The 271483-nt window shown below is 45.0% G+C and overlaps 3 protein-coding genes across 4 annotated transcripts in view; 1 reads left to right on the top strand and 2 right to left on the bottom strand.

Annotated features, from left to right (window-relative positions):
- Positions 1–43386: 43386 nt before the first annotated feature.
- TAF6L (TATA-box binding protein associated factor 6 like) lies at positions 43387–135443 on the bottom strand. Of its 2 annotated transcripts, none has more exons than XM_068260177.1 (11): positions 135365–135443; positions 115344–115497; positions 113243–113329; positions 109468–109618; positions 109340–109390; positions 109164–109258; positions 92304–92378; positions 77578–77795; positions 72652–72784; positions 63784–63912; positions 43387–44371 (listed from the first exon to the last, which is right to left on the bottom strand). In XM_068260177.1, the coding sequence occupies exons 2-11, from the start codon at positions 115488–115490 to the stop codon at positions 43736–43738; spliced, it is 1722 nt and encodes a 573-aa protein (XP_068116278.1). In that variant the 5' UTR covers positions 115491–115497; positions 135365–135443; the 3' UTR covers positions 43387–43735. The 2 variants fall into 2 exon arrangements, with proteins under 2 accessions (XP_068116278.1, XP_068116279.1); XM_068260178.1 differs by having other exon boundaries at positions 135348–135438.
- Positions 135444–171515: 36072 nt separating this feature from the next.
- Positions 171516–189249, top strand: LOC137537904 (uncharacterized). Its single transcript, XM_068259837.1, has 2 exons — positions 171516–171587; positions 188539–189249. The coding sequence occupies exon 2, from the start codon at positions 188539–188541 to the stop codon at positions 189247–189249; it is 711 nt and encodes a 236-aa protein (XP_068115938.1). The 5' UTR covers positions 171516–171587.
- A 43368-nt stretch (positions 189250–232617) lies between these two features.
- POLR2G (RNA polymerase II subunit G) overlaps positions 232618–271483 on the bottom strand; it is an 81489-nt gene continuing 42623 nt past the window's right edge. The window contains exons 6-8 of the mRNA XM_068259721.1: positions 271058–271129; positions 250074–250107; positions 232618–232790 (exon numbers count right to left, since the gene is read on the bottom strand). Coding sequence (XP_068115822.1) covers positions 232777–232790; positions 250074–250107; positions 271058–271129 — 120 coding nt within the window. The 3' untranslated portion in view covers positions 232618–232776. The remainder of the gene's footprint in view (positions 232791–250073; positions 250108–271057; positions 271130–271483) is intronic.

The raw sequence follows: 271483 nt of genomic DNA, 5'->3' as shown, positions 1-271483 counted from the left end.
AGATGTGGAATGCATTGCCACAGGAAGTCATTATGGCAAACTTTATACCTGCATTTAAAGGGGGCTTAGATGCGATCCTTGCGTTGAAAGACATCCGTGGCTACAATTACTAGGTAATGCCCAATGATGTTGATCCAGGGATTTTATCTGATTGCCATCTGGAGTCGGGAAGGAATTTTTTCCCTTTTGGGGCTAATTGGACCATGCCTTGTAAGGGTTTTTTCACCTTCCTCTGGATCAACAGGGATATGTGAGGGAGTAGGCTGGTGTTGTACTTTGTTCTCTGGTTGAACTCGATGGACGTATGTCTTTTTTCAACCAAAATAACTATGTAACTATAGGTGCCACTGCCCCCCCAGCATATACTTTAGCCAGATATAGGGTTCCACTCCCCCAGCATATACTTTAGCCAGACATGGGTGCTACTGCCCCCCCCCCAGCATATAGGTTAGCCATATGGGGGCCACTGCCCCTCCCATATAGGTTAGCCATATGGGTGCAACTGCGTGCCCCCCCATATAGGTTAGCCATACTGGTGCCACTGCGCCCCCACCCCATATAGGTGCCACTGCAGCTCCCATATAGGTTAGCCAGCCATATAGGTGTCACTGCAGCCCCCCATATAGGTTAGCCAGCCATATAGGTGCCACTGCAGCCCCCCGCCCCCCATATAGGTTAGCCATACAGGACAGGTACACACATACAGCCTTACACTGGCGTCGGGTTGGATGTGGGTCGGCTGATGCACAATCCAGGCAGGCCTTCGGCTCCAGTCGCGGTCCGCTGCGCTCCCTCTCCATGAGGCCGTCGACGTCACTCTTCCTCCTTCCTCACTGGCTGGCCGGAACTATAGAGTAATTGCCGGGCCGGCCGCCAGGGAGTATCAATGCGCACCGGCCTGAAGTAGTCCCCTGTCCCCCTCCTCACAGCACACCAGCGCTTGTAAGAGACGAGGTGGGGGGGCCGCGGGCCAGCATTATTATAATAGTAAAAAAGAAAAACAAACAAGTACTTTGACTCCGGGCCCCCTGTGACGTAGGGCTGCCACGGGCCCTATAGCAACCGCTATGGTTGCTATATTGATTGCTACGCCCCTGCCCTTAGATCCCCTCTAAGGCATCTTTTCTCTAGGCTAAATAAACCCAGTTTATCTAACCTTTCTTGGTAAGTGAGACCTTCCATCCCACGTATCAATTTTGTTGCTCGTCTCTGCACCTGCTCTTAAACTGCAATATCTTTCCTGTAATGTGTGCCCAAAACTGAATTCCATATTCCAGATGTGGCCTTGCTAGAGAGTTAAACAGGGGAAATATTATGCTAGCATCTCAAGTTTTTATTTCCCTTTTAATGCATCCCAAAATTTTATTAGCTTTAGCTGCAGCGGCTCGGCATTGAATACGATTATTTAACTTGTTGTCGATGAGTACTCCTAAGTCCTTCTCCAAGTTTGATGTCCCCAACTGCAGAGCTGGGACAAGGTCCTTCAGCACCCAAGGCAGAGACACCAAAGTGCGTCCCTCCGCCCCAGCCGTCACACACTGATTGCTACTAGACTAAGAGGTGCCACAGGGCCCACAACCTCCCCAACACCTTAATATCTAGTTATCTGACTTGCAGTCACTGCCATGTATCCCCTTTGCCTATTTGTTTCTGCTTCAAACACAATTAGGAATGACAACTGAATGAATTGTGCGCCCCCTCCTACACTGCGCCCTGAGGCTGGAGCCTCTCCAGCCTCGGCCCGGCCCTGCCCAACTGTATCCCATTTATTTTGTATGGTGCTAGACCATTGGTACGACCATAATGCATGACTTTACATTTTTCAACGTTGAATTTTATCTGGCATTTTACACTTACACTTACTGCATCTACTAGGTCATTAATAAATAAATTGAAGGGCTCATGGATAAACTATGTTTGGAGGAGGAAGAACAAAGCCTATAAAGAAAAGAACACCTTGCCTACTGTGAAGCATGGTGGGGGGGGGTCAATCATGCTTTGGGGCTGTTTTGCTTCTGCAGGTACAAGGAAGCTTCAGCATGTGCAAGGTACCATTAATTCTCTTCAGTACCAGGAGATATTGGATGAAAATATGATGCAGTCCATCACAAACCTGAGGCTTGGGAGACGTTGGACCTTTCAACAGGACAATGATCCCAAGCTGGAACATTTTGGAGTGGCCATCGCAGTCACCAGACTTATTCATTTATTGTATTTATACAGCGCCAACATATTACGCAGCGCTAAACATTAATTTAGGTTACAGACAATATTTACGGGTGACATACAGCAATATGACAATACAGGAATACAAGAAAACCAGATCACACAGCACAGTATGAGTATAAGGTAATGCTTAGTCAGTCACTGGATGGAGCATGGAGATTAGGCAAGTTAGGTTCACTCAAGTGCATAGCATGGGTTCACAGTAATGGAGGTGCATGATCAGGTAGGACACCAAAGGAGGAGAACCCTGCCCACAGGCTTACAATTTAGAAGGAGAGGTAGAGACACGAAAGATAGGGGACCAGAGTTCAGTTGTGTGTTTAGAGCAATTGTGAGGGGTGGTAGGCCAGAGTGAAAAGGTGAGTTTTGAGGGCCTTCTTGAAGATGTTGAAGGAGGGAGCTGCCCTAATGGGTGGAGGTAGAGAGTTCCATAGTGTTGGAGCAGCTCGAGAAGACCTGGAGGCATGTATGAGACTGTGTGATGCAGGGGGCAGTCAGGTGAAGTTCATTTGAGGAGCGGAGTGAGCGGCTAGGAGTGTACCTCTGAGTAAGATCCGATATGTAGGTTGGACAGGTTTTGTGGACAGATTTGTAGGTCAGACACAATATCTTGAATCTGATTCTGGACTGGATAGGAAGCCAGTGGAGGGATTCACGGAGGGGAGCCGCCCTGGTGGAGCGATGGGAGGAGTGGATAATTCTGGCTGCCACATTCATGATGGACTGCAGTGGGGCTATTTGGGTCATAGGGAGACCAGACAGAAGGGCATTGCAGTAGTCGACGCGGGAAATTATGAGGGCATGGATGAGGAGTTTGGTGGTGGCAGAGGTCAGGAAAGGGCGAATCTTCCAGATGTTACGAAGGTGGAAGTTGTAGGACTTTGTGAAGTTTAGGATGTGGGGAGTGAAGGAGAGTGCGGAGTCCAGGGTGACACCCAGACAGCGGGCTTGAGAGGTAGGGCGAATGGTAGTGTGGTTAACAGTGACATGCACATCTGGGAGGTCCAGGGATTGCCGGGGTGGGAAGATCATAAATTCCATTTTGTCTAGATTTAGTTTCAGGAACCTAGCGAACATCCAGGAGGAGATGGCTGATGGGCAGGAGGAGACCTTGTCCATGGTAGTGGTCGATATGTCAGGGGTGTGGAGGTAGATTTGGGTGTTATCAGCATACAGGTGATAGTTAAAACTCATGGAGAAGATAACCTTGCCAATAGAGGATGTGTATAGGGAGAACAGTAGGGGGCCAAGGACCAAGCCTTGGGGGACTCCCACCGAGAGGTGGTTGGGGGTGGACGAGGACTCATTGAAGGAGGTCGTGAAGGAGCAGTTGGAGAGGTAGGGTGAAAGCCAGGTCAGGGCGAGATCGTGAATGCCCATGGACTGGAGGGACTGGAGGAGTAGGGGATGATCTACTGTGTCAAAAGCTGCTGAAAGTTCAAGGAGGAGGAGTATGGAGTATTTACCTTCAGCTTTAGCTAAGGCAAGGTCATTGACCACTTTGGTGAGAGCTGTTTCGGTTGAGTGTGCAGGCCGAAATCCAGATTGCAGTGGGTCTAGCAGTGAGTTGGCATTGAGGTACTGGGTCAGGCGTTTGTGAACCAGACGCTCAAGGAGTTTTGAGGCAAAGGGGAGGAGGGAGATAGGGCGGTAGTTGGAGGGTAGCGAGGGGTCGAGAGAGGGTTTCTTGACCAGGGGCAGTACTGTGGCCTGCTTGAAGTCTAAGGGGAAGGTGCCTGTGGATAGGGAGAGGTTGAACAGGGTAGTGAGGACTGGAGCCAAATCCGTGAAGTGAGGCTGAAGTAAATCAGAGGGATTGGGGTCAAGGGTGGAAGTATGGGAAGTCTGCAGTAGGTGGTTGACTTCCTCAGTGGTAGTAGGAGTGAAAGAGGGGAGGATAGGGTGGAGGAGGAGTTGGTTGGGAGGGGGTGGGAGGTGAAGATTGGATATTTCCTGACGGATGGAGACTATTTTGTTGGTTAAGTGGGTGGCTAAATCTGTGGCAGAGAGGGAGGAAATGGAGGGTGGGGGTGGGTTTAAGCAGGGAGTTGAAAGTGGCAAAAACACTCCGGGGATTGGAAGATTGTGCTCTGATGAGCTTGGTAAAGTATTCCTGCTTCGCATTAGCAAGGGCAGTGTGGAACTGCAGCAGGTTAGTCTTGCACTGTAGAAAAATCCTGGTTAAGTAGAGTTTTCCTCCATTTCGTTCAGTGGCACGCGTTTCCCTGTGGAGGTTGCGAGTGTGGATAGCGCGCCAGGGCTGGGGGTTAGGGGGGCGGTTGCGGCGGAATATTGGTGGAGCAGCTTTCTCTAGGGCTGATGAGAGAGTTTGGCGATACTGAGCTGCAGCAAGATTAGGACAGGTTAGGATGGGGAGAGTGGAGGAGAGGGCATGGAGGGGGTGAGCAAGGACGCTAGGGTTGAGCTTGCGTAGAGTCACGCTGCCATCGACCAGGTAGGTGGGCGCAGGTTTCTACTGGGACACTTAAGGGCCCACCGAGGAAGTTTCAGTCCCCCCCCCCCTTCCCCATTTTGGGCTCACATACACATGTACTCTAGAAATTTAGCATGATTTTATGGTAGGGAATAGATTGTAAGCACTTCTGAGGACAGTCTCCAATAGGGATATGTCCACATGCGGCGCGCGCAGCAAAAATAAATGAGTGTCACCACGCACTGGAACATGGGCGTGGTCATGATGGGTCATGGTCAGGCTTTAAAAAAAAAAAATAGGTAGCGGTGTTATTCACAGAGATTAGGTCTGACCAGATACATTTTAGATAAAATAATCAAGTAGTTACATGCCTCATGATAATTCACGAAGTAGTCAAATGGCAGCAAATTTTCCGACAAAATGCAATCAGATCGGCGGCAGATTCCCAACAAAATGCTATCAAATTGGCAGCAGATATCCCCACAAAATGCAATCAAATTGGCGGCATATTTCCCAACAAAATACAATCAGATTGGTGGCAGATATCCCCACAAAATGCAATTAGATTGGCGGGAGATAACCACACAAAATGCAATTAGCTTGGCGGCAGATATCCCCACAAAATGCAAACAGATTGGCGGCAGATATCCCCACAAAATGCAATCAAATTGGCGGCAGATTTCCCAACAAAATACAATCAGGTTGGTGGCAGATATCCCCACTAAATGCAATTAGATCGGCGGCAGATATCCCCACAAAATGCAATCAAATTGGCAGCAGATATCCCCACAAAATGCAATCAAATTGGCGGCAGATTTCCCAAGAAAATACAATCAGTTTGGCAGCAGATATCCCCACAAAATAGAATTAGATTGGCAGCAGATATCCCCACAAAGGCAGGTCCCCAGTTAGTGGGGGCCCCCATGCTGGAGGGGGGTGCAGTGGGCACAGAGCGGCAGGGAGCCTCCCCCCCTCCCTCACCTGTAACCCCCAAGTTTAGGTAGGCAGGTCACAGGTGTCCCCAGTTAGGTAGGCAGGTCTAAGTCCCCCCCCCCAGCTTGGAAGGGGGGACAGTGGGCACAGAGCGGCGGGGGGGGGGGAGCTTCCCCCTTCCGCGCTCCCCTTCCTCCAAAATTAAATTGCAGCCAGTGGCAGCGAGCAAGGAATCACTTACCGGCATGACATGAGATCCATAGCTCTGAGTGCCGCTGGCTGGTCTCTGTCTCCTGCAATGCACTGTCTAATCACGCTCTCACAGGAAGTACTGCGAGAGCGTGATCTCATGTCATGCCGGTAAGCTATTCCCCGCTCGCTGCCGCTGGCTGCAATTTTGGAGGGAGGGGGAGCGTGGAAGGGGGGGGGGGCCCTAGGTGAGGGAGGAGGGGGAAGCTTCCCCCCCTCCCTGCCGCTCTGTGCCCAATTTCCCCCTTCCTGCGATGTGCCCGCTCTGGGGCCCCCAGGAGCCAGGACCCACCGATGGAAACATTGGCAGTTCGGTGGGTCAGTCCGAGCCTGGGTGGGCGGGTAGTTCCGTGAGGAGGTTGAAGGTGAGAAGGTGATGATATGAGGGTGGAAATGGTGCAATGTCGAGGTCTGCAATGGTGGTGGATTTAGTGAATATAAGGTCGAGAGTGTGACCTGCAGTGTGAGTGGGGGCATTGGTGTGTTGTACTAGGGCAGTCGTTCTTAATCTTTTCACTCTTGAGGAACCCTTCAAATAGTTTTTGAATCTCAGGGAACCCCTGTATCAGCACCCCATTCCATGTTCCTCTATAGTACATCCTATTACAGTAAGCTGTGGCGGTGTTTCTTATTATAGTTCCCATGATTATAGTGTGCCCCTATAATAGGGCTCTTTATTATTATGCCTATCATACTGGTTTTTATTACTGCCCTCATTATACTGATCTTCAATTTATCCTTTCATTTTATAGAGGAGCCAAGGTGGTACTTTTTCACCCAGCCAACTGAGGCCAATCTTACAGGAGGAAGGAATGCCAGGGAACCCCTACAATGTCCTCAAGGAACCCTGGGGTTCCTGGTTGAGAAACCATGTACTAGGCCATGTGAGTTGGCTATGGTGAGTAGCCAGGTCACAGAGTTCTGGGGTTCATCGATGGGAATATTGAAATCCCCGAGGATGATGGTGGGGAGATCAGAGGAGAGGATGTGTGGGAGCCAGGAGGCAAGGTTGTCGAGGAATTGTGGTGTGGAGCCCGGAGGGCGGTATAAGACCGCAACAATAGAGGCGGATAGTGTGGGCCTCAAATGATGTGAATTGTAGGGAGGGAGGTGGAGTGAGGACACGGAATGTGCAGGATGGGAAGAGGAGCAGACCCACCCCTCCCCGGTCCTGTTGTCTGGGGGTGTGACTGAGGTGAAGCCCACCGTTGAGTCAGAGGGGGTGAGCCATGTCTCAGTGAGTGCGAGGATGGTAAAGGATTTGGAGAGGAAGAGGTCGTGGACCGCTGTAAGTTTATTGCGGACGGATCTGGCATTCCAGAGACCGCAGGGTAGGGGGAGCATGTGTTTGTGGGTGGGATGGATGGAAATAAGGTTGGGGTGAGGATGGATGTTGATGTTATTTGTGGATAGAGGGCTGTAAAGTGTGTGAAGCAGGGGATGCTTGCCTGGCAACAGGCTGTGGCCCGAGGTTAGGCAATATATCACCAGCTCCAAGTAAGAGCAGGAGGGGGAGAGTAAGGAAATGTGAATGGGATTTAAATGTTTGTGAGATTTTTAAGCTGCTGGGGGGGAGCAAGAGATTTCACGAGAGCTAACAGTTCATGAGAAGCTGAATAAGGTGAAGAAAGCAGAGCAGGTGAAATCCGATTGAGAACCTCTGGTGGGACCTAAAGAAAGCAGTTGTAGCGCACAAGCCTAAGAATGTGACTGAACTGGGGGCTTTTTCCCATAAAGAATGGGCTAAGATACCCATAGATCGCTGCAGGACACTTGTGTCAAGCTATGCTCCACGTTTAAAAGCTGTTATAACTGGAAAAGGATGTTGTACTAAGTACTAAGAATAAATGTCACTTGGGGGTTGAATAAAACTGATAATGATGTGAGCACAGAAAAGACATTTGCGGTTATTTCATTATAAATGTTATGTTATGTTTGTCTGACTTACAAGTGCATCTTTTATTTAATTGTAAACAAGATGACTGAAATGATCAAAATCAATGTCAAACTGGCCAAAACACTCAATTTCAGTGGGGGTTGAAAAATTTTGAACACAACTTTAGGTATCAGGGATTGGGGACACTACGCTGACATCATCCTCCCTCCCTCCACATGGGCATCCCTCCTTTGGCCCCCGTGCATGGCTGGCGCAGTGGTCGGGTTGTAATTACTGACTCGATCACTCGCTCCATGCGGCGTGTCCCCCAATGGCTATATGCACCTCTGCTCTACCGATCATGTGTGACTCATATGCAGTCACGTGTCATGCTGGAATCAATAAGTAGAGAGGATGTGCTGCCGGCAGGAGACATGCGGCATGGAGCAAGTGATCAGGTGAGTAATTACAACCCAACCGCTGCTCAGGCCCCACAGGAAAGCTGAGGAGTAGGGTCCACGTGGAGGGAGAGAAGAATGATGTCTGCACCCCTCCCCACTGCTTTCTGGGGGAGAAAACTGCAAATAATGTACAGCGTACGTTAATGGCAGTTAAAGCCTTTCCTAGCCTACGCGTACAGGGTACGTGCTTGGCAGGAAAAGGGTTAATAGAGTTCTCAAATCTACCCCCAGAACAGATAGAAATGTTGTAAAAAGATATCACTGAAGATGAGGTCTCTAAAGCAATTGCGGATCTCCAGTGCAAGACCCTGGGAGCAGAAGGCCTTCTAGCTCCATTTTTCGAAGCCTATGCCAATATTCTTACCCCCCCCCCCCCCCCCCCAGACAGTGCAAACTGTGTCAAGAAACACTCGAAAAAAAACTCTTCTCTTCCCCCAGTATGATATAAGCCATAATAATATTGATCCCTAAACTAGACAAAACAGAGTAACCAAGTAGCTCGGGGTGACCCAAACAAACTAGGAAATTATATAGGGGACTAAAAGAGACTGAAAAGCCCTCCTACTTAAAAGCAATGCTTGGTGTGATTGCCTTCTTAAATAATTCAATAATTCAGCTTTAACCTTTTAGCGGTAATCCTGAGTCAGGCTCGGGATGGAAATCCACAGCTCAGAGAGGTAATCCTGAGCCTGAGTAAGTATTGTGCAGGAGCTGCTGCAGATCTCTCTGTGGTATTTTTTTTTTTTTTTTTTTTTTAGCTTTTGTTTTTAAGGTCGAAAAGCTTGTGAAAAGCATGGATTTTAGACCTAAATCTGGAAATAATCATAATGCTGGGAAGGTTAAGTGAACATCAATAAATTTTCCCCACACAAAAGTCATGTTGGACTATGCTGTACAGTGTACATCCTGCAACATGTATGCATGCCTTGATCAGCAGATTGAGGGTGTTTACTGTTGCCCTGGGTGTGTGCGTGTTGCTTAGTTAGAGGCGGAAGTCTCAGAGCTAAATAAGCATCTCGCAACACTGAGACGCATACACAACATGGAGAAGAGCTTGGATCTCACGATCCAGACACTGGATGGAACCGTTGAAGATGAGGAGGGTGGAGTACTGCCGGACCAAGAAGCAGAGGCAGCCGCTAGTTGGGTCACAGTTAGAAGGGGTAGGGGAAAAAGTGACATGGAGGCTAGTCCCGAGTTGTCCCTCACTAATAAGTATGCTTGTTTGCGTAATATTGGGGAGGATGATTCAGGAGTAGCAATGTTGCAGCAGGATGTGCTCCTTAGCAACCAAGGGGCAGACTCCTGTAACGAGAAAGGGAATAGGAGTGCAGCTAAGGCTAGACAGGTACTGGTGGTAGGGGATTCAATTATTAGGCGCACAGATAGGGTAATCTGTCGAAGAAACCGTGAATGCCGTACAGTCTGTTGCCTCCCGGGGTGCTCGGGTTCGGCATGTAGCGGAAAGAATTGACAGATTACTGGGTGGGACTGGGGAAGACCCGGCTGTCATGGTACACATTGGCACCAATGACAAAGTTAGTGGGAGATGGAAGGTCCTCAAAAATGATTTTCAGGTACTTGGAGATAAACTTAAAGCAAGGACCTCCAAGGTGGTGTTTTCTGAAATACTGCCAGTGCCACGTGCTACATCTGAGAGACAGAGGGAGCTTAGGGAGTTAAATAAGTGGCTGAGAAATTGGTGCAGGAAGGAAGGGTTTGGGTTCCTGGAGAACTGGGCAGACTTTGCAGTCGGCTACAGGTTCTACAGCAGGGATGGGCTGCACCTTAATGGGGAGGGTGCAGCTGCATTGGGGGAGAAGATGGCTAAACAGTTGGAGGAGATTTTAAACTAGGATCTGGGGGGAGGCGGGAGGATAAAGTCTCAATACGTAGACAAGATGAGGTAAAAAGACAGTGGGAACCTATCATTATGGAGGGTGGAGAGGGGGGGTGGGGACAGTGTAAAGATTAAGGAGGTTGGTAAAAATTCAAGTAGCCCATTTCATGTAAACAAAATTGGTAAATGTGGTGGTAAAAATATAAAGTGCATGGTAACCAATGCTCGGAGCCTTGCAAATAAAATAGACGAACTAGAGTTCATTCTGAATGACAAAGGCTATGACATTGTGGTAATAACCGAGACATGGATGGATGAAAGCCATGACTGGATAGCTAATTTAAAAGGATACAATGTGTTTAGGAGGGATAGAACAGGGAAAAAAGGTGGAGGGGTTTGTCTCTTTGTTAAGAATTCTCTTACAGCTGTCCTCAACGATGAGATGGAGGAAGATTGCGAAGATATGGAGTCCATTTGGGTTAATATTCATGGTGGAAATAAAAGTTGCCAATTGCTTATTGGGGTATGCTTCAGGCCACCTCTTATTAATGAAGCTGCAGAACTGCGATTACTACAGCAGATTGAAAAAGCTGCAAGTAAAAATGAGGTCATAATTATGGGCGACTTCAACTTTCCAGACATTGACTGGAGTATTGAGGCTACCCATTCTGGTAAAAGCAGCAGATTTCTGGCAGCACTACAGGACAATTACTTGACTCAAATGGTAACTGAACCAACTAGGGGGAATGCGTTACTGGATCTGATCATTTCTAATAGACCAGATAATGTATCAAATGTGCAGGTTCAAGAACATTTGGGAAACAGTGATCACAACATGATAACGTTTGATCTGGTGACTGATGAGCCACGGGGCAGCGGGACCACTAAAACTATGAATTTTAGAAAAGCAAAGTTCAATCAAATAAGGCAGGCACTAAGTTTGGTGAACTGGGATAATGTACTACAAGGGGAAGACACTGAAGGGAAATGGCAAGCTTTTAAACTTATACTCAATCAATATTGTAGTATGTATATCCCATATGGAAACAAACTATCTAGGAATAAAAAAGGCCTCTATGGATGAATAGAAAGGTTAAAGATAAAATGAAGAGGAAAAAGAATGCCTATAAGCTCTTAAAAAAGGAGGGGACCGAGGCTGCACTAAGCAATTATAAGGAGTGCAATAAAAATTGTAAAAAAGAAATTAGGCAGGCAAAGATTGAAGCTGAAAAACAAATCGCTAAGGATATCAAATCTAACCCCAAAAAGTTTTACAAGTACATTAACTCTAAAAAAAGAAAGGTTGACTGTATAGGACTCCTAAAGGATGAGGGTGGGAACTCAATGGTGGACGACCAAGGTAAGGCAGAGTTATTAAATGCTTTCTTTGCTTCTGTCTTCACAAAAGAAACAGCACTGTTGCAAACTACAGAGGCAGAAGAGTCTCAATCTTCTAACTGTAATATTAAATACTTCACGCAGGAAGAAGTGAAGGCAAGACTAAATAAATTAAAAATAGACAAGGCACCTGGCCCGGATGGCATGCATCCTCGGGTCCTAAGGGAATTAAGTTCAGTTATAGATAAACCCCTTTATCTTATCTTTTGTTACTCTCTTGCAACTGGCAGAGTCCCAGTGGATTGGCGTACAGCTCACGTTTTCCCATTATTTAAGAAGGGCAAAAAATCAGATCCAGGAAATTATAGACCTGTAAGCTTAACATCAGTTGTATGCAAACTATTTGAGGGGTTACTAAGAGATACTATACATGACTTCATAGTAGAAAATAATCTTATTTCTCAGCATCAACATGGGTTTACTAAAGACAGGTCCTGTTTGACTAACATGCTCAGCTTTTATGAGGTAGTGAATGCTAATATGGATATTGGGAATGCTGTAGATGTGATATACTTGGACTTTGCCAAGGCCTTCGACACTGTTCCCCACAAAAGTCTGGTGCAAAAGTTGAGGATGCAAGGACTGGGGAAGAGTCTGTGTTCATGGATAGGGAACTGGCTAATGGACAGAAAACAAAGAGTTGTGGTCAATGGATCGTACTCAAAATGGGAGACTGTTAGCAGTGGGGTCCCACAGGGGTCTGTTCTGGGTCCAGTGCTCTTCAATTTATTTATTAATGACCTAGTAGATGCAGTAGTGAGCAATGTTGCTATTTTTGCAGATAATACAAAATTGTGCAGAATCATCAACTCTCAGGAAGATAGTGTCATATTGCAACAGGATCTGGATAGGATGGCTATATGGGCACATACATGGCAGATGAAATTCAATGTTGACAAATGTAAAGTCATGCATTTTGGACGTACTAATGGTCTGGCACCATACAAAATAAATGGGATACAGTTGGGGACATCAAACTTGGAGAAGGACTTAGGAGTACTCATTGACAACAAGTTAAATAATCGTACTCAATGCCAAGCCGCTGTAGCTAAAGCGAACAAAATTTTGGGATGCATATAAAGGGAAATAAAAACTCGAGATGCTAGCATAATATTGCCCCTGTTTAACTCTCTAGTAAGGCCACATCTGGAATATGGAATTCAGTTCTGGGGACCACATTACAAAAAAGATATTGCAGTTTTAGAGCAGGTGCAGAGACGAGCAACAAAATTGATACGTGGGATGGAAGGTCTCACTTATCAAGAAAGGTTAGATAAACTGGGTTTATTTAGTCTAGAGAAAAGATGCCTTAGAGGGGATCTAATTAACATGTATAAATACATCAGAGGGCAATATAATAGCTTGGCGGATGAGCTTTTTGTCCCTAGGCCTTCTCTAAGGACTAAAGGACATGATCTGCGCATGGAGGAAAAACGTTTTAGCCATTTATTTAGGAAAGGGTTCTTTACAGTAAGAGTGATTAAGATGTGGAATGCATTGCCACAGGAAGTCGTTGTGGCAAACTCTATACCTGCATTTAAAGGGGGCTTAGATGCTTTCCTTGCGTTGAAAGACATCCATGGCTACAATTACTAGGTAATGCCTAATGATGTTGATCCAGGGATTTTATCTGATTGCCATCTGGAGTCGGGAAGGAATTTTTCCCTTTAGGGGCTAATTGGACCATGCCTTGTAAGGGTTTTTTCGCCTTTCTCTGGATCAACAGGGATATGTGAGGGAGCAGGCTGGAGTTGTACTTTATACTGGTTGAACTCGATGGACGTATGTCTTTTTTCAACCAAAATAACTATGTAACTATCTGTGGTTACCCACAATGTACTGCTACTGAATATGCAAATTATCGCTTTATGCCCTTGCAACCAGACTTGCATCCAGAACAGCCGGTGTATAGCACGCCTATAGCTTTAGATTTTACAGAGCCACATCAACCCCACATGTAGACAGCCTGTTTCAGACTTTTGGTCTGATATCCCTTATTTCACAAAAATTGACTGTCCAATCATTTGGGTCAGGAAAGATATTAATAATTGAAGTCACATTACAATGAACAATAAACTTAAAACTTTTAATGATCTTAGAACAGAATTCAAATTACATCAGTTTACCTTACAAAATGCTATTTAGATACCTACAACTTAAGCATGCATTTTCTTCCCAATTCCCAGCTGACATTTTTGTGTTGCCAGTAATAGACTGGAGGATACTCTGTTACAAAATTCTCTGGATAAACCTGTCAGCAATCTATTTTGAATTAATTATGGCTAACACCCACAAAATTGACAAATGTAAAATTAAATATCAGACAGATCGCTTACAGACGATTGGGAAGAGGTAGAGGCCTGCATCGGGCCGGGTACCCGCGGGGTACACATTTTGATTTTAATCGGGTGGCAGGTAGCGGGTGGGGACTGTGGGTCAGTGCGGGTCTGAAAAATTAGACCCGGGCAGGCTTCTACTAGAAGAGTACGTAGGAACGGTCATATCTGCTAAAGATCGCTTTATCCAGATCCTAACCAAACATCCACTATGCCCCAAATGTAGAAACGAACCAGGATCTTTTCTGCATATGTTTTGTAATTGTAACTCAGCAAGAAGACTTTGGGCAGAGTTGGAGCAAGTTCGAGTTTGCGTAGAGTCACGCTGCCATCGACCAGGTATGTGGGCGCAGGTTTGGACTGGGACACTTAAGAGCCCACCAAGGAAGTTTCACCCCCCCCCCCCCCCATGGGCTCACATACACATGTACTCTAGAAATGTTGCATGATTTTATGGTAGGGAATAGATTGTAAGCACTTCTGAGGACTGGAACATGGGCGTGGTCATGATGGGTCATGGGTAGGCTTTAAAAAAAAAAAAAACCACAAAATAGGTAGCGGTGTTATTCACAGAGATTAGATCTGACCAGATACATTTTAGATAAAATAATCAAGTAGTTAAATGCCTCATGATAATTCATGCAGTAGTCAAATGGCAGCAGATTTTCGGACAAAATGCAATCAGATCGGCGGCAGATTCCCCACAAAATGCAATCAAATTGGCAGAAGATATCCCCACAAAATGCAATCAAATTGGCGGCAGATTTCCCAACAAAATACATAGTCACAATCAGATTGGTGGCAGATATCCCCACAAAATGCAATTAGATCGGCGGCAGATATCCCCACAAAATGCCATCAAATTGGCAGCAGATATCCCCACAAAATGCAATTAGATTGGCGGCAGATATTCCCACAAAATGCAATCAAATTGGCAGCAGATATCCCCACAAAATGCAATTAAATTGGCGGCAGATTTCCCAAGAAAATACAATCAGTTTGGCAGTAGATATCCCCACAAAATAGAATTAGATTGGCAGCAGATATCCCCACAAAGGCAGGTCCCCAGTTAGTGGGGGCCCCCATGCGGAAGGGGGTGCAGTGGGCACAGAGCGGCAGGGAGTCTCCCCCCCTCCCTCACCTGTAACCCCCCAGTTTAGGTAAGCAGGTCACAGGTGTCCCCAGTTAGGTAGGCAGGTCTAAGTCCCCCCCAGCTTGGAAGGGGGGACAGTGGGCACAGAGCGGCGGGGAGGGGGGAAGCTTCCCCCCTCCCTCACCTAGGGGCCTCCCTTCCGCGCTCCCCTCCCTCCAAAATTAAATTGCAGCCAGTGGCAGCGAGCAAGGAATCACTTACCGGCATGACATGAGATCCATAGCTCTGAGTGCCGCTGGCTGGTCTCCGTCTCCTGCAATGCACTGTCTAATCATGCTCTCACAGGAAGTACTGCGAGAGCGTGATCTCATGTCATGCCGGTAAGCTATTCCCCACTGGCTGCAATTTTGGAGGGAGGGGGAGCGTGGAAGGGGGGCCCCTAGGTGAGGGAGGGGGGGGGAGCTTCCCCCCCTCCATGCCGCTCTGTGCCCAATTTCCCCCTTCCTGCGATGTGCCTGCTCTGGGGCCCCCAGGAGCCAGGACCCACCGATGGAAACATTGGCAGTTCGGTGGGTCAGTCCGAGCCTGGGTGGGCGGGTAGTTCCGTGAGGAGGTTGAAGGTGAGAAGGTGATGATCTGAGGGTGGAAATGGTGCAATGTCGAGGTCTGCAATGGTGGTGGATTTAGTGAATATAAGGTCGAGAGTGTGACCTGCAGTGTGAGTGGGGGCATTGGTGTGTTGTACTAGGGCAGTCGTTCTTAATCTTTTCACTCTTGAGGAACCCTTCAAATAGTTTTTGAATCTCAGGGAACCCCTGTATCAGCACCCCATTCCATGTTCCTCTATAGTACATCCTATTACAGTAAGCTGTGGCGGTGTTTCTTATTATAGTTCCCATGATTATAGTGTGCCCCTATAATAGGGCTCTTTATTATTATGCCTATCATACTGGTTATTATTACTGCCCTCATTATACTGATCTTCAATTTATCCTTTCATTTTATAGAGGAGCCAAGGTGGTACTTTTTCACCCAGCCAACTGAGGCCAATCCTACAGGAGGAAGAAATGCCAGGGAACCCCTACAATGTCCTCAAGGAACCCTGGGGTTCCTGGTTGAGAAACCATGTACTAGGCCATGTGAGTTGGCTATGGTGAGTAGCCAGGTCACAGACTTCTGGGGTTCATCGATGGGAATATGGAAATCCCCGAGGATGATGGTGGGGAGATCAGAGGAGAGGATGTGTGGGAGCCAGGAGGCAAGGTTGTCGAGGAATTGTGGTGTGGAGCCCGGAGGGCGGTATAAGACCGCAACAATAGAGGCGGATAGTGTGGGCCTCAAATGATGTGAATTGTAGGGAGGGAGGTGGAGTGAGGACACGGAATGTGCAGGATGGGGAGAGGAGCAGACCCACCCCTCCCCGGTCCTGTTGTCTGGGGGTGTGACTGAGGTGAAGCCCACCGTTGAGTCAGAGGGGGTGAGCCATGTCTCAGTGAGTGCGAGGATGGTAAAGGATTTGGAGAGGAAGAGGTCGTGGACTGCTGTAAGTTTATTGCGGACGGATCTGGCATTCCAGAGACCGCAGGGTAGGGGGAGCATGTGTTTGTGGGTGGGATGGATGGAAATAAGGTTGGGGTGAGGATGGATGTTGATGTTATTTGTGGATAGAGGGCTGTAAAGTGTGTGAAGCAGGGGATGCTTGCCTGGCAACAGGCTGTGGCCCGAGGTTAGGCAATATATCACCAGCTCCAAGTAAGAGCAGGAGGGGGAGAGTAAGGAAATGTGAATGGGATTTAAATGTTTGTGAGATTTTTAAGCTGCAGGGGGGAGCAAGAGATTTCACGAGAGCTAACAGTTCATGAGAAGCTGAATAAGGTGAAGAAAGCAGAGCAGGTGAAATCCGATTGAGAACCTCTGGTGGGACCTAAAGAAAGCAGTTGTAGCGCACAAGCCTAAGAATGTGACTGAACTGGGGGCTTTTTCCCATAAAGAATGGGCTAAGATACCCATAGATCGCTGCAGGACACTTGTGTCAAGCTATGCTCCACGTTTAAAAGCTGTTATAACTGGAAAAGAATGTTGTACTAAGTACTAAGAATAAATGTCACTTGGGGGTTGAATAAAACTGATAATGATGTGAGCACAGAAAAGACATTTGCGGTTATTTCATTATAAATGTTATGTTATATTTGTCTGACTTACAAGTGCATCTTTTATTTAATTGTAAACAAGATGACTGAAATGATCAAAATCAATGTCAAACTGGCCAAAACACTCAATTTCAGTGGGGGTTGAATAATTTTGAACACAACTTTAGGTATCAGGGATTGGGGACACTACGCTGACATCATCCTCCCTCCCTCCACATGGGCATCCCTCCTTTGGCCCCCGTGCATGGCTGGCGCAGTGGTCGGGTTGTAATTACTGACTCGATCACTCGCTCCATGCGGCGTGTCCCCCAATGGCTATATGCACCTCTGCTCTACCGATCATGTGTGACTCATATGCAGTCACGTGTCATGCTGGAATCAATAAGTAGAGAGGATGTGCTGCCGGCAGGAGACATGCGGCATGGAGCAAGTGATCAGGTGAGTAATTACAACCCAACCGCTGCTCAGGCCCCACAGGAAAGCTGAGGAGTAGGGTCCACGTGGAGGGAGAGAAGAATGATGTCTGCACCCCTCCCCACTGCTTTCTGGGAGAGAAAACTGCAAATAATGTACAGCATACGTTAATGGCAGTTAAAGCCTTTCCTAGCCTACGCGTACAGGGTACGTGCTTGGCAGGAAAAGGGTTAATAGAGTTCTCAAAACTACCCCCAGAACAGATAGAAATGTTGTAAAAAGATATCACTGAAGATGAGGTCTCTAAAGCAATTGCGGATCTCCAGTGCAAAACCCTGGGAGCAGAAGGCCTTCTAGCTATGCAATGCTTGGTGTGATTTGCCTTCTTAAATAATTCAATAATTCAGCTTTAACCTCCTTAGCGGTAATCCTGAGTCAGGCTCGGGATGGAAATCCACAGCTCAGAGAGGTAATCCTGAGCCTGAGTAAGTTATGTGCAGGAGCTGCTGCAGATCTCTCTGTGTTTTTTTTTTTTTTTTTTTTAGCTTTTGTTTTTAAAGGTCGAAAAGCTTGTGAAAAGCATGGATTTTAGACCTAAATCTGGAAATAATCATAATGCTGGGAAGGTTAAGTGAACATCTCTGGTTACCCACAATGTACTGCTACTGAATATGCAAATTATCGCTTTATGCCCTTGCAACCAGACTTGCATCCAGAACAGCCGGTGTATAGCACGCCTATAGCTTTAGATTTTACAGAGCCACATCAACCCCACATGTAGACAGCCTGTTTCAGACTTTTGGTCTGATATCCCTTATTTCACAAAAATTGACTGTCCAATCATTTGGGTCAGGAAAGATATTAATAATTGAAGTCACATTACAATGAACAATAAACTTAAAACTTTCAATGATCTTAGAACAGAATTCAAATTACATCAGTTTACCTTACAAAATGCTATTTAGATACCTACAACTTAAGCATGCATTTTCTTCCCAATTCCCAGCTGACATTTTTGTGTTGCCAGTAATAGACTGGAGGATACTCTGTTACAAAATTCTCTGGATAAACCTGTCAGCCATCTATTTTGAATTAATTATGGCTAACACCCACAAAATTGACAAATGTAAAATTAAATATCAGACAGATCGCTTACAGACGATTGGGAAGAGGTAGAGGCCTGCATCGGGCCGGGTACCCGCGGGGTACACATTTTGATTTTAATCGGGTTGCAGGTAGGTGGCAGGTAGCGGGTGGGGACTGTGGGTCAGTGCGGGTCTGAAAAATTAGACCCGGGCAGGCTTCTACTAGAAGAGTACGTAGGAACGGTCATATCTGCTAAAGATCGCTTTATCCAGATCCTAACCAAACATCCACTATGCCCCAAATGTAGAAACGAACCAGGATCTTTTCTGCATATGTTTTGTAATTGTAACTCAGCAAGAAGACTTTGGGCAGAGTTGGAGTAAGTTCTTACCACTCTGCTTAAAAAGCCAATAACGCTGAACCTTAAAATGTGTCTTAGAAGAGACAGTCAAAAATAAATTACTCTTCCGATTACTGTGCTTCTACGCAAGCTCTATCACTGTACAAACTTACCGTACATATACTAGCAGAGGATGTGCTACCAAATTTGACAAAATCTGGTCTGGTTGGATGGGACGTAGGGAGTTAGCTGGTGGTGGTAAATGATAGGTTGTGATAGGAGTGACAGAGGTTCTGGGGTTCTACATCTTCATCCTTTACTCTTCCTTTCCACTCTTTATCCTAACTTCCTTTCTCTCTTCCTTTCAGCATGGCCAACATTTCTAAGAAAATTCTAATAACTTTAGTCCGAGGGGCAGGTCAGAGTCAAACATAACTACTCCTACTGACTACTGTTATATACTATCCCCTCCACAAGGGGATAAAACCTCTGTTTTTGGTGGGGGGGGGGGGGGAAGACACCTGACAGAATGCTGGCATCCCCTAAAGAGGGTCACAAACTTAATAAACACAATATTGTCTCAGAGTTTTGTCTTTCATTCATGCCATGCTGCTCTCCCCTCTAGTAGCTCATGCAGGCTGCAATAAGGTACTTACCTATTATCAAGCTCCAGCATGAAGGCTGAGGCATCAGCAAAATTCTGTTGATCGCATCACCCGATCGAATATCATACAACTTTTTCTACCATGCTGTAGGAAAATTCATGGGGTGGTTTGTTATGTTGTTGTAATTTGTTGAACTGCTTTCTTTCTGTTGTATGTTTTATCACAGGGAGCACAGAAGTCTGTGCCCATCTCTCACTGTAATTTTATAGGCTAAAAAAAACAAAACAAAATGATTTGTCAAAATATTATCCAAAATGGTCAGAGGGTGAGAGCTATCCTTGGTGTAGGATGGAAGACTAATAACAAGAGGTTGAAGATGAATCAAATCACCTTTTTGATGAGATCCCTTTCCCAAAACTTTAGGTCTTTTGAGAATTGGTGTCCTTTGTTTTTGCACTTTAGATAGTACGTAAAAAGTTGGGGTTCTAGGATATCTTTGCAAGTTCGCTAGTGATAATGCCATCTCTCTTGGCATTATCAATCAATGTAAAGAATTTATAAATCTGGATGCAGAGGTTTTCAAATAAGACCTCTGATCATCCAAAATGTCCTGGCACATCCTGCGGGAGTCGGTCATGTCCATCAATTACCACCTTATCCTACGGTTTTATAATTAGGTTATGATTAGACAAGTTCCCTAATGGTTGTTTTGTTTTCTGCACTGATGTTCTGAGTCAGGGTTTTGTCAATCCACATATTTATAATAGCTTGTTCAACAAGATTGAAAAAAGTGGCCAGATGGGAATTAAACGAGAAAAGAAGGTACTTCACGGATTTGGTCTTCAACTGGAGTTAAATGTTAGAACTTAGTAATACAAGGGGGCAATTATCCGGATCAGGTTCCTTTACTAAGCTTGGGTTGCTCTTCAACCACAGAGTTCTTTAATCATTAGGCACTTGTACAGTACTTAATATAGATTGATGATCTTTCTTCAGGATCAGTACTAGGACTGGTGGGGCTACATTGGTCTTTTCCAAAATGTAAAATGCTGAAAAGTAATTTGCCATCAAAAAGACTAGGGTCTTTAAAAAGCAGCAGGGACAGCTATCGCAGGAAAAAAAAATGTATAAGTAGATAACTACTTGCATAACAGATGTATTGCACTGTCCACGTTTTGATTTCAGCTAATTTTATATAGTAAATAAATAGAGAATTCTGTTCCTGGCATTTGCTATTTTGCTTCCCTCTGACTAAAGCCAATCCTGATGTAATTTCCTCCCTTACTTTTTTTTCTACTATATTTCAGCTGCTCACTGAACTGCCCTCAGTCAATCAGTGAGAAGCAGGAATGTGGGAGGGGTGACAAGCTTCCTTGTCATTGGCAATGGCAAAACTAGCCAGGCTGACAGAAATATGATTTATTACAGCAGAATAATTTCTGAATAGATTAGAGTGCTTGCAATGCAGGGTAAGGTTGCAGGCTAGATATTACACAGAACAGTGCAGAGCAATGGGTAAATTGAATTTGATTTTGTGGCTGACAATCCTTAAATTCAAAATTTGTTCAGGGTAGAAGTCTGGCAAAAACCTAAAACCTTGGACAAAACCTTAGTTTTGAGATGTAAAGTGCTAGACATTAATAACTTTCAACTTGTCAGAATTGTGCACCTGCTTCTCAGTATTCCGTCAGAGAGAGAGGGGTCAAACGATGTCAGACACAAGGTTGCTTGTGCGTCCGAGGGTCCTGGCCTAAAAAAAGTTTCTGGTATTGTTTGGGTCAGGGTAGTGTCTGAATTATAAAAATACAAATCGCACGGTATAACGTGTATAGAAAATTAATATCAGAATCAAGTTTATTCGCCAAGTATGGCAGTTGACGTACCCGAAATTGGCTGTGGTACACATGGCATCTTTACATGACAGACAGAACAACAGGAATTACAATGAGACAGGTATAGCAGCATGCCTTGCAGATACTAGTGAACATTCATGGGAGCTTTAGCAGATACTAGGGAACATTCATGGGAGCCCTAGCAGCTAGTGTGGGCCAGTACTGCCCAGAATGGAGAGAGTTCCGAGATTGGGGTGCTAACTAGGAGATAGAGTTCAGGTGGAGAACAGCTTGAGGGAAGAATGTGTTCTGGTGCCTGGTGGTTCTGGAGTAGATAGTCCTGTAACGTCGGCCTGTTGGCATGCGCTCGAAGTGGCGATTCCCTGGGTGGGAGGTATCACCAGAGATCTTGGAAGCCCTCGACCCCAGTCTCGCCGTGTGGAGGAGGGCTAGTGGTGGCAAGGGTGATCCTATGATTTTCTCCACAGTGTCAATTACCCTTTGAAGCTTGTGCTTGTCCTTGTCGGATGCTCCTGTGTACCATACTATGACAGAGGAACAGCGTATGAATTCCGTGGTAAGGGTATAGAAGCTGGTCAACAGTTCGTGCGGCATGCCGAATCTCTTTAGTTGACGCAAGAAGAATAGCCTCTGCTGGGCCTTCTTCTGTATTCTGGAAGCGTTTTGCTCCCACCTAAGGTCCTTGGTTATGGTTGTGCCAAGGAATCGTACATCGGACACGCTGAAGACCGCAGTACCTTCCATGAGGACAGGGGAGAGCACAGGGGGGTGCTTCCTGAAGTCTACAATGAGCTCAACAGTTTTTGTCGCATTGAGAACGAGCTTGTTCTCCTTGCACCAACTGCTAATCCTCTCGATCCTGCTTCCCTTTGTTGTCAATAAGGCCGATGGTAGTTGTGTCGTCTGCAAATTTAATGACCTTCATAGAGTCCGCAAATGAGGTGCAGTTGTTCGTATACAGAGAAAAGAGTAGAGGGGACAGCACACACCCTTGCGGGGCGCCTAATTTGGTGGTTCTTTCGTTGCCAAGCTGAACTTGCTGTGTTCTGTTGGAGAGGAATTCCTTGACCCATGCACGCAGAATGGGATAGACTCCTAGCTGCCTGAGATTGTCGAGCAGGATAACCGGGCAGATGGTATTGAAAGTGTAGCTAAAATCCAGGAACAGGTTCCTGGCGTAAGAGTCTGGTTTGTCGAGGTGCTCTGTGATGTAAGCCAAACTGACATTTATGGCATCCTCCACAGATTTGTTTGCCCTATACACAAATTGGTGTATTATTACAAATTCAGGATAAAAATATAGTGAATGTTGAAAAAACAGAACAGCTTGCAGAGCCTGTTAGTGTACATATCTGGCCGGCCAGTACTACATTCATGCAATCCAGTCAGCTCACTCACTGCTCCTACCCAAGTTATACTTCACTATAGGTGCAACTGGCGATGAAAGATTTTATATTTGAAAACAGCGTCAGTCTTAATCCGCTTATTAACCCCCCTGGAGTTTTGATTACATGCGGCGCACGGCCGCGGGAGGTTTTTTTGACCTAATTTTTTTTTCATGTAGCTAGTCTAACGCTAGCTACATGATTCCACCCTCCCTGCTCTCCCCCTCCCACCCTTCCGATCGCCGCCGGCGTTAATACCCATTAGGAAATCCCGTTCTGAACGGGATTTCCTGTAGGGCTTCCCCCGTCGCCATGGCGACAATTGGACTGACGTCATGGGGAGTCCCGATCCACCCCATAGCGCAGCCTGGCGGTGATTGGCCAGGTTGCGCAAGGGGTCTGCGGGGGGTGGGCCTCTTTCGCGGCGGGTAGTGGCAGCGATCGGGAAAACACGCAGCTAGCAAAGTGCTAGCTGCGTGTTTAAAAAAAAATTATGCAAATCAGTCCACCAGGGCCTGAGCAATCCACCGCGGCGTTACTGGGCGAGCTGATTCCGGCATCACTGCGCCTGCACTGGCCCAGCCGCGCGTGTCCTACGGCGAATGACCACAGCAAGGGTCACAATGACAAACTGTGCAAAGTCCTCCTGGTCACGTGCTGTAGGACACGCACCGCAGGGGCCAGCGCGGGGAAAGTGATGCCCAAATCCTGCGACCCGGAAGAGGGTGCCAGAGGGCATTTAGAAGCAGCAGAGGGCCAGGAAGAACAGTTTCTTGCCTTCCCCTGGATCAACTGGGATATGTGCAGGTTCCGGCTGTTTTTTTTCTGGTTGAACTTGATAGACAGATGTCTTTTTTTCAACCAAACTATGTAATACCAAGGGACCATAAACCAAGTCAACCCAGGCAGCAAAACTTTTGGAGGCTCCTCTCTAATAAGTTTTGTGATGTAAAGGCATGCAGTCCAGGGAAAGTTTTCTAGAAAATGAAGAGGAACACCCTCATCTTTTGTTAAGATAAATAAGTCCAAGTCAAGTACACAACAGAATTAGAAGTCTTCCTGAGTGTAAGCCCTCCCAAATGTTCCCTCTTATTGCAAGTTAAAACACTTTAGCAATTAACATTTTCTTCTGAGTTATCTCCTATGAGATAATTTTCATATTCTCTTCAAAACCTCTTTTAAGCATTCTGCAATTGAAAAAGTACCAAAAAGTAGTTGAAAAAGTACTATCAAAATTATTGTATTTTCTTGCTTGCTGGTGGCATAAAAAACGGAAAATTGAATACTTACCTAACAGTAATTTTCCTTTCCTGTCGAATGCCATGGCAGCATACTATGGGTTAACCCGCCCCCCCTACTAATCAGGACTGGTAACTATAAATGTTTTACCTCCAGCCTAGCTCACTGCTTTTGTAACTAGGTTCCCCCGTCAATCAAGACTAGGGTGGGTGTCCCGTATGCTGCCATGGCATTCGACAGGAAAGGAAAATTATTGTTAGGTATGTATTCAATTTTCCGTTTTCCTGTCAAATCCATGGCAGCATACTATGGAATTTAACTATACAAGAAAGAAAGGGAGGGACCAGGTATAATGCTTCAACAATATCTAGTATTTAATTTGACTTATCAATTTATAAGAAGTAGACAACAAAAAAAAAAAAAACAACAACAGAAAACAGTACTCTGTATTATCCGTCTCCATTTTTTCGAGACAACAGCGCTGAGGCCAGCACCTTTCTCCCAAAATCTATAGTAGATGAAGATGCTGGATCTACTCGATAATGTTTGATAAAAGTATTGGCGGATGCCCAGTTTGCTGCCCTGCATATTATTTCTGGAGACACCCCCGCTTGAGTTGCCCAGGAAGTCAAAATTCCTCTAGTTGAATGTGCTGTAACATTAATCGGAGGTTCTAACCCCATAATGGTATAAGCTGATTTGATTGCCTTAACTAGCCAACTTGCTATAGTCCGTGTAGTGGCCTCCTGGCCCTTTCGATATCCTGCCGGTACTATAAAAAAAGTTTCTCTGTGGTCCTAACTGACTTAGTCAGCTCGACGTATCTTCTTAATATTTCTGGAATATTCAATGCTGTTGGCGCCTGAGACCGTGTATCTATAAATGACGGTAGATTCCACTCTTGAGCAAAATGAAAAGTTGTTGTGACGTTAGGGATGAATTTTTGCACTGGTTTCAAAGTTACTCTATCAGAAAAAAACTGCAGATATGATGGCAGACAACTCAATGCCTGTAATTCTGACACTCGTCTGGCCGAGGCTATGGCTACTAAAAAGACAACTTTAATAGTCAAATCTGGCAATGAACAGTTCTCGAGTGGTTCAAATGGAGCCTTAGACAGTCCTGCTAAAACTGTAGGTAGGTCCCATTGAGGGTATAGATTCCGTCTTGCCGGTCGAATCTTATTCACTGCTTTAGTGAACTGCAAGACTAAGGGATGTAGAGCCAGTTTCTGATCGACTAGCGCAGAAATGGCCGAGATATGTACTTTAATTGTACATAAACCCAGTCCCATATCTAATCCTCTTTAAAGAAATTCTAATACCCGAGGTATATCTGGTGTCATAGGGTCTAGTTCTTTGTTAGTCATAAATTCTGTATATTTTCCCCATATTCTGCGGTAAGTTCGATTAGTGGAACATTTTCTTGCCTTCAGTAGTGTGGTTGTTACTGCCTCAGAGCAACCTAAGCTAGCCAGTTTCTGCCTCTCAGCTTCCAGGCCGTTAACCACTTGCCGACCAGTGGCTTTCTGGCTGATCTGTGCTGCGTAGGCTCTCCAGCCCGCAGCACAGATCAGGTTTTAGCCAGGGCGATCAGACTTACCCCCTTTTTTCCCCACTAGGGGGATGTCCTGCTGGGTGGGTCTGATCGCCGACGGCTCTCTGCGCTTTGCGGGGGGGGCTCTTCAAAGCCCCCCTCCGCAGCGTTTTCGGCGCTCCCTGGCTTCCCGTCCCTCCCTCTCCCTCCATGGCCTGCGCAGGACGGTTATCCGTGCTGCGCATTGAAGGATAGGCTTCAGCCTATCATATGCCGGCGATCCCCGGCCAATCAGAGGCCGGGGATCGCCGATCTGGCTTACGGCGCTGCTGCGCAGCAGAGTCGTATGATGTAGTACAAGACACGAAGGAGGCTGGCACTGCGATGAAAAAGCTCTTTTATTCTGAAAAGGATAAAATCATGGGGCCATACGGCGACAGCCCGCTGTTTCTGGTCTCAACCCTTTATCAAGCCGAGAATGCCCATAACAACCTTCACAAAAAGCACACCTCTTTTATAGTGTCAATACATCAGTAACACCAATAAAATCAAACTACCTAACAGCCAATCAGCTTACCAGTTTGTATAGGCGGACCCAGTGGGAGACTGCAAGCACAACATGCAAATGACAGCAAGGCGCCATGTATCCATAGCATAACACGCCGCTGTCTTAAATCAAAACGAGGCTCCCCGCATAACTCCACCACAAACCGTGCCATTGGCCAGGCAGCACAAGAGCCAATCAGAGCGCGCAGCGTCAAATGACGCTGCAAAGGCGTGACAAAAACGTCACAGCAGTAAAGGAGCTGACACCTCGCTCCGTAAACAAACAGTGCGCCCCTACGCCTTCTTAAGCAGCCTCACCATGGCAACATATACACAAAAAGCGTGTAACCATACGTTGGCAAATAAACATTGCCTGGAGTACCTCTACGGAAGCCTCGTGATAACACATCATGTCCGCAGTCCCCCTCTGTAAGATCCACCTTCTGATAAACCGAGAGCTCTGAAAAATAAAGAGCAAATATTAACATTTTAAAATACATACAAAACATGCATAGATACTGGTCTAAATACAGAAACCCAATTCATATTCACGGTTCAGTCCTCCCTCCCCCAATACCCCCAATCTCCTGATCCACCCCGCCTCCCTCCTCAAAAGTTCCTTGCCCCTGCTGAGTTTACCCCTCCAATTAAGGGGAACCCCATCAATAATTTGTACTTTGAGTTGGGCAACAGTATGTCCACAATCTGAGAAATGTGAAGACACTGCTTGCTTCTTATCCTTGTTTCTAATAGCACTTTTATGCGAACAAATTCTATCCCTCACCTTTTGGGTTGTCATACCGACATAACCCAACCCACAGGGACATTTCAGATAATAAACAACGTAACTGGATTCACAGGTGTAAAAATCTCTGATTTGATACTTTGTACCCCTAGATGGATGTCTAAACTCGGATCCCTTAATGACATGGCCACACATGTGGCATCCCAAACAAGGGAAGGTACCAACCCTCCCCTCTCTGGTCTGTTGTACAGCACTGGGATAAAATGTTTTATCCCTAATGGTGGGGGCTCTCTTGAAGGAAAGGATGGGGGGATACCTGAATTCAGGAATACATGGGAAGGCCTCACTTAACAAATGCCAATGCTTTCTGAGGATATTACCCACCTCCTGACTACTAGTGCTATAGGTAGACACAAAAGGGAGTCGAAATTGTCTATTGTTCCTACGGGGTCTGCATCTGGACTCTTCCCGTTGGAGAACCCTTGTGGGATACCCAGAAACATAAAAGGATGGAATTTAACCTCACTAAAGATGAACGATGTGCCTTGGATGGTTTAAAGAAACGGACTGAACTTACCATACGTCCAGCGGATAAAGGAGGGGCTGTAGTGGTGCTAGACACTGTCTACTATGAGACGGAAATTAGAGGACAGTTGACACAAGCAGATATCTACTGTAGAATTCAGGAGGATCCTATATTGTCTATACAGAATAGAATTAAAAGCATTGTTGAAAGAGCTAGAGTAAGGGAGATTATTGATGATGGTTTGGCCAAGTTTCTCATTCAGGAAAACCCTTTGACACCTAGGTTTTATACCTTACCAAAGATACACAAGAGCCTGTGTCGTCCACCGGGGAGACCCATTGTGGCCGGCACGGGCTCTGTTTTTGTTCCCGTAGCTCAGTTCCTGGATAGGATTTTGCAACCCTTGGTAGTAGCATTGGAGTCCTACATTAAGGATACTAATATGTTTCTCCAGAAAATTCAGCAGGTGGATATGGGGGAAGAGGGGCTCCTTTTGGTGACCTTTGATGTTGAGAGCCTCTACACCTCCATCCCACACGATGGAGGTGTAGAGGCGATAGACTGGTTTCTCATGACCAGAACTGATTTGTCCTCTGATCAGCGGACATTTGCATTGGATCTGTTGAATGTGGTGCTACGTTGCAATTATTTTTCTTTTCAGGGTGAGTATTTCCTGCAGCTGCGAGGCACGGCGATGGGGTCGAATGTGGCCCCGTCCTATGCTAACCTATATATGGGTCTTTTTGAGGAGGCATTTGTCTACAATAGTCGTCTTTTTCAACAGCACGCTAGATGTTGGTTTAGGTATATAGACGACATTTTTTGCGTGTGGGCGGGGCCACATTCGACCCTGGAAGCCTTTAAAACTTATTTGTCTCAATGCTGTAGTGAAATTAGACTGACTAGTCATGTCAGTTCTGATCAAGTGTCTTTTTTAGACACATGTATTAAGATAATCGATGGAGGTTTGGAGTCAGATCTTTTTATTAAGAGCACCGATTGTAATTCTATTCTACATTACAATAGTTTCCATCCCCCGCACATTAAGAATGCCATCCCGAAGGGACAGTTCATGAGGTTGGACAGAATAGTGTCAGATGAGGTTAATCTTCAGACACGTAGATTAGATATGGAGACTAAATTTAGACAGAGAGGGTATCCCACAAGGGTTCTCCAACGGGAAGAGTCCAGATGCAGACCCCGTAGGAACAATAGACAATTTCGACTCCCTTTTGTGTCTACCTATAGCACTAGTAGTCAGGAGGTGGGTAATATCCTCAGAAAGCATTGGCATTTGTTAAGTGAGGCCTTCCCATGTATTCCTGAATTCAGGTATCCCCCCATCCTTTCCTTCAAGAGAGCCCCCACCATTAGGGATAAAACATTTTATCCCAGTGCTGTACAACAGACCAGAGAGGGGAGGGTTGGTACCTTCCCTTGTTTGGGATGCCACATGTGTGGCCATGTCATTAAGGGATCCGAGTTTAGACATCCATCTAGGGGTACAAAGTATCAAATCAGAGATTTTTACACCTGTGAATCCAGTTACGTTGTTTATTATCTGAAATGTCCCTGTGGGTTGGGTTATGTCGGTATGACAACCCAAAAGGTGAGGGATAGAATTTGTTCGCATAAAAGTGCTATTAGAAACAAGGATAAGAAGCAAGCAGTGTCTTCACATTTCTCAGATTGTGGACATACTGTTGCCCAACTCAAAGTACAAATTATTGATGGGGTTCCCCTTAATTGGAGGGGTAAACTCAGCAGGGGCAAGGAACTTTTGAGGAGGGAGGCGGGGTGGATCAGGAGATTGGGGGTATTGGGGGAGGGAGGACTGAACCGTGAATATGAATTGGGTTTCTGTATTTAGACCAGTATCTATGCATGTTTTGTATGTATTTTAAAATGTTAATATTTGCTCTTTATTTTTCAGAGCTCTCGGTTTATCAGAAGGTGGATCTTACAGAGGGGGACTGCGGACATGATGTGTTATCACGAGGCTTCCGTAGAGGTACTCCAGGCAATGTTTATTTGCCAACGTATGGTTACACGCTTTTTGTGTATATGTTGCCATGGTGAGGCTGCTTAAGAAGGCGTAGGGGCGCACTGTTTGTTTACGGAGCGAGGTGTCAGCTCCTTTACTGCTGTGACGTTTTTGTCACGCCTTTGCAGCGTCATTTGACGCTGCGCGCTCTGATTGGCTCTTGTGCTGCCTGGCCAATGGCACGGTTTGTGGTGGAGTTATGCGGGGAGCCTCGTTTTGATTTAAGACAGCGGCGTGTTATGCTATGGATACATGGCGCCTTGCTGTCATTTGCATGTTGTGCTTGCAGTCTCCCACTGGGTCCGCCTATACAAACTGGTAAGCTGATTGGCTGTTAGGTAGTTTGATTTTATTGGTGTTACTGATGTATTGACACTATAAAAGAGGTGTGCTTTTTGTGAAGGTTGTTATGGGCATTCTCGGCTTGATAAAGGGTTGAGACCAGAAACAGCGGGCTGTCGCCGTATGGCCCCATGATTTTATCCTTTTCAGAATAAAAGAGCTTTTTCATCGCAGTGCCAGCCTCCTTCGTGTCTTGTACTACATTGGGGACCAGGAGGTGCGGAGGTCCATTGAGGCTTGGGCACGCCATCCACCTGAGGGAGTGCCACTCTTTTTATCATTTGGAAGTTTGGAGTCGTATGATGTAAACAGCGGGGATTTCTTTCCCGCGTGTTTACATTTTGCCGGAGAGCCGCGATCGGCGGCTCTCCGGCTGTTCACGGAGACAGCCTCCGTGAATGGACATGGAAAGGCCGCTCGAACGAGCGGCCGTTTCCATGGAAACTTGCAGACGACCAGTTTACGCCAATCGGCGTTAGCTGGTCGTCAAGCGGTTAAAGCTAATATCCTGGGATCTGGATGAAGTGTTCTCCCCTGACTTATTAAATCTTTGGAGTACAGTAGCTCCCAAGGTTCCTCCATCGCTAGTTCCGAGCATTGGAAACCATGGTCTCCTGGGCCAAAATGGGAGTACTGCTAATACTGTTACTTTCCTTCATTACTCTTCTCAGTAAGCGATATATCAACGGGATTGGTGGAAAAACATATGCCATCTCGCAGTTCCAAGGCGCTGTCAGGGCATCCCAGGCTTGTGCTTGAGGAAATTTGTATCTAGACAGGAACTGTAAACATTTCGAATTCTGTGGTGTCGCCATTAAATCCAACTGGGGGTAGCCCCATCTCTGGCATATCTGTAGGAACACTTCCTGTTTCAACTCCCATTCGTTGTTGTCTAACCAACGTCTGCTCAGGGAATCTGCTAGGAGATTCTGGATACCCGGGATGTGGATCGCGTGCAGTGATGTCAAGAATTTTTGAGCCAATTCCATAATTGGGGTCACCTCTCTTAAAAGCGGTCGACTGCGGGTTTCACCTTGGTTGTTGATGTAAGCTACCGCAGCTGTATTGTCCATCTTTAACACTACAGCTCTGCCCTGAATCTGAGATCTGAAGTGTGTCAATGCTCTGTGTGCAGCCCTGATTTCTAGTTGATTGGCAGGAACCTCTCCTAACATAGTGTGCCATTGACCCTGCACAGTATTGGTCTCCATATGGGCTCCCCAGCCTCAAGCACTTGCATCTGTCGTGATATAAATCGGCTTCTCCATCTGTATTTGATGACAAGTCAACAAGTTCTGGTGGTCTAACCACCATCTGAGTTCTGCTTTCATACATGGAAGAATATGTATGGTCTGATGCATATGCTCTCCCCTCCACTGTTCCAAAGAGTTCTTCTGAAATATTCTCATATTCCATCTTGCCCATTTTACCATCAAAATTGTTGAGGAAAAAGTTCCTATTAGCCTCAGGCAATGTCTGGCAGGTAGTGTGCGACTTTGCAGGACCTCCTGCACGCTCTCTGTTAATGATACTACCTTGTCTGGAGGAAGACTGACTGTGTTTTCCATCGTATTTATTAGAGCTCCGAGGAACACCAGACTGACGGTTCCAACCTGCTCTTCACATTCACTAGCCAGCCGAACATCCTTACAACAACAACAAATAACATTTGTAAAGCGCTTTTCTCCCGTGGGACTCAAAGCGCATAAGCATGGCTCAGACCATCGTGGTACAGAGGAAGACATTTTATAAATCTGGAAATGCCAGGCTAAACAGGTGGCTTTTCAGTCTGGATTTGAATAGCTCCAGGGATGGTGCTGTCTTTACTGGGTGTGGTAGGGAGTTCCAGAGAGTAGGGGCAGCATGGCAGAAGGCTCTATCTTCAGATTTTTTGAGGTGCACTCTGGGAGTGACCAAGTTTACAGAACTTGCTGATCTGAGGTTGTGAGAGGTGTGGTGCAGCTTCAGCAAGTCCTTCATGTATCTAGGGCCTAGACTGTGCAGGGATTTGAATGCCAGCAGTCCAATCTTGAAGAGTATTCTCCATTCTACTGGTAGCCAGTGCAGTGAGCGAAGGATCGGTGTAATATGACAGTGGCGAGGCTGGTTTGTTAGCAATCTGGCAGCAGAATTCTGCACTAATTGGAGGCGACGCAGGTCCTTTTTGGGGAGGCCAACATAAAGGGCATTGCAGTAGTCCAGACGTGATGTGATGAAGGCGTGGACTAGGGTTGGAAGATCCTCTGGGGGAATCAGATGTTTAATCTTTGCAATGTTCTTCAGATGAAAGAAGGAGGATTTAACTACAGATGAAATTTGGTTTCTGAAACTCAATTCCCCATCGATTAGTACGCCAAGGCTGCGCACAAAGTTGGAGCTGTTTATGTCTGAATTCCCAATCCTGATTGGTGTTGCTTTAGGATAGAGCTGTTTTGATGGCGGGCACTGGCTTTGGACAAACAGGACCTCAGTTTTGTCAGCATTCAGTTTCAACCAGTTATCATTCATCCATGCCTGTAGCTCAGCTAAGCAAGAGTTTATTTTTGGGGTAGGGTCTGTTCCACCAGGTTTGAAGGACAGGTATAGCTGTGTGTCATCGGCGTAGCAGTGGTACGTCAGGCCATGTCGTTGGATAAGTGTGCCGAGTGGCAACATGTAGATTGCAAACAGCAGAGGGGATAGGATTGATCCTTGTGGCACTCCGAATTGTAGAGGTGCAGGTTTGGACATTATGGGTCCTAGGGATACTCTCTGTGTTCTGTCAGTCAGGAATGATCTGAACCACTGGAGGACTGATCCACTGATGCCACAGTACTCCAGCAGTCTGTTAAGCAGGATTTCATGGTCAACTGTATCAAAAGCCGCTGAGAGATCCAACAGGATTAGGATGGAGCATTCCCCTCTGTCCCTTGCCATGAGCAGATCGTTGCAGACTTGGATGAGGGCTGTTTTACAGCTGTGGTGTTTCTTAAAGCCAGATTGTAGAGGGTCCAGGATGTTGTTTACTGACAGCCAGGTTTCAAGTTGCAGATAGACAGCCTTTTCAATAACTTTACCTAAGAAGGGGAGGTTGGAGACAGGTCTGTAGCTGCTCATAGCATCTGGATCCATGGAAGGTTTTTTAAGAAGGGGCTTGATGATTCCTTCTTTTAGAGAGGTAGGAAACCTCCCTGCTTGTAGAGAGCAATTTACTATTTTGTGAAATGCTGGACCAAGCCTTTCACCAATCCTTAGCGTGTCGAGAAGTATTTTCCGGTGTTCCAAGAGTCTTTGTTCTGACGCCGCTATTAGTAAGACATCGTCGAGATAGTGGTGTATCCGTAGATGTGTTTCCCTGAGAAAAGCCACAACTGTGACGAGCGTCTTTGTGAATATCCTTGGCACAGTGCATATGCCAAATGGAAGCACGCGAAATTGGTAATGTTCTCCATCTACCATAAATCTTAGATATTTCTGAAAATCGTTGCGTATAGGAATGTGAAGATAAGCATCTTCTAAATCGACTGAAATTAGCCAGTCTTGTACCTGAATGGATGGAACAATTGTTTGTAGTGCCTCCATTTTGAATCTGCTCTGTTGAATTTGAGCATTCAAAAGTCTGGAGGTCCAGTACCGGCCGTAGTTCCCCTGACTTTTTGGCTACAAAAAAAATAGAGTTGAATAAAAACCTGAATATCTCTGTTTTTCTGGGACTTCTATAATTGCTTCCTTGGATCTGAGATCTTGAAGGTATTTGTTCAGACTTTGGATCTTCTCCCTTGATGTTGGCATCCTTGTCATGACAAAGTGGTCTTTGGGAGCGTGATCTTTGAACTCCCATTTGTGACCCCTGTTTATTGTATCCAATACCCATGGGTCCTGGATAAATTCCGCCCATAATGGAAAATAGTTTCGGAGCCGTCCTCCAACTATTTCCCGATGGGTGGGCTTCATCTCAGAAAGATTTGGAGGGCTGAGAGTTGGTGGCTGGTCTTTGTTTGTTATATTTGCTAATTGTGGACTGTGTTCCCTGCCACTGTCTACGAAAAGTCTTGTTTCCTCTTGAGTTTCTGTAATCTTCTCTCGATTGAAATGGTTTCCTATAGGGCCGTTTCCCTGTTGGGCGCCTATCCTGAGGGAGCAATCCCGACTTTCCCCCTGTAACCCGGGAAATCGCAGAGTCCATCTTACTGCCTAACAAATTTTTCCCGTCAAACGGAATTTTACACCATGAATTTTTTGAGCCCGGATCCGCCGACCATGGCTTAAGCCACATCGCACGCTTAGTTGTCACGGAGTATAGCATACCTCTGGTGGCACAACGAATCACATCAAACGCCGCTTCGCCGATAAAGTCGGACGCCAATCTAAATTCGTCAAGAGCGGCGCATAATACCGGTTTATCTTCTCCCGCCTGGATTGCCCCCTCAAGATTGTCCGCCCAAACCTTTATAGTTTTAGCCACTGATGTTAAGGCGATAGCTGGTCTGCAGGCTGCGCCTGTACTAATATATGATTTTTTGAGATCTAGATCCATTCTTCTATCTAGGGAGTCTCTAACGGTTCCCGAATCTTCCATAGGAAGTGTAACATAGTGAGCGAGACGCATCACAGATGCATCTACTAATGGAGCTGTGTCAAATTGTGACATTATTTCTCCTTCCACTGGATACAGCTTTGCTAGTCTATTTGTCAGTGCCGGCTCTTTCTCCATTCTAGACCATTCCTCCTTTACCAGGTCCTCCACCTCTTCCATAACTGGAAATGAAACTACCTTCTTTTGTAAATGAGGATAGTATTTTCTAGACTTGGCAGGGGGTTCATCCTTCTCCTCCCATTGGATTGCCTCTCTCACAGCTTTTACGAAAGAAGGCACTAGGGAAAAATCAAAAACGATTGCTATATCTTCATCATCATAGTCTACATCTTCAACAGAATTCTGCATTTCAGAGAGTCTGCCAGCACTAGTGGATGCTGTTGCCTGCTCCTCTAGGGATTGTTGCACCATCTCCTTAATTAAGGAGGGTAGATCGTGCTGCTGGGTTTCCTCTTCTATAGGAAACGTATAGAAGCAGTTTATGCATACAAGCTTGCCAGGCATAGGTGTTTCTCCGCAAGCCCACCAATATTTCTTATTAGGTCTTTCATTCTGTTTAGATGATGATTGATTAGAGGATTCTCCTCCATTAGCTTTGGAAGATGTATCTTGACTTGAAGAGGTTGATGAATTTGCAGAACTTTGTTGGCTGAAAAAAAAATACACAAAGTGATTGTGTATTAGTCTTCAAGCAAATACATCAACCCCACCTCTATTCCTCAAACAAACTAACTAGTCTTACCCTTTATCTCGAGGCTGGTCAATTGCTTGGGCAGTAGCCTCCATCACTTCTTCAGCAAAAAAAGCTGAAAAAAACGAATGGTGCACCATTAATAAAAGTGTATGTACAAATTCTTTACTGCAGCAGCGCTCTATAAGAAAGATAAATGAATACCTGCTGCTGGCACACTGCAACCTTGCACGGGTGTAAGATACCAATAAGAATCTGCAAAGAATATATATATATATATATATATATATATATATATATATATATATATATATATATATATATATATATATATTCACAATAACAAGCTCATATATATGTATAATAGTAACAATCAATCCAGTAGTCACTTGATACCTTAACCACTTTCCCCACTGCTACAGTATATCTACGTCAACCTCCAAGCCACAGCGACGTAGATATACTGACCTCCTTGCAGCCCTGCTGTGCACGGTCGGGTGCGCTGCAGAGTGCACCCTCCGGCACGGTCAGCTGCATTACTAATTGGTGGAAGGGAACATGTTCCCTTTTGGCCAATTAGTCCACCCCCCCTCCCATGAACGATCGCTGCAGTAGTGAACTGCAGCGATCCTTCATCTGTCCCTCTCGGCGCACAAATAGTTAATAAAAATGCACAAGCAAGCAGCCACACTCACCTACCTCGGTCCTGCGATGATCCTGAAGCCTGATCCTCCGATCACCGCTCTGAAGTCAGCCGCATATTGCCGGAAACCCGGGTCCCGGCTTGATGACGTCATCAAGCCGGGACCCGGGTTACCGGCAATATGCGGCTGGCTGCAGAGCGGTGATCGGAGGATCAGGCTTCAGGATCGTCGCAGGACCGAGGTAGGTGAGTGTGGCTGCTTGCTTGTGCATTTTTTTTTAACTATTTCTGCATGGAGGGGGCTGCGTGGTGGTGGTGGGGGGGGGGGATCTGGCTATGGATTCTTGGGGGGAGGGGGGGGGAGATGCAAAGGGGGGTATACAAAGTTACTGGGGGACATCTTATTAACAAAGGGGAGGGGGGTTACAAATTTTGCACATCTGGGCACCTGGGGGGGCCCATAACGTAATACTGGGGGCACATTTGGCTATAATGGCGGGCAGCACTAATCCTGGGGGTACATCTGGCTATAATGGGGTAATCCTGATCCCGGGGACACATCTGGCTATAAAGAGGGGCACTATTCCTGGGGGTGCATCTGTCAATCTATTCTAGGGGTGGCAAACACAGGGGACTCATCTGGCTATGCTGGGGGGGCTGATATTAGGGACACATCTGGCTGTAAGGGGGGGGGGGTGATACTGGGAACACATCTGGATATCTATACTGGGGCGACTTTAACTGGTGGCACCGTTTTTATGTCAATCGCAATTTTTATTTTTAAACAGAAATTGATCAAAATTGAGAAATAATGAATTTTTTTATTTTTCCCCCCTTTTTCCCATTAAAATGCATAGAGGGGAACATTTTATTTGGGACCAAATACTCCCCAATGAAAGCTTAGTTTGTCTTGAAAAAAACAATATATATATATATATATAGATATATATATATATATAGATATATATATATATATATATATATCATTTAAGTGGCACGAGTACAGGTGAAGTTATTGGTGAATAAACAGCAGGGACACCGCTAAAGCTTAAGAACTGCTCTGGTCAATAAGGGGAAAACAAGGTCTGGATGCGAAGTGGTTAAAGATCTGCTCCTCCAGATCAAACAGAAAAAAACGCCCTGCAAGCAAATACAAACATAAGGGCTAATGCTGGGAATACACGATGCGTTTTTGCGTTCGTTTTTGCCGTCGTTTTCGCTTTCGATCGATTCTACTCTCGATTCACTGCTCGATTCCTTATCTTTTCTTATCAATTACATTCACTTGAATGAGGAGAATCGAAACGAAAGTAGAATCGACCAGATCCAACAGGTTGGAATTTATCTATCGAACCCATCTATCTAAAGTAAAAACTTAACGTGTATTCCCAGCATAAGCACCACTCTGAGTCAGACTAAACAACATAATCTCTTGTGTAAACATGGTCTCAGGTGTCTCTCTCACCTAATGCTGGATCAGTCAGGCTTGTTCCCCATGCTGCAGCCGCGAGGATGCACGCCAGCTCTTTTAGATTAAATATACTTCCTCCCTCTATGTGAAGGGAGACCACGCCCGCTCTGCAGCATGACTGGCTGATCGCTCCTGAGGCTCTGACATCACATCTTGTCTGTGGAACCAGGAAGTAATCTTCAGTGCTGCTACTGCCCTCAGAGTTGCATTGCCGCTCGTAATTAAATCCAATACCCCAAGAATGACCAGTAAGAAAGAGGGGTCTCCGCTCACACACTCATTTAGAGGATCTTAGAGGGTGCATCACGCGAGGGGAGGCACCCTGCGTGGTGACTGCATAATACAGCCGGGTAAGACTAAAAGAAAATACTTGTACTTTTAAAATGTACGCACAACCAGTCCTGACCATCAGGGACGAAGTGAAAAAAGCAGTGAGCTAGGCTGGAGGTAAAACATTTATAGTTACCAGTCCTGATTAGTAGGGGGGGGCGGGGTTAACCCATAGTATGCTGCCATGGATTTGACAGAAAAGTATTTTGTAATAAGGTGTAAAAATATCACTTAAAGGAATATTATCGATACCCAAGTGTTCTAAAATGACAGTGTGCAAATAATGTCTAAGTAGCTGTGTAAACATTTTCCTACTTTTCATGTTAAATATCAGAGGCAAAAACTGTAATTTGAGGGTAGGATTTAGCTACATTGGGACAAATCAATTGCAGAAGGGGTGTCTGATATGCAACTCTGGCTGTGCATTGAAGCAGACTACAGAAAGCAAATACAGCAAAAACAGTATGAAAAAGCTGTGAGAATTAGTCACATTTCCTCTGCTCTCTTCAGACACTTCAGTGAGAAACACAGGACATAGGATCTGCAGCTGTTGGGAGCTCTCTCTCTCTCTCTGTCACACACTGAGCTACACATAGGGCCATATGCAATTCACTTTTTCACCTGAGTTTTCTCCTAGGTGATACGTTTTCATCTTCAAATTAAAATAACTTTCCAGCACTTTTCAACTAAAAAAATACAAAAAAGTAAATGAAAAAGTACTATCAAAATTATTTTGAGCATTTTCTTGCTTTCTGATGGCTTAAATGCATTTTATAGACAAATTTAAAAATATCATCTAGGTGAAAACTCAGGTGAAAAAAATGAATTGCATATGGGCCATAGAGTTAACTGATCAAGTGTGAGAGGAATTTCCCCTCTCCTCCTGGCTCAGTCAGCCGTCAGTTTTGGCATCAGTAAACTTTGAATGTATTTTAATACCAGTAAACACTGAAGTTGCTACTAAAATGTATACACCAGTACTTAGCAGCACTTCCCAAACAATTCCTGTGTCAATTGAAAAAAATACGTGAATCGATAGTATTCCTTTAAGTGAAAACTCAGGAGAAAAAGTTAATTGCATATGGGCCGTTGGCTGATTTCCCACTGAGGTACTGCATATTCTGTAAAGACAGGATTGCAAAACAACAGAGGGAAAAAGTTGCATCGTGCATTACATGCATATTGTGATGCATACAGTACAAGGAAATTATGCATTACTGCAACTTCACATGTGCCCATTGTTCAGTACAGCACAGGATGCCTTTCATTATTCCAATGGATTTCGTTGTACTGCTAATGCGTAGATATGAATGTATCATTACAATATAATGGCATCACATTTGCCATGCAATTTTATTGTCTAACACAATGGGCTCTATTCACAAAACTTCTCATACAGGACTGATTACCTAATTAATTAATACAAATAATATTTCAGCACATTTAAAAGCAAAATCACTCAAATTAAGTTGTTCCTGATTAACTTCATTTCAATATTACTTTTCTTACCTTATTTATATTATATTTTTGTTCTTTGGGGACAGTTAAAGAAGTTATATAAGGCAAAAATGGCCCAAATGGGCTTTACTCACCTGGGGCATTCTCCAGCCCCTTGCAGCAGACTGTCCCACGCCGACCGCTCCGTTCCCTGCCGCTGACCCAGTCTCAGTATTCAGGCCGACCGCGTGGGCTGCGGCGAACTGCACAGGCGCAGAACTACTGCGCAGTTCACCGTGGCAGTGATTGACAGCGGCACTTCGTGCAGCCTCAGTAAGGCCAACCCCGCGGTTAGCCTAAATACGGACACCGGGGCAGCGGCGGGGAGCGGAGCAGTCGGCATGGTACAGCCAGCTGCAGGGGGCTGGAGAAAGCCCCAGGTGAGTAAAGCCCACTTGGGCTATTTTTGCCTGATAAATCCTTTAAAGCGGAATATAACCCTGCATTTCAACTTTGATCTAAAACATTATTTACAGTACATTATATGCAACCAGCATTTTTTATTTTACTAGACCAGCATTGGAAGGGTTACACAGGGCTTTAAAGTTCCTGGAGATTTCTGCAGAGCATCCGAAGCTGAAATAGATACATTTATGTGAACAAAATGTATCTAAGTGTTGAATGTGACTCATCTCTCTGACTGAGAAGGAGCTTGGAGGACAACCAAAGAGTGTGTAACATGTATCAATAGATACATGTAACTAAATAGAATGTATCTATCTGAACTTCTGCATATCTCTCCACGGAACTTTAAACCTGTGTTTAACCCTTAACCCTTCCAATGCTGGTCTAGTAAAAAATATAATATGCTGTAAATAAAGTTTTAGAGCAAAGTTGAAATGCAGGGTTATATTCCGCTTTAAGGTGAAAACAGGTGAAAAAGCTTTGTGAATCATGCCCAACAAGTCTGCGTGAAACTAGCCTTTCTGAATGTTTAGGTGAAAAATATAGAATCTCTGGTAAAAAGGACATGGCATAGGAACACAAGTTTTATTTTTTCCTGGTTGAACTTAATGGATAAATGTCTTTATTTCAACCAAATTATGTAAGATGGATTTTTTTTTAAGTCCTTCTAGGTTGAGATATTGATAAGCAAAGCTACCTCATAATAAAATAAAAACTCTGCCTCTAATAAAGCATATAGCAAATCTGAAGCAGAACATTAAAAAATATAGGGACTCAAGGGCTATTAATTATGCGGAATCGCCTCAAAACACAGAGAGACAGCTACCCCTGCCTTGGATGGGCTCAAAGACTGAGTGAATATCATGTTTACACGGTGCAATCTCCGATTGTCCCTTTCAGTGCAGTTCACTGGAAACCTCTTCAGAAAGTTGTTGTGCATGGCCAGTGAACTGCTGACTTTCTTAATTCAGAGCTGATGCAGTATTATGCAAATACATGCAACTTGAAAATGGTCTAACTAAATACTGCCAAGTCAGGATTTGATTGGTCCATTTTTTTCCAAGCTTGCATACATTTGCATTCAGGGTCTAGGTTACTTTGCACTATGGCTGTAAGTCCTAACAATGTGAGCGAGAGGAGTGGCATGCCTGCACATGCAATTCTAGGAAATGATACTGATGACCTCTAGTGTACCTTTCTTGTAGTCCACTGGCTTAGTTTCCACTGTAGCCAACTTGCAGTGTGTCTGCCCCATACAAATTCAGATGCAGACTCGTAGCCTGTTTAAAATGAATAGGCTGCGTCCGATTCACATGCAGGGGGGGGGGAAGTGCTTTTTTAGGATATCACTCCCAAACCTCCATAGCCGCACATTAGCACGGCAACTAAATTCGATTTTGCATCAGCACAGGTGCCGCATGGATTTTGGAAACGGACATAGCCCCTTACTGGAAGCAACCTCTTGGGGACTGCGCATAGTAAATATTATGCCGAACTTGTGGCTGCCTAAGCCTGATGCGGCATAGGATTAACGCCCCCTGCTTTTACTGCTGCCACCATGATCATGCGCACCTGAGGGGAGATTAAGCTGTCATATGACAGCAGACCTCTCCCCTCACTGATCATGAGCCGGAAATTAGCGGCAGTGCAAGCAGGGATGCTGGGCAGAGCACAGGCTGGCAGCCTAACCCCCATTAAGGAACAGAGCATTTTTACATGGCGGGGATGAGCAGCTCGCTGTCAGTCCCCAGGAGGTTAAACTGGATCATAATGGACATGGACATCAGGTGGATCCATAAACAACTATACATCCACTTGTGCATGTACCATATCTCTGAACTGTCAATCTTTTCCACTGATAAATGCATGGATTAGGAGGAGGAGAGGTTGTGAAGCACCTGACGTTTTCTGAATGGCCTTTTTAGCTGATTGGTTTGCTTTCTTAGAAGCATTGGGCAGTGGCCTGTTCAGCTCAGTGTTAAGGCTCGAATACATGTTCAACCAAACTACCTGATCGTCATCTAATTTTGGTCTGTTGGAGGACAATCAGGCATGTGTATGCATGGCAAACGATTGATAACAGGCAGGTTTTGCCCGATCCATCCAGCCGATCAACTCACACAACTGTTGGGCTAATATCGTGCAGTTGGCCATATATGTATGACGTTGTTTGAACTACATACTGTATAATCTCATTATAGTAGACTCCAAGGGACTAGGAAAAGTGGTTTACTATATCACAAGTTTGCTATATCAGAAATGATCCTAGATGGCCTAACATGCCCTGGTACATTCTCTGCTTCAAAAGGAGCAATGCTGTCCTCCCATTGGAGGTACAGAACAAGCACTTGCACATTTGGTGGACTACAAGCCTAAGTATACCTTATGGCTGCATAGCCAGATTGGACAAATTGCTAGTACAGTATCCAGGGCTCCTTAAAAATTGCAGCTGTCACTGAATAGGCAGCCACTTGCTTCATGTGAGTGGCTCCGATACCTCCATGGATGGAACGTGCAGCACGTGTCCTGCAAAACGTTCTGATCATGCTTGAGCCAATCATGAAGCCTCTTCAAAATGCAGCCAATCAAAATAAGCCACTTGCATCTGTAATGTGAATGGCTCCGATACCTCAGAGTGGTGGAACTTGGCACTCTACTCTCCACTCCTTAGTTTTGCAGCTAGTAGGCCTACTCTGATCTGCACTACAAGTGAAAGTCGCCTATACTGCCCTCAACACGCTACTGTTACAATTTAAGTAGGCCTCAGTTATTTGAACTGAGTTAGTCAAAAAGGCTTGGGGAGCAGACCTGCCCTTTAAGGGGATTTTCTCTTAGAGAGAAAATCTGCAGTTCTGTCAGCAGAACCAGAACATACCAAGAAGCTGTTCTATGGACAAGGCCACAGGTCTCCCTGACCTGTGCATGTACACCACTAGAACAATAAACATCAGCCATATTTACTAAATACCGAATTCCTTGTATGTATGTCAAAAGCCTCATTAAATATTAATTGAGTAGGTGGGTATTATGACCCCACGAGGGGGCTCCGCCAATAGTCTGATCTAGGGGATGGCGAAGATGTCATATTTAACTCTTTCCTAGTCGGTATTAAACCCCAAGTGAGCGATGGGAGCTCACTCTGCTTCTTACTTTCACACTAGCTCTCAATGCTGACTGGAACGTCTAAGTATTTTCATTCTATATGTAATCTGATATAACGTATGCTGTACATAGGTAGTCTAGTGTAACATAGTTTAGAAAGACGGTACCTGATTGACTTCAGCAGGAATTTTAATCAAGAAGCTTGTAACGCAACATGAAGATTGGCGTGGCTAGGATATGATGAACTGTATCTATCTGTATTTCTGTTTCCTGAATAAATAACGTGAATATTGAAGAAGCCTGAGAAAGTCTATCTCCTGCTTGCTGCGTTGAGAGTCCAGTTATCTCACAGTCCGTGAGACGCAACTATAAGGAGTTGCTGGTGCCGGAAAAAGGTGATTAGAACAGTTTATAACAGCTACCAGGAGCGTCATCGCTAATAAGGGAAGAGATACCCAAAAGTGTACAATCCCATGGGAGAAAAGTGACAATACTTTCATCGGTGATTGCAAAGTGGAAGTAGTAACACTACATCCACTTTGGTTCTCCAGGCTTCTTATTTGTACAGTGCTGTATATCCAGCGCTGGTGCCATTGTTTTTGTTTTACAAATTATCAACTCACTTGCAACTAGCCTGAAGCGAGCAGCTGACCATGGGTATCACACTGACCTATGACGCATAAAAAAAAAAATTAAAAAAAATTGTTTACCATAACAGAAGTTTTATTATATCAGAGTTTGCTACACCAGGCGTTGCTCCCATAGACTTATAATGGAGATTGTCTAGGACCTGGAAAGGTAGTTTACTATACCCATATTTGAATGCAGCATTGTTGTGCAGTCCGTTGTTTCGCTTGCACACGCAGAATGTAAATAAGTTGGTCATTCAGTTGGTTGATCATACACTTATAGATTAACACCTGATCTGGAAAAAGGATTGATTCCTCTTTGAATCAATTCTAATCTATCCCTACCACACACAGCATATGCCTTTCAATACATTCCAGCAGGAAGTAGACACACCACAGATTTATTTCAGGATTTGTATCAGCTGTAACAAATGTTTTTGTTTAAAGGTTATTATGCTGTTGCGTATCTTTTAGAGGAGAGAGGAAGTTCTAAGTTCAGGTCCACTTTAAGATGAGCTGCATAGCATCAAACAACCTTCTTGTTCTCAGCTGGAGTTGGCCTATTGTATATATGAAGCTTTAGGGACCTGCACAATACATTTTAATATATACAACTCCCAAGTGCACTAGTGTCGGTAAGCTTATATTCTACTTAATAAACAAAGTATGAAGACATACAATGTGTCTCAGTTACTTTATACTTTTCCTAAAAAACTATCAAGTCCAAATCCACATCACAGTGGCAAATAAAGTGACAAATCACTTTGAGTCCCCCTGTAGCTAGGTTTTGTCATTCGACCCATCATTGGCAACTTTTGAGCATAACGACTGGCAGTGGCTGCAGGTCCAGTATGTAGCTGGAAGACACTCTGAAACCTCCGTCCATCTCCTCTACGCCCTGCCTGTCTTCCTCCAATAAGGAATGTAAAATGGGGAGAGCCACGTGGTGTTAGTCTACTTCTTTGGAAAGCTTCCCTTATTCCCAAAACCCTTTGTCCTTGCCTTGCACCTCCACGAGAACGTGATGCAGATGCAAAAGAGATCTGAGGAGGCCGCTGAGTTTGTCTGTTTCCAGTTGTTGTTTCTTCTTCCCCATGAGCTGTCAGTTGTGGCATCTTCCTTGTCCCATCTGCACAACTATCTTTCTTTGTCTGCGGTGTGCCTCTAGGAATCATTTCTGATTGTAATGTTGTTCCTCCAGTTCCAAAACGCACGGCCAGGCTGTCACCAAAGAAGCAATACAATTCATTATACATCTCCAACAAGGACACACTGGGAGCAGATGATAAGAATCGACATGACTGTGCTGCAGTGTCACTATCTGGATCCCTACAGCGAGCCTTCATTTTGAGGAGTCGTTCCACAGCTACCTGCAAGAAAAGATTATCCAAGAATAAATTTTTATTAACTTTAATATACAAAACATATTTACTGCACAATACATTTGAGAAAATTCTTAGATATGGTTTTCTCCAGTGGACCTTTGCTACCAAAATAGAGTGATGGTGAGATCACAGCCCGTTGTCACTTGCTTCAAATGAGTGCTGCTGCACAAGTACTAATTTGCCTAAAATATTGTTATGTGTGATCATATCAACGTCTGAATTAAATGTGATGTGCTGGTGCAACTAACCACCCCCATCTTTGTTCTGGCTGCAATATGAAAAAAATACCAAATCACATTGCCATCATTTTCAAGATATTCTAAGGAATGCTATACAAGACTTTATTTTATAACACAGAATGATCTCATTTCTGCACATCAAAATAGGTTTATTAAAGAGACTCTGTAACAAAATTTTCAGCCTTATTTCTTCTATCCTATAACTTCCTATACCTGTTCTAATGTGGTCTGTGTTACTGCAGCCTTTTCTAGTTGCACAGTGGCTGTGTTATCTATGTTATATGATCTAATCTTCTCTCTTCTGTCGGCTCTGTCTGCTGAGGCTGGAACGTGTGCAATGTGCTGCACTGCTTGTCATTGGCAGAAGCTATACACACACCAAATCCCAAAAAGCTTTATTGGCAGGAACAAATACCTTTAGCATTGCCAAAGCAAAACAAAACATTAACATGAGGGGTGGGGGGGGGGTTGTGGGAATAAGGGAAGGATATAGGTATACAGTCCATAGGAGTGTGGAGGATGTAATGGATGGTATGGGGGGGTGAGATATATAGTCCATAGGGGGGGCGGGGGGGGGGGGGGGGGGGAGTATAGGTATACAGTGCATAGGGGAGGGGAGCATGGGGTTATACAGTCCATGTGGTATCATGTTCCTCTCAGTTGGTGGCAGGCAGTGATATATTGGGCTGCTATTTGCACAGTTTTTTCCTCTTGCCCCAGTAGGATATAGTTTCCTCTCTTCATCTGTGGAGGTGAAATCTGGGATGTGGGCTGAGTCTCTGGAAGTGGGCGGTCCACAACGGTGTAGATTTGCTGCAGTGTAGCAGGATGTGGGCCTCATCCTCCAGGACCCCCTGGTCACATTGCCTGCACAGTCTCTCCTCCCGGGGCTTCCATGTCCGTCTGTGTTGCCCTGTCTATCTCCAGGTTGTGGGCGCTCAGACGGTACAGGCTCAAGGCCTGTCTGTCTTTGTGGTGGTGTAGCCTCTCCAGATATGGAGCCATTGTGTACTCCCTCTGTAGTGATTGGTAGACAGCGAGTTTCTGGGAGTTCTTTATGTCAACTTCGCCGTTCCTCTCGGTATCGGTCCTTGCAGCTTTCGATCATTCCTTTTATTTGGGCTTTTGTCAGCCTGTGTTGGTGGTCTTGGCTGGCTGTTGACGCTTTGTTTCAAAGTGCGTGGTATGGCCTCGCCACCCTGGCTCAGTGAGGCTTTATGGTGGTAAGTGCTGGGGTTGCTGCTCTGTATATGCGCCCAGTATGAGAGCACCCTCTGCTGGATAGTCAGCCATAGTGGGAATCTGCCTAGCTCTGCCCGGCAAGCTGAGTTTGAAGTGCTGCGATGGACTTGGAGAAGATACTTGCAGAACTCTAGATGGAAGATTTCTGTTGGGCTGGAGTCCCATTTTGGTCAGGGTAGGTAATTGGGCCCCATACCTCACTGCTATAGAGCAGGATTGGGGTGATGATGCTGTTTAATATCTTTACCCAGATGCTCACCGGTGGTTTTAGGTGGTAAAGTTGCCTTCTGATGGCATAAAATGTTCTGCAGGCTTTTTCCTTCAGGGCCTCTACTGCTGGTTTAAAGCTCCCTGTTTGGGTAATTTCCAGCCCCAGGTAGGTGTAACTGTTTTTGGTCACCAGTGGGCAGCCATTTAATATAAATGAGGAAGTGGGCGTTTTTAGATTTTTCCTCTGTAACACCATCCATTTTGTCTTCTTTGGGTTGATGGGCAGTGCTCATGTGGTGCAGAAACTCTCCAGTACTGCCAGGCTGTCCTGTAGGCCCCTTTCTGTTGGGGAGAGCAGCAGGAGATCATCTGCATACAGCAGGAACTTCACCTCGTGGTCGTGCAGGAGGTGGCCTGGTGCTGGGGAGGATTCCAGGGCTACAGCCAGTTGGTTAATAAATATGTTAAAGAGCGTTGGGCTCAGACTGCAGCCCTGACTGACTCCTCGACCCTGCTTTAAAGAGAAACTCCAACCAAGAATTGAACTTTATCCCAATCAGTAGCTGATACCCCCTTTTACATGAGAAATATAATGCTTTTCACAAACAGACCATCAGGGGGCGCTGTGTGACTGATTTTGTGCTGAAACCCCTCCCACAAGAAGCTCTGAGTACCGCGGTACTCTGGGCAAACTGAATGTAACAAGGCTCACAGACAGGAATTAGCTGTTTACAGCTGTCTCTAACAGTCAAAACAGCTAGCAGCAGCTACATAACCTGCCCACAGTAAAAATGTCACCATGTAATAAATGTCAGAATGTAAATCAGGGAGAGGAAAGATTTTACAATGGGCAGACACTGACTAAATAATTTATACATAATTATTGTAAAAATGAAGCACTTTTTTTATTACATTATTTTCATTGGAGTTCCTCTTTAACCACTTGAGGACCGCGGGCTTTACCCCCCTTAAGGACCAGACCCTTTTTTTCCATTCAGACCACTGCAGCTTTCACGGTTTATTGCTCGCTCATGCAACCTACCACCTAAATGAATTTTGGCTCCTTTTCTTGTCACTAATAAAGCTTTCTTTTGGTGCTATTTGATTGCGGCTGCGATTTTTACTTTTTATTATATTCATCAAAAAAGACCTGAATTTTGGCAAAAAAATGATTTTTTTTTAACTTTCTGTGCTGACATTTTTCAAATCAAGTAAAATTTCTGTATACATGCAGCACGAAAAATGTGGACAAACATGTTTTTGATAAAAAAAAAAAAAAAACATTCAGCCTATATTTATTGGTATGTGTAAAAGTTGTACCGTTTACAAACTATGGTGCAAAATGTGAATTTTCCCATTTTGTAGCATCTATGACTTTTCTGACCACCTGTCATGTTTCATGAGGGGCTAGAATTCCAGGATAGTATAAATACCCTCCAAATGACCTCATTTTGGAAAGAAGACATCCCAAAATATTCACTGAGAGGCATAGTGAGTTCATAGAAGATATTTTTTGTCACAAGTTAGCGGAAAATGACAGTTTGTGACAAGAAAAAAAAAAAGTTTCCATTTCTGCTAACTTGTGACAAAAAAAAAATGAAATCTGCCATGGACTCACCAGAGAACATTTGAAATCGGCGCAGGTAGACTTGGGCGCAGGATACAGCGGTATATAGCTGATCCTGCTTCTGCACAAGTCCGGGCCGATTTAATTACTATTCCCCCTCCAGGCCGACATGGATAGTGGGGGAATGAAATAATTCGGCTTCCAGCGATTGCTGGAGGCCGAATTATTATGTTTTCAAGCAACCTCGGCTCCGTCTTCTGACGAAGCCGACGTTACTCACTGAGCGCTTCAATATTGAAGTCTATGGAGGCGCCGGCTGCGCCAAATCTAGCAGCGCTGAAAAGCACTGCTCCGACTCACCATGCCCCTCTCTGAATACCTTGAAGTGTCTAATTTCCAAAATTGGGTCATTTGTGGGGTGTGTTTACTGTCCTGGCATTTTGGGGGGTGCCTAACTGTAAGCACCCCTGTAAAGCCTAAAGGTGCTCATTGGACTTTGGGCCCCTTAGCGCAGTTAGGCTGCAAAAAAGTGCCACATGTGGTATCGCCGTGCTCAGGAGAAGTAGTATAATGTGTTTTGGGGTGTATTTTTACACATACCCATGCTGGGTGGGAGAAATATCTCTGTAAATGACAATTGTTTGTAAATGGACAATTGTGTGAAAAAAAAAAAAAATCAAACAATTGTCATTTACATATGTGTAAAAATACACCCCAAAACACATTATACTACTTCTCCTGAGTACGGCGATACCACGTGACACTTTTTTGCAGCCTAGGTGCGCTAAGGGGCCCAACGTCCTATTCACAGGCCGTTTTGAGGCATTTGTTTTCTAGACTACTCCTCACGGTTTAGGGCCCCTAAAATGCCAGGGCAGTATAGGAACCCCACAAGTGACCCAATTTTAGAAAGAAGACACCCCAAGGTATTCCGTTAGGTGTATGGTGAGTTCATAGAAGATTTTATTTTTTGTCACAAGTTAGTGAAAAATGACACTGAAAAAAAAAAAGCAATAAAAATCAATCTCCGCTAACTTTTGACAAAAAATAAAATCTTCTATGAACTCGTCATACACCTAACAGAATACCTTGGGGTGTCTTTTTTCTAAAATGGGGTCACTTGTGGGGTTCCTATACTACCCTGGCATTTTACGGGCCCAAAACCGTGAGTAGTCTGGAAACCAAATGTCTCAAAGTGACTGTTCAGGGGTATAAGCATCTGCAAATTTTGATGACAGGTGGTCTATGAGGGGGCGAATTTTGTGGAACCGGTCATAAGCAGGGTGGCCTTTTAGATGACAGGTTGTATTGGGCCTGATCTGATGGATAGGAGTGCTAGGGGGGGTGACAGGAGGTGATTGATGGGTGTCTCAGGGGGTGGTTAGAGGGGAAAATAGATGCAATCAATGCACTGGGGAGGTGATCGGAAGGGGGTCTGAGGGGGATCTGAGGGTTTGGCCGAGTGATCAGGAGCCCACACGGGGCAAATTAGGGCCTGATCTGATGTGTAGGTGTGCTAGGGGGTGACAGGTGGTTATTGATGGGTGTCTCAAGGTGTGATTAGAGGGGGGAATAGATGCAAGCAATGCACTGGCGAGGTGATCAGGGCTGGGGTCTGAGGGTGTTCTGAGGGTGTGGGCGGGTGATTGAGTGCCCGCAAGGGGCAGATAGGGGTCTAATCTGATGGGTAGCAGTGACAGGGGGTGATTGATGGGTAATTAGTGGGTGTTTAGGGTAGAGAACAGATGTAAACACTGTACTTGGGAGGTGATCTGACGTCGGATCTGCGGGCAATCTATTGGTGTGGGTGGGTGATCAGATTGCCCGCAAGGGGCAGGTTAGGGGCTGCTTGATGGGTGGCAGTGACAGGGGGTGATTGATAGGTGGCAGTGACAGGGGGTGATTGATAGGTGATTGACAGGTGATCAGGGGGATAGATGCATACAGTACACAGGGAGGGGGGGGGGGTCTGGGGAGAACCTGAGGGGTGGGGGGGTGATCAGAAGGGAGCAGGTGGCAGTTTAAGGAATAAAAAAAAAAATTAGCGTTTACAGATAGTGACAGGGAGTGATTGATGGGTGATTAGGGGGACGATTGGGTGCAAACAGTGGTCTGGGGGGTGGGCAGTGGGGGGTCTGAGGGGTGCTGTGGGCGATCAGGGGGCGGGGGGGGGGGGGGGTAAATCAGTGTGCTTGGGTGCAGACTAGGGTGGCTGCAGCCTGCCCTGGTGGTCCCTCGGACACTGGGACCACCAGGGCAGGAGGCAGCCTGTATAATACACTTTGTATACATTACAAAGTGTATTATACTTTGTATGCGGCGATCCAGGTGCTAGAACCCGCCGGCGCTTCCGAACGGCCGGCGAGTTACAGCGCGAGGGGGGCGGGAGCCAGTCCCCGGCGGAGAATCGCGTCACAAATGACGCGATCGCTCCGCCCATGCCCGTACAAGGACCGCCGCCAATTGTACATGCGGCGGTCCTTGCGGGATCCACTTCCCGGCCTCCATTTGTACATGCGGCGGTCGGGAAGTAGTTAAAGCGGACCCAAAGTAAACATTTTTTTAATTCAAAACATTTAGTTGCACCACTCTGACACATACAAAGATAAATAAACACTCCTTCACGCCTATGAGAATTTCAGTGCATGCTTTTCACCCTTCTCTTTGCATAACTAGGGTTATACAGGTGGCAGCCATTAGCAATTCCTCCATTGCTGCACACCATCTACTCCGCCAGTTTGCCGGATTATTTGCCGGCAATATGAAAGGAAGGGAGCGGTTTCTCCAATAAATGTAAAATATTTTAGATTTGTCATCGTGCAGCTGAAAAAAGGCTGCTATTTATTATAATTTAGAAAATAGATTTTATTTCTGAAATCTTATTTTTAGTTTGGGTCCACTTTAAGAACTCGCTTCTCTTCCCGTCCACTTTCACACTGCATTGTTTCCCAGTATATGAACTCTTGATGACATCATAGGTTCTACCTCCTATTCCGCTCTCTGGGAGTTTTAGGAAAAGGCCTGGGTGCCACACAGTCAAACGCCTTCTTAAAATCCACAAAGCAAGCGTGTATTTTGCCGCGAGAGCTGTGGACATGGGTCTTGATAAGGCTGTGCAGTGTGTAGATGTGGTCAGTTGTGCGGTGGTTTGGCATGAACCCAGCTTGGCTTTTGCTGAGTACGTCCTGCTGTGTGAGGAAGGAGAGGAACCTCTTATTGATGATGCTGTTAAACAGTTTTCCCAGTGTACTGCTGACACAGATTCCTCTGTAGTTTGCTGGATCGTATCTGTCCCCATTCTTGTAAATGGGTGTTGTGAGGCCTTCACTCTAGGCCTGAGGAAAGAAGCCCGCACTCAGGATAAGGTTAAATAGTCTTGCGAGTGCCTCATGTATGTCCGGGGGGCTGTATTTGATCATCTCTGGCAGGATGCCATCGGTACCGCTAGCCTTCTTACATAGTTACATAGTTATTTTGGTTGAAAAAAGACATCTGTCCATCGAGTTCAACCAGTACAAAGTACAACTCCAGCCCGTCCCCCACATACCCCTGTTGATCCAGAGGAAGGCGAAAAAAAACCCCACCAGGCATGGTCCAATTAGCCCCAAATGGGAAAAATTCCTTCCTGACTCCAGATGGCAATCAGATAAAATCCCTGGATCAACATCATTAGGCATAACCTAGTAATTGTAGCCATGGATGTCTTTCAACGCAAGGAAAGCATCTAAGCCCCCTTTAAATGCAGGTATAGAGTTTGCCATAACGACTTCCTGTGGCAATGCATTCCACATCTTAACCACTCTTACTGTAAAGAACCCTTTCCTAAATAAATGGCTAAAACGTTTTTCCTCCATGCGCAGCTCATGTCCTCTAGTCCTTTGAGAAGGCCTAGGGACAAAAAGCTCATCCGCCAAGCTATTATATTGCCCTCTAATGTATTTATACATATTAGATCTCCTCTAAGGCGTCTTTTCTCTAGACTAAATAAACCCAGTTTATCTAACCTTTCTTGGTAAGCGAGACCTTCCATCCCACGTATCAATTTTGTAGCTCGTCTCTGCACCTGCTCTAAAACTGCAATATCTTTTTTGTAATGTGGTGCCCAGAACTGAATTCCATATTCCAGATGTGGCCTTACTAGAGAGTTAAACAGGGGCAATATTATGCTAGCATCTCGAGTTTTTTTTCCCTTTTAATGCATCCCAAAATTTTGTTCGCTTTAGCTGCAGCGGCTTGGCATTGAGTACGATTATTTAACTTGTTGTCGATGAGTACTCCTAAGTCCTTCTCCAAGTTTGATGTTCCCAACTGTATCCCATTTATTTTGTATGGTGCTAGACCATTGGTACGACCAAAATGCATGACTTTACATTTGTCAACATTGAATTTCATCTGCCATGTATGTGCCCATATAGCCATCCTATCCAGATCCTGTTGCAATATGACACTATCTTCCTGAGAGTTGATGATTCTGCACAATTTTGTATCATCTGCAAAAATAGCAACATTGCTCACTACTGCATCTACTAGGTCATTAATAAATAAATTGAAGAGCACTGGACCCAGTACAGACCCCTGTGGGACCCCACTGCTTACATTTTATCAGCTTTGTTCTTTCTCTTATTTCCTGCACCGTGATTGGTGTATCCAGAGGGTTTTGAAAGTCCTTGATTGTCTCCTCCATGTCCATCAGTTTTGCGGCTATTTGTTTCTGTTCCGGGGTTTGGGCATTTTCTGGGATGTCTTTGTAGAAGTCCCTGAAGTAGTGGAGCCAGATGTGGCCATTTTGGATGTGAAGAGGGCTTTTCTTGGGCTTTGTCCCAATATGGTTCCAAGTCACCCAGAATGAGTGGTCTTGGAGGCAGTCCTCCAGCTGTTGGAGTTTGTGGGACATATGGTTTTGTTTTTCCCGCCTGAGGGTGTCTTTGTATTGCCTCTGTAGGTGGTCATGGGCTTCCCTTAGGTCCCGGTTGTTGGGGTCTCTGTGCTTTTGGTTAGAGACTGCCCTTAGAGAATTACGTAGAGCCTTGCACTCACTGTCAAACCATTTTTGGGACTGTTTATTTGTGGATCTCTTAAAGTTGGTCTGCTTGAGGCCAGCGAGTACTGCCATGTTATATAAGATGTTGCTGAAGTCCTTCACTGCATGGTTGACACCTTGTTGGTTTGGTTCACATAGGTTGGTATGAAAGTTTGTCAGCAGTTCTTGGATTTTGGTCATGTTAGTGAATTTGATGGCAGACTCTTTGGGCCATTTGAAGGATGGTGGCAGCTTGTAGAGACCGGTCTGGTGAGGCTGCTGTGTGGTTGGTTTATTGGTGGATTTCAGGTACAGCAATATTTGGTTGTGGTCTGACAGGTGTGTTTCAGGGGTGACTATGAGGGCATTGATGTTTATGGGGTCTGTGACAGCATAATCTACCACACTGCTGCCTACGTGGGAGGTCATATTAAATCTAAGAGTCACCCCTAGTTCGCCCAATCATTATGTGTAGGCCGAGGCTCCGGCAAAGGTTCAATAGGGCTTTCCCACTTTTGTTTACTGTCTTACCATAACTATTTCTCGCTGTCTGTATTGGTTCCTGGTAATAGCTCTCCCCTCCAAGTATGTATGCGTTTCCCTCAGAGGTCAGATAATCCTTCTCTGTGCCTGTTGTGGCGTTGAAGTCTCCATAGATGAGCACTCTGCCCTGAGACTGGAAGTGGTTGGCTTCTCTTTGTAGGACCTCATAGATGTCAAGTTTGTAGTAAGTTGACTCTGTTGGGGGGGGGGGGGGGGGGAATGTATGCTGCACACAGGTACAGGTCGGACTGAGAGTTTAGGATGGAGCTGTTTCTTTTGATCCAGATGTGGCTGTTTCCTCGTTTGATTGCTTTGATGTGCTCTGTAAGGTCCTCCTTGTACCAGATTAGTATGCCTCCTGAGCAGCGGCCCGGTTTAATGTTCCTGTTTTTCTGGGCAGATATGGAGAATTCCCGGTACCCCATGGGTACGAAAGATTCATCCTCTGCCCGGGTCCATGTCTCCAGGAGGATTTGTATATCAATGTTTTTAAGTCTCTTTTTAAAATCTGGATCATTGGTTTTGGATTCAAAAGCTGAGGCATTCAGCCCTTGGATGTTCCAGCTACTGATAAGGGATGTCATTTTGAGTCGGTTTACCTTGTAATGAGCAGGAATTTTCATAGGACTCAGTATTTTCGGGTGGAGGGTGGACACTATTGTGGGTGTCACCTCAATATGCTTTGTAGGTTGATAAGCAAAGTTCTGATTTCCGCCATGATGCTACCCTCAATTGCTTTGTGTTGCCATTGTGGGGCAGGCGGTTTCCTACATGTTTGCCATGCTTGTGGGCTCTCTCTCTCTGGTGTTGGGACATTGTGGTTTGCTGTCTGATTGTTGAGTTAGGGCTTTCTTGGAGTCTCTGGGGTCTATTTAGCAACATGTCCTTTAGTTCCTTTGCTAGGCGGCTGACTCCTTGTTTGTTAAGGTGCTTGTTTTTGTACAGATGGTCGGTTGTGATTGGGTGTGCTGTGCCAGTTGTATGTCTGGTGCGGATCTGAGATGGGAGGCCAGCTCTGCATTGATTTGTTTAATTGTCTGGTGAGGAATGTCTTTTCTTGGGAGCAGGGAAGAGAGGATAATCTTTGTGCTGGGGAATTTCTGCTGTGCCCTTTTAACCATTTGTGACAATTTGTATGTGATGGTTTCTTGGTCTGTGGCGTTTTCTTGTTTAATGTCAATGGTGTCCGTGTGCAGGATGAGATGTTTTGGGTCGGTGAAATAAGGCTCATTAATGACCTGTGTTACTTGTTCAATAGTTAAACTGATGATTTTGATGACATGCATCCCTGGAAAGAGTCTCCTTAGGTCCAGGTACTTTCCATTAGAGTCTATAACCAGCACAATGTCAAGGCCTGTGAGGTTTATAGGAGCCATTTGCTTGGTGTTTAGGCTTGGGCTGTGGGTGAATATTTGCATCCTGTGTGTTGTGCGGAGCACTGTCTTTGGTCGGCACAGGTTTTGTGGGGGCTTTTGTGCTTTTTGTTGTCTCCTCTAACTTTTGTGGCTGTTTTAATATCTTTAATTTCCTGATCTCCTCTTTAAGTTGTGAGTTTTCCTCCTGTAGTTTTTGTTGGGAAATGTTGCTATCATTCAAGGCTGCAGTGTGCTCAGCTTTCATCCTGGCTATTTCTTCTCTCAGTTGATCATTTGCATTTTTCACACGTTGGCCGCTTTTAGTTTCTTCCCTGAAAAGAGTGAACTCTTTTTCTAATTGGGACAGACAGTCTCCGAGAGTCTCCAGGGAGGGGTGTGAGGGGCCTGGTGCCTGGTCTTCTCTGGAGGGGGGCTGTTTCTGCTGTGTTGGAGTTTGGTCCTTGGCCTTATATCTGGGAACAGTCCTTGCAGATGATTTACGACCATTGTTTGTGTTGACAGAGTTTATCTGGTTTTCTTTGAAGTTAATTGCAGGTTTTTCAATAGAAGGATAAAACTTTTCAAATATATTTAAGTAATGTTCTGCGCCCTGGATCAAGACACTGCCATTGTGGTATACAGTTACTGTAAGTGTAGTAACCTCTGGGTCGTCCTTGTCTTTTATTCTGATTTGTCTCCCATTCGTGACACCATTTTTTTTAATTTTTCACAAATGGCAGTATGCCAGGCTTGGGTGTCATGTGTAAAAAATATCAGGTTTGTTCTTACTCTAGGGTTAGAGGAACAGTCAGCAAACAGAGTCTCTGGCATGCTTTTAGCTAGCTTCACTCTCCTGGCAATAAAAGCAATGATGCAAAGAAAGAAGAAACAATCTCCTGAGTGCCTGACCTCCTGCTAGATGTGCTGGGCTTATCTGCATTCTGGCCTGCCTGCTGGCTTCAATATTTCCATTGTGAATCCATTGATAAACTTTTTCTCATTTCTATAAGTAATACCCTTACCTTGTTTTCTGCAGGTTTGGTCAGTTCTGGGGTTACTCTCTGCTGGTGTTAGGATCTGTTGGTTGGCTGGAGCTGGCTGCTGCTGCTTGTTGCTTTTCCTCTGAGTGACACAGCTTATTTATCCTTTTATAAGTGGTTATCTTCTCCATTCAGAGCATTTGGTTTTTAATCTTTAGTCTTTATTCTTTAGACTTCCATAGGCTCCTCTGGTTTCCATGTTATGTCTTGGTTGTGTCCTTTGTGTTGCCCATTACAAGGTAAAATTGGTAAAGTTTCAGGAGCTCATGTTCAGTGCTGTCATTCTCTCTGCCTCTCTCCCTCCAAGCTCTGTATGAGTCAGAGACTGAGCTACTCTCAAGGCTCTCGCACTATAGTTAGAAGCCATGTCTTGTTTGTAAACACCAGGATTGCAGCAGGGAGTGGCAGAAACAGCACAGAGGGGCCCAGGAGAACATAATGAATAGAATGGTATGCTTTTTATTGTAAGAATTTTAGAGTACAGATTCTCTTTAAAGACAGGTCTTGTATCACTAATGTTTGCTTTTTTTGAAGTGGCAAGGGCAAATTTAGATCTTGGGAATACCATAGCTGTAGTGTATTTGGACTTAGCAAAAACTTTTGATACAGTTCCCTACAACAGCCTGATGCAGAAGCTGAGGATAAAGGGACTAGAAGAATATAGGTGTATATGAGAACTGGATAAAGGGCAGAAGGCAAAGAGAGGTCGTAAACTGGTCATATTCAAAATGGAAAACTGTTAGTAGTGAGGTCCCACAAGGGTCAGCACTAGGTCTAATCATTTTCATTTTATCAATGATCTGGTAGATTAAATACAGAATAAATGTTGTGATCTTTGCAGACTATACAAAATTATGCAGAATTATAAACACTACAGAATAATACAGAATAATGGTGTGATCTTTGCAGATACAAAATTATGCAGAATTATAAACACCAAGCAAAATAGTGACATTTTACAACAGGATCTCAACAACATGCACATATGAACAGATAGATGGCAAATTAAGTTTAATGTAGGTAAGTGTAAGGTCATGCACCTTGGCGGTGCCAATGGTAGAACATCGTATAAGATAGATGGTATATAGCTGGGAACATCAGAAGGACTTGGGAATACTGGTTGATAAGTTAAACAACATTATTCAATTCGAGCAGCAGCAGCTAAAGCAAGTACGTTTCTGGAATGCATAAAACTGGGAATAAAATCACAAGATGCTGGTATACTATTCATGCTGTATAAATAAATTGTGACGCCACAGCTAAAATATGGGATACAGTTTAGGGCACCACGCTATAAGAATGATATTGACACACTAGAACAGGTATAATGACTAGCAACTACTGTAAATTTATAAGAGGGCTGGAAGGTCTCACCCAGGAAGGTTAGACAACTTCGGCGCTAGGCTAGACTACGGTTCACTGGAGATTTCACTCTCTCTATATGCCTGAAGAGGAGGTAAGTTTACCTTTACCTCCCCAATTTACATTTTTTTTTAATAATTTTATTTCAATGTGGCACCTCTGAACCAGTACATAATTATACCACCTCATGTGGAGGGAAACCTGGATGAGAGGTGCCCAGGATGGCCAGTGTTTAGAAGTAAAACTCACAATAATAGAAATAAAAGAGGTACCTTACCTCAATAAGATGTTTAAACATAATGTAGAGACATAAAATAGTTTATCACACAATTTGGACTCCGAATTGTCTCTTTGGACATCATAGGGCTGGTTAACACTTGGGCGATTCTTCAGCGCTTTGCTGATCGCTGGCGATCAGCAAAGCACTGATACAATTTATCCCCATGGATACATTAACACTGCAGCAGTTGTGATCACGATCGCAAACGCGCTGCATGCAGCGTTTCGGGGCGATTGCTCTGTGATTCTTGTTCTATTGAATGGGAATTACAAGCGCAAAATCGTGAGATTTTACTTAAAATTGCGATTGCGGAGCCGAACGCAATCGCAGGCTAGTGGCGCTCCAAGCGACAAGTGTGAACTAGCCCTTACTCTGAGATAAGGTACCTCTTATTTCTATTATTGTAATTATTACAACTAAACACAGACCATTTTGGGTGCCTCTCATCCAGTTTTCTCACAAGTTACTACCCTCCCTTAGAGGGACGGGCCTTTGGCGCCAATCTATATTTTTTAGAGAGAGCGACCGTCACAAGGAATTTCCTTCAAAACCCGAGTGCAGAACAGGCATTCTCCACATGCACAGAAGGTGGTTGCATTCTTGCAACCCTGGTATGTCTGTACCTAGTTTTTATTTTTCCTGTTCATTTCCAATGTCAGACATATTACACCATATCTCCTCTGACTCATATCCTCATTTATGTCTTTTTCGAGGTCTCCCAACCAACCTCTCCTGTACCTCATGTGGAGGATATATCCCTTTGTTGTTTTGCCCATAATTGCAGATAGCAACTTTTTAACCCGAGTGGGGTCGGGTTTGCTCTCCCCACCTGCCTCCTGTCGTGCCACTGCTGTAGCACATAAATGTGAGACGAGTTACTCACGCCTTAATCCCTGTGTCTAAACTTAATACACTACAGGGTGGGCCATTTATATGGATACACCTTAATAAAATGGGAATGGTTGGGAATATTGACTTTTTTTGTGGCACATTAGTATAGGTGAGTGGGAAAACTTTTCAAGATGGGTGGTGACCATGGCAGCCATTTTGAATCCAACTTTAGTTTTTTCAACAGGAAGAGGGTCATGTGACAGATCAAACTTATTGGGAATTTCACAAGAAAACAATGGTGTGCTTGGTTTTAACGTAACTTTATTCTTTCATGAGTTATTTCCAAGTTTCTCTTGGTTTACAGTCATTGACATGTCGCCAAGATTAACACGTGAGGAGCGGATAGAAATTGTGTTGATGTCTGGTGAACGCAGTAACCGGGTCATTGCAGCAGATTTCAATGCAAGACACCCTATGAGACCACCCATCTCCCATGCTACAGTTAGCAAACTGCTTGCTAAGTTTCGTGAAACTGGTTCAGTGTTGGATTTGCCAAAATGTGGACGCATGAAATCGGTCACTAATGAAGAAACATCAATGGCTGTCCTACCTTCATTCAGCAAGAGCCCACAGCGTAGCACTCGCCGCATGTCACTGGAGTGGCATTAGTCGAACATCCCTTTGGCGGATATTAGCTACTCACAAATGGCACCCTTACAAACTCCAGCTACTGCAGCATGTCAACGAGGATGACCCAGATCGACGCACTGAATTTGCAGAATGGGCAAAACAAAAATTGGAACAGGACCCTCAGTTTACGCAAAAAATTTTGTTCAGTGATGGGGAAAATTTATGTGAATGGTGAAGTCAACAAACGAAACTAACGCTATTGGTCTGACACTAACCCACATCGGATAGATCCCTCCAAGACTGTTGGAACAAAAAATTGATGGTATGGTGTGGTATATGAAGTACAAAGATAGTGGGGCCATTCTTCATCAATGGAAACCTCAAGGCCACTGGATATGCGAAATTGCTACATGATGATGTGTTTCCCTATTTATGCACTGACGCTGGCATGTTCCCTGAGTTTTTCCAGCAAGATGGTGCACCACCACATTATGGGTGTCAGGTCCGAGCATTCCTAGATGAACAGTTTCCTGGAAAGTGGATTGGTCGTCCTGGGCCAGTTGAATGGCCCCCAAGGTCTCCCGATCTGACCCCCTTAGACTTTTATCTTTGGGGTCATCTGAAGGCAATGGTCTATGCTGTGAAGATATGAGATGTGCAGCACCTGAAACTATGGATACTGGAAGCCTGTGCTAGCATTTCTCCTGCAATGTTGCTATCAGTGTGTGAAGAGTGGGAGAAGAGGGTTGCATTGACAATCCAACACAATAGGCAGCACATTGAACACATTTTATAAGTGGTCAGAAACTTGTACATAACTCATGAAAGAATAAAGTCATGTTAAAACCAAGCACACCATTGTTTTTGTTGTGAAATTCCCAATAAGTTTGATGTGTCACATGACCCTCTTCCTATTGAAAAAACAAAAGTTGGATTCAAAATGGCCTCCATGGTCACCACCCATCTTGAAAAGTTTTCCCCCTCACATATACTAATGTGCCAAACAGGAAGTTAATATAACCAACCATTCCCATTTTATTAAGGTGTATCCATATAAATGGCCCACCCTGTATATTGGCTCTTGGTTTCCTCCCACATTCCCCTCCACCCCCTTTTCCACTGAAGATATACTTTGATATAATGCAAAATAGTCTGTACAGCTTGCATTATGGCATAAATTTCCCATCTCATCAAAATAACACAGCCATTGGGCCTTGTTCACACTCTATGCGTTGCTGAAATGTGCACAGCAACGCATATGGTGTGCAACATGCAAGAACATCAGAAGTGCATAGACTGCATGGTCTGACATTTACACTTCATGCTCTGCACAACAGTGTGATGCAATATCGCACTGCTGCAGGCATTTTCGGCACACCCCAATGCTGACCTATTTATGCGATCAGCAGTGCTATGCATGGGAACGCAGATGGTGTGCGGTTGTGTGCGTTACTTTCCAATAACACAGCCATCCGCATTTACTAGTGTGAACGAGCCCCTTAATATGTAAACTGCTGGCAACAAATCTAAGTGAAGAATGTGAATATTGTGTTCAGAGTGTCAATATTTTGTGCACCCACAATTATTTTCCAGCATTGCCTTAAAGGGGAACTTCAGCCTTAAACATACTGTCATTAAGTTACATTAGTTATGTTAGTTAGAATAGATAGGTAATATAATTTTTTACCCACCCTGTTTTAAAAGAACAGGCAAATGTTTGTGATTCATGGGGGCTGCCATCTTTGTCATGGGGCAGCCATCTTTTTGGTTGAAAGGAGGTGACAGAAAGCATAAGACACAGTTCCAACTGTCCTTTGTCCTGATAACCCCTCCCAGTAGCATGCGCTAGGCTTCAAATGTCAAATTCAAAATGTTAAAAAATAAAAATTGCACCAAAACAGCAGAACAAGAACAACATCAGAAATCCCATCATGCTTTGCACAGCATCAGGGGGGAAATGCCCGGGCAATTTTCTTCTGTGCAGCTAAAAATGAGGCTTGTATAAGAGAAACAAAGTTCTGATGCTGTGAAACTTAAAGAAACACCAAGCCTTTTCAGTTCTGCTGAGTAGATTTTTAGTCTGGAGGTTCACTTTAACTCTTGGGCATGGAGTTCCCTAGAGCTTTACAGGTTGACACTGGAATCCTTTTCCATTTCCCATGAAGACATCACACAGCTGGTGGATGCTTGAGACCTTGCGCTCCTCCACCTCAGTTTGAGGATACCCCACAGATGCTCAATAGGGTTTAGGTCTGGGGACATGCTTGGCCATTCCAGCATCTTTACCCTCAGTTTCACTAGCAAGGCAGTGGTTATCTTGGAGATGTGCTTTGAGGCATTATGTTGGAATACTGCCCTGCGGACCAGATTCCAAAGAGAGGGGATAATGCTCTGCTTCATTATGTTACAATACTTGTTTCCATTCATAGTTTCCTCAATGAACTGTAGCTCCCCAGGGCCGGCAGCACTCATGCAGCCCCAAACCATGACACTTCCACCACCTACCATTGTAGGCAAGACACCTTTGTCTTTGTATTCCTCACCTGGTTGCTGCCACATATGATTGACACTATGTGAACCAAGTAAGTTTATTTTGGTATCCTCAAACCACAGGACATGCTTCCAGCAATCCATGCCCTTAGTCTGGTTGTCTTCAGCAAACTTTTAGCAGGCTTTTTTGTGCATAAACTTTAGAAGAGGCTTCCTTCTGGGATGGTAGACCTGAAGACCAATTTGATGCAATGTGCGACGCATGGTCTGAGCACAAACAGGCTGACCCCCCCTTCTTAACCTCGCCAGTAAAGCTGCTAGGACTCGTACATGTATTTGTACAAGACAACCTCTGAATAGGACATGGAGCACATGCACGCAACTGCTTTGCTTGACCATAGTCAGGCCTGTTTTGAGGGGAACCTGTCCTGTTAAACCACTGTATGGATTTGGCAACCAAGTTGTGGCTCTATTTCAGGGTTTTGGCCATCTTAAAGCCTAGGCCATCTTTATGTAGAGCAACAATTCTTATTTAAATATCCTCAGAGCGTTCTCTGCCACGAGGTGCCATGTTCAACTTCCAGTGCCCAAAATGAGAAAATATGAGTGTGATAATACCAAATTATTCACACCCGAGACATTGTACCTCTAATAAGTAACATGACCTTGTAACCCTAACAAATAACATGCTCCGGGGAGGGAAACAATGAAATTGGGCAGAATTTGGACATTCTTTGCTTAGGGGTTTACTCACTTTTGTTGCCAGCAAATTACACATTAATGGCTGTGTGTTGTCATTTTGATGGGACAACAAATGTATACTGTTATACAAGCTGTACACAGACTACTCAACATTGTATCAAAGTGTCATATCTTCAGTGTTGTCCCATGAAAATATAAAAAATATTTACAAAAATGTAAGATGCCTTATTTACCAGTTCTTTGGTGTCCAGCGGTGCTACAAATATTCTCTAGGTCATAGTAAAGCAGCTGTCAAATTTTCAAGGATACCACTTGTAGTCGGTAAAGTACAGTATTTTTCGCCATATAGGACGCACTTTTTCTCCACAAAAAATGGGGGGGGGGGGGGGGGGTGATGTCCCTGCATCTTATACGGCAAAGGCAGGGAATTCCCAACTTTCGAACGCCCGCCGATACGAACCACCAACATTGGGCATTCCCCGCTGTGCGTTTATCCTGCCCCCCCCCTGCTTATTTCTCCCAGCCCCCCCATGCAGTCTATGCCGGGTGCTTACCTCCTCCATCTTGCCCGCGCCGATTGAAGACATCTGGCTTCCCTGTACGGCTTCATTAGAAGCCGGCACTAGAGGAAGCCGCACAGGGAATCCGGATGTCTTCAATCGCCGCGGGCAAGATGGAGGAAGTAAGCTGCTGCCACTGAAACTGCACGGAGGACCCAGAGACATAAGCTGGGGGCAGGCCGGGCCCAGCGCGGAAACATGAGGATGCGGGGAGGGGGGAACCAGAGGACACAGGAGGGTGACCACAGGGGGGACATGAGGACACGGGGGGGGGGGGGGGGAGACCACAGGGGAGCAACCGCAGGGCACAGGGGTGGACCAGAGGACACAGGGGGGGGCAACCACAGGGCACAGGGGGGAAACCCACAGGACACGGGGGGGGAGATCCACAGGACACGGGGGGGGGGGGAGATCCACAGGACACTTAGGGTAGACAGGGCGAGATAAGAGGACACATGAGGTACACAGGAAGACACCATTTGGGGGAGGGCATGTACAGGTTGCTCCTGAAATATGGACGCACCAGGTTTAGTTTATATTTTTTCCCATTTTTTTGCCCTCTAAACCTGGGTGTGTCTTATATTCCGGAGCGTCTTATACGGCGGAAAATACGGTACATCCATTTTTGTAATGTTTTATTCAACAGCAAATCAGTTTAGAAATCAGTGGGGTCCTGTTCACAGTGGTCAGTTGCAATGCAGATAAATTCTGCATGCCAACTCACTGCCAATACAATTCTATGGGCATGTTCACAGAAACAGATTGCGTTTTTCTAACTTGCTGCATGCAGGCTTTGTATTAAAGTCTATTGTTAGTCTCCATTGAAGTTCAGTCATAACGCGCGAGTTATACTACTAACCACTATGAACCTAGCCTAATGCTGGATACACACGGTGCGTTCCCGCACTCGATGTGCCGATTGATTATTTCCGAGCGCATTTCGAGGATAGTAAGTATGCCAAATCGACCTAACGATCCGTCGAAACGCAAATTGGACATGTCGGAAATAATCGAGTCGACGCGAATCGAGCGGCGCATCGAGTGCGGGAACGCACCATGTGTATCCAGCATAAGTGATTGTCCTGTATTACTAGCATAGTTTGTGTCGGTTTGTGGTTTTGGGTGGTGTAGGGAGGATGGGATTTGACACAAGCCGCTTTTCTTTGGGCAATAAATAGGTCTGAAATTTGCTGTGGACAAACAGCCCATAAAGCCAGTAGTTATGTCATTTTTAAATTAGATTTATCTGATATACTCAGATTATGCCTAACTTGTTGACCAAAACCATTCATTCATGTTCTTTTCCTTTATTTTAATTTTACTTACCAAGATGGCTCCATACACCTTGTGGCCATCAGCCTTGACTTGTGCATTAGACATGGAATGATCATCTAATACAGTTTGCAGACCAGCCCAATAAGTAGGAAGCAAAGGATACAACACTTGTTCTACAGCCTACAAATTATAAAAAAAACAGGTTTATTTAGGTTAATTTATCAGATAATACCTTTCTTAATATTTTTAGTTTTCCTTAGAATGCAAAATGCCCCATAGTGTCATTTCATGGAAGAATGGCTAACTACAGGCAGTTTTTTATAACTGTACTGTTTTTGTTGGCGATATAAGAATACATTACCTAAAACACAGATCCTTCAGCTAAAATTCTCCTAAAATCTGGTTGTGCCATTTCAAGCAATCTGACTAAAGGGATAAACAGCAGACTTTGATTACCATGTCACCCTCAAACTGAAAAAGTAAAGGGACACAGAGCTTTTTGAGAAGACTGCACCCTGCAGTTCTTAAAAGTGATGCTGGAAGTGGATGCTCAATGTGCATGTGACTAGGTACTGTACATTAAAACTAATTTGAATCCTTTATTTTATTCCTGGCTTAACCTCTTGAGGACTGCAGGGCTAAACCCCCCTAGTGACCAGGCCATTTTGAGTAAATTGGCCACTGCAGCTTTAAGGCCAAGCTGCAGGGCCGCACAACACAGCACACAAGTGATCACCCCCCCCTTTTCTCCCCACCAACAGAGCTCTATTTTTTTATTGTAAATATTATCGTTCCTGTTTTTTTTAAAAAAACAAACTGTTTCTTTAAACCCTTTCCCTCCCTCCCTCCCTCCCTCCCCACAGCCAGCCAATTACGGCGATCGGCTGTCATAGGCTTCTGCCTATGAGAGCCGATCGCTCTCTTGTCCCCCAGGGGGACAGCCGTGTCACACGGCTGTCCCCAGTGCAGGGCTGCTGCTGATCGCAGCGGTGCACAGTCTAAATAGACGTCGATCACGCCATCCAGATACATGGTCAAAAATGAAGACCAATGCTGCAAAAACCTCTGTGTTCTGTCAAAAGAATATCTACAAAGTATTACCATATTTTTCAGACTATAAGATGCACTTTTTCTCCCCCAAAATTGTGTGTCTGTGTGTGGGTCTTATAGTCCGAATGTACAGACCAGCGCCTAGGTTTGTCCTAACCCCCCCATGTAGTGTCCTAGTTCCTGTGTGCGGAGTCCTCGTCACACCCCTGTGTGGGGTGTCCCATGTCCCTGCGTCCGAAGTCCCCCTGTGTGTGGTGTCCCCGTGTCCCGGTCCCTGTGTACAGTGTCCCCCTGTCACATCCATGTGTGGGGTGTCCCATGCATGTGTGCTGCGTACCATGTCCCTATGTGCGGTGTCCCATGTCGCTGCGTCCGATGTCCCCGTGTCCCTGTGTGCATTATCCAGTGCTTACATCCTTTGTTTAGTGTCCCCTTTTGTCCTGCATACCATATCTTCTGCCACAAGTCTTCACACTGCAGCCAGCAGCTTGATGAGGAGGAAGTAGCCATTAACCAATCAGGCGGGGGCGCTGCCCCAGACCTCCAATTACAGTGCACACGGCTGGCTTCTTACAGGACAAGATAGTGTAGGGAGTGCAGTGATGGCCTCAATGATGAGCATGATCTCGCCCTCGTGACTTTCAGATGTTGTAAGAAGCCAGCAGTGAGCACTGTAATTGGAGGTCAGGGGCAGTGCCCCCTGTCTGATTGGTTAATGGCTACTCCCTTATCATCATGCTGCTGGCTGCAGCATGAAGACTCACAGCAGAAGATATGGTATGCAGGACAAAGGGGGACACTGAATGAAGGATGGGGACACGGGACACTGCACAAACGGACACCCCATTTAGGGACATGGGATACCGCACACATGGATGGGACACCCCACACAGGGACACCAGAGGACACAGGGACAGAGGATGTCACAGGAGAACACCAGAGGACACAGGGAGACAGAGGATGATACGGGGACACCAGAGGACACAGGGAGCAGAGGAGGGCACATAAGGCAAAAGCAACAAAAGATTTTTTGAAGGGAAAGAAGTGGAATGTTATGCAATGGTCATCTCAATCACCTGACCTGAATCCGATTGAGGATGCATTTGACTTGCTGAAGACAAAACTGAAAGGAAAATGCCCCAAGAACAAGCAGTGACTAAAGAGGCCTGGCAGAGCATCACCAGGGTTGAAACCCAGCATCTGGTGAGGTCTATGCGTTCCAGACTTCAGGGTGTAATTTACTGCAAAGGATTTTCAACCAAGTATTAAAAAGTGAAAGTTTGATTTATGATTATTATTCTGTCCCATTACATATGTAAACTGTTGTAATTCCTACACGGTTTGCCCGATTTGGATGTAAATACCCTCAAATTAAAGCGGACAATCTGCAGTTAAAGCACATCATGTTTGTTTCATTTCAAATAGATTTTGATTATGTACAGAGCCAAAAATGTTAGAATTGTGTTGATGTCCCAATATTTATGGATATGACTGTATGTTACTACAGGGTTATGATGGATAATAAGTGAAGTTGCAAAACCTAAAGCAGATATGCTCAAACTATTGTATCAAAGGCTACTGTTTACTTTTGTATGTGTTCTTTTTCCTTTTGAAAATAATAAAAAAAACCTGATTTGAGATCAAATAAGAAGCTTAAAAAGGAACTAACCAGGGATTGAACTTCATCTCAATCAGTAGCGAATACCCCTTTTCCCATGAGAAAATCTTTTCCTCATCTCAAACGGATCATCAGGGGGCTCTGTATTGCTTATATTGTGGTGAAACCCTTCCCACAGTGCGATATCAGCACCAGGGTGATAACATCACGCTGTGGGAGCCTTGTTGCATTGTGGGAAATAACAGCTGTTTCCAACTGCCAAAAATGCATCATCTCTTTCCACAGTAATCACCTGCCAGCAGTAAAATGTTGCCATGTGATAAGTTTCAGAATGTAAATCAGGGAGAGAAAAGATTTTACAATGGGCAAACATTGACTAAAACATTTATAAATAATTACTGTAAAAATTAAAGCACTTTTTTCATTATGTTATTTTTACTGCAGTTCTTCTTTAACCACTTAAAGAGACTCTGAAGCGAGAATAAATCTCACTTCAGAGCTTATATTCAGCAGGGGCATGTGTGCCCCTGTTAAAACGCCGCTATCCCGTGGCTAAACGGGGGTCCCTTACCTCCCAAATCCCCTCGTGGAGTCCCGGGGATCTCTTCCACATAGAGGCAGGGCTAACTGCCGCAGCCCTGCCTCACGCGCGTCTATCAGCGCGTATCTCCGCCTCTCCCCCGCCCCTCTCAGTCTTCCTTCGCTGAGAGGCGGTGATGCGCCGCTGATAGACGGCGCTGAAAGGCAGGGCTGCAGCCCTGCCTCAACAGCAGCAAAATCTACGACCAAGTTGGTCGTGGATTTTGCAGGGGGGATTTGGGAGGTAAGGGACCCCCGTTTAGCTGCGGGATAGCGGCGTTTTAGCAGGGGCACACATGCCCCTGCTGAATATAAGCTCTGAAGCGAGATTTATTCTCGCTTCAGTGTCTCTTTAAAGAGAAACTCCGACCAAAAACTTTATCCCAATCAGTAGCTGATACCCCTTTTACATGAGAAATCTATTCCTTTTCACAAACAGACCATCAGGGGGCGCTGTATGACTGATATTGTGGTGAAACCCTTCCCACAAGAAAAGTACGTACTTTTCTGTGAACCTTGTTGCATTGTGGAAAATAGCTGTTACAGCTGTTTCCAACTGTCAAAAACCATGCAGCAGCTACATCACCTGCCAACAGTAAAATGTGCACTGGAGTTCCTCTTTAAGGACTGCAGTCATAAAACTCCTTAAGGACCAGACACTTTTTTTCCATTCAGGCCACTGCAGCTTTAACGGTTTATTGCTCGGTCATACAACCTACTATCTAAATGAATGTTACCTCTTTTTCTTGTCACTAATACAGCTTTCTTTTGGTGCTATTTGATTGCTGCTGTGATTTTTAGTTTTTATTATATTCATCAAAAAAGACATGAATTTTGTCAAAAAAATTATTATTTTTTTAACTTTGTGCTGACATTTTTCAAATAAAGTAAAATGTCTATATACATTTTTGTCCAAATTTATTGTGCTACGTCTTTGATAAAAAAAAAATCCAATAAGTGTATATTTATTGGTTTGGGTCAAAGTTATAGCGTTTACAAACTATGGTGCAAAAAGTGAATTTTCCCATTTTGAAGCATCTCTGACTTTTCTGAGCACCTGCTTGGAAGAACAAAGAGAAATCGAGAGCCCAATATGGTGTAATATTGTTAAGTTGGTTGTGGTTTAAAGCAAAAAAATCATAGATATACTCACAAACAAGGGTTACCCATAGGCAACCACTTCAAGTGCAGGTGAGTATTAGAACCTGACCCCACTCAGGTTTTTAAGATGTCACTCTCTGTAGATAGGAAACGGGGTAGCTCCCTTCCACCGAGGGTGGAATCAAGGTAAGTCACTCTTGCTGAGGTGTTGCATTTTATTATATCACTTTAGACAGTTAGGAATTCTTCTTGCAAGTAAACTCTAGGGCCATAAAATAGTACTATATATGTTATACTTACTAAACGGACTATCCTTTAATCTAGACCAGGCATGGGCAAACTCGGCCCTCCAGCTGTTACGGAACTACAAGTCCCACAATGCATTTGCCTTTACGAGTCATGACTGTGGCTGTCAGACTCCTGCAATGCATTGTGGGACTTGTAGTTCCGTAACAGCTGGAGGGCCGAGTTTGCCCATGCCTGATATAGAAGCTGATGAACTTTAGTATATCAATCGACAACTATGGACATTTATTAAACTTTTATGTACACTTTGGATATTTTATGATCAATTAGATGCAATTTTTAGACACAGCGAGTTTTACTGCACTGCGACCAAAAATGTTACAATTTTATCATGTCTTCTCATGTTTTAAACTGCGCCTTTATTTTAAGCTATATTTCTATGGGTCATTAGGTTTGTATAGATTTCTGTTTTATAGTTTTACTCCTGTTTGCCTGATGAAGCAAGACCACACCCACAAAACACGTTGCACTAAGTGAAGTTAAATAAAAAAAATTTGTATTGATATATTGTGACTCAATTGAGTTTTATACTTTGAGGGAGGTAAGTCTACCTGAACATCCCCCTCTTTTAGACGTTTTTTAAACGTTTTTATTCTACTCTGGCTCCTCTGTACACCAAGCTTTGCTGAAATTTTCTGAGCACCTGTCAGGTTTCATGAGGTGCTAGAATTCCAGAATAGTATGAATACCCCCCAAATGACCCCATTTGGGAAAGAAGACATCCCAAAGTATTCACTAAGAGGCATAGTGAGTTCATAGAAGATTTTATTTTTTGTCCCAAGTTAGCGGAAAATGACACTTCGTGACGAAAAAAAAAAAAAAATTGTCACAAGTTAGCAGAAATGGAAACTTTTTAAACAAAAAAGAAATCTGTCACGGACTCGCCATGCCCCTCTCTGAATACTTTGGGATGTCTACTTTCCAAAATGGGGTCATTTGTGGGGTGTGTATACTGTCCTGGCATTTTGGGGGGTGCTAAATTGTAAGCACCCCTGTAAAGCCTAAAGGTGCTCATAGGACTTTGGGCCCCTTAGCGCACCTAGGCTGCAAAAAAAGTGTCACATGTGGTATCGCCATACCCAGGAGAAATCGTATATCGTGTTTTGGGGTGTATTTTTACACATACCAATGCTGGGTGGGAGAAATATATCTCTGTAAATGAGATTTTTTTTTTTTTTTTTTTTATTTTTTTTTTTACACACACAATTGTCCATTTACAGAGATATTTCTCCCACCCAGCATGGGTATGTGTAAAAATACACCCCAAAACACATACTACTTCTCCTGAGTACGAATTACCACGTGTGACACTTTTTTTGCAGCCTAGGTGAGCTAAGGGGCCCAACATCCTAAGAGTACCTTTAGGATTTCAAAGGTCATTATGAGACATTTGGTTTCCAGACTACTCACGGTTTTGGGCCCGTAAAATGCCAGGGCGGTATAGGAACCCCACAAGTAACCCCCTTTTAGAAAGAAGACACCCCAAGGTATTCCGTTAGTAGTATGGTGAGTTCATAGATTTTATTTGTCACAAGTTTGTGAAAAAAAAAATAAATCAATTTCCACTAAGTGTCATGTTCCACTAACTTGTGACAAAAAATAAAATCTTCTATGAACTCACCATACACCTAACGGAATACCTTGGGGTGTCTTCTTTCTAAAATGGGGTCACTTGTAGGGTTCCTATACTGCCCTGGCATTTTAGGGGCCCTAAACCGTGAGGAGTAGTCTAGAAACCAAATGCCTCAAAATGACCTGTGAAATCATAAAGGTACTCCTAGGACGTTGGGCCCCTTAGCTCACCTAAGCCGCAAAAAAGTGTCACATGTGGTATTGCCGTACTCCGTAGTATAATGTGTTTTGGGGTGTATTTTTACACATACCCATGCTGGGTGGGAGAAATCTCTGTAAATGAGATTTTTTTTTGTTTTGTTTATTTACACACAATTGTCCATTTACAGAGATATTTCTCCCACCCAGCATGGGTATGTGTAAAAATACACCCCAACACACATACTACTTATCCTGAGTATGGCGATACCACGTGTGACACTTTTTTGCAGCCTAGGTGCGCTAAGGGGCCCAACATCCTATTCACAGGTCATTTTGAGGCATTTGGTTTCTAGACTACTCCTCATGGTTTAGGGCCCCTAAAATGCCAGGGCAGTATAGGAACCCCACAAGTGACCCCATTTTAGAAAGAAGACACCCCAAGGTATTCCGTTAGTAGTATGGTGAGTTCATAGAAGATTTTATTTTTTGTCACAAGTTAGTGGAAAATGACACTTTGTGAAAAAAAACAAAAATCAATTTCCGATAACTTGTAACAAAAATAAAATCTATGAACTCACCATACTACTAACTGAGTACCTTGGGGTGGCTTCAATTCTAAAATGGGGATCTTCTTTCTAAAATGGGGTCACTTGTGGGGTTCCTATACTGAACTGGCATTTTAGGGGCCCTAAACCGTGAGGAGTAGTCTAGAAACCAAATGCCTCAAAATGACTGTTCAGGGGTATAAGCATCTGCAAATTTTGATGACAGGTGGTCTATGAGGGGCCGAATTTTGTGGAACCGGTCATAAGTAGGGTGGCCTCTTAGATGACAGGTTGTATTAGCACTGAAGTGCAGGAAGCGCAGGATGTTCTCAAATCGTGACCTGGACATGGCAGCAGAGAACATGGGCATGTGATGTATTGGGTGTGTAGACCAACAAGACCGCAATACATTCTTTTTGACTAGACCCATGTTAAGGAGAAGGCCCCCAAAAAATGTTACGGTCGGAAACTTGGAGTGTCTTCCACCGAAAAGGCTGGGCATAGTAGCTTCTTGGATTGGCGGTTGCGTATTGTGTGGCCTAACGGTTGGTCTCAGCCACAATTAAGTCATACCAGCAGTGATCAGAAAAAAAAATTCTGTCACTGCAGTGGGGCGGGTGAGGGTTTGGCCGGGTGATCAGAAGCCCCCAGGGGGCAGATTAGGGCCTGATCTGATGGGTAGGTGTGCTAGGGGGTGACAGGAGGTGATTGATGGCTGTCTCAGGGTGTGAATAGAAGGGGGAATAGATGCAAGCAATGCACTGGGGAGGTGACTGGAAGGGGGTCTGAGGGCGATCTGAGGGTGTGGGGGGCGGGTCATTGGGTGCCCGCAAGGGGCAGATGAGGGTCTGATCTGATGGGTATGATGGGTAGCAGTGACAGGTTGTGATTATGTGATTGATGGGCGATTAGAGGGGAGAACAGATGTAAATATTGCACTGGGGAGGTGATCAGAGGGGGTCTGGGGGGCTGAGGGTGTGGGCGGGTGATTGGGTGCCCGCAAGGGGCAGATTAGGGTCTGATCTGATGGGTAGCAGTGACAGGTGGTGACGGGGTGTTTGATGGGTGATTGATGGGTGATCAGTGGGCGATTAGAGGGGAGAGCAGATGTAAACAATGCACTTTCGGAGGTGATCTGAGGGTGGGTATACAGGCAATCTGAGGGTGTAGGCGGGTGATCAGGTACCCACAAAGGGCAGGTTAGGGTCTGATCTGATGGGTGGCAATGACAGGGGGTGATTGACAGGTGATCAGTGGGTGATTACAGGGGAGAATAGATGTATACAGTACACGGGGGGTCTGGGGAGGATCTGAGGGTGTGAGGGAGGTGATCAGGAGCCCCAAGGGGGCAGTTTAGGACCTAATCTAAAAAATAGCGTTGACAGATGGTGACGGAGTGATTGATGGGCGATTAGGGAGGTGATTGGGTGCAAACAGGGGTCTGGGGGGGGATTAGAGGGGGGTCTGATGGGTGCTGTGGGCGATCAGGGGGCAGAATCAGTGTGCTTGGGTGCGGACTAGGGTGGCTGCAACCTGCCCTGGTGGTCCCTCGATCACTGGGACCACCAGGGCAGGAGGCAGACTGTATAATGCGCTTTGTATACATTACAAAGCGTATTAAACGCTTTCCATGCGGCACATCAGGGGTTAACAACCCACCAGCGCTTTCGGGCGGCCGGCGGGTTGACGTCGCGGGTGGGCGAAGCCTATTGCTGATGGATGCGTGCGCATCTCCCAGGAGAGGAAATTCTACATCCTACTGGGGGAAAGAGGAAAAAACTGTGCAAATAGCAGCCCGATATATCACTGCCTGCCACCAACTCACACACACAAATATATTATCCAATAACAGCTTGCTTTCTGAATTTTGTTTTCCCTACATTTATTCTTCCCTTGGCAAACACAAAGGACTAGCAGCAGCAAAGTTTTTTTTCTATTGTAAGATACCTTCCATCCTAAAGCATGAAGACCAACAACTGCTCCATAATGAGAGCAGAGCGGGCGTACAGGATCTCCCAAAACTTTCTGCAAAGACTGCAAAACCTGAGGATACAGTGACCCAGCCAAATCTCGGTGTGTCCTGCTCAAAAGAAAGAAACAAGACACTAAATGCTGTTTAAACGTACCTTAATTAAATGTGCTGCAAAAACAAGAAGGAGAGAGTTCTTACAGGAACAATTGTGTATGTTTTGGCCTGCATATACAGTGGTTTACAAAAGTATTCGGCCTCCTTGAAGTTTTCCACATTTTGTCATATTACTGCCACCAACATGAATCAATTTTATTGGATTTCCACGTGAAAGACCAATACAAAGTGGTGTACACGTGAGGAGTGAAACAAAATAAATAACTGCAAAGTGGGGTGTGCGTAATTATTCAATCCCCTTTGGTCTGAGTGCAGTCAGTTGCCCATATACATTGCCTGATGAGTGCTAATGACTAAATAGAGTGCACCTGTGTGTAATCAATGTCAGTACAAACACAGCTGCTCTGTGACGGCCTCAGAGGTTGTCTAAGAGATTATTGGGAGCAACACCACCATTGAGTCCAAAGAACACACCAGACAGGTCAGGGATAAAGTTAGAGAAATTTAAAGCAGGCTTAGGCTACAAAAAGATTTCCAAAACCCTGAACATCCCACAGAGCACTGTTCAAGCGATGATTCAGAAATGGAAGGAGTATGGCACAACTGTAAACCTATTTTTTTGTTACTTTAGAAAAAGGACTTGTATAAAATTGTGCAATCTCGTAATGCAAGAAAATACTTTTATGAAAAAAAACTTTGACACATATAGAAAAAAGGTATACCAAAAATGGTACAAAAAGGAGGTTCTTCAATTTCATACAATCAGTCTTCATATGATCAATAACACATCACTTGACCAAATGGAGGACTTAAGGTGGCCACACACCATACAATTTGTTAATTATCTGTTCAATTTAAGTAGTGCAATCAATTTTTCTGACTGATTGTAACATTTCAAAAATATGACCAATGTACCACACACCTGTGTTCAATTTTTCCCCAATTATGATAAAAATGATTGGAAACTGACAAAATTGCTAGGGTGTGTATATTAATAAATTGACAATCTAACACACACCATACAATGTTTAGAACGATTGAAGAAAAATATCTGGCATTCCGGATCGATCAAAATCGAAGAAAATGGGAAATCCGATCGGATTTTTCAGTTGAATGAAAGAAAAAAAAAAAAGCTTTTGATTTTTTCGGGAGATCCGATAGTTATCGAATTGCCGTAAAATCGATCATTTTATTGTATCGTGTGTGGCCACCTTAAGACAGTCTGGCTTGGCTTAGTAAGTGGTTGTAGCTGTATGGGTATTTTGCCTCAAAGGCTTGGCTTACTAAGTGGTTGTAGTTTTATGGGTATTTTGCCTCAAAGGCTTGGCTTACTAAGTGGTTGTAGCTTTATGGGTATTTTGTCTCAAAGGCAACGACACGTTCGTTTCGGGCTTTTATGTAAATTTGTATGTGCCCTTCATCAGGCCGTGATACCCAGCTCTGTATGGCTCAACCAGGAATGAAAGCTAAATGGAATAAAGAATCATATAATGGTCTGAACCCACCAGACGCACAAAATGGCCTTCCCAATGGCGATGTAGAGAAAACGCTGCTAGGTGGGAATCCCATCTATATCCTGTGGCACTATACTGGGGCGCTATCCTGGGGCACTATTCTGGCTATCCTGGGGCACTATACTGGCTATCCTGGGGCACTATACTGGGGCGCTATCCTGGGGCACTATACTGGGGCACTATACTGGGGCGCTATCCTGGGGCACTATACTGGGGCACTATCCTGGGGCACTATACTGGCTATACTGGGGCACTATTCTGGCTATACTGGGGCACTATACTGGCTATACTGGGGCACTATACTAGCTATACTGGGGCACTATACTGGCTATACTGGGGCACTATACTGGGGCACTATTCTGGCCATACTGGGGCGCTATACTGGGGCACTATTCTGGCTAAACACCCCCCCCCCCCCGCCGTTCCCCGGAGAAAAATTTGGTCAGAAAGTGTTCCCCGGGCCGGAAAAGGTTGGGAACCACTGCCCTAAAAGACTGGCAGCTGTAATTGCAGCAAAAGGTGGTTCTACAAAGTATTGACTCAGGGGGCTGAATAATTACGCACACCCCACTTTGCAGTTTATTTTTAAACGTTTGGAATCATGTATGATTTTCGTTCCACTTCTCACGGGTACACCACTTTGTATTGGTCTTTCACGTGGGATGCCAATAAAATTGATTCATGTTTGTGGCAGTAATATGACAAAATGTGGAAAACTTCAAGGGGGCCGAATACTTTTGCAAACCATTGTATCAGAGCATGTTGCAATAACTGTACTATGCTCTAAAGCTAGCCAACAATATAGTTATACATTTCTTTTTCTGGTTGCTTTAATCACTTTAACCAAATCTACTGGAAATGTATTGCTTCCCAACATGTCCAATCTTTTGAATGCTTTGTTTGTTTTGATCAGGCAAATCTGCTTAAATCATACATAGAAAGAATCACCATTTGCGTATGATAGATTAAGAAAATCATTAATAGCCAATTTAAAGGACAACTGAAGTGAAATTTATATGGAGGCTGCCATACTTCTCTCCTTTAAAACTATACATGTTGCCTGGCAGCCTTTCTGGTCTATGTGGCTGCAGTAGTGTCTGAATCACAACAGAAACAAGCATGCAGCTAATCTTGTCAGATCTGACAATAATGTCAAACACCTGATCTGCTGCATGCTTAGTTCAGGGATCTGTGGCTAAAAGTATTAGAGGAAGAGAATCAGCAGGACTATCAGGCGAATGGTATTGCTTAAAAGGAAATCAATATGGCAGCATCCATATACCTCTTACTTCAGTTGTCCTTTAAGAATCTGCCAGGCAGATCTGAATAATCGTATCTGATTTCATCTAAAATAAATAAATTGTATTGTTGGATACAATCATTTCTAATCAATGATTTCCAATTTACTAGATTGATCAAGAAGAATTGGTCATAAAAATTATACCGTTAATGGAAACCTTAACTGATATCAAATGGATAATGCAGCAGATAAATCAGTCATCTGATTAATTTCTAATTGGGAAGGCACCAATCACTTGCCATATCTGGTTGTTATCAACTGTTTTAGGGCTAGCTGTAGCCTCCCTGGCGGTAAGCCCGACCTGAGCTCGGGCTGGAAGAGATGAGCTGCGAGCGGTAAGCCCGAGCTCAGGTCGGGCTAGGGAATGCCCTGCATGTTAGGAGTCCCGCACGCGATCGCTGCTGAGCAGCGGGACTCCAGCATCTCCACCGGCCCTCCTATATGCATTGCTGGCCGCCGGGATACCCACAGCCCCGCTCTTGTTCCGGGGACCCGGCGGCCAACCAGAGCGCGGCGTGACGTCACAGGGCGGGACAAAAATTTGAGGTGGCCCTGAAGAGTCACAGGGCAGAAGAAAAAAAAACAAAAAAAGTGTGTGTGTGTGTGCACATATATATAATATATATATATATATATATATATATATATATATATATATATATATATATATATATATATATATATATATATATATATATATATATATATATATATATATATATATATATATATATACACACATATATATACATACATACATACATACATACACATACATACATACATACATACACATATTATATACACACACGTTGTTTTGTAAACACAAAATTTGATCTCTCCCGTGTCACCTGACTGCCAAGGCAGAGATGGCAGATAAGCTAATTTGAAAAGCACAGGATGGCCTAGTGCACACCAGAGCGGTTCGGCTGCGTTTTGCAATCTTCTTGCGGCTGCGGATACGCTTGGGTAATGTATTTCAATGGGCTGGTGCACACCAGAGCGGGAGGCGTTTTGCAGAAACGCATACTCCCAGGCTGCAGCAGATTTTGGATTGCGGAGGAGTTTCTGCCTCAATGTTAAGTATAGGAAAAACTCAAACCGCTCTGAAAAACGGCACTTCAGAGCGGTTTGCCAGGCGTTTTTTGTTACAGTAGCTGTTCAGTAACAGCTTTACTGTTACAATACATGAAATCTACAACACCAAAAACGCTTCACAAAACCGCAAAATGCTAGCTGAAACGCTACAGAAAAAGAAGAAAAAGCGTTTCAAAATCTGCTAGCATTTTGCGGATCTGCTAGCGGTTTTTGGTGTGCACCAGGCCGATGACACTATATATAAAAACAGTTACCAATTTTTGTCTGGATTTTCACTACTCTCTGCCTGACTTATTTGTACAGTTTCACAATTTTTAAAGTTTATTCATAAATGTAATTAAATCAACAAATTTGTGTTCCATTCTTTTATTCATATGCAGAATGTCTACGAGGCTTTTATTCAGACATATTTTGGTGAGTTATGACTAAAAAATTGAAGGCCTAAAATTCTTGGAATAAATGTACCGCTTTTGACTCCTAATTCCAGACAGAAATGCACCGCCAGGGAGGTTAAAGTTGCTTTAGCAAAACAATGCATATAATGGCGCGTACACACGCCGTACTTTCTCAAACGACGGGTCCGTCAGACCCTCCTGCGGGGGGGGCGCGGTCGTTCTGCCGACAGCTGCACGTGAGTACAAGCGGTCGGCAGACTGATAAGACTGTTTTTGACAGATCCACCGAGCGGATCAGTCAAAAACAGTCTCATCAGTCTGCCAACAGCTTGTACTCACGTGCAACTGTCGGCAGAACGCCCGCCCGAGGGAGGGTCTGACGGACCCATCGTTTGAGAAAGTACAGCGTGTATACGCGCCTTAAGGCATGCAAATGGAAATACATTGAATGGCTGGCTAACTTTGTATTAGTACTCTTACCAAATACAACTCAGTAATCCTGCTCCATAATCTCGCAAAGTCCAGTGGTCATTAAGAGGATTTATAGAGGCTGCCAGTGGCTCAGTCACACAGTACAGTACACTCTGCATAAGACTGTAACCATAGCTACCCAAATACAGATAGGGGTTCCATAAGAGAGATCTCACCAACTGTAACAGACGACTCAGCTGCTCAAGATCATGACTTACCGACTTGACCTGAAAGTAGAATATACAATATTGGGGTTAAATCTATAAAGGATGGGTAAAAAAAAAAAAAAAAACACACTCAACAAACTCTCAGAAATAAAAAGCTAATACCTGTAGTTTCTTTGCAGTATAAAATAACTCAAGACTCACTGGCTGTGCAATTTCCCAGTGCCTACTTTCAAACATTACTTTCAACATGAGAACATATACAAGGGGGTATTTTAACCACTTTACCCCCGCGCGTACGTATTTCTCCGCCCCTTTTTCCATCCTTTAAAAACCAGGGACGGAGAAACACGTACTTTCCGCGTTCCCGACGCTGCCCGCGCTCCCGCTCGTAAACACGCCGCCCGCCGCTAGTAAAACCGCCGCCGCCCGCTCGCCCAGAGATCAATGAACGGGAAAATCCATTCCCGTTCGTTGATCTAAGCCCCGCAATGATCAGCTGCTCTCCTATGGGCAGCGCGATCATTGTGAGAAAAAACTCACGTGTCCATGCTCATTATACTTCCTCCAAGCTTCCGGAAGGAAGCTTGGAGGTCGCATTAAAACAAAAAGTTACTGTGGCCATCTTGTGGCCAAATAGTAAACTACACCCTACACATTTTTCACATACAAATAAATGACTTTTACACATAAAATTAACTCATTACCTCCCACACTCCCCATTTTTTTTTTTGTAATTAAAAAAAAAAAAAAAAATTTACAATTAAAAAAAATACATAAATAGTTACCTTAGGGACTGAACTTTTTAAATATTTATGTCAAGAGGGTATAACACTGTTACTTTATAAACTATGGGCTTGTAATTAGGGATGGACGCAAAACTGAAAAAAATGCACCTTTATTTCCAAATAAAATATTGGCGCCAAACATTGTGATAGGGACATAATTTAAATGGTTTTATAACCGAGACAAAAGGGCAAATACGTTTCATGGGTTTTAATTACAGTAGCATGCATTATTTAAAAACTATAATGGCCGAAAACTGAAAAATAATTATTTTTTTCCCCACATTTTTCCTATTTTCCCATTAAAACACATTTAGAAAAAAATAATTCTTGGCATAATGTCCCACCTAAAGAAAGCCTAATTGGTGGCGAAAAAAACAAGATATAGTTCATTTCATTGCGATAAGTAATAATAAAGTTATAGACGAATGAATGGAAGGAGCGCTGAAAGGTGAAAATTGCTCTGGTGCTCAGGGGGTAAAACCCCTCAGTGGTGAAGTGGTTAAAGTTAATTATGATCAGGAAATTATTATTGTATATTGATGACATTTTGTCCCCAAGTGCATTGTGTTGAGAAAACCAGCTCATTTTATCCTTTATTTCTTTTACAGATTGTGCCAGAAGTGACTAAAGTGTGAGATGGAAAAGACTGAGGCTCACAGCATGAAAAAGTTCTTGCATTTGGAGGGTAAGGGTTGGCAAATGGAGGGTTGGCTTGGCAAATGATGAGAGGATGGCAGTTTATGGAAACTATTGCCCATCTTATGAAACTATTGTGAGGAGGAAAATTTACAAAGTGGTCAAATATCCCTCACAAAGGAGTCAAAACCTAGAAGACCATCGTTGACGGACAATGCTGCCATAGTGGAGTGTTTAATCCTGGAAGAGAGGTGAACAACTATCCAAATCATGAATAAAACTAGCCTTACTTAGTATCGTGTGTGGAAAATGATTCATGAGGAACTGCACACATCCAAGGTGTCTACACATTTGCTAACCCCTTTCCAGAAACAAACGTGACCTTCCAAGATAGAGATTGATGCAGTTGGAACAGCATGAAGAAGGGTCGCCAATGCAATAAGTATTATTTAGCATCAACATCTTCTGCAACACTTTACACAGTATATAGTCTTGTTACTAACTATCCCTCACAGGGTCTCACAATCTAATCTCTGACATAGTCATATGCCCATCACAGTCTAGAGTGAAATGTTAGGAGGAAGCCAACTCATTTATCTGTATGTTTTTAGGGTGTAGAAGGGAAATCGGAGTGCCCAGATGAAACCCATGCAGACACGGGAAGAACATACAAACTCTGTGCAGATAGTGCCCTGGCTGGAATTTGTACCAGAAACCAAGGGCTACATGGCGAGTGCTATCCACTATGCCACTGTGCTGCCCAATGACATTCTTGAAGTGGAAGAGAGGTTTAAAGCGGAACTTATAAATAGGAGCGTAAAAAAATAAGACTTACTTACCTGGGGCTTATGCCAACCCCCTGAAGCAGTCTCTGAACAATTCTCCGGTCCCCCACCGCGGCTCAGTTTCTAGACTGCAAGTTGCCATCCACTGCACCTGCGCGCCCTAGTTTGTGTTCCTCTTGGCGGGAGCATTTGAAAATCAAATCGCTAGGCATATCAAATCTAACCCAAAAGAAGTTTTACAAGTACATTGACTCTGAAAAAAGAAAGGTTGGCTGTATTGGACTCCTAAAGCATGAGGGTGGGAACTCAATGGTGGATGACCAAGGTAAGGTGGAGTTATTAAATGCTTTCTTTGCTTCTGTCTTCACAAGGGAAACATCACTGTTGCAACTTACAGATCCAAAAGACAGTCAATCTTCCAGTTGTAATATTAAAATACTTAATGCAGGATGAAGTGAAGGCAGGACTAAATTAAAAATAGACAAGGCATCTTGCCCGGATGGCATTCATCCTCGGGTCCTAAGGGAATTATGCTGGGTATACACGGCTCAATTTTGCCGCTCGATTCTCCCGCTCGATCGATTCCGCAGGCGATTCTCTTATCTTCCGCTCGTTTTTTTCTTATCTTTTTGCATTGTCTTCAATACGGAATCGAGCGCCGAAACGATGGGGCCGGAGATCGGACATGTCGGAAATTATCTATCACGCCACCAAAATGGCTCAGAATCAAGCATTAAGTTCAGTTATCAATAAACTCCTAATTATAATAATAATAATAATAATAATAATAATAATATTTATCAGCATTAGCATGGATTTACTAAAGACAGGTCCTGTTTGACTAACAAGCTTTTATGAGGTAGTAAACGCTAACGTGGATATTGGGAATGCGGTAGATGTGATATACTTGGACTTTGCTAAGGTTTTTAACACTGTTCCCCACAAAAGTCTGGTGCTAAAGTTGAGGATGCAAGGACTGGGGAAGAGTCTGTGTTCATGGATAGGGAACTGGCTAATGGACAGAAAACAAAGAGTTGTGGTCAATGGATCGTACTCAAAATGGGAGACTGTTAGCAGTGGGGTCCCACAGGGGTCTGTTCTGGGTCCAGTGCTCTTCAATTTATTTATTAATGACCTAGTAGATGCAGTAGTGAGCAATGTTGCTATTTTTGCAGATAATACAAAATTGTGCAGAATCATCAACTCTCAGGAAGATAGTGTCATATTGCAACTGGATCTGGATAGGAAGGCTATATGGGCACATACATGGCAGATGAAAAAAATGTAAAGTCATGTATTTTGGTAGTGCCATCGAAAATTAACAGGATACAGATAGGGACATCAAACTTGAAGGACTTAGGAGTACTCACCGACAAGTTAAATAATCGTATTCAGTGCAAAACCTCTGCAGCTAAAAAAAAACTTTGGGATGCATTAACCCCCTTGGCGGTATGATTATTACCGGATTTTAGGGTCTAAAAGCGGTACTATTTTTTTGCACCCTTTCAGACTCTAAAACCTGGAAAAAATCATGCTACCAGGAAGATCTGCAGCAGCTCAGCACAGACTCACCTCCTTGGCTCCAGCACTGCAGTTATGCCTCCATCCTCCGGGTGGCGCTGCAACTCTAAAGTGAAATTGTCAGCTGTAGTCATGACGACAGCCGGCGATCTCACCAGCAGGAAGCAGAGCCCTGGAGGAGAGGAAGAAGAATGGCGGCCGACATCAGGATCCTCCGGGAGGTATGTAAAACCGCCCGCTGCGCGCTATACTCTGCACAGAACTCCCGGTGGCTTCCCCGAGCAGAGGTCGGGATTACCGCCAAGGAGGTTAAATGGGAAATAAAAACCATGAGATGCTAGCATAATATTGCCCCTGTTTAACTCTCTAGTAAGCCAACATCTGGAATATGGAAATCAGTTCTGGGCACCACATTACAGGAAAGATATTGCAGTTTTAGAGCAGGTGCAGAAACTAGGATTAACAGATGCACTGTAAGGGAATTCTCCCCCCCCCCCCCCCCCCTAGATTTGAGCAGACTTGCCATCAGTTAAGAGTGAAAGGAATTTGATACAGTAAACAAAAGAAATAAGCAAGTGAAATGTATACATCATTATTTACCAGCACTTCAGGAGCCCTCTCAATCCCAAGCCTTTAAAAGGCGTCATCAGGGAAATTACCTAAAATGAGCTTTACTCAACTGGGGCTTTCTCCAGCCCCTTGCAGCAGACTGTCCCACGCTGACCGATCTGCTCCCCGCCGCTGTCCCGGTCTCGCCACTCAGTATGAAGGCCAATCGCGTGGTCGGCCTTACTGCGGCTGCGCTGCTGTCAATCATCGACACGTGGGCCGCAGCGAACTGCGCAGGCGCAAAGCTACTGCGCTTGTGCAGTTCGCCGTGGCCCACGTGGCGATGATCGACAGCGCCGCTTCGTGCAGCCCCGCGGCCGGCCTTAATACTGAGCGCTGAGACGGGGATAGCGGCGGGGAGCAGAGCGGTCGGCGTGGGACAGTCTGCTGCAAGGGGCTGGAGAAAGCCCCAGGTGAATAAAGCTCATTTTAGTTAATTTCCCTGATAAATCCTTTAACTACTTTGGCCTCCTGGACGTACTAGCTGAGGCCATGTGCGCGTCCGCGCGTTCCCGGCCGCGGTTCGTTAGCCTGGCAATCAGTGAATCGGGCTATGGTGCCCGATCACCGATTCCTCTCCCCCGCTGAAAAAGCTTCTCTCGGAAGCTTCGCTTTTTCTGGCTGTACCGTACCACATGCATCGCTCTAAGCGTAAGTTACGCTAAGAGTGACGTCATGTAAACAAACTCATGGCCGCCATCTTGTGGCCAAAAAGTAAAACTACAACTAAAAGTGAAAAAAATAAAAACTCAAGACACATTTACATTATAAAACTATGGTTTACATCCCACCCTCCCAAAAATACCCAAATAAAATGTTTAATACAAAAAAAAACAAAAAAACAAAAAAAAAAACAACATTACAATTAAAAAAAAAAAAACCATGTAAATATTTACCTAAGGGTCGCAACTTTTTAAATATCAATGTAAAGATGAAATATTTCTATTTTTTTTTATTTTAAACTTGTAAATAGTGATAGATGCAAAACTGAAAAAAATGCACCTTTATTTCCAAATAAAATATTGTCGCCATACATTGTGATAGGGACATAATTTTAACGGTGTAATAACCGGGACATATGGGCAAATACAATACATGAGTTTTAATTATGGAGGCATGTATTATTTTAAAACTATAATGGCTGAAAACTGAGAAATAATGAATTTTTTCCATTTTTTTCTTATTCTTCCTGTTAAAATGCATTTACAGTAAAGTGGCTCTTAGCAAAATGTACCCCCCAAAGAAAGCCTAATTGGTGGCGGAAAAAAACAAGATATATATCAGTTCATTGTGAGAAGTAGTGATAAAGTTATAGGCTAATGAATGGGAGGTGAAAATTGCCCCACTTTTCCCTTTAGTCTTTCATTGTAAAAATTCTAATTATTACCCTCGTACAGCTTTGAAGCTAAACTCAGCAAATGTATCACATAGTCATGGGCTCAACCTGAAAAACCTGGTCACATTTGGGATTTTAAAAAAAGTGGGTGGAGCCAAAAACAGCCAATCAAAATTTACCAATTTACTTCAATCAGAAAATTTAAACTGCTATTATTCTGAGTGTGTTAGAGCCAGAGTCCCTAAACTTGCCAAGTTTGGTTACTGGGATTAAAATTCAGAAAAAGTGGGTGGAGCCACAAACAGCATTCACCCTTTAACTTCTACGTGAAAATAAAAAAATTCAATCAAAAGAGAAGGGAGAAGGGCACTGTTGCATAAATACCCTTTATTGTGACCGGGTCGACACACAGGTTACAGCAGTGGGGGGAGGAAAGTTGTCTGACAGCTGTTTCGCAAGGATTAACCTTGCTTCATCAGAGACAGTGCATAAAATGAAACAAGCAGTTTAAATATAGTAGCCATCACGCTTACCACCATGTTGTGTTCAGCTTGGAACGCACGCCGTTCAGGACTGTGGATCCGCCCACCTCCTACCCCGGACACGTGGATAGCTCTAACCCAATCAGCGAGCCGCAGGTCTCCCCGCTCTATCATCCAATCGTAGTCCTAGACGTCATTGGGAGGCGGCTTCCACCAGCCCATTGCGAACGTACGTGCGCGTGACAGGCGTACTTACGTCTGTGCGTCACGTTACCATGGTGACTTGCCGCTGTCTCCCAATGCATGCGCACATACTCCCCTCATATCCCCGCCGTGACACCGCGGGTCTCCCAGCTTTAGTGACGTCGCAGGGTGATTGTCATTGGGTTTCTGTAACATGAATCCAAGGGGGACAACGGCAATACAGCAAGTCATTTGGCCACCTGTGAACCATAATAGACATTATATTAGTTACACTTAATAAGAAAAAAAGCCAATATTAAAAATTAAAAACATCTCAGTGATTGGATAAGGTGGTCTAAACTCACTATGACAGCAAAATAGAGTCAGTAACCGTGGATTCTAATCATACTTATTAAGGAAGCAGTGGAGCTCATTTCTGTCATTTAGACCCAGTGGTCCACAAGCATTTGTAATCGAGATGATTCTAGCCTCTTGTTGGAGTAATTTTTGTTCCCGATTACCTCCTCTATGTGGGACCTCTACAGTCAAAATGCCAGTGAATCTTAAACAATTAGCGTTCCCGTTATGCTGTTCTCTAACATGCCTAATCAGTCTGCCTGCTCCTACTCCAGTCTTCACTGAGTTACAATGCTCTTGAAAACGGGTACACAGCATCCGGGTGGTCTGGCCAACATAAAAACTGCCACAAATACACATAATGATGTATACAATAAATTTGGTGCGGCAGTGGATGAATTCCCTGATTTGTAAATCCTGGCCACCCACCCGAACGCTGCGTCCCGGCAAGAACTGATGGCAATGTGTGCAATTGCCGCACTTAAAGGCTCCTACAGGCACTGACTTTTGCAGCCAGTTTGACTCTCTTTGTTGTCCCCTAAACTCACTGTTGGTAATAGCATCACCTATGGTTCGAGCCCTCCTAAAGGAAATGAGTGGTCTGGCAGTTACCAAGTCAGATAAATGAGGATCACTGCGTAGCACATGCCAGTGTTTATACACAATGCTCTTGATGCGTTCTGCCATGGGGGAATAATCAAAGACACAGGTAAATCTTTGTTCATCCCTTGATTTCCGTTGGAACCTCCCATCTGTCTCCTGTTCTTTTTAAGGATTAAATCACTTCTTTCCAGGGACTCAGCTTTCTTGTAAGCCACATTGACATTGTTCAGGTCATATCCCCTACTAGTCAGTCTCACCGCCAGTTCTTGACTCTGTTTTAAAAAGTCACATCGTTTAGAGTTGTTTCTCTTAAGGCGGACAAACTGACTGTAGGGGATGGATTTGAAGGTGTGGGCCGGATGATAGCTAGTGCTTAATAACACCGCATTTGTGGCAGTCGATTTCCTGTGGCCCCTGGTGAGCAGGCGTCCATCCTCCATGTACATCTCCAGATCCAAAAACTCCAAACGGCTACCACCCAATACGCCTGTAAATTGCATATTGAACCTATTGGAGTTCAAGGATTCCAGAAATGTGTTGAATTGATCGTTTGTGCCCTTCCATGTAAGGAAAACGTCATCCACATAACGATACCATTGGCCTATGTAGGCCTTAAAGGGATTGTTTTCACAGAGGATCACCTCACTCTCCCAGCGCCACAGAAAAAGATTTGAAAAGGTGGGGGCCACCGGGGTGCCCATAGCAACCCCTGACTGCTGTAGATACCATTGGTCACTGAAAAGAAAAGCATTATGTGAGATGACAAAATACAGACAATCACATATAAACTGAACCCATCTTTCATCCTTTCCCTGGGACATCAGAATCTCTCCTATTACCTGGGTCCCCAATTTTTGTGGAATGCGGGTATATAAATTGACTACATCAATGGAGGCCAACTGCACTCCCTCCCCAAGGTCCACCCCCTCGAGCTTAGCCAGGACGTCCAAGGTATCAGCCAGGTGGGTCGTGACTCCTTTAAGAAAGGGTCTCAAGATGTAGTCTAAGTACCTCGAGAGGGGTTCAGTGAGCGACCCCCTGGCTGACACAATCGGGCGCCCCGGGGGGCAAGTGGGGTCCTTGTGGACCTTGGGGAGAAAGTACCAGACCGGCTTGATGGGAAAATCCGGCAGTAGATCCCCACCCATCCGCCTGGAAATATAGCCCGCCTCCACCCCTCGTCTCAACAGTGTCTGGAGAGCTGACTTGAACTGGCCTGTGGGATTAGTGGTGAGCCTCACATAAAACTGATCTGCCCCCTGTAATTGTCTTAAAGCTTCCTTTACATAGTACTCAGTTGACATTATGACAAGGTTGCCACCCTTGTCGGCTTTTTTAAGAACCACATTCTTATTTTCCTTTAACCAATCCAAAGCCCGCCTTTCCACTGGAGTAATGTTAGGCGGATCCTTGGGAAAAATCAAAGCCTGCATATCTGCTAATACCCGTTGGTTAAACAAATCCACAACTGATCCCGATGCCGTGGAAAATTCCCTAACCGATCTACATGCTCTGAACTCGTCTCTAGCACTAATGTCCATGCTGTTAGCCTCAAGGATGGCACTTTCTGCCAGAAGTTCCTGTAGGTTGCTAAGGGCCTCAAGATCGGTCGGGCTGTCCAAGCTGGGAACAAAGTATCCCAGATTGCTGATGGTGGTGTGGCTGTTGAGTCTGAGTTCCGTGGTCTCCCCATCCGATTTTTTCTTCTGCCACAACAAAATGTTAAGTTTCCGTATACTCTTGTACCAATCAATTTCAAACCTGAATTTGTCAAACGTAGCTGTGAGGGAAAAAGTTAGACCTTTCTTGAGCACCGACAAACATCCATCTGGTAGGGGAACCCCTGATAAGTTCAGTACTTGAAGGTCATCTGCTCTTTCAGTTAACAAAAGGTGATCTACTTCCTCTTGCGAGAGCCCCTCCCATATGTTCCCCTGCCCCAGGTAACTTTCCGCAGGTATGCTTTCTTGTGGGCGGGTTCGACCGCCTCGTCCTCGTCGGACTCTTCTAAAGGGACCTCTACACATCTCGGGTTTTTGATGATAGGTTTTGGTGAGGGGCCCCCTCTCGGTTTAGGACCCCCTGTACCCTCTTCTTGACTAGAATTTGACCCCGAGTCTGTTGTCCAGTAATCCCTAGGCTCTTTGTTAATTTTCCTCCTCCTGCTTCTTTGTCGTTTAGCTGGTTGCCCCCAGTCAAAAATTTTTCCCTCCTTGAAGTCTTGTTGATCCCGTTTGAATTTGCGCAATTTTCTTTCCTTAATGTCGTCCTGTATCGGAACCAACCGATTTTCAATTTTGGATTCCAATTTCTGTAGACGTGCAGAATCAGATAGTTTCAAGAGCTCCTCTTTCTTTTTTGATATTTCAGCCACTGTAGTGTGATACTCAACCTCAGTGCGTTTCAGGACAATTGCTTGCAGCCTTAGGGAATGATCAAGATGTTCCTGATCCCATTCATCCACGAATTTGGTATCGCTCTTATATTCACTCACTTCTCTATAGTTTCTGAATCCACGGGATGCTATTCGCTTGTCATTATACCTCTGCAAGGAGGCAACCGTCCAAAAGAGTTTGACCTCCTTCTCTGACAATCGACTGAGATCTTGTTCCAAAACCCTCACCCCCACTGCTTTGCTGGCATCAGAGCAGCTTGTTGTGTCCGTAAAAAAAGTGGCCCAATCCGATCTGCCTGCCAACAAGCGGGTGTTGCAAACGTTGACCGTTTCTTCCTGAGTGCCCGAGGTTCCTGGGCTCTCTGCTTCAGCTTGTTGCATTTGTGCACAGTACGAAACACAAGCAATTCGATATGAAAAGACAGACTGATGACTGGCACCAAATGCGGCAGTAATGGATATCAGGTCACACTGGGCTTACCTGCAACGTGCTCCCATGCAATGCAGTTCCAATTCAATCAAAAGAGAAGGGAGAAGGGCACTGTTGCATAAATACCCTTTATTGTGACCGGGTCGACACACAGGTTACAGCAGTGGGGGGAGGAAAGTTGTCTGACAGCTGTTTCGCAAGGATTAACCTTGCTTCATGCTAATGTCAACTGAGTACTATGTAAAGGAAGCTTTAAGACAATTACAGGGGGCAGATCAGTTTTATGTGAGGCTCACCACTAATCCCACAGGCCAGTTCAAGTCAGCTCTCCAGACACTGTTGAGACGAGGGGTGGAGGCGGGCTATATTTCCAGGCGGATGGGTGGGGATCTACTGCCGGATTTTCCCATCAAGCCGGTCTGGTACTTTCTCCCCAAGGTCCACAAGGACCCCACTTGCCCCCCGGGGCGCCCGATTGTGTCAGCCAGGGGGTCGCTCACTGAACCCCTCTCGAGGTACTTAGACTACATCTTGAGACCCTTTCTTAAAGGAGTCACGACCCACCTGGCTGATACCTTGGACGTCCTGGCTAAGCTCGAGGGGGTGGACCTTGGGGAGGGAGTGCAGTTGGCCTCCATTGATGTAGTCAATTTATATACCCGCATTCCACAAAAATTGGGGACCCAGGTAATAGGAGAGATTCTGATGTCCCAGGGAAAGGATGAAAGATGGGTTCAGTTTATATGTGATTGTCTGTATTTTGTCATCTCACATAATGCTTTTCTTTTCAGTGACCAATGGTATCTACAGCAGTCAGGGGTTGCTATGGGCACCCCGGTGGCCCCCACCTTTTCAAATCTTTTTCTGTGGCGCTGGGAGAGTGAGGTGATCCTCTGTGAAAACAATCCCTTTAAGGCCTACATAGGCCAATGGTATCGTTATGTGGATGACGTTTTCCTTACATGGAAGGGCACAAACGATCAATTCAACACATTTCTGGAATCCTTGAACTCCAATAGGTTCAATATGCAATTTACAGGCGTATTGGGTGGTAGCCGTTTGGAGTTTTTGGATCTGGAGATGTACATGGAGGATGGACGCCTGCTCACCAGGGGCCACAGGAAATCGACTGCCACAAATGCGGTGTTATTAAGCACTAGCTATCATCCGGCCCACACCATCAAATCCATCCCCTACAGTCAGTTTGTCCGCCTTAAGAGAAACAACTCTAAACGATGTGACTTTTTAAAACAGAGTCAAGAACTGGCGGTGAGACTGACTAGTAGGGGATATGACCTGAACAATGTCAATGTGGCTTACAAGAAAGCTGAGTCCCTGGAAAGAAGTGATTTAATCCTTAAAAAGAACAGGAGACAGACAGATGGGAGGTTCCAACGGAAATCAAGGGATGAACAAAGATTTACCTGTGTCTTTGATTATTCCCCCATGGCAGAACGCATCAAGAGCATTGTGTATAAACACTGGCATGTGCTACGCAGTGATCCTCATTTATCTGACTTGGTAACTGCCAGACCACTCATTTCCTTTAGGAGGGCTCGAACCATAGGTGATGCTATTACCAACAGTGAGTTTAGGGGACAACAAAGAGAGTCAAACTGGCTGCAAAAGTCAGTGCCTGTAGGAGCCTTTAAGTGCGGCAATTGCACACATTGCCATCAGTTCTTGCCGGGACGCAGCGTTCGGGTGGGTGGCCAGGATTTACAAATCAGGGAATTCATCCACTGCCGCACCAAATTTATTGTATACATCATTATGTGTATTTGTGGCAGTTTTTATGTTGGCCAGACCACCCGGATGCTGTGTACCCGTTTTCAAGAGCATTGTAACTCAGTGAAGACTGGAGTAGGAGCAGGCAGACTGATTAGGCATGTTAGAGAACAGCATAACGGGAACGCTAATTGTTTAAGATTCACTGGCATTTTGACTGTAGAGGTCCCACATAGAGGAGGTAATCGGGAACAAAAATTACTCCAACAAGAGGCTAGAATCATCTCGATTACAAATGCTTGTGGACCACTGGGTCTAAATGACAGAAATGAGCTCCACTGCTTCCTTAATAAGTATGATTAGAATCCACGGTTACTGACTCTATTTTGCTGTCATAGTGAGTTTAGACCACCTTATCCAATCACTGAGATGTTTTTAATTTTTAATATTGGCTTTTTTTCTTATTAAGTGTAACTAATATAATGTCTATTATGGTTCACAGGTGGCCAAATGACTTGCTGTATTGCCGTTGTCCCCCTTGGATTCATGTTACAGAAACCCAATGACAATCACCCTGCGGCGTCACTAAAGCTGGGAGACCCGCGGTGTCACGGCGGGGATATGAGGGGAGTATGTGCGCATGCATTGGGAGACAGCGGCAAGTCACCATGGTAACGTGACGCACAGACGTAAGTACGCCTGTCACGCGCACGTACGTTCGCAATGGGCTGGTGGAAGCCGCCTCCCAATGACGTCTAGGACTACGATTGGATGATAGAGCGGGGAGACCTGCGGCTCGCTGATTGGGTTAGAGCTATCCACGTGTCCGGGGTAGGAGGTGGGCGGATCCACAGTCCTGAACGGCGTGCGTTCCAAGCTGAACACAACATGGTGGTAAGCGTGATGGCTACTATATTTAAACTGCTTGTTTCATTTTATGCACTGTCTCTGATGAAGCAAGGTTAATCCTTGCGAAACAGCTGTCAGACAACTTTCCTCCCCCCACTGCTGTAACCTGTGTGTCGACCCGGTCACAATAAAGGGTATTTATGCAACAGTGCCCTTCTCCCTTCTCTTTTGATTGAATTGGAACTGCATTGCATGGGAGCACGTTGCAGGTAAGCCCAGTGTGACCTGATATCCATTACTGCCGCATTTGGTGCCAGTCATCAGTCTGTCTTTTCATATGAAAATAAAAAAAAGCTATTATTCTTAATGTATTAAAGAGAACCTGGGCTGGGTGAGAAACAAAAAACAACAACAAAAACCACACACTACCTGATCCAGGGGGCAAGCCAGATCAGGTAGCATTGATTACAGCAATTGCATTATGCAGTTTTCTTTGAGTTTCCTTTCTGTAAAAAAAAAAACAAAAAAAAAAAAACACCTCTGGGTCACGATGCTGCAGATGCAGCTCTCTGCTCTCCTACAACAGCCAATAATATTCAGCCATTCATTTTAAATGGGAAAAGACTTAATGGTCGCATCCTCAAACTTGGCAGTCAGTCAGTCACAGGGTACGGGGGTCCAATAAAATTGGGCCAGTTAATCTGCACAATTGGACCAGATTGGTCCAATCGTGCAATTCAAATCATCCAATTTGATTGGTCTAATCATGCAATAAGGTGGCCTCTAACGGTACAATTCGCTGAACGATCGTTTACTTTTCTTTGTATAAATGCTTGGAAATGATCATTTGTGACTACGAATGGAAAAAAAAAAAATCTCCTAATTTGATCAGATTAATGAAATTGATCAGATTTTCAAACCCATCAATTTGATTGGATTGGTTAGGAGATTTTTGGCCATTAGTGGTCTCAAATGATAAATTCCCGATCATTCAAGAGCAGAATCCTTTGTCAACAATGGACAGCAAATTGTATCATTGGTGGCCACCTTTAAACATATCTGATTGGTCTAATCATGCACTTCATCCAATTCAATTGGTCCAATCTGAGTGACCCAATTATGCAATCAGATTGGTCCAAACCTTCAATACGGGATGGCACACGCAATGTCTAGAGAGATGTCGAGTACCAGCAGCTAGTACATTAGTATTGTACTGATAAATATTTAATTTTTCATTTTTTTCACTATAGTGCCTCTTTAAGGGTGTTCACATGAGAGAAGTGATGATTTTAAATTATTTTCTGTTTTAAGAATGCATGTGTTTATTTACAAATCGCTTTCAGGCTCCTGTTGGTTCACCTAAAAAAGGGGGAAAAGGGTAATGGGACAAAAGGAGCAACTTTATCAGAAATTCCCCATAGTCTTTACCTCATTAGCGGTCCTGTGAAATGCTACTGTTCTCAAGAACAATCAAAAATTGCATTATCACAGATCAAAATACAAAAGGGGTATTGTTATTCAACAACTCAAGGTGTAAAAAAAACTGTTTGGTTCACCTTATAAAATCCTCAGAGTTCAGCGTTACTATGACTGGTTAATGCAATGAATCAAACTGTTGGGTGGGGGATGAAATGACTGTATTGTAGTCCAATGAAAATTGTGAATTGTGCTTCTTTCAAAGTTAAAATAAACATTTCAGTAAATAGTGTACTGTCTGTAAAACCAGTTATAGAAGATTCATTTTCACATTTACAAAACAGAACAGTGGTGATTCAACTGCAATTTTCATTTAACACAGACCTCAAATCTATAGTCATGCAGTCGGAAATGATTTTTACTCTACATTTTAGGCAATTATTCTATACTTACCCCACTCACAACATATACAAAATATGGTAATAAAGCTGCTATTTTGGGGTTGGTCTGTAAATCCTGAAGAGCCACCTGGATGGAATATGGAAGTAAGACAGAATCAGATTAGAAATAGCAGTAAGATTTTGTTAGTTTGAATAGAACTATAATGGCAAACATACCGGTACTTGAAATAGTTGCACCATACAAGGAGGGGTCTGTGTGTTTTTTAAATGTTCCTTTTCTTCAGTAATGAAGGAAGGCAAGGCTGAAGACTGACAGTGTGGAATCCTTATGGGTAAGTATTAATGCCAGAGGCAAGTATTATCAATTGCTAATTGGAGTATGTTATAAATCTCCACATATAAATAACATGGAAGAAGTATAATTATCGCAAAAGATTGAACAAGCTGCAAATAAACATGTGGTCTTGTTATTTCAATTATGTAGATATCAACTGGGATATTGAAACAACTCACTCTAGTAAAAGTAACAGTTATCAACATTACAAGACCATTACTTGACACAGATGGTAGCTGAACCAACCATGATTTGGTCATTTCATAGTTACATACATCAGAGGGCAATATAAAAGCTTGGCGGATGAGCTTTTTGGCCCTAGGCCTTCACAAAAGGACTAGAGGACATGATCTGCGCATGGAGGAAATACGTTTTAGACATTTATTTAGGAAAGGGTTCTTTATAGTCAGAGTGATTAAGATATGGAATGCATTGCCACAGGAAGTAGTTATGGCAAATTCTATATCTGTATTTAAAGGAGGCTTAGATGCTTTCCTTGCGTTAAAAGACATCCATGGCTATAATTACTTGGTAATGCCAAGTGGTATTGATCCAGGGATTTTATCTGATTGCCATCTAGAGTCGGGAAGGAATTTTTTTCCCTTTTGGGGCTAATTGGACCGTGACTTGTAAGGGTTTTTCGCCTTCCTCTGGATCAACAGGGGAGGGAGCAGGCTGGTGTTGCACTTTATTCTCTGGTTGAACTTGAAGTGGACCCAAATTAAAAACACAAGATTTCAGAAATAAAATCTATTTTCTAAATTATAATAATAAATAGCAGCCTTTTTTCAGCTGCATGATGACAAATATAAAATATTTTACATTTATTGGAGGAACCCCTCCCTTCCTTTCATATTGCCCGGACAGAATCCGGCAACCTGGTGGAGTAGATGGTGTCCAGCAAAGGAGGAATTGCTAATGGCTGCCACCTGTATAACCCTAGTTATGAAAAGAGAAGGGTGAAAAGCATGCACTGAAATGCTGATAGGCTTGAAGGAGTGTTTATTTGTCTTTGTATGTGTCAGAGTAGTGCAACTAAATATTTTGAATTAAAAAATGTTTGGTTTGGGTCCGCTTTAATGGACATATGTCTTTTTAACCCAAATAACTACATAACTATGTAACAGTGACAATGGTAACATTTGGCCTGTGTCAGGGTTCTATGGATCTCGTCACAGGTTACAATTGTGGGCAGTCCCAGGGAGTGGAGTCTAGGTGAGCAGGGGTCATCACCAGCACGCCTTGCAAGGGATCATGGGTCATCACCCCTAATAGGTGGCGGACTACTTTGCTGCCTGATGCTCTCCAGGTCACGACCCCCAGAACTACCGCACCCGTGATGAGAAAAACAGACGGGGGGTACCTTGCCGATGTGGGAAGGAGTGCAGGACAGGACTAACAAACTAACTGGACATGACAGTGCGGACAGGATAAAATGGAAGGGCAGGACTGAACGAAACGATCGTCGACTTTTTCCTCTGCACCTCTCTGTGACCTGTACCTATATGCTGCAACACTGCTCTTGGGATGTGATAAGTATTTGTACCTTTTTTACTGCCTGGTTGATTGATTGCCTTTTAAGAAGATAATGGAATAAAGTTTTGAAGTTCTTATTGTTATAATTTAAGTAGGCCTCAGTTATGTGGACTGCGTTAGTCAAAAAGGCTTGGGGTGCAGACCTGCCCTTTAAGGGGATTTTCTCTTAGAGAGAAAATCTACAGTTCTTTCAGCAGAACTAGAACATACCAAGAAGCTGTTCTATGGTCAAGGCCACAGGTCTCACTGACCTCAACATGTACACCACAAGAACAATAAACAAAGCCATGTTTATTCAACATGGAAATTCTTTGTATCTAGGGCAAATATCTTATAGAATATTAATCGAGTAGGTGTGTGTCCTGACATCACAAGGGATCTGAACCAATCATAGATGGCTCAGATGATGTCACATTTAACTCTTTCTGGTTCATATAAAACCCACAGCCGGAGTATGGAGTAGCACTTTCTGTCTTGCTACCTGTCCCTGCTGGCTTAAACCTTTATATAATTAATTTCTGTTCTGATATGATGCATGCTGTACATAGGTAGTCTAGATGATGTAACATAGTATAGACATAAGAGGACCTGATTACCTTCAGCAGGAAGGTAATCACGAAGCTGTAACGCAACGCAAGAATCTGCTTTGCCAAGATGTGACGAACTGTATCTGTATATCTGTTTACTGAATAAACTCCTTGTACTTTGAAGACCCCTGAGAACGGTCTATCTCCAATAATGCTTGCTGTGTTGAGAGTCAAGTTATCTCACAGTCTGTGAGGTGCAACTAAGAAGTTGCTGGTGCCGAGAGAAACATATAGTTTATAACAGTGGTGCCGTTAAACCCTTCACTGTCTAGTGAAACAGGCAGACAAGGGCCGGGGGCCGAAGTTTTCAAGGAATTCCACAGCGAAACAAGCGGAGTAGACACGGACTGGAAAGCTTATCAAGCTGATAAGTGGTGTGCGTGAGCCAGCACATGGGCTGCAGTTCGAGATTAAATCAGCGGCGAAACTCTTGGACTTTAAAGTTAAGCTGTGGTGCGCACGCAGTTAAAAGCCTAAACAGATCGCAGGTGGCTGGAGCACTCCCAGGCCGGCCGGGCAACTGCTGCGGGGGAGGTCGATCTACTGAGCAGAAGGGGGCTCGCTCAGGAGCTCCAGGTGTGTCCAATCAGAGTTTCGTGGGAAAGTTGCTACGGCTGATCGAATTGGCAAGCGAATAGAAGTCCGCGGACCAGGGCAAGTATGGTTTACGTTGTTATATTGCATTATCTTTATTGTATTTGGAGTTGTACAAGGAGTTGATAATGCATTCTGTGTTATGTGCAGCTGCTATGTTAGGTTGGAGGCTGCGTACTTCTTCCCCCTCCCGTGAGTGGTGGGAAGGGGGGGGGGAGGGAAAGGTCGGTTGCAGCTCCGGTGTAGAGCGTACATAGTGCTGTCTTCAGAGTTTATGTGCTTTAATGTGCAGGTGAGGATTTCTTATGATTTAATGTTCCTGTGTTGCATGTTACGGCTTAAATAGTGGGTATATACACGTTTGTCTATTCACGGGCATGTTTCTTTTCGCTGGACAGATGTTAACTGTTATCTGCTAGGTTTTTTTTTGTTCTTTTTCTCTCTCTCTCTCGTTTCACAGAGGTCTGCTACTGTCTACGCAGTGTGTTAGGAGAGCTGAGAGTGATGCCAGCTGGGTTCCAGTTTAGTGTAGTGTCCTGCGTCAGCTGAGGCAGGGGGGGGCGGTTAGCTTGCTGCATATTTGTGTGATTCTGATGAGGTTTGTTAGAAAGTTTTGTGAACAGTTGTAGGTTTTCCTTTTTCCTCCTCCACATATTCTACAGAAGGAGGGTGGAGTGAAGTTTGGGGGGGGGGGGGGGGGGGTTGCCTCTGTCTGTGCAGGTCTGAGTTATGTCCGAGGTACACTGCAGGCTGTTTTTGTGGAGAGATTCGCAAGTCACTGGGTGATTCTAATGTATGAAGCAGTTAGAAATACCCCGTCCCAGCTGTAATCCTAAGTTTTCCACGCAGATATCCAAGAGTGTATGTAGCGGAATGCTGATTTTCTGCAATGTGTAATTATGCTATGTGTAATTAGGCATAAAATGTTTGTTCTGTTTGATTTTTTTTTCCGAATGTGAATAGGATTAAGAGGTTGCTATGGGAGATTGCATAGCAGCCATCTTAGCTGGCATTCCAGGACTCAAAATGGCGGTATTGAGGGCCTGCCCCCACACGTCATGGCAGGGGGGGAGGGGCTGGGGGATCCACATCACGTCAGGCTGTGCTCATGGCAACGTGCAGAGCAGCTGAGAGGAAGGGATGGTAGAGATAATGAGACACTCTACTGAGTATCTCGGATCCCGGAGTATTTCCCCAGAGCCTGGGTCCAGGGAAAGGAATGCCAGAATATATGTGCACCAAGCAGTTGCTGTGAGACTAGCATGGTCACTGATAGGAGTGTTTTCCAACAAGGTGCATAGAAACACATAGAAGTCAGATATTTCCCAGGAAGTGAAGTGCAAGAGCAGATCAGGGAAGTATCTGTACTGGGTTATTTATGGGATTATTCCTTTAAGTGAGGCACCTTAACGGGTGGTGCAGCATGAGTTCCCAATAGAGTAAAAGGGGGGACAGTGCATCAGGGGGTGTCAGAGTTGGAAAAAAAAGGGAGTTGACCAATCCAGGTATCCGTCGCCGCAGCTGCAGAGCGGTAACGTTTTTTCCGGTTTTTGTCATGGACAGGGCCAGAGTTTGACTAAGAGGTCAATGCTGGGCTGGGGCTGTTTGTGCGTTTTCTCGTCCACTGATTGGTCAAATATTTTTGTTCCAGCTCCTACCAAGTGTAGCACAAAGAACTGAACTGGCAGCAGTTCATGGGGCAATTATAAAGATGAAGGAATTGCCATTTACAGAGTGATAGTGTATCAGTACAGTGTTTGCCATTTAGGGATCTGCATACAGGCATATGACGCTGGAATGCTTAGCCCCGCACCCTGTGTAGTTTAGTGCAAAGTGCTCCTTCCTACAGGGAGGCAGCCATTTTTTTTGTAGTCTGGGGGTAGTAGCACGGCAAACTTTGGTCAGAGGGTACAACACACAGGACTTCTAGCAGAGCTGGTATCGCAATGAAGTTCTAGGTAAGTAAATGCGAAAATAAGCAAGAGCATTGCAGGCTTACCTGCAAAGCAGCAACAGGTGTGTGGCATCCGTACTCTGTGCATACGATGGCCGCGTATGTACAGAAGGGGGGATGTGGGGTGAGTTGCAATGAGGTAAGAGCTTCCAAAAGGTGAAGTCTGCGGGAGCATATTTTAAACAGGTAAGTACTTAGGATAGTACTTAGGTAGGGGAGAGGAGTTTAGCTCCAGTCTACCAAAAAGAGCAAACAGAGTTCATGAGAACCATAAAGCAACAAGATCAATTAAGGTATATATATATTGATCAATTTAAAGTGTACAGAGTACAAGCCGCAGGGCGAAACCCAAATCATTAATAAGAATTGATTTGTTTGTATTTCGATTTCAGGAGTTTGGCAATATGGAAGCAAGAAAGCGGAGGTGCTGGCAGCCGAGACAGAGATGTCAGTCGGATAAGCAAAAGGTTCCAGATGCCAATCCGAGTTTGGAGAACAGCGAGATTTCTGAGATCGGAAAGAGACTAAAAAAACTGACTGAGCAAAGCATAATGCAAATTGCTAAGTTTTTCTTTCCCAAGGAGGTGCTTTTATAATGAAGAGTACTGTGCTGATTGTGATCCTGGGCTGCCATTCTGTCCTAGGAGAACGAAGAGAGGACATTCTCATGAACAATAAGGGGTTAATGAGAACACAAGGCCCACGCATGTTAATGTTTGGAGACAAAGGTACCGATCCTTTCCCACCTCCCTCTGATTGGCACAGATGGACCAAGCAGGGATGGAGGAAAAGAGCACTTGTGCCAGGTGGAAACAAATTTCATGGCACAATGTTGGTGAAAGGTCTGAAGGGTCAGGTGTGCTGGAAGTTTGAATTGAACGGCAGTGTAAATCTGCTCTTGAATGTCACACTCCCAGAACCAATGCACCGATCCAAAGTTTTGTTAAAAGGTACATTGCAGTACAATGGGTACATGCAAAAGGTGGAGTGTGTGGTTCGGGGGTACCTTGTCTTGGTTATCCAGAGTGAGATGGTTCCAGATTGGAGAGGAACGAGCAGTAAGCGTCACTTCTCCTACAGGAGAGACGCAGGGGACAACATCACACTCTGGAGATACCAACAGAGGGTGTCTCTGGAACAACTATACACACGTAAAGGCTGGAAAGCCAAGGGTTTGTGGTTCTCGAAACAAGAAGTAAAAATCGAGATCATTTCCAGGTGACAAAGAGGGTGGGGAGAGCGATCCCGAGGGAGGGAAAGCCAACCCATATGGACTGTGTAATATTGTCCCCTTTTGTGACCCGTGTAGTGAGAACACCCTCGTAGTGAGTGACACCCTCTGTTGGTAACTCCAGAGTGTGAGGTTGTCTCCTGCGTCTCTCCTGTAGGAGAAGTGACGCTTACTGCTCGTTCCTCTCCAATCTGGAACCATCTCACTCTGGATAACCAAGACAAGGTACCCAAAAGGGGACAATATTACACAGTCCATATGCAGCCACTTATCCTCATGCTAGTTGGGTAAGTGAAGAGGTACTCTTAATTGAAAGATTGCAGAGAGTACAGTCTTCCCGACTTAGGTACACATTTTGCCCCAGGACATAAGGGGGGGGGGGGGGGGAAGAGGTCCAATCAGGACAGTTTGGGACATATTTTGTCAGGGAGATGCTAAAAGATCCTGTACAACTGAGATTGGACAAGGAGAGGTTTATCAATTTTTCTGGAGAAGGATCTTTTGCATGGAAGCATCAAGATGTTTGGGTGAACAAATGGAAAGGGTGCAACACTTCTTTACGCACCGCTACTTCTTTAGTTCCCACCTCAACACATGTCTTACACCATGACCTGAGAGGTCAACATTTTTTGGTGCTAGACGGGGAGGTGAAACAAGTAGAGTTGTCCTCATGCGGGCAATTCTCACAGAGGTACCTGTGTTTGCTGGGGAAAGTCAAATTTAGTGAAGAAGCCTTCTGGCTCAATAACACAGAATGCGATGCTACCAATCAAAAGATCCGCCCTGAAGCCAAACCGATAGTTGCGGTGGCTGAAGGAAAATTTTGTCTTTTAAACATGAGGTCTAATGACACATTCATTGTACATTTTCATAATTGTTCCGATATGGTTGATCTTTCAAGGGGAACATATATTGTGGGAGCGGAGATCCCATATGGATCAAGACATTAAAGTTTGATGACGTTATTCCTCAAATTGTTAACAGAACTCTAAAGTTCAAAGTTTCACGAGAAGTTCCCCTCCTGAAAGATAACACGACATGGGACACATGGGAACAGGTTTTGACCCAAGACGACCACACTTTGTTACAACGGTTAAACAAACAGAACACTAAGAGGTAAGATTTCACCATGATCCAGGTGATCTTAACGAGGTAGAACACAAAAATAAGCAGGCGAGTTCCAGTCTGACCTGGTGGAAAAGGTTTCCGCCGGTGTTCCAGGGACACTCGGACTGGGCCTCTGCAGTTCAAAATTTCTTCCTACACCCACTGGCCGTTGTGACGGGGATGACAACTTTGGGCATCATTCTACAGGGGAGGTTTGTGTGGGCAATTACGCAAACAATTTAACACGGTCAAGAGATTGGTGCCTCAAACAATCTCATGAACCAATATTTCCAAATGAAGGGACATACAGGGTTACGGGTATAGGTTTAGTAGTACCTGTGATGGAGCCGATTGTATAAAGGCGCTCTTTTAGAAGGCACCTGGCACTGCTTCGTTGTGTAACAGACAAACGAGTTACACTTTTCTGTGATCATGCAAGTTTGTGAGTGATACGCAAGTGACGCAAATGCTGAGAATGTGGTATAGAGGGACTTAGAAGTAGGGCATCCCCAGAGAGCCTGGTTACAGGAAGACCAAGAGGTCTTGCCCTCTTTCCCAGGGATAACCGCCTAGAGCAGAGAAGGTGTGTGAGCACGAGCATCGAAAAGTGAAACAAAGAACAAAAACCAGGTACTGTTGAGTTCAGAAGAAGGGATCTGCAGATCAAGCCTTTTTAGGGGGGGGGGGGGGGGGATTGTTATCATTTAAGTAGGCCTAAGTTATGTGGACTGAGTTAGTCAAAAAAACTTGGGGTGCATACCTGCTCTTTAAGGGGATTTTCTCTTAGAGAGAAAATCTACAGTTCTTTCAGCAGAACTAGGACATACCAAGAAGCTGTTCTATGGACAAGGCCACAGGTCTCACTGACCTCAACATGTACACCACAAGAACAGTAAACAAAGCCATGTTTATTTAACATGGAAATTCTTTGTATCTAGGGCAAATATCTTATAGAATATGAATCGAGTAGGTGTGTGTCCTGACATCACAAGGGATCTGAACCAATCATAGATGGCTCAGATGATGTCACATTTAACTCTTTCTGGTTCATATAAAACCCACAGCCGGAGTATGGAGTAGCACTTTCTGTCTTGCTACCTGTCCCTGCTGGCTTAAACCTTTATATAATCCACTTCTGTTCTGATATGATGTATGCTTTACATAGGTAGTCTAGATGATGTAACATAGTATAAACATAAGAGGACCTGATTACTTTCAGCAGGAAGGTAATCACGAAGCTGTAACGCAACGCAAGAATCTGCTTTGCTAAGATGTGACGAACTGTATCTGTATATCTGTTTACTGAATAAACTAGTTGTACTTTGAAGACCCCTGAGAACGGTCTATCTCCAATAATGCTTGCTGTGTTGAGAGTCAAGTTATCTCACAGTCTGTGAGGTGCAACTCTAAGAAGTTGTTGGTGCCGAGAGAAACATATAGTTTATAAGACTTATCATAATAGCGAAGTTGCTCCTGGATTCTGTAATCTTTGAGGTAAAAATGTTATACTGTAGAGTTCCAGTTATTCGGAACTCAACTAACCAGCAGTCTAAACCAACCAGTACAAATCGTCTACAGTACTCACAGTGGTGCATTGTGGGAAATAGCTGTTTACAGCGGTTTCCATCTGCTAAAAAAGCAAGCAGCAGCTATATCATCTGCCAGCAGTAAAAATATCACCATGTGATAAATGTCTAAATGTAAATCAGGGAGAGGGAAGATTTTACAGTGAGCAAACACTGACTAAATCATTTATACATAATTATTGTAAAAATGAAGCACTTTTTTTTTAAATTACATTATTTTCACTGGAGTTCCTCTTAGAAGCCTGGGTTCTATGGCTTCTCCAAGGTCAATATACTTTCAATTACTGTATTTTAACATTTAATACAGAGTTTATTGAATGTATACAAAGTGTGGGTATTATCCAGGCATTGAACACCAAAGATCCCATAGCAATGTTTAGGGAAAACAACAGCCTCTGAGAGAATGTCTTGTTGAGCACCGTAGATCTATTGAAAAAAAGTGTTGGCGTTACCTAGATTTATTGACCATGTTAGAAAACGTAATAACGGTAAGTGTGTGTGTGTGTGTGTGTGTGTGTGTGTGTGTGTGTGTGTGTGTGTGTGTGTGTGTGTGTGTGTGTGTGTGTGTGTGTGTTTGGGGGTGGGGATTTTGGACAAAGAACCTCTTTCGGCTCATACACACATCAGCTTTGGAAAATGAAATTTCGCAGACCAATCTTACCACCCTTCATGTAGTATGAGAGCCATACCTTCACAGTCTTTTCTATGGAGCTGAACTCCCTATCAGAAAAAAAATCTTTGCAAGATGCTGCACACACAGATGCTGTACAGACACAAAAGATCAGTATCTGCAAAAGATCTGTTCCTGCCAAAGATCCGTTCCTGCAAATTGCACTCATAGTCTATGAGATCTACAGATCATCATACACACCTTGTTTAACTAACATTCATCTGCAGATCAGATCCACCAGGATGGATTTTCAGATCTGCAGATGATTGTCTGATCTGCAGATGAATGTCAGTTAAACAAGGTGTGTATGATGGTCTGCAGATCTCAGACTATGAATGCAATTTGCAGGAACAGATCTTTTGCAGATACTGATCTTTTGTGTCTGTACAGCATGTTTGTGTGCAGCATCTTGCGGCAATGTGATTGCAGGTTTCCAATGGAAACCTGTGTCACTTCCTTAGTTACAATGTGACAACACATTGTATCCTATGTAGCGTACAAAGTACGCTAATAGGATTTTTGCTCAGCAGGGATGTCTTGTGGCCAAATAGTAAAGTACACCTACTGACTTTAGGGAAGAAAAAAAAATAATCTCTATGACAAGAGGGCATTTAATTATGAAATAAGGGGCTAAAAATGAGTGATGGATGTAAAACTGAAAAAATGCGCCACGTTGCAATAACCGGGACAAAAGGCCAAATAAAAGGTGTGGATTTTAATTATGGTAGCATGAATTATTTTAAAACTATAATGGCTGAAAACTGAAAAATAATTTTTCCATTTTTTCTTATTCCCATCATAATGCATTTAGAATAAAATAATTCCTAGCATAATGTACCACTCAAAGAAAGCCTAATTGGTGTCGGAAAAAACAAGGTATAGATCATTTTGTTGTGGTAAGTAGTGATAAAGTTATTGGGGAATGAATGGGAGGAGCGCTGACTGGTGAACATTCTGTTATCATTTAACCACTTGATGACTCAGCCTTTACCCCCCCCCCCCCCCCCTTAAGGACCAGCGCTGTTTTTTATGATCTGTGCTCTGCAGCCCCTAGCACAGATCAGGTTGCAGGCAGAGCGACCAGATCGCCCCTCCTTTTTCCCCCCTATGGGGATGATGTGCAGGGGGGGGGGTGGGGGGGTCTGATTTCCCCTCCCCGTCTTTCAGTAGTTCGGTGGCTAGCAGAGGGAGCAGAGAAGGAATTCCCTCCTCCCCCATTCCAGAAGTCGTCACTGGAAGTGCAGAGAGAGCGTGTGGATCTGCACAGCATGGGGGAGATTCAGCAGGCAAGACTGAAGTGAGTGACTGTGTGTCATTGAGTGTTGTGCATTTAAGTGTGTGCTGCAGGATGAGTGCTCGAGAAGTGTGTGTTTGTGCATATTGGTATGTAAGTGTGTGCTGCAGGAGAAGTGTGTGTTTGTGCATATTGGTATGTAAGTGTGTGCTGCAGGAGAAGTGTGTGTTTGTGCATATTGGTATGTAAGTGTGTGCTGCAGGAGAAGTGTGTGTTTGTGCATATTGGTATGCAAGTGTGTGCTGCAAGAGAAGTGTGTGTTTGTGCATATTGGTGTGTATGTGTGCATGTAAGTGTGTGCTGCAGGAGAAGTGTGTGTTTGTGCATATTGGTGTGTATGTGTGCATGTGAGTGTGTGCTGCAGGAGAAGTGTGTGTTTGTGCATATTGGTATGTAAGTGTGTGCTGCAGGAGAAGTGTGTGTTTGTGCATATTGGTATGCAAGTGTGTGCTGCAGGAGAAGTGTGTGTTTGTGCATATTGGTGTGTATGTGTGCATGTAAGTGTGTGCTGCAGGAGAAGCGTGTGTTTGTGCATATTGGTGTATATGTGTGCAAATAAGTGTGTGGTGCAGGTAAAGTGCTCGAAGTGTGTTTGTGCATAGTAGTGTGTGCTGCAGGATCTGTGTATCAGTGAGTGCTGCGAGATGGAGAATAAAGTGTGTGCGTGTGTATCAGCGCAAATCCCCCCCCCCCCCCCCATGGCTCAACTTCACCCTACCTACCCCACACCTAACATCAACTGTCCCCACTACTACTGTGACATGACTCTTATTTCCCCTAACCCCCCCCCCCCCCAATAATATGTGCTGCATGGAGAAAAATGGGACAGGTGACATAACCCCCCCGGTCCTCTTTTTCCCTTGACTTAGCCGCATTTTTAAATTTTGGCCCCGTCTATTTGAGTTTGACACTCCTGGTCTAGCACACCATCAGCTGGGCGGACGAAAGACATATGGTGTGGTACTACTGTTCAATACCTTATTACGCATTACCTCTGGCGTATGACAGTAAAAATTGTGTTAATATATGAGGTTTAAACTATAACTACTCAATGATCATAGCACCAGGTTCTCTTTTTTTTTATACTGTCCCTGTCAGTCAAGAGTTTGGCCAGTTATGAAGCCTTTAGGCTTAGGATTAATCACAGCTCCACCCCCAGCCTCCTTTGCACAGAGGAGATCTGGATGAGGCACATTGAAGAAAATCGTGAATTGAATCGAAATCGCAATTTCTGACAGAAATCGTGCAATTCAATCTTTTCCCAAAATCGTTCAGGCCTAGAGCAGGGATAATTTTACCCGGGCGCTCATGGATCTCACCCGGCGGCCCGTCCAGGTAAATGGCTCTGGGGAGAACACTGCCTCAAGTGGCATCACAACGATAGCATTACATTAGCAAGAGCTTTTCAAATCACAAGCGCTTACTAAAGGCTTAGAACAGCGCTGCTAGTGGGTTCCAGGCCTTACTAAAAAGGAAAACTTTTTTTTTTTTTTTGATCTGTGGTATTTTCTGATATCTTCTGTACACGTCTTTCTTCTGTATACTTCTGTCTCCTTGCTTGAAGAACTCCCACAAAGGGCACTCCACCTCACTATTGCCACTGCACTCGTCGTTCGCTGCAGTTACATGCTAGACTCCCCTGGCACCATCGCTTCTGCAATGACCTGCCCGGGACCGTAGCTCTCCTCTGTTTCTTATTGTATAAGGGATAACTGGATCCCCGATAAAAAGCATATATAACATTTAAGCTCTGGTTGGAGCACACTCCATTAATCTACAAGGTGGACCAATAAAAGTCCCAGCGGGAACTTATGAAGTTGCTTTTTGCTAGGGCTCCAGTTTTCATGACTACATAAAGAACAAAAGGAGAGTGGTGGTGGCAGGTCAGTAAACAGTGCCAGGGGAGCCTAGCATGTAGTGGCAGACACCAGGTGAAGCTGTAGCAGCGGCAAGCAACAGATGGAAGTATGCCGGGTGCCCATGAAAGTAGTGGAAAGTGCAATGGGTGCACCGGATATCATGAGGGAGTGAGGTAGCAGTGCTTTGGTGCTGAAAGATGGCTCCCCAGCACAAAACTTCTCACCCCATCATCCGCAGTCACAAGCAGTGCATTTTTTCAGTGCTTTGCTGATCACCGGCGATCATGCCCGCAAATTGCGGAGCCGAACGCGAGCAAGCGGCACTCCTAGCGCAGAGTGTGAATTGGTCCTTAGAGAGTGAGACTATTCTTGCTCTTACATCACTCAGGTGAAGCCGGAAATTTAATTTACAGGTAAATCCTGAGCAAGGTCAGGTGATAAGACACACACACTGCAAGCTTTTTAACACCTTGAACTGCATATGGCCCTGTTTGGGAGTACAGAACAGATCTATTTAGGAAGAGTTCAAAAGATACAATTGCTCATCTCATCAGTTTATTTTCACTTCATGTTCCCTTTTATGCTAGGTACACACGAGGCAATTTCCCATCACATCAACAGGTAATCTGACAGGTAGTTGTCCAAACTGCTCCGGATCGATAAGAGGATCAATTTTCAGATTATGATTCACAAAATTGATCAAGTTAAGTCGGAAATTATGGGTGCGACCCGTCGATCTGATGGGAATTTGCACCATGCACCCACCATTGAGGACTACCGAGGCAAACTAAAGGGGAGAGAAACTGAAGCCATACAGAGTTGCGGGCATGTTTGCAGACACCTACCTTATGTGGCTGTACTCCTCAGAGATGCTCTGTGTGCCCATTGTTAGAATGTAAGTATACTGGAATTCTAGGCCTCAGGTACTAAAGTCTATTAAAGACTTGATGCAGGGTCCCTTTAAGCATAGTTTATCGGAGAGAAATTATGAAGTCATTTACAAGAAGCATGTTCCTCTAGGACACATAATGGGTTATTAGGTCTAAATGTCCCGACATTCAGACTACGAAAAAGGTAAACAAAGCCGATATTTGGAAAACATTGCATTCCGTGCATCTAGGGCAGGAGTACTCAAACTAGGTGCCGTAGCACCCTGGTGCGCCTCGGGCACCTTTCAGGGGTGCCTCAGCATGCAGCCCCATCCTTTATGCAATACCATCAGATAATGCAACCGCGCATTGATATACAATGTGGCTGCATTACCTGCTAGTTAACCTTTAGTCCCTGCAACCATGGGTGAAGTTGAACATGAGAGGAATCATGGTGCCTAATAAGCATCACTAGCTACTTGGAGTGGGTCATCGCCTGATAAGGGTCATAACAGCATTTCGGTGGTAGTTTTTGCCGAGGGGTGCCTTGAAAAAAATGTCAAAGCCATCAAGGGTGCCTTCACCCAAAAAGGTTTGGCAACCACTGATCTAGGGCATAAAGCACTGGCGCACTAGATGAGGAGGTGGGTCACATGCCCATGCCCGCCAATTGTAGTCTTGGGGGTATGGCTCGGGTGATGTCAGAATTTAACTCTTTGATGTTCATATAAAAGTAAGAGACAGGATGGCAGAGGGGGACGGCTTCTTCTACATGCTATCCTGCTCTCTACGCTTCCCATTTATAATAATAGCTTCATGTCTGTATGCTGTAAATATATGTGATGTACAAAGGACATAGGAAAGACTGTTTATACTTTGAAGAAATAAACATGTAACAAAAGATGCCTGATGGAATACTTATATAACTCTGATTGCTGAATAAACCCCATAAAGGTGAAGGTGGCTGTCTCTGCTCTATCTCCTGTATGCGGTCGCTGTGAGTTGCAGCTCTAATGAGTTGCTGGTGCCGGAGTAAAAGGTGTGTTGTGATAAAACCACCTTCTTAAATAGGAAATGTCCCAGGAAATATGATAAAATTTGGGGGGTTTGGGAGAGCAGAATTTTGGACTCTACGGATCCAAACTTTATTCCTATCCTGGACTAACACAATGAACTCAGATATCGGATATTGGGACCGATTGTGGCTACTGGGGGGGGGGGGGGGGGGGGGGGGGGGGGGGGGACGGACGAGGGACAGGCTTTTTCTTTTTTCCTATCTTTTCTTCTACTACTCTAATCTTCTTTACTTCATCTTCACTTCTTTTATGCTATCCCTTAAGGAGCACAGTTAATCCCAAATCTTTATGCAAATATCCGGCAATCCTAATACCTGTAATAAGTAACATATAATACTTTGACAATATTACCTGTGTAAGTACAAATCTGTTGCCCTGTAAGTAGCATCATTAGGATTGTATTAATAGTTACACTGTACTCCTTGCACTGTATTGTCTCGGTTGTATGTACAAAACTCAATAAAATTTAACTGTTAAAAAAAAAAAGGTGTGTTGTGCAGTTTCCAATAGCAACCAACGTATAGGTTCTTACACCCATAATTCACTGCGAGAGCAGCTGTGACCATATTTTGTTGGCGGCTTTTGAACTGGAGGTACTTGTGCAGCACTTGCGCATTATTACAGTTCTTTTCTGTTCGAGCAGAGAGAGCAGGGAGCACAGACAAGGTGGTACAACTGTAATTCTGTGCATTTGCTGCACATATACCTCTGGTTCAAAGGTCATCGACTAAATCTGGTCATGGCCCCTACTGGTGTGAATTACAGGCATCACTGAGTACAACAGACACATAGGTAAGGGTCTGCAAGCATTCCAGACCCTCTATATGGCCTCAGTTTCTCCCCTTCAGTTTGCCTTGGTCTTTATTTAACTTCTAAGGTATACGGCTATTTACTTGTGTCAGATTAAATATGTACCAATCCTTTTGCCATATCTGTACCTTGGTAATATGTATCTCTATTTCCACAAGTCCTACAGACAAAAGCCCTTATTCAATTAACTTTTCGCCTAAGTATTCTCCTAGGTGATATTTTCACACCTAATCATTAAAATGCGTTTAAAGCAACTAGCAAGCAAGAACATACTCAGGATTATAGTGCTATTGTGGCATGAACTAATTCCCGCAGGGCGACCGCTTTGCGGCATTGGTTTTTGACCCTGCATAAGTTGGCATGCGAAAGCGAATGCATATTTGCATGAGCATTGCCTCATGAATAGCCAATTAGGCCAAATTTGCTTAGCCAGTTGTGTCAGGTGTTCACTTGGTGTTTATTTGCACACATTCAATTCTCTGTGTAATACTCAGGATTATGACAACAATACTTTTTCAGCTTCTTTTTAATTGCAGAGTGTTAGTTATTTCAAGCTGAAAAATTATTTACTGGGATAAAACTTATGATCAAAAAAATTTACTGAATAAGGGCCATAGTGTCAGACAATTCCATGCCTTGTAGTGATGCATAGTAAGTATGTTGAAACTTCTGCATGCAAGCTGGAATAAAAGTGTGTGATAAACACCAGTTCATGCTACCTGCTTTGCATACAACAGCAAAGCAAGTTACCTGCATGAGCTGCTTTTATCCTCCTCTAGAATTACCTGGTCGCGTTCACGTATACAAGACTCCCTCATGTGCCTCACCCCTCCTCTGGAATGCCCTTCCACAGCACATCCGTCACTCTCCCAACTTTAAAATCTTTAAACACTCCCCCTCAAAATTCACCTTTTCCGACAAGCCTATGCTCTAACTTAGGCCATTCCTCTTTCGACCTCACATCTAGTTTTACTCCTAACAAAATAACCTAAACAGGCACTGCCTGTATGTATAATGCATTCTTCCCCACCTTTTGTCTCTGTGTTTTGGAAATTGTTATTCATTTCATAGCTTGCACGGTTATACATTTTGTTCATCATGTTACATCTGTCATTGTAATCACCCGTTCTGTATAATGTACTAGTGTCCATACTTGATGTATATCATTGATTGTATCATTATGTACCCCTTGTTTATTTTCCTACTTTGTACAGCACCACAGAATATGTTGGGCTTTATAAATCAATAATTATTGTGATGTATTGGAGTCTTGCATTTTACACACATGCTGGCAGTAATGACCTGCAATTACCTTTTGTGTTTAGAAAGCAATAGTATAGTAGTAAAAATCTTCCAAGCAAATTAAAAAGAAAGGATCTATATAATACTTTTCACATTTACTCACCTTCATGAGGTGTAAGTCATCTCCTAGCACAGCTCTTGTAACACGTTGGTAATATTTTAGCAGGTCATCTGTCAGCAGAGAAACAGCAGAAGGGACTAAAATAAAATAATATTGAAGATCAATTTACACATGTACACGGCATGTAAAGTTAAGTGAAAACATGAAGAGAGATTTACCTGTACCCTGAGGCTCCAAGTTCCCTTTACCATCCAGATAAGATACATGGACTGAAGAAAAGGTAGATTAGAATGACTGAAAATACATTTCACAGAAATTGCAGGGCCATGCCACAGAGATTTCCTACCTCTCACAGTAGTCTCAGCAGTTCCTTTCGGAATGTTTGTGGCTAAGGCCAGTTCCACTAGATTTATTTCACGATCCTCAGCACATTGACAATCACCATCTCTAACAATGCGAAAAGAAACTGGGTCTGGGGATCCATGACCATACACAGGCTGAAAGAAGCAGTTACATAGTTGGTTAACAAAAAGACATCCATTCATCAAATTTTGACCAGAAAAAAAAAAAAAAAAAAAAAAATTATATTATATATATAATATATATATATATTTTCTTAGATTTATATACATCAGCCAAGACACAGCTCAATGTTTCTTAGTTGTGCAATTTCTTTTTTCATAAGCTCAAAGTGTACCGAGATGAAATAAATGAATGCATTTATACTTACCTGGGGCTTCCCCCAGCCCCCTTCAGGCTGCAGGCTCCATTGCTATCTGCCAGGGCCATTCTGATTGCCCAATGGCTGGCTAGTAACTTTCGTCAGTCGCACTAAAGGTGCGTACACACATGCGGCTATAGTCGTTTGAAACGATCGTTCCCCGATCATGTCAAACGACGATTGTTTGAAAAAAGCAGCCAACGACCATGAAGTCTAACGACGGACGAGCTAGATCGTTCAAAACGAATGATCTAGCTTGGCGGATTTTTCCCAACGACGATCGTTTGCAAAAGTAGTACATCGTTGGAAACGATCGTTCGTACTAGGCTTGACATGCGCACTTCACTATTTCTCCATGGAACTTTTCATTTTTATGCGCAAGCGCAATAGTTGCTTTTACGTGATGTAACGTTCGTTCTAACGATCTGATCGTTACACACCTTTTAAAACTAACTTTACTTAGGTCGTTCTTTCATCAATTAAAAGTTCGTTCGTCGTTGACAACGAACGATCGTTGTCGCATGTGTGTACGTAGCTTTAGTCGTGCTTCAGTACCTGGGAGCATTCTGTGTCTGTGTAGTACTGCACAGGTGCAGAATTAAAGGAACTCCGAGGAGTGCCCGAATTTAAAAGAATACACTTACCTGGGGCTTCTTCCAGCTCACCGTAGGCGGTAAGGTCCCGCGGCGTCCTCCTGGCTCAACTCCTTCAGCCTCCATCGGCCCCCGTTACCGGCGACACCCAGGTTGGGTGTCGGGCCGGCTCTTCCTGGTTAATTGATGCAATGCGTCATCACGCCGGCCGCTTCGCGTCATCGCGGCGGCCAGCGTGACAGGTCTGCATTAAAGGACAACCGAGGTTACATGTGACATGAGATAGACGCAGGGCTGTGGAGTCGGTCCAAAAATCCACCGACTCCGACTCCTCAGTTTAGGATTCCACCGACTCCGACTCCACGACTCCTCTAATTTGCATATTACAATTTTGTTGATTAAAAGTATGTAACATGAAATTCGTCTCTTAACTGCCAACGCTTAGGAATTTTACAAGACAACTGAAGTGAGAAGGATATGTAGACTACTATATTTATTCCTTTTAGACTAAAACTAGTCCTTGGTAAGAGTACTTGTAAAAGGTACAAACCGGAACAAAGAACATCTATCAGGCCCTAGGCAATGTAAGTGTGGGTACATGTAAGAATGATGTGCAGGTACTCTGCAGGGGAAGAAGGAGATTGTAAACAGACAACACCTCTGTGTTCAATGTGCACAACATTCTCAGTGGATTCCCTGCAGCTCTGTGGGGAGTGCATATGTAGAGTATAGTACTACTGTGTAACAAAGTAAACCTGAGACAGATTAAATTAAAGTTTTATACATACCTGGGGCTTCCTCCAGCCGCCTTCAGGATAATCAGTCCCTCGTTGTCCTCCTCCACCACCTGGATCTTCTGCTATGAGTCCAGGTACTTGAGCCAGTCAGGCGTAGTGCGCATGCACACACTCCGCCGCCAGGAGCATACTACACCTGTGCAGCACTATTGCGCAGGTGCAGAATGTTCCTGGCTGTGGGAGCGGCATGCGGCTGGACAGCGCTGACTGGCTGAATTACCAGGACTCATAGCAGAAGATCCGGGTGGTGGAGGACAGCGAGGGACTGATTAGCCTGAAGGGGGCTGGAGGAAGACCCAGGTATGTATAAAACTTTACTTTTCATCCGTCTCAGTTACCCTTTAATTTGTAGTCACCAAACCAAATTTTAATAACATATCAAATTATTTGATTTCATCAGCAAAGGGAGTGCATACATTTGCATAAATCAGCATCAATGCAGAATTATTTCCACCTCATTGAGCATCTCTATTAGTGACAAGGCTACACATCAGGCTTTATTCTTACAGCACAGATGTTATTTAGTATATATGAGATTCCTGTGTACACATCATATATACAGTCACAATCAGATATGTATATCTGACCTTAAAATACGGGGACTGCTTTATTGAAGCAGCACAAGTAACTAATTTTGATTGGTTTATTTCATTTTTGTGGACTAAGCACAGCTATTACTGTATTTATACTGTATATATACATTACTTTTAATGACTATTATCTGAGAAATAGAACATTTTATCATATCTTCTATTTTAATTACAGTTACAAATTCATTAGGAGTCGGAGTCGGTGCATTTTTTCCCGACTCCGAATCCAGGCACCCAAAATTGCCCGACTCCACGACTCCGACTCCAACTCCACAGCCCTGGATAGACGTGTATGTCTAGTGCCAAGCACACAAATAACTAGGTTGTGTTCCTGTTTTTATTTCTCTGCCTGAAAAAGTTAAACATCAGGTATGCAAGTGACAAGGTCGGGAACGGGTCAAACTGGGTCAGACTATAGCATAACCCTCACTGATAAGTATTTACAGCCATAAAACACTTTCCTGTCAGTAAATGGCTTGTGAGAGCAGTAAAGAGATCATAATTCATAGATTTGAGCTCTGACTTTAATGAAGGTGTCATTGAACAGGGACGATGAAACAGTAAAAACTTAAAAACTAGATTTAAATATAAAATACAACTGTGGAATATCTAAAAAAAAAAAAAAAAAAAGTCATTTTTAGGAGACTGAGATTAAATACAATTGTTTTTCTCAGTTTATTTTCACCTCGGATGTCCTTTAGGCAGAATTACGAGCATAAAGTCTTACAAACAATAGGGGAGATTTATCAAAGCATTACCGACAGTTTTTTCTTCTAAAACTGTTCTAACAAAGCAGAAGAACAGTTCTGCATGATAGTAAGAAACTTCCCAAAACCTATGTAATAGCGGCAGTTTAGCGTGGATTTCTAGAGCTACACCACAGTTAAGAAAAGTTCAAATCCATTCCTTAACTGCTGCAGATTAAGAAGTGCTCATTAGCAGTTCTACACAGTGCAGGCTAGATGTGATTTGTGAAGGGCTCCTCCCCCCTCACTCAGAGCTTGCTGACAGCAGGTGTATTGGTTACCTCAGCAACAGCAATTCCCCTAACACACTGCACTGCCTGAGAGACCTTCCTAGCTCCTATTCCTTACAGTTTAAGAAGGAATCTGCACTAGCTAGTGATTTCTTAGGATGTCTGAGACAGTTCTGCACGGATTTCTAAAAACCTACTATTATTTTGTCTCAGACACTCTTGATAAATCTTGCCCAATGAGTAGAGTGTAATGCATTGCATGTAATGGATTGCATTCGGCTCTACTCATGGTGTAGTAAAACTTTACACACGTTCTGCTTAATAAAGTTTTGTGCAAACACCCCAGAGACGTAAGATTGGTGCACTGACATTTGGAAAAAACATTAAAAATGTACATAGTTCTAAAATCTTTTTTTCTCCAGTTTAGATAATTCTGACACTAACCTCAACATTGCTCCAACGCAGAGCACGATTGAAGTCCTCTACAGTCAGTCTTCTCCGACGAGAGTGCCTTAGAGACTGAGCACTAAACTGAGGGGGTAGAGAAAAAAAACAGAGGCCATTTTTCACAAACGTGCAGAGCAAACTATTACCCAACAAAAGGACTTGCTATAAACTTACCACAGCAACATGTACAGTGTATAATACTGTAATACTGTGATAATACTGTAATCAGTTAAAGGGACCCTGAGCAGTGACAAATTAAGAGATTACACTTACCTGGGGCTTCCTCCAGCTCACTGTAAGCTGCGAGGTCCTTCAGCGTCCCCCTGGCTCCTCTCTGTGTGCCTTCGCCGGCTCCCGTTACTGGCGACACCCAGGCCGTCTCTTCCTGGTTACTGACGCATGGGGTCATCACGGCGACCGGCGTGACAGGTCTGCGCATGCGTGGTTTTCTAACGTTAAACCGCGCATGCGCAGACCTGTCACGCCGGCCGCCGTGATGACGTGTAGTGGCCGGCGTGACGACACCATGCATCAGGAACCAAGAAGAGCCGGCCAGACACCATCGCCGGTAATGGGAGACGGCGGAGGCACACGGAGAGGAGCCAGGAGGACCTCGCTGCTTACAGTGGGCTGGAGTAAGCCCCAGGTAAGTGTAATCTTTTGATTTAAGTCACTGCTCAGGGTCACTTTAAAAAGAGTGCTAAAGAGAAAAATAGATTTGAAGTATTCCTTATACATTATACTCCATGCAGCTGCTTAGTTCTTCACTCTTGTATGCAAAATTCCAAACCCTGAAGGTTTAAAAAAAATAAATAAAATAAAAAAAAAAAAATACAAAACACCATGCATAGGTTCTACCCACCCCCAAATGTTTAAATGCATCAGCGCTAAAATGGCCATCAGGCTCAAGCTCTTCCCCCTGCACCCACCTACCTTGCTAATGTATGGTATGTGACTTTTCTTGATGTTTGCACAATTTTGTCAAGTATATTGTATGCCAATTGATGAATAAAGGGAACCTAAACTAAAGAAGGATATGGAGGTTTCCTTTTAAACAATACCAGTTGCCTGGCAGTCCTGCTGTGGACAGCAGTAGTGGCTGAATCACAGACCTGAAACAAGCATGCAGCTGATCCAGTCTGACTTCAATCAGAGCACCTGATCTTCATGCTTGTTCAGGGGTTGTGGCTGATAGCATTAGAGAAACAGAATCAGTAGTAGAGTCAGGCAACTGGTATTCTCTTAAAAGGAAAAATCCATACCCTTCTCAGTTTAGGTTTCCTTTAAAGCACTATGACAGCAGTGCCGACCTTTTCTTTCTCATTCAACTATACAATCCTACACAGCTCAGGTCCGATCATGCAGCCAGGGCAAGCAGATGCATGCTCTTTGCAGCCAGCCTCCCTGGAGGATATTGCTATCCTCCAGCGTCTCCTTAACCCCCTTGGCGGTACAATAAATCTGCCAGGGGGGCAGCGCAGCACTTTTTAAAAAAATTTTTTTTTAAAGCATGTAGCTAGCCTAGCGCTAGCTACATGCTTCCCCCCTCCCCTTCGCTATCCCACCCACCCCTCCGATCGCCGCCGCCGCTTTTACCCTGCAGGTAATCCTGTTCTGAACGGGATTTCCTGTATGGGCTTCCCCGTCGCCATGGCGACGATCGCGATGACATCATGGACGTCATTGACGTCCTGACATCAGCGGGTGTCCTGATCCACCCCTTAGCGTTGCCTGGCACTGATTGGCCAGGCAGCGCAGTGGTCTCGTGGGGGGGGGGGGGGCGGCGCGGCGGATAGCGGCGAATCGGCGGGTGGCAGCGGCGATCGTTATGCACACGCAGCTAGAAAAGTGCTAGCTGCGTGTAGCAAAAAAAAAAAAAAAAATTATGTAAATTGGCCCAGCAGGGCCTGAGCGGCACCCTCCGGCGGCTTACCCCGTGTCCAGCACGGGGTTACCGCTAAGGAGGTTAAGCTGCAGTGCTAACATTATTCTGTTATGCTATATAACTCATTTTTTAAAGTTCATTTGTTTAGATGATTAATCTTGTGTCGCATCATAATTTCATAAATCAACAGAATATTGTATACAGGGCAAATACCTGGGTGATTTCCCGCAGCCTGTAACATACATCCTCTGCTAGCAAGGCAGCTACTTCATCTGTGATCTCTAAACCTACACTTTCTGCAGACAGTCGAACCGAATCCTGACAAAGCTCCACATACCGCCGATCCTCTGTGTGAGACATCCCAGGCCTAAAAATTACAGCAATATTAGTTTAAGTACGGTATACTTGTAAATTAGAACTATAAATATGATGCACACTTTCACACACACAAAAAAAAAAAAAAAGGGGGGGGGGGGGGGATGAGCATGGGTACTCTTTTTTTTGTTATTCAAAAGCTTTATTGAGCAGATCAACACATATACAAAGCTTTTGAAAGCAGAACAGATAAAACATTAGAAATTAACATTCCAACTAAAAAGCAAAGAAAAAGAGAAAGCCTCAAGAGAGCATAGTTCAGATAGTCGGACCGCTCGACCTGGGAAATGGGGCACAAGGTACCTCCAGCTGAGATCCCAGGAATCAGTCCGTCAGACAGTGTGGTATTATATTGCTCTCTCTGATCCATACCTATGAACCAAAACATAATATATATATATATATATATATATATATATATATATATATATATATATATATATATATATATATATATATATATATATATATATATATGCTAAAATAAAACCCTACTTATAACGTCAGGTTACAGGAGTCCTAGATAACACCAATCTTGTATATCAAACTATGATTAATATACACATATGTCCAGGGGAGATTAAGAACGCCTATATGTTTTCCAGGATTCCCAAATGAGATCAAATCTTATATTCTCAATACTATAGAAATACACCCGATCCATTATCATCATTAGGTCCAGACGTTGAGTAACCAGTGTTAAGTCCAGATCAGCGGCTTTCCATTTGAAGGCTATTGACCACTGAGCGGCTAGTAACATATCTATATAGAGGTCTGAATCTGCCTGGCACATCATCATTGAAGGTGTATAAAAGGGCCTGGGAAGCAGTCAACGAAACCGGAAAGCCAAACACCTCCCGTATCATAGTTTTCCATGAGTTCCAAAACTGCTGTGCTCAGGGGCAGTCCCAAAAGACATGCATCAAAGATCCTTCCATTCCATTGGAACATCACTGATCCAAAATTTATTAGCAGTAAATAGGCCCTTATCCATCCACCAGGAAAACAACTGTGGGTTCCTAAAAGCAGGAACAAAACGAGGATTTCCAAAAATGGAGATCCTGGAGGAGGGAAGGGTCATAAGCTTATATGAAGCGGCAATCGAAATCCACAGCCTAGTCAGTGACGATACAATCCTGTTCTTGCTAGCACGAGTTAATGTGTCTCTTTTAGATACAACCGTGACCAATTAAGATACATGAAATGGAAAGACTGAAGTAGATTCAAACTGATACCAGGTAGGGGGGTTGGAATTTATTCCCCAATCTAAGATTTGACTGAGTTTAGAAGCTAAGTAATAGTGTCATAGGCTAGGTAAGCCAATACCACCCTGCAGAGGGGGTCTGTACAGGACTTGCGCTCGAATTCTAGCTGGTTTGCCATCCCAAATAAATTTATTAATCTGTGACTGCATGCTAGACAAAGAGTTTTTAGCTATAGTTATTGGGAGCATGCGAAACAAATATTAGGCCTGGAACCCACTGAAAACAGCAAACGCAAAACGCAACCGCTAGAGTTTTGTCTGAGCGCTTTGCAAGCGGATTCATGCGCGTTTGCGGTCGCGTTTTGCAACATTGTATTTTTTTGCTCAGCGGTTGTGTAGCGTTTTGCGTTTTGCGTTTTTATCCTGATTGGTCCTGTGAATTATTTTTAATTTTGTTACAGTGTGCTGAACCGCAAAACGCTAGCAAAACCGCTCAGTTTAGGTTTTGCTGAGCGTTTCTGCTAGCGTTTCAATACTTTACATTGAAGAGCTAACGCTCCCAAAATGCTGCATGTCCTGCGTTTGCGTTTCTGGGAAACGCAAACGCTCCTGTGGAAGTTGCCCCATCCATTAACATCAGCTGAGCGTTTTGGCAAAACGCTAGCGTATCGCAGCGCTGCCAAAATGCTCAAAAAAACGCTCTTGTGGGTTCCAGCCCTAACAGTTTGGGGAGAATTATCTTACATGCTACACATCTGCCAAGCCATGAAACCTTAAATGAGGACCAAGTCTTCAAGAGTTGAGTAATACTGTTAACTGCATGCGAGAAGTTAGTTCCGTACAGGTCCCCATAGAGCATGGGTACTCTTAACACTAAAAATACTGCATTTAAGAAAATGTCAGGATTAAACCATATTAACCTGCTGAGCGGTCTGGACGAGCTCAGCTCGTCCAACACCGCCAGAGGCTGCCGCTCAGGCCCTGCTGGGCCGATTTTAATGAAATAAAAAGCAGCACACGCAGCCGGCACTTTGCCAGCCGCGTGTGCTGCCTGATCGCCGCTGCAGCGCGGCGATCCGCCGCATGCAGCGGCGAAAGAGGGTCCCCCCAGCCGCCCAAGCCCAGCGTAGCCGGAACAAACAGTTCCGGCCAGCGCTAAGGGCTGGATCGGAGGCGGCTGACGTCAGGACGTCGGCTGACGTCCATGACGTCACTCCGCTCGTCGCCATGGCGACGAGGTAAGCGAAACACGGAAGGCCGCTTATTGCGGCCTTCCGTGTTACTTCTGGCCGCCGGAGGCGATCGGAAGAACGCCTCCGGAGCGCCCTCTAGTGGGCTTTCATGCAGCCAACTTTCATTTGGCTGCATGGAATAGTTTTTTTTTTATTTAAAAAAAAAAACCTCCTGCAGCCACCCTGGCGATTTAATCAGAACGCCAGGGTGGTTAAAGGGGCACTATAGCGACAATTAAATCTGTTCCATTATCCCCACCATCAGTTATTTAATATTGACAGCATACATTTCACATTGACAGCATACATTTCACCACAGAGCTTGTAAAAAAAAAAAAAACTCCTCTCACCAATTCTATTCTCCTACACTGCTGAGCTGCATCATTACATCAGCTCTTCGGCCTAGTGCACACCAGAGCAGTTCGGCAGCGTTTTGCGATCCGCTTGCGGATGTGGAAACGCTTGGGTAATGTATTTCAATGGGCTGGTGCACACCAGAGCGGGAGGCGTTTAGCATTAACGCATACTCCCGGGCTGCTGCAGATTTTGGATTGCGGAGGCGTTTCTGCCTCCAATGTAAAGTATAGGAAAAACGCAAACTGCTCTGAAAAACGGCAGTTCAGTTCATCGGTTTTGCAGGCGTGTTTGTTACAGAAGCTGTTCAGTAACAGCTTTACTGTAACAATATAAGAAATCTACTACACCAAAAACGCTTCCCAAAACCGCAAGATGGGTGAAACGCTACAGAAAAATAAGAAAAAGCGTTTCAAAATCTGCTAGCATTTTGCGGATCTGCTAGCGGTTTTTGGTGTGCACCAGGCCTTCCTGATAAAGTGTTGCCTTGGCTTACTCTCTGCTCTCTTCTAGCAGACTTCTGTCTTTGCAATAGCTGATTCACAACACGGCTCACATACTCCAGAGCTGCGCTGTTGCTTTTCACATGAAGTACTATATGTTCTGGCGTATAAGACTACTTTTTAACCCTTGAAAATCTCTTGAAAAGTCAGGGGTCGTCATACGCCGGGTGTCATTGATGCCGGGTGATACGACCTATCCTGTTACCGCCTCTCAAATCTCATTGCTGAGGACTGTACTGAAGCGGTGCAGGCGCACATGTGCGAGATCGGAGAGGTGGAGGAGGTGGTAAATAGGACACAAGGGTCAGCCAGAAAGGTGAAAGAGGCATGTTTTATGGGCACAGAGCAATCTATACTTCCATACCGCTCTGATAAACAGGGAGACAAGGAGAGCTGACCACTCCACTTAGGGAGAGGGAGAGTTGACCAATCCAACCCCTCAATCGCCTATATACTGTTATATACTGGGTATCTGTTCATACATAGCATCAGCATATGATTTTTTTTTTTTTAATTTGCTGTGCGTTGGAAGAGGGGTAGTCTTATACAGCGGGTATATCCCAAAATCTATTTTTACTGGAAAAGTTAGGGGGGGGGGGGGGGTCGTCTTATACGCCGGAATATACGGTAAGTAACTAATTAACTAATTTTTCATTTACTTTATACATGTGGAAAACAATAGCAGGGCTCTGGAGTGTGTGAGACACGTTATAAATCAGCTGTTGCAAAGACAGAAGTCTGTTAGCAGATCACAGGGAAACAGACCAGCCTGATATTTTCTTATTAGGAAGAGCTGATGTAATGACGCAGCTCAAAAAAAACAAAAAACAAAAATTAGCCCAACCAATATTTAAAGGACAACTGAAATGAGAGGGATATGGAGGCTGACATTTATTTCCTTTTAAACAATACCAGTTGCCTGGCTATCCTACTGATCCTCTGTTTCTAATACTTTTAGCCATAGACCCTGAACAAGCATGCAACCCATCAGGTGTTTCTGACATCATTGTCAGATCTGACAAGATGCACTGCATACTTCTTTCTGGTGTGATTCAGACACTACTGCAGCCAAATAGACCTGCAGGGATGCCGGGCAACTAATATGGTTTAAAAGGAAATAAATATGGTAGCCTCCATATCCATCTCATTATAGTTGTCCTTTAGGCTGGTTTCACAGTGGGACGTTACAGGCGCACGATAGAGCAGCCTGTAACGCACCCCATCGCACAGCAATGAAAAATCAATGGGCTGTTCACAGTGCCCACGTTGCGTTACTTAGTAACACTGCGCCATAAGACAACGTACTGCATGCAGTACTGCTTGCACATGCTCAGTCATGTTGGGGAGGAGCGGAGAGCGGCCAGGCACATGGCTAATTAATATTCACTGCACTCAGTGACGTGCAGTGTTTACTTCCTGGAGCGGCCGCCCTGTGCGGCGATTGGCAGGGCGGGACCACGTGATGCCGCATGCGTCCAAGAGTACGCATCACGGCATCACGGACGCCAGAGTGAGCTGCACAACGCAGCTCACTCTGACGTCCACATCAGACGTGCCCAGGCATTGCGTTAGGGGCACGTTATGCAACCTTAACGTCCCCTAAAACGCAATGTCCTGGTGTGAAACCAGCCTCAAAGTAAGTCTGAAGCCTAAAAAACAAAAACAACAGATACTTGCCTGAGGAGAGGGAAGGCTCTGGGTCCTATAGAGCAGTGGTTCTCAACCTTTTCAGCACATGTACCCCCTTGAGGGTCATCCCCAAGCAAATGTAACCTCTAACGAAGAAAAAAAAGTGGGCATGGTGATGTGATGTGGGTGGAGCCAAATACTAGCGAAATACAGGTAGTCCCCGGTTAACGAATAACATAGGGACTGTAGGTGTATTCTTCTAGAAAGCATATCGCTTTAAATTTTACAGAGCCACACCAACCGCACATGCAGACAGCCCAGTTCTGGACTTTTTGTCCTCAGTGCATGGCAGAGATTGATTTGGCTCTATGGGGTAGGGCTATCCCATTTCATTAGGAAAGGGTTCTTTACAGTAAAAGTGATCAAAAGGTGTTATGTATTGCCACAGAAAGCAGTTATGGCAAATTCTATATCAGCGTTTCGGGGGTGTGGGGGGGGGGGGGGGGTGTGGGGGGGGGGGGGCTTAGATGCTTTCCTTGCATTAAAAGACATCCACAGCTATAATTACTAGGTAATTCCCGGGTGTGTTGAAACAGGGATTTTATCCGATTGTCATCTGGAGTAGAGTAGGATTTCCCCCCCCCCCCCCCCTTTTTTTGGCTAACTGGACCATGTATTGTTGGGGTATTTGCCTTCCTCTGGAACAACAGGGATATGTGAGAGTGCAGGCTAGTGTTTCACTATATTTTCTGAATGAACTTGCTGGACATAGGTCTTTTTTCAACCCAAATAACTATGTAACTGGTCTAATACACCTTAGGGAACCCTCGGAAGCATTTCTGTCCTCGAGTGCTTACAAAGACAAGCAGCTCTGTACTGCTTGCTTGCGCATGCACAGTACAGAGCTGCCAGAAGCACTCAGGAACATAAGTACTACCAGAGGCGGCACATTTGAATGGGGGGGGGTTGTCAGCGCTGGATTGATTCTACCAAGAGAGGTAAGGAAAGGCTCTATAGCAAAAGTGTCAAACTCAAATACGAAGTGGGTGGAAACTTAAAGGGAACCAGAGACGGGACTCAGAGACTAATGACATAATAGATTTATACATCCCTAGGGCTTCCTCCAGCCCCATCCGCATGGATCGCACCCACGCTGCCGTCCTCAGCCTTCTCAATCGCCAGTACCGGGTCCCGTCACTTCCACTGGACGCGACCAGTTGTCCCGCATGCGCAGGGACTCCCTCCGTATCGCCGGCACCTGCTTTGTGCATGCGCCTGCGCAGTACAGAGGGAGCGCACTGCGCCTGCGTCAACTGGCCGAAGTGAAAAGGCTGAGGACGGTGGCGTGGGAGCGATCCATGCGGATGGGGCTAGAGGAAGCCCCAGGTATGTATAAATGTATTTTGATTTTCATCTCTGAGTCTCTTTAAGCGCATCTGTCAGCCCGGATCGCCGCCTCTCCCCCGCCCCTCTCAGTCTTCCTTCACTGAGAGGAGCGGGGGGGGAGGCAGAGATCCGCCGCTGATAGACTGGTATGGAGGCAGAGCTGTGGCTCATAGCTCTGCCTCCAACAGTAGCAAAATCCACGACCAGTAAAGTCGTGGATTTTGCAGGGGAGAGGGAAGGCGAGTTGGGGGGGGGGGGGAGGGAATTTAGATAGTGTACAGCAGCGGGGATGCGGCGGTTTAGGTAGGGCCATGATGTTAATTAAAGGATTTTTAAGAGACTTCAGTGTCTCTTTGAAGCAGACCTGAACTCTCTCTGCTTTGAAAGATACACAACAGCATAATAACCTTCAAAGAAAAAACTATTCTAAGTTACAGCTGATACAAATCCTGGATGGTGGCTGGATGGTGTAATGGTCAAGTGGCTGGATGGTGTAATGGTCAAGGGCTCTGCCTCTGACACGGGAGACCAGGGTTCGAATCTCGTCTCTGCCTGTTCAGAAAGCCAGCACCTATTCAGTAGGAGACCTTAGGCAAGTCTCCCTTACACTGCTACTGCCTATAGAGCGCGCCCTAGTGGCTGCAGCTCTGGCGCTTTTGAGTCCGCCAGGTGAAAAGCGCGATATAAATGTTATTTGTCTTGTCTTGTAGTAAATCTGCACGGTTTCTGCTTTCATGGAAGCAGACATTAACATCCTGTGTTTTCAAATGAGCTTATCTGCCGTGGCAATCAGGTGACACGGGAGAGATCAAACTACAACTTGTGATTAGACACAAATGAGGGGGAAGTAGACAGGCTAAATTCGCTAAATACATACAAGGTGCATTTCTCTATGTTTTCCCTCTGTCCTGTTGCAAGAGTTCAGGTCCACTTTAAGTTTAGGCACAGTTTTCTTTATGGCAAACATAGAAGAAAGGAAAGGTTGGCACTGCTAGCAATCACATTTATTCTGATTAGGTTACGTCATCAACTGGTGTATCAAAAACAGTTAATATTGTTACAGGTGCTCGATAGCGATCTTGGCGGGTGGGTGCAGGGGTGGAAATGTGCTTCTAGTTGAATAACTACGGGAGCGTGTTGCTAGACGAACATCCACTTGAACTCCTGCCTGGTTACCAAGATGACTGAATGCTGAAACACAGGGAAGATATGCCGGCCTTTCAGACCAAAATGCAGCATGCACAGTCTGCAGCTAGGTGCTCAAGTGTATTCACTAGAGCAATATGCTAATGCATGAAAGGCTTATCCTATGACAGAGCAAAAACTACTCTGCCATGGTTAGAGGAAAAAAATAAAAAATAAATCTGCAGAGCATCATGTCATCATGGCTAAGGAAAAACAGTGGGAAACGAGTGTCAAAAAGTGATTGAAATAGTGACAGGCATGTTTCTAGGGTGGACCAGAAAAACAGAAGGGAAACAGGAATTACAACTTCACCAGCTCCATCACCAACCTTTAGTATTGCATTTATCAGGAATAATTTTACCAGTGGATTGTGTATCCCCCCTACTGCAAAGAAGGTTTGAATTTTCACTTTCCCTAGATTTTGATTATGCACGGTATAGAATAATAATCCGAACACTTGCTCAATAATCTGAACTATGTAACTATGTAACTTGTATAGCGTTTTCTCCTGTCGGACTCAAAGCGCTCAAAAGCTGCAGCCACCAGGATGCGCTCAAGAGGCCACCCTGCAGTGTTAAGGAGTCTTGCCTTGAACTCCTTACTGAATAGGTACTTGACCTAGCCAGGATTCGAACCCTGGTCTCCCAGGGTTAAGGCGTTGCCCTTAACCAGTACACCATCCAGCCACGAGTGTAAGGCATGTAAAAATTAACCATCAACTCCTGAAGAAAGAGTCTGCTCCTAAACTTGATACCAAGATAGGATGGGGAAATGCTAAAGTAGGCCCTTTGGGGTTGAGCCCAAGCATCGCCTAAAACGATCAAGAGTTAAAGGCCCTTATTCAATTTACTTTTTTCCAAAGTTTTCTCCTAGGAGAGAATTTTTCATCTTCTGTTTAAAGAAAATCTGTAAGAAAACAATAAAAATAAAATAAAAAAAGGGCCCCTGGGGGGTATTTACCTCAGGAGGAAGAAGCCTCTGGATCTTAACGAGGCTTTCCCTGTCCTCCTCAGTCCCTCTGTTGCTTTCCCGGGACCCCCGAATTGCCGCGAGGTAAATATTTACCTACCGCGTTCCTGCACAGGCGCACTAGACACTCTTCATTCAGGTTAAGGTGGAAATATCAAAACCTGATTTACTGATTTACAAGTTATGAGAATCTCCCTCCCCTGCCATTTAGACCCTACAAATCCACAGCCCCATTTTTCCCATCCAACCAGGCTCTTGTTTGGACATATTCCAAAAGGTAGTAGAGAGGGATATGAAAGCAGCAATGTTTCCCAGAGCACCTAGTATCACACCAGTAGACTTAGGGCTGGTTCAGATGGACGTTTGGAGGCGCCGCGTTAGTTGGCGTCGCGGCGGCAATGCATTTGGGCTTTCAGCAGCGTTCGCGTTGCGTTTGGATGCGGTCGTGTTTTTTTTCCCCTAGGGGGACATTACCTGTTGCGGTTAACCGTCCCTGGAAGCTACATGTAGCTTCCAGGGGCTCCTTGAACGCCAAGGAAAATCAGGACCCAAACGCCACGTTCGTGCAAATGCGCGTAAAAGCTTGGTACAACTGCTCCCATTCACTTGAATGGGAGCGTTTAACGCCAAGCCCCAAACGCTGGCGGTAAACGCTCTGCAAGCGTCCGTCTGAACCAGCCCTAAAAGTGATACTTAAAGGACAACTGTAATAAGAAGGATGCAGAGGCTGCCATATTTATTTTCTTTTACGCAATACCAGTTGCCTGGCTGTCCTGCTGATCCTCTGCCTCTAATACTTTTAGCCATAGACACTGAACAAGCATGCAGCAGATTTGAGGTTTCTGACATTATTGTCAGATCTGACAAGATTAACCGCATGCTTGTTGCTGGTGTTATTCAGACACTCCTGCAGCCAGACAGACAATCAGGGCTGCCAGGCAACTGGTATGGTTTAATAGGAAATAAACATGGCAGCCTCCATATTCTTCTCAGTTGACCTTTAAGTGAAAAAGTGAAAAGATAAACAATTGCATCTATCATCCTACTCCTAAAAAGGGCTTTTAGATATCCTACAGTTTTATGTTATGTTTAAAAACTTAAAGTAGTCAGTCTCTGTGTCAGAGTGCTCAAATATAAGAACTATTGACCTTTTTTATATATACTCTCCTGGTAGAGAATTGGGCCTCCTAGTGCAAAGTAACTCTTTCAGGCAGAGAAAGAAGAAATGCAGTGTTCTCCCCAGGCTGTTTTAGCCGGGTGCTCCACCCGGCTAGTTTTGGTGAGCACCCGGCTGTCATTGGCTCACCTCCTCCTATGCTGTAAGCAGAGTTGCACACAGAAGCACCAACCCTGCATTCTCTCATCTCGCCCCACCCGGCTACTTTTTCATGCCACCCGGCTACTATTTCATGCCACCCGGCTGGAATAAAATTCTGGGGAGAACGCTGAAATGCATCACAGCATATTTATTTGTTTACTATGCACTGTACATATACGTCTATCTCATGTCACTTAAAGAGACACTGAAGTCACTAAGCATCCCTCTCCCTCTTCCCCTTACACCTCCTGGATTCCACTTAAAACATGGTAGATTCAAACTAGAGGTATTGCTGAAAACGTGTTATTGATATCCTGTTATTCTGTAATGCAAAATAATAGTTTTTATTACACGTTATATGCAAATTTTTTATTTTTTTTTGCTTTATACGATTCTTTTTTTTTGTTAGCTGTGTGCTCATTGGTCGTAAGTGCAGCTTTCCCTGCTATCCTCTTTACCGATAATTTTTAAAGTATAGCAGCCACGCTCATTTTGTAGGTTTCGTTTTGCAGCCTTCAACGCCTATCTGTCCTTAACACTAGATGGAGCCACTGCGCCATCCTTGTCATACCAGCTACGTCATTAGAAGATTGTCTCCCGAGAGTGTAATCCTCCTCTATCCCTAAGAGCCTTTATAGGCTATTACGACCAAGGAGCAACCGGCTCTTTATTTATACATAACTATTGCGACACCTTGCCGAGGGCCCCCCTTCCAACATCACTGGTACATGGTATGACTATATATTATGCACCGATGTTATTGTCAGGCCGTAATAAGGGCGCCTACTTTAATTTCTATGACGGTGTTGCAATTATTCAATTATTCGCTGTATTTCCCATATACCATCCTTAAATGTAAATACTCTTAAGCCTTTGTTACCCACCCACCGGTTACGTACACAGCTCATATACCTATTGGTATATAGATCAGCACTCCTTCTAAACTATCGTTCCTTATGTGGGAATCCACCTATACCACTTAGAGGGCACCCCGCCTTACCCCTGCTAGGTGGCTCCAAAACACCAGGTATCCTGCATTAGCCTGATATGAGCACTTTTTATGCAGGTTTAACCCCCATAGTTTGCGTCACTGCACTCTACAACGCTCAGTACTATCTGCTGTAACCGGTGAGCGGCATTGATATGCATGACCCACTAATGCTTTGCCTTTGTAGGAACACACGCGCCAGAGCCACTATCACTACAGGTTATTGTTCAACATCTGTGCCTACTACTGTTACATAGCAGTGTCTGCCATTCCTCCCTTCGCCCCCCTTTTTTTTTTCTCCTCCTCCTCTCTCCCTTCAATCTCTCACTCTTCCTTCCGTCATGCTTTTCTTCTCTTCCTACTAGGCCTGAACGATTTTAGGAAAAAAATTGAATTGAGCGATTTCTGTCTGAAATTGCGATTTCGATTCGATGCATGGTTTCCTTCCAATCAAGCTTTGTTCCCCCTCTTTGCCTAGTTGTTCCCTCCTCTGTCTCTCTTTGTGCCCCCTTTGCCTCTTTATGCCTCGTCTGGGTCTCTCTTGCCCCCTTTGTGTCTCTGTGCCCGCTCTTTCTCTCTGTGTCTCTCTGTGTCTCCTCTGTCCCCCAAGCTGCATCAGTTCTGGACATAGCTTCTAATGCACGGAATACTTCCTGTATGTCATGTGACATACAGGAACCCGGAGTTTTGCCAAGCACACTTCTTCAAACTTCCCCCATGTGAAAATGACGTGATCACGATAATTGCCGCTTTGACGATTCCGAAATTGTGATCTTGGTGATCACAATTTCGATTTAAATTCGATTTATCTTTCAGGCCTACTTCCTACTACATTCTCTTTTCCTGGGTCTCCTGTCTCGTGGCCTTGCAGCTTTGGATATATCCCTATACTGATCCTCTATGAATCCTTACACCTTTAAAATTTTCTCACATAATGTCCAAGGGTTTGGATCCCCCCATAAGCGCTCCAAAGCATTTACTTACTATAAAGCATGCCAAGCAGATGTAATATGCTTACAAGAAACTAGACTATACCAATCCTCCTGCCCTAGATACCAGAGTCGACATTTTCCCTTAGCCTATTTTGCCTGTGCCCATACTGAAGTAGGAGGAGTTATTGTCTTCAGGAAAAAAATTCCATTTATTTGCAGTGAAACAATTGCTGACCCCACAGGTAGTAATCTTGACTGGTTCAATATACGACAGAGAAATTAACTTTGCCTCTTATTACGCCCCTAACGCACAATCAAATTTTTATTCTCATTTCCTCTAAGTCCTCACACAACACGGTTCTGGAGAAATCATCGTAGCAGGAGATACCAACGCTACTCTCATTCCTAGACTAGATAGACAGAGAAACATCACCTCTAGCTCCACTTCTGAAGCATCGGATGTACAAGGCACCAAAATCAAAGCGATGCTTGATAAATATAGTTATGTAGACATATGGAGGGAACTCCATCCTACTTCCAAAGATTTTACCTTTTACTAAAATGCCCATAAAAGCTTCAGTCGTATTGACCATATATTCATCCAACAAAAATACTTACACCTTGTCCCGGCGGCCAAAATACACTCTACTCCTTGGTGTGACTGTGATGAACATTACGGAAAGTCGCGTGCGTAATCACAACGATTTTCGTATGGTCCAGCCATTACTGTCAGTGCTGTGTAACTGTAAAAAAAAAAGTCTTTCCTTTCTCTGGTGAAGGAAAACAAAAATCCCCTCACCCACATCCTGTGTCAGGAAAGAATTTCACAAGTGGCTCGCTTCCCTGGGGAGCAGCCATTTGGTCACTCAGCTCATCTCCACCAAACCAGCTCAAACTGGTTGAGATTCAAATTTCCCTCCAAGCTCATAGCTTCACACAATGGGAACATTTACTTTATTAATAATTCAAAATAGGTTTGGCACAGCAAGACCAAAATTACATTTTCTGATACCTAGGAAACAGTTCTATCGTTCACCTAAAGTGCACGTTTCTAGCTATCAGGAATCCATATAGAAACCACTTTATCCGGCCTGCGTAGAGCGAATGCGACAGACTAGGCATGCATAGCCTCGTTTAATAGAGGGTCGCGAGCCGTTTACGAATATAGTCTCGGATTTGCGATACACTAATCTTGGGCCGAGTCACACAAATTAATAAATTGGTACATTTCTTGCTCTAAGTCTGAGGGTGGCAACCTGGCTTCCAGGAGATAACCCTGGCTTAAACACACCTACTTTCCAGGTAGTGACAGCCCCAAACTCAGGTCCTATAAAAGGGGGGCGGGACCAAACCTGCCCAGTTCTTCAATTTCCATCTACCAGGGAAGTCCAGACATGTGCTCACGGAGAACCGGGAGCATGTTGTGTACAAAGGACTTTTAACCTGAATGCCTACTTTTAAACTGGACTATTTTCTTCATGCTTCAAATGGACTGCTCAGCTAACTAAGTAAGAACTTTGAGTTTATTCCTTTTTATTTTTAAGCTCTGTGTTTATGTGTTAATAGGTGTATATAACTGTATGTAATACATTTTTGTTATTAAACGTTTAAAAATCGTTTAGCGGTTATGACCTGTTGCTGAACATACACAATCGTACCTATTCTCCTGAAATCGCTACCCTGTGTTTAATAGAAGTATACATTTATAAACCCACATGCGAGAACCCGGCCCAGATATAACGATCTGACCCAGATTCCTGCATACTGCTAAGGGTTAATAGAGCGTTCTCGAAGTCCTAGTATAATTACAGTAGCGGGCTGTGTAACTCGCTTGGTGGCAGATCTTTGAATTGTATGTGTGTGGTGAATCGGTTGGTATCAGAACGCTCCCTTCGCGAGTCAGTTCATCAAATTGCGAACGCGGGTTACCCTTCATGATGAACAAATGACCGCGTGAGAGGATTTCTGACACTGATCGACTGACCCACCCGCAGACCGGCCTTGCGGTCTGTGACAGTGACCACTCGCCAATTTCTATCTGCTGCTAATTATCACTCCCACTCAAAGAATACTATTCGTGCCTCAATGACTCCATGCTTTCTAAAGAAGAATTGCTCAACCAGTTAAAAGATAGGGTCACAGATTACTTTGCCGATAACACAGGCTCTGTGTCTTCTGCGCTAATCTTATGGGAGGCTCATAAAGCCACCAGAGGCACCCTGACAGGTATGGAAAGTACTTTAAAGCGGCAGTGTAATCAGAAGATCAAGGCAGAGCAAACTTGGAAACAGTACCCTACCCGAATTAATAGACTCGTGAAAGATCGGCTCCGCACCGAGCTAGATCTACTTTTAACAGAGTTGAACAGCAGTTACACTGGAGGAGGCAATCATACTATCATAATGCCAATAAGCCCCTGGCCCTCTTAGCCAAATGCTTAAAAAAATAAGCCTCTTCACTCTACCATCCTTAAAGTACGTGGCACTTCTGGCCAGGCTACAGCCAACCCCTGCAAAATTGTAGATATATTTGCCAAATTCCTTTCAGATCTAATACATGAACACTTCTAATGCCTCTGATGACATGATCATGAACTTTTTAGACCAAATACACCAACCAGCCTCAGTACACCCATTACTGCTCTAGAAGTACCGGTACTTGCGGCTATAAAAACCCTTAGAATCAACAAAACACCAGGCCCAGACGGCTTCACAGCTCAATACTATAAAAAAACTAGCAAACGTATTGGCCCCTACGTTGGCTTCTTGCTACAACAAATTGCGAGAGGGTAAACTTCCCCCTAACTCCATGCTGACCGCCCATTTCTCAATGATCCCAAAAGTAGAGCAGGACTGTCACGCAGCCCATCAATTCCGACCCATATCTCTTATTAATGTTGACCTCAAATTGCTTGGCAAAATCTTAGCTCTACTTCTCAACGGAGTCCTACCAGAACTTATCAATCGTGAACAAGTAGGCTTTATACCAGGCAGAAAGGCGGAAGATAGCACCAGACGAGCTGTCCTCCTATCACACTACCTTTATGGCCCATACTCACGGGCAACTTTTTGGCCTGTCGCCAGCACACGTGAGGGTGTGCGCGACAGCTCGTCGCCAGGTCCCTCCGCATACACATGGCGGAGCGACCTGGCAACTGATGCGGTGGAAGCTGTCGCTGTTGCTCCTCCCCCCGCCGGAAGCCCAATGCATTTCTTATCTTGTTGCTGTCGCTAGTCCGCGTACTCACGCGGACTAGCGACAGTTCCGGCGGAGTTGCGGCGGCGACTGTCGCCAGGCGATTGAGCGGTTCAATCGCCCGGCAACATCAACGACGAGCGATGGTTCGGGGTGCGCGCCCGTGCAACGCCGCATACTCACGGGCGACCTGTCGCTGCAACACGCGCGCGCCGTGTGTTGCGGCGACATTTGTAGTCCATGAGTATGGGCCATTACACTCTTAAAATCCCAAGTGTAGCTCTATCCCTAGACATCTTTAAATATTTTGACACCCTCTCATGGGACTATCTCAAACACGCCTTAAATAAATGGGGTTTAGATCCTCATTTTTCCCCCCATGCTGCTGCTGCTGCCTCACCTCAGATCGGCAGCGGGCAGGAGATAGTACCAGCCACACCCACACCGACGCATGGCAGGTGCACGGAGGACTTTAAATGCTGGACGCGACCGATGATGTCACTTCCTGCATTTAAAATCACTGCGCGGCTGCCTATAATTTTACATTATAGCAGCCGATCTGACGGCAATTTTGTGGGTAAATCTGCAGCCAATCCTGAATGCATTTTGTGGGTAAATCTGCAGCCAATCCGGAATGCATTTTGTGGGTAAATCTGCAGCCAATCCGGAATGCATTTTGTGGGTAAATCTGCAGCCAATCCTGAATGCATTTTGTGGGTAAATCTGCAGCCAATCCTGAATGCATTTTGTGGGTAAATCTGCAGCCAATCCGGAATGCATTTTGTGGGTAAATCTGCAGCCAATCCTGAATGCATTTTGTGGGTAAATCTGCAGCCAATCCGGAATGCATTTTGTGGGTAAATCTGCAGCCAATCCGGAATGCATTTTGTGGGTAAATCTGCAGCCAATCCGGAATGCATTTTGTGGGTAAATCGGCAGCCAATCTGAATGCGTTTTGTGGGTAAATCGGCAGCCAATCTGATTGCGTTTTGTGGGTAAATCGGCAGCCAATCTGATTGCGTTTTGTGGGTAAATCGGCAGCCAATCTGATTGCGTTTTGTGGGTAAATCGGCAGCCAATCTGATTGCGTTTTGTGGGTAAATCGGCAGCCAATCTGATTGCGTTTTGTGGGTAAATCTGCAGCCAATCTGATTGCGTTTTGTGGGTAAATCTGCAGCCAATCTGATTGCGTTTTGTGGGGAAACCTGCTCCCAATCTAATTGCATTTTGTGGGGAAACCTGCTCCCAATCTAATTGCATTTTGTGGGGAAACCTGCTCCCAATCTAATTGCATTTTGTGGGGAAACCTGCTCCCAATCTAATTGCATTTTGTGGGGAAACCTGCTCCCAATCTAATTGCATTTTGTGGGGAAACCTGCTCCCAATCTAATTGCATTTTGTGGGGAAACCTGCTCCCAATCTAATTGCATTTTGTGGGGAAACCTGCTCCCAATCTAATTACATTTTGTGGGGAAACCTGCTCCCAATCTAATTACATTTTGTGGGAAAACTGCTGGCCCTCCACCATGCGGCCTGGAAAAAAAAACAGACCTCCATGCCCACGAAGTTGGACAGCACTGCTCTAGAGGCTTCCCTCTAAAGATATCCAACTTTTTTTTTTTTACCCTTTGCTTTAGGCTTAAGCCGTTCTCACTTGGGTGATTAGCAGGCGATTCCCACTAATTTCCAAAGCACTAGCCCTTTTTAAAGCGATTACGCAATATTGACCTATGGCAGTGATCAAACTGCCGGGATTGCCACTAATCGCGGGTGTTTCGCGATTAGCTGCAATCGCAAAACGTGTTCTCTGCAGCATTTTGCCGTGATTCTGGAGCGATCTCAATACAGTGCCTATAAAAGCAATGAGTGTACAGTGATTTTACCTGGCTAATCGCTTTGTGACTCACGTGTGAATGGGCCCTAAAGGGAACCTGAAGTGAGAGGGTTATGTAGGCTGACATTCATTTTGTTTTAAAGGACAACTGAAATGAGAGTTATATGGAGGCTGCCATATTTATTTCCTTTTAAACAACACCAGTTGCCTGGCTATCCTGCCTCTATTACTTTTAGTCATAAACCCTGAACAAGCATGCAGCATATCAGCTGTTTCTGACATTGTCAGATCTGACAACATCACCTGCATGCTTGCTTCTTTTGATATTCAGACCCTGCTGCAGGCAAACAGACCAGCAGGGCTGCAAAGCAACTGGTATGGTTTAAAAGGAAATAAATGGCACCTTCCATATCTATCTCGTTAGTGGTCTTTTAAGGTGTACTTGTAAGGCAAAAAAAAGTACCCTAAATGGGTACTTACCTCAGCAGAGGGAAGAATCTGGATAATCCAGAGGCCTTCACCCATGCCCCTTCACCTCATCAGCACTGGGCCCACCGGAACCTCTTCCACATGTATGCGGCCACGCTCTCATCCATGAACGAGCATGGCCACACTGCGGCTCACATGCACAGGAGCTGCTCGAGCTTGGCTTTTTCTGCAGAGCACATATGGGAGAGCAGCCACAAACTTCCAAAGAGTCCCGGCAAGAAGCGGTGGTCCGGAGGAGGATATTGGAAGTCTTGGGAGGATCCAGAGACTTCTTTCTGCTGAGGTAAGTATCTGATTTTTCTCCATGTTAATAACTTACAGATGTGCTTTAAAGAGACTCCGTAACAAAAATTGCATCCTGTTTTTTATCATCCTACAAGTTCCAAAAGCTATTCTAATGTGTTCTGGCTTACTGCAGCACGTTCTACTATCACCATCTCTGTAATAAATCAACTTATCTCTCTCTTGTCAGACTTGTCAGCCTGTGTCTGGAAGGCTGCCAAGTTCTTCAGTGTTGTGGTTCTGTGATGCATCTCCCCCCTCCAGGCCCCTCTATGCACCCTGCCTGTGTATGATTTAGATTAGGGCAGCTTCTCTCTTCTCTCTTATCTTTTACAAGCTGGATAAATCCTCCTCTGAGCTGGCTGGGCTTTCACATACTGAGGAATTACATACAGGCAGAGCTGTCTGCACTCTGCAGTAAGAAACAGCCTGACACTTCAGTGGAAGATAGCTGCAGGGGGAAATGATCTCTTGAGATTCAAAAGGAAGGCTGTATACAGCCTGCTTGTGTATGTATGTATTTTCTATGTGTGGACATACTGTACATCAACCTACTTCCTGTTTTGGTGGCCATTTTGTTTGTTTATAAACAAACTTTTTAAAAATGTTTTTAACCACTTTTAATGCGGCGGGGAGCGGCGAAATTGTGACAGAGGGTAATAGGAGATGTCCCCTAACGCACTGGTATGTTTACTTTTGTGCGATTTTAACAATACAGATTCTCTTTAAAGCAAACCTGTAAATACTTACCTTAGGAGGGGTAAGCCTATGGATCCTCCAGAAGCTTCACCTGTCCTTCACCAAGTCATTCCAGAGTAGGGACCCCTCAAGCAGTCACACTGTGCCTGGGCAGTAGCATAATATTCAGTGGAAATAGCCAAGCCTGAGGAGGTCGAAGCAGTGCTTTTCAGCGCTGCTAGATTTGGGCGCAGCCGGCGCCACCATAGACTATAATAGGAATCACAACTGAGCAGCTCTCAGTGAGTAACCTCGGCGCCGTCAGAAGACGGAGCTGAAGTTGCTTAAAACACTAAATAATTCGACCTCCAGCAATCTCTGGAAGCCGAATTATATCATTCCCCCACTATCCATGGCGGCCTGGAGGGGGAATAGTAATTAATCCGGCCCGGACTTGTGCAGAAGCAGGATCAGCCATATACCGGCTGTATCCTGCGCCCAAGTCTACCGGCGCCGATTTCAAATGTTTGCTAATGAGGTACAGATGACTCACACATGCACAGTAACATGGACCCACCTAAGCTGGTCCGGGCTACTGTGCATGCACGAGCGTCAACGATTTTGCAAGGGGACTGTGCTGGAATGTCCCGAATTGCAAAGGGTGGGAAGGATCCTGAGGCTTCCCTCTCACAAGAGGAGTACCCATTTGGGACATTTTTTTCACACCAAGTACACTTTATGCAATGTCATTTTCCTGGTTATCCTCTGCCTCTAGTACTTTCCGCTCAACACACATCATACAATGTTAGCCCTTATTACACTACATAGATTTGGTAAATCAACACACATCATACAATGTTAGCCCTTATTACACTACATAGATTTGGTAAATCTATACAACCATGATTATATGGTGTGTTTGTGTGTGTTGAGCCATACATAGCATGCAGATTAGAGGTTTATGTCTGATTGGATTAACAGCATGCTTGCTTCAGACACTACTGATGTCAGAAAGAACAGCAGCAGGACTACCAGGCAACTGGTATTAATTTTAAATAAACATGGCTGCCTCCATCTGCCTCTCGCCTACATTAATATTATAGAATCTCCGTATCTATGCTGCAGAGGTAAACAAGGAAATACTAAATTCAGTGGCATCACAAATGATTAGTAAACACTATTTCCAGATTTACACCAAAGGCTATAGTAAACATTTTTACTACAATCACCTAAAGATATAAATGAAAACTATGAATGAGTCACTTATAGTCCTACATTTATTATGTTTAAATTATAGCTCACGTAAAGCTGTATATGTAGAAAGAAACTATACAGCTTTTTTCAGAAGGGTGTTTCGAGCTCCTTTCGCTTCCTCAATAAAAATTGCCAATATTTATGACTTGTATGTGTGATGTGTGCCTCTACACTGCTAAAGTGAGGAGTGGAGGAAATAAACGCAGCTAAACGAACGCGAGTCTATCTATATCTCCACATTCTATCCAAACCTCTTCCTCTACACTTCAATTTCTACTATTCAACGTCATGACGCAGCCTTCCCAAAATTCATTTCGGGTGCGTCTATCGTTCAGCGCCGCTATCCTATCCAAGTATCCTCCAATGGCAATTTCTTTACCAGCAATACCAGCGCGTGAATATTCACTCACCCCGTAATGCCACTCACAGTCAGCTACGGAGCTCACATTCCCCGCCGCCTCGTAGCAAGTAAAGCCGCCTGCCGGTTGGGCGGAGATACATTCATTCTATTGCGTCAATACGCTCTTTCAAAACACGTGACTTATGCTTTGTTCATTGCCTGGACGTGATAGGACGTTCATAGGGATGTTTGTGTGTCTCAGGAAGCCAGTGTGGTGTTCTCTGTGGCTATACTCGTAGACTGTATCTCTGCTATTTTTTTTAAATTAAATGTATACTATATATCACTGATATCTTACATTGAATTTCAAAACAATAGATGTGGGTTATGAGATGGCAATAATTCTGAATTTATACAACTTTATTCTGCTTGGAACTGGACCTGAAATTCAGGAACTCATTCCTAACAAAATGGATATTGTGATATGATCTCCATTCTTTTTCTCTAACGGTGCCCATTGAGGGCCCATTCACACTTAGTGGCCGTTTACCTTTTTAAAGCGGTAGTGCAATAGTGATCTCACTCATTGCTGTCAATCGTGGGCAATTCGAGATTAGTGGCAATCGCAAACGATTTGCATGCAGCATTTTGCCACGATTCTGGAGCGATCGTGGCACAGTGCTTAAGAAAGCGCTGATTGTGTTAGTCAGGAATCGCGGAAGTGTGCAGTGATTTTACCGCGCTAATCGCGGTAAAATCACCTGAGCAAAATGGTAGCTATAAGCGCTACCATTTTGCCGATTTCAAGTGTGAATGGGCCCTCACTGGCGTATGAGAGATACCGGCGCTGAAGACTTGGGCGCAGGATTAAGCCAGTATATGGCTGATCCTGCTGCCGCACAAGTCCCGGCCGTATTAAATACTATTCCCCTCCAGGCCACCATGGATAGTGGGGAATGAAATAATTCGGCTTCCAGCAATTGCTGGAAACCGAACTATTATGTTTTAAAAGTAACTTCAGCTCCAGCTTCTGACAGCGCCGAAGTTGCTCCCTGTGCGCTGCTATAGCCGTAATTCCTATTACGGCCTATGGTGGCGCCGGCTGCGCCCAAATCTCCTGCGCCTAACTGTGTTTTTTTGTGAACGATCAGATTATATATTCTGTGATCAGATTATTCAAATAATATTGTATAAAAACAGCAGAGCTGGCATCAGCGTCGCTAAGGCCTTTGATCTGGGGCACCGGCCTGGAACCTGTTGCCATGGTGCCCCGGATTGATTCAATGGCAGGAGGGTGCACTGGGTGGAGCAATGGGGGGGGGGAGCGGGCAGTTACAAACTCACAATACCTCTGACTGACTCCATGCATAGCACAGCTTAACCTAAACTCAAATAACACACCATGAAACTGCTTGCTGATTACCAAATTTGTATTAAATAATTGCATATATTGCATAAATTTTCACAAACTTCCCATGCATTGCACATGCCCCAAAACACCCCCAGCCTGACCCTCCCTGGCCTGCAAGACTTTTATTATCAATCAGTTCACCAGCGCTGGTTTTTAAATTATGGGCATGATTAACAGTTCCAGTGTAATGTCTGATCGCGCTGCCCGGGAAGCTCCCCTCCATACTGAGTTGCACACATGCGCAGTGTGAAGTTAATTATGCTGCTGATGGTAACATAATAAATATCTCCGCTTCCACACATCCTACACTCCTCAAATTTTCAGGGAAGGGAGGGGATCCCCCGAACTACCTATATGCCAAATTGCAGCCCCCGAGCCCCGCTGGTTCAGGAGATAGATTAGAGAAACCTATCTCGGGAACCAATGGGGCTCGGGGGCTGCAATTTGGTATAGAGGTAGTTCGAGGGATCCCCTCCATACCCTGAAAATTTGAGGAGTGTAGGATGTGTGGAAGCGGAGATATTTATTATGTTACCATCAGCAGCATTATGAAATAGGAAATGTGAGCGCACAGTCTCCTACTGCGCATGCGGGGCAGCACAAATCCACAGGCAGCGTAATCAGACACAACACCAGTTTTTATCTCTCTTACTTCCACAATGCTGGTGTTAATAAGGAAGTCCTGATTAATGCTATAACAATAACAATAATATTTATATAGCGCTTTTCTCCCTGGGGACTCAAAGCGCTGTGACCCTGCATTATGCAGTCTCAAAGGCTAGGGAAAAGAGGTGAGTTTTTAGCCATTTTTTAAAGCTGTCCAGAGAGGGAGCCTCTCGTACTGATTGTGGAAGTGAGTTCCATAGAGTAGGGGCTGCATAGGAAAAGGCCCGAGCACCAAATGTTAAGTGTATCCTGGGAATAACCAGCTTCATCTTGTTGGCAGAGTGGAGGGTGCGTGGAGGGGCATAAAGTTCCAATAGATCCGCTATGTATTTGGGTCCCATGTGGTGTAGAGCCTTGAATGTCAGCAAGCAGATCTTAAAATTGATTCTCCATTTTACTGGCAACCAGTGAAGAGTTTGCAGTACTGGGGTGATGTGTGAGCTGCGGGGGGCATTGGCTAGGAGTCTGGCTACAGCATTCTGTACTAGCTGTAAGGGGCGCAGAACCTTATCTGTAGATCCGATTAACAGGGCGTTGCAGTAGTCTAGGCGGGAGGATACAAATGCGTGAACCAGGGCAGGTAGGTCTTCAGCTGGGATAAGGTGTTTGATTTTCGCTATATTTCTTAGATGGAAGAAGGAAGACTTGACGACAGCTGATACCTGCTGTCTGAGTTTTAGATTTCCATCCAGGATCACCCCAAGGTTTCGCACAGAGTCTTTATACTGTACAGTATCTCCCCCAATTGCTAGTTTGAGGTGGTGAGCGTTTTGAACTTTATCCATCATGTGTGGACCACCTACCACCAACACCTCTGTTTTGTCAGAGTTCAGCCTCAGCCAGCTGGTGTTCATCCAATTTTGTAAATCCACTAGACACGCATTTATGGATGCTGATGGGTCTTGGGTTCCAGGCTTGAAGGACAGATACAGTTGTGTGTCATCTGCATAACAATGGTATCCTAAACCATAGTTCTGGATTATTTTGCCCAGTGGGAGCATGTAGACTGCAAAGAGTAATGGTGATAGTACAGAACCCTGTGGAACTCCATAGGCAAGTGGCACTGGATTAGAGTAGTGTGTGCCCAGACATACTTGCTGTGTCCTGCCAGATAGGAAGGTCTGTAACCAGCTAAGAACAGTACCCCTTAGGCCACAGTAATTCTTCAGTCGCTGGATTAGTATTTCATGATCCACAGTATCAAATGCTGCTGACAAGTCAAGAAGAATCAGAATTGAGCAATCACCCTTGTCCCTTGCAGTAAGTAGATCATTCATTACTCGGACTAATGCTGTTTCAGTGCTGTGCCTTTTCCTGAATCCTGACTGAAAAGTATCAAAGATGTTGTTATCTGTAAGCCTGGCTTCTAGCTGGTTGGCGACTGCTTTCTCGATAACTTTTGATAGGAATGGTAAGTTCGCCACATGTTAGCCATTAGCCGTTAGGGGAATGTCACTGTCCCATTTTAAAATTCAAAACAGCCTTGCCGCAGTATTGCAATGGGGTATAAGGCGCGCTGTTGTTTGCAAATTGATCCACTCCATCTCAAACAAACAGTTCTCTTACCGACCGGGGGATAGTGACTTTCCCCTAACGGCTAATGGCTATCCGGCTAACATAACATTAATCAGGACATCCTTATTAACACCAGCATTGTGGAATTAAGAGAGATAAAAACTGGAACTGTTGATCATGGCCATAATTTAAAAACCAGCACTGGTGAACTGATTGGTAATAAAAGTCCTGCAGGCCGGGGAGGGTCAGGCTGGGGGTGTTTTGGGGGCACGTGCAATGAATGGGAAGTTTGTGAAAATGTATGCAATATATGCAAATATTTAATACACTTTTGATAGTCAGCAAACGGTCTCATGGTGTGTTATTTGAGTTACAAACTCACCTCTGATCGCCGCAGACACAGCCTCCAGCTCTTTCCGACTTCCTCCTCCGGCATCCATTGCCTTGGTTACAGCGCCCCCTGTGATGACGCACAGGGGGCGCTGTTACCAAGGCGACGGACGCCGGAGGGAGAAGTTGGAAGGAGCTGGAGGCTGTGTCTGCATCAGAGGTGAGTTTGTAACTGCCTGCTCTCCCCCCCTCCCCCCGCCGCTCCGCCCAGCTCCCCGCCTCCTTCCTCCCGTCTCCCTGGGGGAAACTACCTACAGTGGGTTGCAAAAGTATTCGGCCCCCTTGAAGTTTTCCACATTTTGTCACATTACTGCCACAAACATGCATCAATTTTAATGGAATTCCACGTGAAAGACCAATACAAAGTGGTGTACATGTGAGAAGTGGATTGAAAATCATACATCATTCCAAACATTTTTTTACAAATAAGTAACTGCAAAGTGGAGTGTACGTAATTATTCGGCCCCCTGAGTCAATACTTTGTAGAACCACCTTTTGCTGCAATTACAGCTGCCAGTCTTTTTAGGGTATGTCTCTACCAGCTTTGCACATCTAGAGACTGAAATCCTTGCCCATTCTTTGCAAAACAGCTCCTGCTCAGTCAGATTAGATGGACAGCGTTTGTGAACAGCAGTTTTCAGATCTTGCCACAGATTCTCGATTGGATTTAGATCTGGACTTTCACTGGGCCATTCTAACACATAGATATGTTTTGTTTTAAACCATTCCATTGTTGCCCTGGCTTTATGTTTAGGGTCATTGTCCTGCTGGAAGGTGAACCTCCGCCCCAGCTCAAGTCTTTTGCAGTCTCCCAGAGGTTTTCTTCCAAGTTTGCCCTGTATTTGGCTCCATCCATCTTCCCATCAACTCTGACCAGCTTCCCTGTCCCTGCTGAAGAGATGCACCCCCCGAGCATGATGCTGCCACCACCATATTTGACAGTGGGGATGGTGTGTTCAGAGTGATGTGCAGTGTTAGTTTTCTGCCACACATAGCGTTTTGCATTTTGGCCAAAAAGTTCCATTTTGGTCTCATCTGACCAGAGCACCTTCTTCCACATGGTTGCTGTGTCCCCCACATGGCTTGTGGCAAACTGCAAACGGGACTTCTTATGCTTTCTGTTAACAATGCCTTTCTTCTTGCCACTATTCCATGAAGGCCAACTTTGTACAGTGCATGACTAATAGTTGTCCTATGGACAGAGTCTCCACACACCACTTTGCAGTTATTTATTTGTAAAAAATGTTTGGAATCATGTTTGATTTTCGTTCAACTTTTCATGTGCACACCACTTTGTGTTGGTCTTTCATGTGGAATTCCAATAAAATTGATTCATGTTTGTGGCAGTAATATGACAAAATGTGGAAAACTTCAAGGGGGCCGAATACTTTTGCAACCCACTGTATCTAACCTATACTGGGGGAAGCTGACTAATCTATACTGGGGGAAGCTGCCTATCTAATCTAAACTGGGGGAAGCTGCCTATCTAATCTACTGGGGGAAGCTATCTATCTAACCTACTGGGGGAAGCTATCTATCTAACCTACGCTTGGGGGAACCTACCTATCTAACCTACGCTGGGGGCAGCTACCTATCTAACCTACGCTGGGGGCAGCTACCTATCTAACCTACGCTGGGGACAGCTACCTATCTAACCTATGCTTGGGGCAGCTACCTATCTAATCTACGCTGGGGGAAGCTACCTATCTAACCTAAACTAGGGGAAGCTACCTATCTAACCTACACTGGGGGCAGCTACCTATCTAACCTATGCTGGGGGAAGCTACCTATCTAACCTAAGCTGTGGGAAGCTACCTATCTAACCTATACTAGCCAGCCGAAGACAAGACAGAAGCCAGGTGAGAGGCTTATGTTTAAGTTACGCCACTGCTAAGTTTATGCACATTTGGCCCCACCATTGTCCACGCCCATTTTTCGCCACAGCGCCGCACACTCATTCCCTCTTGGTACCCAGGGGTGCCCCAGATCTCACAGGAAACTTGAAACGCCCCTGAGAACTGGTATACACACTTGATCCTTAAAGTGTACCTTAGACATCGGAAGTAAAAGATTTGTTACGTACCTTGGGCTTCCTCCAGTCCCATTAGCATGGATGTGTCCCATGCCATTCTACTGACATCTCAGGTTTACTTCCGATGTCTCAGTTTTCCTTTAAAAGACAACTGTAGTGAGAAGAATATGAAAGCAGCAATATTTGTTTCCTTTTAAACTATACCAGTTGCCTGGCAGCCCGGCTGATCTCTCTGGCTACAGTAGTGTCTGAATAACACCAGAAACAAGCATGCAGCTAATCTTATCAGATCTGACAATAATGTCAGAAACACCTGATCTGCTGCATGCGTTCATTCGTTCAGGGTCTATGGCTAAAAGTATTATAGGCAGAAGATCAGCAGGACTGCCAGGCAACTGGTATGGCTTAAAAGGAAATAAATATGGCAGCCTCCATATCCCTTTTGTTAGGCCCCATTCACTTAGAAGCGCAAAACACCGGCGATTTTTACCAGCGTTTTGCTGGAGTGATTTTTCCGTGATTTTCCGCTGAAAAATCACTGAACAGTGCAGCAATTTCTCCGCGATCGCGTTTAGTGCTTCTATAGCACTGAAATGCAATCGCGGGGAAATTGCCTGAAAATGGTGCAGGCTACGCGTTTGCTTTTCGCGATTTTGGGCGATATGCGGCAATTCGCCGCAAATCGCCCCCAAGTAAGAACGGGTCCATAGGGTTTTATTACACTAGCGCTTTCAAAAGCGCTAGTGTTTGAGCGTTTTGCCAAAATCGCTGGCAAAATGTTCATGTGTGAATGGGGCCTTACAGTTGTCCTTTAACCACTTGCCGACCGCGCACTCATACCGCGCGTCGGCAAAGTGGCAGCTGCAGGACCAGCAACGCAGATCTGCGTCGCTGGCTGCAGACTAATTAATCAGGAAGCAGCCGCTCAGCGGCGGGGATCGCTGTCACATGTTAGAGGCTGCACAGGACAGATCCGTTCCTGTGCAGCCTCGGATCTCCGGGGAAGGGAGGGAGGAGAGGGGGAATCCTGCGGTGGAGGGGGCTTTGAGGTCCGTCCCCCCCCGCCAGCCACACGCAGGCAGGAGCGATCAGACCCCCCGAGCACATCATCCCCCTAGTGGGGAAAAAAGGGGGGGGCGATCTGGTCGCTCTGCCTGGTGTTTGATCTGTGCTGGGGGCTGTAGAGCCCACCCAGCACAGATCAGCAAATACAGCGCTGGTCCTTAAGGGGGGGTAAAGGCTGGGTCATCAAGTGGTTAAAGAAATGGTCGATCTGCATGGCAGACTTTTCATAGATATGAACTTAATGGGTTTCAATATGATTGCAAGTTTAATTCTTTAAAGAGTAACTGTCAGGCTGCAGAAGCTAATTTAAACCTCTATTCTCCTGTGTTAAACAGTTTAGAAGGAAGCCCAAAAGCCATTAGTGAAGATAAAAATCTCAGTTACCTTTGATGTGTGCTTATCAGCAAGGCTGTTAAAACCCAAGAGGACGCAAGCCGCATACTATACTGCAAAGCATTCTGGGGCCCTCCCCTCGGCTGCTAATGAGACGTTACAGCAGCTTGTAATCAGTCCAGCGCGTAGCACTGATAAATCTCCGGGCAGAGTACACTGCAGGAGTCAGCTATTGTTCCTAGCCACATGGCTCATTAATATTCACTGCACACTGTGTTGTTCAAGTATGAGCTTATCTGTGATCAGGAAGCAGGCAGGACATGACGACACATTTGACAGAAAAACATGGAGCCTGCCATGAGCTGTCAGGAGCATCTATCTCTGCATATACTATATACAAATTCTGTGAAATCCAAACGTGGACAGTGAAATGCATATGTAATGTAAGTACAGCCAATCTTTAGCTACTGATATATGTGTTTATTTTCTCTGAGACCTTATACCTAACAGCTCCTCTTTAATGCTGTGGATCAATTGTATTCATTCTTTTCTTTTTATCCAAATGATTAAAAATCATTTGCTGGTGGGCACCCCAGCAAAACTGAGCAAAACGTGTAAATGAGTCACCAGGACATGTTTCTAGCTCCACTGACAGGTAACATTCATATGTTTATAGGCTTCTGCTGCCAAGCGCTGCATCTCATTACAGAAGGGGCCCCTTTAGCTCCTAGGCCTCCCCTTTCCCCACCTGTCACAGCTACAAATATGTCCCTGTACGGTGCGACGGAGCACATTGGAATAACGCAAGATATGTTGTGCATTACCTGCAAAGTGCGCATTTCCAGTTGCAATGCAGCATACTTTTTTAGTGTTGTAACTACAATTATACTTCCCCTGGTGAAAAAACTATCACTCGACCACTCCTACCCTCCAGCTACCGCCCAATCTCCCATATAGCAATCTCCTAGTCTTAGGTGTGAGGTCCTTGGTCTCAACACCTGGGAACTAGTCTAACACATAAACAGTAGCAAGCAATAGTACTTTAAAGCTATCAATGGAATCTGACTCAGTGTGAATTCCCAGCTCCGGCTGGTTCTAACACACTGTGGGATCTGCCTCAGGTCTGAGCGCTCACACGTATATGATCGCAACAGAAGACAACTTGCAAGTGACAAGCGAGTCCTATATATACTAAAAGTGCTCCACAGCGCCACCCCAGTCACTCAGCCAATCCGGAGCATAGCTGGAGTCAGCTAATCGGCATGATCAGCTGACTCCTCTTCTAGCAGCATAAAGGTCCTGTCGCCTGGCGCGCGTGCGCGTAGTTCTCCATCTGTGTGCACTAGAAGGACCAGGCAAGGCAGCATCACGCTGCTGAGCGGCAGCAGCTGCCGGCTGGGATGCGGAGATAGCCGCCATGCCGCTCTCCCTTGCAGCGCCATCTCCGCTATTCATTACAGTACACCCCCACCTGAGGAGTGGACCCCGGACACTTCCCACCCGGTTTCTGAAATTCTGAAAGTCAGATCTATGTCCAGAAAACTTTTCAGGTACAGACATGCGAAGGTCTGTAACTAGAGGGGATCGCATTGTATTCACAGCCATTTGGAGAACCTGTATTGACCGAGACAAAGCTGTGATTTGAGTCTGCTGGCCATCAAGCACCCTGATGAGATTATCCACCGAAGTGGCTAAACTGTCAACTCGGCTGTGTAGTGCGTCCATATTGTTTTGGTCTGCTGTTCTGTAACGATTGGTGTCAGCAACACAGATATTTTCTGATTATTGGTGATCTGCAGTATCACCAATAATACAGATGCTATACCTGATTATGTGTGATCTGCAGAATCACCAATAATGCTAGTATGGCTAGACACAGGACACCCAATGTGATATAGTGTTTGGTGCAAAAGTAATCAGAGAAGTTATCTCCCGTGAGGCGGGAGATATAGACACTACTGCAGCCAAGGATTTCCTGAGGGGCAGGGAACCAGGCTGTACTGCAACCAGTGGATACCTGAGGAGCAGGAATCACTGTCTGGAGTAGTATTGATGATGATTGGTCTGCAGCTGGGGATTCCCTGAGGAGCAGGGAATCAGACTGTACTGCAGCCAAGGATTCCCTGAGAGGCAGGGAATCAGACTGTACTGCAGCCAGTGGACCTTGGATAGCTAGAGATCCACTGACTGTGCTGCACAATGGTCTCCAGTGGAGCTGGTGACCATAGGCCTGATATAGCAGCTAATAACCACCTGAAGAGCAAGCGTCACAGGTATACAGCAAGGCTGATCACCCAGGGGCTAGGTGACAGTCAGAAAGGTCAGACAAGCCAGGTCGGCAACACACGGACAGACAAAGTACAGAAGCGGAAGACTGATTCGGTATCCAGGTACAGGCAATGTTGGCAACAGGTAATCAGATAGGCGGAAGTACCGAATCAGAGAACAGGAGAGTAGTCAGGAAAGCCAAAGGTCATAACAGGTAACAGAAATCTCTCTCAATCCTAGTTTTAGGTGTGAGGTCCTTGGTCTCAACACCTGGGAACTAGTCTAACAGATGATAGTAACAATATAGCAATCTCCTAGTCTTAGGTGTGAGATACTTGGTCTCAACACCTGGGAACTAGTCTAACAGATGATAGTAACAATATAGCAATCTCCTAGTCTTAGGTTTGAGGTCCTTGGTCTCAACACCTGGGAACTAGTCTAACACATAAACAGTAGCAAGCAATAGTACTTTAAAGCTATCAATGGAATCTGACTCAGTGTGAATTCCCAGCTCCGGCTGGTTCTAACACACTGTGGGATCTGACTCAGGTCTGAGCGCTCACACATTTATGTTCGCAACAGCAGACAACTTGCAAGTGACAAGCGAGTCCTATATATACTAAAAGCACTCCACAGCCCCGCCCCAGTCACTCAGCCAATCCGGAGCATAGCTGGAGTCAGCTGATTGGCATGATCAGCTGACTCCTCTTCTAGCAGCATAAAGGTCCTATCGCCTGGCACACGCGCGCGTAGTTCTCTATCTGTGTGCACTAGAAGGACTAGGCAAGGCGGCCTCACGCTGCTGCGCGGCAGCAGCCGCCGGCTGGGACGCGGAGATAGCCGCCGACCCTAGGGGTCTTATTATTCCAAATAAATTTATTAAAATGGGACTGAAGGGTTTGTAACTGAGTTTTAGTGAGGGGTATGGGTAACAGTCTAAAAAAATACAATAACTTAGGCAAAAGTGTCATTTTACAGGCGAGGCTTCGCCCTAACCATGATACTTTATAAGAGGCCCAATCCTTAAGATGTTTATTAATTTGAGAAAACAGTTTTGGATAATTAGCCTCAAACAGCCCATTAAAAGATGGGGATAAATATATCCCTAGATATTTAAGCTTCTCTTTCCGCCATTGGAAGTCAAAATTAGCTTCAAGAAGTTTCACGGCCAGGTAAGGTAAATTTATAGGCATTGCCATTGATTTTGATGTGTTTACTGAAAGCCCAGAAAATTCAGCAAATTTATTCAGTAACTGCAACAAAATGGGAAGGGATGTGACTGGCTGTGATAAGAACATTAGCACATCGTCCGCATAAAGGACTAACTTATCATTGAAAGGGCCATATCCATGTATATCTGAATTTAATTTTATTGCTTGTGCCAATGGCTCAATGGCAAGGGCAAAAAGCAGGGGGGACAACGGGTGCCTTGTGCCCCTAGCGAGAATCACAGGGTCAGAGACCGCACCCGGCAGCCTAATAATAGTAGCAGGTTTCTGATATAGGGCTGAGACCGCCGACAGAAAGCCACCCGTAATCCCAAAGGATTGAAGGGCCAATTGCATATAATGGCAATTTACACTATCAAATGCTTTGCTAATGTCGAGACTGAGCATTAAAAACCGCTTATCGTAAATTTCAGCATCCTGAATTAAGGGCCAATCTAACATTGTCTGCACCCATTCGTCCAGGTATAAACCCATTTTGTTCAGAACCCACCAGCCCAGCAACCATGGATGCCATCCTTTGTGCCATAATTTTTGAAAAAATTCTAATGTCATTATTCAATACAGTGATGGGTCTAAAATTAGAGGGAGAGGAGTGGTCTAAACCAGGTTTAGGGATAAGAGATAAATTGCCAAGAAGCATATCAGGGGGAAATGAGCCACCCTTTAATACCATATTAAAGAGATTAAAGAGATTCACCAAGTGGGGGCCTAAAAGGGAGCCAATTTTTTTTATAATAAAGTGAAGAAAGGCCATCTGGACCAGGGGCAGCAGAATTTTTTAAGGGTTTTGATAGTTCCCAACACCTCTTCCAAACTAACAGGGGCATTGAGGGTCATCAATTGTTCTTCAGACAACTTGGGGAGATTTAGTGAAGATAGCCACGTAGACGCCTGAGTGGCATCCATGGTTGTCGGCTGACTAAAAAGTTTAGCATAGAACGCCACAAATATATCCATAACTTTCTGTGGCAGAGTTTCTAACTGACCTCTGCTGCTCCCTAATTTATAAACATGAGGAGCCCTATAAAAATTATTTAATTTTCAAGCAAACATAGTAGATGCATTGTTGCCCAGTAACAAAAATTTAGCCTTCATAAATTTAAGAGCCCGCTCAGTTTTGTCACTGAGCAACAAATTCAATTCTGTACGTTTTGCTAAGATACGAGAATAGAGGGCAGAATCTGTGGAGTGACTGTGTTGCCTAGTCTATGTCTCTAGTTCTGTGGTCAATTGCAAAATCTTTGCTACCCTGGATTTTTTATAAGTTATAGCTTGGGAAATAAATAGGCCACGAAGGAACGGTTTATGGGCAGCCCAAAGGTAGCCTGGAGAAGTGTCAGTAGAAGTATTAAAGCAAAAATAGTCCTCTAATGCAGCAGCAAAAGAAAGACAATCTGCCTCTGTAGCTAAGAGGCTATCATTCAGTTTCCAATTGCCATAACTAAATGGCGTCCCAAAATGTTTGAATTCCACACAGACCGAATTATGATCCGACCAGGAACAATAATCAATATTAGAACCAGAGACATTAGCTACCAGTGCAGGAGAAAGCATAATATAATCAAGGCGTGCGTAAGACTTCCTGAAATTTGAATAAAAGGTATATTCCCTAGACCCTATATTAAATGACCTCCACACATCGAGTAACCTATGGGTATTAACCAGCCTAGCTAAGGACCTAGGGAAGCATCGGGCAAAGGGAGAGAGAGCACTTCTATCATAGGAAGGATTTGCAACTACGTTGAAATCCCCCGCAACTAACATATTAGGAGAGTAATATTGTTCAAGCAGGGTATTACCGTATATACTCGCAAGCAAGCCGACCCGCATGTAAGCCGACCCCCCAACTTTCACCTGAAAAAACAGGGAAAAACGATTGACCCCCATATAAGCCGGGGGTAGGAAATGCTGGCCGCCTTATTCCCCTAGTGTGTCCCAGTATAGCTAGTATAGTGCCCAGTATCGTTAGTATAGTGCCCAGTATAGCTAGTATAGTGCTCAGTATAGCTAGTAAAGTGCTCAGTATAGCTAGTAAAGTGCCCCAGTTTAGCTAGTATAGTGCTCAGTATAGCTAGTATAGTGCCCAGTATCGCTAGTATAGTGCTCAGTATAGCTAGTAAAGTGCCCCAGTTTAGCTAGTATAGTGCTCAGTATAGCTAGTGAAGTGCCCCAGTTTAGCTAGTATAGTGCTCAGTATAGCTAGTATAGTGCTCAGTATAGCTAGTATAGTGCTCAGTATAGCCAGTATAGTGCCCCAGTATAGCTAGTATAGTGCCCAATATAGCTAGCATAGTGCCCCAGTATAGCTAGCATAGTGCCCCAGTATGGGTAGGTGGGTGGGTGGGTGGGTAGGTGGTGCCCCTCCCCGCTCCCCCCGCGGCCGCCGCTGCTATTACCTTAGGCGGCGCCGCTTCCTCTATCCCCGTCCTGCTCCGATAACTAACTCATTCACAGCAGCGCGCCCCTCGCTGCTGTGATGATGGAGGAAACCATAGAGAGCGGTTCCCATAGTATCGGCATCGCCGCTACAGGAAGCCGCTCTCTATGGTTTCCTCCATCATCACAGCAGCGAGGGGCGCGCTGCTGTGAATGAGTTAGTTATCAGAGCAGGACGGGGATAGAGGAAGCGGCGCCGCCTAAGGTAATAGCAGCGGCGGCCGCGGGGAGGGGCAGCACCTACCCACCCACCTACCCATGACTCGCAAGCAAGTCGACCCCCCAACTTTTGGGCCACTTTTGGGGGGTGAAAAATTCGGCTTGCTTGCGAGTATATACGGTAAGCTTAGAAAAAAAATTAGATTGCCCAGTATTAGGGGCATAACAATTACACAACGTGGTGGATTTTCCTTGCAGGGTTCCTTTAAGTATTAAAATACATCCTTCAGGATCCTTAAACATATCTTGAAGGTCAAAAGATAATTTATTATGTAAAAACACAGTCACTCCACGAGATTTGGAAGAAAATGTAGCAAAATAGCCACGTGAGAAATGTTTATCAAAAAAAGCAGGAACTTTGCTGAAAATGAGATTCTTGAAGAAATAATACCATGGCGCCCATACGCTTATAATGTAAAAAAAAACCTTACGCCTTTTACATGGCTCATTGAAGCCCTGTACATTATGTGATATCATTTTAATAACTGCCATTATGAAAACCAATCTAATAGTAGCACAATCTGAAAGTTAAGATAAATCAGTAGAGTACATATATCCCCTGTGAAAAAAAAAAGTTAAAGGAACTAAAACATCAATAAAAACAACAAACCACACAAAATAATAATAACATCTGGATGCTAGGGTAACAAAAGTAAGCACCCAGGTAACCATGACTCCAGCAAGGAAAAGGTAGTAAACCATGGTGCACCAGCACAGTGGTAGTCAGGGGGGGAATTGGCAGAACCAGCATAGACCAGGCCAGAACAAACGATAACATCTTTGACATATATAGTGAGAACAGGGAAAACTTTCTCTACGTTAGAAAATAGTATATGAGGCAGTAACAGGAGAGTAGAGCATATCATGCCATTCCACTTTGTAATTTAAAGAGTCGGCTGCTTGTGAAGCACTACCGTTGGGATTTTGGAGAAGAGGAACTTTGATTGTGCCATATTGGGGAGGCGGCTCGCTCAGAGCGTGGGGAAGATGAACGTGGGGACACAGATGCACGCACAGATAATCCAAGTTTATCCAAAAGTTTGTGTCCCTCTGCAGGTGTTGTTGCAGAAAGCATAGATCCATTTTGCATAACAACCAGTTTAAATGGGAACCCCCAACGGTATTTGATCTTGGCTTGTATGAGGACAGCAGTCACTTCTTTCATGGCTTTCCTTTTCTCTAACGTAACCGGGGACAGATCTGGATCGCATGGCCTTCAAAAGAAAGATCAGGAGTAGCCCGCATGGCTTGTAAAATACGTTCCTTTAGTAGGTAGTCTTTAAAGCACATAATCACATCTCGTGGCGGCTGACCCTCAAGTGGTGTTGTTCTAAGAGCCCTATGAATGCAATCAAAAATAAAGTCCTCTTCAGGAACATCTTCAAGCATAGAGTGAAATAACTTAGCTACTGAGAGCCTTAATTCAGAATAAGCTTCCGGCAGACCTCTCAAGCGCAAATTGCTACGTCTGTTACGGTTGTCTAAATCTTCCGATTGTAGCTGTAATATGCCCACAACCTGTTTTAGGTCCCTGTGTTCTTTTAAGAGCCCTTTATGATCCGAAAGCAAGTTGTCATATTTACGCTCAAGAACATCAGTCCTGGCACCAATCTCTGCTATTTCTTTAGAAAGTGTGTCAGTGGTTTTTTTTAACTCCGTTTGGAGTTTACTCACGAATTTGCTGTAGATTCGGTCCAAAGATTCATCCAGGACTCGTTTAGTAATCACCGGGGCCTCCGAAGATTGAGAGGATTGAGAGGCTTGCAGGGAGGCATCTGCCGGGCTTGCAGCTTTTGAAGATCTCTGTGCGCCATGAGGTGTGGCCGCCATGCTTGGGCGCGTTCTGAGGAAGTAGGCCGCGAGAGTGGATTGTGAACCCGATCGCCGGGGTTTCTTCTTCCCTCTCATGCACTACGATGTCTTCCCGGAGGTGAGTAAGATAGGGCAAAAGAAAAGTGCAAAAGCTCCAGGGAAAGTTACAAAAAGCTGGCCGAAGAACGGAGCTCCGTCTACATGCGACTGGTCTGATGCGCGCCGCAGCCACGCCCCCCTGTTTGTAATTTCTTAGACTTTTTATTTTTTACAGACTCTGAGCTCTGGACATGGTTAGAAATGTATTGAGAGTGAGCAGAAGGAGAGGGAAAACAGGAAGAAGGGATCTCACACCAGACCGTAATCAATGCAGAAGCAAATTCATGCTTGCAAAGCTTATGAACCATCAAAGACTCTGTTGCACGTATACAGGCAGATACATATGATTCACATTTCTCTGAGTAAAATTCAAAAAAACCTTGTTTGTCTCTCCTCAAATATCAATATAAATGATCAATCTGATCAGAATTGAAAATAAAGTCAAATTGTTTCTTGATGGATGATTGACCTTTAGGCTGTTTAAATGCTGTGGGCAGTGGGTTCTGAACTTGATGAGAGACACTCAGAGGGTTAACAGAAGAATGGTTTAACTGCAGGATCTCAGAATAGGCAGCAATTAAAGCAGAACCAGATTCATACTTGCAGCAATTTGCATGCATCAACTTCTTAACGCCATTCAAACACCCAGACACAAATTCAATAGATTGCTTGGAATAAAACTCAAAAGATTCTCCCCTATTTCTTCAAATAATGATAATACATGTCCACCTGTTCAGAAGTAAAACCAACCTGAACTGGGCTCATGACAGGTGAGGCAAGGGCTGTGGAACCTGCAGAAATGATTTTCTGCCATGCATTTAGCAAGAGAGAGGCTTTCCCGTACTTGCATATTCCCTGAGTAATCAAGAACTGGAGGGAATCAATGTAAGCTTGCACGGTCGGTTTATCTTGGTTTGAGTAAAAATCAAGAAAATACTTCCTGTCATCCTCAAACAGATTAATCAGAGCTAAAATGGCATAATTATCAAAAGGTGGTATGTAATCACTGACTATCTTTTGATTACGGTATATACTCAGCTAGAAGTCGAGAAATTTAGGACTGACTCACTGTATAAAAGTGTGTGGGGGGGGTCGCCTTATACACGAGTAGTCCTAAAGTTCTCCACTTATAGCTGGTATGGGGGAGGGGGGGGGTCTCGCTCTTCCTCCTTGCTGTGGTGCAGTAGCGAGTGTGCTAAAATTTCCCCCTCCCTCCCACCCACCATTACTCAAAGGGAGCCTCTGCATGTATTTCCCCCCACGTGCTGTGTAATCCTGTGCAGAGTGATTAGCGCAGCAGAAGCTGTCACTCACCATCAGCGGGCGTACCGTCTCTTCTCCCTTCACTCGCGCTGATCTTCATGCTTAGCCCCGCCTCCCGATGTCAGAAGTCGGAGCTATGCTAAAGCATGGAGATCAGCGCGAGTGAAGGGAGAATGGTGCGCCCACTGATGGTGAGTGATGGCTTCTGCTGCGCTAATCACTTTTCATAGGATTACACAGCGCGAGGGGGGAAATACAAGCAGACAGCTCTTTTTGGATGATGGTGGGTGGGAGGGAGGCGGGAAATACAAGCAGACGGCTCCCACGGGTGATGGTGGGTGGGAGGAAATGCAGGCAGATGGCTCCCATGGGTGATGGTGGGTGGGGGGAAATGCAGGCAGATGGCTCCCATGGGTGATGGTGGGTGCGGGGAAATGCAGGCAGATGGCTCCCATGGGTGATGGTGGGTGGGGGGAAATGCAGGCAGACGGCTCCCATGGATGATGGTGGGTGGGGGGAAATGCATACTTTTTGCAGTGCAGCCATTAACCCATCCTGATCCCCAAGTACAGCCATTAACTTTGCTGGGTAGACTTATACATGAATAATTGGAAAATTCCAGCTTTTGCGGGTCAAATATTGGGGTCGACTTATACACGGGGTCGACTTGTATCCGAGTATATACGGTATTATCAATTTACAGGTGAACATTTGTTGTTTTAGGGTATGCCAGATCATTCCAGATCCTGGCTAAATTCTCAATATCTTGTGTATGAAATATTGCCACTTTGACATAACTATATGTCTGGCTAATCAACTGCTGCAATTCAACCTTAGAAAAATCAGCAAAATCTGCACGACACTCAGCTTCATCCTCATCAGCAAGCAATGCATAATAACCAATTTGTTGCAGATTCATTTTTGGACATAACAGGTATGAGTGTGCAGTATAGCTGCAGTGGTCAGTGTATATATGACCAGAGCTTACTGTTACAAACCTGAACGGAGGAAAAGGTGATGACCACAGTGTGCAGCAATACAGACACTGAAACAATGAATAATGTGCAATAATGGTTTATTGTGACCGGATTGTGAAAACAAACAGCTAAATGCAAATCAGATGCAAATACTTGCACAACACACTTCTATACAGAGCAGATGCAACCAGGTGCACAACACACTATATACAGAGCAATCTCCATTCAATACGATCTGTCCAAACATCCTGATTGACAACCTCGTGCATCTCGGAGTCGACTCCACACTTTGTGAGTGGGTAAAAGACTTCCTCTCCAACAGGACGCAACAGGTGAAGCTTGGCAACTGCTTCTCCAGTGTGAGAACTACAAACATAGGAGCACCACAGGGGTGTGTTCTGTCCCCTCTCCTGTTCTCACTCTACACCAACAACTGTACATCATCTGCTGACTCTGTAAAAGTCATCAAATTTGCAGATGACACTACTATCATTGGGCTTATCGGCAGGGAGGGGGAACATGACTATCGCAGTGAGATCGAGAGAATCTGTGGATGGTGTGAGACCAACAACCTCGTTCTTAACGCAGCCAAAACAGTGGAACTGGTCCTAGACTACAGGAGACACCCTCCCACGCCTCAACCAGTCCTCATCAATGGGTCTGTGGTGTCCAGGGTACCTAGCGTTAGGTTCCTCGGAACAACACTGACTAGCGACCTAAGGTGGGGGCAGAACACCTCCAAAATCCAGAAGAAAGCTCAGCAGAGACTATTCTTCCTACGCCAATTGAAAAAATTTGGTATGCCAAAGGAACTGCTGTCCAGCTTCTACACTGCCACGTTTGAAGCTACCCTCTGCTCCGCCATCATCGTGTGGTATGCAGGGGCAACTGCCAGGGATAGGTATAAACTTCAGAGGGTAATCAACTCAGCGGAAAGGGTCATCGGCTCTCCTCTGCCACCCCTTGACCTCCTCTACACTGCTAGATTAAAGAAAAGGGCCAACAAGATTTCCCTGGACCCCTCCCACCCAGGCTGCCGTTTCTTCAAGCTCCTCCCCTCGGGCCGACGCTATAGGACCATCCGCCCAAGAACCAACAGGCGAAGGGACACATTTTTTCCCCAAGCAGCCCTAATGCTAAACTCCAGCCCCTCGGGGGTAGGACGTGGCACGCTGGAGCCCAGCCCCACTTAACCCAGCCGCCATCGCACACAGCACTGACTTTTTGACTATCTTTGTGTGTACTGCCAGCCTGTCTTATTGTGCTCTGTTTCACTGTTAATGTCTTATTGTCAATTTCTGTCTCTGCTCTATTGCCAATGCCATGTGTACCACAACCAATTCCGGGTACGACTTCGGTCGCACTTGGCGAAAAAAAGATTCTGATTCTGATATATATGTTCAAATCCCAAACACCCTATCTATCTATTCTAGCTAACTAATATATAAATATGTACAGGATAATATATAAGGAGTAATATACAGGAGTAACAATCGCGGTACAAAAGGGAGCAGGCAGAAATCACAGTCAAACGTAATTAAAGTCAGGCAACAAACCAATCAAAGTACAGAGGAGCAGGCAGGAATCAGAGTCAGGCAAAGTATACAAGGTTCAGCAACAGAAAGGCAAATATATACTCAGGGCAAGGAACAGGTCAGGTAGCAGATTGTCCAGAAGCTCAAGGTTGGCTGCAAAGAACTGCTAAGCTCGCCTCTGGCAACCAGCAGGAGTAAAAGGCAGTTCTTAAATAGTCCAGGTAAGAAACAATATGCATGCTGAACATCAGGGCTGCTCACAGTCCACAGAGCCCTCTGCTGGTGGAGGGCAGAACTCCAGGGTTGCTGCATGTCCATAAAGCCCCCTGCTGGTGGCATAGTGAAAAGTCCAAGGCAGTCGAAATAAACAACGCCACCAGCAGGCAGGAATAAAGCAGCACACATTTCGTAACACCTATAGAAATTGGCATAATTCTCCTGAACCTCCCAAACCAGAACATCAGATGCAGAAAATCCAGCAAACTGATCTGATTGATAACTCATGAAGGTTGGGACAGCCCGACAAGACCAAATTTCAGAATCAGTCACACCAAGACTGAACCAATCAGAACCAGAACCTTCAGAACCATGCCCATCAGTACTACAAGCCTCAGAGTGATACCCATTAGAACTGTGATTTTCAGGAAAAAGCCCCCTGAACCTCTCCGAGCGGTACCCACCACCTTCCAGGGACTGTCCAAAAATGCCAAACCTTTTAATACAATGTCCCCCCGAACAGTCCTTTCCAATCCAGTTCCTACTGTCAAACCAGTCCAAGACACCAGGGCAAGTTTCCTCAGAAATCTCCCAGAACACTTTGAAGATAGAGATCCCAAGAGGTTAGAACGCCCTTTAGGCTCACATGGAGAACTATCAAGAACCCCTATGGAACCTAGGGCAATTAGAGTCAGGTTTACAAGGACAAACATCAAGGTCGGGGCTTTCAGGGACCTGAACCATCTCTGGGCATGCAGGCAGACTGGCAATATCAGAACATGTCATCAATAAGGAAGCATCTGGGTACGCTGACACACAAGACACACTTGGGCATTCTGGCGCACAGAGCACATCTGGGCACACTGGTACAAGAGAAACTTCTGGGCATGTCAAGGAACTGCAGACCTAAAACCAGGACTGGGCAGAAAATCATCATGACTAGACTTTACAGTTATTAGACTCTCACTAAAGAATGCAGAATCAGACATAAGTGTCACTGATTTCACCAAGGTTATTAACAAGTCATGTTCAGTGGCATTAACAGGACAGGACAAATCTTCTGATATATGCACTGAACTAGATAGGGTCTCCACAACTTCCTCTGGAATGGACAGAGACTCATCATCTACTACACTGGATTGGAGCTCCAAAAGAGCTGCAAAACAAGTCAGTATTGCAGCAACCTCCACTGAACTGAGCAAAACTGAGGAACTCACTCGACAGGAAGGGTACCCCAGAACCTCTGCTACACTGGACAGAGAACCAGAATTTTCCAAGATACAAGGCAGGATTTCAGGAACAATCACTAAACAGGACTGAAATTCTGAGACTTCTATTATTTTTACCAGAGAGTCAGAATTATCCATGTTACAGGGCAAGACTTCTGAAACATTCAGAGGACAGGGCTGGAGTTCCCTGGCTGCTACAACATCAGATATGGATTCAACAACATTAGCTAAATCGGACTGTGTACAGGATAAGGTATCTAAAACACTTGCTGACGAGGACAATGCCTCAATGGCTTCTGATTTACTGGACAGAGATTCATCAAGTTTTACTAGAGTGGACTGTAATTCTAAGACAGCTGCTAAAGAGGTGAATATTACTGCAACACCAACTGAGGTAAGCAGTGCCTCTGAGTGAGGACTCAGAGGCACTGCTTACCTCAGTTTGACAGTCTTGAGGCATCCAAAGTACTGGGTGAAGCATAAGACTCTGCGACCTCAGCTTCACTGGACAGGATCACTGAACAGTCCATGTTGCAGGGCAGAACCATGGAAGCACCTGCTGGACAGCATAATGATTCTGTGACCTGAGCTTCATTGGACAGAACTACTGAGTAATTCATGGTACAGGGCGAATTTACTGGAACATTTTCTGGACAAGGCAATGATTCTGTGATTTCAGGTTCACATAACAGATGCTCTGAACCATTTGTGGAACTAGAGCAAGGTGTGGAAACAGAAAGATCAGGACACAAAGTTTGCACATCTGAACCACAGTTCTTCAACTGTAATATGGAGAATTCAGATGCTTGAGTTCTAAGGTTACTAAACATGATTGCTGAGACTCAGGAACTGATGTAGTGCATCTATTGGTGTCTGCTGGATCATATGGTTTGCAGGATGCAGAAAACAAATCAGTAGGAATTTGTTTGTATTTTTTCGCAAAATGTTTTGCAATCAATTTAACAAATTCCAGGGGGTCATCAAAATCCTCCTCGTTTTCCTCAGCAACTTCCTCAGCCCAGGTTCTCATCTGGCTATCAAGCAGGTATAAGATAATAAACCTGGACTGCTGAAATGTTGTAGCTGATCTGAAGAAAGAACATGAATTCAAAATTTTGCAATTCTGCAAGAAATTAAAAAAAGACTTATTGCCACCATTATAACGGGCTAGAGAAGCAAGGTGTGCATCTGGAGCAAGGCTAGCAGGTGATGCTATTGCTAGGGGCAACGGAGAGACCGAATTGACATTGGTTACTGAGTGTTGCTCACACTGACTCCCAGAGCGATCATTCAAGATCTCTGTAACATCCGCAGTAACGGCGGCTGCGGGCACGCAGGGTGTATCCGCAGCCGCCTTGCCTTCCTGTTCAGGGACTTCGCCCGTGCCTCTGGCGTCTAGTACGCCAAGGACGGTTTTGTCTTTTGCACATAGGGTTGCCGTATCGTGGAGACAGGACCTTTATGCGGGGAGGAGGCTCGAATTTCAATGGGCTCTATTCTCAATCACTTCCCACATGCGGTAAAGGACATGCGAGAAGTTACCGACCAAAACACCGCCCCATTGAAATTCACTAAATTTTCCGCATATTTTTTCCACATGCGGTAAATGTGCGGCATCCATGTGGAAAAATTTCCGCAGAAGTCGGGATTTCGCGCAGTAAAAAAACAATTCACAAAACATTTCTGGCACATCATTTTGTCGGTATGTACCGTTTTTTTTATCACCTACTAGTAGTAGGTGATGTTTTCTGCATCCCATTGATTTTAATGAAGTCTGGAGGCTTAAGGGCTGTGCTTGCTGGACTTTGTTTTGTTTTTTTTTTAAACTATTTTTCATGCGACCTTCTTACCGCATGTTTACCGCACGTTTAATGGCCGTTTCCGCATCTTTTTTGCATGCGGAAAATGTTAGTGAATATGGAAAAAATGCGGAGTTTACCGCTGGTGGTAATTTAGCGGTAAAATGTTGCGGTAATTTTGGCTCTTTGTGAATAGAGCTCAAAGTGGAGGAAATGTAGTCACTTTTTGTTACCGCACTTTTACCACATGTGGAAAATTAAGGAGATAAATCTTTGAGAATTACACAATGGTGATAATTGGGGATACTTTGGGGTGATAATTTGCACAAACCGCATGCGGTAAGGCATTGTGAATAGAGCTCATTGTTTAGAAAGACTAAGGGCCCGTTTCCACTATGGCGAATCCGCATGCGTTGTCCGCATACTGATTCGCATAGCCAATACAAGTGGATGGCCCTGTTTCCACTTGTCAGTAATCCTGAGCGTTTTTCTGTGCGGGAGAAATCTGCATGGAAGAGCCCTCAGAATTCGCACCCCGCACACCGCTATGCGAATCGCCGCTAATGTATTTAATAGGGAAATCGCATGCGCTTTTGGCATGTGTATTTTACCGCAATTTCGCATGCGATTTCGAATAGAAATTAATGTTAAATCACACAGGCAGTAACATGGTTAAAATCGCATAAACACTAACCTATGCGAAATCGCATGCAAAATCGTGGTAAAATACGCATGCGGAATCGCACCCGCATGCGATTTCGTCCGTGGGGAATTAGCGGCGATTCCACACTGCACAAGTGGAAACGGGCCCTAATAGACTGATTCAGTGCAGATTCAGGGAAAGGAGAGGCAGTTTAAAAAAAAATGCACATCTAAAGGTAGTTAGGGCTGCCTCTTTTATTATAAAGCTGTCTCTGCAAGGAGAAAATGTATCAATTCAGGCAGCTTCTCATGTTACCGCCAGCCTACCGCCAGCCTAGTTCGGGAAATCCCTGAACTTCTATCACAACTGTAAGGGCCCGTTTCCACTATCGCGAATCTGCATGCGTTTTCTGCATGCAGATTCGCATTGTATTTATTCCTTTCCGGTTCAAAGGGCTCTATTCACAATCATTTTCCGCACGCGGAAATGCACTCGTGGTAAATTCCCGACTGAAATGAGACCATCTTGACATTCACAAAATTGCACGCATGAACATTATCCGCATGGGTAAAAAATGCGGTAAAAGTCCGCAAAAGTCCTACTAGTACTTGGTGATATATTTTGCTTCCCATTGACTTAAACGGAGTCTGGAGCCTTGAGTGCTGTGTTTGCTGATCTTTAATTTTATTTTTTTCTGGACAAGTTTTTTTATGCCACTTTTTTCTGCATTGTTTCCGCATGTTTACTATGTAATTACGCATGTTTCACAAATTTTTTTAACGCATTGTTCCTGAATGCGGGAAACATGCAGAACATTTTTAGTGAATGTGGAAAAAATGTGGAAATTATCACTGGCGATAATATAGAGGTAAAAAATCTCTTACCGCATGTGTTATTGTGAATTGAGCCCTATGGGCTCTATTCTCAAAGACTTCCCGCATGCGGTAAAGTACATGCGGGAAGTTTGTGACCAAAACACTGTCAAGTTCACATTCTCAAAATGGTTCGCATGTTTTTTCCGCATGCGGAAAAAGTGCGGTAAAAGTGCGGGATTCATGCAGAAAAATTTCCGCAAAAGTCGGTATTTTCAGGAAAAAAAAATAAATTCTCAAAACTGTTCAGGCGCATCATTTTGTCGTTATTTACCGATTTTTTTTTTTATCACTTACAAGTAGTAGGTGATATATTCCGCATCCCATTGACTTTAATGAAGTCTGGAGGCTTAGGGCTCATTTCCACTATAGTGAATCCGCATGCGTTGTCCGCATGCGGATTCGCACAGCCAATACAAGTGGATGGGCCTGTTTCCACTTGTGCGTTGTGCGGAGCGTTTTTGTGTGTGGGGCAGAGCCGTCAGAATTCGCTCCCCGCACGCCGCTAAGAGAATCGCATACAATGTATCTAATAGGGAAATCGCATGCGGTTTTGGCATGCGTTTTTCCCCGCGATTTCGCATAGGAGGTAATGTTAATTTACACAGGCTACTACTACCCTATGCGAAATCGCATGCGAAATCGCGGGAAAAAACGCATGCAAAATCGGACCCGCATGCGATTTCGTCTGCGGTGATTTCCCGGCGATTCCGCACCACACAAGTGGAAATGCAGCCTTAAAGAAAACCTGAACTGAAATTAAAAGTCAAAATAAACATGCACAAGTCATACTTACCTCTCGTGTAGTCTACTTATCAATCTCTTTCCCCTCTCCTGCGTCCTGTTCGTCCACTGTGATCAATTAAATTCTCTGTCCTCCATTTTGAAAATGGCCATTACTCCATAACAGCTTTCTGGTCAGCACACAGTTAAACTGTAAAATCGCCACTTGAGCCATAGGGAAACATGGACACATCAGTTCTCCTCTCAGCTGTAACTGACAGCAACTGATATATTTCAGTTCTGACAAAATGTTGTCAGAACTGGAATGGATCATTGTCAGAAGAAAATGGTGAGCTTCTGAGAGGAACCGATGTTAGGGTAACTATGTAATGTTCATTTGAAGTTACCTTATGTGTTTATTTTAAATAATTTTACTCAGTACAGGTTCTCTTTAAGGGCTGTGCTTGCTGGACTTTGACATTTTTTTTTTTAAACACTTTTTCATGCGACCTTTTTACCGCATGTTTTCCGCACGTTTAATGGCTGTTTACGCATCTTTTTTCCCGCATGCGGAAAATATTAGTGAATGTGGAAAAAATGCGGAGTTTACCGCTGGCGGAAATTTTTCGGTAAAATTTTGCGGTGTTTTTTCATCTTTGTGTATGAGTTCAAAGAGTTCACTTCCTGACTGATGTCAGGAAGAGAGAAAACGCAATTGCTCTGCAAAAGCGCTTAGAAAAGTGCTTTTACAAAAAATGAAACGCACAGAAATCGCTAAAAAAAAGTGTCAAAAAACAGCCAACACGATTGGAACGCAATGTGAACGAGGCCTAAGTGCATAAAATATTGTTGTCAGTGGAAAAATTCTAAAGTCCAGCAAACACAGCTCAAAAGGCTCTAGACTACATGAAATTGGATGTGAGGTGGAAAATAGCGCCAGGTACATACAGGCGATAAAAATTGAGTAACAATGAAACAATGCGCTATTATTATGAATTTCATTTTTTGTGGACTTTACCTATAAAATATTTTTTTTTTTACCGTCATGTTACTGCACTTTTATCACTTTTTCCACAAACGGCAATTTGGCCTGGTGCACACCAAAAACCGCTAGCAGATCCGCAAAATGCTAGCAGATTTTGAAACGCTTTTTCTTCTTTTTCTGTAGCGTTTCAGCTAGCATTTTGCGGTTTTGTGTAGCGGTTTTGGTGTAGTAGATTTCATGTATTGTTACAGTAAAGCTGTTACTGAACAGCTACTGTAACAAAAACCGCCTGGCAAACCGCTCTGAAGTGCCGTTTTTCAGAGCGGTTTGCGTTTTTCCTATACTTAACATTGAGGCAGAAACGCCTCCGCAATCCAAAATCTGCAGCAGCCCGGGAGTATGCGTTTCTGCAAAACGCCTCCCGCTCTGGTGTGCACCAGCCCATTGAAATGCATTACCCAAGCGTATCCGCAGCCGCAAGCGGATCGTAAAACGCAGCCGGACCGCTCTGGTGTGCACTAGGCCTTTCAGGTGGAAAAAATCGTGAATGTGAACATGGTCATACTTCAGTCGGTAATTTTCCAACAAGTGCGCTCCCAGCTGAATATGCTATGCTGGGCAGTTTCCTTGAGGGCATGAAAATACTAGGCAGTGCGGGAAAAGTAGCGTTTTCCTGCTTATGTGTTTGTGCGTTTTTAGTGCATTTTCTGTGTGTTTGCGTTTTTGCAGCACATGAGTTTTTCTTGTGTTTTTTGTACATTTTACTGCATTTGCGGTTCGCATATATAAACAGGAAGCTGAAATACATCATCAAACTTGGTTTTTAGAAAAATGCATTAAAAAAACACACTAAAGCACACCCTCTGCATCACCATTGACTTTCATTATGTGCGTTTTAGATGCGTTTTGGAAAAATATGCAGCAAGACCAGCGTTTTTAAAAACGCACATTGCAGAACGCAAACATATGCGTTTTTTCATGCAGCACATTGACTTGTGTTATGTGAGTATTCGCTGCGTTTTCTGCAACGCTAGCGTTTCTGCCTAGTGTGTTCCTACCCTAATTTAGGCCCCAATTCCATGGGCTACCTGGTAACTGCTCACTGCTGCCTGGTATCTTCTTGCTGAGCACACAGCTCATCTGTGGAAATGAACCCTGAGGGCCGTTTCCACTGCTGCGGAAATCGGGCCGAATCCCTGCAAGCAAATCGCGCGGGGAAACTGCCATAGGGAATAATGCTGCCGCTGCCCAAATTGCTTGTCTTAGCGATTCGGCCGACATTGCAGCATTTATTCATACAGGAGGCAGCGGATCGCATAACCGTGCATGGAACGGCTTCCGGGGTTCATCTGCGTCCTCGCACAGGAAGGAAGTGCCACCGCACATCTCGCAGGACGCACGGCGGCTTGTGGAAATGGCCCCATACACCATGCTGTCTTCACAGACTCACAGTTGAAAATAATGATGATGAAAGCATTGCACATTCTTGGGGCTCAGCCAATCAATTAGGCCATTACTTTTGCATCTAATTGGCAGTAGCTTTATATGAAGTTTGTGGGAGGCGGTTAGAATAGAACAACAGAGTGAGTGCACAGCATGAAAATAGAGGCAAATGTAAGCTGCTAGGGATGTTTTTTTTGTAACCTTAATATACTTGTTTGTTGAACTGTTCTGATGAGATCATTACATATCTAGAATAATATAATTGCTGACATTATTGTCTGAAGTGCTGTTTAACATATATATATATCTATATCACTTTTATGTCACAGTGTAGTTGATTGCTGCTTATTTCAGTAATGTCTGTAGCAGTTACTCCACTTCAAGAAGTTCAAATCCTGCATATATGTGTGTGTATATATAGTGTCTTGCTGAAGTTCAGGTGTGTGATTCAGGCACTATTCCAGAGAGAACCGGACAGCCAGGCAACTAGTGTCTTTAAAAGGAAATGAATATGGTAACCTCCGTGTTCCTCTTAGTTAAGGCGTCCTCAGAGGAAGATGGCTTTAGTTTGGCCCCTTTACTAAAACTTGACATACACCTGTTGAGCATAAAAGAGAAATCAAATGGCCTCGATTAGTATGTTTTTCACTGCATCCAATGTGGCATAACACAGAATATAATTGCAATGCAACTGGATGGAATTATATTGCAATGTGTCCTTGTGTATTATTGGTGTGGCAGATTGGATAGTTATTTTTGGGTTGAAGAAAAGACTCACTAATAAAATGTTACAGCATTTATTGGATGATGTGCATGATTAGTTAATCATACTTCTATGTACTTGTAATGTGCAATGCCACTATTCAATACTGTTGCACTCCTATGACTTTGGCTATCATTCATAAAGCATTTCCGCATGCGGAAATGCTTAAAACAGCTGACTTTACCGAACACTCGGCAAAGTCAGTATTCATAAAGGCTGTTTCCGCATGAAAAAATGACACTACCGAGCCTTGTGCGGTGATTATCGGAACAAATGTAGCAAAATGTTAATTCATGAAGATCACCGCAAGCGGTGTGAGGTCGGGAAGTACCGCTCCCTCTGATGTGGCGATAACAATGTAAGTGAATGGAGACAAACAGACCTCCCGGGCAGCTGCAGCAGAGCGGAACATGGAGAAATGTATCAACTCGGCAGCTTCCATGTCTCCGCAAGCCTACCGCCAGCCTAGTTCGGGGGATCTCCGCACTGCTACCGCACATGAATACTTTTTTATGAATGCCCACCCAGAAATCTAAAATACCGGCAGCGGTGTTTTTCCCGCATTGATTCCTCTTACCGACAGCTCCTGTGTGTGTGTGTGTGTGTGTGTGTGTGTGTGTGTGTGTGTGTGTGTGTGTGTGTGTGTCCTAAGGAAGGGTTCGCACTTTGTGGCAATCTCGCACCTCATTTTCCTGCACAATGTAGATATATCTATTTCAACATGCACAACACAACCATTGACCTAACTGTCAAGGAGAAATGTGCTTGGGGGAAAGTAGTACATTACTACATGCTCAACCCCCACATGTTGTAACTACATTTAAATGTGAATGAGCCTATTGATTGACATGGGCGGGCACATGTTATGCTGGCTACACACGGTGCGTTCCTGCATCGAATGCGCTGCTCGATTCCCATTGATATTGTTTCCGAGCGCATTTCAATGATTTTTAGGTCGATTGCCATGTAAAGTATGGCAAATCAACCTAACGATCCATAGGAACGCAAATCAGACATGTCGGAAATAAACGCATCGAGTGCGGGAATGCAACGTGTAGCCAGCATAAAAGGCTTCTTCACGTAGGGAAACTGTATGCGATGACCTAGTGTCCCCTTGCCTAAATCGCTTACCACATTGCCCCAATAGAGACCTGATATATCTCCTTTGCAAGCTTTGCACTGCAGTACAAGCCTATAAAATACCTTTATTTTTTATTTTATTTTTTTGGGGGGGGGTCTAATGGTCTTTGTAAGTCACTTGATTATATCAATTGATCAGTGGTTTGGATCACCAAACTGTGTCGATTGCTTAGAAAATGGTATATGCCATTTGCGTGATACTCTACTTCTTTGTGTTAACCTCTCATATTCCTGATACATTTGGATGTGATCTACACAAACTGGTCATAAGGTAGCCATACATCATTGACTTGGTGGCTGATTGACCATCTTGTAGCATACATCGGTTGGACATGCAGCAAGATGTCTTGGTCGATCGGGTGTGGCGATAATGGGGCGATATCCGTATGAATGCGCTGAAACCCTGGCACTGTTTCCCTAATGTGTTTAAATGTATGTAATGTGTGCATTTATACAATACACGTCTTGTGTCACGGTGCCCCTCCATCTTCTGAATCCCCTGCTCCTCCATTATGACGCTGGCATGTAGCACGCCATTGTGACTATGGAAGAGCGGTGGATTCATAAAATAGACTGACACGGGACAGGTAATGTATGCATTGATACATTAGTGGAACAGCGGCAGGCTTGGCTGATTCTTTGAGTTTTAATGCTGAAATTGGTCGGGCATCAGCCTGTGGTGTTTGGGCAGCCGACAGATCTCTTTAATCGGATTCGATCAGAGACTTCTCTCTTGATCGAATCTGATTATCGTTGGATGTATGACCACTTAGAGTATCATTCATAAAGCATTACCGCATGCGGTAATGCTGAAAACAGCAGACTTTCCCGAGCACTTGGTAAAGTCTCAATTCATAAAAGCTGTTTCCGCATGAAAAGCTACAATTACCGTCCAGGGAGATAAATTACTTCCTTGTGCTGTGAACGCCTCCAGCACATGCCGTAAAATGTAATCAACTACTTCAGCCCTCAGACGTTTTCACTTTATGCATGCAAGCAATGTTCACCCCCCCCCCATTCATTAGCCTATAACTTTATCACTACTTATCACAATGAACTGATCTATGCGTATCATTCATAAAGCATTTCCGCATGCGGAAATGCTAAAAACAGCTGACTTTACCGATCACTCGGCAAAGTCAGCATTCATAAAGGCTCTTTCCGCATGAAAAAAAGACATACCGAGCAGAGTGATAAATCACCGCTTTGTGCGGTGATTAACGGAACAAATGTAGCAAAATGTTAATTCATAAAGAATACCGCCAGCGGTGTCAGGTCGGAAAGTCCCGCTCCCTCTGATGTGGCGATACCAATGCAAGTGAATGGAGACACACAGACCTCCCAGGCAGCTGCAGCAGAGCGGAACACGGAGAAATGTATCAACTCGGCAGCTTCCGTGTCTCCGCCTGCCTACCGCCAACCTAGTTCGGGGAATCTCCGCACTGCCACCGCACCTACACACTTCTTTATGAATGCCCACCCAGAAGTCTAAAGTACCGGTTGCGGAGAAGAACGGTGTTTTCCCGCACTACCGACAGCCTCTTTATGAATGATACCCAAAATCTTGTTTTTTCCGCCACCAATTAGGCTTTGGGTGGTACATTTTTGCTAACAGCCACTTTACTGTAAATGCATTTTAACACTAAGAATAAGAAAATTAGAAAAATCATTTGTCAGTTTTTGTCCAATTTTTTTTTAGTTTTAAAATAATGCCTCCATAATTAAAACTCGCATTGTATTTGCCCATTTGTCCTGGTTATTACACCGTTTAAATTATGTCCCTCTCACAATGTATGGCGACAATATTTTGTTTGGAAACAAAAGTGCATTTTTTCCGTTTTGCATCCATCACTATTTACAAGCTTATAATTAAAAAAAAATAGACATATTTCTTCTTTACATTGATATTTAACCACTTCACCACTGAGGGGTTTTACCCCCTGAGCACCAGAGCAATTTTTACCTTTCAGCGCTCCTTCCATTCATTCGTCTATAACTTTATTATTACTTATCGCAATGAAATGAACTATATCTTGTTTTTTTCGCCACCAATTAGGCTTTCTTTAGGTGGGACATTATGCCAAGAATTATTTTTTTCTAAATGTGTTTTAATGGGAAAATAGGAAAAATGTGGGGAAAAAAATAATTATTTTTCAGTTTTCGGCCATTATAGTTTTTAAATAATGCATGCTACTGTAATTAAAACCCATGAAACGTATTTGCCCTTTTGTCCCGGTTATAAAACCATTTAAATTATGTCCCTATCACAATGTTTGGCGCCAATATTTTATTTGGAGATAAAGGTGCATTTTTTTCAGTTTTGCGTCCATCCCTAATTACAAGCCCATAGTTTATAAAGTAACAGTGTTATACCCTCTTGACATAAATATTTAAAAAGTTCAGTCACTAAGGTAACTATTTATGTATTTTTTTAATTGTAAATTTTTTTTTAATTACAAAAAAAAAAAAATTGGGGAGTGTGGGAGGTAATGAGTTAATTTTATGTGTAAAAGTCATTTATTTGTATGTGAAAAAATGTGTAGGGTGTAGTTTACTATTTGACCACAAGATGGCCTCAGTAACTTTTTGTTTTAATGCGACCTCCAAGCTTCCTTCCGGAAGCTTGGAGGAAGAATAAGGAGGCTGGACACATGAGTTTTTTCTCACAATGATCGCGCTGCCCATAGGAGAGCAGCTGATCATTGCGGGGCTTAGATCAACGAACGGGAATGGATTTTCCCGTTCATTGATCTCTGGGCGAGCGGGCGGCGGCGTGTTTACTAGCGGCGGGCGGCGTGTTTACGAGCGGGAGCGCGGGCAGCGTCGGGAACGCGGAAAGTACGTGTTTCTCCGTCCCTGGTTTTTAAAGGATGGAAAAAGGGGCGGAGAAATACGTACACGCGGGGGCAAAGTGGTTAAAAAAGTTTAGACACTTAGGTAAATATTTACTTTTTTTTTTTTTTTGGTTTTGTAAAAAAATTTTTTTTTTACATTTAGTTGTAGTTTTACTTTTTGGCCACAAGATGGCAGCCATGAGTTTGTTTACATGATGTCACTCTATTTATTTTATTTATTGTATTTATAAAGTGCCAACATATTACGCAGCGCTGAACATTAATTTAGGTTACAGACAATATTTAGGGGTGACATACAGGAATACAAGAGAACCAGATCGCACCGTATGAGTACCAGGTAATGCTTCATCACTGGATGGAGCATGGAGATTAGGCAAGTTAGGTTCACTCAGATGCATAGCATGGGTTCACACTAATGGAGGTGCATGATCAGGTAGGGCACAAAAGGAGGACCCTGCCCAAAGGCTTACAATCTAGAGGGAGAGGTAAAGACACGAAAGGTAGGGGACCAGAGTTCAGCTGTGGGTTTAGAGCACTTGTGAGGGGTAGTAGGCCAGGGTGAAAAGGTGAGTTTTGAGGGCTTTCTTGAAGATGTTGAAGGAGGGGGCTGCCCTAATGGGTGGAGGTAGGGAGTTCCATAGTGTTGGAGCAGCTCCTGGAGGCGTGCATGGGACTGGGTGATGCAGGGGGCGGTTAGGCGAAGTTCATTGGAAGAGCTGAGCGGCTAGGTGTGTACCTCTGAGTAAGATCGGAAATGTAGGTTGGACAGGTTTTGTGGACAGATTTGTAGGTCAGACACAGTATCTTGAATCTGATTCTGGACTGGATAGGAAGCCAGTGGAGGGGATCTGCCGTGGTGGAGCGATGGGAGTAGTGGATAATTCTGGCTGCCGCATTCATGATGGACTGCAGTGGGGCTGTTTGGGTCATAGGGAGACCAGACAGCAGGGCATTGCAATAGTCAAGGCGGGAAATTATGAGGGCATGGATGAGGAGTTTGGTGGTGGCAGAGGTCAGGAAAGGGCGAATCTTACAGATGTTACAAAGGTGGAAGTTGCAGGACTTTGTGAGGTTTTGGATGTGGGAAGTGAAGGAGAGTGCGGAGTCCAGGGTGACACCCAGACAGCGAGCTTGAGAGGTAGGGTGAATGGTAGTGTGGTTAACAGTGACATGTACATTTGGGAGGTTCGTGGATGGCCGGGTGGGAAGATCATACATTCAGTTTTGGTCTAGATTTAGTTTCAGGAACCTAGCGGACATCCAGGAGGAGATGGCTGATAGGCAGGAGGAGACCTTGTCCATGGTAGTGGTGGATATGTCAGGGGTGTGGCGGTAGATCTGGGTGTCATCTGCATACAGATGATAGTTAAAACCCATGGAGGAGATAACCTTGCCAATGGAGGATGTGTATAGGGTGAACAGTAGGGGGCCAAGCACCAAACCTTGGACTCCCACCGAGAGATGGTTGGGGGTGGACGAAGACTCATTGAAGGCGGTCGTGAAGGAACATGTACGCTTAGAGCGACGTAGGAGTCAGGAAAAGCGACGCTTCCGAGAGAATCTGTTGCTTTTTCTGCAGGGGGGAGGAATCGGTGATCGGGCACCATGGCTCAATTCATTGATTCCTGGGCTAACGATCCGCGGCCGGGAGCGCACATGGCCTCCTGGACGTAGCTACTACGTCCAGGAGGCGAAAATGGTTAAATGTTAGTTCATAGAGATTAGAGCACTGCGGTATTGACTCTGAGAAATACGTCTGCTTTGAAGAGGCGATAAGCCAGCAGATAAGATCAAAGTGAATGGGGACAGATCTCCCCCAGACAGCAGCAGTAAGGGCTGGTGCACACCGAGCGGCTTCTTCAGCGTTTCTGCAGCCGCTTGCGGATACGCTTGGTCAATGTATCTCAATGGTCAATGTATCTCAATGTTAAGTATAGGAAAACCGCAAACCACTCTGAAAAACGCCTGTTCAGAGTGTTTTTGTTACAGAAGCTGTTCAGTAACAGCTTTACTGTAACAATATATGAAATCTACTACACCAAAACCGCAAAACGCTACAGAAAAAGAAAAAGCGTTTAAAAATCTGCTAGCTGTTTTTGGTGTGCACCAGGCCTAAGAGCAGAACAAAGCTTTCTGGAATACCTGAGGCTGTGTTTTTAACCTCTTGTGTACCTGTTTTAAAATATATTTCACTTCAGAAAGCCTGCATATGTAAAGTTCTTGAAGTTTTCCTAAGTTGTGGCAATTACATAGATTGTTTAAAAAGACTAATAGACAGATTTAGAGACGATTCAGGGCTGTCAGAGGCAGTAAAAAAAAAATGCACATCTAAGGGAAGTTGGGGCTGCATTTTATTGTAATGCTGTCTGCACGGAGATCAGGAATCTAACTGATCAGCTGGCTCATTAATGTAACCACTCATGTTACCGACAACTCAATTCGGGAAAATTTCGCATTTCTACCGCAGCTGTCAAAATGTTTATGGATTGGCACACAGAGCATGCGCGTAACAATAGGGGATGCAGCCCATGCGCCAGCGGGTGGCCAATTTGGGGGGCTGGAGGGGTCGCACCATGAGGGGAAAGCTATGGCCACACTTGGCGGGGAGGGGGGAAGGTCCCAGCCCCCCCCTCACCTCTGGCTTTCCCCCTCTGTGCGCCACTCCAGCTTCAATAGCTATACAAGACAAGTGCGGCAGGCAAACATACCTTCCGTGCGTTCCAGCGTGGACACTTCTCGCTCTAGTGAGTGACGCGACTTCCTGTATAAAACAGGAAGTCACGTCAGTCACTATAGCGAGAAGTGTCTGGACGCACGGAAGGTATGTTTGCCTGCCGCCGCTCCGCTGCACTTGTCTTGTATAGCTATTGAAGCTGGAGGGGCGCACAGAGAGGGAAAGCCCAAGGTGGCTCCCCAGGGCCCACTCACAATTTCTGCAGGGGGGCCCAGGGGCGCTTAGTTACGCCCCTGCACAGAAGTCTAAAAATGCCGAATGCTGTATTTTCCCTCCCAGCCACTAGGCTGCAATTTCCATACATCAAAAATCTCAAATATAGAGGCAGGCAGATGGGTGAAAGGGACTGTTTCACCTTCCGCCTCTGAGATCCATGCTCCCAGCCGACAATTAGTTTATAGTTCCAGCTCTGTACAGAATAACACTGCACAGGACATGTCTAAAGCTGGCCACTAATGGTCCAATTTCTAGCGAAAAATCGTTCGAGCGATCAAATTCTAATCGGATTGGTTGTAAATAATCTCCATTGGTGGACACAATCGATTATGAATGAGTGAAAAAAAATGTCGCCCGAATGAATTTTCATCAAACGAAAATTTGGATTTTCTTGGTGGTCGTGATAGGAAGCAAATATTGGTTAGTTGATGATGAAGTGAACGATTTTTCATCCGATCAGAATTTCTGAACAATTTTTCGCTATAAATTGGACAGTTAGTGGCCACCTTAACTCTGCCCCTCCCCATCCCCCTCTACAGCAGTCTGGACAGAGGTGCAGAGGGGGAATGCAGAGTGGGGGAGTTTATTTACTAGAAGGGCCCCCCCCCCCCCCCCCATGCATAGGAGGAAGCTGCCCAGCCCTGAGGAGAAAGCTGCACCAGCCCACGTGGTTTAAATAAGCTGGCAGAGGCATGTTTCTGCTCAAGCAGGTCCACCTCCTCTAGTGATGGGAATTCCGTCTCTTCTCAGAGAATCGGCTCTTCTGAATCGGCTCCCATTAAAGGGGAACTGAAGAGAGAGGTATAGGGAGGCTGCCATGTTTATTTCCTTTTAAGCAATACCAGTTGCCTGGCAGCCCTGCTGATCCTCTGCCTCTAATACTATTAGCCATAGCCCCTGAACAAGCATGCAGCAGATCAGGTGTTTCTGACTTTAAAGTCAAGTCTGACAAGACTAGCTGCATGCTTGTTTCTGGTGTTGTTCAGATACTACTGCAGAGAAATAGACCAACAGGGCTGCCAGGCAACTGGTATTGATTAAAAGGAAATAAATATGGCAGCCTCCGTATACCTCTTACTTCAGTTCCCCTTTAAAGAGTCGGCTCTAACGGCTCTCAATCGGCTCTTCATTAAATATCACTGGACACCACTCAGAATCGGAGTAAAAGCCCCGTCTCCATGACAACTCAAGACTGCTTCGCTGACTGGGGCAATCCCTCCTGCTACTGCTCTGCCCCATACACTCCTACAAGCTGCAACTACAGGACTACATCTCCCAGCATGCCTCAGCACCCTTTATTACATAGCAAAGCAGAGCTGTGTGGGGCGGCTGAGGCGTCGGCTCTTTTAAAACTGAGAGCCGATTCTTGTCCACAGCAAAGAGCCGGCTCGTTCGCGAATGACCCATCACTAACCTCCTCCACAGACTGCCATTGCCTGCAGGTAATCTGATATCTCCCTCTCTCTGGTTCCCTCGTTTCTCAGTCCCTTTTTCCTCTGTCGGCTTGTTATGCACACACTTCTCTCTCTCTCTTGCGCGTGTGTCCCCCTCCATGGCACTGTCCTCATCTCCTCTGCCTAATGCCTGATAAACACCATGCAATTTCCTGTCAGATTTCAGGTTGAATCGATAATTTGTGCCAGATTCTGATTTCCAATCGTTTTTCTGAAAGCTTTTGTACAGAAGTGATTGGAAAATCGATTAGAAAAACAATTGAAAATTAGATCAGACCTGTCAAATGAATTTGACCCAAAATCCGATTGGGAAATTGCATGGTGTGTACTAGGTATAACAATATGCTCCTCTGCCTAACGCTGATTTTTCTTGCTTATGGTGGCCATTAATGAAAGAATTCTCCAGACTATCAACCATTTGATTTGATTGAAATATCGTTAGGAAACTTATCGTTGGGGTCAACAGAATGGAAGCTTCTATGCAATTTGATCAGGTTAATGAATTTGATCCATTTTTGGATCGATTCCATCAATCTGAATGGTTTGGTTAGCTACTTTACTTCTGTTTGTGATTCAGAATGATTATTTCCGATTGATATTACAATCGAATCAGACTGTCGATCGTCTTGAGAATTTTATTAATAGGCAGAGGAAAAATGGCTAACACGAAGCTCTTCTGCCTATGTACATAGCTGTTTTAAAGTGTAAGCTCACTTATTGGATCACCCATTCTTTCCTTGCTTACTAAGGCCCCATTTACAATTAATCAGTTACATAGTTACATAGTTATTTTGGTTGAAAAAAGACATACGTCCATCGAGTTCAACCAGTACAAAGTACAACTCCAGCCTGCTCCCTCACATATCCCTGTTGATCCAGAGGAAGGCGAAAAAACCCTTACAAGGCATGGTCCAATTAGCCCCTAAAGGGAAAAATTCCTTCCCGACTCCAGATGGCAATCAGATAAATTCCCTGGATCAACATCATTAGGCATTACCTAGTAATTGTAGCCACGGATGTCTTTCAACGCAAGGAAAGCATCTAAGCCCCCTTTAAATGCAGGTATAGAGTTTGCCATAACGACTTCCTGTGGCAATGCATTCCACATCTTAATCACTCTTACTGTAAAGAACCCTTTCCTAAATAAATGGCTAAAACATTTTTCCTCCATGCGCAGATCATGTCCTCTAGTCCTTTGAGAAGGCCTAGGGACAAAAAGCTCATCCGCCAAGGTATTATATTGCCCTCTGATGTATTTATACATGTTAATTAGATCCCCTCTAAGGCGTCTTTTCTCTAGACTAAATAAACCCAGTTTATCTAACCTTTCTCGATAAGTGAGACCTTCCATCCCACGCATCAATTTTGTTGCTCGTCTCTGCACCTGCTCTAAAACTGCAATATCTTTTTTGTAATGTGGTGCCCAGAACTGAATTCCATATTCCAGATGTGGCCTTACTAGAGAGTTAAACAGGGGCAATATTATGCTAGCATCTCGAGTTTTTATTTCCCTTTTAATGCATCCCAAAATTTTGTTAGCTTTAGCTGCAGCTGCTTGGCATTGAGTACGATTATTTAACTTGTTGTCAATGAGTACTCCTAAGTCCTTCTCCAAGTTTGATGTCCCCAACTGTATCCCATTTATTTTGTATGGTGCTAGACCATTAGTACGTCCAAAATGCATGACCTTACATTTGTCAACATTGAATTTCATCTGCCATGTATGTGCCCATATAGCCATCCTATCCAGATCCTGTTGCAATATGACACTATCTTCCTGAGAGTTAATGATTCTGCACAATTTTGTATCATCTGCAAAAATAGCAACATTGCTCACTACTGCATCTACTAGGTCATTAATAAATAAATTGAAGAGCACTGGACCCAGAACAGACCCCTGTGGGACCCCACTGCTAACAGTCTCCCATTTTGAGTATGATCCATTGACCACAACTCTTTGTTTTCTGTCCATTAGCCAGTTCCCTATCCATGAACACAGACTCTTCCCCAGTCCTTGCATCCTCAACTTTTGCTCCCAGTTATAACTGAAAGGACAACTTACCTTACCCGGGGCTTCCTCCAGCCCCATAAGAATGGATGTGTCCCTCGCCGTCCTCCTCAGCACCTCCGTTCAGCCGCAATCTTCCCTGGTAAGCGGCTCAGTAATGTCAGCAGTGGAGAAGGCCCCAGCTGATGTCACTGAGTCAGACTGAGCCACGTACCAGGAGTTGAATGGATGACTGTGAGGGACACATCCATTCTTATGGGGCTGGAGGAAGCCCCGGGTAAATAAACAGCAGTTGACTCAGCTCTGAGTCTCTAACTGAAAGATATTTCATAATGCACTGCTATGGAGAACAAAAACTGATTAAGTGTAAATGGGGCCTTAGTTTTGTGTGCGCCTCTTCTCTCTGCCCCACCACTGAGTGTAGTAGGTGTCACGGAAGAGCCGTGAGAAAAGGGAACGTGATCGGTTTGCTGCACCGATTGCTGTTGATGTGCCAGATCCGAATCTTATGTTGTAGATACCAGGCAGTCAAGCCTGGGGGTCTCTGTTTTCATAGGTGTTAGCAGAGTTCTTTTCATGCAGGGGAGGACTGGGACCAGGACCTTTTGGCCTGGGGGACACACACAAACTAGAGGCCCGTTATCATGGCAGCCCCAGCCCAAATGACGTCACACGCACCCCACGTCTTATATGCCAGTAGTCACGTGGAGCGCCAAGGTTTACGTCTTGTCATTCGTGGTTATCGCATGCCATGATTATCACACCTGACAGCCACATTGCCCAAAAATTTCCAACCTCTCAGATTGATACATTCAACCAATTTCCACCCAATTTTTATCCGATTAGATAATCTCAAACGGTTGGTCGATCGGCTGTCAAGTCAACAGATGTATGGCCACTTTAATTCCCCAAGATAGTTCTGCAACACCTCAACCAAATAACCGTGTGTGTGCTAGGGCTCAAAACAAGAGCAAATATATGGTAGAGGAAGAAAGCCCTTAAAGAAAAGGACCTCCCACAGCAAATTTAGGAAATGTATAACAATCTTTATTCAACATTAGGTATAATCACAATATTAATGATAATATTGAGCCCAACGGGGAGAATCCCGATAACAGCATACAACCTACCGTGCTTCCCCCGAATTTAAGACTTCCCCCTGAAGTAAGCCCCATATTTCGAGTATGCTCAAAATATAAGGCATCCTCCTAAAATAAGCCCTAGTCAGAATGGGCGTGAGGGTCCTGCTCCACCACACACCACACACCACACACACACACACACACACTTTACCTACTCTGTGCCGGCTCCTGTCCCCCTCCTTTTCAAAAGTCTGATTCCCCCAAGGGTACTCCCAGGCATCATTCAAAGCGCATATCAGCGGTGACGTCAGCTCCTATAGCCCAGTAACAGCGCCGCCCTGTACAGGAAGTAAACACAGATCACTTCCTGTATATGGCAGCGCTTACTGGACTACATTAGCTGCCTTCGCCGCTGATCTGCAGTTTGTATCATGCCCGGCATAAACCGCACGGGGATCCATTTCTTGTGGTGGGGGTGGGGACAAGGAGCCAGCACAAAGGAGGTGAAGTGGGCAGGCGTGGGGGGGGGGGGAGAGAATCTGCCTATATACACAGGGAGGGAATCTGCCTATATACACTTGGGGGAATCTGGCTAAATACTAAAGGGGGATCTGGCTACCCCCACAAAATATAAGACCTCCCTGAAAATAAGCACACAATTTGGAAGGAAAATTAATTTAAGACAGTGGCCTCAATTCACTAAGCTTATCTCCTGTCTTTAATAATGATTCTAGAGTTGTTACCATGGTGAGAAGGCATGTAGTATTCAGGAAACATTTTACCTCAGGCAAACCTAAAGTTAACTCTTCTGTCTTTAAGTTAACTCTCCAATCCTTAAAGAGGAACTGTAACGGTAAAACGTCCCCTGGGGGGTACTCACCTCGGGTGGGGGAAGCCTCAGGATCCTAATGAGGCTTCCCACGCCGTCCTGCGTCCCTCGGGGGTCTCACTGTAGCCCTCCGTACAGCCGTGACGCAATATTTACCTTTCTGGCTCCTGCGCAGGCGCTCTGATGGCTGTCGGCTCCGAAGTAGGCGGAAATACCCGATCGCCGTCGGGTCCGCTCTACTGCGCAGGCGCAAGTCTCCGGCGCCTGCGCAGTAAAGCGGACCCGACGGAGATCGGGTATTTCCGCCTATTTCCGAGCCGAATGCAGCCACAGCACCCCCGCTGGAGCCAGCAAAGGTAAATATTGAAATTACAGTCGGGCCTGTCGCCGGCTGTTCAGAGGGCTGCAGCGAGACCCCCGTGGGACGCAGGACGGCGTGGGAAGCCTCATTAGGATCCGTAGGCTTTCCCCACCCGAGGTGAGTACCCCCCAGGGGATCTTTTTCAAGTTAGAGTCTCTTTAAAATAACTCCAGAGTTATAGACAGGCTGTTCATTAACTGCATGTGAAAATAACTACAGAGGAGGTACCTTAAGGAATGAAGAGGTAAGATAACTCTCTCAGGGCTGGTGCACACCAAAACCCGCTAGCAGATCCGCAAAACGCTAGCAGATTTTTAAACGCTTTTTTTTATTTCTATGAGGCGTTTTGCTAGCGTTTTGCGGATTGCTGCTGCGGTTTTCAGTATAGTAGATTTCATATATTGTTACAGTAAAGCTGTTACTGAACAGCTTCTGTAACAAAAACGCCTGCAAAACCGCTCTGAAGTGCCGTTTTTCAGAGCGGTTTGCGTTTTTCCTATACTTAACATTGAGGCAGAAACGCATCCGCATTTTTCGTTTCTGCAAAACGCCTCCCGCTCTGGTGTGCACCACCCCATTGAGATACATTGACCAAGCAGATCCGCAGCCGCAAGCGGATCTGAAAACGCCCAAAAAGCCGCTCGGTGTGCACCAGCCCTCACTGTGTAGGGGTAAGTCCTTTTTTTTTTTTTTTTTTTTTTTTTTCCTCTTGCCTTATTATCTCCAGCATGATCTTAGTGAATTGAGGCCAGTGTCTTATTTTCGGGGAAACACGGTAGTGTGATGCAAGACTAGTAAAACACCTGTGCAATAAAATCTTAAAGGACTTACGAGGCCAACGGAGCACAAAGTTAAATTACCTGCATCGACATTTAAGGCACAGAGGCCGCCGTCCGCGCCGATCCCCCGGCTCCCAACCCCATGGCCTGGGTCGGGCTCTCCTGTCTCTCCAAAAATGACCGCTTCCTCTGGCCGCGGCTGCGCAGTCCACCTGGCCGCGAGTGCGGCTGCGCAGCTCTAGGGCCAAACGACACCCCCCCCCCCCCCCGATCTACGTAGCGGGGGGGGGGGGGGGGCTTTGGCCCTAGGCTGCGCAGACGCACTCGCGGCTCCCCCCCCCCCCCTATGGGCTGCTCCTTTGCCTCAATTTTCCACTAGACATCGTTTTATCACTATTAGGCTGTTTTCATCCTACCTTCCGCTCCGATGAGTGGAACGCAGCAGCCACAGCAATGCTTTCCCTATGGGAAAGTTCACATTGCTACGTTCCGCTCATCGGAGTGGATGTTCCCAACATGTTGGGACCTTGCGTTCTTGCTCCGCTCACGGAGGGGAATGCAAGCGTACGGGCGGATGCGTCCTAATGTGAACCTGGCCTAATACTGTTCATCTGGATAGCAATTGTGCACTTTATTTTCATATGTGATAAGGGTCGGACTGGGACACTAAAGGGCCTGTCACAGACCGCTAGGCCAGTCTGCGGATGGGGTAAATCGATCAGCGTCAGAAATCCTCTTACACGGTCATTTGTTCATCACGAAGGGTAACCCGCGTTCGCAATTTGATGACTGACTCGCGAAGGGAGCGTTCTGATACCAACCGAATCACTCCACACATATACAATTCGAAGATCTGCCACCAAGCGAGTTACACAGCCCGCTACTGTAATTTTACTAGGACTTCGAGAACGCTATATTAACCCTTAGCAGTATGCAAGAATCTGGGTCAGATCGTTATGTCTGGGCCGGGTTCTCGCATACGGGTTATAAATGTACACTTCTATTAAACACAGGGTAGCGAGTTCAGGAGAATAGGTACGATTGTGTATGTTCAGCAACAGGTCATAACCGCTAAACGATTTTTAAACGTTTAATAACACAAATGCATTACATACAGTTATATACACCTATTAACATATAAAACAGAGCTTAAAAATAAAAAGGAATAAAATCAGAAAGTTCTTACTTAACTGAGCAGTCCATTTGAAGGATGAAGAAAATAGTCCAGTTTAAAGTAGGCATTCAGTTTAAAAGTCCTTTGTATACTGCAGGCGCTGGCTCTCCTTAGCGCCGGCATAGACGTTCCTTAGTCGATGGAATTTGGAGAACTGGGAGGAGTTCCTTGCAAACGCTTTTTACTGACCAGAGTTTTGGGGCGGTCACTACCTGGAAAGTAGGTGTGTTTGAGGCAGGGTTAACTCCTGAAAGTCAGGTTGCCACCCCCAGACTTGGAGCAAGGAATGTACCAATTATTAATAATTTGTGTAATTCCGCCCCAGATGGGTGCATCGCAAATGCGCGACCATATTCATAAGCAGCATGCGACTCTGTATTAAATGAGTATATACACGCCTAGTCTGTCGAATTTGCTCTACGCAGGCCGGTTAAAGTGGTTTCTATATGGATCCCTGATAGCTAGAAACGTGCACTTTAGGTGAACGATAGAACTGTTTCCTAGGTATCAGAAAATGTAATTTTGGTCTTGCTGTGCCAAACCTATTTTTGAATTATTAATAAAGTAAATGTTCCCATTGTGTGAAGCTATGAGTTTTTGGAGGGAAATTTGAATCTCAACCAGTTTGAGGAGGTTTTCCTTTTGGGGAAAGATGAGCTGTGTAACCAAATGGCCTCTCGGCAGGGAAGCTAGCCACGTGTGACTTTCTCTCCTGACACAGGATGTGGGGGGAAGGCTGTACTCCTGCCATGCTCTCAGAAGAAGAGCAAAGAAAGGCATTTTTTATTCTACCCAGGGCTGTCAGTAACTGTGTGGGGCCATACGAAAATCGTTGGCGTTTACGCGCACGACCTTCCATAATGTTCGTCACAGGGCCCACCAGGAAAGCTTTAGCCTGGGCCCCCCAATTACCACCCCCACCCCCCCCCCCCCAATGCGTGGCGGGCACGCGTCCAGCAAGAAACAGACCTTGAGCCCATTTTTAAATAGACTTAGGTTTGCTAGTATATACATAATTTGGTAGGACATTAGATTGTTGTGGGGACAGGGGCGTAGCAATAGGGGGTGCAGAGGTAGCGACCGCATCGGGGCCCTTGGGCCAGAGGGGCCCTGAAGGGCCCTCCCTCAACTACGGTATTAGCTTTCTATTGGTCCTGTGCTCATAATAATCACTTCTATAGATGCTTTGAATAGTGGTAATCATTAACAAACTGGTCCCCATCCCCTTCTTGCACCTCTGACACTGTAGTTGCCATTGTCAGGTTTTGGTGCGCTGTATCAATTGTTATGTATAGAGTGCTTAGGGGGCCCCATTGTAAAACTTGCATCGGGGCCCACAGCTCTTTAGCTACGCCACTGTGTGGGGAATAGAATTGTGAGCACTTCTGAGGACAGTCCCCAACAGGGAGATGTCCACATGGGTGTCACCACGCACTGGAACATGGGCGTGGTCATGGGCTGATTTAAAAATATACAAAATAACAAAATACACAATAAGTAGGTGTTCATAGAGATTGGGTCCGACCAGATACATTTTAGATAAAATAAAGTAGTTGCATGCCTCATATCAAGTAGTCAAATACCGCAAAATAAAAATATTGTAGTCCAGTGCTGCCCAACTTCGCGGGCATGGAGGGCTTTTTTTTTTTTTTTTTTCTTCTCTCCAGACCCCCCCCCCCCCCCCCCCCCAATAAAAAAAAAAAATCTAGCAGCAGTTTCCCCATAAAATGCAATCAGATTGGCAGCAGTTACTCAAAAAAGAGGGCCTGATGGGCAGGTCTAAAGGTGTCCCCAGTTAAGGTAGGCAGGTATGTGTCCCCAGTCTGGAAGGGGGGCTAGTGGGCACAGAGCGGCAGGGGGGGGGGACCCAATCCATGCCCCCCCCCCCCCCCCCCCCAAAAAAAATAAAATTGGAGCAGCGAGCGGGAATCGCTCACTTACCGAGAGTCGGAGCTCTGCGTGCCGCTGCTGGTCTGGTATTCTGCACTGCACTGTCCAATAACTCTTACAGGCAGTACAGTGAGAGCATGATTGGACAGTGTCATGTAAGACCAGACCAGCGGCACGCAGAGCTATCGCTCTCGGTAGGCCGTTGGCTGGCTGCAATTCTGGAGGGGGAGTGCAGAAGGAGGGCCCTATGGGAGGGGAAGGGAAGCTCGGCGCTCACCGAGGGAAAAACTGTACTGAAAATGTCATATTTGGTGCTCACCAGGCACCCACCCAGGGAGTTAACTGCACCCTGTCCAGCCCCCGGGCTGGACCTGAGACTCCACCCAAAGATGGGGATCAGTCAAAAGGGTTTGCGAGGGACTCCTCCCTCAGTCCTCCAAATTCCATCTTCACGAGAGCATGCTGCTGCTAGCCAGGGGACCATGTGGTTAGTGTCCATCTTGTCTAAACTTTGCTCTTGAACTGAAACAAAGGAACTTTACTTTTTTTTTTTTTTTTTTTTTTTTTTTCCCAGAAGGGAGATATTTCCATGAACTTTAGTATCATTTTTTTTCTTAATCTATACTGTGCTATTCATCTATTTGTTGTTTTTAATGATTTTTCTGTATATTTATGTTGCCTTTGTAATAAGACGCTACCGTCATTTATTTCGTTCAGCTACCCTATTATTCAGCCGCACAAACTGAACCTCGCTATTATTGTTGCTAGCTAGACAGAATAGTGTGTTTAACCGTTTTATTTGCAGGTCTAGAATCAGCCAGTCAGTGGGCTCCTCTGTCCTATGGTAACAGAGGTGGTGGCAGTTATACCCTGAAATGGTGTGTAAATTATATTACCGTAACTCACAGGCTCCCTTCTAGTCAGTCTGCTGCCAAAATTCCAGCGGTTTCTGCGCACCGATTGCAACCACAGCTTGCATGGTCTGTGTGCCGAAACAGATAGGAAGGCATTTTGCGGTACGGCCACTAGGGGTCCTGTGACGCCTATCTCTTCAGTTGTTGTTTAAAGTACATAGTCAGTTATTTGGGTTAAAAAAAAAAAAAAAACCTACATCCATTAAGTTCAACCAGAAAATAAAGTACAACACAAACCTGCTCCCTCGCATATCCCTGTTGATCCAGAGGAAGGTGAAAAACCCTTGCAAGGCATGGTCCAATTAGCCCCAAAACGGAAAAAAAAATTCCCTCACGACTCCAGATGGCAACCAGATAAAATCCCTGGATCAACACCACTGGGCATTACCTAGTAATTATAGCCATGGATGTCTTTCAACACAAGGAAAGCATCTAAGCGCCCTAAATGCAGATATAGAATTTGCCATAACTACTTCCTGTGGCAATGCATTCCACATCTTAATCACACTTACTGTAAAGAACACTTTCCTAAATGGCTAAAACTTTTTTCCTCCATGCGCAGATCATGTCCTTTGAGAAGGCCTAGGGACAAAATACTCATCCACCAAGCTTTTATATTGCCCTCTGTATTTCTACATGTTAGTTAGATCAACTGTAAAGGTAGCCATACACTGGTCAATTTGCCATCAGATCGACCAACAGATCCCTCTCTGATCGAATCTGATCAGAGAGGGATCGTATGGCTGCCTTTACTGCAAACAGATTGTAAACCGATTTCAGCCTGAAACCGTTCACAACCTGTTGTGGTGGTGCTGCTCCCCCCCCCCCCGCATACATTACCTGCTCCGCCGGCGCGAGCCCTCCCGGTCACCGCTGCTTCGTCTACGCTCTGGTCTGGTCTCCAGAAGGAGGAACTGAAGCATGCCGGAGACCAGCGGTGTAGTTGCGCCGGCGGAGCAGGTAATGTATTGCCGCTCTATTGCGTCGGTCGTCGGGCACTCGAACGCCGCTAGCGACGCGCTCACCTGCGGGCGATCGACGGGATCGGACGAAATGGATCGAAATTCGGCGTGTGGCGCGAACGATTAACAGCAGATTCGATCCCAGTGATCGAAACAGCAGCAAATCGGCCCAGTGTATGGCCAGCTTAAGGCTTCTTTTCTCCAGACTAAATACAGTTTATCTAGCCTTTCTTGGTAAGTAAGACCTTTCATCCCTTGTATCAATTTTAGTTGCTTGTCTCTGCACCTGCTCTAAAACTGCAATATCTTTCCTGTAATGTGGTCCCCAGAACTGAATTCCATATTCCAAATGTGGCCTTACTAGAGTTAAACAGGGGCATTATTATGCTAGCATCTCGAGTGGAGGTTTATTTTTTATTTTAGCTGCAGCAGCTTGGCACTGAACAATATTTAACTTGTCTGAGTACTCCTAAGTTCTTCCTTTTTTCTTGAAGTTTGATGTATGACCAAAATGACTTTACGGTTTTAAACATTGAATTTCATCTGCCATGCATGTGCCCATATAGCCATCCTATCCAGATCCTGTTGCAATATATCACGATCTTCCTAAGAGTTGAGGATTCTGCACAATTTTGTATAAATGGCAACATTGCTTTCTACTGCATCTACTAGGTCATTAATAAATTGAAGCGCACTGGACCCAGTACTGACCCCTGTGGGACCCCACTGCTAATGGAAGTTTAATTGGCACAGGTGTGTGGTGGGGATACAAGGGTTTATTTGCCCATAATTCCGCCGTCCACCCTGCGTTCCAAAGAGCTTAAATGCGTCCTATTGGTCATGTTGCAAGCCTCACACTGGCGCACTTCTTCCTTCCGGCTTGGAGGAAGAGTGCTGGTGTGAGGCTTACAATGTGAATAGGACGCGTGCAAGCTCTTTGGAATGCAGGGCAGATGGCTGAATTATGGGTACATAACTCCTTGTATCCCCGCTGCACACCTGCACCAATTAAACTTCATTTGAATCACTCGTGATTACTTGTAACAGCCTCCAGTGAGCATCACTGGAGGCAGGACCCATAAAGTTTGCTCTCACCATTGTTCTAATGATTAGACAGCAGTTGGAATATTTTCACTGTCCCTATCCCTACTCAGCTCTTGCTAATGTAATGCTGTGGGTGTGATTCCCCCTTGAGGGATTTTTATGTTTATTCCCCTATAGCGTTGCATTAGCTAGAGTTTTTTTTTTTCAAATCGCAAGCGCTTAACCACTTCAGCCTTCAGTCGTTTTTCACATTATGCATCCAAGCAATTTTCACCTCCCATTCATTCACCAATAACTTTATCATTACTTATCACAATGAATTGATCTAGATAGATAGATAGATAGATAGATAGATAGATAGATAATTTTTTTTTTTACACCACTAATTAGGCCTTCTTTGGATGGTACACTTTTTTTTTTTTTTTTTTTTTTTTTAATGCATTTTAACGGGAGTATTAAGTAAAAAAAATAAAAATCATTTTCTCAGTTTTCGGCCATTATAGCATTATACATGCTACCATAATTAAAATCCACACTTTTTTTTTTTATTTTCCTGTTTGTCCCAGTTATTACACAATTTAAATTATGTCCCTCTCCCAATGTATGGAGCCAATATTTGATTAGGTAATAAAGGTGCATTTTTAGTTTTGCGTCCACTATTTACAAGCTTATAACTTAATGGTAATATTCCCTCTTTACATCCATATTAGGGCTCGTTTCCACTATAGCGAATCCGCATGCGGGCACTGCATGCGGATTCGCATACTCAATGTTAGTGGATGGGGCTGTTTCCACGTGTGCGGCGTTTTTCGGTGCGGGAAAAATCTGCACGACAGGGTCGTCAGATTTCGCGTGCGTCAGGAATGCGGGCGAATCGCCGCTAATGCATTCAATAGGGAAATCGCATGCGGCTTTGTCATGCGGATTTCCCCGCGATTTCGCAGGTGATTTCGCATGAAAGGCAATGGAACTTTACACAGGCAGTGACATGGTTAAATTCGCCTGGCTCCTTGCCATGCGAAATCGCGGGTAAATCCGCATGGGGAAACGCAGCCGCATGCGATTTCTTCAGCGGTGGAATCCAGGCGATTCCGCACCGCTACAGTGGAAACGAGCCCTTAAAGTTCAGACCGTTAGCGGTGTGTTTTTTTTTTTTGTTTTTTTGTTTTTGTTTTTTTGTGTGGGGGTAAATTGTTATTTTAACACATACTATTACATTTAAAAAATTATGTAGCTGTAGTTTTACTATTTGGCCACGAGATGGCCAGTTTATTAATAATAGTACTTTTCCGATAGCTGGGCGCAACCGCTAGGTGGCGTTAATTACTATTCCCCCTCCAGGCCGCCTTGGATAGTAGGGAAAGATGCAACTCTGCTGCCAGCTATCGCTGGAGTTACATCTTTACCTACTATCCATGGCGGCCTGGAGGGGGAATAGTAATTGGCGCCACCTAGCGGTTTCACCCGGCTAACGGAAATTTTTTTTTTTTTTTTTTTTTTTTGAACCTGCTTTGAAAAGAAGCAGTCAATCTTCTAACTGGGGCTTAGATCAATGAATGGGAACTGTGTTCCCATTCATCGAATACCGGGCTAACGAGTGGCGGCAAAGCAGTAGCAGCCTTTTGGACGTAATGGCAATGTCCAAAAGGCGAAAGTAGTTAGAGCTGCTAGTGGGTCATTATACTGTCTGCACAGGGCTAGGTGAAATTTCTCTACTTGCATAGTTTAACTACAATGCCGACTGCTCCACGTCAATTCGAACACGGTAAATCCAGCGCTGGACACTTGGGCGCAGGAGACTTGGGCGCAGCCGGCGCCACCATAGGCCGTAATAGGAACTACGGCTATCGCAGGCACAGGAAGTAACTTCAGCGCCGTCAGAAGACGGAGCTGAAGTTGCTTTTAAAACCATAGTTCGGCTTCCAGCAATTGCTGGAAGCCGAATTATTTCATTCCCCCCCCACTATCCATGTCGGCCTGGAGGGGGAATAGTAATTAACACGGCCCGGACTTGTGCAGCAGCAGGATCAGCCATATACTGGCTGTGTCCTGTGCCCAAGTCTCCGGCGCCGTTCTCTCTCGTACGCCGTCAATTGGTGTGAGCAGTGTGGCAACCCCAGGACCTTTCCACGCAGATGGGTGTGAACGGCTCTCTGAGTCTAGCAGGAGATCGTGCGCTTGGAAGGCGGAGCTCAGCCTTCAGTCTCCCAGCGGTGATCGCCACTCAGACTGTTAGACGGCACAACCGCCGTCTAGGCCGTACAGCGCTGCAATCTAAGGCTTAGCTGTACTGGGGACAGCTGTGTGACACTGCTGTCCCCTCTGTTCTGGAAAGTGATTGGCTGGCGGAGGGAGGGGGAGTGGGTAAAAATAAAAATACTGAAGTGTATTATAAAAATATTTATAAAAAAATTAAACACTTGGGGCACGATCAGATCCCACCAACAGAGCTCTGCTAGTGGGAAGAAAAGGGCTGGGGGGGGGGGGGGCAAGAGATCACTTGTGTGCTGAGTTGTGCAGCCCTGCAGCTTGGCCTTAAAGCTGCAGTGGCCAATTTAACAAAAATGGCCTAGTCTTTAGGGGCATTTAACACTGCGGCCCTTAAGTGGTTAAAGGCAGGGAGCGCACTAATTTGGATCATGTGTTGAGTCCAGAGCAGAAAATGCATGTAAAGTTGCATAATGTAAGGCTAGGTTCAGTGGACATTGCGTTCCCTGTAATAGCAGAAATGCAACAGAATGGAAAGGTCATTTCCCACATTAGCAATTTGTTGCATGTAGTCAATGAAAAGTATGCTTCACTGCAGGGGTGTAACTAGAAATCACGGGGCCCCCTGCAAAACCTTCTCACCTTCTCTCTCTGTGCCCAGTCTCCGAGTATCACTACAGGCAGGGCCGGCGCTACCATAGAGGCAAAGGGGGCAATTGCCCCAGGGCCCCAGAGCATGTAGGGGCCCCCAGTGGCTACAAGAGGAGAAATTTTTTTTTCAAAAAGACCTTATACTTTTTTCCTTCAAAACGTTAAAATCGATTTTCTCAAACTATACTTGTGGTAAATGTCACTTTTAGTAGCAAACCTAACGGTAGTGTAATTTTACATGCATCAAAAGAGAGCAATACATTTCCTGATGGGGTTTCCAGGGGGTCCATACGCATCCGCAACGCTTTGGCCAGGGATCGCTGGTTTTTTTTTTTTTTTAATTATTTGGCACCCCACCCTCCTGAAACTTTTTAACCCTTTGTCCCCCATGCAGGCTGGGATAGCCAGAATGTGGAGCTCCAACCGATTGGGGCTTCACACCCTGACTATACCAGCTGCAAAAAAGGTCCCTTAATGCAGATTTTATTTATTTTTTGTTTTGTTCTGGGGTAATGGGGGGGGGGGGGGTCAGGTTTAGTTTGCCCTGGGGCTCCATTGTTGCTTAAGCCGGCCCTGACTACAGGCCACAGCAGTTGGGGAGGGGTAGAGCAGGATGTACACAAGACCCTGCTGAACATTGAATAGGTAATATCTACAAATCTTTGTCTGCAAAAATTGCATGATTCCTTATCAGTAGTCAAGCAGATGCAGTCATTAGAACTGTGCAGAGCAGACTTTTTTTTTTTTTTTTTTTTTTTTTTTCCTCCTTCCCCTTAGTTGTCAGTCTCTCTCAGGACTGGGCCCCCTGTGGCTTCTGCCCCCCCCCCCCCTGCGGATGCATACCTTGCAGGGTCTATTGTTGCGTAGGGATTACATTGCAGTGTGATCTGTTACAATGCATCCTAAACACTGAACTGCAATGCACCACTGTGAACATATCCTGAGGCTTTCTCATTTGCAGCAGATTTTGCACAGTGGAGCAGATGTTGGTGGGTTTTTTGTTTTTCCCCTCCCCTCTAGTGTGGGGTGGAGCCTCACAAATTTGCTACAGGCATCAAAGTCAAACTTCCCTGGGTATCCAGTGTCAATTAGCTGCAATTACATGCAGCAGAATGGCAGTGTTTGGTATCGCCGCATGTGTCATGTTTAACACGTGGTGGTGTTACCTGGCAGCTAAAAACTGTCATGTGGTGTCTTCATCTGAGCAAGGCTGTTGCTGCGTTCAACTACATTTGGAGAAGGGGCTGCCTGTGCCAAGTGCTAGCAAGTGCCTTGAACGGAGCAGCTGAATTCACTGCCTTCAGCTGCCTGTGGAAAAGAGGCCTAATCCGTGCTTCATGGTGCATTTCACGACTCTGATGCTTCTCCCAGCTTTGGTAAGAAGCATCAGTTGCATGAAACGCAAATAAGTGAACTGACCCTGTCTGCTTGTTTGATACTGAAATGGTGCCGAAGTGTACAAGGGTAGGGCTCTCCTCTAGTGCTTTTTTTTTTTTTCCCCCTCAAATTTTATTCATGTTACCTCTGTCACTATAATTTAATTCAGCACATTCTATTCAGCATTCATTTAAAAAAAAAACTCTGCTAAATACTGCAACTCCAGGGGGTGGGGTTGGAAGAGATAGCTAAAATACTTATTGTCATGGATCACAGAAGTTTTAGTAAACGTTAGTGCGAGAGTATCAGAAAAGGTGGTTTTTGTTTGTTCTTTACCTGTAACCTGCGAAAATGTGTCAAGCAAGGGTCTAGTATACAGTGCAGGAGAGTACTGATGTGTATGCACGTCAATACCGTTCACAGCATGTTGTGTAATGATGTGCATAACCATCAATACCGTCAGGGAGGTTCGAGTGTATCCGAGCTGAAGCTCCTGTACACAAAAGCGGATACTAACCTAAAGAGGGAAGCCTCAGGATCCTATTGAGGCTTACCTCTGTCTGCTGTGCATTGTCGCTAATCCTATCGGGGCCATGTGGCTCCTCTTCTGCAATCATGGCTGCACATTGTAAGATCGCTCTTACAATGCACGGTAATGATTGCAGAAGAGGAGCTGCCTGGCCAAGGGGGAGGCGGGGTGCTCTCAGCATGAGGGGCACCTCAGACTACCAAGGAAGCCTCAAAAGGATCCTGAGGCATCCCTCTCTGAGGTAGTTATTTTAACTTTAAACTGCTATATAGTTAGACAACGTTTGGACACCTTCTTCTCATTCAGAGTTTTCTTTATTTTCATGACTATGAACATTGTGTTAATTCATACTTTGGATGCCTTCAGTGTGAATCTACATGTGGAAGTATAGTACATAACCAAAATGTGTGAAACCACTTCAAAGTAGACACCTTTTTGCTTTGATTACCGCTTTGCACACTCTTGGCATTCTCTTGATGAGCTTCAAGTCACCTGAAATGATTTTCACTTAACAGGTGTGCCCTGTCAGGTTTAATAAGTGAGATTTCTTGCCTTATAAATGAGATTGGGACCATCAGTTCCATTGTGGAGGAGTCGGGTGGATACACAGCTGATAGTCCTACTGAATAGACAGAATTTGTATTATGGCAAGAAAAAAATACAACTGTCTATTCAGTAGGACTATCAGCTGTGTATCCACCTGACTCCTCCTCAATGCAACTGATGGTCCCAATCCCATTTCTAAGGCAAGAAATCTCACTTATTAAACCTGACAGGGCACACCTGTTAAGTGAAAATCATTTCAGGTGACTTGAAGCTCATCAAGAGAATGCCAAGTGTGTGCAAAGCGGTAATCAAAGCAAAAAAGGTGTCTACTTTGAAGAACCTAGAATATGACATCTTCAGTTGTTTTTAACACGTTTGGTTATGTACTATACTTGCACATGTGTTAATTCATACTTTGGCTGCCTTCAGTGAATCTACAATGTTCATAGTCATGAAAATAAAGAAAACTTTGAGGTGTCCAAACTGTTGATCTGTACTGTATGTACGTCCATGCTTCAGTGGCAGTTTTATCTTGTGCCTTCAACATCTAATTTTTTATTTTATACCTTTTTTAATCCTTGACAGATGCTGGCATTCACAAATCTTGATGGTCTGTTTTCAGACAGCACCACTGCTTTGGATGAGGTCTCTTTGAGGACATCTAAGGGTACAGGACACTCTCTACGTTACAAGACAGAGTTGTGCAAGAGATATGCAGAGAATGGCTTCTGTGCCTATAAAAATCGTTGCTTATTTGCTCATGGTCTGAGTGACCTACGTCCACCATTTCAGCATCCAAAATACAAGACTGAACTATGTCGTTCCTATCATATCCTTGGAACCTGCAGCTATGGCCCACATTGTCTGTTCATACATAGTCCTAGTGAACGGAGGGCAGTACCTGACACTATCTGCATGCGACAGCGCCGCCTGCCTCCCTTTTGTATCCAGAAGCAATGTCGTCTATGGCGCTCACCTGCAGGCTGTCCTTATGGTTTAAACTGCCTCTTCCAGCACCCACGAACTGTTCGGGATGTTTGCCGTCATTATGCTGCACTGGGTGTCTGTCCATACGGCATTCACTGTCTTTTCAAACACACACCACCAGTAGATCGTTGGGGAACAGGACCTAGTGCTGGTAGTGGATCCCGTTCACCTTCAGAACCAGACAATGATGCTAGCAGCAGACTTTTCAATGACTCAACTGCTAACAATGCTTTTAATTTTTCAAGTCTGTTCTTGCCACTCTCCCTGCGGCTACAAATCCTGGGAGATGGGGAAATTTCTGATGCATGACCAGAATGTTGTAGAGGCTGGAACTTTCAAGTTCTGCATGCAGCAGCTAGTCGACCAACTAGTCAAGCAAAGTGCTCATGTACTTGCTGAGACCTTTAAATTTCTGTGTGGTTTTTCAACAGTCAGAATTGTTTAGCCATTGAGGCACATATGTACATAGACTTAAATTATATTTTTATAGATAATTTTTATAAAGCTAATAGACCTTTGATGAGGCGACTCAAGTTTTTATTACTGGACAAGATGTGTTTATATCACTAATTAAAACTATGATTTCTATAAATGTTGTCTGGTAACTTTTTTTTTTTTTTTTTTTTTTTTTTTTTAATTTAACCCTTAAGGTATTGTCGTCAACAATGCATGTAGGTATGACCCAGCATGTGTTGAAACCATGGATTTTGCATTCAATGTAGAAAGGTAGTAGATTGGCACTGCAGTTTTCAAAAACCCTTTTTAATGTTACAAGTTGTAAGCTAACATTTTGAGGCAAAGTGCTCCTTTTATTAAGGGAAGTATTGCAAATTTGGATTAAATGCAGAAAAGCTCACACTAGGCATTAGTTCCCCAATGGCAACAGCAAGAGTGTAAAGCCCATACACATGCATGATCAGTCGGCTGAGATGGTGATTAACTACCACCTTAGCCAGTCCAGCATGTACAGCAGCTCCTAATGAGCGACTGCCGCTTAGCTTGTGATGTGCCAGCGGATCAACTCAACATTGTGCATGCTGCTCGCCCCACTCGTGGCATATCACATCTGCACCACTCTGTCAGCCCTCAACATGGCAACAGAATGTGTCATCCACTGTAGAGCTAGAGTCTGAAGCCAAAATTTTATTCATTTTTTTTTTTTTTTTTTTCTTATCTTGTAAAACTGGCCTGTTTCCACTACATGCAGAAAAACTGATTCCAATGAATGCCTATGGGCCAGTTTCCACTAAATGCGTTTTTTTTTCTGATGCAGATTTCCCATAGTCATTCATTGGAGTCATATTTTTTTTTTTTTTGTGTTTTTCCTGCATCCAACCTGCATGTAGTGGAAACGGGCCCTAAGCCTATATAGTGGACATTCTGTTATGTGGAGGGCCAACAGAGTATACATACACAATTTGTGTGTTCTTAATTGTTCAATCGTAACACTCGCACCTGAGTGGGATCCTGTCCGCTTGTCACACTTTTTCTGTTATGCCGGGAATACACCATGTCGTGTGTGTCTATCTGCGCCCTTCAGTTTATTATTTTGCTGTAACCTACAATTTAAAACTCCAGATCCAGCTTTCGATGGCGTTCCAGGGATGAGGAACATCTGGTTCAAGCTCTGCAACTCCAAGAATAGTTGGAATTTGATTACAGGTTTTTTTTTTTTTTTTTAAAGGGACTCAGAGCACCTCTCATGGGCATGCCTTTAAGCCAGACTACCAACAAAGTTTTGCTATGACACCCCCCTCCCCCCCCCCCCCCCCCCCCGGAGGAGCCTCATGCAATGGCCATGTGTCACTTTCTCTTCCTGCTTCATTCAGTGATGCAATTCTCTAACAGAGAAGACAGTGGTGACCCGGAAGTTATAACATAGCCAAGATGGCAGCCATAGAACTGCGATTCAGGCATCAAATAAAAGAGCACAAGCTACAGACTGGTATGCATCTTAGTACTTTGCAGTACTGGTCGGAGTCTTAAAGGCATGCCCATGAGAGGTGCTCAATTCCTTTTAAAGCCTAGAATTGTGCTGTGATGACGACAGTAATCTGGCGTAGAGGACTACATCAGATTCAGTCTGATCCGGAGTGGCTCTTTATGTATATGTATTACATCAGTCAGCTTTTTCAAATGTTATCATACACTTCTATTTCTTTTCAATCTGAGTTAAAAAAAAAAAAAAAAAAAAAAAAAAAAAAATGGTTGTGTGGCCACCTTTTAAAGTGAATCTGAACTAAAAAAAGAAAATCAGATGCTTACAGAGAGGGAAGGCTCTATGTCCTATAGAGCCTTCCTGTTACACTCCTCATTTTCTCGCAGGCTCCTCCATTCAAGCTCTGTTCAGCCCACCTGAAGCGAAAGAAAGCTAATGGAGAGGAGTGGGGAGGCTCTATAGTACCAAGAGCATTACCTCTCCTCAGGTAGGTGGGGTTTTTTGTGTTTGTTTGTTTGTTTTTTGTTTGTTTGCTTCAGACTCCTTTTACATTTTGGTTCAAATTCATATTATGTGTTTTTTCTCTGCTGACCTGGTGTAATATAGGAAAGCTAGCCTTTTCTGTCTGCACAGGCCTGACTTACCAGTAATTAAAGTACACCTTGGCTTGTATTGGAATATTTTTTAAGACCTTGGCTGCTTATATGCAAGTTCAGCTTTACCAATGCTGCCCATACATATGTTCCATTCGTTGTGGTGTTCTGGTGGAGGGCTGGTTCCACTTCTGGTAAGCTGTGAGCACTGACTATAGATTATATAGTGTTGGTAAATTGTGTATTGCTTTTTATCTGATAATGAGAGCAGCAAGTGTCTTTCTCCCCCCCCCACCCCCACCCCCCCAAGTGTACCAGAGATGGTACACGAGGCTTCATTTATACTTGGGGTTTCCTCCAGCCCCATGAGCAGCGCTGAGTCCCTTGTCTGCCTCAGCCACAGTACTATTGCAGAACGCTCCAGGGGACGGGAGCACGATGGAGGGTCCGAGGAGGATGGCGAGGGTCTCAGCGCTGCTCATGAGGCTGGAGCAGGATATGTCCTAGCAACCATGGGACTGACTGCTGCAAGGAGAATGGGAGTAGGAGTGCAGCTAAGGCCAGGCAAATTTTGGTGGTAGGGAACTATTAGACAGAGGGTAATTTGTTGAAGAGGCCATGCATGCTGTACTGTATGTCTCCGAGGTACTTATAATCAGCATGTGGCAGCTCGAATAGACCAATTGATGGGGAGAACCCAGTTATCTTGGTGCACATTGGTACCGATGACAAAGTTAGTGGAAGATGGATGGTTCTAAAAACATTTCTGGGAACTAGGAGACAAACTCAAGACAAGGACCTCCAAGGTGGTGGATTGCAAAATACTGCCAGTGCCACATGCTTCAGCAGAAAAGCAGCAGGTAGTTAAATAAGTGGCTGAGTAGTTGGTACATGAAGTACTTTGCTGTGTGCACCAGGCCCGTATCTATTAGGAGGCACTTGGTGGCATGTGCCCTTAGTGGCTCTTCAAAGGGGTGGCTACATGACTGCTCTGTGCTTACACCCCCCCCCCCCCTTGGGTACAAGGGAGGTTTGAGGGGGAGGGGGGGACAGCAGTGTCTACATACTGTATGTGCGGTCAGATTCTGAGCTGCCACCCACAGCCAGCAGCATCTGCTCCAACTCCCGGATTTGCGTGGCTGGCTCTGTCTTGGAGTCCCCTTCCCTGCCCCAATCAGTGCGCGGACAAGACTCTTCTTGCTGCTCCACTCCTCTACAGCCACATCAGCCCAATTCAAAGCCTGAGGGGAGGCTCTCATCCCACTTGTTTGAGCCTAATGCTGCATACACACTTGAGAGAAAAGTCTTTGGAAACGGCAAGATCACAGACCAATTTTCCCCCATTCCATGTAGTATGAGAGCCATACTCTACACAGTCTATTCTATGGAGCTGCACTCCCCATCAGATAAAATCTTTGCAAGACGCTGCACACAAAGATGCCCGTACACATTCAAAAGATCATTATCTGCAAAAGATCTCTTTCTGCAATAGATCCATTCCTGCAAAATGCATTCATAGTCTATGACATACCTCCCAACATTTGAAGATGTGAAAGGGGGACACTTAAGCCACGCCCCCTGTGCGGCCTTAAGCCACACCCCTGCTTTTGCAAGAGGGTGACAATGGGAGGGAGTTTACGGGGGAGGGTGCCAGTCGGTGGGAGAGGGTGACACTGGGTGGAAAGGAGGGCGCCAGTGGGTGGGGGCGGAAAGTGCCAGTGGGAAGGAGGGTGTGAGTGGAGAGGAGGCGGGTGCGAGTGGGCAGAGAGGAGAGAGCCAGTGGGCAGAGAGGAGGGTGACACTCAGAGGCAGGGAGGGTGACGGGCAGGGACTGGGTGCCTGGGACAGGGACTGGGTGACTGGGACATGGGGCAGGGTGCCTAGGGCAGGGGCCAGGGGTAGGGTGCCTGGAGCAGGTTGCAGGGACTGGGTGCCTGGGACGGGGTGCCTGGGGAAGGGTGCAGAGGCCAGGGTGCCTGGATAAGGGTGCAGGATCCGTGGGGAAAGATACAGGGTGCCTGGTGCAGGGGCCAGGTGCCTGGAGCAGGGTGCCTGGGGAAGGGTACAGGGGGCCAGGTGCAGGGACTGGGTGCCTGGGACAGGGGGCATGGTGCCTGGGAAGGGTGCAGGGGCCAAGGTGCACTGACACCTGGGGAGGAGGGTGGCAGGGGGAATGCCCGTGGGTGCAGAGGAGGGTGCCACTTTTAGGTTGGGGGGGGGGGGGGGGGGGAGGTTGGCTGGGCAGAGAAGAGGTGGAAAACTGATCGAGGCTCCAGCCGCGGTAATGAGGGATGCGGGAGCCTAACACCTCCCTCCCTCTCTCTGAATACCCCCCTATGTATGTCTGTGTCCCCCCCCCCTCCTGTAGGCAGAGTGAGCGCAGCGGAGCAGGCAGTAGAGTCCTCTTACCGCTGATGCACGCGTACTGACACCGGACTTCCATGTGCTTCCTGTGACGTCATAGTAAACAGTAAGCACATGGAAATCCGGTGTCAGTACGCGTGCATCAGCGGTAAGAGGACTCGACTGCCCGCTCCGCTGTGCTCACTCTGCCTACAGGAGCAGGGGGACACAGACATACATAGGGGGGTATTCAGAGAGAGGGAGGGAGGAAGTAGTGAAGCTCCCGCATCCCTCATTACCGCGGCTGGAGCCTCGATCAGTTTTCCACCTCTTTTCTGCCCAGCCGGCCGGGATTCAAGAGGGGGGGCCCGGGACAGCGGGAGAGCCCCCAAATCGGGAAAATCCCGACCGATCTGGGACGGTTGGGGGCTATGGTCTATGAGATCTGCAGATCCTCATACACACCTTGTTTAACAGACTTCATCTGCATATCTGGCAATCATCTGCAGATATGAAAATCCATCCTGGTGGATCTGATCTGTAGATGATCTGCAGATTGCCTGTTAACCACCCTGGCGTTCTATTAAGATCGCCAGGGAGGCTGCGGGAGGGTTTTTTTTTTTTTTTAATAAAAAAAAACTATTTTATGCAGCCAACTGAAAGTTGGCTGCATGAAAGCCCACTAGAGGGCGCTCCGGAGGCGATCTTCTGATCGCCTCCGGCGGCCAGAAATAACACGGAAGGCCGCAATGAGCGGCCTTCCGTGTTTCGCTTACCTCGTCGCCATGGCGACGAGCGGAGTGACGTCATGGACGTCATGGACGTCAGCTGACGTCAGCCGCCTCCGATCCAGCCCTTAGCGCTGGCCGGAACTTTTTGTTCCGGCTACGCTGGGCTCAGGCGGCTGGGGGGACCCTCTTTCGCCGCTGCATGCGGCGGATCGCCGCACTGCAGCGGCGATCAGGCAGCACACGTGGCTGGCAAAGTGTTGGCTGCGTGTGCTGCTTTTTATTTGAGCCAAATCGGCCCAGCAGGGCCTGAGCGGCAGGCAGAGCCGGGACAAGGTCCTCCAGCACCCAAGGCTGAGACACCAAAGTGCGCCCCTCCATCCCTGCCTCCCCAGCCGTCACACATTGATTGCTATTAGACTAAGAGGCGCCACAAGGCCCACAACCTCCCCAACACCTTAATATCTAGTTATCTGGCTTGCAGTCACTGCCATGTATCACCTTTTCTTATTTCTTTCTGCTTCAAACACAATTAGGAATGACAGCTGAATGAATTCTGCGCCCCCTCCTACACTGCGCCCTGAGGCTGGAGCCTCTCCAGCCTATGCCTCGGCCTGGCCCTGGCGGCAGGCTCCGGCGGTACTGGACGAGCTGAGCTCGTCCAGACCGCTCAGCTGGTTAAACAAGGTGTGTATGATGATCTGCAGATCTTATAGACTATGAATGCATTTTGCAGGAATGGATCTATTGCAGGAAGATCTTTTGCAGATAATGTTTTGAATGTGTACGGGCATCTTTGTGTGCAGCATCTTGCAAAGATTTTATCTGATGGGGAGTGCAGCTCCATAGAATAGACTGTGTAGAGTATGGCTCTCATACTACATGGAATGGGGTATAATTGGTCTGTGACCTTGCCTTTTTCCAAAGACTTTTATATCAAGTGTGTATGCAGCATAAGCGCGCTAGTTTTGAAGTGATGAGAGCTTCTGGAGTGAGAGGAAATTTCAGCACACTCCTGCTCCACAGCTTCCTGAAGGAACTTCACATATAGCAAGTGTAAACCGCTATGTAGTAGTGCTGTGCAGTCAGGCTTTGGGCTCGATTCATAAAAGGCTTTGCGGTAAAGTTAGAGGGAAAATACTGTATCGATATTAGACTTTTCTCCCATCGTCCTCCAGGACGGCTGCTGCTGAGACATTGTTGTCTCATCTCTCAACTGGAAACACCTGAAATAAATTGCAAAGTTAATTGAGCCTGAGCCCATAAAGGGACTCCTCCCTCCAAGCTTCCCCAGTTTTTGTTTGTTTCCCATTCTCAGCTGGACACCTGCTTAGGTAGCAGTTTATTATTTTGCTTCGTATGGGTTTATGCCTGGGGCGCCCGTATGATAAGGCAGAGTAGGGTGCCTAAACAGTGGTTGGGGCTGGTGACTGGGAAGGTTTCAGCCTGGCAGGAGATAGTAAGGGCGATGGGTTACCTGGTCTCCTGTGACTCAGACGAGGACGTCTGAACAGCTCCTGTTGGCCGCCCTTCATGCGGCGTTTGTTCCATGTCGGGGCCGGGAGCGCAGTAGCCGGCGGCGAAGTCTCGCGTGAATGGGACTTCCGCCGGTGACGTATTTCCGCTTCCGGCCGTTCGGAGGACAGGCGGGGTGGCGTCCTCATCCAGGAAGTACGGCTATAAGCCGCGCTGGGGCACACATGGAACGCTGCTCCCGCTTGCACTATGGAGCAGTCGCAGTCCTCCAGTACGGCGGCGGATGATACCCTGGGGGCCATTCCGGATATCACGGCTACAGGTCCGCGGGTATGTAAAGAGGAAATATTGGTATATATTTAAAACACAGTGTACAGATAGCAGGTTGAAGGAACTTTGTTTTCTCTGTCTTTGTGTTTCCCTACAGAAAGCAACTGCAAAGCTCAAACTCAGATGTAGAGTGTGCAATGCTAGGCTTCAAGATGGGGCAGCTAGAAATATATGTAAAGATTGTCACACAGCATCTAAACAGCCTCCTGCTCCGAGAGGGGAATGCTCTCAGACTGCTCAGGCTTTGCTGCAATTAATGCAGACGGTTAAAGATGAAATATCTAATACATTTACTGCCTTTAGGTCAGCTTTTTCTGTAAATCAGGATTCCAGCCAGGGCCTAATGCAGGAATCTCGTTCTGCTGCATCTACTTTAAACCCCCTTTCAGTAGATCAACAGATTAATATACAGACGGTAGCCCAATCTTCAGTCCAGGATCTGTCAGGGCAACAATCATCGCTCTTTCAACCTTCCCTTCTGAATCAGATACCAGTTTCTTCTGAAAATTCAGAAGAAGAGGGTGAAGCTATAGACTCAGAAGTTTCTGAACACTCTAAAGCTGTTAAAAATTCTCGTTATTTATTCTCGGCAGAGGATACAGAAGAAATTTTAAAAGCCGTATATGATTCCGAACAGATTAAGCCTGAATTGCCAGTTACCTCTGTTAGAGACGATATTTATAAGGGGTTATTCATTCAAACGTCCAAGGTTTTTCCCATACATGATTCAATTAAGGAACTCATTAAATCACAGTGGAAGGATCCGGAAAAAAGATTGTTTATTCCAAGATCCTTCAAAAGGAGGTTCCCCTTCAAAGTGGAAGAGGAATCTCCTTGGGCAAAATGTCCAAAATTAGATGCCGCATTGGCTCAGTACTCGAAGAATTCAGATTTATCTTTCGAAGACGCGGGATCCCTTAAGGATCCCATGGATAGAAAAGCGGAAGCTTTACTCAAACGTGCATGGGATGCGGTGTCGTTTTCTTTTAAACCAGCGATTGCTTCTATTTGTTTAGCCAGAAATCTGGTTAGGTGGATAGAAGGATTGCAAGGTCACTTAATTGCGGGAACCCCGCATGAGAAGATTCTGGAGAGCTTACCAGTTATTTCTAAGTCTATGGCATTTCTGGCCGATGCCGCGTCAGAAAGTTTGAGGTCTTCAGCTAAGGCGGCAGCGCTCATAAATTCCTCCAGGCGAGCGGTTTGGCTGAACGCCTGGGAGGGAGATTCGATCTCAAAACACAATTTATGTTCTATGGAGTTCCATGGTGAGTTATTATTTGGGAAAGACCTTGACTCAGTGTTAGAGAGATCATCGGATAGGGGTAAGAAGTTTCCAGATAAAAGGAAAAGGACCCCCAAAAAACCATTTCCCAATAGGAAAAGCCCCTTTCGAGGTGAAACTTCAAGCAGGGGTACCTTTCAGTCCAGAAGATGGACATACAACGCAGGTAGAGGTAGGGGATCATTCCTATTTAACAAATCCCAAACCCCTGCGGCAAAATCAACGAAGTGACAATCAAGATGCGGTTGGGGGAGGTTAAGTTATTTTCTTCCGGCTTGGGAGGAAATAACCAAAAGTCCTTACATCCTGAATTTGATTCAGTACGGCTACAGAATCGAATTCAGCTCTCATCCTCCTCCCAGCAGGTTAGTGACAGGGGTCCCAAGGGACCCACAGAAGTCACAAGCTCTAAGAGATTCAGTTATATCTCTTCTGCAAAAAAAGTCATCAAAAGAGTTCCGTTACACGAGCATTTCCAGGGATTTTATTCGAGAGTTTTTCTGGTTCGCAAACCGTCGGGAAAATTTCGAATGATTCTAAACTTAAAATCCCTGAACCCTTACATAGTGGAGAAAAAATTTCGGATAGAGAGTGTTGCCTCTGTCAGAAGTGCCATGTATCCAGAAGCTTTCCTGGCGACGTTAGATTTAGAAGATGCATACCTTCATGTGCCAATTCACCCGTCGTGTCAGAAATTCCTCAGGTTTGCAATTCAGATCGGGGAATCGGTCTGCCATTATCAGTATCGGGCCCTCCCATTCGGTATTACTTCCGCACCAAGGATCTTCACAAAGATTCTAGCGGAGGTAATATCCTTCCTTCACCTCCACAATGTAAGGGTTCTGCCGTATCTGGACGACTTCCTGTTCCTGGCGGGCTCCAGAGAAACCTTAAAACAGCAGCTAAATTTTTCAATAAATGTGTTGGAAAATTTAGGCTGGATTGTAAGCGTAGAAAAGTCACAGCTTGAACCGACCCAGAGGCTGGTGTTTCTGGGGCTGCTATGGGACACCACTACCCAGATGGTGTATCTTCCGGAGGACAAAGTAATAAAATTAAGTCAAAAAGTACAGTGTTTCATAAGAGAGGAAAAGGTATCTCTGCGAGACATTATGTCTCTTCTGGGTCACATGTCTTCAACCTTTCCAGCAGTAGAATGGGCTCAGGCCCATTCAAGGGGCACTCAAATGTGGTTTCTTTCAGTATGGGACAGGAGTCAGAAGAGTCTGGACAGGCAAGTTTTCTGCCCAGATCAGATTCAATTATCCCTACAGTGGTGGACTTGCCAGAGTCGTTTGTCTCTGGGACGTCAATGGTTCCAATCGTCACCAGCGAAGGTTTATACGGACGCCAGCTCATGGGGATGGGGAGCTCATTACTCAAAATTTCAGGTACAGGGCTCCTGGAATCAGGAGATGATAGCCAGCTCTTCGAATTTCAAAGAGCTGATGGCGGTGAAGTTGGGTCTTCTGCAGCTTCAATGTCACATCAGGGGCAAAGAAGTTCTGGTTTACTCAGACAACATAGTAACAGTATCCTACCTCAAGAAGCAGGGGGGTACAAAAATAAGGAATTTACGAAATCTATCATTGGAGATAATGGCTTGGGCAGAGACCAATCTAATATCTCTAACTGCGACTCACATCCAGGGAGTAAAAAACAGATGGGCGGATTCTCTCAGCCGGGGAATGACGATAGAGGCAGAGTGGCAGCTCAATCATCAAGTTTTCCTACAGATTGTTCAGGAGTGGGGATGGCCAATAATAGATTTATTTGCAAGTCCTCAGAATGCAAAACTAAACTACTTCTGTTCTCTACACCCGGGGGTTCCAGAAAATCGATTAGATGCTTTGATGGTGGAATGGCCTGTGGGTCTCCTGTATGCCTTTCCCCCATTCAGGCTAATTCCCAGAGTCCTAAGGAAAATAGAGATATCAGACTGCAGTGTAATATTCATAGGTCCCTGGTGGCCCAGGAGGACCTGGTTTCCGCATCTTCAACAGTTAGTGGTCAAGGGGCCTTGGCATTTGGGCGACAGTCCAGATCTATTAATTCAGGAGGGACGGTTTCACCCCAACCCTCACTTATTGAACCTGACAGCCTGGATACTGAAGAAAGTATCTTAGGAAAGCTTGGGTTTTCAAAAAGGGTGGTTTCTACGTTGGTAAAATGTAGAAAGCCCTCGACGAGAAAAAAATATGAAAAGATTTGGAAAGCTTTTTTGTTATGGAAGAAAAAAAGTGGAGTCAGAACTAATGACTTAAAATTTATTTTGGAATTTTTGCAAAGCGGGGTAGATATGGGATTGGCTGTTAGTTCCCTAAGGGTTCATATCTCCGCACTTTCTGTTTTCCTGGATAGACAGTTATCCAGGAATAAGTTTGTAAAGAATTTTCTTACCTCAGTAGCTAGAACTCAACCAGTTTCAGAGAAATTAGTTCCACCATGGGATTTGTCTATGGTGCTGGAGTTCCTAACCTCAAAGGTTTGAGCCATTATCTGAGATCCCTTTGAAATATCTGTCTCTGAAGGTAGCCTTTCTAGTGGCCATTACGTCTGCAAGAAGAGTTAGTGACATTCAGTCCCTATCCATTAAAGACCCTTACATGGTTGTACATCCTGATAGGATAGTGTTTAGACCAGACCCTGCTTACTTACCTAAAGTAGCGTCAGCCTTTCATAGATCACAAGAGATAATTTTGCCTTCCTTTTCCACAAATCCAACCAATGATAGGGAAAGGAAGTGGAGTACACTAGATGTCAGAAGGGCGGTCCTAGTTTATCTACAGCGAACAGCCGATTGGAGGAGATCTAGTCATTTACTGGTCTCTTATGCAGGGTCAAGTAAAGGCTTACAAGCATCAAAAAGCACCATATCTAGGTGGGTGAAGGAAGTGATCACGCTAGCTTACAAATCCACCAACACTACTATACCTTCTAGAGTAACAGCACACTCTACAAGATCTATGGCAACATCCTGGGCGGAAAGGTCTGGAGCAAGCCTAGAACAGATATGCAAGGCCGCAACCTGGTCATCATATACTACGTTTATCAGACACTATCGGGTGGAGCTGCTTTCGAGCCAGGACCAAAGCTTTGGACGAAAGGTTCTGCAGGCCATCATCCCTCCCTAAGGTAAATTTCTCGCTGGTCTCAGCAGCAGCCGTCCTGGAGGACGATGGGAGAAAGTCCCAGCTGCTTACCGGTAGCCGTGTTTCGGCGAGTCCTCCAGGACGGCTGCCTGAGTTCCCAACCCTAAAATATGTATATAAGAATATGATGTCAAAAATAGGTGAATGGGTGCTTGGGTTTAAACTGGGGAAGCTTGGAGGGAGGAGTCCCTTTATGGGCTCAGGCTCAATTAACTTTGCAATTTATTTCAGGTGTTTCCAGTTGAGAGATGAGACAACAATGTCTCAGCAGCAGCCGTCCTGGAGGACTCGCCGAAACACGGCTACCGGTAAGCAGCTGGGACTTTGTGCGCTAATTCATAAAGTTTACAGTTGTGATAAAAGGTCTGATTTCCCGAACTAGGCTGGTGGTAGGCTAGCGTAACATGAGAAGCTGCCTGAGTTGATAAATTTTCTCCATGCAGAGACGGCCTTATAAATCAATAAGACAATAATAGGCAGCCCCAACTTCCCTTGAGATGTGTTTTTTTTTTTTTTTTTTTTTAACTGCCAGTTTGCCCGGAATCTGTCTTGGGCTCAACCCACACCATACAATCTTGGTTGTTCAATCTTACCACTTTCATGTAGTATAAGAGCTTATCCAATCATTTAAGGTATTGTCAATCTGTTAGCCCTTATACTACATAGATTTGGTAAATCTGTACAACCAAGATTGTATGGTGTGTTGAGCTTTAAGGTGGCCACTAATGAGCCAACCTTTTTCATTTAATCTTACCATTTCTGTGTAATATAAGCGAACTGCCTAAATTATCCATTCAATGTATTTACTCAATATACCCTTATACTACATATATTTGGTAAGATTAGATTAGTGGCCACCATTAGTCTTGTTAAACAATCTAACTGCCACAGCTTAGAACTTCAAGAAATGTTACACATGCAGGCTTTCCGATGTGAAATTTATCTGAAACGGGGTACCCAAGAGGTTAAACACAGCTTTGATATTCCGGAAAGCCTTTTTTTGTTCACTCTATGCTGCTGCTGCCTGGGAGATCTGTCCCCATTAGCTTGGCTGTTATCACCTTTTCTAAACAGACAGTATCCTCTGTCCCAATTCCGCCTGCTCTAATCTTTTTATGAATTGACGTGTTGAGATAATCACCGCATAAGGTGGTAATTTCCCGCACTGCTCATGAATATCCACTTTTCATGTGGAAACAGCTTTTATGAATTGATATTTTGCTAAGTGGTCGGTAAAGTCAGCTGTTTTGAGCATTACCGCATGCGGGAATGCTTTATGAATAGAGCTCTTTGTGCTGAATATAGTTATTTATGCAGCAGAAAGCTGCTGATGGAAACCTGGTTGCAATGCAATGGAACCAAGAGCTGTAACGCAAAGGACTTACTACAGAACAATTGCTTCACTAAGATTTAACCACAAACTGTGACGCCTAAGGACTCATCACAGCAACAGCATAGGAGGTAGTTATCACACTTCCTGTGATATGGTGCCGAACGAAGGTGTAGTGTTGTTGCCAATGGCAACCAACGTATAGAGTCTTACAAAAGTGAGACAAGTTGCTATTGCTTATAAAAAGTCCAGGCCTTACTGTCACTGGGAGACCTTCTCTACTCCCAAAGTACCCTGCTAAGCTGACACAGCCCCCGTTTGCCTATGTCCTGTTATATGTAGACATTATCCCGGTTAAGTCCGTTTCAAGTCACGAGTTAAACTTCTGATGTGTTCTGCAAGTTTACAAAGAGTTTGATATGTAAAGAGAACCTGTCAGTATTACAAAAGTTAAGTGAAGAGTAGTTGCATCGCTACTTGTGATACTAAAATGTGCTACGGAGAAAGTAAACGGTCATCTAATCAAGATGCAGAGTTGGCCTGCTTGGATTACAAGTTTTGCATCGACTGTAATTCAGAGCTTATTCAGCCTTTAACATCAAAGTGCACTTAAAATTCTATTGTAGGAGGGAGGTGTGGAGGGTATAGAGGGGTGAATTGATTACTTTATATTCTATTTTATTTATCTTTTTTACTTTAACCCTTTTTGATTATCTGATCTTATTTTATTTTTGGGGCGCTCAATCCTAAGAGGAGGATTCAAGAGTAAAGTGTATTGAGTACTACAACCTAAAGAGTCTAAAAAATCTTGGAGCAAGGTGATTGTCCTGATTGGACCATCCAAAGAACTGTCATCTATTCAGTACCATTCTGTCACGAGTTTTCCCCAAGGTTTTGCTGAGCAATATAGATTGGAATTGGTGGCAAGGGACTGAAAACTAATTGGGTACTGGACTGAATTGCTCAGTAAACCAACCCTTTCCCCAGCCCACACCCAACATCAGTACTGTGATCTGTATCTGCTGTAAAGTGGCTGATTGTTGTACAAGACCTATTGTAGCTCACTATATAATTTCTGTGTAACAGTTTCCTTTTACAGGTATTACTGGTGCACCAGCTGTGAAGATTAGATAGTGTGTATTTTTGACCTTCAATGTCAAAACACTCCTCCCTTGCACATCAAAGTGTTTTGGCTGACAATTGACGTGACCACTGTTCGGTTGCAAATAAATTCGGAGTCAGTGTCTAGTGAATTCCACTCGACCGGAGCCTGGTACAAGCTGTTTCATATGGGTTACACAAGCAGTGCACTCACCTCTGTACTGCACAAGAGAGCACTGCTGCTGCCACAAGGAAGAGAGGCTCCGACGTGACAGACATCTGCCTGACAGTCTGCAGCCCTGCACACAGTAGGTAACAGTGCATCATTACATGAGTAAGCTGATGGGTCTGTGAAGTGAGTTGGGATGTTTGCTGCTGCTCACTATGCACGGATGGGAGGGTGATCTCTGTTCTGTCTTAGTTCAGCATGGATATCTTGCTGATGCTGGGAATACACGGTTCGTTTCTGCCGTGCATTTTTGCTTTCGATCGTTTTTGCCACTCTATTTCGCTCTCGATTCAGCTCTCTATTCTTATCTTCCTCTCATTTTTCTAATCTTTTTCCATTCACTTCTATCAGAAATCAAGCGGCAACACTATCGAAAGGAAGATTGGACATGTCGGAAATTATCGAACCATCTAATTTGCTACAAAACGAACTGTGTATTCCCAGCATTAGACAGTCTGTGTCAGCCAATGAGCTGATGGTTATTGCTCCTTTTTGCCTGATCTTCTGTTTCTGTTCTTTCTCTCCCCCGAGGTCTCCCTGCCCCTTGGATGTCTCTCTCAGCTATGCCTCTTTGCTGTCTCCCTGCGTGTAGCAGGGAGAGAGACGTGTTGCTGCACACCGGAGGTATTAAAGAGAGGGGGACAGAAATGACACATGGGGAAGATGGGTGGCACAAGTGTGACAGGTGATGCACGGGGGGGGGGGGAACAGACATGGGGAACAGAGGTGACACACATGGAAGAAAATGTGCACAAGGAGAACAGGTGACGTGTGTGTGTGGGGGGGGGGGGCTGGGGGAACAGGCGCACAAGGGGGACAGAGTTGACACATGGAGAACAGATGTGGCACGGGGACAAAAGAAGCACACTGTATTTTGAGGGAAACGTTGTTGCATTATGAATATTTTGGGATACACTGCTGGATTAGTTGTGTTCAAAATTATTGAACCCCCACTGAAATTAATTTTTTATTTTTGCAGTTTGACATTGATCATTTCAGTCATATTGTTTACAATTAAATCAAAGAGGCATTTGTAAGTCAGACAAATATAACATTTATAATGAAATAACTACAAATGTCTTTTCTGTACTCACATCATTATCAGTTTTATTCAACCCCCAAGTGACATTCATTCTTAGTACCAGGGGCACCTCTAGCCATTTTGTCACTCAAGGCGAGAAAACCTGTGGCGCCCCGTCACGGAACAGCCGTGAGAGACGCAGGCGAATCTGAAAGATTTGCAGTCGAGTTCCTAACCGCTTCCTGGTTGGATTGGCGCAGTCATGCAAACGATCAGAAAATGACTTTTTTGTGTTCTTTTTAAACCAGAGATCTGTCATCCTGTGAAAGCATTCCCCTCACCCCTCAGGAATGTTGCACGTGGCCGGATCCCCTGCAGAGATCAGCTCATTTCCCCAACAGCCAAATGGCTGCATGAAAAGAGCCAGGAAGCTGGCTTCCCAGGTGTCCATGAGAAAGCTAGCCAGGGCGGCACAGACGGGCAGATTTGAATGCAAGTGTTCTATGATTTCTTGTCTATTACATGGGGACTGTATATCGCACAGCTATGAAATTCATATAGTCTTATTCGTTAAAGTCTGCCCAACGTGCTGATATAAAATTCATGGCAATATCTCGTCCAGTAATTGCGGTATGTATCTTCTCAGGAACCTGACCCGCTGCCCTAGTCACATCTGATATCGTATTCATCTGTATTTTCCGACAAGTATAAATCTGCTATCCACCTAAATATGACATGTATCGTCCATGAGTTACGGCATTTTATAAGTTTAAACCTCAAATCTCCCTCAGAGGGAATGAACTGTCATTGGTTGGCAATTCAGAGGGGGCAGGCATTGCCACACCCCCGAATCAGCTTCATCAAAAACACATTGCCAGTAGGCGGACCTCATTCCTCCATATTCCATCTTCCTGGGAGCCTGCTGCCACTCTGAGGAACAGTGGTGGCCATCTTGTCTGAACTTTACTCCTGCATGAACTAAACTGAACTTTACCAGTTTTCCCACAAAAGGACATCTTTCCACGAACCTAAGTATTTTATCCTTTTCTTTTCATACTGCACTACTAATGTCTCAATAATTGTTGATTTTAATGATTGTCTCTATATATTCATTATTTATATTGCACGTATAAAATACTTTATAAAAAGTCATTTTATCCGTTCAGCTACACCTGCTATTCAGCCGCACAAACTGAACCCCAGCTTCTGGAGAGACGCTACTATTGTCGCTAGCTAGACAGAATAGAGTGTGTTCAACCGGTTTTATTTGCAGGTCTAGGATCAGCCAGTCAGTAAGTTTCTCTGTCTCATGGTAACAGAGGTGGTGGCAGTTATACCCTGAAATAGTGTTATTTGTAATTACCGTAACTCACAGGTTCCCTTCTAGTCGGTCTGCTGCCCAAATTCCAACGGTTTCTGCGCACCGACTGCGACCACAGCTTGCATGGTCTGTGTGCTGAAACCGATTGGAAGGCAATTTACGTTCCGGCCACTAGGGGTCCTGTGACACCCCCCCCCCCCATTAAAATACAGATAGTGTCCCCTTTACATCAAACACAGATACCGTGTCCCCCTGCACATCAAAAGCAGATACCACGGCCCTCCGCAATCAAATGCAGATACCGCGCCCCCCCACCACGCATCGAACACAGATACTGCGCATCGAATGCAGGTACTGCATTTCCCGTGCATCAAACTCAGGTACCAACTTCCAGTCATTATCTACAAACTTTCATTTCTGTAGGAAAATGTAACACAGTGCAGGTAGGTGGGTGTGGGTAGAGAGACAGGGCTCGGAAGCTTGGTGCCTGGATCATTTCTTCTATTGTAAGTTATGAGTCTGGGATCTGTGAAAGCACAGCCTGCATTTTAAGCCTGCACATCACAGTAAAAGTGAGATAACATCTCCTGTTTGTTGCCTTCACCCCTCACTGCCTCTGACATAGCTCCCAACTGTCCCTCTTTGGGAGCCCTGTCCCTCTTTCCTCCTCATTTGTCCCTCTTTCAAGACTTTGTTCCTTATTTCTTTGTAAATATATGTATTTCTCTACTAAAAAATGTTTGACTCTAAACTTTATTCCCATCATTTAAATTGATATATTACTAATTTTAAAATGTTAACATGAAGTAAAATGAACCAGGATGGAAAGGACCAGTGTGGTTTGACTTATAAAACACCATATTTTTCTTATGAAATCTTTATGGTATGTGTGACTAGGGGCGTGGTTAAGGGGTGTGGCTTAAGTGTCCCTCTTTATCATCTCAAAATGTTGGGAGGTATGTCTAATGAGTATAAAAGAGCTGACTCTCTACCCTACACCTTTTAATGACATCACACAGACAAAACTGAATGACAGCAGCTCCCTCTGTACACAAATCACAACCAAAGACAGTGCATTATGTAGTAAAATGATGCCTGCTGCTCACACACCTGTGACTGATGCTCTGTGCCTGCTCGTTCTCCTCCTCAGTGCAGGCTACACTGACTCCTCATGTCTCCCCTACTACAGGCTGCATCTCAGCCCCTAGCCACCTCTCCTCTGCACCCACGTCAGGCTCAGGGCAGGGGATTCAGGAGGCATGCTGGCTAAGGTAGCTAGACTGGAACCCCAAACTTCCTGCTAGCGGGGGCAGAGTTTAAGGCCACACGCAGGCTGTACACACACTGCTCTGCATCTGTTAGGGAAGACAGAAAGGGGTGACCTTAGAGGCGGGGCAGAGCGTGCTTGCTCTCTCTATTGGCCAGCGGGGGAGGAAGGGCTGTTCAATTATGCAGGAAGCTGGGAGCCTGAGTGGCGAGCCCTGCAACCTGCAAAATGGGGAGATTATTGAATTAAGTGGACAGCCCAGCGCCTATTGATTGACATGACGCCCCAAGCGGCTGCCTGTAGTGCTTGTGGCTCCAAGCGCCCCTGCTTAGTACAACATCCTTTTCCAGTTATAACCACTTTTAAACATGAAGCATAGCTTGACATGCGTGTCTTGCAGCGATCTACGGGTATTTTAGCCCATTCTTCATGGGCAAAAGCCTCCAGTTCAGTCACATTCTTAGGCTTGAGCGCTGCAACTGTTTTCTTTAGGTCCCACCAGAGGTTCTCAATCGGATTTAAGTCTGGTGACTGCGATGGCCACTCCAAAATGTTCCAGCCTTTAATCTGCAACCATGCTCTAGTGTACATGGAGGTATGCTTGGGATCATGGTCCTGTTGAAAGGTCCAATGTCTCCCAAGCCTCAGGTTGGTGATGGACTGCATCACATTTTCATCCAATATCTCCTGGTACTGAAGAGAATTCATGGTACCTTGCACACGCTGAAGCTTCTCTGTACTGGTGTTGCCAACCGCCCGTAAATTTACGGCATACCATAAATTTTGTTAAATTTAGCTGCCCGTGAATCCAGTAAGGATTCACCAATCGGCTGCCCTGTGAGCACTGGGGAGCAGCGCCGAGAAGATGGAGAGCTGTGAGATCAGCGGTGGGGAAGGGCGGACATTCCCTCCCTCGCTCTCCCCTCCAGAACTAAGTGTGGTGCGGCGTTTGGCAGCTGGCAGAACTTACCCCCGTCTCGCTCCAAGTGCCGGAAGTTCTGGTGCCGCTGCTCTGGTCTGGACCAGACCAGACTAGCGGCAAATCCATCCCACGCCTGCAACCAGACGGAGGCAAGTTCCGCCCGTTGCCAGCCACCCACCCACACAACACTTAGTTCTGGAGGGGAGAGCGAGGGAGGAAGAGCCCTAAGGTGAGGGAAGGAGGGGGGAGATGGCCCCCCCCTTCCCCGCTGTCCCTACAGCTCTGTCTTCTCTCCGCTGCTCCCCTCCTGCTGGGGGGGGGGTACACCTGGTTACCTATACTGGGGACATATACCCCTGGCTACCTATACTGGGCACATATACCCGTGGCTACCTATACTGAGCACATACTGTATACCCCTGGCTAGTGGCTACATACACTGGGCACATATACCTCTGGCTACATATACCCCTGGCTACATATACTGGGCACATATACCACTGGCTACATATACTGGGTACATATACCCCTGGCTACATATACTGGGTACATATACCCCTGGCTACATATACTGGGTACATATACCCCTGGCTACATATACTGGGCACATATACCCCTGGCTACATTTACTGGGCACATATACCCCTGGCTAGTGGCTACATATACTGGGCACATATACCGCTGACTACATATACTGGGCACATATACCGCTGACTACATATACTGGGCACATATACCCCTGGCTACATATACTGGGCACATATACCCCTGGCTACATATACTGGGCACATATACCTCTGGCTACATATACCCCTGGCTACATATACTGGGCACATATACCTCTGACTACATATACTGGGCACATATACCTCTGGCTACATATACTGGGCACATATACCTCTGGCTACATATACTGGGTACATATACCTCTGGCTACATATACTGGGTACAAATGTAACCCTGTGTGTGTGTCATTGCAACAGACACACACACCAAGGGTTACAGATGCATTTACTTTTTGTGAAAGTGCTGCTGTAAAGGGAACCTGCAGGTGCTGTCAGGTGGAGCCCATGAGCAGGAAAGAAGAGAGAGAAGCTGGGCATGTGCAGGGAGGAAGTAACAGTTGAGTTTTACAGTTGAAGGCTAGTGAGGGGGAGGAGTCAAGTAGCCATGGAGACTGAGGTGATGAGGCAGCAAGAAATAAAGTGTGTCACGATACTATACTGTACTGCAGCAAGAAATACGCTTGATTTGTGAGGAAATATAGTAGAGACACGGGAAGAGACCAGCCATTGGTGAGACGGTCTGAGCAAGGCAGAGGCACAGACAAGTAAGCACTTACCGGAAACTGGACTAAGGAAGAGAAAAAGAGCTGCAGACATTACATGAGAGGAGAGAGACCACTCACAGCTACAGGCCAGTAAAGAGCAGCAATACTGGAGAGATAAGCCAGAAGAGAAACAGTAAGCAATAAGAAAGAAAGACAAGGATATTAAAATGTACCTGTAACAGAGAGAGATAACAGAAAACAGCAGAGACATTACAGTGACACAGAGACAACAGGACAGCAATGCATACAAGAGTGACACAGAGCAACAAGTGACAGGATTACAGAAAAGGAGTGAAGACTGCAGTGCAGTGTCTGAAGAGATTGTGTGACAACAGCTGGCAGACAAAATACAGAGAATACAGCGGTGCTTCTTATACATTAAGTGATCATTCACAATTATCAATTCAACATATTTGTCTCATCCTGGATGTTGCTAGGTAACCACCAGACATTTCTCTACTTTCCCTTCTGTCCTATGCAAGAATTCAGATCCACTTTAAAAAGACAGCAGTGAAGAAGTGACAAATAGCAGAGTGCTGTGTATGGAAAATTCTGGCAAGTAAATGCTAATAAACTGAATTACTTATATGGTTCCTGAACTAGCCCTGATCCTAACAGGCTGAAGATAAGAAGTTTATGAATGTTTTGTCACTAAACTTTTTTTTATCCATATCATTTAATACAAATATTTCTTAAAAAGAACTTGATTGGTGTCTGGAGGATTTCTTTACAGTTAAAGCATTATAGAGGTGTTACATTTGGCGTACAGTCGGCAGGATATTACCTAAGTGCCTTAAAACTGGAAGATGGAGTCTCAGCCTACACTACCCACCAGAAATGATGCTTCAGCTACTCAGGCTGCAGGAGAATGGTCAGCAAGCTACACATCAGTGTTGACCATGACTGCTATTGGGATGTTAGCTGCATACCTACCAAGGTTCAATGGTTATAATATGGCCCTGAGAGAGTGGAGTGAAAGAATAGAGAGTGCTGTGCAGGCTTATAAAGTGCCCATAGAGCTGCATATGGAAATAGCAGTTATAACTTTGGAGGGAGATGCTCAACGAACAGTAATTAATGCTAAATTGCCCACACCAGTATCGCTGAAACAAATTATCGAGGTATTGGAAGACATATATGGAGATCCTACAGAGCTGCATTTATGGAGAAAGAGATTTGTTGACAGAATTCAGAAGGATAACGAAAATATTCCTCAGTTCGCCAATGCCTTACAAGAAATAATGAGTGGACTACAGATAAAAGAGGAAAAGGAAAGAGGACAAACTACCACAGATTCTGCTGTGTGGCTGAGAGATCAGTTTATATGGGGATTAAGGAGCAACTTTATTAAAAGATCCTTAAAACAGAAAGTAGAATATTCTCCAAGTTTGAATTTCCGGACACTTCAAAGCTTAGCTATCAAGCTCAGTCAGGAGGAAGAAACCAATCAGCTGGGAACACTGCAACAAAACACCACTATGATTACTCATACAAATTCAGCAGTTGAATTCATAACCAATAATACTCAGGGGAAATTGAGAGAAATAAAAACAACACTCAAAGAACTAAGTGAAGAGTTAGCCAAAATGAAACAAAACATGGAGAAAACTGAACTCAGAACAGAACATTCAAGGTGGAGATATAGAAACACGGAGGAATCAGGATGTTGGATCTGTCACCATAGTGATCACACTGCAAGAGACTGTGGAAGAGGTTTTCAGAGAAAATCAAGGAATTCTGCAGTGGTGGTCCGCATGGCAGGACAAAAGATGAAGGCTTCAGAGAAATGGAAGGAAGATAAGCTAAAGAGAAAAAATAAGGTCATCGCAACCAAAGTTCTAGGCATTGTCAAATGGTTTCATGTGCGAAATGGATACGGATTTTTAAATCGGAATGACACCAAAGAAGATGTGTTTGTGCACTGGTCTGCCATGAAGAAGAACAACCCCAGGCATTATCTTTGCAGTCTAAGAGATGGAGATTTGGTTGAATTTGACGTTGTGGAAGGACGGAAAGGTACAGAAGCCGCTAATTTAACTGGCCCTGGTGGAACTCCAGTTCAAGGTAGCAAGGATGCAAGACGTTGGAGACCATATAAGCCTCAGGGACACTATGGTGATTATCACTTGAAGAGCTTCTTGTACAGCCAGAAACAAGGAGGAGCAAAATACCCTGTACAACCTACTTTATATGAAGAATTTAGACAGAGGTGTGATCCAGATTCATCTGTTCCTCAACCAGGAAGAACAACAAGTGATACTGAAAGTTTTCTGGAAGCTGGAACTAATGAAGGAAACAAAAGTAAGAATCCAGATGAACCTATTATTCATGCTCAGGGTAGAGCACCAGAAGATTTAGGCCATCAGAAGGCTGAAGACTGTGAAAGTAGTCGGATAAATAGAGAAATACCAGGACCTAGTCAGCAAGTAATGATTAACGACTTCTTAGTAGGAGATGAAGTATTACAACATAGAACAGATACTTCTCGAAGAAAGGAAGTGGAATCGTATTGGCAACCGATGCTACAACCTCAACGGCTCAAGCGTTCTAAACGGACACAGTGTTCATCGGAAACCATTCAGCTTACAAACGTCAAGGTAGCTCAAGGCAAAGAGTTTGAGAAGTCAGAGAAGGGAGAGCAAAGGTGCTCTACACAAACAGAACTAGACCACGAGTCAAAATGGAAAAATACTCAACATTCCCCACTTCCTGAACAGTTCGGATTATATGTAGACACTGTGACTTGGTTAAAAGAAAAATTGTAGGGACTACAATTTGAAAAAAAGGGGGTGAATGTAACCCTGTGTGTGTGTCATTGCAACAGACACACACACCAAGGGTTACAGATGCATTTACTTTTTGTGAAAGTGCTGCTGTAAAGGGAACCTGCAGGTGCTGTCAGGTGGAGCCCATGAGCAGGAAAGAAGAGAGAGAAGCTGGGCATGTGCAGGGAGGAAGTAACAGTTGAGTTTTACAGTTGAAGGCTAGTGAGGGGGAGGAGTCAAGTAGCCATGGAGACTGAGGTGATGAGGCAGCAAGAAATAAAGTGTGTCACGATACTAAACTGTACTGCAGCAAGAAATACGCTTGATTTGTGAGGAAATATAGTAGAGACACGGGAAGAGACCAGCCATTGGTGAGACGGTCTGAGCAAGGCAGAGGCACAGACAAGTAAGCACTTACCGGAAACTGGACTAAGGAAGAGAAAAAGAGCTGCAGACATTACATGAGAGGAGAGAGACCACTCACAGCTACAGGCCAGTAAAGAGCAGCAATACTGGAGAGATAAGCCAGAAGAGAAACAGTAAGCAATAAGAAAGAAAGACAAGGATATTAAAATGTACCTGTAACAGAGAGAGATAACAGAAAACAGCAGAGACATTACAGTGACACAGAGACAACAGGACAGCAATGCATACAAGAGAGAGAGATAACAGAAACCAGCAGAGACATTACAGTGACACAGAGACAGCAGGACAGCAATGCATACAAGAGTGACACAGAGCAACAAGTGACAGGATTACAGAAAAGGAGTGAAGACTGCAGTGCAGTGTCTGAAGAGATTGTGTGACAACAGCTGGCAGACAAAATACAGAGAATACAGCGGTGCTTCTTATACATTAAGTGATCATTCACAATTATCAATTCAACATATTTGTCTCATCCTGGATGTTGCTAGGTAACCACCAGACATTTCTCTACTTTCCCTTCTGTCCTATGCAAGAATTCAGATCCACTTTAAAAAGACAGCAGTGAAGAAGTGACAAATAGCAGAGTGCTGTGTATGGAAAATTCTGGCAAGTAAATGCTAATAAACTGAATTACTTATATGGTTCCTGAACTAGCCCTGATCCTAACAGGCTGAAGATAAGAAGTTTATGAATGTTTTGTCACTAAACTTTTTTTTATCCATATCATTTAATACAAATATTTCTTAAAAAGAACTTGATTGGTGTCTGGAGGATTTCTTTACAGTTAAAGCATTATAGAGGTGTTACACATATACCTCTGGCTACATATACTGGGTACATATACCTCTGGCTACATATACTGGGTACATATACCTCTGGCTACATATACTGGGTACATATACCTCTGGCTACATATACTGGGTACATATACCCCTGGCTACATATACTGGGTACATATACCCCTGGCTACACATACTGGGCACATATACCCCTGGCTACATATACTGGGCACATATACCCCTGGCTACATATACTGGGCACATATACCCCTGGCTAGTGGCTACATATACTGGGCACATATACCGCTGACTACATATACTGGGCACATATACCCCTGGCTACATATACTGGGCACATATACCCCTGGTTACATATACTGGGGACATACTGTATACCCCTGGCTACATATACTGGGCACATATACCCCTGGCTACATATACCCCTGGCTACATATACTGGGCACATATACCCCTGGCTACATATACTGGGCACATATTCCCCTGGCTACATATACTGGGCACATATACCCCTGGATACCTGTTCTGGGGACATCTCTACCCCTGGCTACCTGTTCTGGGGACATCTATACCGCTGGCCACCTATTCTGGGGACACCTATAGACCCGGGGCTACCTATTTTTGGAGAACCACTGCTGTCAGATTAAGTGTATTTTGGGGAACTACTGCCAGATTATGTGTCTGTTGGGGGAATCGCTGCTGCTCGATTACATCTATTTTTAGGGAACCACTGCCATATCTGTATTTTTATGTGGATTTTTGGTGAAATGCTGTAAGATTACATGTATTTTGGGGAAAGGGGGGGGGGGGGGAACACTGTCAGAGCTCAAACTTCCCCGGCAGAGCTTTTACAGCACTACTAAAATCATGTGTATTTGGCCGCACCCATGACCACGCCTACTTTTTGTCGCGCGGCGCAGAGGATTTTGTCAGTAAAAACAATCTTTTGTCAGTAAATTTTTAGGTATTTGTCAGTAAAAAATAACGTGAAAGGTTAGCACCACTGCTCTGTACCTGCAGAAGCAAAACAGCCCCAAAGCATGATTGACCCCTGCCATGCTTCACAGTAGGCAAGGTGTTCTTTTCTTCATAGGCCTTGTTCTTCCTCCTCCAAACATAGCGTTGATCCATGGGCCCAAACAGTTCTAATTTTGTTTCATACGTCCACAGAACACTATCCCAAAACATTTGTGGTTTGTCCACATGACTTTTGGCATACTGCAGTCAACTCTTCTTATTCTTTGGAGACAGCAAGGGGGTGCGCCTGGGAGTTCTGGCATGAAGGCCTTCATTACGCAGTGTGTGCCTTATTGTCTGAGCTGAAACTTCAGTACCCGCATCTGACAAATATTTTCTCTGTTCCTCAGCAGTCACATGGGGACTTTTCTCCACTTTGCGCTTCAGGTAGCGCACAGCAGTTGACGTCAGCATCTTCTTTCTGCCACGACCAGGTAGCGTTTCAACAGTGCCCTTTGACTTGAATTTGCAAATGATGCTTCCTATGGTGTCTCTTGGTATGTTTAAGATCTTTGCAATATTCTTATAGCCATTGCCCTTCCTGTGAAGAGAAATCACCTCTTCTCTTGTCTTCCTGGACCATTCTCTTGACTTTACCATGTTTGTAAACATACCAAAAATAGACAAGACACCTGGCCCGGATGGCATGCATCCTCTGGTCCTAAGGGAATTAAGTTCAGTTATAGATAAACCCCTTTATCTTATCTTTCGTGACTCTCTTTCAACTGGCAGAGTCCCAGTGGATTGGCGTACAGCCCACGTTTTCCCATTATTTAAGAAGGGCAAAAAATCAGATCCAAGAAATTATAGACCTGTAAGCTTAACATCAGTTGTATGCAATCTATTTGAGGGGTTACTAAGAGACACTATACATGACTTCATAGCAGAAAATAATCTTATTTCTCAGCATCAACATGGGTTTACTAAAGACAGGTCCTGTTTGACTGACATGCTCAGCTTTTATGAGGTAGTGAATGCTAATATGGATATTGGGAATGCTGTAGATGTGATATACTTGGACTTTGCAAAGGCCTTCGACACTATTCCCCACAAAAGTCTGGTGCAAAAGTTGAGGATGCAAGGACTGGGGAAGAATATGTGTGCATGGATAGGAAACTGGCTAATGGACAGAAAACAAAGAGTTGTGGTCAATGGATCGTACTCAAAATGGGAGACTGTTAGCAGTGGGGTCCCACAGGGGTCTGTACTGGGTCCAGTGCTCTTCAATTTATTTATTAATGACCGAGTAGATGCAGTAGTGAGCAATGTTGCTATTTTTGCAGATGATACAAAATTGTGCAGAATCATCAACTCTCAGGAAGATAGTGTCATATTGCAACAGGATCTGGATAGGATGGCTATATGGGCACATACATGGCAGATGAAATTCAATGTTGAAAAATGTAAAGTCATGCATTTTGGTCGTACCAATGGTCTAGCACCATACAAAATAAATGGGATACAGTTGGGGACATCAAACTTGGAGAAGGACTTAGGAGTACTCGTCGACAACAAGTTAAATAATCGTACTTAATGACAACCCGCTGCAGCTAAAGCGAACAAAATTTTGGGATGCATTAAAATGGAAATAAAAACTTGAGATGCTAGCATAATATTGCCCCTGTTTAACTCTCTAGTAAGACCACATCTGGAATATGGAATTCAGTTCTGGGCACCACATTACAAAAAAGATATTGCAGTTTTAGAGCAGCAGTTTTAGAGCAGGTGCAGAGACGAGCAACAAAATTGATACATGGGATGGAAGGTCTCGCTTACCAAGAAAGGTTAGATAAACTGGGTTTATTTAGTCTAGAGAAAAGACACCTTAGAGGAGATCTAATTAACATGTATAAATACATCAGAGGGCAATATAATAGCTTGGCGGGTGAGCTTTTTGTCCCTAGGCCATCTCAAAGGACTAGAGGACATGATCTGCGCATGGAGGAAAAACGTTTTAGCCATTTATTTAGGAAAGGGTTCTTTACAGTAAGAGTGATTAAGATGTGGAATGCATTGCCACAGGAAGTCGTTTTGGCAAACTCTATACCTGCATTTGAAGGGGGCTTAGATGCTTTCCTTGCGTTGAAAGACATCCATGGCTACAATTACTAGGTAATGCCTAATGATGTTGATCCAGGGATTTTATCTGATTGCCATCTGGAGTCGGGAAGGCATTTTTCCCTTTTGGGGCTAATTGGACCATGCCTTGTAAGGGTCTTTTCGCCTTCCTCTGGATCAACAGGGATATGTGAGGGAGCAGGCTGGAGTTATACGTCCATTGAGTTCAACCAGTACAAAGTACGTCTTTTTTCAACCAAAATAACTATGTAACTATGTAACCAGTATAGATATAGAAGGAACGGAGTATCAGTCATTTTAAATCTGCCTAATTGGTGCTTATTATGCTTGATTGCTGCTCGTTAACATCCACAGGTGTTTTCAATACCTGATCGAAAACACTTGAATGAACCTCTGCTCTTAAAGGCCCGTACACATGCTAGACAGGCTGGAACGACGGATCCGTCAGACCCTCCCACTGGGCGGGCGTTCCAGTGACAGTCCGGCGTGTGTACAGTCTGTCTGCAGACTGATAAGGCTGTTTCTGCTGCGTGGATCATTCAGAAACAGCCTTATCAGTCTGCAGACAGACTGTACACACGCCGGACTGTCGCTGGAACGCCCGCCCAGCGGGAGGGTCTGATGGACCCGTCGTTCCAGCCTGTCTAGCGTGTGTACGAGCCTTAAGAGTGGTAGTCTTTAAGGGGTTGAATAATTGTCAATGAAGAAATCACAAAAAAACATTTAATACTGTATTACAAAAACAATTGATGTCATTTTAGTTGCATTTGGTTCTTTAAAAAGTCCTTGTAAGATTTCATTCTGAACATAATTACAAATGTACACTAAATTCCCTAACACCCTTTACAGCATTGGGGGTTGAATAATTTTGAACACAACTGTATGTGTATTTTGGAGGATATGCTGCTGCATTATATGTAATTTGGGGAATACGCTACTGGATTGTGTATTTTGGGGGAGACACTGCTGGATTGTGTATTTTCAGGGGATGCACTGCCACACTGTTTATTTTGGAGATACGCTGCCACATTATTTTGGGGGAAACTCCACATTTGTTTATTTTGTAGGTAATTACTGCCACATTTATATTTTGGGGCAAAACTGCCACATTATACTGTAAGTATTTTCTAGGATAATGCTGCCACATTATGTATATTTTGGGGGAAACTGCTTGGCGCCGGGAAATTCTTCTGTTTCTAACTTTCGCCCATACTGGGTTCTGGGACTCATTCTGATCTCTATGAAAGCTCCCATCAAACTGTGCCGTTAGCAAACTTTGTAAAGCACTGTAGAAGATATCAATGCTATATAACTACATACTGACACAAAGTACACAGTCTTGTCACTGACTGTCCTCAGAGGAGCTTACAATCTAATCCTGTCAGTCTGCCCTACCATATTATTTATTAATATTATTAATAATTATTATTATTATGTATTTATATAGCACTGGTATCTTCTGGAGCACTTTGCAGAGAACATAGTCATGTTACTGACTTTTCTCATAGGAGCTCACAATCTAGCCGACGATCTAATACCTACCACTATTTTGTGGGACTGAACACTGGCTATTGTGTTTTTATGGTGGTAACATTTCCTACTTGCTTGTTTAGGGTCACTTTACTCATATCCGGGGAGGAAACACGGGCGCACTGACTTTGGGTTGCACTCTTACTAGGAAATTTTAATTGGTCACGCCCACTGCATTTTGTGGCCACGCCCATTTTTGCCACGGCACGCTTTGTGCACCGCCGATGTCCTTCCGGGGGGGGGGGGGGGGGCGGGGGGCGTCATAGGTTTGAGGTGCCTAGGGGAGCCTGAACCCTACATACATCCCTGGTGTGCAAAACTTTAAAAAATACATCATGGCGAAACACAAGAATGGAGACCCCCAGTAAGACTGTCACATTGAACTTTTTCCCCGCATACAATCTACAGACGCAGACTGTTGAAGCCCCTGACAGACAACATCTGAGAGGCTGGAAATATAGAAGGGGTTACCTCTTGCCTTGCTAATTTTTTTGAAGGCAAGGTCTTGACACTGAGGGATGGAGATCCTATCCAGCTGCTGACAGAACGGTTGGGTTTGTCCAATGTCCACATTGATGGCTGGGCTAAAGAAGCTACCGCACTACTGAACTTGGCTGAATTTGATGACAGTAGATTGTCTAAGTGAGGGGTTAGGCTGAGTCCAGGGGTAACGGGATCTATGACAAATTTCTGCTCTAGAAGTCCGCTTATTTTTGTTGTAGTTGGCGGCATGTGTGTTTAGGAAGTTATATTGTTCCCTTTATGGTTATGGTTTCTGACCGTAGAAGGAGCAGGTGTCCTGGAGACACTAGCTGCATTCTTGACAGTTTTGCCAAGCTGCAGCTTATGATTTTAAGGAGTTTCATGTTAAAGGTAACAACTATTTTTTTTCTGCTTCTCTATTCTTTATCGGTCTGGTATTCTAGGCAGCTCTTGCATATTTTCTCAGGGGGTAATTCCCTTTAGACTAAATGTCAATTATTAGATTTGAGTCTGTTAAGGGGGAGATTTCAGAATGTAAAAGGGGCAGAGTTCTGGATTATTTTAAAAGAAATTAAATTGATGTGGGATACATACAGGAAACACATTTTAAAGCGGGACATGTACCTCGCCTAGGCAATAAAGATTATCCCCACTGGTACATTGGTTCAGGTGTACATAAGAAGGCAGGAGGGGTAGCCATTGTTCTAAGCAAAAATATCATCTTTGAGTTAGAGAAGCAATACAAGGATGCGGCTAAAATTGTGATTCTAGTTGGCCATTTAAACAATATTACAACTACCCTGGCTAACACGTGTGTGTGTGTGTGTGTGTGTGTGTGTGTGTGTGTGTGTGTGTGTGTGTCAGTGTGTGTGTGTGTGTGTGTCAGTGTCAGTGTCAAAGTCAAACAAGGGCCAACTTGCCTTTCTTAATTATTTATTTTTTTTATTTTCTCTGCATTGGAATCTGTGGCGAGGGGGAGGATAATTTTGGGGGGAGATTTTAATCTGGTGATGGATCCAGAGTTGGATAATTCCAGAATGATCCCTAAAAGTCTTGCTGGTATTAAGAATCTGCTTAAAGTGGAACTGATGAATGTATTAACCTGAGCGTTACGCCGCTCAAGAGGCTTTGCATTGTCCGTGCCCCCCCGCGCTTATTTATTAGTTTAAATGTGTCATTTAGATGCTAGCTAGTATTGTTTTCTGGCACCTCCGGAACCCCCTGATTGCCTTCTGGATACATCACCACGCCGGGATCCAGCGATCGAGCAGCCTCCCCACTCAGCTCCAGTCTTCACTATGGGGATGATCATACATGTCGGTGACGTCTTGCGCAGTCCCGATCCTCCCCATAGTGAGGACTGGAGCTGAGCAGGAGGCTGCTCGATCGCTGGATCCCGGTGTGGTAATGTATCCAGCAGGCAATCGGGGCGGATTGCGGTCAATTGGGGGGGGGGGGTTGTGGGTTGCGGGCAGACAATACTAGCTAGCGTAGTGCTAGCTAGTATCTAAAGGACATATTTTAAGTAATAGATGAATTCTAGGGGGTCCCGATCGCCAGCAAAACCTCTGCAGCGGCATGCCCGACAGTGTCAGGCATACTGCTAAGGAGGTTAAAACCAAGTGTTTCACTTACCTGGGGCTTCTGCCAGCCCCGTGCAGCCTTCCTGTCCTCCATCTCCCACTGCCAGCTAGTTTCATTATCATTGACTTAAGTTGACGGCAACTGGGCCTTCGTGCCTTGCATAGCTTTTTCTGCTTTCCAGCCCGTAATAACATCCTGCGCTAATGGCACAGGACACTATTGAGGGCTGGAACGTGGAAAAAGCTACGCAGGGCACGCAGGCACAGTTGCCATCGACTTAAAAGTCAACAGTAATGAAACTAGCTGGCGGTGGGAGAATGGAGGACTAGTGCGGGACAGGAAGGCTGCATGGGGATGGTAGGAGCCCCAGGTAAGTTAAATACTTTTTGAATACATTATTCAGTTCCACTTTAAGGCAAGAAGGCTAGTGGACACTTGGAGAACGTTGAACATTGGTACCAGGGACCATGCCTTCTTTTCCCACTCACACAATACTTATTCCAGGATTGACTTCCTGAGCTGGGGTCAATCCTGGATATAAAGATTACAAATTTTACATACTCTGATCATGCCCCGTAGGTCTTAACATTGAGTTAGGGAGATAAATGCAAGAATAACAGGACTTGGAGATTAGACACCAAGAACTTAAAAGACCCCTTACTCAGACGGGAACTCAAAGAAGGTTTAAGGGACTTCTAGACAACATACGGGAGTCCCTCCTTTGGAATACCCTCAAATGTGGTGTTCGGGGCATATTAAAGAGAAGAAGCTTGTTCTAGAGAAATTGTCACTCCAGACGGCACAAGAAAAGCATAAAAAGGATCCCTCTAAACTTAACCAGTCTGAACTGAATATTGCCAAGGATAATTTAATTACAGAAAACAAATTATGAAAAATGTAATCTTACATGATCTACACTAATCATTTGGGAAAATGTTTGGCTAACATTCTTCAGAAACAAATCTAAAATATTTGAGTCCGTATTCAATTAGGAGGGGAAGCTGGTCACAGGTTTAAAGGACTTGGGGGGAGGTCTTTTCAGATTTTTACCAAAGTCTTTATAACTAGGAGCCACCAAAAAGTAATGGTCTTGCTTTTCTGTCCAAAGTTCCAGTTACTTACCTGAGTAAAGAAGTGAAGAACTTAAAACTCCAATTTCAGAGCAGGAGTTTCCTAAGTTGTTGCTGATCTTGACTCCAGTAAGAGCCCTGGCCCCGACAGGTTCACCAATGAATTTTTACACGTTATGTGCATCAGAACTGTCAGTATCTTGAGGGCAGTTAACCATGGTACCAAAAGATTGACACGTTCATTACTCTCAAAGCTACTATTGTACTAATCCCCAGGGATGGTAAGGATTCTAGAGATTGTGCTAATTATTGCCCCATTTCACTATTCCAACGTTAAGATTTATACAAAAATTCTATACAATAGATTGGTGACATTTCTACCTAAAATGATTGCACTATTAACAAAATGGTTTTAGGCCAGGCCACCAGATCAGCGACAACCTAGCAGTGGTTAATAATTTTGTATTCTCTTGCTCACAGAAAAAAAAAATCCAGCGGTACTTATAGCCCTTGGCGCGGAGAAGGCCTCTGATAGGCTGTCCAAACACTTTCTTTTTAACTCAATGACCTGTTTTAATCTGTCTCAATTCATTGAGACAGTCTTAATTCATTGATATAGTCAGATCCTTGTATGCTAATCAGACAGCCTGTGTTAACATCAATGGTCAAATGATTTAATATTTCAAATGGGGTCCGCCAAGGGTGTCCATTGTTGCTCATTTTATTCAGTCTGGCAACTGAATAGAGAGAACCGATCGGTTCCCGATTGCGGAGAACATCATGAGGGTCAACTTTGACCCTCTACATCACAGTCAGCAGGCACATTGTAGCCAATCAGGCTACACTCCCTCCTGGAGCCCCACCTCCCCCTTATAAAAGGCAGGCAGCGTCAGCCTTTTCACTCACTCGTGTGCCTGCAGTAATTAGTGAAGGGATAGCTGCTGCAGACTCTCATAGGGAAAGCTTAGTTAGGCTGTTGTAGGTTTGTTAGCTTGCTCTTTGCTGATTCTTATTGCTAAAAAAAAGCACCCCTCAACAGCTCTCTTGAGTTTGGCATGTGAAAGCAAATGCATTTTTGCATGAGCATTGCCTCATGAATAGCCAATAAGGCCAAATTTGCAAAGCCAGATAAGTCAGGTGTTCACTTGGTGTTTAATGCACACATTCAATTCTTTGTGTAAGCATTTCTTTTCTATCCCCCCCTTTGGAGGCGGGTGGTGGATGGCTTGTTCTAGGTGGTGTGAGCCCTGAAATGAGCTGTCTGCGCTCGTCACCCCCCCCCCCCCCTTTGAGTGCTGCGTGTGAGTCAACCCCGAGCTCTACAAGCTTGGGGTGACTCATGCTTCACTCCTTATGTGTTGCACCCAAGTCATGCTCAGCAGCAGAACGCAGTGGACATTAAGGTAAGTCCCAGTTTTTAATTTAGGAGGCAGGTGCGGACGGCCCTCCCCGGCGTTGGCCACGCTTGGGGGGTCGCCTGCGCCCCCAGCCTCCTCCGGGGTGCCGCTGTGGTCTCCGAGCAGTGAGAGAGCTTGGGACCCCGCGGCCCCCCGGTTGTATGGGGGCATTGGGAAGCCTCTCCGTGGTGCGCCTGAATAGTGCCAATGAAGCATGAACTAATTCCCGCAGGGCAACCACTTTGTGGTGTTGGTTTTTGACCCTGCATAGTTTGGCATACGAAAGTAAATGCATTTTTGCATGAGCATTGCCTCATGAATAGCCAATAAGGCCAAATTTGCAAAGCCAGATAAGTCAGGTGTTCACTTGGTGTTTAATGCACACATTAAATTCTTTGTGTAAGAATTTCAATAGATCGCAGCGCACACAGGCCTCCGAAGAAGCAAGGCTCACCCCATTGCGAAACGGTCGTAAGGCCATGCACCCACTGGCGCCCACAGCCATCTCCCTCACCCCAGCAGCATGATAAGTATCTTGTGTTTCTATGTGTACCATTTTGATGTCGTACATTCACCTCCATATTTGTACACCTGCTGTATTTCATTAAAGCTACAGTGCCAGATCAGCTTTTTCTCATTGATGTTTATCTTTTGAGAGCTAATCTTGTTCTTGTGATTTTTTTTTTTCTGTGTGTTCCACTGACACTTGTGTTGCATAGACAGCCTTGCTAATTCCTACTGTGTGTGCCACTGCCAGGCCCAGCACATTCAGTGACCACTACCTGTGTGTGTGACAGGTGCACATTGTAATACCCACTGTGCACCCACCCACCTACGTGAGCGCACACAGTGTCACTGTGCCTGTCCGGTACCTGTCTGTGTGTGACAGGTGCATATTGTAATACCCGCTGCATATACCTACCTGTTGTTCACTGTGCACCCCACCCACCTACGTGAGTGCACACAGTGTGATATACCACTCCGTGCATACCTGTTAACTGCAATGTTAAATGTTGCCCACTGCGTTTTTCTGGTGAAATGCTGCCCACTGCGTTTATTTTCTGCTGAAATGTTGCCAACATTGCGTTATTTTCTGCTGAAATGTTGCCCACATTGCGTTATTTTCTGCTGAAATGTTGCCAACATTGTGTTATTTTCTGCTGAAATGTTGCCAACATTGCGTTATTTTCTGCTGAAATGTTGCCCACATTGCGTTATTTTCTGCTGAAATGTTGCCAACATTGTGTTATTTTCTGCTGAAATGTTGCCAACATTGCGTTATTTTCTGCTGAAATGTTGCCCACATTGCGTTATTTTCTGCTGAAATGTTGCCCACATTGCGTTATTTTCTGCTGAAATGTTGCCAACATTGTGTTATTTTCTGCTGAAATGTTGCCAACATTGCGTTTATTTACAGGTGTCTGGGGTAACTGTTGCTGTATTTAGTATTTAATGGTCATAGTTGGCTATATTTGCTGCTTTGGGGTTACGGCGGGTATACTAATAAATAGCATCACACAGTTTCTGCACACCCATGATGTGTATCCCGTTTCACCACATCATGGTGGAAACACTGCTTTCTTATGGCTCGCTATTACAGCATTACGATAGCTCCGTCCATACGTCATGGCCATGCCCATTTTTAGGCACGGCAACCCCCCCCCCATTGGCACTCAGTGATAAATAAGTCGATTTTGGGTCGCAGTTTGGGCACTCGGCCTCTGAAAGGTTCGCCATCACTGATATAGAGTAAACAAAGGCACCAACAGGATAAAAATCATTAAAAATTTTTAAATTGCTTAGGAGGCAGTGGTGGACTTACCTCCCAGAAGCAGACACTAGGACTGTCAATTTGAAATAAACATCAATTTATTGGCATACTCCAAAACAAGGTTGCAACGCCTTTCGCAGGTTTAACCCCGCTTCTTCGGGTAAATAACAGGAGTATATGGCTGGAGGTTAGAGGCAAAATAACAATATCAGACCTATGCATTTATGGACAACTTTATACATATATCAAGTTATATATACTTATATATCCATGAATTAGTATTGGTGTTTTTAATTATATGCAAGTTGGTAGCCGTGGTGTGAACAAGTTGCTCATGATCGATATGAATATAGATATAGATGTAAATAAGCTTAAATATAAAATACTGTTCAAGTTACGTGCCGGGTGTCCCATGTGGAAAAAATTGGGGCGGGAACGATATTTATTCTTATAGGATAATGACACACACACACACACACACACACACACACACACACACACACACACACACACACACTGGAGGCCCACTAAGTGATACAGTATTAAAACAGAGTGCAGGAAACCATTAGAACAAACAGTGAGATTTGAATATTCACATGTAGTGAAAATGAAAATAGTGCAGAAAGGACAGGTAAAATTGGAATGGCTAAAATTATTCACTTACCAGCAATAGGTCAGGTAAACGCAGACGCCTCTGTACCTGTGCTTAGTGAGAGGACGCTTTTTGTACACGTAGATGGGGTCAATTAACCAGTCGTTGCCGGGAAGGAGGGAGAGTGGGTGTTCCCACTTCCCAGCAATGATTGGTCTTGTTACAATTGTTCTTTAACCACCCTGGCGTTCTATTTCCCCAGGATTTCCGTGCAAAAAGTGGTTCAATTAATTTCCAATCATTTTCAACCATTTTTATTGCAATTAATTTTTTTTTATATTGAATTCAATACAGGTTATTGTATTGAATTCAATAAAAAAAAAAAAGTTTGCTGCGAGATGTTGATGACGCTGTGTGACCCTGGTGTCATCAACACCGATCGATGGGGGACGTGATCGCCGAGGGAGAAGCAAAATCCACCAAGGGACATGGAAGAAGGCACTGGGGAAGCGGTACGCGACGAGGGATCAGGACGCCAATGGTGTGTATGAAACCCAGATGTATTAGCCAGGTATAGGTAGCCAGATGTTTTGCTCGGTATATAGGTAGTCAGATGTTTTGCTCGGTATATAGGTAGCCAGATGTTTTGCTAGGTATATAGGGAGCCAGATGTTTTGCTAGGTATATAGGGAGCCAGATGTTTTGCTAGGTATATAGGGAGCCAGATGTTTTGCTAGGTATATAGGGAGCCAGATGTTATGCTAGGTATATAGTGAGCCACGTGTAGCCAGATGTATATGGGAGCCAGATGTTTGCCAGGTATATAGGAGCCAGATGTTTGCCAGGTATATAGGAGCCAGATGTATGGGGAGCCAGGTTTGTGGGTGTCTCTGCCACCCCTGCCCCCGACCCCGTACTCCCCTTCTATGCAGGCTGGTGCTGGCTGGTCGGGGACTCCCCCTTCTGTGCAGTGGGGTGTCCCCTTCTATTGGGGCTGTGGGTGGCCTCTCCCCCCCCCCCCCGATCCCCCGTGCCCCCCAGGTCAGAAGCCCTAATTTACTCACCCCAGGCTGTCTCCTGCCACTTCCGCCTCCATCGCAAAGTCTTGTGTTTTCTGTAATTAGTTATGAGGCTTGGTGACGTCACCGAGCCTCGTAAGTGTAACGACAGAGACCGGGACTTCGCCGATGGAGGAGGAGGGTGTCCATCGCGGCCGGCGCAGGAGACATCCTGGGGAGAATAGATCAGGGCTTCTGACAAGAGGGGGGGGGGGGCACGGGGGATTGGGAGGGAGGAGGAGGAGAGAGGCCACCCACAGCCCGCATAGAAGGGGACACCCCCGCACCGAAGGGAGATCCCCGCAGGCCACCTCCCGCACAGAAGGGGGATCCTCGCAGGCCACAACCAGACCACATAGAAGGGGACACCCCCCCTGGCACAGAAGGGACACCCAGCCAACCGCCAACACAGAAATGGGAATCCTGCACACAGCCAGCACATTCTCTGCCCCGCTGGCTGCACAGGGATTCCCCAGGGTGGCTGGATGCTAGTTCTGCATGCTGGGGGTAGCACAGATCGCTACCCACAGCGTGCTGACAGGCTGGATCCTGGGGAATCCCTCTGATCAGTAAAAAGTGCAGGGGGCGGTGCAGAGAAACAGGAAATCTCCCCGGCGGCATGGATGAGCTCAGCTCGTCATTACCGCTTTTTGCATGTTTTTCCTGGACGAACTCAGCTCGTCCATACCGCCAGGGTGGCTACAGCTAATTGGCCCATGCCTGGTAATTTTTTTTATTTGCCTTTAACTGGGATATGTGCAGGTTCAAGATGGTGTTTTTATTTTCTGGTTGGACTTGGACAGATATTGTAAGGAGAACAGAGGCGCCAAAAGAATAAAATGTATTCAAAGCTTTAAAATTCCTCGGGAGGAGGTGGTGGAGTCATCTCCCCGAAGTAATACCGTAAATTTTAATACAAACAAGTTTATTTATATACTCCAATAGACAGTGCAACGCGTTTCACAGGTATATTCCTGCTTCTTCAGGCAATAATAGGAGTACACACAGTACAGTCTCAAGGTCACGATACGCGCCTCTGTGGACTTGGACAGATGTCTTTGTACAACCAAACTATAGCAAACACTTGATGACGCAAACAATATCTCCTTCATGGAAATGTAGATTGTTTGCTAGATCAAGTATGTATGCAAGCAATACATAATCCAAAGTTAGAAAGAAATTAATTTTGGCATATTAAAATGCTTAAGCTGAAGCCTACAAGTTTTTGCACAGAAAGATTGCCAAACACCTTCATTAAGCAAAATTGTTTTTGAGCCTATACTCCTATTCCTTTTTTTTGTGAAAGTGTTGCAGCTCATAGCTACAGCAGCAGAAGTGTTGCCCTGGCCACCTCAATGCATGCCGGGAGAGATAATGTACTAAATCTCCCACAGTTTGTATTGCAGCGGCCAAGGTGACACTTTTGCTGCTGAAGCTATGAGCTGCAGTTTCAGAAGATGGAGCTGTGCAATTAGATGAGGAGCTTGGGAGGTAATTATGAAGGTAATTATGCTTTAATCCCCCACCTCCTGTTTCAGCAGGACTGTTTTTATTTTTTTTGATTGATTTAAATAAAAGTAATCTTCAAAAAACACTACTTTGGCTTCTGTCTAGAAATTTTCATTTAATTTGCAGCTATCCAATGAAACTTTAAATGTGTATTTTAGGAGACTCAAACTTGATGGACGCATGTCTTTTTTCAACCAAAAACTATGTAAGGGAGCAGGAGACAATAGTAAAAGCTTTGCTTGCCCAGAGGCTTATGGGTTGGGTGAGGGTACCAGATTTACCAGAAATGGGTTGGGTGCGGGTAGCGGAACTGTGGGTGTGGTCTGGAAAATTAGACCTGCGCAGGCCTCTACTCTGAAGTGAAAATTGTCTTAAATACTTTTTCTTACTGGATAAGCCAGGGGTGTCAAACTCAAAGGACAAGGTTAGTGAAAAGTATATGGAGGCTACCATATTTATTTCCTTGTAAACAATACCAGTTGCCTGGCAGCCCTGCTGATCTATTTGGCTGCAGTAGTACACCAGAAACAAGCATGCAGCCAATCTTGTCAGATCCCACAATGTCAAACATCACCTGATCGGCATATGCTTGTTCAGGGTCTATGGCTAAAAGTATTAGAGGCAGAGGATCAGCAGGACTACCAGGCAACTGGTATTGCTTGAAAGGAAATAAATATGGCAGCCTCCATATCCCTCTCACTTCAGTTGTCCTTTAAAGAGAATCTGAAGCGAGTATAAAACTCGCTTCTTCTCTTATATTCAGCAGGGGCATGTGTGCCCCTGCTAAACCGCCGCTATCGCGCCGCACAACGGGGTCCCTTACCCCCCAAATCCCCTTGTGGAGTTCCGGGGATCTCTTCCGCATTGAGGCAGGGCTGACCGCTGCAGCCCTGCCTCACGCGCGTCTGTCAGCGCGCATCTCCGCCTCTCCCCCGCCCCTCTCAGTCTTCCTTCACTGAGAGGCGGCGATGCGCCGCTGATAGATGCGCTGTGAGGCAGGGCTGCAGCCGTTAGCCGTGCCTCTAGGAGCAGCAAAATCTACGACCAAGTTGGTCGTAGATTTTGCAGGGGGGAATTGGGGGGTAAGGGACCCCCGTTGTGCGGCGGGATAGCGGCGGTTTTTGAATATAAGAGAAGAAGCGAGTTTTTTTACTCTCTTCAGTGTCTCTTTAAGGGGCAAAAATCTAAAACAGTCTTCATTGTGGGCCAAATTGTTTAAGATTTAACAGTCTCAAACGAAGTGGCATAACTATAGTGACCGTGAGGGGCCTGCTCCTCCCCCTTCTGCAGCGTAGCAGTTTAACATTTACCTTCTCCAGTGCGGTTTCAGGTTTCCTCTGATGTTCCTAACAGCCACATGCTCTACACTCATACCTCAGGCATGTCCCACGATTTGGAGAAGGGAGGTATGGAAGTACAAAGCGTGCGACTTGCCAGGAAGAAGAAAACACATCACTGGAGCAGGTAAATATTACACCTCTATTTTACCAGCCACCAAATCAGAGGAGAGGGCCTGATGCTTATTTCACTGAGTGGATCGCTGCTGTACCCCAGCTCAAGCTGACATTGTTTCAGCTAGAACAGTGATCTGCAAACGTGGCTCTCCAGCTGTTAAGGAACTACAAGTACCACAATGCATTGCTGGAGACTGACCCACAGTCATGATTCATAAAGGCAAATGCATTATGGGACTTAATTGCTGGATAGCCAAGTTTGCAGATCATTTAACTAGAAACACTGTCACTGGTATACTCTCATGAATGGGAATCAGTGTGTGCCGTCGTTCTTTTATTCCTTACATTTGAAGCTCTCACGGGTCACATAAAATGGCAAAGAGCTGCATTTGGCCCGCAGGCCTTGAGTTCGATAAGTAATTAGCTGCACAGAACTGAAGTCCTTGTAGCTTTCTTCTTCTTTGCAAAGCCCGACAATCAAGTGATTAACAAGTTCTGACACATCCACATGGCAATTCTACTAGTATCACTTCAAAAAGCCAATCTAGGTTTGCCATCAATCCTTGAAATGTATAGAGCTAAACTAAAGGGACTGTTTTTTTTTTCTTCCAGAACAAAAGTAAAATTTCCTCATAAAGTTGTCATTTCTAAAATGTGCTTATGCTGTAGATCAGTAGATCTCAACCTGGGGTCAGCGGACCCCTGGGGGTACATCAGCACCTGTCAGGATGTCCCCCAGGGGCCGCAGACAAAAATAGCTAATCTCGCACCCCCCCCCCCCCCCCCCCCCCCCCGAGACAAGTGGCAGGCAGTGTTTGCGGCAAGGGGCACTGTAACTTGCATAATCCCGTTCCCAGCGCAGACTCTCACCGCCTCGCGACCTTTCTTCATGGTTACCCAGCGGGTGTCTCCCATCCCAATGGTACTAACGCATTCTCCCCTATCCCTAAAGGCACAGAAAGCTGTAAGAAAACATTTTCGTGTTGCAGTGACCCTGCATTGGTTGAAACGTTCCGTGAACCTCCAATTTGTGCCTTCCGACAATCCAAAAATCTGAGGAACTCCTTGGTCCATGTTAAAAGCAACAGACCGACCACTGAAAATCGGGGCAACTGGCTCTATAACCTACCAACACCAACGGGTATGTTCCCATGCGGGCACTGTGCACAGTGCAGCTGTGTTTATAAAAGGCACCTCTTTACCACATCCCCACACAGGTGAACGTATTGTGCTAAAGGGTTTTGCCATTTGTTTGACCACATTTGTGGTGTATTGTCTTTTGCCCATGTGGTCAAGTGTATGTTGGTCAGACTATTAGGAAGGTACGCACGAGAATCAGCGAGCACCGCAGCAACATACGCTGTGGTGAAATTAGCACTCCAGTGGCACTTCTTGGAAGCTGGCCACAATGTCACACAATTGAGCTACAGGGTAGTGGAAGGGGTGGCCCCGTTGTACAGGGGAGGTGACAGGGAGCTTAAATTAATGAAGAGAGAACTCTACTGGATATATAGACTGGGTAGCAAGTTTCCACATGGCATGAATGAATATGCCAATTTGGCTTCATTTTTAAGATGGTTCAGACTATTCTTATGTTACTAGGTGCAGTCTGGCCCGCAGACTGATTGTCCCAGCTGCGTGGGCTGCTTATCTTAGATATAATACTGATGCAGGATTGCATCTTTTTTTATTTTTATGTTTTGTGCTTCTACCCCTTTAAGTGCTGAACTTATTTGTACCTACGAGTAATTTTCCTCTTCATTTTTTCATTTCTTAGATGGCATTGCCCTGCCCCACTGAAGACCCGCGATATGGACTCTATATTTACACCACCTTTTGCTCTCATTGCTATGTTGCCATGGTGTGTGTCCTGGTGCTCTATCCCCGCCCACGCATGCGCGGCGGCCATGTCAGGGTTGGCTAGTGCCACTCCTGGCTGGTTGGACGCGTGCGGCGGAGATTGGGTAATCCGGAAGTGATGTCATGATGCACGTGGTGTTCGCCGCGTAATGTCAGCCAATTTGTCCGGCCCGGGTGTCCATAGCAGGCGTGCTGCTCTTGCACAATAGGTATTTAAAGGATACCACAACTGAAATGTGACATAATGAGATAGACATGTGTATGTACAGTGCCTAGCACACAGATAACTATGCTGTGTTCCTTTTTTTCTTTCTCTGCCTGAAATAGTTAAATATCAGGTATGTAAGTGGCTGACTCAGTCCTGACTCAGACAGGAAGTGACTACAGTATGACCCTCACTGATAAGAAATTCCAACTATAAAACACTTTCCTAGCAGAAAATGGCTTCTGAGAGCAAGAAAGAGGTAAAAAAGGGGAATTTCTTATCAGTTAGGGGCCACACTGTAGTCACTTCCTGTCTGAGGCAGAACTGAGTCAGCCACTTACATACCTGATATTTAACTCTTTCAGGCAGAGAAAGAAAAAAAGGAACACAGCATAGTTATCTGTGTGCTAGGCACTGTACATACACATGTCTATCTCATTATGTCACATTTCAGTTGGGGTATCCTTTAAGCCTCTATTTTGCACAGTTACATTGCAGCAGCCAGGAAGGAGCCTCACACAAATACCCTCTGATGAAGGGAAACCCCTGAAATGGCGCTGTCAGGGTATTACTAAGCCCTACGGGACATTCTTTTTCTGTCACAGTTCATTGTTGTTCTCATGCTTATTGATTTTGCTGCTACACTGTTGTATGGCATGTTATTGTCTATGCTGCCCCTTTAAGGCTATATGATCCCGGGGGTCATCTTTGATTTGCTCCCACTCTGTTGTATTTCACTGTATACTGCTATATTGTGACATTTATCAGCCTATGATTGAGAAGGCTTATTCTCTGTATACTTTATAATTTTTTGCTTTTTGATCAATACAATCTTTATGCATTGATAATACAAGCTTTCTGCCTATTCTCTATGCTGGTGTGCGAGTCAATTCCTTTTTCATAGTGTCTGTAGGACTGTTACCACAGCCGGTTTACAGACTCAGCACCCAATTGAGTACACTTGCTAATACGCATGATTTATCTATGTGTGTAAACCTTATTTGTTAAAATTGTACCCAGTGGGCACCTCTCATGACATCAGAGATGGTAACCATGGCAGTGGGACGTGGCGGCAAGAGGAGGAAAGTGTGGCTGGTAGAGTTGTCGCTGGAATGTGATTATGCAAGTCTTGGTTGCACCTGTACCTGCCTACCTATCCTGCTGGCACCTGTACCTGGATAACCTATACTGGGGCATGACCTGTACTTGGTTACCTATACTGGGGGAACCTATGCCTGGATACCTATATTGGGGGCATATATACCTGGACCGGGCAGGGGGAGCAGAGGTGGGATGGGCGTTAAGGCACGGGGATAGAAGAACTGATTCAGATTAAAAACAGACCTACAGTCGCCATCTCATTTGTTAATTGGGGACTACCTGTGTTCACTAACCCACATCATGGCCGCATCCACTTTATCGCCGTGGCGCACTTCGTGCACTACTTTCTTCTTAGGGGGTATATTTGCTTGGGATTGACCCACAAAGGGGTACATGTGCTAAAAAGGTTGAGAATCACTGCTGTTGAGTGATATTTTCATGAATAATTAATGTTATTTTTCAATTTTTTTAGTAGGAGGACTGCATACATTTCCCTAACTGTAAGACGGTATGTGGTCTATTATTCTTGTGTGTCGATTTTTACTTAATAAATATCTGTTACTTCTTATAATGCTCATTAAAATAAAAGGTACAGGAGATACAACTGACAAATGGTTTTTTTTAGGATTTATTTAATAAAATAGACAATTTAGAGAATCAAATTCAGTTTCACAATCGTCACTAATACAAACACCACATGCTTCGTAGTTGGCACTGCTGCATGTGAAAATATACTTAACAGCAATACATCTGAATACAAGAGTACCAACATCAGCTGACCAGACCTGCAAAGAAAACAAGAAGTTATTGAAAGAATATTCTGATGCACATTAACCATAAAGAATTCAACAATGCAGTAAATAAGAGCAAGTTATCAGTTATTGCAATACATTTTCAAAATAGATATTACCCTTGATTGTACATTGTTTTGAAAGATTTCTAAAATTAAGCATATCCACCTAAGTTCTTCTGATCAGCACACTTTCCCTAGGTGCTGGACCATATGATTGGCTTCAAGTATAGGGAACAAATTGCAGACAAGGGAGACTGTAATACTGGAACATGCACATGTATTTTTTTTCTGAAAACATCCTGTTCTACCCAGTGTCCCATGCCATAAGCCAGTACTGTGCCCAAGTGGATTTGCCTTGCTTCTGTTATCAAGTTTCTTCCACACAAAATGAAAACCTTAACTTTTCTGTGGAGGTCAAACAGGCACAAACTAGCCCATTCAAGCACAAAATTGCAAAATCATGTACTTCCTACCACCCCTGCAAGTACAGCCACAATTTTATGATCCATTACAAATGCAGCCACCATGTCATCCCTCCCTCCAACAGTACAGCCACCAAGTTACCTTACACACCCAACCCACAATAACTAGGGTGTGTGTTCCCCCTCCATGTCAACTTTCCCAATTACAGTGCTGCTATAATGCAGTCCTCACATGACCCTCCCACCCATTGGCTACTTGCAACCATGTAACTAATTATCATTACTCTCCCCCACCCCAGCAGTGGTGGAGTCATTTGCCTTCTCCAGCATAGTGTTTACATCCTCCTTCTCTTAAAGAGACACTGAAGCGGAAAAAAAAAATAAAAAATAGGATATAATGAATTGGTTGTGTACTATGAATAATTACTAGAAGATTAGCAGCAAAGAAAATATTCTCATACTTTTACTTTCAGGTATATAGTGTTTTTTCTAACATTGCATCATTCTATAATATGTGCAGATTACACAACACTCAGCATTCAAAATAAGTCTTTCAGAGCAGTCTGTGAAGTAATGAACTCTCCTCTGGCAGAGGAAAAGTAAACAGTTCAATTACAGTTGAGATAATAAAAGTCAGATAACAGCCCTCTCCACGACTAACTTAGTCGGAGAGCTTAATTACTTTTTTGCATAGAGATAACAACTGGAGTTTCTCAACTCTTCCTGTACTGGAAACAATTAGACTGATGTATCTGATCTTAATGTTTTATTTCTTAGCTGTACTACACATACAAATCATAATATCATAATTTTTTTTCGCTTCAGTGTCTCTTTAAAGAGGAGGTACTTACCTCGGGAGGGGGAAGCCTCAGGGTCCCAATGAGGCTTTCCCCATCCTTGTAGCTGCAGGCAATCCAGCGATGGCTACCCCGCAGCGACCCGCAATCCTGACTCGACAAGCCTTGATATATTTACCTTCCCTGGCTCCAGCGGGGACGCTGTTGCGGCTCTCAGCACAGAGATAGGCGGAAATAGCCAATCTCTGTCGCGTCCGCTCTACTACGCAGGTGCAGGAGACTTGCGCCTGCACAGTAGAGCGGACAGACAGCGATCGGCTATGTCTGCCTATCACCGAGCAGAGAGCCGATACTGCGCCGGGAAGGTAAATATTTACATCCCCGCTGTTCGTAGGGGCACAGCAAGACCGCCGTGGGACGAAGGAAGACGGGGGAAGCCTCGATAGGATCCGGAGGCATCCCCACTCGAGGCGAGTACCCCCCAGAGGAACTTTTTTTTATAGTTACAGGTTTTCTTTAAAGAGAAACGGAGATGGGACTCCAGGCTATATTAATACTTAACTAAGGCTTCCTCCAGCCCCATGAGGCTCGTGAAATCCCTTGCCAGCTCCGTTCTCTTCTTAGTCTTAATTCTCTCCGGTAACCCAGCCGCTGCGCTCTCCTGCACATGCCTGGCCACGCACACACTCCCCGTTGCGCTCCCTCAGCCGGGAGCACTCTGCACCTGTGCAGTAGTACTGCACAGGTAAAGAACGCTCCCAGGCATGGGAGCATACAAGGCCAAGCATGCGCAGTAGCTCACGATTGGCCAGATTACCAAGAAGAATTAGAAGAGAACGGAGCCGCCCGGGGGCCCATGAGCCTCATGGAGCAGGAGTAAGCGCCAGGTAAGTATAAATGTAGCCTGGAGTCCCATCTCGGGTACCCTTTAAGCCAATATCTCCTCTAGTCACATGGCCACCTACGTGATATAGCCAAGGGGTTGGGGGAATAAGACTGCCCTTCCCATTGAAACCATGCTTCCCTACTGAATGAAAGGCAAAAAACTTAAAGGGAGTCTTCAGCCTAAACAAACATACTGTTATTAAGTTACATTAGTTATGTTAATTAGAATAGATAGGTAATATAATCTTTTACCCACCCCGTTTTAAAAGAACAGGCAAATGTTTGTGATTCATGGGGGCTGCCATCTTTGTCATGGGGGCAGCCATCTTTTTGGTTGAAAGGAGGTGACAGGGAGCATGAGACACAGTTTCAACTGTTTTGTGTCCTAATAACCCCTCCCAGCTGCACACACTAGGCTTCAAATTCAAAATGTAAAAAAAAAAAAAATTGCACCAAAACAGCTGAACGAGAACAACATCATCAGAAATCCCATCATGCTTTGCACAGCATAAGGGGAAAACTGCCCGGGCAGTTTTCTTCTGTGCAGCTAAAAATGAGGCTTGTATAAGAGAAACAAAGTTCTGATGCTGTGAAACTGTTAAAGAAACACCAAGCCTTTTCAGTGCTGCTGAGTCGATTTTTAGTCCGGAGGTTCACTTTAAAGGTGGCTGTCAGTAGGGGAGTGTGGTTTCGATGGGAAAGCAATAACGAATATCTCCTTGCAACTATAAACATCTATACTTACCTTGCCCATGGCATCACCAGCACTGTCAGGCAGTGCTGCTTATCAGTATTCCAGATATCTGGGTAACCTGGATAATCCGAACTTTTTCAGCTATCTGGCCGGATTCGGGATAACTGGGCCCAAATCCGGAATGCAAACTGTGGATATTTGATCGCATGCCCGGATATCCGCAGATATCAAGATCCGGGTACTGTTACCATGGAGATGACGTCCATGACGTCATTCAGCCAATCAGAGGGCTCCCAGCCTAAGCTCAAGCTACCAATCACAGAGGGGAACCTTGTCCAGTCCCTCCTGTATATAAGGAGGGGGCCGTGATGAGAATCTTGTCCTTGCTTTGTGACTGCCACTGAGAGACAACTCCAGTGTGTTTGGCTGAAGAAAGTGCATTATCTGAGTGATAAACCCAGCGTTTTTACACTTAAACACCTTCTGTACTATTGTTTTACTGTGTTGTAGTTAGCTAGTCTGTGTATAGTTTGTTAGTGTCAGTCTGTCAGTGTTTCAGCTGCAGCAGCTGCCTGCTAGTTAGGTCCTGTGTCTTTGTCTGTGTGCTGCTGCTGTGTGTGCACACAGTACAGGCCTCTTGCTGCTGGCTGGCCTGCTATTAGCCTTAGTAGTTAGGTAGGATTATGTGTTATATTGTGTACTTAGTGCAGTGCTTTTAGCTGTTAGAGAGTGAAAGTAGTACTGCGTTAGCTGCTACTACAGATTATTGCAGAGCTGCTGTGCTGCTGACTGAGCAGTGTCAGTGTGTTTTGTTGTACTCTGCTCCTGTCTGTCACTCCGTGCTGATTCACAGTCCAAGCCCTCCTCTAATAAAGTACAAGTACCCCACACATCATCTGTGACGTCATCAACAGTCTTGTACTATGTCTGGCACTGGCAGCCGGGGAGGGGCAGCAAGGCCAAGAGGAGAGGGAGCAACATTGCAGCCTCCGTCAGCAGTTCTGCCGCATCAGTCTCCATTCTGCCGCTACCCACTGGCCATCCAGCTGTTAGGGGGGAGTCACGATGCAGAGACGCAGCAGCGTGTTGCGGACATTTTCAAGCAGGGTCAGCGGCGCAAATTGGAGGAGAAAGACGCTGCGCCTGTGATGCAGCTGATGGTGGATGACGACGAGCAGGCCAATGAGGCCACCACCAGCCCTAGAAAAAACATTCTGTGCAAAATCGGCTTTGCGGAAGAGTCTGAGATGCTGACAGTAATTGTTGGGGGTGGGTGTTTGATCTTGATGATGAGGTGAAAGACCCGGACTACCAGCAACTCCGCTGTCAGCTCTGACTCTGAGAATTCAGTGGGTCTGGCATGCAGGATCAGCATTGCAGGGTTTGGCAGGAGCAGCAGTGGGCATGGAATGCGTGACCCACAGCCTGCTGCTCCATCTGCCAGTGGCACTACCACCACCAGCCGCACCACTCAACCCCAGGCCCAACCACCACTGGGAGAAAAGCAGCAGCAGCATCCCATTCTGAGCGACGTAAGGGCAAACTGCAATCCCCAATATGGCAGTTTTTCCATCTGCCCTCACTTGTGTATGCCATGTGAAGCTGAGCAGAGGGTCTAACCCAGGCATGGGCAAACTTGGCCCTCCAGCTACGGAACTACAAGTCCCACAATGCATTGCAGGAGTCTGACAGCCACAGTCATGACTCATAAAGGCAAATGCATTGTGGGACTTGTAGTTCCGTAACACCTGGAGGGCCAAGTTTGCCCATGCCTGGTCTAACCCCTCCACTTATAGCACCTCCAGCTTCATCAACCATCTGGCCAATAAACACCAAACGGAGCATTTGGAATTAAAGAGGCTGAAGGAAGCTGGCCAGCTTACAGAGGTCAGAGCACCATAACCCCCTTTGCCACTCCTGCTGACACTGAAGCCTGTTCAGGCAGCCAGTCCTCCTCAGTGGTCTCCTCTGCTTCCCGTACAAGCCTAAATCGCCACCACCACCAGACCCTGCTGAGTGACTCTCGTGGTCAGGGCTCAGCCTCCTGGCAACCGTCGCATACGCCAGCTGAACGGCTTGCTTACATGGGCCATGTCCTCCCAGCTCCTCTTGTACTAGTTTGTGCAGGAAGGGAGCCAAATGCATGCGCTCCTGCAGTGCACAGCACCGGATTGGCCAATCCCCAACCGGCACTACTTCGCACGCACGGCCATCCCAGCACTGCTTTGTAAAGGCCAACGTGGAACGTGGGCTTTACCATGCGGTGGGTGCGCGCATCCATGTGACAATGGACTCATGGAGCAGCCGGTTCGGGACAGGCCGCTATCTGTCCTTCTCCGCACACTGGGTCAGTTTGGTGGAAGGGGGTGAGGAGGGGACAGCAGCATCACCCCAGTGGGTGGTGCCACCCCGCAGCAGGGTCTGGGGAAATGCAGCAGGTTCCAGCTCTGATCCAGTTCCATCCTCCGGCACACCCGCCGCCAACCACCCCCGTGTCAGCAGCAGCCTGAAGGCCCACCACTGCCATGCGCTGCTGCAGATGGTCACCCTGGGGAAGAACAATCTTACGGCAGACCACATCCTGACCAAGCTCCGAGAGCAGGAGAGGAGTTGGCTGACCCCCAGAGGCCTCAGAGTCGGAGAGGTGGTGGCAGACAGTGGGGCAAACCTGGTTGCCGCCATCTACTGGGGAAACCTCACCCATATCCCGTCTGGCCCACGTCCTAAGCCAAGTGGTGCAGAAATTCCTGCGCACCTACCGTGGGTCGTTTTCGCCGCTCGGCTGGTGCCACAGCGTTCCTGGAAGCCGTGCAGCTGGAGCTGAACCTCCCACGGCACCGGCTCATCATAGACGTTCCAACACGCTGGAATTCCACCCTGGCAATGTTGGAACGTCTGGTTGAACAGAGGCGGGCTGTCAAACCTCTACCTTGGCAAAGCCACCATGGAGGCCAACTTGTCCGGGACCGGCACCACCCACCTCCCGGACATCATCCTCAGTGATGATTGGGGAAAAATGCAGCTGGTGTGCTTGGTGCTGGCACCCTTCCTGGAGGCCACCAACATGGTCAGCTGTGACCATGCGTCGCTATGTGAGTGGGTGACCATGGTGTGCATGCTGGAAAAGGCCCTCGATGCTCTGCTGGAAGTGGGAGAAGAAGCCTTGATCCAGCAGGAGCAACAGCAGCAACCTTCACAGTCCACCTCTGTGCAGCAGGAGGAGGAGTTGGAGGACCCTGACCTTGAAGAGGAGGGGGCACAGCGGAGTGCAGCTGCAGTAGTGCAGGGGTGGAGAGAGCAAGATAAGGCTCGGGAATCAGAGGAGGAGGACAGCACTGTCAGCAGGCCAGAAGATGATGGGTCAGCAGAGATGGCAGCCCTCTTCCCCATGGCAGTGCACATGATGCAGTGCCTGCGCAAAGACCCAAGGGTGAAGCAGATGCGTGCTCGGGAGGACATCTGGATCACCCTGATGCTGGACCCACGGCTGAAGGGGAAGCTGGCTCAGTTCTTGCCTGTAGGAGGAGACCCTGTGCGCCGAATCAGGGACTTGCAGCGGATTCTGGTTTGGCGTTTGGAGGAAGCCTTCCCCCAGACTCCCACCCCCCTGCTGTCACAGTCCAGCCAGCACAGCAGCAGGTGCCTGCATCCAGCAGCAGCAGGCACCCAACAAACCTGCTGTCTCTCACAAAGGTGCTCTACGCCACGCCAGTACCGCTGCCTACAGAGGAGGTGCCTGCAGCAGCATCCAGCTCTCAAAGCCAGACAGCACCTGGCCCGGATGGTGGCTGACTACATGGGGTCCTACACACGGGCTTGACACAGACACCCCTTGGATTACTTGGTCAAGCACCTGGATATCTGGAGCGAGCTGGCGCAGTACGCCCTGGAAGTGCTGTCCTGCCTGCCTTCCAGCGTGATGTCAGAAAGGTGCTTCAGTGCAGCCGGTGGCGTGGTCACTGAGAAGCGCTCTTGTCTGTCCAGCCAGTCTGTGGACAGACTGACTTTTTAAAAAATAAACCAGGCTTGGGCGGTTGGTGAGTTCCTGGCCCGTGTTGTTGGCAAGAGGGGGAAATGAAGGGGCTGAGTGGGAATCACTATGCCTGCTTCACCACCCTTTACCATCACAACCTCCTGACTCCATACTTATTAAGCCAGGTTCAAATTTTTTTTTACAGCCATGATACCAACACACTAAGTGCCATGGTGAACTCTGTAAACACAATAGCTGTGTAATTTCTTTGGCGGTGTCTGTGCTGTCCGAGTTGTGGGGATGCCCCAACTGCGGCAGTACGACCGCTTCCTGGAACCTCTCCTTTTTTAATGTTTTACCTGTGCCGTGGTACCAACACTAGGTGCCATAGCAATTCTCTGAACACAATAGCTGTGTAATTTTTTTGGAGGTGTCTGTGCTGTCCGAGTTGTGGGGAGGCCCCAACTGCGGCAGTACGGCCGCTTCCTGGAACTGATGTTAATTAACAACCATTTTCTTTTTTGGGGGGGGGGGGGGGGATTTTAAGTCCCCACATCATCAATTAGTGTTTCCCTTTACAAAATAATGATGCTACACGCCCCATATACCCTAAAAAAACATTTTTAAACCAATTTAAAGGTCACTTCCGGTTTTCCATCCGGATATCCGAATCAGTCGGATACTGGGGTCGGATACTGGGGTCGGATATCCGACCCGGATTGGAAAATTTTTGATCCAGATATCCGACCCAGATCGGATAGAGGGGTATCCGGATCAGAATTAGTTCCAGATAGTGAAAAATGGTATCAGAGCAGCACTGCTGTCAGGTTCCCCCTAGTGTCAAGCAGCTTTGTCACTCATTCCACTGATTACTCTTCAGCACCGTCACTTACTAAAAATTGTAACTGTAAAGTTTAATTACAGCCACTGTCAAATATTAAAGGACCCCTCCAGCAAAAAAAAGTAAGCAGTTAAAATTTCACAGAGAAACAACAATCTTCTGAGAGGGAATTCTCGTTTTTTTTTTTGGGGGGGGGGGGGGGGGGGGGGGGTGGAGGTTTCAAAGGCATTTCCTAAACACCTGTAGCTAAGTCTAACTGACAAAATAGCTTGCAAGTGAGTAGGGAACCTGGCTGGTAACTTACTATTTTCAAGTTAAACTGCCATTCAGGAAATGCTGTTGAAAACAAGGAAAACCCTGACAATCCCCCATTAAGAGATAGGCCTCGATTCATAACAGGCTGTGCGATAAAATATTCTGGTCGTTAAAATACCACATTTGGTATTTTAGACCTTTGTGTGCTAATTCATAAACATTTTCACAGCTGCCTTTGAAGTTCGGTAAATTACCGCAGCCCATTGAGCGGTACAGCAGATGTGTGGCGTTATCTCTCTTTTGTTCCAAGCTGTAACTACATGCAGTAAGGACATTACAAAAGATGCATCCCCGATATCCCTTTAGAATGCCTGTTTGTTATACTGCTTCTGCTCCCTCAATCTTTGTCCATTATGCCTAGTACAAACCATACAATTTTCTGTTAAGCCCGATCTACACGATACGATTCTTTGTGCGATTCGATTACGATTCTATTTACAATCCGATTAAATCCGACATGTCCGATCGAGATTCGATTCAATTCGATTTGCCATTGCATAACAATGGCAAATCGAATCGAATCCCGATCGGACATGTCAGATTTATTCGAATCGTAAATAGAATCATAATCTAATCGCAAAAAGAATCGGATCGTGTAGATGGGGCTTTAGATTTTTCTGTTAGATTTTCTGTAATTACATTCTCTGTAAAGTACTGGTAGAGACTGGTCATTGTTTCTGAAGGTCTTCTGGTTATCTCCTGCTAGAACAATGCTTAATTGGTAGGCAGATAGATGGTTAGATAGATAATTTCCAACATGTTGGAAATTATCTATCTGGCAAGTAAATCTAACAGAAAATTGTATGGTGTGTACTAGGCATTTGCTACAGCTTAGATGAACTCCAAGAGACTTTTACATATGTCATAATTATGTGATTTTACCCACTAGTTCCTGGCATATTCAATCAGGAACTTAATGGGTTACACCGCTGAATGGTATCTGGGGAAATTTGTTTTGTTCAGGCTGTTTCTGCTTGTGTGAGTCATGCTTCCCTGCACAGACTTGCAGAGACTTTGCATTGTTAAAGGGAACCTTAACTGAATGGGGGTAAAGAGTTTCACTTACCTGGGGCTATTACCAGCCCTCTGCAGCAGTCCTGTGCCCTCGGAGCCGCTCTGGAATCCTCCGGTCCCCCGCTGTCACTTAGTTTCGTGTTTGACGACTCACCAGTCGGTCGGCCGCCATGCGCATTATTGGACGCATTCCCTGCTGCTATTAACGCTGTTGCGTACTGCAACACGTACAAAAATATGCGTTGCCGTATTCCGCACGTGTAGATATGTGACAACGCGTATCTTTGTACGCGTTGTGGTCCGCAACAGCGCTAATTGCAGTAGGGAATGCGTCCAAAAATACGCATGGCGGCCGGCCGACTGGTGAGTCGTCAAAAACGAAACTAAGTGACAGCGGGGGACCGGAGGATTCCAGAGCGGCTCCGCGGGCACAGGACTGCTGCAGGGGGCTGGTAATCGCCCCAGGTAAGTGAAACTCTTTACCCCCCGTTCAGTTAAGGTTCCCTTTAAGACTTTACCAGAGGTGCTGGTAATTATCGTCTGAATTACCGGTTGTTGTAGGCTTTATGAATTGACAATTTACTGACGAGTTGGAGGTAATTACAGCCAAGTCAGTAATTTACCTCACTGCTCGGTAATTTCAGTTTTACATGCTGTAACAAGCTTTATGAATTGACACTTTGCTAAGTGCTCGGGAAAGTCTGCTGTATTCAGCATTACTGAATGCGGTAATACTTTATGAGTTGAGGCCATAGACTAGTCCAAAACCTTGGTTCTGTCAGATTTTAAATGCATACTTTTGTTGAGTGGTTCTTTAACTTTTCATTATAGAAAACAGAGATTAAAGTACCGTATATACTCGCAATATAAGCCGACTTTTTGAGCACAAAAAGTGTGCTCAAAAGTCCCCTCTTCGGCTTATATGCGAGTCAGTGTCCTCCGGGAGTGCAAGGGGTGCAAGGGATCGTGCAACGATCCTCCACTCATGTGCTGCATCCCTGGCTGCCTCGTATGTCCCTGCACGTCCATGGCAACAGTGTATAATCCAGCATTACAACTGACCTGTGTCCCCTGGGTAAGTTGTAGCTGAGAGAGGGACATCGTCACTGCTCCACGGGCGCACAGTTTAAAACGAGTTGCCACTTCCTCCAGGGCTCCCCGCTGTGTTCAGGTCCGTGGTAGCTCAGAAGCAGTGCATGTATTAGAGTCATGTGCACCTCTGGGAATTCCCTGGTCTCTCTGCCCTGCTCATTGTTTCTCAAGGTGCCACTAGATGGCGTCATATGAGACACAGCGAACGGGACAGAAAGGCAAGGGAATACCCAGAACTGCACGTGACTGATACACGCACTGCTTCTGAGCTACCACAGAAATGGACACAGCGGGAGCCCTGGAGGAAGAGGCAACTTCGTTTTGAAGGTGCGTCTGTGGGGCAGTGACAATGCCTTTCTCTCTGCTACAACTTACCCAGGGGACACAGGTCAGTTGTAGTGCTGGGTTACACTCTATGTTGCTGCTGGGGTGCAGGGACATAAGAGAGGGGGGAGCAGGCCAACACATGTGTGGGATCATTGCACGATCCCTTACACAAGTAAGTCCCCTTGTGCTGGTGGTTACACATGTCATGCCAGCCAGGCCAGTGACATGTGTTGTTCCTTATCCCTTATCCTGCTAGGCAGACACTCCACTCCACTCGTTATTGTTGTCCCTACCATACCAGCCTGCCAGTCCACGTGTTGTCCTCCCTAACTTTCCAGCCAGCAATTCCAGTCTGAACTTGTTGTCCATGTCCCTGTCATGCCAGCCTGCCAGTCTAGAGGTGTTGTCTTTATCCCTATACTGCTAGCCAGACCCTCATTTTAATCATATGAAGGGTTGAGGTGGTACTGAACTCAGAACTTTGTATTTATGCTGTGGAAGGGGCTATACTGGGGAGGGGAGGGGGGCTTATATGCGAGTCAATCACTTTTTCCAGTTTTTCAAAGGAAAAGTGGGTACTTCGGCTTATATGCAGGTCTGCTTATATGCGAATATATACGGTAAAAGTTGTACTAGCAATCTTGACTAGGCTGCAGCACTGGAGGCTTTCAGTAGGAATGCCTTATAGAATAGCGTCGGGTTAAATTATCCCTTTACCGTGCAAGCTATAAAACCAACAATTTAAAAAACTAGTTAAAACATTGTTTGTTCATTTATTTCTTGAATTTTTTTTTTATTTAAAGTCAAGTCTGTGTATTAAACTCCAGGATTATCAGTTAATGAGCAGAATGGTGGCTAGTCACTAACAAACTCTTCAAACAGCAAGGAAGCGTATCAACATCCCTTAGATGAAGCTGTTCTGTAAGAATGGACTAAAATTGCTCCAAGCCAATGTGCTGTAGCACCCCCAAAAAATATTGGTAGCACCCTTGTAGCACTGGCAGCTGCAGGTCGGCATAAACTCCCACAGCCACACATCATGCCAGGCAGGCGGCAGCTTCATTTAACTACCTTTGGCGACTGCCTTCTCCCGTTTCCTCCTCCTCCTACCTCCCTCCCCTCCATCCTCCAAAATTAAACATTGGGCGTAGCACTTCCTCTGATGGTGACACCTGGGGGCGGGTCGCACCTCCCGCACTGTGGGGTGCGACCTGCCCCAGGGTGTCACCATCAGAGGAAGTGTCACAGACCAGGGCTATCTTGTGTGCACATTAGTGCACCGCGGTTACAAACAGTTCTGGGGGCCACTCTGTAGAAGTATAGGCTCCGCTTACTTCCATTTCTTCCGCTCTCCGATCAATTACCCTTTTTCGTGCTGGCTCCTCTCTCCAGCCAATAAGAGAAAGAGAGGCAGTCAGCAAGCCCACCCACACAACCCATCCAGGAAGCAACAGCATCCTGAGAGAGAGTGCTGCGTGCTCCAGCAAGGACAGTTGTTTCTCTGTTCAACTTCTCCCCCAGCCAGCCAGGTAAGGAGCAGACCACCAGCCAGCCGGGATCAGATGACACTGGATCCCTTCCTCGTTGTGCGAGTGTGAAATAATGCAGAGCCCTGACAGCCAGGTAGGGCTGCAGGTCACACACTTTCACACATACACACTCTTGGCTGAAAAACATCAGATCAATAGTATGCTCACAACTCCGTTTTCTGCTGAACACTAACTGTTTTGTTTTATTCTGAGGTGTATTATTTATTGAGAAACGAGCATGACTGATGTAATTTATGGCTGTCCTTTATGGAACTCACAGATCTTAGGATAAATGCACACTGCAGAGAGTTCCATAAATGGAATGCTTTAATTAGATCAATAAAAAGCAGAAAACCGAGAGCCCAATATAGTGTAGTATGTATTGGAAGATGGAGGAGAAAGCATGAAACGTAAGTATTATACTTACAAACCTGGGTTACCTCTAAGGTACCACTGTAGAGGCAGGTGGGGAGAACAAACCTGTCCCCACTCAGGACTAAGATGTCGCTCTCTGTGGATAGAGGAAAAGGAGGGTGTAGCACCCTTCCACCAAGGGTGGATATCTTGATATGTAGAGAAGTACAGAGGCGCCAGAAGGGTAAAAATCACTAAAAACTTTTAAAATGTTGGGGTGGCGGTGGTGGACCAGCCAGCCACAAAACAGACACGGATGCTGTCGATTGAAGTAATGCCCAATTTATTCACATACTCCTAAAACAAGTGGCAACGCGTTTCGCAGGTCAAAGCCCGCTTCCTCAGGCAACAACAACAAGAGTATCACACTGAAAATGACAGAGAGATGGCAACAATCAGATAACCGTGTGTGGCATAATTATATTATATATGTATGGTGTTTAGGGGACGTGACTGAACATAAGGGAATTATGTTATATAAACATATACATGCGCATATGGAATATGTGAGGTGCGGTGCACTCCCATATTATTAAAACTTGATCCATGGTAAGAGTGCATAACGAGGTCATGTACCGCAAAAAAAAAACATTTAATTAAACACAAATATTCACATACATACATACATACATACCCACATGCATATTTGCATACAGAACTACATGCCCATAATGTGTATATACATATATGAATGCGAATAAAACAAAAAGGTGGACAGTTATTAGTGAGTATTGATAATCCTTGTGGAGAAGGGAGCAAGGGGTGGGGATAATGCTCTGGGGTAGTGAGCTGCAACAAAATACTAACCGGGGTGCATAGTAAAACTATAGGGAGGAGAGTTTTTGCAAGTATAGAGTAAGAGGCAGAATAAAAAAAAAAAAACAATAATTACGAGAGTTGCAAGGTTGGCACTTACCAGCACGGTGTCCAATCAAAGCTTGGTACCTCTGTGCTAGTCGAGTGAAAATGACCGAGTTTTATAGGGGAGATAACAAGCAAAGGTGTCAATTATGACGTGTGATGGGCCGGGGGAGTGAGGGAAGGAGGCGTGGGCTAGGGTGGGAAAGACAACCAATGAGGAGGAACGTGGGCGGGGAGCGTGCAGTGAATACTAATGAAGGGCGACTATCTCATAACACTTAGGGCCCTTTTACACTTAATCAGTTGCTCTCAGTTATAACTGAAAGAAAACCGATTTTCAAAGTAATGCTCATGTTTTCCCTATGGCTTCTTTTACACTTAACGCGTTTTAACTGAAATCTTCTTCCCAATGCACTGCTATGGAAAAAACGCATACCAACGCATACTAAACGCACACCAACTGATTAAGTGTAAAAGGGGCCTTAGTTCAAAGGGGGGCTGGAGTGATGGACGGTGTGACGAGAACAGCGCACCCGCCTGTGCCATTGCGCATGTGCGGGATAGAAGGACGCGCTCTGTATTGGCCGGCATGAGTGTATACGTTTACCTACTTCCGGTACGCGAGTGGCCATGTTGGTTAGGGGAAAAGGGGAGGTGGGTTGTTGATGGAGTGTGATGTAGTATGTACAAGTATATATTACTATCTTGCGCTTAAAATAAAGATAAAAATGTGGCTCAAATAGAATATATCTATAGAGACAAGGGGGATTTGTGTAAAGGTAGCCATACACTGGTCGATTTGCTATTAGATCGACCAGCTGACAGATCCCTATCTGATCGAATCTGATCAGAGAGGGATCGTATGGCTGCCTTTACTGAAAACAGATTGTGAATCGATTTCAGCCTGAAACCAATCACAATCTGTGGAGCCGCCGCTGCCGCCTTTCCCCCCCCCCCCCCCCCCCCGCGCATACATTACCTGACGCTGGCTCCCGGGCATCTTCTCCACGCTGCACCCGCTCCATCCCGGCGCTTCCTGTGTCACTCCGTGACCAGGAAGTTCAAATAGAGCGCCCTCTATTTGAACTTCCTGGTCAAAGCAGTGACAGGAAGCGCCGGGATGGAGCGGGTGCAGCGCGGAGAAGATGCGGAGAAGACGCCCAGGAGCCAGCGTCAGGTAATGTATACCTGATCGGATCGGCCGCCACTAGCGACGCGCTCCCTACCTGCGGGCGATGGAGGATAATTTCCCGCACGGCGCGATCGACGGGCCGATCCGATTTCGGGAGGAAATCGGATCGGCGGGTGCGTTTAGCGCGAACGATTGGCAGCAGATTCGATCCCAGGATCGAATCTGCTGTCGAAACGGCCGCGAATCGGGCCAGTGTATGGCCACCTTAACAGTATATAAATCACAATAAAACGTACGTGGTTTAATTAGATCAGTTATATCTGTTTCTCAATAAAAAACAAACTACACCTTACAATACAACAAAAGTGTCCTCAGAGGAGCTCACAATCTAATCCTACCATAGTTCTAGTGTAATATCCTACTATAGTCATATGTATTTATATAGCACTGACATCTTCTGCAACACTTTACAGAGTACATAGTCATCTCACTGACTGTCCTCAGAGGAGCTCACAATCTATATAGATGTGAAAGTTTGGGCAACCTTATTAATCGTCATGATTTTCTTGTATAAATCGTTGGTTGTTACGATACAAAATGTGAAATTAAGTTTTTGGGATTTACAGAAAGTGCGCAATAATTTTTTAACCAAAATTAGGCATGTGCGTAAATCTGGGCGCTGTTGTCATTTTATTGATTCAAAAACCTTTAGAACTAATTATTGGAACTAAAATTGGCTTGGTAAGCTCAGTGACCCCTGACCTACACACACAGGTGAATCCAATTATGAGAGAGTATTTAAGGGGGGTCAACTGTAAGTTTCCCTTCTCTTTTAATTTTCTCTGAAGAGTAGCAACATGGAGGTTTCAAAACAACTCTCAAATGACCTGAAGATAAAGATTGTTCACCATCATGGTTTAGGGCAGGCATGGGCAAACTTGGCCCTCCAGCTGTTAAGGAACTACAAGTCCCACAATGCATTGCAGGAGTCCTACAGCCACAGTCATGACTCATAAAGGCAAATGTATTGTGGGACTTGTAGTTCCTTAACAGCTGGAGGGCCAAGTTTGCCCATGCCTGGTTTAGGGGAAGGATAGAGAAAGCTGTCTCAGAGATTTCAGCTGTCTGTTTCCACAGTTAGGAACATATTGAGGAAATGGAAGACCACAGGCTCAGTTCAAGTTAAGGCTCAACATGGAAGACCAAGAAAAATCTCGGATAAACAGAAGCGATGAATGGTGAGAACAGTCGCAGTCAACCCACAGACCAGCACCAAAGACCTACAACATCATTTTGCTTCAGATGGAGTCACTGTGCATCGTTCAACCATTTGGCACACTTTACTCAAGGAGATGCTGTATGCAAGAGTGATGCATAGGATGCATTTTTTCCGCCCACAGCACAAACCAAGTCGCTTGAGGTATGCTAAAGCACATTTGATCAAGCTAGCTTCGTTTTAAAATAAGGCGCTGTGGACTGATGACATTAAAATTGACTTATTTGGGCATAACAAGGGGCATTATGCATGGAGGAAAAACAACACAGCATTCCAAGAAAAACACCTGCTACCTACAGTAAAATATGGTGGTGGTTCCATCATGCTGTGTGGCCAGTGCAGGGACCGGGAATCTTGTCAAAGTTGAGGGACGCATGGATTCCACTCAGTATCATATCAGCAGATTCTGGAGACCAATCTCCAGGAATCAGTGACAAAGCTGAAGCTGTGCGGGACTGGATCTTTCAACAAGACAACGACCCTAAACACTGCTCAAAATACACTAAAGCATTCATGCAGAGGAACAAGTACAATGTTCTGGAATGGCAGTTCTCAGTCCCCGGTGCCTAAATTTATGCACCTGCATAATTTTGTTTAAACAATTATCGCACACTTTCTGTAAATCCAATAAAGTTTATTTCACTTCTCAAATATCACTGTGTGAGTCTCCTATATCCTAGGTTCTCAACGTGTGGTACGCGTACCCCCAGGGGTACTTCTGATGGTTCTAGGGGGTACTCGGGCTCGATAAACTTAACCAGGAATAACAGATTTATAGTTTTAAAAAATAATACATCTTATTTAAATAACACCAAATTAGTGTTTTAGCTAATTAAAAGTAATAGTATATGCTTGGAAATTGTTTAGAACAAATTATCATGTACTACAATCAAATATATATTTGTCAAGGGGTACTTGTGATAATGTTTACTATGCTAGGGGGTACTTGGTGAGTACTCGGTTTTAAAAGGGGTACATACCAATAACATGTTGAAAAACACTGTCCTATATGATATATTTCAATGACATTTTTTATCGTAACAACCAACGATTTATACAGGAAAATCATAACGATTAACAAGGTTACCCAAACTTTCACACGTGTGTACGTGTGTCTGGTGTCATTGATTTTTATTAGTAGAGGGGGCTTCATCCAAAGTTTCCTGTTGATGTCACTGACAGTGAACTGCACCGCTGCTAAATTCATGTAAATTTGGCCCTGCCCATGACCGGTCATTACCACAACTACTTTCCAGTGCATGGACACGCCCATATTTTGCCACAGTGCACCACAGGTCATCAGCTACCCCAGAAGTGGTCCAGCACCTGCATAGCCCTGCAAAAATCCCGGAGCTGCCCCTGCTGCCCATGTAGGGAAAACGGCATGTGAAAATAAGTATGTAGACCTTAGCCTTCAGTAACCGAAGATGAAATTCTACATCAATGGCCAGACGTCAACCTGGGCATAGTGCTACCCACTATCCCACCATGGTGCCCATGAACTGATAATCCTTGTGCCTTACATACTTTTGCCATACATATACATGTGACTTTGAATAAGGTTTCTCAGTAAACAAGTATGATGTTTTGGATGCATTAGTTTAACCAGACTCGTTATCTAATTTTAGGACATTCAAAAGGGTTCCAAAACTTAACAGTATTGTTAGAAATATGGCACTTGTTACAGGTTATGAGTCACTCACCAAGGTAGTCATCCATCAGAGAACCAATTGCAAACTAAAGTAAAGTAAAAGGAAAAAAAATGTGCGTTAGATTCCCACATGCCATCTTAGTATTAGAATACTTATTATATAAGTAAAAATTTTAATGCAAAGCTTTATCTCACCCCTGCACTGATCGCAGGGTGTCAGCGGTAGTAACTCGCCTGCTGCTCGTGAATCAGGGGTCTGAAACTCTGCCACCTTTTTGCAAAAGACCGAGGCGGCAGTTCTATTAAAAAAAAGTGTTCCAACACCTACATGGCTGAAGAGCTTCGAAACACTTCAGATAAAAGTCGGAAAAAAAAATTGCATGCCCGGAGATGTAGTCTGGGAGATGAGAGTACAGGATCAGTAATTACAGATAGGAATTTAGCACCCTGTATAAGGTTGGCAGTGGCCCCCTACATCTCTTCCTTCTGACCGATGTACATTGATTAACCGTTTAAACTTAAATAGAACGTTTTTCAGAAGTCTCTGATCACAACCTGTGTGAAAAAAAAAATCTTTATCAGCTATTGTAACAAAGTCAGCGTTGGGGTGGCAGGGGCTGTACCATGTGGATAGGTTCCACCTCTCTGTCACTATTCACAGAGGAATGATTTACTGTTTGTTTCTCCACTGCCCTCACACACACTGCTTTTTCAAAGATCATATGAGAACAGGTAAAAGATTTTTCAGCTACAGATAAAGGGTCTGAAGAGAAGGAGGCTTACTTTATTCCCGTTTTTTGCATGCTTACAGCCCCCATTCAGAATTAACTCTTCCAGCTGTAATTTCTGTTTACGCTACGTGAGGCAGAGAGAGACGCAGGAGCAGCTGATGAGTTATTTACACACTATATCATTATTTATTGTATTTATAAAAGCGCCAACATATTACGCAGCGCTGGAAATTAGTTAAAGTTACAGACAATAGTTAGGGGTGACATACAGCAATAAGACAATACAGGAATACAAAATAAAAAAAAAACAGGATCACACAGCACAGTAGAAGTACAAGGTAATGCTTGGTCACTGCAAGGGAGCATGGGGATTAGGCAAGTTAAGTTCACTGAAATGCATAGCATGGGTGCACAGTAATGGAGGTGCATGATCAGGTAGGACACACAAGGAACAGGACCCTGCCCAAAGGCTTACAATCTAGAGGGAGAGGTAGGGACATGAAAGGTAGGGGACCAGAGTTCAGCTGCGGGTTTAAAACACCAGTGAGGGGTGGTAGGCCAGAGTGAAAAGATGAGTTTTGAGGGCCTTCTTGAAGATGTTGAAAGAGGGGGCTGCCCTAATGGGTGGAGTTAGGCAGTTCCATAGCGTTGGAGCAGCTCTTGAGAAGGCGTGGAGGCATGGATGGGACTCTTTTAAAGGACAACGATCTGTAAAACCTTTAAACGACTTCCGATGCGAATATGATTTAAAAAGATTACTCAAAAGTACACCCTAGCCGCTCACTCTTCTCCTCCAATGAACTTCGCAAGGGGGGCAGTCTGGCGAAGTTCATTGGAGGAGAAGTGTGAGCGGCTAGGGTGTACCTTTGAGTAATCTTTTTAAATCATATTCGCATCGGAAGTCGTTTAAAGGTTTTACAGATCGTTGTCCTTTAAAGAGTACTTATTTTTACAAAGTTAATTAAAATTCTAAATGACACATTACCAGTTATTACTAGCAAATGGCAATACAAAGGCTTTTCTTCTCCTTTCATTTTTTTACGTGAAGGAAAAAAAAGTGACATTTACAGAGAACAGTTTTTACTGTGGGCATTACTAGGGAAAGCTATGTTCAGCACATCCAGCATACAGAGACAGTCCTCACTGGCTGTAATCCTGTGTCTGGAATCTCTTCAGAATGATAGAAAGCAGAAATACAGCATCTTTTACTCATCTAGGGCTTCTTCCAGCCCATCGCCACAATACCGGTCAACTGCGTTGTCCCGCTGGCCGCCGGTAAAGAACCTGACTCCACAGGCAAGTCAGCTCTTCTGCGCCTGCACGAATGCCCGCGCAGGCACAGAAGAGTCGACCCACTGTCACGGTCGCAATCTTTACCCGTGGGACAACGTGGAGGACCAGTACTTCTGCGAGGGACTGAGACTGCTGCTAGGTGCTGGAAGAAGCCCCAGGTGAGTAAAATCTTTTGAATCATATTTGCATCGGAAATCCTTTAATGTAAATCTCTTTTCTGCCCTGCACAGATGGACATGTGTCAGCAAGGGTAGCTCACCCACCGTGTGTAAATCAAAGGTCATTGTCAATACGGTCACAGCCATTTTTATCTGAAATCTTCCAATGCATGAGGTACAAAGGGGGCATAATCCACAAGATGCCTCTTCACCATGGATGCACCAGGTTTAATATATATATATATATATATATATTTTTTTTTTCCCTGGTTTTTGTCCACTAAAGCTAGGTGCGTCTGATGGTTAGGCGCGTCTTATAGTCTGAAAAATACTGTAAACTGGCTCTATTTTATTGGTAAGCCCCACAACACATGGTCACTCTGTATGGACTCTATAGTGGAAGGTTTATCAGATATTCCATAAGGGACTCCTCGATTCGTTCCTAGTTGAGGCCTAGTTTTGTTCACTTGAATGAAAATCAGGGCAAAATCTCTGCAATTTTTCATCATGATTCTCATGCAAGTGAATAAGAGCATTTTTCAAAACACAAACGTTGCCAAATCGCTTGCAAAAATGCTGCAAATGTTCCAGGCTTAAAGGGAACCTAAACCAAGGGGGTGGGGGGGAAGTTTCACTTACCTGGGGCTTCTACCAACCCCTGCAGCCTGTGCCCGTGAAGTCAATAAACGATCCTTCAGTCCCCTGCCGCAGCTAAGTTTCGTTTTGCCTCGACAGGCCACTGCACCAGGGTGGCCTCGTTCCTGTCGCTGGGAGCATCCTGTGCAGACACAGTAGGAGATTCTCTCCTACTGCACAGTGGCCATCAACTGGCCAGTCGAGGCAAAACAAAACACCCGCGTTAGGGGATCGGAGGATCATTGATTGATTTTTGCGGGCACAGGGTGGCTGCAGGGCACTGGTAGAAGCCCCAGGTAAGTGAAACTCTTTTTTCCCCCTTAGGTTCCCTTTAAAGGACAAACTGTAGTGAGAGGTATGTGGAGGCTGCCATATTTATTTCCTTTTAAGCAAGACAAGACAAGACAAAGGCGTTAGTAACTCACTTCCCTAGGACACAGATGCTGACAAGCCAGTCTTCTTCCGGTCCTTGGAGGCTCTCAATCCCTATTGGAGAGATCGCCGCTTGTCACATGACGGCAGACAACAATCTCACCATAGGAGTAGAGTGCCACCCAGAGGATTGATGGAGAATTGCAGCGCTGGATCCCAGGAGATGAGTAATACGCAGAGATTGCTGCAGACTCTCTGGGGGAATGTTTTTTTTTTTACTTTGCTTTTAGGGTCTAAAAGTTAAAGAAATTGTGCGAGGGAGATTAAAGAGAAATTCCACCTTGGGTGCCACAAACTATGTTTTAAGCTAGCAAGTACTAACACCAACCTTTTTTATTACTTAATTATTTGGGTTTTGTGTGCATAAACATTTTGAGCCATTTTCGGGAGATAGGAGCATCAAAGCCTGTTGCTGGTCAATTGATTAGTGAAGGTTTTAAAAATGAATAATACTGTAAAGCATTTTGTCCTGTGCAGCCAAATACATCTGCACCACGGCTGAAATTTCTGGACATTCTCCCAGTAACTATTCACCAAACAGGGTGCAGAGTGTAAGGCTATGTTCACATTATAAATCGCAAATACTAAGCATTTTTGTGAGCAATTCTTTCAAATGATTTCCGGCGTTTTCTGAGCATTGGGCGAATTTGTGTAAGTGCTGTTCTAAGCGCTTTTGATGAGCAATTTAGATATTCACTTCCTGACATTAGTCAGGAAGTGAACTCTTTGACCTCGAAAAGAATGAATACAACATATTTATTCTTAAAAGCGCTTGGGAAATCGCTATACAAAGTGCTTAGCGATTTCCCTATAGCTTCCATTGAGCAAAAGTGCTCAGAAAACGGTACAGGCAGCGCTTTTGGAAGCGGATTGTAATCGAACCGCTCATATGTGAACACTCTCATAGGGAATCATTGCACAAGCGCTTTTAGGGCGATTTCTAAAATCACCAGTGCTTAAAAAAAAATAAATGCACAAACATTCAGTGTGAACAAGCCCTAAGGGCTGGTTCACAGTGCTCAGTTGTGTTGCAAAATAATTCTGCATGTGAACTCACTACCCAACTCACTACCCATACGATTCTATGGGCCTGTTTACAGTACTGCATTGTTTTAAAATCTATGTCCAGCCTCCATTGCAGTTCACACTCATAACCAGTGTGTTATGCAACAGACAACTGTGAATCCAGCCTAACAATGCTAAGGCAGCAAAGAACAGCAATTTAAACAGTTTTTAACAATTCTTACTTGGCTGCAGACTTTAATGGATTTCAATAACAGTGAATTGCATAAACTGTGCAGCACTTAAAGAGAATCTGTATCATCAAAACGTCCCCCTGGGGGGTACTCACCTCGGGTGGGGGAAGCCTCAGGATCCTAATGAGGCTTCCCACGCCGTCCTCCGTCCCTCAGGGATCTCGCTGCAGCCCTCCGTACAACGGCGACGTAAATATTTACCTTCCCGTCTCCTGCGCAGGCGCTCTGGCGGCTCCAAAGTAGGCAGAAATACCCGATCGCCGTCGGATCTGCTCTACTGCGCAGGCGCAAGTCTCCGGCGCCTGCGCAGTAGAGCGGACCCGACTGAGATCGGGCATTTCCGTCTACTTCGGAGCCGAAAGCAGCCACAGCGCCCCGCTGGAGCCTGCAAAGGTAAATATTGAATCAACAGTCGGCTCTGTCGCCGGCTGTTCGGAGGGCTGCAGCGAGACCCCCGTGGGACAGAGGACAGCATGGGAAACCTCATTAGGATCCTGAGGCTTCCCCCACCCGAGGTGAGTACCCCCCAGGGGATCTTTTTGATGTTACAGTGTCTCTTTACGTATAAGACAGTTTTCTTTCAACACAAGTGGAATTTATTTATAAAAGGAGTACTGAATTTTTTCGGACTGTAAGACGCTCCGGACCAGAAGACGCACCAAGGTTTAGAGGACAAAACCAAGGGGGAAAAAATATAAACCTGGTGTGTCCATGGTCTAGGAGCATCTTATGAACCCACTATACTGTTTATACATACAAGCTACTAGGTATAATGTGTAATATTAAAGGGAACCTAAACTAAAGAAGAAAACAAAAAGTTTAACTTAACTTGGGCTTCTACCAGCCCCCGGCAGCCGCGCTGTACCCGCACCATCACTAAGTGATCCTCCAGTCCCTCGCAGTGACCCTCTTCCGCCAACTGGGTGAGTTGACGGCACTACACGTACCCGGCCATGTAACCGGGAGTGTTTTGCGCATGCGCAGCAGAGATTTTTGCGTACTGCACATCAGGGGCCGCACATCCAAATGAGAGTCTATCACACATCATGAATACACATTACCTCATTCCAAACACTAATCACCTTCAGGCCTCTTGCACACTACATGCGATTCTGATTTTTTTATCTTATCCAATTAAAAAAAACGTAATGCATGCTGCTTTTAATCGGAATCCAAAATCGGACACACACACACACACACACACACACACACACACACACACCCTATATATATATCGAATGTAGTGTACAAGAGGCCTCACAGTCACACAGCAGGGATCCGCTCTACTTCCTCTAAAGCAGGTGTGTCAAACCCAAATACAAAGTGGGCCAAAATTGAGCGCTGGGACCAAGTCGCGGGCCGACCTCAATGTCTAGTGTCCACCTCTCTCCCTTATTAAGTTCGCTGGTGTCCAATAGCCCCCCTCCATCCCCTATGCAGTCTCCTGATGTGTAGCGGTCCTCCCTTCCTCATCTATACAATTCTCTGATGTTTAGTGGTCCTCTCTCCCCTATACAGTTCCCTGGTATCTAGTGCTGTCCCCCTCCTTCCCCTATACAGTTCCCTGATGTCTAGTGGCCCGCTTCCCTCTCCTACACAGTTCCCTGGTGTCTAGTGCTTTCCCCGTCCTCTTCTGGTTTCCCTAGTGATCTAGGGCAGTGATGGCTAACCTTGACCGACCGACCGACCCTCCGGGCCGGCCCATTGTGTCGGGCCTAGGGTCGGTCACGGAAAGACTCTCCAGGTACCTGGACCACATCCTCCGTCCATTACTGACACATATTCCGTCACATCTTAGAGCAGGGGTCTCAAACTCGCGGCCCGCGGGCCATTTGCGGCCCTCGATACAATATTTTGTGGCCCTCGCCGGCAAAAGCTTCCTTATAGTTCGCTTCAGTGCTCCCAAGTAATCCGCCGCATCCCCGCCGCTAAACGAGGGCTGCAGAGCCCCCAAATCGCCCGGGGGGCAATCCGCTGGCATTTCCTGGAAGGGGCAGAGCTTTCAGCTTCAGCTCTGCCCCTTCTGATGTCAATTGCCGCCCCTTTCTGTGAATGAAGAGTGAGAGGGGCGGGCAGAGGCGCCGCGATTGTGAAATGTCTTATGCGGCCCAGCCTCATCTTGACTTTGCTTCCTGCGGCCCCCAGGTAAATTGAGTTTGAGACCCTTGTCTTAGAGACACTATTGATGTCTTGGGGGGTCTTAGGTCCTCGTGGTGTAGAGACGACCTGGTGGTAACCATTGATGTTACAAGTCTCTACAGTAGGATTCCACACCCTGATGGCATTAGTGCTGTGAGAATGTTTTTGGACAGGGAGAACAAAGATGACTCCTATAACGCTTTCATTTGCGAGTGTCTACAATTCGTTCTCACACACAACGCTTTCTTGTTCAGGGATACTTGGTACCAGCAGGTGTCGGGCACCGCAATGGGGACCCCGGTTGCTTGTTCTTACGCCAACCTTTTTTTGGGTGCTTGGGAAGGAGGGTATCTGCTTCCTCGATCTCTAATTGGCTGTTACACAAGATGGTGTTGTAACAAGGGGTTATCGCAAACCCACTGCTTCCAATACCATCCTACATTGTAATAGCTATCACCCCAAACACGTTACAGAATCCCTTCCCTTTGGTCAGTGTCACAGACCGCGAGCCGGTCTGCGGGTGGGGTAAATCGATCAGCGTCAGAAATCCTCTTACACGGTCATTTGTTCATCACGAAGGGTAACCCGCATTCGCAATTTGATGAACTGACTCGCGAAGGGAGCGTTCTGATACCAACCGAATCACTCCACACACATATACAATTCAAAGATCTGCCACCAAGCGAGTTACACAGCCCGCTACTGTAATTTTACTAGGACTTCGAGAACACTTTAGTAACCCCTAGCAGTATGCAAGAATCTGGGCCAGATCGTTATGTCTGGGCCGGGTTCTCGCATACGGGTTATAAATGTATACTTCTATTAAACACAGGGTAGCGAGTTCAGGAGAATAGGTACGATTGTGTATGTTCAGCAACAGGTCATAACCGCTAAACGATTTTTAAACGTTTAATAACACAAATGCATTACATACAGTTATATACACCTATTAACATATAAAACACAGAGCTTAAAAATAAAAGGAATAAAACAGAAAGTTCTTACTTAGTTAGCTGAGCAGTCCATTTGAATCATGAAGAAAATAGTCCAGTTTAAACGTAGGCATTCAGCTTAAAAGTCCTTTGTACACAACATGCGCCCGGTTCTTCCGTGAGCACATGTCTGGACTTCCCTAGTCGATGTAAATTGAAGAACTGGGTGGAGTTCCTTGCAAACGCTTTTTACTGACCAGAGTTTTGGGGCGGTCACTACCTGGAAAGTAGGTGTGTTGGAGGCAGGGTTACCTCCTGGCAAGTCAGGTTACCACCCACAGACTTGGAGCAAGGAATGTACCAATTATTAATAATTTGTGTAATTCCGCCCCAGATGGGTGCATCGCAGATCCGAGACCATATTCATAAGCAGCATGCGACTCTGTATTAAATGAGACTATACACGCCTAGTCTAACGAATTTGCTCTACGCATGCCGGATAAAGCGGGTTCTCAATTGATTCCTGATAGCTAGAGAAGGATAATTCATGTGAATTATAGACCTGTTTCCTAGGTATCAGGAAATGTAATTTTGGTCTTGCTGTGACAAACCTATTTTGAATTATTAATAAGTTAACGTTCCCTTTGTGTGAAGCTATACGCTTGGAGGGAAATTTTGAATCTCAACCAGTTTGAGCTGGTTTTCCTTTTGGGGAAAGATGAGCTATGTACCAAATGGCTTCTCGGCAGGGGAGCTAGCCAAGTGTGAATTCTGTCCTGACCTGAACAGGATGTGGGGGGAGGTTACTGTACTCAGTAAGAGAGAGGGAAATTGACATCTATTGTGCATTTACCCAAGACTGACAGGGACTGCGCACGACTATTGCGAAAATCGCTGGCGTTTACGCGCACGACCTCCGTAATGTTCGTCACATCTCCCTCCTACCAGCCGGACGCACAGAGTGGGTCTGCATGACCCGCTCTACGCGGCGCTTAGCTACTGACCGGGTTCTCGACTTCTTATCTGACTGCCCGTTAGACAACTCACCAGAAGCGTAAGGCCTCATGGTCCGGTGTGTCCCAGTGTCCGCTTTGCGGACGGTGCGATGCCCACCAACAGGCTTACCGCTAAAGGCCTGGCTGGGTTTGCGTAGCGCTTCCTGTAAGGGAGAGAGTCGCTGGCTGACATCCGGGTCACTTCCTGACTCTCGGGTGTCAGCCTGCGAATCTGGAAGCAGCGTGGCATACCCCTGCTCTAACTGACTACACCTTGGCACAACATTTTGGTCAGCACAACCTAGGTGGACATTAGAGTACATTTTAAAAAACGAATTAGCCTTTACCTGGGTGGCGAGGCTTGCCCCTTCTCCAGGAAGGATAGAGGGTGGACCTGTGGGCAGTTTTGCACTGGGTTGCTTCTGCAAGGGGAAGACCTGCAAGGGTGAGACAGGGAAGGAACGGCCTGTCTCCACCAGCTGTTTGTTAACAGCAGACAATGGTGGAGCACTCTGGCTGTCATAGCAGGAGGGGAGGTCTAGGCCCCCAGCTGCCTGCTCTGACACCTGGCCTGCTTCCACTGCCCTGGACGGATATGACCCAGGCAAAACAAGACTGTTACCTCTTAGATTAGAGACTGTCACATTTAAACATACATCATTTTTAGCACTGTGAGATTCAGCATGAAAGCTATTAGCAACATCTGGTACAACATTAACATCACAGTTACGTTCATTTTTCACATGTACACAGGTATCTGGAACAACAGTGACAGGTTTAGAGTCAGACAAACCGTGACTAGACAGCTGTCCATTAGAAACAGGTACCGCTTCCTTCCCTCCTTCCCTAGGAGGGCTAGGTACCATTACCCTGGCTGCCTCCCTCTGTCCCACCCCAAGCTTGTACAGTACCTGAGTGGGTCCAGACTGGCAATCCGGGGTGTTGATCACAGGTTCATAAAAGGATCGTAGGGTGCCAAGATCGGTGCCCAACAGCACAGGCACTGGGATGTCATCTGTCACCCCCACAACTTTTGACTGGCGGCCCCTTCCCCAATCGAGAACAACACGAGCTTTGGCGATGCGTGCGTGTGTGCCACCAACTCCCAAAAGTGTGACACGCTCATTAGGCAGGAAATTCTCCCTGGCTACAAGATGAGAGCGAACCAAGGTAAGCTCTGCGCCTGTGTCGCGGAAACCAACAGCGATCTGGTCGTTAACTTCCACGACTTGATGATTTCTGGAAAGTCGAGGATTTGCTGCTCCCATGACGAGGTAGGCGTGTGCAGTAGAGGATGCGCTAGCCACTTCTGCGCTAGGCTCTGGAGACGGCGTCCTCACCTCGGGGCAGGCAGACTTGAGGTGTCCTCGCTGTCCACAGTGGTAACACTTCGGAACATATGTGGCATCAGACGGATGAGTAGCAGGTGCAGCATCCGGCCTCTGTGGCTGTGGGACCCAATTCCCACGGTTAGCAGGGGGAGGAGAGCTGGGTTGCATAGGTCTCCCCCCTCTCCAGCTCTGGGCTGGAGGTTTGCGGCTGTCCGGCACACGGGTGGCCACAAAAGTGTCTGCAAGTTCTGCTGCAGTTTTGGCGGAGTCCGGCTTCCGCTCCAAGACAAACTGCCGGACATCTGGAGTGCAGCAGTTCAGCAACTGCTCCTGCACGATGAGGTCCTCCAGACCTTGGTGAGAGTCTTTTTTGAGGCCCCGTGACCACTGCCTGAACACAGTCAGCAGGCGACTCTCCAGGTCGGTGTAAGAGTCGGTGTGGCCTTTCTGCAGGGAGCGAAACTTTTTGCGATAGACCTCTGGGGTCAACTGATATTTGGCGATAATTGCAGCTTTTATCGCAGCATAGTCATTGTCTTTCTCAGCGGGTAAGTCCACAAACGCCTCAAGCGCTTTGTCCCGCAAGTTGGGTGTCAGATATCTCGCCCACTGCTCCTGGGGCAGATGATGCTGACGACAAGTCTTTTCAAAGGAGTGTAAATAAGTGTCCGGGTCGGTTCCCTTCTCCATTTCTGGGAACTTAAACTTTGGAGTCCCAAACGGGCCTGCTGTGGGCCGGGGTTCCGGAGCACTTTGCGAGGGATTTTGGCCTTGCGCTCGCAGGTTGGCCATTTCAAGGTCATGTCTGCGTGCGGCTGCTCTCTCCTCTCTTTCTGCTTCTCTCTCAGCAAACCACCGGCGCTCGGAGGCTTCCCGTTCCGCCTGCTCCCGGCGTTCTGAGGCTTCCATTTCCGCCTGGCGCTGGCGTTCTGCACGGTCAGCATTTTCTCTGACAATCTGCATGTACAGCTCAGGATTTGTCTCCAACAGCCTTTGTAATCCAGGTTGCATTCCAGCATCAGGAACACAGAACAGGTTGGCATGGGCGGGCTCCTGCCGGCCACCATGCTCCTCAGCAGTTACAGCGACCGGTTCAGACGCGGTCCCGTTTTCCTCTGGGTCTGGAAGTGGGTTGCTTTGCTCCAACCGCTCACTTTCCTCTGCCCCAGTTACAGCACCATCTGAACCAGGAGTGTGCTCTCCCAGCATCTGCTCCGGCTGGGTATTCAGTCGCAACAAGTCCTCAATCAATTGCGATTTCTTTTTTCTATAAGTCACAATGCCTTTTTCTTCACACAAGTTCACTAGGTCTGCCACTGCCATTTTCTTGTATCTTGCTGCAGCCATTTTTGCCAAATAAAAGATAGGATAGGAAAAGAGATTGGGGGGGAACTCTGTGCTACACGTTTAGTCTATATAAATGGTAATGCACCGGTTATCAACCACAGATTTTTGATCTGTTCTGGCAGGTTAATCAAATAACGTTGCCGTTGATGTTCTGAACATACACAAATCCCAAAAAGCTGCCAAACAAATGTCACAGACCGCGAGCCGGTCTGCGGGTGGGGTAAATCGATCAGCGTCAGAAATCCTCTTACACGGTCATTTGTTCATCACGAAGGGTAACCCGCATTCGCAATTTGATGAACTGACTCGCGAAGGGAGCGTTCTGATACCAACCGAATCACTCCACACACATATACAATTCAAAGATCTGCCACCAAGCGAGTTACACAGCCCGCTACTGTAATTTTACTAGGACTTCGAGAACACTTTAGTAACCCCTAGCAGTATGCAAGAATCTGGGCCAGATCGTTATGTCTGGGCCGGGTTCTCGCATACGGGTTATAAATGTATACTTCTATTAAACACAGGGTAGCGAGTTCAGGAGAATAGGTACGATTGTGTATGTTCAGCAACAGGTCATAACCGCTAAACGATTTTTAAACGTTTAATAACACAAATGCATTACATACAGTTATATACACCTATTAACATATAAAACACAGAGCTTAAAAATAAAAGGAATAAAACAGAAAGTTCTTACTTAGTTAGCTGAGCAGTCCATTTGAATCATGAAGAAAATAGTCCAGTTTAAACGTAGGCATTCAGCTTAAAAGTCCTTTGTACACAACATGCGCCCGGTTCTTCCGTGAGCACATGTCTGGACTTCCCTAGTCGATGTAAATTGAAGAACTGGGTGGAGTTCCTTGCAAACGCTTTTTACTGACCAGAGTTTTGGGGCGGTCACTACCTGGAAAGTAGGTGTGTTGGAGGCAGGGTTACCTCCTGGCAAGTCAGGTTACCACCCACAGACTTGGAGCAAGGAATGTACCAATTATTAATAATTTGTGTAATTCCGCCCCAGATGGGTGCATCGCAGATCCGAGACCATATTCATAAGCAGCATGCGACTCTGTATTAAATGAGACTATACACGCCTAGTCTAACGAATTTGCTCTACGCATGCCGGATAAAGCGGGTTCTCAATTGATTCCTGATAGCTAGAGAAGGATAATTCATGTGAATTATAGACCTGTTTCCTAGGTATCAGGAAATGTAATTTTGGTCTTGCTGTGACAAACCTATTTTGAATTATTAATAAGTTAACGTTCCCTTTGTGTGAAGCTATACGCTTGGAGGGAAATTTTGAATCTCAACCAGTTTGAGCTGGTTTTCCTTTTGGGGAAAGATGAGCTATGTACCAAATGGCTTCTCGGCAGGGGAGCTAGCCAAGTGTGAATTCTGTCCTGACCTGAACAGGATGTGGGGGGAGGTTACTGTACTCAGTAAGAGAGAGGGAAATTGACATCTATTGTGCATTTACCCAAGACTGACAGGGACTGCGCACGACTATTGCGAAAATCGCTGGCGTTTACGCGCACGACCTCCGTAATGTTCGTCACAGTCAGTTTCTGTGTTTATGCAGAAACAATACCAAATTTCAAACAGGCAGAAGAGCTTAAATTAAGACTCCTTGCTCGAGGTTACAATGAAAGCAGCCTCAACGCAGCTATCAGAAAAGCCATCGATAGAGATAGGTCTGAGTTGGTCAAAAAAAGGGAACGTAAAAAAAACCCTCAAACGGTCCGGGAGCATTCTCATTCGAATTCTCCCCTATGGCCAACCAAATCAAGTGGACCTTCAGTAAGAACTGGTCCCTCCTATTGGAAGACCCAATACTGGAAAATATTTTGCCACCTCAACCACTTGTAGCCTTCAAATGGGCACCCACTATTGGTGATCTTCTGGTGCATAGTGATTTTCGAGAAGACCCACAGCGCACCTGGCTGAGTGATTTTGCCTCCACAGGGAACCATCGTTGTGGCTTTTGTAAAGCTTGTCCCCTAATGAAGACTGTTAAATCCTTTCAGTTGGGCCCTGTACAGTGCAATATTACTTTTTTTGCCACATGTAGAACTAAATTTGTTGTATATGCCATGTGGTGTCCATGCCAACGTTTCTACATTGGCAAGACGACTAGGATGGCTAAAGAACGAATTTTGGAACACGTTCGCCTCCTTCCTAAAAACAAAGGTTGTCCATGGATTGTCGAGCATATGTCTACAGCCCACCATAGCAATCCAAATCTTTCTTTCTTTCGCTTGTATTGACGTTTGTAATGCCCCAGGCAGGGGCGGAGATAGGAGGAAACTTTTACTCAGACAGGAAGAGCATTGGATTTTGCGCACAAATGCCATGGGAGCTTTGGGTCTTAACGACTATGTCGATCCTGCCTGTTTCTTAGATCCTTAATACTCTTGGTGTCTCCGTATTTATCTCTGAACTACCTATTGTTGCCTTTTTGGTTCCCACCATGGCCATTTAGGACCCTTTTTGCTTGAGTGTATGCTTAGAGGGGTACAACAATTTTTAAACATTTTTATAGATTTTTTGTACTTTTAGAGACATTTTTCTATAATAAAGTTGTGTGTATTTTTATGCATTTTGTAAGCCATGCTGGGACCCAATTGGTGCCCTAACTTTGTGGTGCCTGTTCTCTAGACATTTTCCAACTCCACTCTCTTTTTCCTAATATCTCAGTGTTCCATTTTTCTCTTTTCCTTTTTCTCCTTTTCCCCCCTCTTTTCTCTTTTTTTTTCACTGCTTCTCACTCTTTCTCCTCTTCCTTTCACTTCCCTCTTGGTACACTTTGTTATCCCGCCTCCTTTGACACTTTGGCCCTGATGTTGTGCCCTTTTTCCAGGCTACAGTGGCAGTCATGGTGCTAATAAGCACAAATACGTAAGATTCCCTCCGTATCCACTTTTTTGACTAGAGGTTTCACATGGGCATAAGTATTTGATATTATTCATTATATTATCTCTTACAGCATGCCTACGTGCGCTTCATTACATACTGTACGTTTATCCTACAAGTATGTTAGCGTAGCGTGGTCTGTTGTCATACCACGCAGTTTTGTTTACTGCGGGTGGGACTTCCCAGTAGCCATAGCAACTACCCTCCATCCCCACTATTCGCCGGTGGGTGCGCTGTCATGGGCTGCTGTGCAGTGACGTCATTCGGTACGCATGCAGCCAGCCTTAACACGACTGTGCATTCCACCGAGCGCTTCCTGGACATTGGGACTCCTCTGGACCAGTGCGCACATGGCGGACCGGATGGGCGTAATTTGCTAGACGCTCATTTCATTCCGCCAGCGTTCTAACACATTTGTGCACTTACCTCAGAAGAAGCTTGGCATAAGCCTACGCGAAACGGTCTTTAGGCCGTGCACCTCACTGGCGCCCACACCCGCTGCCTCCCATCAACACCCAGGTACAGCTTTGGACACTTTTTTTTTTTTATTTCAAGCACCCATTGATGTTTCATCAAGAATGTTTGTTTGTGTCACTATGCCAATTATTAAACTATAGTGCCAGATTTTTCTGCTCTCCTGTATTTTTGCAAAGATCTAGTATCTGTCGTGAGCACATAGTTTACTGGGTGTTTTTGCCTGCTGCCTGCAGCGCTTACCCGTGTGCCTGCCAGCTCTCCCATAATAATGGCTAACCTTGGCACAGCAGCTGTGACAAAACTACAAATCCCATCATGGCTCTGCCTTTCCGAATTATGCTTAGAGCTATCAAAATATTGCAATGCCTCATAGGACTTGTAGTTCCTCCACAGCTGGAGTGCCAAGGTTAGCCATCTAATATAGCTTTCTCTGGTGGTCTAGAGTGGGCCAGACATAATGCAAGGTGGGGAAACCACCTGGGGGCCAAATGATGACTCCGAGGGCCAGATTTGGCCCACGGGCCAGAGTTTGACATGTAAGCTCTAAAGGACTTGCATATACATGTGATAAAAAAATAAGTCCACTGAGAAAAGCAAAGCAAGTGTAGCATCCAGGTTGCACTTGGCTAGTAGTAAAAAGGCAGTATTTAACCGCTTGCCAACCGCATCACTCCGATGGGCGTGGCCACGGCGGCAACCCCAGGACCGCCTAACACTGATTGGTGTAAAGTCCTGGGGCTTCAGTTTGCAGGAGATTGCGTGCAGCCTCCTGCGCGCAACACCTGCTTGGTAGGCGGAGTGGTCGCCGCTCGGAGGGGGGGGGGGGGGGGGAGTGTACATAAAATATAAAAAAAGGACATTTTAATTATAAAATAAAGAAAAATATTTACAAAAAAAAATTAAACATTAGGGGAACGATCAGACCCCACCAGCAGAGAGCTCTGTTGGAAGGGAGAAAAGTTGTGGTGGTTTTGGGGGGGGGGGGGGGGGAATCACTTGTGTTCAATGTTGTGTGGCCCTGCAGCTTGGCCTTAAAGCTGCAGTGGCCCATTTTACAAAAAATGGCCTGTTTTTTTTCCGGGGGGGGGGGGGGGGGTAAAGCCTGTGGTCCTAAAGAGGTTAAAGGGTCAAATGACTTAGAACAATGTCCATGTCAGAACCAGTCCTCTCAGAGAAGGATGTTAAATACATGCATGCTGAACTGTGTGTAGCATATTGAACTCTTCAAGGGAGGAGAGATGCTGAAACAAGTGCAATACATCAGCTGTGTGTGACAGCACTCACCAGCCCCCGGAGCCATGTGTCTCCAAGTTGTAGAAAATTTAGACAAGCCTTTTACCAAACTAAGGCCTCGATTAATCAAGACTTATCGAATTGGTTAACGACAGTTCGGTAAAATACCCTTAATTCATCAAATTTATCTACAGCTGTTAGCGAGCATTCTGTAATCATTCGTTAGTGATGCGTTAAAACGGAAGAAAGTGCAATTCATGAAAATGAAAGTGGGTGTGGTTTAGCGTTACATTTAGGATTAGTTATCTCTTTCACTGCTCTGTGATTATTCCTGTCAGATCATTGCTGACAGAGAAGGTGGAGCCATATGAAGTGGTTATGTATCAGCTGAGAGTGATTCAAAGGCGCAGAAGGGCAAGAATAAGGTCTAGAACTATATCAATTTGCAAGAGAATAGATTTATTTGCTATAACACGACATCTGCATTTCTCTTGAATCATCTTGTAAGAGAACACAGGCAGTGCCAGGGTTAACTAATTTGCTAGCTGAACTATATATATATATATTTTTTTTTAGAAAAGGCTCTTAAGCCGCAGATGGCGAAATTGTGGGATTGTCCCAAGCCACTTCCAGAATCCTGGTCCAGGTGTTAAGCCCTATTCAGAATGTTGCTATGTAGTGTTCAAAGGACTGCCCTTTTACCCACAATTCCATGGGAATCTTATGGCCTTGTGTTAAATTACCGCTGTAAAATGGAAATATCGACACGTTACCGAATGGTTACCGAATTGTTATCGATATTTTATTAAATTCACACCGAATGCGGAAAAACCTTGATGAATACAACTAGAAATCGATAAACTTCGAATTCGGTAATTTAACAAACTGGAAAATGTTATCTCAAAGACAATGATGAATCGAGGCCTTGGTCTGTGAATCATCAGTTCAAGCACTTTATCGTCATTGTGCAACAACGAAATTACTTTTCATGACACAAGTCATCAGAGTAACTTCTGTGGGTGCGTTGATGGAGAGGAAAAATTACACTGGACGGCTGATTAGATCAAAGCAGCTAAGAGTAGTGTGTGCAAGACTGTGAGAGCGAGTTTTAGGCAGCTGAATGTACAGTTGCTCCGCTGACCAATCACTTCATTACTCCTTGTGAATCCCAGTGATGTGTCCCGCTCCTCGTCCGTACCTCATGCACGACCCCTACGCATATGCACCGCTAGGTCACGCAGTGAGGACACAGGTAAACCGTGAAGTAGGGAGAGGGGGGAGGGACACATCTACGGGACTCAGTAACAAGGAGTAATGGAGTGAGTGACTGAACCACCAATAGGACGGAGTGGGCCAAAGCAGTGCGATAGCTGCTAGAGGAGCGTGCAGCTGGATCAGCTGCATCAGTAATGGCACATTCAGACTATAAAAGACGCACTGGGCCATATCCAATTCAAGATGATAAGTAGCTTGCAGATGCGAGATAGATGGATTTCATATTGTTTTGGACTGTAATGACTAGGCCTGAAAGATAAATCGAATTTAAACCGAAATAGTGTTCATCAAGATCACAATTTTGGAATTGTCAAAGCAGCGATTTCTGTGATGACATTTCCGCATGGGGGAAGTTTGAACAAGCGGCTTCAAACTTCCCCCAAGTGAGGCCTGCAGCATCGGCAGTGTTGCACATACCTTCCACACGAGTCCAACACTGTCCATCCTCTCTTGCCGTCTGCCAGCCTGTTAAAAACCTGAGCGGTTCTTGCCTTTTTCATGATTGCTAACTCAGTAAAGGACCAACCCTTAAAGCATTGCTAATCATATAAATCCGGAATAGCGGGGTCTGAACCCTCTATAACAGTAATTATAGATTAACTGTGTACACCTTGAAATGAATCAGAGCACTCAGTATAGGATTTTATATATAAAAAAATTGTATTTTCTTATCATACAGCATATATACAAAATATGAACAGTTCCAAGTAGTGTTTCCTTCTGACAGTATTCCATCTCATCAAGGCTTTATAGCCAAACGATCATCAATCTTAAGTACATTCAAAAAATAATATAACAGTTGTGTTATGTAGAATAAGATCAAAAGTAGTCTCATCTGTATCAATAGCTGTGTATCTAGTAGCTGTGCAAAACTTGTAGTAATCTTCTTAAAGAAATGGCTTAAAAATAGCTTCTAAAAAACTTCTTGCTAACATCTTAACAGAACTTAATGCTGAAAAATGAATAAAGTAAATCACCAGAATATTAAGCATATTACCCCTTCTCTGTCATCTCTTCAGCATCTAGAACCACGTGTGGGAAGGTAGCTTCTGCCTCATGTGTCTTCTCAGGAGATTGTTGGGCTTCTGCAAACTATGAGCTTTCAGCTCCTACTTTTATAGTGATTGGATGCAATATGGCTGCCTAATCTCAAATTTCACTGAATCCCAGGTTCTGATTGGCTAAAGCTTCCGTGCGTCAATGCTTTATCATGTTTTGAATACCTAAATCATAATATTATTGTTTATAAATTCTGATTAGGTCATTTTGGATGCAGTTAATTAAAAATGGACGTCACCAGCCATCTTGTCTGCTGGTTGACTTTTTTTTTAACCCAGACATTGAAATTCCAAGCAGTAAACAATGTCATTCATGGTGCATTTCTGATAATATGTCCTTCTGCTAATTAGTTTGGAATGTGTCTGTTCTTCCCCAGAAATAAGATTGGTCAGGTTGACACTGTAACCAGACCTGTGAGAGTCTTCAGGAATTTAAAGCTTATTGAAACATACAGGGCTTCTAATATACTTATTTAAATATAAAGCTTATTATATATTCTTCCTAAAACAATCATATAAGATATAACTGCACATTAAAATGTAATAATATAAAATCATGTTCTATAAATTTGCCTTTCTTTATGAATAAATAAATGTAATAATTCCAGCGACAGATGTCACTTTTTCATAATTTTTAACTAATTGGGAAAACCACTTATATTGTTTTATATTTTATGAGGCCTTTCCCAAAACATAGCATATGTTATCAGCTATCAATGTTAAAACTTATTGCAATGTTTATACTTTTCATATTTTGACTTTCTCTGGATGGGAAATTTTATCTTTTCTTGCTGGCGTTGTAACAAGTACATGTTGTCAACAATCTTCTAGCTTACAAGTTAAAATAATCTTATAAACTTCACAGCCTGGAATATGCTGAGATGTCTGAGAGCAATATATTAAAAAAAGTACTCTAACTTTACAGTTTACAATTACATTTTGCATAGAACATTAAAGCTTAAAACATACACGACAGCTTTTCCTGCATCAATAAAACCGCTAGAATTCTGACAAGCTCTTGTGCATGGCATACTTCCTGGTTCCTGTATGTCACATGACATACAGGAAGTATCCCGCCTGCAGGAGGCGAAGTGGATAGATGGGCATCGCTAGACTCGTGCTGGAAGGTATGTCCATCACTGCTGCAACTTGGGGCACAGAGAGAGACAAAGGGGGCACAAAAAGACAGGGACAGAGAGAAGCACAGAAAGCTCAATTTGAAAGAAATTGTGAAGTGAATTGAAATTGCGATTTCAGACAGAAATCGCTAAATTCAATTTTTTTCATAAATACATTCAGGCCTAGTAAAGACACTTTTTCTTCCCCAAAACGTGGGGGGAAATCTAAGTGGGCCATATCCTATTGTAGAACGAGCTATTAGAATAGGTGATGGAAGCATAGTCTAATCCAGCGAGTTCTTTACACGCGTTCTCATGCCTCCGGGAAGCGATGCTTCCTGTCAGACATGAGCATTAGCTCAGACCTGCAAAGAGCAGGTCTAAACCAGCTAACGCACGTTGTTGTCACTGCATCTGGGATTGCTTGCCAGCAGCATGAAAATGACAATTGGATAGCATGTAAAGAACTAGCTGGATTAGACTATGCTTTCATTACCTATTCTAATGCCTAGTACACACCATACAATTTTCTGTAAGATTTTCTGTTAGAGTTACATGCCAGATAGATAATTTCCAACACGTTGGAAATTATCCATCTAACCATCTATCTGCCTAGCAATTAAGCATTGTTCTACCCAGCAGGAGATAACCACAAGACCATGCACCAGAGATAATCACCAGCCTCTACCAGTACTTTACAGAAAATAATCTAATTACAGAAAATCTTAGAGAAACTCTAACAGAAAATTGTATGGTGTGTACTAGGCATAAGAACTTGTTCTACAATAGGATATGACCCACTGAGATTTTTCCCCCATGTTTTGGGAAGAAAAAGTGCGTCTTACAGTCCAAAAAATATGAAATCTATATCTATCTATTATATTTTCATATATATCTCCATCCTCCTTAAAGCGGAACTGTAAAGTTATTTTAGACACATAGTTTAACTTACCTGGGGCTTCCCTAAGCCCCCAGCAGCCGCCCTGTCCCGCGCCGGTCCTGCCCGAGCCGCCGTTCTCCCGCTGCCAGCTCCGTTCTGTGCCGTAGACTTGTAAGTCGATGCCAGCGCAGCCCTGCCACGCGTATCTTTTCATCGTGTTCCCCTCTGCAATAGCGGGGATGCGAAGAAAGGATACGCGTGGCAGGGCTGCGCTGGCGTCGACTTACAAGTCTACGGCACAGAACGGAGCTGGCAGCGGGAGAACAGCGGCTCGGGCAGGACCGGCGCGGGACAGGGCGGCTGCTGGGGGCTTAAGGAAGCCGTAGGTAAGTGAAACTATGTGTCTAAATTAAGTTTACAGTTCCGCTTTAAGGTGCGTACACACGCACTACTAAATTCAACGACGGATCCGCCGGACCCTCCCATTGAGCGGTCTTTAGCCGACAGTATGTGCGTGTGTACGCGCTGTCAGCGGACTGATAAGGCTGTTTCTGAACGATCCGGTAAGCGGATCGTTCAGAAACAGGCTTATCAGTCCGCCGACAGCGCGTACACACGCACATACTGTCGGCTAAAGACTGCCCAGCGGGAGGGTCTGGCGGACCCGTCATTGCATTTAGTAGTGCGTGTGTATGCCCCTTTATGGAGCCAACAAAAAAATGGTGATCTGTCAGCAGATATAAATAATAGTAGCATTTTACAAGAAAAATAATAAAATAAATCGCTTTGTAACAAAAGTAAAATAAATAATTGAAAAGTCATAATCACTTACTATATCATTCTTATCCACTCTTGTTCCCACAATTTTCAGGCGAATTTCATCATCTTGCTGTATAACTACATCCTATAAAAAGGCAAGATTGTATTTTTTTAATAAATACTGCATAACAATGCATATAATTATTTTTTTGCCTTTGAAGTTATCTAGATACGGTACCTTCCAATTTTGTTAAAGCTCACTACATGAAAACAGTGCTTAGGGCTCTCACACATCTGAGCAAGCATTGAAAAGGGTCAACGGATAGGTTTTGATATTTGCATTTTCTTGTGTTTCTATATGCGTTATGGTCAGGGTTAATCAATGGGCTTGTTCACAACACATTCACATATTAAAAACTGACCGCTTGCTGTTTTTTTTTGTTTTTGCACATTGTGCCCAGTTTTCTATTTAGTGCATTCACCGATTTACAAAGCTCCA

The sequence above is a fragment of the Hyperolius riggenbachi genome, chromosome 11 (assembly GCF_040937935.1).
Source record: "Hyperolius riggenbachi isolate aHypRig1 chromosome 11, aHypRig1.pri, whole genome shotgun sequence".
In the NCBI taxonomy this organism is placed as follows: domain Eukaryota; kingdom Metazoa; phylum Chordata; class Amphibia; order Anura; family Hyperoliidae; genus Hyperolius; species Hyperolius riggenbachi.
Note: the sequence above shows the minus strand (reverse complement) of the source record. Positions and strands in the feature narration are given on the sequence as shown.

Coding starts and splice junctions, on each gene's coding strand:
- TAF6L (XM_068260177.1), bottom strand. CDS start 115,490: ATGTCTCACACAGAGGATCGGCGGTATGTGGAGCTTTGTCAGGATTCG. Junction 92,379..109,163: donor ATGACTTACACCTCATGAAG/GTGAGTAAATGT, acceptor TATTCCATCCAG/GTGGCTCTTCAGGATTTACA. Junction 77,796..92,303: donor TTGTATATGTTGTGAGTGGG/GTAAGTATAGAA, acceptor TTCTACTTTCAG/GTCAAGTCGGTAAGTCATGA.
- LOC137537904 (XM_068259837.1), top strand. CDS start 188,539: ATGCTGGCATTCACAAATCTTGATGGTCTGTTTTCAGACAGCACCACT.